Consider the following 281,044-nt stretch of genomic DNA (forward strand, 5'->3'; position numbering starts at 1 on the left):
GACTAAAAGAGATTTCAAAGAGTTGAGTGATGCGTGGTCTCAAACTCTTAAGATGATGACACTCAGTGATAAGTTCAGCTAGGTTTTTATGAAAACTGGAAGCTGCTGGTTGAGTCAGATTTAAAAATTGTTTTTTTGTTTGCATCATAAATTGTGTTTTTCTTCTAACATTTACTTATTTTGTTTTTGTTACTCGTCCTATGTCCAACAAGTTTGATATTTTATTTAATAGCATCCGTACAAAAACACACTTAGGTTTTCTTTATATTTCATGTACATTTTCTATTTTCCTTACTTTCCTTGTGACCTTAATTAGGCCAGTATTATCTTTTGGTAACGATAAAATAAAACAATAAACAATCCTGTAGATGTTTAACTTCAATCCTTAATTATTTGCATAACTTGAGAAAACATTAGACAAGTCGAAAATATATCACACATAATTAAGATTTGAGATAAAGCCAGGATTTATGTTTATATTTTTTTAATTAATTGTTAATCCTCCAATAACCTAAATTTATGTATTCCTACTCCTCCTAAACCAATGTAATCTTCCATTGACAAAGTATTAGCAAACTTGGTGATGAATCAAAGGAATTAAAAATAAATGTTGATGGTTGATGGTCAGATGAGAAAAAGGGGCCGTATTACTTCCTCCATAAAATGAAATATCCTCTCTTGGAACTCTAACATAACTCTTTTCATTTGCGAAAAAGGACATGTACGATATTCGTGATAAACATAAACATTGAAGTACAGTTTAGTGCTTTAAAAGCCACATGTACTTCGCACGGATGTTAACTGTTTCCAATAATCAAGGAAATTGACATTCCGCACTCGCTGCCAAGAAGTGAATTTTGCCACCTGCAACAAGCTACTCAAAATAGACCGTTGGGAATGACCGTGTGTTAGTAAATTAGTTGGTAGATAAAATGTTTGGTATCTTGACTTCAAATATTTACGAGGTTTAGTAAATTATGTTAATTTAATTTTCTTCTTATCCAAACAATAATTAAACACTTTTTATGTTACCTATTTTAAGAAGTAAGCCTTAACAACCTATTTAATTTATACAACTATTTATTCAGCAGGATAACGTTTTGTACAAATTATACATGGGTTATACTAGCACTGCAATATAAGGTATATTATTCATCAAAAATGAACGCGTAAATAAAGTCTGTAGTAAACGAGGATTAGACGAACACTAAAAATCATTGAAAGTAAATAATATAATCTTTTAGAAAGGGAAAACGACGATGAAAACATACTGTTTCTCCAATGAATATGAAAATCCGGATAAATATTTACATACTTTGTCTCGCGGCGTGTTTTTGAATTTAAACAATCTCCATCGTTTGGTTTGCCGCGGGCTGTTTTTAGTGGGAACGAAGTGTAAAGCTAATCTCAAGAAGTGTTATGTTTCCATTAAGGCGTTTTATTAGACAGGTTTTCCTTGGACAGTTTTTAAATATTCTTTGTGATTTCTGTTTACTAAAAGGCTATCCACATTATAAAACGTTTTCATCGAAAATGTAAGCAAAAGAATAAAAACACCTGTTTGGAATAAAATCCATGTGTAGCTTTGTAGCACAGCTGTTTTTAGCTATGAAGCTAAACTCACAACTGCAATTTTGTTTGTAATGTTTATGGTATTTCACAATGATGTAATATACTTCTGTATTGTTGACAATTGCATTTTTAACAATATAAAATTACATACAAACGTTTGAGAAATTACTTTGAACAAAGGGAGCCTTGAAATAGATTTAAGAAGAATAATTATGATGTTAAAATTCAAAGGGAATAGTTGTCTATACTTTGCCATTAATAGCATTGTAAAAATGTCTTGTATGCACATGGTTGTAAAAGAATGATGTAATATTCAGCACGATTTTATTTATAACTTTTTTATGGAGAAGAATTAAAAATAATGAACTGAACAAGCCAACTGCTATGGTAAACCGTTTTAAGATATTACAAACAGACTGAAAACTTTTGGATGAATACTAAAAAGCAACAATGCTAACCATAGATTGCCTTGGGTTTTACAAAAATCATACTTATTTGTTTAATAATATAACTTTTAAATTTAAATTCTACTCCTAAAGAAGCACTATGTTGATTAAATTATATTGGCTCAGAATACTACTCCATACAGCTGGGAAATCTCACAGCCCCTCTCTACCTGAATATATCATAACGATACAAAGGTCAACCCAAAATAACTCCTTTGAGAAATGCATTGTGAATACAATCTTCATCAAGTGAATATTACTGAATGTATTACACGAATATATAATTTATTATTGTAAATTAGTTTGATTAATAAATAGCTCAACATTCTTAACTAGCTAAACATTAAGGTACATACCTTTACGTCCACAGTTCAAATATGTATGGTTAAACCCACTACATGTTTCGAGAGAGAGAGAGGCTTAACTAGCTCATAACTAAGGTTCTTAATAATTTGTTTGATGTCCCGACAACTAAAGTTATCTTTGTTTAGACGTTAAACATACATTTAGTTGTCTTCTTGTTTCGACAGTCAAAGGTTCATAGTAATTAACTGTGAATAAATGGGTGGTATGCTTAAAGATGACATGCAACGCAAAATCCCATTAAATTGGTGGAATTTACAACTTCAAAACACGTATAAAAAACCAAACGCATACAGAGTGTACAATAAAAGTGGGGACATAATTTATGTAGTGATTCCTTGGATAAAACTATAGTGAAAATCGAGAATAAACGTTTCCCAAAATCGCTTCGTTAACCAGATATCCATCATTTTGTATTTTTTGCTTGAAAATTTATATATTTGGATTGTTTCAACCGATCTTTAAATAGGTAGGTCAGACCCCATATTAGTAAAAAGTTATCTTGATTCAAAATAAAATTTAAATCAGTGGCCATTAAAACTTTTTAACTTAAACTACTAAAATGTGGCTGATTTTATAAAAAAAAATGTCAAGAAAGTTAAAAGAGCTAGTAAAAAATGACTGAAATATCATCGATTTTTGTTGTAAAATGAGGCACACCTGGCTAGCTAAGCCATATTAATTCTACTTCGTTTTACAACTAAAAATCTTAATATTTCAGTAATTTTTTATTTGATCTTTGTGAACTTGGTGTCGTTAATTAGGGAACTTAAATACTAAATAAAAGTGTTCTTGAAATATGGTCATAAATTCAGCCATTATTAAGTAATTTAAATATAAAAAAAACTAACCCTTAACCTCGCATTAATCTACCCAATATTTAGTGTTGCCTGACATAAACTCTTGAATGAAATAGTGTTATTACCAGAAAGTCAAATATTTCCACACGCTCTTGATCTTGGGAAGTAAACATAAACATATTTACTGCCAAAACACATTTCACCGACGGTCGGAGCCTATTAAAACACGATCTAATGCGTACATTGAAGCAACACTGTTACATTTTGCTAAGAATCTTAAAAATGTTAATATTCTATAGATTCTAAATATACATGGTGATTGATATAAGTGTGCCAGCTGTTTTATTCGAAAGTTATAAGAGATATAAACGATGTTAAATTGTAAATTTTTTACTGCCTTAAATTTTTTTAATGTTGGTCAAGTTGAAACAATAACTTTAGCCACCATTTTTCTAATATGGCCGCCAACTTTGATTTTTCTAATCGAAGACCCTATATTTTATGATTGTAAAAGTAAATTAATTTAAAAAAAAGTTTTTGTTCTTGGCAATTTTCTCTGACACCCCTATGACCAGAACGACTGAACATATGGCATTTAAAATTAATTAATTGATAAAATGTCTATAGGAAAGACCTATGTTAGAAACAAGCATATTTTCGAATTTTATTCATTAAATGAACAATTATTGGCTAGATGCTCGGAAAAAAATCAAAACTATTCAAAAGTCCAACTTTCCAACGCTCTCACACCTTAATAATTTAGATGTACATTTTATATAACAAATCGGCCACATAAAAAATATTCAAATGTTTTCAATTGTTTCTGAGGACGACAAATCTGTTTATTTTGGCTGCAAATCCGGATTTTCTGTGATTCATGTTTTTCACTCCTCCGATGAACAGAGGTTTTATTAAACTTCGGTGATTTATTTTCGTTTTGTTATTCTTTTCGGTTATGGCGAATGTTGATTTAAAGAATATGTACTATTATTTAATTATTTAAACTCTTTAGGCTTTCTTATCAGCAATAATATTATTAGCTAAAAACATTATCAACGATGAAATATTCAAAGAGATTAATGAAATTTAAAATGTGAGAGAACTGAGCAATTTTGATACGTTGCTTTTGAATATGTTTTGTAATGAGCAAGGTTAAAATTCTTGGACAACAGTTTCTCGAGTCCACTCTTTATCAAATTGAGAAAAGGAGAAAATCCTTACATTTCTTGGTAATCCTTTGAAATTAATGTTCGAAAACTAAGCACTTGTCGCATTCAAACGTACAGGGGTTGTTTATCCTAGGGTACTGACGTGGCAATGTCAACAATTGTATCAAACCAAAAGGGAATAGTCAAAATATTAAGTTAATCTTAAAAAATGGATTGTGAATCATTTTCATGAATCTGATATCCTGACCAGTTTTTAAGAGATTGTGATTGTAGAGGAATTATATCTTGCACTTTGAAAACGAATACAGGATTTTATTAAAAATATAACTTCAATATTAAAGCCCTAACATTCATATTGGTTCGATAATAAATTAGCTTCTGGATAACTATCTGACGAACACATACGTTTGATGTATATTTGGCACATAAAATATAACATTCAGTTTTCGAAACTAGCTCAACAAAAAATGTAAGTGTTAATTAACCCTTGGCCTCTATAAAATTAATATTCAGATAAAAAATATTTCAGAGAAAACACCAAATCTTTTTTTGCTTGTGTCTACGCCAGTGGAATTTTTATTATGAATTGAATTCAAACGCATCGGTCCAAACTCATATTAAACTAGCGGGTGTGATCTAAATCAATAAAATTGGAATAATGGTTTCAAGTATCCTTGAAAACTTATATTGGTTTGAACACAACCAATAGATGAAATGGTGTTACTACGTTGTTTCAGAGGCGGAAGTTAATGACGCTGAAACTACTTAGATACTAAGTGAATGTAAACCAAGCTAAGTTGTGTAAGCCAATAACCAGGTTACCTGTATCAATATCCCATCACGTAGCAACCGTCGCTGATTGGTTTAGCATAGTCACTTTGACAGACATTAACGGTGACTAAGATAGCTACTACAATGCAGTTGTCTGCTTGCAATATTCAGCGGAGCTAGCTACTATCCAATACTTTTCCAAAGTCAATGCATGCTACATCTGGTTGTATATTTGCAGTATCATAAGTCAATGCTGAGCTAAATCTAGCTCACGTATTGAAAAGTGTGATTGTGAAATCTAGTCACCCAACGATTGGTTGTTATAATCAAATTATCAGTTTCAGGTAAGAGACATGACTCTCGGCTTCTCAAATAATGTTCAAGAAGTTAAAAAAGTGGACAAACATACGACAGATATAGACGGGATTTAAATTGAAAACTTATAAGAAAGAATCATAATAAGAATAGAATCGAAATAATGATAGCCTATTTATTCACAAGTTAAATTATTGTGAGTGACACCTTTTTTCGTGAAATCCATTCACCTGTTGGTTGGTTCTGTAGTTACAAGCCAACTATTATTGATCTCAGATGCAACTGTATGGTGGATAAAATATAACAGTTTCCTAAAAATAAAAACTACTTCTAAAGATAAAAACCACTTTATGACATTTTATTTTTAGACATTTTCTCGTTCACAACATATTTGCAGAACGAATATTCAGGACAGTTAACACACAATTTGTCTAGATTAAATTAACCTCGATAACAAGACCCTTGATAACAAGTCACCCTTGATAACAAAGGTCATTTTAAAATCCTCTTGAAATTATTTTGCCCATAATCACATGTTATTGCAAACCTCAATAAGAAGTCAATAACAAGTCTTATTTTATAATCCCATGCGACTCTTGTTATCAAGGTTCTACGTAATTAACAGACAATTATTAGACTTTTTAAACTCTTTGAAGTCTTTTTAAAATATACTTCTTACCCATCTATTTGGTGACGTAGGTATAAATTAATTAGATAATTTTATAACTGACTAGAAATTATGAATTACACAGACCACCGTATACACAGTTTTAACATTTCTAATTAATTCCTTTGAATTTTTCTATTAGTTAGTTGATGAAAGGCCTACTTATATTAATTGAATTAAAATTGAAGAAAAATAGTTATCAGATAATTTGCATTCCCCGCTTTCGCAATAACTTGACCCGAATAAATATCTGTTTTTAATTACGTGATAACCAAACATTTGAGTAAATTAAGTAAATGCGTTTGCATTAACAACAGAGTATATTAGTATATGAAAAGGTTTTGCTAATTAATAGTAAACACACGAATCGCTTTAGGTATTTTTGCGTCACTAAAACTCGCAATAAACCTTTCACGTAAAGCCAACAACAAGGTATTTAGTTGTGAGCATACAAATAACTTTAATTATTAATCTTGTACAAAACTCTGTCTAAAGCTGCTTTTAGTTGGATTAATAACATACATGCTTCCATTGACGTTAGAGATTTTACTTGGAAGTTTATTTAATCGGAAATAAAATTTAAATTGACTAAACACCCTCTTAAGTCAATTAATAATTAAGGATGCGATAATCAATTATTGCATTAACTAAGTTTACCCATTAAGCTTTAGATTGGGGTTCGTCTAATGTGAAATTGATTGCTCGTTTTAAATTGTCAGAGTTTCTTGTGGTTGTTTCCTCATCACTCTCTGCGCATCTAGGAAGTAAAGATTGTTATTATTATTTAAGTTATGAAAAACAGAGTAGTAGGGCTACTACTTAAAAGTAACTTGGACTATTAATAAACAGAGTGCCCTTTTAATCATTAAATTATTTATTAAAATTCTTTCCAGGTTTTGATACTAAGGCCATTTTCAAGTAAGCAAAATAGTCAATTTAAATCAGATAAATAAATAATAATTTCTAGCTTGTTGCATAGCTTTGTCTTCATTGATATACTATATATACTATACTAGCAGAGTACCCGTCCTTCGTACGGGGTTGGCATAATAAGTAGAAAATGCTTATTGCAGTTATACTCAAGCTTTGCGTTTGCAAGGGGGAGAACACAGTTTGATAACATGTTCTTCTTTAAATTTACAGTATTCTATAGTATTACACATCTACCATAGCCATATTGTTCTGTAATTCACCCAAACAATAGAGAAAAATAAATGATCAAAAGTTCGCAAATCATCACAAATTTTATGAAATTAAAAACATAAACATAACTGTATTCAATCCTACTTTGACAGTTCTCATTGCGTATCACAGTTTTTTGGTTTTCATAAATACAAAAAAAATTATTATAGTGCTGCACCCTGTTGGTAAATCGTATAAGTTTTTAATGCTTTTCATATCATAGAACCAACTTTTTAGTTGAAACAGCTGACTAAATTCTTTAATTCCCTTTAAATATGAATACTCATAAGGTTAACATGGGGAACTACAGAGCCACTGGGGCGGAGCCCGAAAGGATTTTTGGGATAAGAATATGCCTATATGTTAATCGGGAATGTGAGTTATCATCATGCCAAATTTCAGCCCAATCCGTCCAGTAGTTAATGTGTGATTGAACTTCAAACAAACAAACAAACACACAAACATTCACATTTATAATATTAGTAAGATGAAAAACATGTTTGAATTTGTCATCAATCTTTTCTTAGTTTCGCTATGGTTTCATATATTGGATTAGTTTGTTCATATTTAAGTTAATAATTAAAAACGAATTGGTAAAAAATCCACGATATACTTAATATGTACAAACTGTGATTATTGTAAAAATGTAATCTAAGGCTTCCACACAACTAACACAATTGTTGATATCCATTTTATATTTATAGAATGTAAAAGAAAACACCGTTTAGTACATATGTTTTGGAATACCAAAAAACTAAAATCTGACAGAGATAAATTTTGTCTGACAAGAAGAGGTGCGTAACAAGGATAGATCGACTTTCTCTTGGTTGGTTTTTGCCAATGATGCTAGATTTAAACTCATTTTTGTCACTGTCAAACCCAACGATATCGTTGGTCAACCCAACTGAATAATGGAGAATACAACCAAATGTCCCAAACATAATTTAAAATTTAAAATACCCACAATCTAGAGTCTTATACAAATATTTTTATATTATAAGATTATCAGTTTTTTTTTATTTGTGGTCTTTATTTTTACTCATAGAGTTTTTACAAGAATTAAAAAATCGAGGTATCCGAAAGATTTTCCAAAACTGGTATATCCATGCAAAATCATCTCAGAGAAATGTTTTGTAAAATATGAGAAGGGTTTTTCATGAAGGACGAACAAAATAAGTCAATTTGCGAACGAAAAGTCTCTTATTGAACATATTAATTTTCGAAAGATGGAGGCCAGTTGTTAAAAGAGTAAATCCTTTTAGTTAGTTTGTGAAGAGGGACAAACTTTTGTTTATAACAAAACAATAGTTGTGTTCTTTGTTATTTGCTTCCAAAAGGGGATTCTTGACGCGGAGAAACATACACATTTTGTTTTAAAGTTTTCTTATCCCTAGGGGTTAAAAATGTAAATATATTAATATTAATGATCCAAAGCAATGTATAGACAAAACTATAATTCCATGCACAAACACTATGGCTTCTATAATGGTATCAATGGTGGATTTTCTAAAACACTCCAAATATAAAGCTCATTTTACTTTTAAAAAATGTTTCCATGTTTTATAAGAAAATAATAACTTGTAATTTCTAAATTATAACAGATTTTTTTAAAACAAAGATAGGTTATTTATTTTTAATGTGGAAGAAAGGACCTGAAAAAGACAGGCCGCTGTCAATATAGGAGCGAGACTCATGGAATAAGCTCTTTGAACTACGACACTCCAATTTTAACGTCGAACCAACGGTAATAATTTATTGATGTACAATTAGTAGACCATAATGAAACGAACTTTAATATTTTTTTATATATTTTATTTTAGCTCGGGACGAAAAGAGTCACTTTAGGCTTTTGTAGTGAAATAAGCTACTTTAGTAGTAACTTCATTAATTCTGAGGGCAAAATAGTATATTTCATCACTAGGGCGTAAAGTGACTTTTTCGACCCGAGATCTACTTTTACGATCGAGGTGAAGTCAAATTCTGAAAATGAGTAAGGGCTTTTAAAAATTACAACAGCAGATTTTTACTACCTAGGGACTAAAATGATCTTTACTCCCTTCTCCCTAGGGAGTAAAACTGCTACTTTATACCCACAAAGCATGTATTATAACGGCTGTTTTGCTGCAGGATGACGAATATAAGTAATTGTTTACAGTATAAATATATAGGTACGCTACATGTTAATGTAATCAATATACAATATTCGAAGAAATAACTTAGCTAAAAATAACGTTATTAATACAGTTTGTTATAACAAGTACTGGAGGTCGTCCAGTGGTTAACAACTTGACGAAAAATATGCATTTTGCAAACTTCTCTATTTTCACCTCACGCTGCAATAAAAGCATGTGATAGGAATTTCTTCCATTTGTTTTGATTTTATGTTTATCCCTCGTTGTTATTTCGTCACCCCATAAGGCCCATGTTATTTTTTCAAATTTAAAATGCATTTTTTTAATTTTTTTTAGCCTATTTTAATTTACAAGATTCTGCACATCTACAGGAATATGTATTTCTAACAGTATGCGTGGAATTTCACTGCGATGCACGAGCTGAGAAAAAAGTTATAAAGAAACATGCTTGCCTATTAATATATAGATAGATGCAACTCTATGGTCTTAGTAATCATGAAAATACTTAGTTTCTAATATTGCAACAGCTTACTAGGATTAGTCAACAATTAGCAAAACAGGCACAATTGACATAAAACTTGAAACGTATCAAAGCAAATAGAAGTTGAAGCTAAGAACACGTTTGCCAATTACGATTGGAGGGTTTATTGTTACAAGAAGCAGTACTTGGAACTCTTTATTCCATATAAAGTACAGCTACGTATATCTTCTGTTGATTATTACAATATGACAAGAGATTTTCACATACAAAATTTATTGTTTTATATTAACAATTTAACCTTTTTACAACTCTATTATGCAATATTGGTCTTAATACTATAAGAAGTGTATAATCGTAAGGGAAATCATGTCATGTTTTTGCAAGAGATTTTTTGTTGTAAAAACGCGCAGTAGCTACAATATAAAACTTAAATGAAATATCGTTAAATAAACAATGTCGTATTATAACAACTTTGTTGAATAAAAATGAAGTTGATTTCCATAAAATGGAATCGGATCGTGAATTTGCAATAGATTCGCAATATTGCAATATTGAAACATTTATCCTGGTTTAAGTAGTTTAACTTAGACAACTGAATGATGGGATTATATTTTTTAATGAACGAAATAAGAATCAGGCTGATATTAACAAAATAACAATAAAATAATTATAAGTTTTAAATGATAATCAATACAAACAGGGCAATTACCGATTGAAATTTCAATCCGATTACACCTTAATCACTTGGTGAAATAGTATGAAAATAGATTTGACAAATTACAAAACAATGTGTTTATTAAGTACAAGATGATTCCAGCCCTCCGTTTTATATTTTGAAGACGAGGCAAACGCTGATGGCTATGTTCATTAAGGCACATTTCCATTTGACCTGAAAACTAACGGTTATCGCTTGAAATCTAAACAACGTATAATCCTTAACAATCCGGTGAAAACTGTTTTACTTCTAATCATACTTACATGTTTATTAGACAGATTATACATAGACTAGCAGAGTACCCGTCCTTCGTTCGGGGTTGGCATGTAAGTATAAATGCTTATTAGCTTATTGCAGTTATGGGAGAGGACACGGTTTAAGAAAATGTGGTCTTTTAATGTATACGGTATCCTATAATGTAGCACACATCTACCATAGCCCTAATGTTCTACCACTGCACCTAAACCATGGGAAAAAGTTAAGTTCTCATTGTGTATCATAACTTTCTGTTGCCAGTTGGTTAAAATTAGCTGTGGTCATAAATGCAAAAACATAATAGTGCTGCACCCTGTTGGTAAGCCTCATAACTTTTTAATGCTGTTTAATATCATAGAACCAACTTGTAAAGTTGAATCGGCTGACAAAATTATTTAATTTCTTTAAATATGAATACTCATAAAGTTTACATGAGAAACTCCAGAGCCAGAGCCACTGGGGCGGAGCCTGAAAGGATTTTTGAGGTAAGAATATGTTTAAATGTTAATTGGGAATGTCAGCTATCATCATACCAAATTTCAACCTTGTCGGTTTAGTATTTTTCACGTTTACTTATCACAAACATCCATCCATCCATCCATACATTCATCCATACATCCGTACATCCAAACTTTGTTACATAGACAACTTTGTAACACTTTGTTGTTTGTAACTTTGTTGTTAACTTTGTAATATTAATAGGATAAGTAAACTGTTGTAATATTGCTTGTTTATGGATAGATTTTGATCAAACTTGGCAAATTTATTTGTTCATACTACGCTAATATTTTCCTTAAAATCACACTTCGTTACCCTCCCTGTGGGCAGCAAACCTAGGTACTCGTTAAACCTAATGTTATTGAATTAAATTTAATTGAAAATAAAATCACACAAATGGAAATTTGCCTTGGCTGCAGGTTTGCTGTGGTGGGCGTATTATGAAATTGTAATTGATGTAGAAAGAATACTTTGTGGTAGTACATGATTAACTCTAATTCATATAAGATAAATAAATCAATCCCGTTGGTCACAATTAGTATCGCCATTTGAACAGCTACTGCAAACCAGCGCTACTATTCGTATTTGCTAGCAGTTTTGTGCCTTGCAACGTAGTATGCAAGGGTCAGTATGCAAAAGAGACAATGTTGGATCTTTGAAAATGCAAAATGGTTTCACTCCTACCATTTAATTTAGAAACAAAATTTAACTGTACTACATAACTTGATAATAGTACGTTTTTGTTAACTTATACTGTGAATAGGTACTTATTTAGGCTACCTACGATACAAAACCAATGATAGATTTTAAGGTATAATAAAAGAACGTATTTAATGGTTTGCACTGTAAACAAAAAGCTATCACAAATTCCAAACCGAAAAATAGAAAAAGAAATGGCATAGGAAAATAGAAATAAATATGGAAAGTAGGGTAATTTCCTAACATATTTCAGTGAAATTATAATCAGGCAAATGGAAATTCGCTCAGTCTATAGATTTTCTGCGGCAGTGGGGTTATACTACTGTTTACACAAAAAAAAAAATAAAAAAAACCTCATAAAACTCAGGATAAGGGCCTAGGTCGATACGGCAATGATTATAGGATCTTAATTATTTCCTATATAAATCCTATATGAATGATTTATTTTACAACGAATTATTCCCTGTAAAATATTATTACAGCATTTCACAAATATTAGAACAGACTCAGTATAATAGATCATAAACATTAACAAATGAAGTAACTAAAAGAATCATAAACTAATGAAATTACATTAAAATATGGTTTGACAGTTCCATTTAAGTAATGTTAAATAATGTTTACATTCGGGCTAGTGACATCATTATTTTAAATTTATATTCCTTACCCTCTCTGTTCTAATATTCGTGCAGTATTCAATATATTTGAACCAGCTGTGTGGAATTGTGAAATCAAAATTCATTTGACAGTTAGTTCTGCTCGTTTACATTTTTAAACTTTGTAGGTTTGTTCTTTGTTACCATGGATACCATCAATCAATATTTACTTTTAAATCTCTCACCTCAAATTTTTGAAAGCCCACGGGGCAGAGCCCTAAGACAATATCGAAGCGGGAATAGTTCTATAGCCTATGTATCCTCGGAGCTGTAGCCTTATTTGTGTGCAATTTGAGCCCAGTCAGTTCAGTAGTTTTTGAGATTATCTCATACAAACACAAACACACACACACAGACACCACCTCTTCTTTATAATAGTACTAGCTGTTGTACCCGTGCTTTGCAACGGGAAGAGGACACAAAATAGAAACATTTTAATCTTTACATCTGTTGCTATAATAGTTACACATCCCCCAACGCTTTTAGAAACAAAATTCAACTTTTATGGCCAGCTAATAGAAATGTTTAAGTTATGACTTTAATCTGGTAAGCAGTGGATACCACCATTTCATCTCCCTTAGTAACATATCTTTTTATTTATTATTGACATTTTAAATTTCAATTTTGAAGTTACTACTAATTATTAAATTTATATGAACATTTTTTTAAATGTCACTCTTCTTTACCCTATATTAAATCACAAATCCTTCCATCTTCAGTTTCTTCACTCACAATAAATCATTAGCACAAACTAAGTCAGCTGTTATAAACTTTAGAAATATTGCTATGCCTTTTCAATACAGTCATTTAAATATTAAAGAAACTATATCTATAGGCACTATAAAAAATGTTAAACAAATAATTTAGCATTAAAGACAGCAGACAAAACTAATATGATTATCAAAGCATCAATGCCTAAACAATTTAACAGCAAATACAGTGTATATGTTTCATTGCATCTCTGATTCTACTCTACAAAAATATCAACAAACAACTTAATATACAAACCAGTTCTTTTATGTAATCAGTTCCATCGTCCATTGGCTTTACATTTTCACACTTACCATAAAGTAAACATAGTAACAGATATTTCATTGGTTTTAGAAACAAAAGAACACTTTGTACTGCTTAGTTTTATGATATTTTCCTTGGTTTAATTTAATCAGTGGTGTGGCAAAACACAAATAATAAATGTATCAAATAAAGTAAATGTGAACTGAAAGCTATGTTAAGATATAATAAGAGTATTTTGTATTACCATTTGATAATTAATAATTATAGTTACATACAAAAGATTTAAAAAAAATCAACACAGTACAATTTAGTTATTGATGATATTCTTTAGTTTAATTTATGCATAGGTTTAACAAAACACAATAACTTAATTTACCTAAATATACATATAAAAAACAATGTGATGTGCAAGTTATGTTAAGTTAATCTAACACATGTTAAGGAGTTGGAGTTAGAATTTATTTAAAGTAGCCTCCAAATTCATATAAAATATCTATACATTGTAATTTTCATACTGTTTCCATCAAATCACATTAATAACATTATTTTCATAACTTAGACGCTTAAAAAAAATCCAAAGCAGAGCCGGAGTTGATACAGCAACGGTTATAGAATCTTTTTTTCATATAATCATTGACATAGTTTTAGAATAAATAATCCATGATAAAAGGTTAGATTAAAATAAACCTACCTCATAGTTATGGAAAATATTATATTTAATTTCTTTGTATCAGCTGTCTGAAATTGTGAAATATGCAGTTTAGCAGTTCTTCTTGTCTATGGCTGTCGATACCACCTACGGTCAGTATCGAAATGTGAATAGTCCTATAATGGTCCTCGGTATGGTAACTATATTTTTGTAAAATTTTAGTCCAGTTTGTACAGTAGCTTTTGCACCTATTAGTAATACACATACAGACAGACACCATTAAATTTAAATGACAAAGCAAATGTAAACAAACATTGTTAAGTGTTCTCATCTGCAGCCATGGAGACTAATCAATATTTACTTTTAAAATCTTCACCTCACAACCTTTAAAGCCAAAGGGGCAAAGCCTACGGTCAGTATCGAAATGTGAATAGTCCTATAATGGTCCTCGGTATGGTAACTATATTTTTGTAAAATTTTAGTCCAGTTTGTACAGTAGCTTTTGCACCTATTAGTAATACACATACAGACAGACACCATTAGATTTTTATATAATAGTATAGATTTAGAAGATTACATGGCATGTTTAAATAAAATCAGCTGTCACTGGAAAAAAGAAACTCTTTGGATATTAGTGTGACTATACTTCTTTAACAATATTTAGGCGGTTTCAAGGGAAGAAACCTCCCCTCCAATTGGATCCTTATCTTTAAAATAATTAGCTCAACAGCTGATTAAGCAACATACATTAAATACAAAAATGTATGTTGTTTAATCAGCTGTTGGGAGAACTTCCCCTCAAACCACCTAAATATTGTGCACGAAGTAGTTAACATTTATGCGGACGACTAGCTAACCCAAGAGGTCGACAACTATTGACATCAGTCACCAATAACAATTTTCAGTTTATATCAACAGCTGAACCAACATATTGGCCCACAGATCCTCAAAAAATTCCTGATTTGTTAGATTTCTTTATTACAAAAGGAATTGGTCAAAACTATATTGATGTGAAAGCAAGCCTAGATTTGTCGTCAGACCATTCGCCAATTATTGTCACCTTAAGTTCGACTGTTGTGTGTAAAGAACAGCCTCTTAAGCTGTTTAATAAATCTACTGACTGGGACATATTTCGAGACAGAGTAAATGAAGAGCTTTCTCTAAAAATACCTCTTAAAACTCCAGATGACATTGATGACGCTGTAGAAAATTTTAACAATGTAATTCAACAATCTTGCTGGCAAGCGACTCCTAATATACAAAACACAGGAACCCATTTAACTTCCTACAACTATCCATTACATGTAAAACGGAAAGTTGCTGAGAAGAGAAGATTAAGAAGAATTTGGCAACAGACTAGAAATCCGAGAGACAAAACTAAATTTAACAGAGCAACTCAAGAACTTAAGAGGGATCTGAAAAATTTAAAAAATGAATGGTTTTCTGAATATACAGGTAATTTGTCACCTGATAAAACAACAAACTACTCTTTATGGAAAGCTACTAGAGGGATGAACCGTCCAAATATCCTGATACCGCCTATCTCTAAGTCCGATGGAACTTGGGCAAGAAACGATATTGAAAAATCTGAAGTGTTTGCAAACCATTTGGCCGCAGTGTTTACTCCCAATCAAAATCAAAATAATAATTTTAATAATCTTGACGAAATTCTTGAGTTCATTGACTCACCAAATCAGTTATCACCTCCAATAAAGCCCTTTACTCCCTCAGAAGTCTGTAAACTTGTAAACAAATTAAAACTGTTTAAAGCCCCTGGATACGACTTAATCACGGGAAAAGTAATGAAAGAGCTTCCTAGAAAAGCATTCATATACCTGACACTCATTTTTAATTCAATTATACGGACTGAGTATTTCCCGTCACAATGGAAAGTTTCAGAAATAATCATGATAGCAAAGCCAGGAAAACCACCCCAACAAGCAAGTTCATATCGACCTATCAGTCTACTTCCAATAACATCCAAATTGTTTGAGAGGCTCTTCTTGAATCGTCTACTTGAAGAATTAGAGGACAGAAACTTGATTCCAAATCATCAGTTTGGGTTTCGACGGGAGCATTCCACAGTTGAACAAGTACATAGATTGGTTAATACAATTAAAGAAGACCTTGAGAAAAAGAACTATTGTACAGCTGTCTTTATCGATGTAAGTCAAGCCTTTGACAAAGTTTGGCACACAGGCCTACTTTATAAACTCAAACTGAATCTTCCTCATACATTTTATATGACAATTAAATCATACCTAACCGACAGATATTTCAGAGTTAAATTTGGAGATAGCATTACAAAATTGTACCCAATTCAAGCTGGCGTTCCCCAAGGAAGTGTTCTCGGACCTGTACTATATACTCTGTTTACAGCCGATCTACCTGAAAATGTGAATACTTCTGTGGCCACTTTTGCTGACGATACAGCTATTTTATCGTCCCATCCTGATCCAGTGGTAGCTTCACTTAATCTTCAAAATTCCCTAGATGACTTAGAAGAATGGTTGCAAACATGGAAAATAAAAGTGAATGAGAGCAAATCTACTCATGTGACCTTCACTACCAGATTAGGTACTTGTCCTCCTGTAACCTTAAATAATGTCCAAATTCCGCAATCCCACGATGTGAAATATCTCGGCATGACGATTGACAAAAGATTAACCTGGAAAACCCATATCTGGAATAAAAGAATGTACCTAAATTTAAAATGTAAAAATCTTTCCTGGCTCCTAAATAGTAAATCAAAATTGACCATTGCAAATAAATTATTACTATACAAAGTAATACTGAAGCCAATTTGGACTTATGGAATCCAACTGTGGGGAACGTCCAGTATGTCGAACATAAACATTATCCAACGATTTCAGTCAAAAGTTTTAAGGTTCATTCTGCAAGCCCCGTGGTATGTTAATAACAATATCCTTCACAAGGACAGTGGAATTCCTACGGTTGAAGAGGAAATAACCAAATTTAGTGCAAAATATCTAAAGAAACTTGAAAATCACCCTAATCACCTGGCTCTAAACCTCTTGGACAACAGCACCAGTATATACAGGCTAAAAAGGATTCATGTTTTGGATCTAAGCACACGTTTTGTTTGAACAATTTAATTTTCCCTTGTTTATTAACATATTTATGTTTTCATTGAAATATTTTTAAGTTAGCTCTGTCGATGGACAGAGATTAACTCACGTTTTATTAAAATTTGTTATTGTATTTGCTAAATGTTCTAAAAATGAACAGATTGTAAATAAAATTGTGATAAAAAAAAAAAAAAAATTAGAAGACAAGATTTTGTTTACAATATTGCATTACACAGTTGACTTCAGCGAAAACACTGGACATATGTTTAAAACTTCCTGCGGTGTAAAGTTGCTCCGTGCTTTAATCGATTGTCCGAGTCCGACTGATTTGTACTTTGCAACATTATCGTAACAGCTAATAGGTATTCCAGTGGTGTGGAGATTACCAGTGGATTTTAGTCATTGTTAAAGCTGGGATTCAGTGGTTCGAAGTCTGCGAATAAACGTTATCTACAATTCAAAAAAACAAAACATGTCAAATCTCCGGAATGTTTCTTCTTGAGCTTTCAAGTACGCGAGTTCAGTTTGTACTTCAGTACAGATATAATTTCAGCTTTACAAAGTTTGTGTATTTCACTTTGGCGTTTGATGAAAGTTGTGACCTCAATAAACACTGCCGTCTTTAGAAAGCTTTAGTCGGAGCTTCACCAAATCTACTTTGAAGTTAATATCACCCGGGTCAGAGCTCAATGTTGCCGGGTTTACAGATGTTACATCTTGAAATTAAAACTGTTAAAGTAATAATTAAATCAGAACACAAAATCTCTCGTAGAATATGGAACATTTAATAATCATTTACAACGCCTATTAGGTAAGGTACGGTACCAACACTTGTATTGAGTCAGTAGCTAAAATGTAAAGTTTACTTTGTACAAAAATTGCATTTACACTGAATTAAAGCACATATATTATCACACACAGTATTAATCATGATTATCAGTCAACGGAATTACAATAACTGCTATATTTACCGTACGCCAAGACTAATGTCTCAAAACTGTACATTATATCACATTTTCCAATAATTGATTATTTAGAACAGACATGACCTAAATTGAAATGTTTTCCTGAAATAATTATTCGTGAGCATTCCTGTGGAATAATGAATTCATTGTTTCTTTAGACAGGCTTGGATTTGTGTTATCTAAAGTTTGTTGCAAACAGACAACGTTGAAATCGGATTTATTTTGTATGTCATCATGTAACCAATCTACAATAGCGTCCATGATGTTTCTAGGAACGTGGAACCAATCAAAATATCGGTTTCCAGATCCAACAATTTATTTGCTGTACAATATGATATCTAGAATAATGAATTTGCCGATAACCTAATCAAAACGCCATGCAAAGCTAGATTACATTTGTAAAGTAACTTGGTATCTCCTATGGAATTAATAAAATACGAGCTTTGAATATGCATACACAACTAAGTATATATAGTCTATCACTAGCAGAGTACCCGTCCTTCGTACGGGGTTAAAATATAAGTATAAAATGCTTATTGCAGTTATACTCAAGCTTATCTACCATCTACCATAGCCACAATGTTCTACCACTTCACCTAAACAATAGAGAAAAATAAATTATCAACAATTCGCAAAATATCACAAATTATTCATGAAATTAAAAACATAAACATAACTGTAAACAATCCTACTTTGACAGTTCTCATTGCGAATCACAGTTTTTAATGATCTGTTTTCATAAATGCAAAAAATATAGTGCTGCTCCCTGTTGGTAAATCTTATAACTTTTTAATGCTTTTCCATGTCAGAGAACCAACTTTTTTAGTTGAAACAGCTGACTAAATTCTTTAATTCTCTTTAAATATGAATACTCATAAGGTTAACATGGGGAATTACAGAGCCACTGGGGCGGAGCCCGAAAGGATTTTTGAGATAAGAATATGCCTATATGTTAATCGGGAATGTAAGCTATCATCATGCCAAATTTCAGCCCAATCCGTCCAGTGGTTTATGCGTGATTGAACTTCAAACAAACAAACAAACAAACACACAAACTTTCACATTTATAATATTAGTAAGATTCTAATGTTAAAACTGTAGTCAGTTTTAGATTTAAAAAAAAAACTTAATTGAATTGAACATTCTACAGAATGTTAGCACATTCTGTAGAATAATTCATCTTAAAACTTTGAATTTTAATGTCTATATGTTTATACATATAAATATGTAGCCTACAAGGGAAAATAGAACTTAAATAGAAATACACTAAATGGTCATAAAGGTCATAAAGTGTGTTATCCCTGGCAAAAGAGGCTACAGACATCGTACCTCGTATTTAAACACGATCGTACCCTTTAAATTTTATTCTGTATTTATTAGGCTAGTTTACTCCTTTGATTTCGAAAGGACTAACATTTATGATTTATGTTTGACTTAGTCAAACAGATAACTTTTAATAATTGTAATATTGTTTTATTTTCATTGCGAACAAGATTACAGTTATGATATGTTGTTTTCCTTAGTTGTGTTCCAACCCTGTGCTACAGGATTAATATCTCTCAGAGGTAGGGTCATATATGAATACATTTGAATGTTATGCTACATGCAAGTCTGTTCTATATGGTAACGAAGCCTTTGATGGTGCCTTGTTTAGCAACGTTACAGTTGACATAAAGTTTGAGTTATTTTGTAAAAATATTTAAATATGTCGTTTTTATCGGAGTGTCCAAAGGAATACAATTTTCCTTCATAACGTTTACGGGATATATCTAGCAATGTAATGCAGCAATAACGAGTAGGTTATGAGTTTATATCAAGTCAAAGTATAAATCAAATTTTTAGTTACGTGTTATTTAATGGACGACTTTAAATTTATTTCCCTACAGTCACAACAAAGTGGGCTTCCTTGCACTGATTATTGTACAGAAAGCTGCTAATTGCTGCATTTACTTACTTTGCCGCACAGTATTTACTTTGTCGCACAGTTTTTTATTTGTCGCACACCAGTATTCCAACCAAACAACACAAAACATCGTGATTTTATTATGCACGTAATCCGTGTACGCTTGGAAATTAGGTTGGCAACACTTAAAGATACTATGACTAAGATCAGCTGGTCCAGCGTTTCCCATTTCGTTCAGTGTTTGGATTTAACCTAACCTAAAAACGTGTTGTACTGTGTGTGAAAGACTTATTATAGATGAGTGAACGAAGTGAACGAATCTATGTATCGTGTATAGCGGGGTCGGAGAAAAGTTGTCCGCTTGTCTGTGAGTGAGTCCGTGAGTGTGTTCGCGTCAAATCTCAAGAACCGTTGCACTTATAGCGTTCAAATTTTGCACACATAATTTTGACACCAGCGGGAATACCCCATTAAAATTCTAGACGATTCCGCTCAGTAGTAATTATAAAACCCTAAAAAAACATTTTTAAATTCGTCCCATAAGAATAACATTAGAAGCTACCTTCTTCTTCTTTTTATTTGTTTACGTTTTGCGACCAACAATTTTGTCGTCTACTTAAGACAGAGAGAACGACTTATCCTCTAAGCTCTTTCATTCATGGAGTAAAGAGTTTGACGTTTATGAATATATATGACATCATAATTTCACAACTTTCAGAATAATAAATTGAACTTTACTATATTAGTCGGCAGTTATACAGTTTTATGTTCAGGTCAATTCACATTTGCACTACAAATGTATATATTTAGTACTAAGCAGCTATTTACTTAATTCAATTTAATGTTGGCATTTACTATTAAATAGTCAAAGATGTTAGTATTGTAACTCTTACTAAAATGCTATGCGAAGGGGGGGAAACAGGTCCACGACGTAGGAAGTGGTGAAGGAAGTAGTCGAGGCGAGGGTCCGGAGTATGGGAAGCCTTTGTGACAGTTAAAATAATGTATCTGGAATTCTCAAAATGCCATAGGAAGGGATGGAAACAGGTCCACGACGTAAGAAGTGGTGAAGGAAGTAGTCGAGGTGAACAGTCTGGAGTGTGGGAACCCTTTGTGACAGTTATATTAATGTACCTACAATACTAAAATACTATGGGAAGGGAGGGGAAAAGGTCCACGACAAAGGAAGTGATAAAGGAAGTCGTCAAGGCGAGGGTCCGGAGTATGGGAAGCCTTTGTGACAGTTAAAATAATGTATCTGGAATTCTCAAAATGCCATAGGAAGGGATGGAAACAGGTCTACGACGTAGGAAGTGGTGAATGAAATGAAGTGTTAAAGGTGTGCAGTTTGGAGTGTAAGAACCGTTATTGGCAGTTAGATTAATATATTTGAAATACTAAAATGCGATGAAAAGGGAGGGAAACAGGTCCACGACGTAGGAAGCGGTGAAGGAAGTAGTCAAGGCTAGCACTCCGGAGTGTCGGAAACCGTTGTGACTGCTAGATTAATGTACCTGCAATACTAAAATGCTATGGGAAGGGAGGGAAACAGGTCCATGACGTAGGAAGTGATAAAGGAAGTAGTCAATGCGAGAAGTGCGGAGTGTGGAAACCCTTTGGGACAGTGGGATTTATGTATCTGCAATACTAAAATGCTATGAAAAGGTTGCGAAACAGGTCCACTACGTAGGAAGTGATGAAGGAAGTAGTCAAGGCAAGCAGTGTGGAGTGTGGGAACCGTTGGTGGCAGTTAGATTAATGCAACTGCAATACTAAAAGGCTCTGGAAAGGGAGGAAACCGGTCCACGTCATAGGAAGTGGGGAAGGAAGTGGTAAAGGCGAGAAGTTCTGAGTGTGGGAACAGTTTGTGGCAGTTAGATTAATGTACATGCACTACTAAAATGCTGAGGGAAGGGTGGGAAACAGGTCTACGACGTAGGAAGTGGTGAATGAAATGAAGTGTTAAAGGTGTGCAGTTTGGAGTGTAAGAACCGTTATTGGCAGTTAGATTAATATATTTGAAATACTAAAATGCGATGAAAAGGGAGGGAAACAGGTCCACGACGTAGGAAGCGGTGAAGGAAGTAGTCAAGGCTAGCACTCCGGAGTGTCGGAAACCGTTGTGACTGCTAGATTAATGTACCTGCAATACTAAAATGCTATGGGAAGGGAGGGAAACAGGTCCATGACGTAGGAAGTGATAAAGGAAGTAGTCAATGCGAGAAGTGCGGAGTGTGGAAACCCTTTGGGACAGTGGGATTTATGTATCTGCAATACTAAAATGCTATGAAAAGGTTGCGAAACAGGTCCACTACGTAGGAAGTGATGAAGGAAGTAGTCAAGGCAAGCAGTGTGGAGTGTGGGAACCGTTGGTGGCAGTTAGATTAATGCAACTGCAATACTAAAAGGCTCTGGAAAGGGAGGAAACCGGTCCACGTCATAGGAAGTGGGGAAGGAAGTGGTAAAGGCGAGAAGTTCTGAGTGTGGGAACAGTTTGTGGCAGTTAGATTAATGTACATGCACTACTAAAATGCTGAGGGAAGGGTGGGAAACAGGTCCACGACGTAGTAAGTGGCGATGGAAGTGGTAAAGGCAAGCAGTTCGCAGTGTGGGAACCGTTTATGGCATTTATATTCATTAGTTAGATAAACATATAATAGGATTATTAATCATTTTTAGGTGATATAATAGCGCTATCGTTAGTATGTGTTATATATCATCATTAAGCCATACGATATTTTTAAGAAGACTCCTTTACACCGTGCTGTCGCAATTAGGTAAGTTAGATTCGTTCAGTTTGTTTTAGTTTTGTTTATGATAGGCCTCATAACAAATAAGGAAATAGGCTTCATTTAATCAAAAGACGTTTTGTACAGGAACGATGGATTTACCTCCTATCGATAACTGTTGGAAATCCATTACGTATATTACCAATGACTTTGGTTAAGTAATGGACGAGAAGTTAGGATTGTGTTGACTGAGATTTGGTTGATTTGCCTATACAAATAACACTGTGTTCACCAGTGACACCGGTAAGTAGGCTAGGTCATGGTGGATGGGCTAGGTGCGGATGGACTCTTCCATTGTTGCGCTCACGTTCACTCATCCCATTACTCGCAGAATAAGCGTACTACTAGTTTATATGATGTATAGTAACTGTAGAAAAATATAATGTGTAACACGAGTGCAAACTGCCATTGCTGCACGGGAGAAACTTTCCTCACTCGGCTTCTCGTGTGCAGCAAAGTGCCACTTCGCCCACTAGTTACAAAAATAACTATTTCAATTACCAACGTCAAAGCGCTTGATAGAATGTAAACAAAAGAAACCTTAAGTCAGCAACCGAGGACACGCCACGTTTCCAAACGCCCACCATTGGTCCTTAAATCCATATTTTATTTCGCACGATTTGTGATATTTTTGGTCCCTCTGTAAAAAAAATAAATGTCAAATAATTTTTGAGAGGAAAACCATATCATCTTGCGCAGATAAAATGTATAATGCTTCCCATTCTTTGAGAACCATTCTCATACCACCTCAATACCTGGCATTGTCGGCCGCTAGTGGTATCTTAGATATTTTACTGAAAACTATTTTATTACAAATAACGTTCTATAACTAACAAAGTGAAACCAAATACTGTAGTGGGAAACCCCTTAAAAATATATTTTTTACAAATCAATATCCAGTTGGGTGTACCTTTAATTATATGTGGTGGCATTTTTATTAAACCTATATTTTTGTAAAACCATAGATAAAACATACTACCTGTTTTATCCATGGTAAAACTAAGAGATTATATTTTCAAATAAATCGAGTAAACGTCCTATAAATTAAGTTTTCACTTATACTTGATCTCATCTAGGATGAATTTCCGTAAACAATACATTGGACTAATACAAACCATTCTTGCGTGTGTGTGTGTGTATGTGTGTGCGTATTTATACATACATATATATTTATATCAAACATGAATATATCAGAACCATTGAGTTAATATAACGAAATCTGTTTTAAATTCAAAGTTGATTAATTTCACAGGGAATTCCGTATGATCAATAAGACAATAGCTTTTTGCAATTTCCTCGTAATATTATAGAACATAATTTTATAGTTGCGCAATGTCTCATAATAATTAAAAGCTTGTGGGTTTTTGAACTTAAAAGCTTATAGTGCTCGTACTGCATCACCGTACGAGCAATATAAGCTTTTAATTATTATGAGACATTGCACAACTATAAAATTATGTTCTATAATATTACGAGGAAATTGCAAAAAGCTATTGTCAGCAACAGTTGTAAGCACAATTGACATGTTAATACAAAAACAAGAATGATACATTTACGTAAATGTTGAAGCAATATTATTTGGAATATCCATTTCAGACGTACACCTGTAATTCTGAGAACATCATTTATGCAGTGAATAAAAATATTAATTCTTTCATACAAAACTAAAGAATAATATACATGGTAAAATGATGGTAATATCTTGGTAATCCATTTTGCCATCTTTAGACCGATTATATCATCATGTTTTTATTTAGTTTTGGGTGCGAGCTGATCTAGTGGTAGAGCTCGGGGCTTCGGAGCCCGAGGTCCCGGGTTCAAATCCTGCCAAACACCAATGGAGTTTACTATATGTAATGCCGCAACCCTCTAGGACTAGCATGAAGTAAAGTGTAACAGTTCCGGGCTAGAACCTATTGCCTAGGATGTGAAGTTGAGACATAAAAAAGTGAATACCAACAACATGCTGTGCAAAAAGATTATAATCAAGTTAATAACTTTTATGTCACATATAAAAAAAAATGTATCAGTATGTAAATAATTATTGTCTTTATATTTTGTTTATTCACTCTCCTGCTTGGATACACAGTAGCGTAAACTTTGGCACCTTAATGTACTATCGACTAACCTTAACCAGTAAAATAATAAAATATCTTTCAGAATAAAGAATTTTTGTGTACTTGCAAGCAGGTTATTCCTATATTTATTTGTACAATACTACATACTACTCTTACGCGCCTTTTCCGACCCAAAAAATTTTAAATGCTTATCTTCAAAATTAATTTCACAATGTGCATTTGAAACATTCAACGATTCAATATATCGTCTTCTTGCAACAAACACCAAGGGTTTCTTGTGTCTTTTCTTCAGTCCTATAAGCATTGTTTGACAGTTAGTGTCAAAACATTGTTTATAGAGCTCCAGTTAGTTGAGAACAGTTGATTGGATTAGTAGGTTTTTTAGTTCGTATTCTAAGAAAAATGCTTAACTAGTCTTATTAAACATTTTTGTTAAAACCAACCAAAATAAAACAAACAACATATAACATTACAAAGTTTAACGAAATATCAATTTTATTGTTAAAATAGTTAAAACATTATAGGTCTATGAACAAAATCCTGACGGGTAGTTATTTTCTTAGAAAGGAAAAGGAATATCCATAATTAAGAAATTATATTTCATTTTCTCTTACTACAAACTAACCAAGTCAACAAAATATTCATCAAAGTACAAATGGAAAACTTAGATGGTTTACGTTTTGACATTATGATTGTAAAAATTGATCAAAGTAAAAGAAAGTCATATAACTAGTTGTCACTAAAGGTCAAGCAGTAAGGTTCTCTTCAAAGGTCACATGGCCAGAGAAGAATCGTAAGTATTTGTATTGGCTTAAAGGCTCTATTAAAATTTGATCAATTCTTGTCTATAAACATTCAAAGCTATTATGTTTTGTCAAGGAAATAGGTTTGTGTTGATTTTATTTTTTAAACAGCAAGAGGGGACAAACACTTTTACAAATAGTTAGTAGGTACTGAATGTCTTGGTATCAATGCCGCCAACTACCAGTGGTACGTGTGAGTTATTGGGTAATTTGATGTTAAATCTAGTTAATGTTGTAACCCCGTTCGAAACCTGAAATCGAAGCTATAAGTCTACTAACTAGATACTTCAACCACTAAAAGCCTTGTCACAAATTATTCATTAAAAATAAACAGAGCTTTTTTTATTCTAAGATGTCTTTTAAAAGGTCAACCTAAATCATGTTTTACAGTGTTAATTTCGAAAGCATTTAAAATAATTGAACGATATAATATTATGAAATCAATTACGTGTTTAATTTGTTGAAGCTTAGTTTCAAATATTGTGAGCTAAACTTCCTGTATCACGCGCCCAACATATTGAATTGATTAATAAAGTTAAAAATTTGCTTAATAAATTGAAAACCTATATTAGGTATGTGTGTGTGTTTTTATTTTATTTTTTTTTGGGGGGGGGGGCTCTGTTGTCTAAGTACGTTGTCTAAGTATGTATAATGTTTTATGCAATAATGTTATTTCTTTTATTGTATGGTGGTCGGTTGACTATACACTATTTTGTCAAAATATCGGAGTTAACAAAACAGTTTAAATTCCTAATTGATTACAGAAGCCCCCTTTGATTTAATATATTTCATTTCATATGTCAGGTTAAATATGAATATATTTGAATGTTATGCTACAAACTCTTCTGAGAACGAAGATATCCCAGAGGAATCCTGTTTGACTCGAAACTTTAACATAATACGTCTTGATGTTTTACCCTGTGATATCAAATATACATCCAAATATAAGTTACTTTTGAGGTGTATTTCACCTACTTCATTTTGCTTATTTGTTAAATTCGGCTTGGTTAAAATGTTAGCAAAATTTTCTATGGGTAAAGTGTACTTATTAACAAAATAAAATCTAATTTAACGAATTTCAATGTAGTCTACAATAATTAATTTATTAATTTTAAACTACTTCGATACAGTGTATTTAATAAACTTGGAGATTCATAAACGATTGATGAACCTTGTATTCTTAGAAATTTGGCAGTTCCTTATTTTCTTTTAAATAACTTTCATAGACAAATTTTTTAAAGAAATTATTAAACTTCTCCAATATTTTTAGAAAAAATGAATCGATAAATGTTGACTCATTAGTTAGTAAATGTCAGCGAGCATTCTGGCAAAGGCCGCTGTTTGAGAAGTATTCAGTCAAACAAACCTTTCTGTTTCCAACCAAAGGGTGTAACATTGACTTAGGATGAAATATTGCGTTGTTTAGTAGGATCATAATATTCGTATACTAATAAACTACAGCTGATTATCCTAGCATCGTTGGTGTAAAATCATAGATCAGTGAATAGACTTTTGACTCTATAGTGATATGCAGCTTTGGTTTTTTATTAAAAAAATAATAATAAAATGCTAAAAAATGCCGCTTTACTTCAATCCGTAAAGCCAGGTAGTATAATAAACTAGGGAACCCGTGCGGCTCAATGAGCCGCCTAGTATGAAACATAACGCCGAGGAAAACCTTATGCTTAAATTCTAGTAACTTTAGTTACATCTTAGAGTTATTTGAAAACTTGTTAGAAACTAATTTTAAATATCTCTAATGGCGTCTCCAAGGTTCACCTACATCATTTCTGCTCTCGATTTTAACTGATAACTTCTAACGAATGCTAAACGATCTGCCTCAATTCGAGTTAATATGTCGCAAGAAAGTTTTTCCAGCATTGAGAATTGAAGAACACTGTTACCGTACTGATACCCTTTCTTAAGTAATTAAAGTTGGACCATTTTATTCCTTTGATTTGAGACATCCCCCGATCAAACGAATTTTCTCCGTAGGGTAACCTGAAATGTGGGGTGATGTCAACCATTTCATGTGCTCCATTTTTTACCCACAAACTCGGGGTTACCAACTGGACAGCCATAACCTGCTTTGAATAGGCTAAAGCAGCTACACCATTGAATGTTGGTTAACGTAATTTTAACAAAATGTTATGAAATATCTCGATCTGTCAGTGTCTGAAGTAAACATTTCTTGCATGCATTTATTTGATCTGACATTTAGGCAAGTTTACTTTCCCACCGTGACAACACTATGAGCTTCGTATATTTTTTCACTTCCAAAGTAAGTTGCATAGCAGAACTGGCAAAATATTATTCATCTCACAAAATGAATGTGTATCTGGATGGGTATCTGTTAGACCAGGTCTCTCTTTTTCTACTCTCCCCATACGCACAAAATATCTCATTATTAATTGTGTCCTAATACCGTGTTCAATATTTCTTCTTTGAACTTGAGGCATTTTCTGTTCTTCCATCAAAACTGATTTGAACTGTTTAACTTGGTCTTAACCTACTTAATATTACAATTTCAATATTTACTCCCAAAAAGCTACAGCTTCTTATAAACAGCTGTTTTTTTGTTTTAAATTTGTTCTATGTATTTCTAATGGGGAAAACCCGACCTTTGAGTGGGCCTCACGCTCTTAAGGGCAGGAATTTTAGAATTATAAAACCTTATTGCAAAACTTCATATTGAGACGAATCTTTTGACACCTCAAACGTTGAAATTGGTCCACAAATAAGGGAGGAGTTGCGTTAACAAAAAACGGCTTCACGTATTATATTATATATATAGATATATATAGATATAGATATATAGATATAGATGTACAATTAATGAGGACAAATAATTAAATTTTAAACGTTTAACAATTTTCCATAGTTATCCTATGCTTCAAGCGTAAGTTAGGGGATTTCATTCGTTGCATTTTGATAAAAAAATACACTAACAAAACTGTTTTATGTTAAAAATACCCCTGCTACAGCAAACCTGCCAACTGAGCGAATCTCCATCTGCCTGAATTGATTTTCAATTAAATCTATTGAAATAACATTAGGTTTAACGAGTAGCTAGGGTTGCTGCTACAGAAAAACTAATAAAGTGTGTTTTTTTAATTAATAGCTTAGCATAGAATAAAAAAATTACCAAGTTTGATCAAAATATATCCATAAACAAGCAAACTACAACATTTTACAACATTCTCCTTAAAAATAACACAATTTTTTTATTCACCGTTTCCAATGACCGTACAAAACACTTTGATATACTAAATTATTTGTTTTTTAAGCTCTTTAAAAAGGTTTAGAGAGAAATTGGGAATTTTTTTGTTTTGAGGGTCTAAAATTAGAAAAGCCATTTTTTATCTCATAAAACTCCCCGTAAACCCCGTTAACTTCGGATCATGCTGGTTCACGAACTCATTCAAGTTTATCCCACCTTACACCAAGTTTCATCAAAATCGGATGTCTTAATTTTCATCTTAAAAGCTTATTAAGGATATAAAAATAAAAAAAAAATAAAAAAGGTGAACAGCCATGCTACAAAGATTTGTAGAGGTTCATTTTGAGGACTGCAATGATATATTACGCAGCTGCTAGTTATACCTACTCATCAGATTTTGCAATGTCAAATTGCCAGGAATATATCTAGTACCAAACAAATTGTATACCAATTCAGTGTTGAAGATGTTATAAATTTAAAAATATTTCCATCATTACTTCATTACTCTTTGAGCCTATTTTAATTTATAATGGGATTCTGCACACCTACAGCAAAATATCTTTCTAACAGTATGCGTGGATTTTCTCTGCAATGCACACGAGCTGACAAAAAACGTTTTAAAGAAACATGCTTGCCTATTAATATATAGATAGATGATAAAACTGTCGAAAATGTTTTAACATCCTCACTTTTTTACAAATGACATCGTTATCAAAAGTATAAACACCTAAATTCATTTAATTGATCTACCAATGTATGAATTTGCTTTAAATAACCCAAGCTTGTCAACATTATGCCGATATATTCAACACAAATACATTATACCAGTTTTCTACCCCCGCATACTTTACTCCTCACGCCACATTGCATGTTATTTTACTGCGACAGTTAAGCTAGGTTAGTTTAACATAAACATTGCATTTCCCTGACGTATTGGTGATAAATACAGCAATATATCTTGTGAATGAAAATCGTGCGAACAACCATCTGCAACTAGTAAATCATCCTCAACTTTAAAAGGCTAAATAACTAGGAAATATATTGATGGCTCTTTCTACATATTTTACTTAAATGTGCACATTTTGTGGATTAAAATCGTAGTTTACAGCTATAAGAATTTAAATGCAGAATATTCTTTACTTTGACCAAAGCACATGTTGAAGGTTCCTAGTAGTGAGGTAATGGCAACCCTACAGTTAATGCAATATGTTCTTTAGAGTTGTTTGCGCTCATTACTCCACTTGTTATTTTATTTTTTCTTCTCTTGTTCTTTCTAAAAACATTACCATTGCTTTTACTGCAATTTGTGTCTGTTATTTTCACTGTAAACACCCGTACACCGATTATTCAAAAAGATTTTTTTCGTGGAGTTGAATAAACAAAAATAAATGTATGTAAAAACACACATATGCCTAGTTATCACATTAAAAATGCTTTCTTTTCCCATAACATTAGTCCTGACAAAAGATTTTCATTTAATCACTATTACACTGATGGTCACATTTTCACAATGCATATACATTACTTACAACATTGAATATCCTAATACCATCGACTATTGGCCTATTGGATAGTCAAAGTTAAGACTGAATCATACCTTAGAGCTTTCTCAGTGGTGGATCTGCCCCAAAGGAGTTCAAATGTTAAAGAGAAAATCAGAGGAGCGTTGGTTTCATCAAAAGTAACTTGGATTGATCCGAATACAGATATTTGCCTTTATTGCCTGTTTGATCAGTAAAGTTGGTCGAATAACTTTTACACAAAGACCGAGAAATTTCTACATGCTATGATGCTCAATAACGTAACGTGCAATCATTTTTTATAACTTTATCCTTATTATCTCTGCCATTAGCAGCTATTACGTTTTCTTAAGGCAACCTTGCCCTTATAATAACTATACGTAAATAGCAAGAATAAAATACAAATTCAGCAGAAATATGGGGCTCGCAGATAATCTTTTCGTTATAACAGATATTTTTCACCGTTTTTGGCAACGAATGTCGTGGTTCGTTAAGCTTCGGATTCAGCCTACTGAAATGGAGTTGATTATCGTATTTGTGCTACGAAAATGAACTAAAGGCAATTTTCCAACAATGTTAGAACATAACATCCTTGTACAGGATCATGATTGCAATTGTATGATTGCAGGTTTTTTACAGAACTCCTCCTAAACTGTTAACTATTTGTTTGCAGACTGTAATGCACAGCTGATTATTATCTTAAAAATGCCCCGAGGGAAATCCATGTTGATTCGGCGACTCAGTTGATATTGTACATCAACCGTGGCAGCGATGTTGAGGGTTCAAATCCCGATATTACAAAGAAAATATACCAGAAGTGTGTCACTCAACTGCACAATCTGTGTTTGTATTATCCTGCAAAGGCTTAGATCAGAATGTTAATTTCAGCAAAACATACGGAGGCGTCTTCCTGTAATCCAGCTCCTAGGTCAAGAATAGTGGATATTTATAGGCATGCACTGTGGATGCGATACTCCCTGGTGTGGATTAACGTCCGCACTAGTGAGTACTACACTATCTGCAGTACTATCCTGATAATTGGAAATGTGGTTCGGATTCCACACTGTAGATCCCTCAGTTGCAATTTGCTTTATGGGCTATTAATTAACAGCTGTGTCTGAACATGTCGGCCTTAGTCACGAACAAGACTACAAGATCGCACCACTCATCCTACACTCATCCTTCACTAATGTTTGGGTTAAAATACGCAAATAGTGGCGTCCCCATCTTAAATAATTTATTGATTTATTGAAAGAACTGTTACATATCTTCAGTTTGGCCATAGTCGGGCCACGTTAGTTGTGAGGGGGGGGGGGGTATGGAAGAGATTGTATATAAAAACAAAAGGTTACTACTGTATTTTAAAATAAACAAAACCACAACGAAAGCATGCATGAACTGTTTTAGTATGCTACTATTCGTTACTCTTGGGGATTACAGTTGTAATCGTTACAAAGAAAAAAATACTTTATGAAACTAAGCAAAGCTCAGCTCAATAGGAAAGTGCAATCTCGTTTAATATTCAAATGATTCCATTAAAAATTCGTCGGACGTAAGACCAAGCCCAGAATGTCCAATGAAACATAAGCTTCTAAAAGCACCCCTGTCGAAGATGTTTAATAATTTTGTACCTCACGGTTTCCATTCGATTGGTAACTTAAAATTTTAAACGATGAATATTTTTTACCATTCTACTTTAAAGTCAGGAACTGAATTTTTCACTCATTTTAGTTTGAATCAGTAAAATTTGTCAACGAATAATAGTTAGTAACAATAGTTATAAGTAGTAATAGTTAGTAGTAGTAGTAGTAGTTAGTAGTGGTAGCTTGTGAATTTGTTACTTGAGGCTTGAAATTGAAAGTACAATAGTACAAAATTGTTTTATGTTATTTTGAATGATTGTTTATTTTATTGTGAGTTCCGGGATGTTTTCAGCTATGTTTGATAAAATATCAAATTTCAGTTTAATTGACGAGAATTGATCCCTGGCCTCCCGTAATGAGGTTTGTGCTTGGATCACTATACAAGCTGGGCTCCAATATGATTCTTATATAGTAGGAAAACACATGTACAAATTAATTTATGTTTTAATTGACTCAGAAATTATTGGATAAGTGTAAACAATAAAACTAACAAACCGCGTATTCAAGTGAACAAATACGTGATCAGACTGAAGACTAGGAAGGGATGAAATATTCTACAACCGTAAACATATACTAAACCACGTGTTACTGAACCATTTGCATTTGGTGTAGCTCTGTTTGAAAAAATATTTTGGTTTATATGCTATTCATGTATTTGACTCGATAGGTGTATTATACTTTCAAAAAATATTAGTTTAGAGTCGAGTATGAATAATGTGATTGTTTTGTTACAAGTAACCTTATTCAATGTGAAAACCGAGATATCCCCATGGAGTTCTGTTTACCTGTTTCTGAATTTGAACATCCGCCTTTATACCATTACCAAGTAGTGTTAAAAATACTTAAAGGTACATAGTGTTGCATATTTTTCATTGTTTGAATTTTTCAGTTGGTAAAAATCACATTAATAGCAATAAATAGTAATAAATGTTTCTCTTGTGAAGTGAAATGAAAAACTTTTAGAAAATATTTATTTAATCACAACAAACCAGAGTACAAGGGTGAGGTAAGCTAACAAAATGAATAAAATTCATTGTGGTGAATAAAAAGTATTCCAAACGAAATCGTGTTTTAAGAAAGCAAATTTTTTTATAGTTATCATATTTTATTTTCTATTTCACTATCTGTATGATTGTGTATTCATTTATTCGCAATCTCAGTTTTTCCTAATACAGTAAAATTTTTATTACTAAACGTACCTATCTTATAAAATCCAAATGTTTAAATTAGAATTTTGCACCATGATAACTTTTTGGTTGGTATACTGACTATTTGTGCATGTTTAACTGTGTATTACATCGATTAATCAATCGGGTTTTGTTAGAACAAGAAAATCCAGAAAACCCCATAAAATAGGCCTACCAACAAATCACATTTCTATTAGACATAATCCTGACACTGACAGTGATAATGCCGCAACCCCTAGGTCTAGCCTGAAGTAATGTGAAAAACAATCCCAGGTTTGTGCCTAGGACAAAAAAATCCTGACATTCATGATATCATTTTTTTCTTTCATCTCAGTTACGATACCAAGTAATTTCATCAAGAAACTGGCAACCATAAGGTAAATCAATGTATTAATTATTTGTTCTTGAAGCTGGAATAATACACAAAGTAATTTCAGTTACTGCTGGTGTCTGTATCATATTGGTATTTCTCTGATTAATAATTTTAAAACTATCTGAACAATCTCAGAATAATGAATTCCGAGTGAAGATTTCATTCCTGTGTGGATTAAATTCCGCCAGCATTTCGTTGTGTTTGCACCAAGCTTTTGAAAATAGGATTAAAATATTCTTCAGAAAATTATTTCATTATTTCTAGAAATGTAACTTACAATAATTTTTAAATAACAAATATTAAACGCAACAGAATCTGCCTACCTATATTAAAACTAAAAATAGCTATTTACATTACAAGTGTAGGAAGAGCGTTTTTACATCACGCAAGTGAATGTTGTGCAACGAGCGGAAGCGAGTTGCATAATTCACCTAAGTGATGTAAATACGCTCTTGCGTAACGTGTAACGTACAAGATTTTACCTGACCCGACAATTTACATGGGTCTATGTACAATATTTTTCATTATCCATTTCACTCATCTTCTAAAAGCAACGTTCTTTTAAAACAAAAGCTATGTTAGGAAAATACTCTATCCCAAGCGTGATGTATACAACTCCTTACTTCTCGAGTGATGTAAAGTTGAAAAAAACTCATTCGGTGATGTAATGAAACCCATTTAAATAACATTGAGTGCTTAGCTTTAAAAAATATACCTCTATGGAGGAATCGACGTTCAACGCTAGAAATCAGCTGTGCGCTTGAATGTTATTGTTATGCTTTATAGTATATTACGTTACTAGTCCTGAAAATAAGTGTTTACCGGACGAGTGTGGTCGTTCCCGTGCGAGAAGAAGTCGAGTACGGGATTACCATACGAGTCCGGTACACACATTTTGGACGAGTTACGTACGATAGTTTACGCCATACTACTAAATCCGTACAAATCCTTATTTCCACCAACTAAAGGACTAAAAATCACTAGTCATAACCTCTAAGAGAGGTTATGTTTTTGTTTATAACTACTCACTGCCACCTAAATACAGTATAATCAGCTGATTGGTGTCCGGCAAAACTCATTGCAGCACAGTAGTACGCAATGAAACCCCATTTGAATAAGCTGGCGGCAAACAGCTGTTTTCTGGACTAATTCCTTGCGTGGGAAGTTCGTCAAAATAATGTAGTGTGGCGTAAAAGTATTTTCCTAACCTAGCTTTTGTTTGTAGAAGAACGTTACTGTTAGACGATGAGTGAAATGGATAATGAAAAATATTGTACGTAGACCCATGTATATTGTCGGGTCAGGTTAAATCTTGTACGTTACACGTTGCGCAAGAGCGTGTTTACATCTCTTAGGTGAATTATGCAACTCGCTTCCGCTCGTTGCACAACATTCGCCTGCGTGATGTAAAAACGCTCTTACTACACTTGTAATGTAATAGCTATTTACATTACAAGTGTAGTAAGAGCGTTTTTACATCACACAGGTGAATGTTGTGCAACGAGCGGAAGCGAGTTGCATAATTTACCTAAGTGATGTAAACACGCTCTTGCGTAACGTGTAACGTACAAGATTTTACCTGACCCGACAATATAAATGGGTTTTTTTCACTATCCATTTCACTCATCTTCTATCAGTAGTATCAGTAACGTTCTTTGACTAACAAAATTGCAAAAGCTAGGTTAGGAAAATACTTTAAAGCATAACAATAACATTCAAGCGTACAGCTGATTTCTAGCGTTGAACGTCGTTGGCTCCATAGAGTTATATTTTTTAAGTTAAGCACTCAATGTTATTTAAATGGGTTTCTTTACATCACCGAGTGAGTTTTTGATACTTTACATCACTCGAGAAGTAAGGAAGTTGTATACATCACGCTTGGGATAGGGAAGTTTAACATGGCGGGTTAGGTAAATAGCTATTACACGTATATAAACCGTAACAGGTTCACTTTATGGGTTCCTGAAGCAATGAATTTCTAAAATCAATTTCAATTGTTCACTATTCTTTATTCATTTTACAATAATTATAATGCAGCTAATATAGGTAGGATAAAAAAATAAAAGTGCAATATTGTAAATGAGAAAGAACAAGTAGCTACCATGTAAAAATAAACGCATTTACTCAGTTTCAGATTTTTGAGATAAATGTAAAATTAGTGGGCGTTAAAAATATTCTATACATTTTTACAACAAGAGCGACAAGGTTAGTGATCATCTCCCATCAGACTTAATAGTATATTTCGTACCTAGGGGCAAAAATGAGGTTTTGCCGGCTCGAAATAGTTTTTAAGTTAGAGACGAAGTTGGAGAGCTGCAAAACCATTTCGGTCCGTGGTATGAACGCTATTTTTCAACACACTATACCCTATTATCACTATTTACCACAATAATAATGCACACTGATAGTCAACACAACTACAACTTTAAGGTTATGTGAAGGGATAATTTGAGGAATCAGCAAAAATAATAATAAATAGTTGCTAGGCAGTGGTGACAATCAAACAATTCTATTGAAATATGGATACTGATTGTATATTTATTATGCACTAGCTGTACCCGCGGGCTTTGCCCCGTTTAACTTCATTAGTGAGCTCGTTCGCATGGCTCAATTACGTCCTGGTTGAAGTTCGTTCGCTACGCTCACTCACTTTTAGGTTGGAGCTCGTTCGCTGCGCTCACTTGCCTTCAGGTTAGCTCGTTCGCTACGCTAACTCGCCTCCAGGTTAAAGTTCGTTCGCTACGCTCACTCACCTTTTGGTTGCAAATTAGCTGTTGTCATAAATGTAAAAGAAATAATAGTGCTGCACCCTGTTGGTAATCCTTGTAACTTAAATAATGCTATTGAACATCATAAGGATAACAGAACCAACTTGTTTAATTGAAACAGCTGTTCAGATTCATTAATTCCATTTAAATATGAGTACTCATAAGGTTATAATGGGAAACTCCAGAACCACTGGGGCGGAGCCCGAGAGTCCGATCAGAATAAAAACAGCTTAGTTTTCCTATTTAATGCCTAAAGAATCAGTGTACCAAATTTCAGCCTCCTAGGTAAATGGGAAGTGGGAGAATTAGTGATGAGTGAGTGAGTGAGTGAGTGAGTGAGTCAGTCAGTGAGCAGTGAGGGCTTTGCCTTTTATATATAGATTATGTTTTTTTAGAAAGTAAATGGGCAGCTGATTTTGAGGCCCCAGGAATGTAACAACCAGCTCGGTCCATAATGACGATGACAGCTGGCATGGCCAGGAAAACGTAGCTTTCAGCCTCCATGTAAAACAGCTAAAAACATCATAATGTGGTGAACAACTTTTTACCATAGACTAACCAACACAAGTAGACTTCTCATCCCATTGTAAATTTTGAAGCTCGTTTTTCATGTCTAGTTCATGTATGCCACACTGGGCGCTAGTGTTGACGAAATTTTGTTTATATTATTTTAGGGTTAATTTCTTGATTTGTGCTTTACTGTTTGGTTAAATAACTAGGGGACAAGTTATTGTTTATGATTATATCGTATTATTTGGTTAAACGAGGTTTTAAATGGCTGTATTAACGGGAAACAAATTGTAAACAAAACACGACCTCTACATAAACCGTACAGAACTAACAATAAAATTGTCTTCAGCTGTTCCATTAGGATGAGAAATCTACTAAGGGAGTATGTTTTATCTATGTTTTTACTTACCATTATTGCTACTGCTTCTACTGGAATATAATGGTTATTTGTGAATTGTCATATAAACATCAATGATCGCGAACATGTTTGTTATAGCCCCAAACATTGTTTGACCAATTCAGGCCGCTTGTGTTTTTTTTAATTTCAACAATTCAACTGTCGAGCTCACAACCAACATAACAAGTTTATTTATTGCCATGGAAATGTAACTACGATAGTGTAAATAATAACCATCTAGACTGCCAGTGCAACTCATAGGATCGTGGATCAGATCGAAAAACCCCCACCACCGCTCCGTGCCGATGGCGTGACGTCAACCATTTCTGCAACGATACGGATTTGAGTCATGAGCCTTGATGGTGTAGTGGATAGCGTGCCGGGCTGATAATCTGAAGGTACCGGGTTCAAATCCCGCTAGTAGCACTAACTTTTTGACAACAAATTTTTTTCATATCAGTAAGTTTGGTTGGTTTGGTTAGGTTATGACAGTTTAATTTTTTGTTTGAAGTTCATTGTTGGTGATGGTGAGTTAATGTTGTTCAAAGGTTTATTGCGGACATTTTCCATCACGAATGTAAAAAAAACTTAATAACTTAACACGAATGTTTGTGTATTGTTAGTTGTAATGTGTTAGTTAAGTTTTTTCACCTGAAGACGGGATCAGATTCCAGATCCCGAAACGTTGTGTATTGTTTTTTACATTCGTGATGGAAAATGTCCGCAATAAACCTTTGAACAACAGTTTAATTTTATAATTAAAAAATTGCAAAATTGAATTTGAGACATTTATAATTTTATTTTTAGAACAGAGCTATTTTTTCGATTAGTAAACCTTCATTCGAGTTTATCATTATCAGCAAGTTTGGTTAGTTTGGTTAGGTTATGATAGTTTAATTATATTTAATTTAAATTTAACCTACAAATTATACGTTTTGACAGCGACAGTGATACAGATAACAATTTTCCGCGAACAGTAGATAAGCTATGCTGATGCGCCGGTATGATTCGGAAGCGTACGACATGGTACGGTGGTGCCACAGCGCCTCTGATCCACGATCCTTGGAGTTGCATTGGCAGTCTAGACGCTAGTAATAGCTCAAGCTCAGCACTATCAGCTATGACTAATAGTGCATGTAACTAGTGGTTGTTAACCGTTAAGATTTCCACAGAAATAATTTAATACAAGATTTTGGGCTGCCTAAACACAGAGAACGCAAAAGGTTTATTTATATCTAAAACCATTGAATAAATCCCATTTTAAAACATTTACATCCAAAAATTAACAGAAAAGGTTTGTTTGGTAGCTTACCATTTCGGTACTTTCCTGTTAAAGGGAACATTCATTATTATCGATGATTTTCAATCGATATATCGATATTAACGAATTGAAACCTATCAGCTGACAACTACGAAAAATAAATATTGTTCATTATAAAAAAATATTGAAATGAAACTGTTCCAAACCAACCTAACAAAACCAACCAAACTTGTAACATTCAAAAATTCCGTTTATTAATCTTCCCCACATGCCTTTTCTGTAATCAAACGGAATTTTTTAAATGGTACAGCAAGTTTGGTTGGTTATGTTAGGTTAGCTTAGAACAGTTTTAATCGATATAATAGACTAGATTTTAGCCTAAACAAGATCAGTTGTCAATGTGTAATGGAATGTAAATGAAAACAAAAATATCGATATATCGATTAAAAATCATCGATAATAATGAATGTTCCCTTTAACAGGAAAGTACCAACATTTCATTAAGCTTAATATATAAAACCCAATACAAATAATCAAATTTATATATAAAAATCATTACTCAATATAAGAATTTTGTTGGATACGGGCAATTTGTTATGTCTGATTACCACTATACAAACATCCAATAGGAAAAATATATATGCCAAGCTGACAGCTTTCCATTGTGTAAGCTGGAGTAATTAATTGTTTTATTTTTTCAAAGAACTTTACCCAGTCGTTTAACTAACGGAAATACTCAGACCATTGCGTTATAACTGATGGTCTGGTAGAAGAAACAAAGCTATTCCAATATTTAACAAAGAATGATAAATTTGTTTTCTTGTTGAAAATCGTGTTAAAAATAGAAGAAATTATGTCTTTCCAGTGTTTATCAAAGTGATTTCAATCTGTATGAAAAAGCACTTCAGTTGTTTGAATTGTTTCTGCAAAATTATTATACTTTCAGATTTTTTGAAGTGTGCATTAATCTAACGACAAGCTATTTAAGGATTTCAACAATAATTTACACAATTGAAACAAGAATTTAAATTATAATGCTTGACAATTTACCAAATCAGTTGAGAAAACAACTTCTGAAATTTTGATGCAACGTTCAGTAGGCGTTGGACGTCGTTAAATATTAATAAGCTCAAATTGGAAAGGGAACGTCAATCAGCTGTATGTTGACGTATAATTTGATTTCGAACCTTTAATTACGCAAACACTTGACAACGTTGGATTATAATCCTATAAAATTAAATTAAATTAGGGCATTTGCATTATGTCTAGTAGCAACCTTATTCTTCGCCCGAAGGAATTACAATGCTCATAGCAGAAGACAATTCTTGTATTTAAACTGCGAAAGATGAGACATCTGTGATTGATGTGTTGTTGTGTGGACAACTAGTTGCGGTGTTATCTTCAACAATGAATCATCTAACAAGGAGAGATAAATCGCAATATACTCTCTAAGAACATTTACTTAGAGAGGAGTAATTTATACGTACATGTACAATACAAATACTTGAATACGGTAAGGATTTTTAATTTTAATAAGTTGGTTGTGAATATTGAGTTGTTTATACTTTTTATGTTTAATCTATTAATATGTAATTTACAATAATTTCAAGGGGTAACCTTTAAATGTCACTACCCTTTCTAGAGTTTATTTAAACATTGAAACTACGTTGCGACACTTACATACATAATAAAACTGAATTGCTTAGTGGGTTAATTATATCACGTATATACGAAAGAAATCTATATTGAAATCTTTTCTCTTCAATACAAGCGTCTTTCATAGTTTGTAAAACGGAAAGATGGGGACTGATTTCCTTTCCTTAACGTTTCAGGGAGAGTCTCTTACCTCCTTGAAGTTTGGAGACACAACACCTTTCCCTTAATGCCCGAAGAACTGAGCCATTTTTTGGGGATTGAGCTCTTGTCCATTTTAGAGATCTGAGTCCCTTTCCCTAACGGATTGGAGAGTGAGTCTACTACTTTGAGTTGATACGTCATTTTTACATGACTAAAATTTGTCATGGTTATTTTTACCTTATAACCTACAAGAGGAAAACTCTTGACGTTTGTAGTCAATTGTCATTTACAATTATGCCATTTACAGTGTATGATTATTGTATCGTTTTAAACTATGGTATATTTGAAACAAAAACTTCAAGTTGTACAATTTAATAAGGTTTCACAGATGAATGAAAAGGAACTCACATATTCGAACTAAGGAAAACTTTGTAATCCTCGTCAACTATTGAATTCCTATAATTGGATCCTCAGTTATTTGTACAGTTAGTTACTGAGTACAACATTAATGTAACTGAATACATAGAATCAATAGTAGAAATATTGGCAATTTATTCATTCGCTCAAATTAGGCCGAATTCCAGTAATTGTAACCCAAATACCCTCTGGCTAATATAATTGTCATCTCATATACAACTCTATTCTGTTGATTCTATTGAACAGGAAAACCATTTGTTTTTCACCCGGCTTTGAACAATGGAACACTAGTTAAGTGTCATTTTTCTCAACACATTTACTAATGTTATACTGCCATGCAAAATCCTTGTGTTAGTAAAACAGTTTTCTTAAAAAAAAATCTCAAAAACGACAAATGTTTCATGCTTATTTAGCTGGATGCAAAACAACTCCACAAGCATGATGTAATGTTGTCCTTGTTGGAGTTTGAAGGACTTTGGCTCGGAAATTCAGCTTTCATTCAACCTTTTTAGCGATTTCAATGCTTTCAGCATAACTCAGCATAACAATGAGAATAGATTCGATATTCATAAGTGTCGTCACTCAGAGTGCAATGTGTGTATCAATGTTTATGAATGTACATAGTGCATTACAGAGTACAATGATTCATTATTTCATTATGCATTATCATAGTTCTTAATTAACTATGTTATGTGTTCAAATAGTACGTATGTGTTAAATAATGTGGTATGAAATAATTACATGGAGATAATAGGAGATCACTATTATACGCGAAAAATCTCCAAGACAGATGATTTCAGTGTAATGTGAATAAATAGTTTGGTTCTGTAATATTGTTAAACTTACTAACACTTCTAACTATTGTTTATCAAAATTACAATAATTGTAACTTCAGTGAGCATATGGCCATAATCATAAATTAATTGTGTATCAAATTCATCTATAGTTCAGTTATCCGTGGTAAACAATGTAAAGAATCCCGAAATAAACCCCCTATGTGGGTCTAGGGGTGTATTAGCATAAGTTAATAGTGTACGATAAGTAAAAGGAGACCTTGTACATATTGAGATCAAATTTTGAAGTGTACTTGTGTAGTTGTGTAGTACAGTACTTGTGTAGTGTACTTTGTGTAGTTTATTACATGTAAGAAGTAAGATGCAATTATTTTATTACAAAGCTATGTCAGTTTACTAAAAGATTCTCTCTACTGTGATGGCGTCACACATTTTCCAGTGTGGAGAGTCACTTCCATTATCTTTATTGCTGTCTCAAAATATCGGGGTATATTCTCATTTTGTAACTACATCTTACTCTGTCTATAAATTGGTTGTATATTGTTTACTTGTATAGGTTTTCCTTTTCAAGGGGATGTTTATCTTCCCCCAGGTCGAGTTTAATATTTAGTTTCTCGTCTGGAGTATGATTTAAAAATTTATCTTCAACAAATACTTGAACATTTCAAAATGTCTTGTAAATGACTATAGATTCATTTCTACCCATTTCTTACCCGCATTCTTGTGATGTATTAACAGATACAGGCATCGAGTCTAACTCTCATTGAGTACAGTATGAATTGGATTAGGGACCTGCTAGATATTTTACATTTTTAAATATTTGATTTCTTAAAAAATATCTTTCCCATTCGTTCTAAAAATGTAGGCACTATTTCAACTCTTCTATATTTTTAAATAAAACTGGTAAAGCTTTACGTGCCAAGATAACTATAAAGTTGTACATGTAGTTAATTGTTACATTTGTATTATATTTATGTATGGGGAGCGAGCTGGTTTAGTGGTTAGATCGTGGGACTTCGATTCCTAAGGTTCCGGGTTCAAATCCCGGCAAATCACCAAAGGATTTTATCTAAGTGATAATGCCGCAACCACTAGGTCTAGCCTAAAGTGATGTGAAAAACAATTCCGGGCTCGTGCCTAGCGTCCTAGGACAAAAAAATAACCAAACAAAGTAAATAAACTCAAGTGTAAACACTAGTTGGCTTTTAAATCTTGAAGGCTTGTTGATGTATGACAAAATGCTCGTTAACTAGACTTCACAACCCAATGTAAATCTTATCAGGTTCAGTAACAACGCCAAATAAAACACCGGCCGTGTACATATAAACTGGGCTATGTTTTTAATTAGGCCAAGGAAACCATGGATTATACCATTGATTATATAGTGTTCACACGTGATACAATGTTGTTTTTTCTTTTCCTTGACTGAATACTCAAAACTTTTAAGTTTGACTTGAGGCAATCAAAGTTACTTTTTGATGTTTCACTCTACTTCAGAGTCGAAGTAGTCAAACTTTAGTTTCCTGTGCCCAGCAGTGTTTTATAATGCAAGACTTAAAGTTTCCACATCCACCTTGATAACTTGATAGGGCTTATCATCAATCAATTATTCGTTTAAACTACAGCATATACATTATTAGAGAATTTGGAATAAATTAAACGAGTTATCATACCTTACGTCGTCAATCCAGTCTCGGCCGACTAAATATCAAAATAGTGTCGTTTCATTTTCAAGCCCTTGTGGTGTTACATAAACATTATTTGAACACTTGTCGTCGTCAAGACACAAAATAAGATTTAGTACACACGACTTAATGTGCGGCCGGCTACAACACGGACGTAAGGTACGTAAACCTCTTTTATACTGTCATGAATCAATCATAGAACAATGTTATTAATCATTATTTTCATTAAAATAAAAATAATTACACAAATTTAATTTTCATCGTATATAGGTTTACAGGACTACAGTGTGTGGGCATACATTTGGTCTCTCAAGTATGTATTATTGCCAGCAGCTCAAAATACTGGTTCAATACTTTACTGTTCTCTCAACTGGAATTACCTTTGTTGTATTCCATTAATCTGGGAATTGCATTGTACTAAACTCTTATAAGTTTTTAAAAATATTTAAAAAATCAAATTAACACAAACTGTTTTGTAGCGTACTTAAATCAAATAAAATAAAAATTACTACTAAGTTGTGCAGTTATACCTCCAATTAAATAAAACTTTCAAGTCGACAAAAATGTTTTATTGTAGCGTTACGTCATAAAAGCAAAGAAACAATAAACAGCTGAGTTTACGATGATTCAGTACTCAACTTGTGCCATTAAGATAACGCAGATAAACTACCTGAGTCATTTGGGACTTTTAGAATTGGTGTTGGAAAAACTAACACCCATTTGCCATCTGTTTTCTTTTGTGGCGTAAATTGTCGAATAGTATAAATGGTTCTTGGCCAACGGTGAATTGAAATTAGATATTAAATTGAAAAAATCTATTTAGATGAAAAAAAAAATGGTTAAAATAGGAAACTGAAAAATATTATAGGATATTTATAAGCATGCACTGTGGATGCGATACTCCCCGGTGTGGATTAACGTCCGCACGAGTGAGTACTACGACTATCCGCAGTACTATCCGGATAATTAGACTAATTCGTATATACCAAGGCAAAAATGTGGTTCGGATTCCACTATAAACTGTAGGTCCCTTAGTTGCCATTAGCTGTATGGGCTATTAATTAACAGCTGTGTCTAAGGAATGTCGGCCTTAGTCACTAACAAGACTACAAGATCGCACCACTCATCCTACACTCATCCCCATTCATACCTGGCTTAAAATACCTACTTTGTATGGTCACCCATTTAATAAGAAAGTATTTAAGTACAGTATTACCAAAAGAAGTTCTAGTTTTGTTAGCTAATTGTCTTCCAACATTGATTGAGTCTCCATTTGGGCCTAATGGGCATTGGTCGAAATCGATATTATTTTTAATATAGGCTACTGTATTTACCACCAAGACGAATATATCCAATAATGTTGAAAAAGAAAAACTATGTTCTATTTCATAAACTGTGAATACAAGCACTGCGAATCAAATGCTATTATATTGTTAGTTAGAAAATAACTACCGCCCGAACGACTTATAACTTAAATAACAGTAAAATTGCGAGTACATCGTTCACAAACATGATAAGTATCAGTACAAGATAAATTTTAACATTATTGATTGATTTCTTACGTAAACATGTGACAGTATTAAATCACATTTAACCACGAGTAAATCCTGACATCAATATAGTTAAATTCATAATAAAAGTATTAATAGGAAAGACCCGCTAACGAAACCTTTACCCGTATGGTGCTTGTAACAATATTGCATGTATGTAGTAATTAAAACTGTCTTTGTATTAGTATTACATTTTAAAACGGACCAATATAAATTAACACTGCAAAGTTTCAAAACTTTGACAACACGGGTCGCCAAATTTGTTGAAACGATCAAATAATTTTGTCCAAGTGAGTGTAAGGATTAATTAAAATGTATGATGACATTTTGATTACCAAAACGTTTAAAGAGCCTAAATCTATCTTTGATGTGTGTCTGGTTTAGAGTTATAAAAACATTTAATCGTTTACAATAATTCGTCGATTATCGGATGGGCTTTGATTATTGCAAATTTTATTTACTAAAGGGAGTTTAAAATCATTGTAATGTAAACAAATCAGTTTAGTTGATTTTTTTTTTTTAATTGACTACCTCACTTTGCACTCTGTTTGATTGGTTTTAACCACTTTACCTTCCAAACAAACCTGTGACAAAGAAAGTTTCCGGGTGTAATGATCTACTAATGACAGAAGTATCTGGAGGCGATAGCTCAGTTCGGGACAACATAAAAACAACTTAGTGCAGCAACGGTTGTAATAGGCAAGCATGGATTCTCTCTCTATACTGTCCGTCATTTTTGTAAGTATATGACTTTGAATATTGAAATAGACATAACGTTATAGTAGCTTACCAGTTAGAGTCGTAGAGGAAATAGTAACTGAGACGTTTTACATACCATAGCATTACCAATTCAATTGCGGTGGGGACGCCACCTAGGTGCGTATTTCAACCCAAATATGAGTGAAGGATGATTGAATGGTGTGAGATGATCTGTGTAGCTTTGTTACTGAAAATCAGCTGTTTCATCAGTCAGACAGCTGGGTCCAGTTTTGAACCTTCAAAAGGTTACTGGCTGCTCAGGATCGAACCGGTGACCTTTTGATTGATAGTCGTGCACTAAAACCATTCAGCTACCCAGCCAATGAGTTTAAATCTATCTATCTATCTATATATAATAGGGCGCACATGAAAAGAGCCCAAAAACTCAGGCAGACGCTTGAAAAGCGCCCGGACCTCCAAGGTCCCTCCCAGGACGGTGCGAAAAGAGGCCAGACTCTTCCTAGAACTTTCACAACGGGTATTCAAAGGAGGAAGAACCATTAACACAGTTGAAATACATGAATTTATTTACAATATTAAAAGATATACTGTTAAAAGATACATTATTAAAATATAGATTATTAAAAGATATTTACATTACTAAAAGAAATAGTCTGTTTACCTAACCTAACCTAACCTAACTTAACCTAACCTAACCCAACCAAACACAACACTATTTCAGAACACGAGTCAGCGTCCTCTTCCTCAGGTACCTGTGGAGACCCGGGCTCTTTCCATGCTTAAGATTAGTGAACCTTTTTGGGGATTAAAATTTCGGGCTCTTTTCATGTGCTCGGATATAACAGGCTAAGCAGTTTTTTGTTAATCGAACTACTCCGTTATTATTTGCCCGATTTTGACGTTCGAAGTATCAAAATAAAGGTTAAAAGGTGTAGTTGTGCCCAACGGTATTACATTTTTGATAAAGTCGTTGGTAAAGGCGTCAGAAGCCCTTAAAGTCAGTTTTTTCTCCATAAGGATAACATGGGAGATAATTTTTATTTATAAAAACATATATTTTTAGTTGAAAATAGTCAAAGTCTACTACATAAGAATTGGTGTGTATTATGCCTGTAAATGTATATTAAGTTTAAAAATGTTTTGGGTAACTTAAAGTGTACTCATAATGGTTCATACTACTTTTTTTTAATGCCGAGAACAATAAAATTTCGTTGAGAATAAGTTACCATGATTTATAAAACTGTACTGTAATAAAATCACAAATCTTTGACATTCATTAATTTGACATGAACTAGCTGATCTACCAGACAATTTATTTATAAATCAAAACAAAATCATCTACTTCAAGTTTGTTGCTATACAAAAATATGTTTTTAAATTATTTGTTGTGTGTTCTAAAAATGGGACCCCAGAAGATTTGGCTGTACACTGTTCAGGTCTTGATCCAATAGCCATAGCCACTGATTGATCGGGCAACTACACACTGGAACACTGTTACACGACTGCACAGGCTATCTGTTAGACTTCAGTATTCTGCTGTTGTGGTAAGGTTACACTTCAATAATTATATAGTTGACATTTTTACGAGAATTGAAGGTGAACGTCTCGGTTTAAGGAACAGTAAAAACTTCGAGCAGAGCTATATGAGCCTTCATGACGCAATACGTGCACGAGCTGAAAATGAAAGAGCCCAAATAGGCTAAAGCTGATGGGAAACTGATGGATTCCCTATTTTGCCAGCAAGATTGCTTAGAGTTGGATGCCCTGCTGATTTCATCGACCCAAACGTCGTTGAAAGTATACAAAATAGTCAAATGAAAGACAGCGCTATTTTAGCTCCCAAAAAAACAGTGACTTTGATTTGATCAACAACAAAGTCTTGGATAAATTGCCAGGTGAGCCCAAGGTGTACGAAAGCATTGATAGTTTGATTGCAGACAATTTAAACGCCCATCTAGAATGCCCAACAGAGTTTTTAAACAATATAGAGGTCAGTGGATTGCCAAGACACAGATCTTAAACAAGGGGGCAGTGGTTTTATTGATGAGGAATATCAATACACCAAGAGGGCCTCAATAATGGAACAAGGTTCCGAGTGAATAAAATTGTTAACAATTTAATGGAATGTTAAGTCCCAACTGGAACAAGTGAGGGGGGCATATTTTGATTCCGAGGATAAAAATGTGCCCGTCGGAAACAAACTAACCATTTAAAATGGGAAGATGCCAATTTCCATAAGCTTTGTCATTTGCAATGACAATCAATAAAGCACATTTTCAATCACTCAAAAAGATAGGGCTACACATTTTGATAGTGTACGCATATTCATCACGGAAAATTCTGACTAGGGTAATCTTTCTCAAGGCGATTTCACGAATAAAAACTTAGTAAGTTATTCAAGGAAATTCTTATGTAGATAAAATAGATTTTTAGTGATTATTTTTAAAGGGGTTTCTTCTAGAAGGATGATTATGTTCTTCAAATATGCTATATATTGGTTTTGTTAAAATGTTTTATTAAATATGTTTTTACATCTTAAAATAATGATAAAATACTTGATAACTTATTAATTTACTAAATATAAGACATATAGCCTACAGCTAGAATATGGATGGTCTGCTTTCCTTCTAAGGCTTCATTCATTACTGTATTTTACTGTATTTGACTTAAGAGTCAATATATAACACAATGAATTTGTTTTCTAAATTCATATGTTTTATGCGGCGCGTTGAGCCGCAAGGGTTCACTAGTTCACTTATAATGCCGTTAACTTCTAGCCATACACAGTATTTAATGTTATAATATTTGTGAAGTCGGTTGAAATCATGACTAAATAAACGGTATCAGCAAGCTGACTCATACTTTCTCCCATAAGCTTGCAAACAACCTTTATCATGGGTAAGTGGTGGGAGTAACTATAATATGATATTCTCTAGGGATGAATCACAAAAGTTGCAACAACTTTTGAACTGTACTTTTTATGAAAATGGAATCTGTACCATTTTGCTCAAAATTTTAAGAACCATAACATAGGTACTAATTTGAATCAAAACCAGCCTTTTTCCTAAAATCCATTTTTTTATAGGGGTTTTATGGGAATAACACTATTATAAGTTACAATAACTTTGGAACCGTAATTTTACAGAAATGTAATTTGTACCATATTGTTTGGAATTTAAAGGAATATAAAATACTAATTTTTTATCAAAATCGTTCTGGCCGGTTTTGAGAAAATCCTATTTTTCCGTTATTTTTATGGGAAAATCCCCATTAAAAATACAAATTTTGAAAAAATATAAAAAAAACCTGGAGATATAATGGATTACTTAGCTCTAAAAATGCGACTACACTGTTGGTTTCACGATTAAGCTGCAAAATTCAACCAGCACCACCATTCCAAATATAATTTTTTATAGAAATCAACCTAAGATATGACAAAGAAATGACTTTAATCTAAAAGTTGTGTATTGAAGAACGAATGTTGTAATGGGCAATAGACTAACCTCAAACTTGTCACATGAGTGTGTCGTCAGAATTCAGTGATGCCAATTTCAATTCACTTGTTTTCGTCTGTCGCTCATCCGTCTGTATGTCTGTATGCATCCACGTCAATACGTCTTTGTTCCCAGCTCTATTGTTTGCATGCTTGGTAACCAATTGTTGGATACTCACAGTATTAGGTTCATGGTTTACTGGAAACAATTTATCTGGAGTTAAAGAATGTTGAATGTTGAAGTACAAAGCTGTATACCGAAAGTACAGTAAGCCAAAATAAACAGTACTGAAATGGTAACAGCTGATTCATTTCACTGCTGTTTATTTTGGCTGATACTGTGCGTAATAAAAAGTAAAATAAATTGTAAATGAATATCACGAATTTATTGTAAGAAACTTATAATTTTTCAAGAACGAAAACTAGGATAACTAGATAACGAAAACTGAGAAAAGTGAAACTCTATAATCTGTCATTTCGGTTCTTTTCGAAACTCGCTCATTTCTCACTTTATTTTTTTCAAGGGAAGACCGCGACTACGAAGGAGATTATTTAGGAATGGTGCACAGCATTAATGGTTAAGGCCAAATAATGACGGAAGTGAAAGGCAGCAGTTGCTGCTATAGGTCCCTAGTTTAAATATTAAAATTATGTAATTACAGTACTTGAAGAAATAGAATATCTCATCACTAGGGCCTAAAGTGACTCTTTTTCTCACAAACTCCAGTTTAACGATAAATTTCATCACTGCATTACCATTCTAACCTAAAATACCCCCGCCGCAGCAAACCTGCAGACTAAGCGGATTTCCATATGACTGATTGGATTTACACTGAAATGTCTACTTAAAAATATAACATTTATTCCCGATTTAAATAGAATTAGTTTAACAAGTACTTAGGTTTGCTGCATCAGGGAGGGTAAAACTGTTTTTTTTTTGTAAAATGTTAGTAGTTAGTAAGAAATAAAAACATTTTCCAAATTTGATCAAAATATGTTCATAAACAAGCAAACTACAACAGTTTACTTATTCTCCATAAGAATAACATGGGAATTTTAAATTTACAATTTTTTAAATTTTCTCCGTAACCATTAGGCGCATAATAACGCTTCAATATACTAAATTATTTGTTTTTTTTTTTAAGCTCTACAAAATGGTTTGGAAAGAAATTGCTAAATTTTATGTTTTTGGGGTCAAAAATGGGAAAACCCTATTTTTACCCCATAAAACCCCCCTTAACCCCCGTTCCCATGGTCCGATCATGCTGGATCGCGAACTCGTTCGAATAAACGTAGGTTTACACGTTTGTACCAAATTTCATCAAAATCGGATCATTTTTGCTCGAGTTATCGTGCTAACGGACACACACACACACACACACATATATATATATATATATATATATACTTACTTACTTACTGCTGTGGCCACTGGTACCCTAGATGGTACTTGGCCTCCCCAACACACTGCCTCCATAGGTCTCTGCTTCTTGCATCTTCCTTCCTTCTCCCTAGCTTCCTCAGGTCTTTCTCCACTTGGTCGAACCATCTAAGTTTCGGTCTTCCAAGGGGTCTTCTACCTTCTGGGTTATTATATATATATATATATATATATATATATAAATGAATTTGAACGGATGGTGTTTTTGGCCTCTAGGGACCTCAAAACGAAAAAAAAATTGGTCCCGCGTCCAGGTCTTACCATGAGTACTACGGTAATAGCTTATTCCCTATATGGGAAATTCGCTAAAAGAACAGTACATTCAATAAACAAACAAATACGCAATGTTTTGTATCAGCTGGTATATTTAAAACAGCTTTTATAGAAACACTGTTACTTCTATTATTTTAAAATGACTAGACGGCCTGTGGAGCAGAGCAGGTGTAATTTTTGACACTTCTGATATTTTAAAAATGAATCCTCAACAGCCATGCTACCTTTTTCCTAGCTCGACATATTTCGTAGGGACCAATTCCCTTACGGAATTTAATATAGACTAGGTGAAACCCGTCGAAATCGACGGTTACTTTCAAGGCTTCTAAATCATCTAACTGCGATAAATTGGGTGAAATATACATATTTTGAGCATTTAGCATTGTTTAAAGAGTAATAAGTGTAAAAACAATCATGATTTTAATTGCGTTAGTTGACACATTTAGTTGATCATTCAATAAATAAAATATTCCCCATACGTAGGCCTACTTCATCGGAGTTATTATTAGTATTGTATATGCTATCTCTTCCTTTGGAAGAACCTTTAAATAGTATTAAAATTAACTCGGCAAAGAGAAACAAAATTTAACTCCCATAAGAAATACATGGGGAGCAAATTTCGTTTACGTAGAAATCGCGTGGAATTATAGATACATTGATGCCGATGCTTGATGGAAAATCTGTACGTGCATACCTTCAATTCGAGACCTCAATCATGAAAATCGGTCGGGTAGAAGAGCCAAACGAACTCGGCAAAGAAACCCCAAATTTAACTCCCATGAGAAATACATGGGGAACAAATTTCGTTTACGTAGAAATCGCGTGGAATTATAGATACATTGATGCCGATGCTTGATGGAAAATCTGTACGTGCATACCTTCAATTCGAGACCTCAATCATGAAAATCGGTCGGGTAGAAGAGCCAAACGAACTCGGCAAAGAAACCCCAAATTTAACTCCCATGAGAAATACATGGGGAACAAATTTCGTTTACGTAGAAATCGCGTGGAATTATAGATACATTGATGCCGATGCTTGATGGCAAATCTGTACGTGCATACCTTCAATTCGAGCCTCAATCATGAAAATCGGTAGGGTAGAAAAGCCAAACGAACTCGGCAAAGAAACCCCAAATTTAACTCCCATAAGAAATACATGGGGAACAAATTTCGTTTACGTATAATCCGCGTGGGATTATAGATACATTTATGCCGATGCTTGATGGCAAATCTGTGCGTGCATAACTTCAATTTGAGACCTCAATTATGAAAATCGGTCGGGTAGAAGAGCCAATCGAACTCGGCAAAGATAAACCAAATTTAACTCCCATAAGAATAACATGGGGAGCAAATTTCTTTTACGTATAAGCCGAGTAGGATTATAGATAAATATATGCCGATGCTTGATGGCAAATCTGAGCGTGCATACCTTCAATTTGAGACCTCAATCATGAAAATCGGTCGGGTAGAAGAGCCAAACGAACTCGGAAAAGAAAAACCAAATTTTTTTAATATATAAGATTATTTTTCTATATCAAAAAAGAATATTTCCCCAAACCAACATATTTTTTTAAGATGTACGATAACTATTTAAATATGTTGTGGTTTACTATTTGTTTTTAGTTAATTTCATTATTGTAAGCAATGCATGTAAATATGTCTCTACTTGCATAAATAAATGAGTTATTGAGTTTTGTTTCCATATTTCCTGTAAAAATTAGTTGTTCAGTATTCAAAAGTTTGATTGATTTGAGCTGTACCAGTCTGTCAAAGAGTTCGTGGAATAGCATAGTTATTAGACACGTCTCCGTTGCTCAACACAGATACATAGCATCACGACTGTACCATTACTGCATTACCAACGATCACATAAGACCAACGATCACATATTGGTCTTATGTGATTGTTACATTACTGGCACATTATAATAGATAGAACCATAACCAGTTTCTAGAAAGATTTTTAGACAGTTTTATTACATGAAAGGGAAAAAGTATTTTGCTTAGCAAGAATGTATTTTAAAAAGTAAAGGGGACTAGTTTACCTGTTTTTCGGATTCGAGCAATTGCTAAGTATTACAGGCGTTATTTTAAAACGAATAACAGTCATAATTTCTGGTGTCTTTAAAATGAATATGTGACTCGTGGTTTTTATTTCTCCACATCTACATACTTCCTCTTCTACCAGGGGAAATCTCCACAAATTCGCCTTGAAATTGTCCATGTCCTGTGACAAACTGCGTTTCATAATGGCCCATCTCCTAATCTTGTTCCAGTCTCTTTCTGATGTTAGGTATATATCCGAACGTTTACCTTTAGAACGTTAACATAAAACACTCTGATCCCAACGCATTTGCCACTCATCTAATATCTCCTCTCTTCTGTTTCCGATGTAGTCCTACCAGCCTCCTTGTCTTTCAAAATCAACAGCTTATGCAGCGATTATCCAACAGTCCTAAATTAAATGTGAAATCTTCAGGCGGCTGTTGGAGAGTTCTGAGCACACTTAAACCCAACACGGAAGGGTGTTTGCTGTAATCGGCTATCTATCAACGACAATAGTATTATTTGTACTGTATTTCGTTCGTGTCTACCAGTTAAAGTTCGTCGGCTTCCTCCTATTGGCCGTCCTGGTCAACGTCTTATAGTCTCCATTATGTCAAACTTTTTTTTGGTTATGTTTTGATATTGTGCAAATAAAAACTGTTTTAAAACAGTGAAACATCAATCTTTTGAACTAATCTTATAAATCCTTAGTATAACCAGCTGTTTCAAATATTAGTGTCAATTTCAAAGTATTCATCTGTTCAAATGTAAACAAACATTTTCTCCCTAACATGGGAACTTTGAAGGCCACTGGGGCAGAGCCCTGATGGAATTCCAAAGTGTTTTGTTTGATGGCAAAACTACATGCTAAGACCTTTCTAACGACACCTTGGACATGGTGATCGGTAGCACCACCGCTCAAAAACAATTATGAAAAAAATATGCCTAGCGTATCTTACTAATATTATAAATCTGAAAGTTTGTGAGTTTGTGTGTGTGTTTGTGTGTGTGTGTGTGTTGCTCAATCACGCATAAACTACTGGACGGATTGGGCTGAAATTTGGCATGATGAAAGCTCACATTCCCGATTAACATTAAAGCATATTCTTATCTCAAAAATCCTTTCGGGCTCCGCCCCAGTGCCTCTGTAGTTCCCCATGTTAACCTTATGATTTTTCATATTTAAAAGGAATTAATGAATCTTAACAGCTGTTTCAATTAAACAAGTTGGTTCTGTTCTATGATGTTCAATAGCATAAAAGTTACAAGGATTACCAACAGGGTGCAGCACTATTATTTTTTTTTTATTTATGACAACAGCTAATTTTCAACCAAAAGGTGAGTGAGCGTAGCGAAGGAACTTCAACCTGGAGGCGAGTTAGCGTAGCGAACGAGCTAACCTGAAGGCAAGTGAGCGCAGCGAACGAGCTCCAACCTAAAGGTGAGTGAGCGTAGCGAACGAACTTTAACCAGGACGTGAATGAGCCATGCGAATACTTATGAAGTTAAACGGGGCAAAGCCCGCGGGTACAGCTAGTTAAATATATAGATTACGTTAGGTGAAATGTATTCCCATAAATTATTTATTTATTTTCTATACCATTAAAATCTGACTATAATCTTTTACAGGAAAAGTTGCGTCGATACCATTGACTTTGCATACTTAATTATATATATCCCCTGGCAGTAGTCAGCTGTTCATGCAAAGAGGAAATATATGTGATAAATGTAATTTATTTTACTTATCTGCGATAAGGGATATAATGTACTACCACCTTTTGACAAGTTTTATCCATTGTTATACTTTTTTAGTTTTAAATACTATTCGGACATTGTTTACATTATGTTGGCCTTCCAGTCTGCCATAAAATATGGCAAATAAATGTCAAAATATTTAGTCATACCACTTTGAGTTATTTCAATAAATGGAAATGTTAAAATAATGTCAGTATTCAAATTTAAAATATGAATGTGCGGCAAGAGTAAGACCTCTGTTTAAATGTTCCCAGCAGAAAATGAAATCTTACATTGTCCACTTTGAAGTCCTCAATGAACCCTGACTTAATTATCCAAAAGTATTTCTATGTACGCATATTCGGCCGGAGCTATTCTACGATCTGGAAATATCGTCCCTTGTACATAATATTTTTTTTATGTTTAAGATACTTTTACAAAATTGTTTGAAGAAAAATATTTCTAAACTGTCCATGGTTTTTGTCAGAGAAAAAGAGCGTTTCAATCACCAAAATAATGGTAAACTGCAAAATAATATTTTTAATGAGTCTGTCGTGGGATTCGTTAAATTATTCTTCATCGAAAAAATTTTACACACTAGAGTCACTAATATTGCAATGAAATTCTGAATAATCTGAAACTTATCTAAGATCTTTGAATGCAACGTAACTAGTTAAATGCGAGCAAATAACAAAAAACAACCTTCTACATTTAGTCAATTGAATGTAATTCGTAGTTGGGTAACCATCCATGGTTAATGGTTAATGTAATCATGACATCATATTTGCAGCGTGTAATTCAAATGTCGTTAGCAGACATTAACATTAACACGACATCAGTAACACGTCCGTCGCAAATATCAGTTATCCTTTAATCTGATCATTTTGAAATTAGTTATTTCATGTAATTTAATTAATCATAATACCTGTTGTTGGATTGAATCATTTCGACCGTAATTTCCTACATTTATGTGTAATATACCCTAGACACAACCTACAGACTAGGCAAATTTAAATTTGTGTGATTGGATTTTTAATAAAATATTTTTTTATTTTACAGGTCGCATGTCTGTCCGTGGGGACGTGCTTACCAACAGATGGGGCTACGAATGAGAAAAGTAAGCATTACGTTTTCAGAGCTATTGTAGCTCAACATGGTTTAAGCTGAAACATTCACACTAATATTCTGATGTTAATAAACTAACAGTGATTTGGTACGTACTTTGCAATATAACTTGCTATACTTTTGTCACCTGAAATACTGCAATGTTATTTTTACTTGTTTTTAGTCTAGTGGGTTTCCATACCTTTCTACATATATAAAGCGATTGCTATCCATTCGACCAGATAATAACCTAATTTAGTTTGGGCCTATGCAATTTTTAACTAATTTAATTCAATTTAAATTTTAACCTAACTTAGTATTATAATCCAACCACACCCCTTATATGGCCTGCCTTGCATCTTATCAAATATAACCTAATAGAACACATTGTGCCTCTCAGTAAAGAACGAGTATATGTACAGTAAATTTCATCTAATTTTTCCACTCATCATAAATAGTAAATATTTTACATGAGGAAGAAACTCAAGACATTACTGGAACCAAAAACAAGAATGAAAGATATAAATGGGACGAGTAAAATGTTTTTTGTAGCCTTGTTACTAAAAGAAGGTGCTTCTGTGACAATGACCAAGGACAGTTTGTAGCTTTTGTTCCACCAATCAAAAATCTACCTACTTTCTTCATGTTCAAACTGGTGATTTTCTGTTTGGCTTATCAATGTTATCAATGAGTAGAATAACAATTCAGCTTCCCAACTATAGAAGAGATGTTGGGTCTATGTACTTAGTTTCTTCTTCTGAAGTATCACATCACTTGACTTTTTCTTCCAGGAGACACATTCGTGGCGAGCAGCAGCAACACGCTGTCTTCAGCCAACGGATACCACGTCATGCTGAAGGAAGTGAACGTGAACGGGGACTGCGAGACTAGACTGACCATCACAGGCAACGGTCTGCACAAACTCATCTCGTTCCCTTGCAAGAGCCGCCCTCACTCGGTCATCAACCTGAACAAGACGCTGTTGGTGGGAGACGAGTGGTTCAGTGATGAATATGGAGTCCTTGTACATCTTGTGGACGGCAAGTGCATCAGGGAGACATACCAGGTGAATAAAAAAGATAGTGTGAATGACGATTAGCGGTGTGCAAATGCAATAAGTTCATTAGATCATGCTCGTAGGGGGCGACCCTACCTAATGAATCACCGTCATGATCGTCACAATCGAACTTTCATTGGAAGCAACACGGACCGTGCGCAGCTATCAATCCTACTTTGTATGGTCGCTATTTCATAAGAAAGTATTACAGTATTAATCTAGTTCTACTTACTTAGCTTTATTTAGAATATTACAACACACACCCCTTTCATAGCAGAAATAGGTTGGCCATCTCACTAGGAGTACAATATGAAATATATAAAACCACCAAAATTGGTGGTTGGTGGTAGCTTACCCAGTATAAAAAGGACCTAAGATAGATTTATTTTTCTCATTAGCTACATACATGAATACTAGAAGTATTCGTGGCTATATATAGCCACTAGTTGCTCTGCCCGTGCTTCGCAATGGGGCAAGAATCCTTAAGAGAATAACTTAATGTGGGTCTCGAAATCTACTATACAAATAGTTACGCACACTTAGCCTTGTTAATTATACAGGAAAATCTTAGTCATGTTTTTTTTTAAATCTCGGGTAATTCTGAGCAATTACTTGGTCAACCCCAATTTTTTTCATATTTTACTACGGTCATCAGGAGGTTCTCAGAAAGCAAGAAACATATAATTTAAGCCCCGCAAGGTTAAGTTAGGTTAGGTTAGGTTAGGTTAAGTTAGGTTATTAATTAACCTATATATTGTTATATTGTTATATTGTTGTTGTTATATTGTTGTTATATTGTTATATTGTTATTATATTGTTATATTGTTATATTGTTGTCAGAATTACCATATATATGTATAATTCTGAGCAATTACTTGGTCAACCCCAATTTTTTTCATATTTTACTACGGTCATCAGGAGGTTCTCAGAAAGCAAGAAACATATAATTTAAGCCCCGCAAGGTTAAGTTAGGTTAGGTTAGGTTAAGTTAGGTTATTAATTAACCTAACCTAACGTAACCTAACGTAACGTAACGGTACTGTTACAATTGGCCTTAGAGATGTATTTGAGACTAAAAAAACATAATAAGTTAGGTTAGGTTAGGTTAGGTTAGGTTAAGTTAGGTTATTAATTAACTCAGTAATCGCCGGGAGGATTGTCGGAGGAACCACTAGCCATAGCCATAACGGTACTGTCACAACTGGCCTTCCGCGCGTCTCCCGCAAGCCACTGTTATCGCTTAAACTTTGAACCTTCTTATCGCTCGGCAACCTGTAAGGCCCCGTTTATGCACCAAGTGCGGGAGCGGTGCGATAGCGGGCCCGCTCCCGCTGTAAATGAGTCTGTTTATGCACGAAGAGCGATAGCGGTAGCGGTTGGTTAAAGGAGAATGGAAGGGGGACACAGTCTTGCCAACTCAAACTCTGCCAAATAATTAACACGACTATTTGTCCTAAGTGCACGTGCGCGTGGGTCAAGTTGGCAACCCTGGCTTCAGCCCAAGCAACCGCTGCGATTCCTAACTACACAGCGGGCGAATTAGAAATCGCAGCGGGAGGTCAACCGCTATCGCTATCGCTCTTGGTGCATAAACAGCCCCATTTAACTCAATGGTGTTAGAAATCGCTCCCGCTGTCGCTACCGCTACCGCACTTGGTGCATAAACGGGGCCTAATATGGTCTTGCGGGCCTTGAATTATATGTTTCTTGCTTTCTGAGAACCTCCTGATGACCGTAGTAAAGTATGAAAAAAATTGGGGTTGACCAAGTAATTGCTCAGAATTACCAAATCTCGTGTGTATTATTATTTTCACTAAACTGTGGGGCAGAATTATAGTTATTTGTGTAACTAGTGGTGAAAGTGGCACTTTGCTGCACACGAGAGCAATGTTTACGCACGAGCCGCAGGCGAATGCGGAATGATCTCGAGTGCAGCAAAGGCCTTTTTCACTCGTGTTACACATTATATTTTTCCTACAGTCACTATATAGCATATAAATAATTAGTCTTTCAAACACTATACGACACGTTTTTAGGTTCAGCTGGCAACACAAATGGTGCCTTAGAGAAAGTAGTACCCGCGGTCCGTATCACTCCGCTATTTTTCCTCGGCAAAAAATGTGCTCCGCGTTTTGAGAATATAGTTCCGTATGTTTTTGTAATTTGAAGTGGTTTCCGCGCCTAAAAAAATGCTTTAAAGGTATTTTCTTGTTTATTAAGATCGTAGGAATGTTTTAAAAACGTTTAAAAGAAAAGTCCAGAAAGTTCAGAAATACCGAAACTATAAACACGAAATGACAGGTTAAATCGTAGTTATAATAGTCAATCAGCTGCTCATAGTAGCCTTATTATCTTTAAGTGTTGCCAACCTATTTCCAAGCGTACACGGATTACGTGCATAATAGAACCACGCTGTTTTGTGTTGTTTCGTTGGAATCCTGATGTGCGGCAAAGTATAAACCGTACGGCAAAGTATAAACCGTACGGCAAAGTATAAATATGCAGCAATTAGCAGCTTTCTGTACTATAAACAGTACAAGGAAGCCAACTTTGTCGGGTGACTGTAGGAAAAAATATTTACTCAAAGAAAAAGTAAATAAACTAGAAATAAAAAAAATTAACAGCTGATGCATCTTCAATATTTTCCACTTTCATGTTAGTAAACAAATCTAACTGAGTCTTTCGAAATCCCTGACATGGGTACCTTTCATGGTGGAAGGAAAATACATAGGTGTGCTATTCCCGTCATTTGCTGACGTTATATAGATTTCAAACAAAAAATCAGCTGATGTATTGCCATATATATATTTGTTTTGATTTGATTACGATTGTTTTTATAATTTGTCTAAATGGAAAAATGGTGTTGGCAATCTGAGTGACGTCAGCATATGAAGGGAATAGCACACCTAAGGTACCTTTAAGACGGTCCCAGGAAAGCTATCACGAAATTGATGGTGTACCTACTCCACGAAACTCTACATGTATGTGCCAAATTTCGTGTCCATCGGTCCAGTGGTGTCTGAGTTTATCACTGCCAAACAAAATATACAAACAAACCATCATCCTATTTTATACTTATAGACTGCAAATTCAACTGTACCCTACTCTAATTAACCGATCTCTTACCACAATCTCTGACTCTAGGAAAAGGACGGGGACTACACCAGTTCTTCGGCTCCCATGGAGGATGCGCTCTGTGAGAAGGTCAAGCTGAAGATTAAGATTCTAAAGGAGCAGCAGGAGCGTTGGGAAGAGTGGTATATGCAGAAGCAACAAGAAGCACAAAATCAGCTGACGCAGATTCAGACCAACCTCATGACCCTACAGCAGAATCTGCTTGGAGGACTTTTCTCAGGGCTGCCTTGGGGAGTGTTTGGCAAGAAATAAATAACTTACCAAGTATATTACTTTGTGCATTTGATTCATTAAAGAGATCTGAAATGTAAAATATGTTGTTTTATGTTGTTTTTACTCTCAACGAAGATAATGTCAAGTTTAGGAAGGATCAAAATCATTAAGTTTGTACAAACTAGAGAAAGAATGGTTTTCACAATATTAGGACTTCCACTTTCCAATTCTTGTTGATCAGCAGTCCATTACAGTTTGGTAATTGTTTGGTAGCAATAGAATAGTAGGTAGTTAACAGTTAGAATTAATTAGTGACTGCATGGTCTTTGCAAACGAATGGAATTGTAATTTTGAATCTAATTAAGTCGTTGAACGAATTCACTACATACTTTACGCTTATGAAATGGCGACCATACGAATGTAGGTATTTTAAGCCAAGTATGAATGTAACTCAAATGAATGTAAGTATGGAGATGACTGTAGTGGCACTATCTTGTAGTCTTGTTAGTGACTAAGTCCGACATATTCCTTAGACATAGCTGTAAATTAATAGCCCATACAGCCAATGGCAACTAAGGGACCTACAGTTTATTAAGATAGTACACCGGGTCGTTGTAGTACTCACTAGTGCGGACGTTAATCCACACCGGGGAGTATCGCATCCACAGGTGCATGCCTATAAATATCCACAATTCGTGACCTCCTTGTAGCTGGATTACAGGACGACGCCACGGTCCCAGTCCATACACAAGTAAATAAATAAATAATAAAATAAATAAATAAATAAAAACGTCTTTATTAGCCAGCGTTTCTCTGATACATGTCAGTTTTTTCAGAACAACTTTTGTCATTAACCTATTGCACTTACAACTAAACATTCATATTTTTTAAAAACTTTTTAATCTCAATCTTAAAGGTATTGTTGGATGCAACGGTTTTTAGGCTCTCGGGTAGTCCGTTGTACAATGTGGGTCCGAAATATGAGAAACTTTTCTTTCCCAATTCCAAGGTGACGCTTGGAAAGTGAAGCCTCCCACCATGACGTGTCCTACGTTGTATGACCTCATCCCGGACAGAAAGCCTCTCGCAAAGATAGTCGGGCTCACGGAGAGTCAGTACCCTGTGAGTCATGCAGCACGTCAAAAACCTGCACATGGCTTCCATGGGCAACATCCCGGCTGCTTCACGGAAAGGGGAAACATGATAAAATTTTTTAAGGCAGAATCCAAACTGATTGATGAGCTTTGAATTCGCTGTATTCTGCACATGTCTTCCTTAGTGATACTATTGCCATATGCAGGGAAGCAGTAGTAGACTACTGACAATATCAGTGACTGCATGAGTTGAAGCTAATCGAACATCACTGTGGATGCAATACTCCCTGGAGTGGATTAAGTATATCTCAATCCTACCTGTGAAACAAAATTTATCAGTTTAAAAGTCTAGGTGTGTAAGATATTCGAAACACACGACGGAATGTGCTACTATAACTTTCCCGGCGTCATTCGACGGAATATGTAAAATATAACAATGCTAACTGACATTTAGTTATTCAATAACAGTTGAGTAAATTTGGCAAGTAAAATTTGAGTAAAATTTAAGTAAAATTTGGATGTGACAGAGATAACCCCTTAAATAAAAGCAGTCCATATTTACCGAGTTTTGCTCACACAAAACCCTATAACTTTTACAGTAGAAATATATTTCAACTTGTAGAGAAGTTTTGTTCAACTATAAACCATGGCTTAAAACATTGAAAGCGAAACATCAATCCATACCAATTACCAGATAAAATTGTCTTAATGCTGCCTCCACTGCTAACTGCGTAAGTTAACAAGTGAGTCGATACTTTCCTCCATTGAGTATCAACTACATCCCTAAGTTTATTTACCTCTAACTGCATCCCTAAGTTAAATTACCTCTATTATGTTTACATAACTTACATGGAGTACCGACAACATAAGTTAAATTTGAAGGACTGATTTCAACAAAGAAAACAAAAAGAAATGAGAAAACCCATCGTAAATGTTCTCAGGTGCTTCATCTCTTTTCTCGGCTAACAAGGTTATCTTTTATCAGCTATGAGAGGCAGGTAATCTGTCATACATTATTCAATGTATAAAAAGGAGGTCTTGGTCTTGGATTCTCAAACGTTTTAACAACATTTCCTTTTCCAAACTGCGATTGGTCTTCAAAATGTAAAATAATTTAGTTTACGCAACAATCGCAAAAATACTATTTTTGTGAAATCTATACACCACTTTACCTACGAACGTTTTTAATTACTTACAATAACTACTCATAACTTCCACGAGAGTTTATGTTTTCGTTTATTACCTCTCATTGCCATGGATAATAGAGAACGATGATTGATGCAACGACTCATTGTACCAACCACTCGCTCTGTATAATCAATTAAATTGGTCTTAACAGCTGATGTTCGAAACATTACAATTTTACTTCTTTTCTCTCAATCCTTGAACCTCATTGTTACTAGTACTGTAAAGAAAAAAAAACAATGCGGTAAAGTGAGTAAACAATGCGGTAAAGTGAATCTTTTCTATTATAAGAACTGAAAGGCTAGTTTAGTTTAAAACCGGTCGTAGATAAAAAATCTTTTTGGAGGTGAACTAAAGTTTACATGTAACAAATCAATTAGTGGTAAAAGGTGATATGATCAATAATTCCAACAAACTGGAATCCAAGTAATGTTTGCTTTAGTGAAAGCAAGTCAAACAATGGTGTAGAATAGAAGTGGTCTAGAATAAATATTAACTTATGTTGAACACTCAATATTATATTTTCCTTTGCTGAAGTTTGCTTTGGTTCAATTGGAATCGTACAATTAGTTGTTAAATAGTTGGGTCGAATGTGTTTATATTTTTGTTGATTTTATTCAAATTCAAATATCTTAACATTGCCTGACATATATTTTAAATAAAATTTACCTCTGTATAAAACTATATCGTCAACACTAACGCAGTAAATAGACTAATCAGTTTTTAACTATTACGGTGTTATCAATTCAATAGGTATTAAAAGAAACAAATTACCGTTTAAGTCATTTATAGTTTACGTTTTTAACGGCATTTTGTCTCATTGCACTTAAATACAAACTCAGGGAAAACAGAATGGCAATCACAAAATAATTTGTAATAAAAACACTGACTCAAATCTACATCGTATGCACTAATGTGAAGTAGACGAGTCATTTCCATGTCAAATTTGTAGCCAGTTTTAATATTTAAAGGAGCGATTCAGTTGAGAGACCATCGCAACAGAGTGTGCTGCAATACAAAATTGTTTTCCTATCACTGCATGGATGGAAATGATCACATGGTCACAGCTTTAAACAGTACGCAAAATAGCTCATTTACGCCCTAGAGTGGGAATGGATCATTTATGCTCTAGAGCGGAAATGGATAACTTACGCTAAATCAGCTGATTTCACAGTTAGTTTTTCTAAATCAACCACAACCGCGGATCCGGTGACCAATACGTTAACAAACGGTAAGCAAAAAACAAACCTAAAAAGCAACACTTAACCTAAATTACATTTTATATACAGCTTTAGTTAATCTGTGCGCTATGATAAGTTAATAATAGGGGTAGGAAAAATATTGTGGGTATTACGAGCACAAACAAAATGTCACGAAATGTATGGCTACACGTAACCCTGGGCTGCACTCAGCTGAAGCTTCGTGCTGAACTCTATGGCAATGACGTACTTTGCGCTCTTAATACACGAATAGCTTTTTTCCTTTTACATCAATGTTTAATGCAAAATTGAAAACGAAACGCATTGAGAATGTAAATGATGCTTACTTTCGGCCCAGTGAAATCATTTGTTTATGTTTATGATCCATTCTGTTTAGGGCCTAATATTCCACTACATTTTTGTATTGAAAAAAACCTGTTACAGCTCAACAGCTGGTCTATATGGTATGTCTACTTCATTATCCTAAGTGGTACAACGCATCAGGACGTTTCCAGTATTGTCAGCGTACGAGTGTATACATATTCATGGTGTGTCGCAACGATTCTGGAAATGGCTGATAACAAACGACCTTGCTGTTGGTTGCTCTGTTATCAGCTCAGTGTACGAGAAGACCTCACCTGAGCAACATCACAACATAAACATCAACATCAACATCATGATCAACTATCAGTCAACATCTGTAATTACCCTGCTGGTATGTCACTGGTTATGATGTTATTTTGTAATGTTGGATTATGTAGAACGCATTTTAAGGATTTATAACAGCTGTTTTCTACAGCTGTTTTCCCGATTCGTTTTTTATTCAATTTAATTAATTTAATAGGGGAAAAGCCGGTATTGATGAAAATTAATGTTTTGTGGTCCCTACTAGCAGAGTACCCGTCCTTCGTATGGGGTTGGCATATAAGTTTAAAATGCTTATTGCAGTTATACTCAAGCTTTGCGTTTTCAATGGGGGAGGACAAAGTTTGATAAAGTTTGCTTCTTTAAATTGACGGTATACTATGATATTACACATCTACCATAGCCATAATGTTCTACCACTTCACCTTAACGATAAAGAAAAATAAATTATTAAAAATTCGCAAAAAATCACAAATTATTCATGACATTAAAAACATAAACATAACTGTAAACAATCCTACTTTGACAGTTCTCATTGTGATTTAAAGTTTTTTGTTGCTGTTTGGTTCAAATTAGCTGTTTACATAAATGCAAAGTAAATCATAGTGCTGCACCCTGCTGTTAAATCTTATAACTTTTTAATGCTTTTGTATTATCATAGAACCAACTTTTTAGTTGAAACAGCTGACCCAAATCTTTAATTCCCTTTAAATATGAATACTAAGGTTAAAATGGGAAACTACAGAGCCACTGGGGTGGAGCCCGAAAGGGTTTTTGAGATAAGAATATGCCTATATGTTAATCGGGAATGTGACTATCATCATGCCAAATTTCAGCCCAATCCGTCCAGTGATTGAACTTCAAACAAACAAACACACAAACTTTCACATTTATAATATTAGTAAGATAATTCTAAACTAAAATAGTGTCCCCATTGCTGTAACATACGGTTCAAGGGTTATTGCAACTTTTGTGATATAATATCATGGTTAGTCCCACTGGCTTGGTTGTTTATACAGGTGTGTTTGTTGTTAAAGGGTGTATGGGAGAAAGTGTGTCGGTTTTCTGATACCGTTTATTTACTTTTCAAATCTCCCTCCAAGATTGGCGTATTAGGCAAAATATTAAATGGCAATTTAGGTACCTAACATTTAGCTTACTAAGGCTGATCAATCCCAGTTGCTTTAAATGTTGAAAAGACAGTTTGACACTTTACTTTATAGTGTATATGTTTTTAAATAAACAATTGCATTTTTCAATTATCAAAAGTAAAATCTATAAGATCAACTCTAGAATTAGATATATAAGTAGATCTATAAGAGGTAGGATCTATAAGATAACCTCTTAAGCGCGTTTCAGTCCACTATAACATACTATTTAAGGACGAAATTGCTAATACTAATAGTCAAAGCTAATACTCATAGAACGTCCGATTTTAAAAACGGATTGACCGGTAATAATGACGAAATGTTGAGTACACTAGGTTAAAATAGTTATTTGTGCAACTTTTAGGCGAGTGAGGAATGGTTTCTCGAGTGAGGCAATTGCACTTTGCACTCGAGTTGCACATAATATTTTTCCTACAGTTACCATAAAACAAATAAATTGGGAAAGAAACTTAACACATTTTAACACAAAAGTGAACTTTTACTATGGCATTTAATGAATGATACAACAGTGTAGGCCTACAACAGCTGACCAGCTGATTTACAGCCAGTGCTGCCAACGTATTTCGCGCGCATACGACCTTGTCTGCATGTTACGCGCTCACTATTTCGTGCCTTCACGTTGCAAATCTGGAGTGAGTGAGACAAAGTAATTAGAGTGATTGTCTCACTGATGAGAGAATTGGCCACTTTGCTTTCTCAAATCAGTGCGAGAACATGTACATTGTTAGGTATCTTTAGGCTAACGATATATTCAAAGTAATTATTTAGGGAACACATCTTTGAGTCAGCCAAAAGACGAGTAAATGCAGTTTCATGGGAAATATTTAAGATGTAGAAGGATGATCAATAAGAATAGTACATTATTTTTTATATTGTTGTGAACAAATTTTACTCCCGCTACAACTGGCCAAAATGTGAGCATATCAATATTTCACAATGGAACCGGATGAGTAAATCGCGAAACAATCTAATGTTGAGTGTTATTATTTTAATTGGCTTTGCGCAACGGACTGTGATTGGAGGCTTGTTTAATGTTCACATGTGTCACTAGACTAATGTACGAGATATTTTATATGTGGAATATGAACTTTTATATAGAACTAACAGCATTCCCGGATCGAAATATGAACGGTGTAACATTACAAAGTTTTTTTTCGCCAGCTATGTGGTAGTGTGAAGGAAAAGTCATTTAAATCAAAATAAAGCAAACGTTGCATTTTAAATGTTTACTAGTGGTCGTCCTGTGGTCGAAACTCGACCAAAAATAATTAATGTACAGACTTCTCTATTTTCTCCCCACACTGTAAATAAAACATGTGATTGGAATTTCTTCCATTTGTTTTGATTTTCTGTTTACGTTTTGTTGTTATTTCGTCACCATCATGGCAACCCATATGGTCCATGTTAATTTTTTGAAGTTTTCAAATTAATCTTTTGTTCTTATTTGTTAGCCTATTTTAATTTTTAAAAGCATTCTGCACATCTACAGGAAAATATCTTTCCAACAGTATGCGTAGATTTTCCCTGCGATGCACACGAGCTGAGAAAAAAGGTTTTAAAGAAACATGCTTGCCTATTAATATATAGATACTCTTTCCATGTAAGCGAATGAACATGCACTCACTGTAAAATGTACCCTAAAATCAGATAGAAGAAAGTCCACATCAGCGCTTAAAGGAGATAAAAAACATTGAACCACTTCATATTTTTAATAGGAACAAAAGTTTACTTTCAGTAGGTATCCAAAGTCATTATGGTTACGTTTAAACTGCGTTGCAAGGATATTAGAACAGTAACCAGTTGGAACAGTATTAGTGGTATGGTCCATAAACATAAACAACCATATAAACATTACCAAATTAGGTACATCACTAGCCCGAAAGTAAACATGTTGTTATTATGGACCCTGACCGTTTCTGTTCTATTATTCGTGGTAGGGTATGTTTCGTGAAGTACAGTATTTTTCGTCCTGCATAAACCAGAGGATTATACTATTTTATAGGCTTAATTTTGTTTTTACTGGTTTGTCTCCCTAATAAATATTGTAGCCCATTTCATTCTTATCATTCTTGATCAAACAAAGCGGTAAAGTAATTTTTTTCTTTCAGAGTTGTGATTTGCGAAGGTTTTTTAAGCTCGAATTTAATTGTTAATGATTAATATAGACCTGCATTATCAGATTTGTATTTATTTTTAGTATCCATAATGCTTTTCAATTGTTTCTACCCCTCTCAGCTTTAATGGGTGACATCAAACCCCCTTCACACGATATGATACAGAGCGGGTTTAACTGATAACATGTCACTTTCTACCATTGACATCAGATATCAGAACAACCAATACAGAACACTGGCACGTCACTCAATATCACTCACGATGTCATGTTTGTGTGATTGTCCGTAACATCTGTTCTTCGTAAACGTTTATGTCAAAGTTGTTTTCAAACAGAATGTCCGCTTTCCGATATACAGGGTGATCAACTCAAGGAGGCCACCATTGGGATATCGGAAACGGTAAGAATTAGAGAAAACTTTAAATGGGGGACATTCCTTTATTTTTTGTGGCATTAAAAAATATGATTTCATTTTTTCGAAAATCAGCCGCCATTTTCCAAAATGGCGGCCAACTTTGAAGTTTCTTATGGAACACCCTATATTTTATCATGATTTCGGATAGAACAGGCAATTTAAAAACTTTTTTATTCTTGACATTTTTTCGATAAACCCATTCGTTTAGGAGTTACAGCCTATGGAAAAATGACTTCCGGTGTACATTTTACATCATGTAGCTCCTAACAAGTAGGTTTATAGCGAAAATGCGAAAAGTAAATGAGTCAAATAAGTCTTAAAATTGAATCTACATTCCAGAAAGACCATAAAATTCGTTAAAACTATTAATTCTATTATTTCCAAAATGGCGGCCATTTTCCAAAATGGCGGCAAACTTGAAAAGTGGAAAACTGTGTATTTTATGGTCTTTATGGAATGTGGATTCAATTTTAAGACTTATTTGACTCATTTACTTTTCGCATTTTCGCTATAAACCTACTTGTTAGGAGCTACATGATGTAAAATGTACACCGGAAGTCATTTTTCCATAGGCTGTAACTCCTAAACGAATGGGTTTATCGAAAAAATGTCAAGAATAAAAAAGTTTTTAAATTGCCTGTTCTATCCGAAATCATGATAAAATATAGGGTGTTCCATAAGAAATTTCAAAGTTGGCCGCCATTTTGGAAAATGGCGGCTGATTTTCGAAAAAATGAAATCATATTTTTAAATGCCACAAAAAATAAAGGAATATCCCCCATTTAAAGTTTTCTCTAATTCTTACCGTTTCCGATATCCCAATGGTGGCCTCCTTGAGTTGATCACCCTGTATATATATATACCATATGCATAGTAGGCCTAAACTCAATTCGTATAGTAAAATCAATTGAGTTATTTTACGGGTAGTTAATAATCACAGATGGTTTATTCTACTTCCTAAACTTAACTTTACTTACTTTTAGGTTAAAATACCTCGGGACAAGCATTAATCAGCATATTCTGGATTTGAGTCGTTATGATGTTGAAGATGGTAAAATAAGATGAAGTGTTACCGGAACATATACACGCTTACCTATAAGTTATCAGGTACATTTGAAATGAAATACAAACCTACGGCTCAAGGGCGTACCAAGGATCCAAATTAGGGGGAGGGGGTGCAAGAGCGTACTTGAAACAGTTGCTAGGTTTGGAGGGGGTTCGGGGGTTCTCCCCCGGGAAAATGGTAAAAACAATATGCTGAAATTAGCGTTTTTTACGCTATTTTGAGACATTAATATAACAAACCTAACCTAGCACGATAATCCAGTGTTTATTAAGTCTTAGTTTATAAAGTGGCTTTATGTCCATCAATCGGGTCAGGTCAGGTTGCTTAGCTTTATAATACTACAACTAGCTGTGTACCCGTTCTACGCACGGGGATCTTATAATATTCAGTTGAAACCTTCTTATATAACGAACAGCAGTTGGTTTGCATATTTTAAGATATGCTGGCCAAACTATTATACATAGCTTCATTTTATGTTGTTTTTTGTTGTTCCGGATCGGTATGACAATCAATAAAAGGTTAAATTACCTCTGTGTCTGCCGGTCGATCCTATAACGGTAGGCTTACTTTTATTTTTACTATCTGATCTCGTTTGCATGGCTCAATCACGTCCTGGTTGAAGTTCGTTCGCTACGCTCACTCACCTGTATGTTGGAGCTCGTTCGCTGCGCTCACTTTCCTTCAGGTTAGCTCGTTCGCTACGCTCACTTGCCTTCAGGTTAGCTCGTTCGCTACGCTCACTCGCCTCCAGGTTGCAAATTAGCTGTTGTCATAAATGTAAAAGAAATAATAGTGCTAGTGCTGCACCCTGTTGGTAATCCTTGTAACTTTAATGCTATTGAACATCACAGAACAGAACCAACTTGTTTAATTGAAACAGCTGTTAAGATTCAATAATTTCATTTCTCATAAGGTTAACATGGGCTTCCAGAAATTCCACGTCAAAAATCGACAAAAACTTGATTTTCAAGGGTTTACTGTTAAATATCTAACTGTCTCATATTCGATGAAATACGTCTAAAACCATCTCATATATGTATAGTATTTGGAAAATAAGTTTCAGGCGGGACAGTGCTATAGTTATTGAGGAGTAGTTGTAATAAAGTGCGTATTTTAGCGTTACCAAGAGAATGACAGATAGACAGACAGACAGACAGACAGACAGACAGACAGAAATTGAGATAAGGTTTGATTCGGTTTCTCTGACCTATGAAATGTAAAAATAACCAAAAAGTTCATTATTCTAAGCAATGTACAGACAAAACTCTAATTTTATTTATATAGATACACATTTAACAGTGTTTTTTGTGTCCATGCCAACTTTTCACATCCATACCCGAAATGTATGGAAAACTATTTTGAAGAATTCCTAATAACTTATGCCGTTACCGTACATTATTGTTGAAGGGAAATGAAAACAAAATAATATCACAAAAAATAGGTTTATATTTAAATCATACTACACTAAGTTGTTAGTTTATACAAATTGCCAGAAATATGGTTATATTTTATAACTTTGTAAACATTACATACACCATTTTGTTTTGTACATTGGAATATTTTCAATAAATTATAGATCTTAGCTGAAACTAACTAATGTATACTTTTTCTTTTTTGATATCCACAAATTCAATGTAATTTTCAACGCAAATGGCCACTACTTACATTTTACAATAATGTTATATCCCAAACTGTAAGAAATGCGATATAATAATCAAACTAAATATGTTTTCTACGGTTGCATGTTTTAGGTTGGTTGTTTGACATTCAGCCATGCCATCCCGATGCCTCAAGTTTCGTCAGCGACTCTGACCTCAACAGGGACTTCCAGCTCCAGCTCTAGTGGTAACAAGACGTTTTTAACATTTAACAATACTTCACAGTGGAGTACAAGTAGTCTTATGAAAATACTGAACATGGATAGACATGGAATAGTTTGTTAGTTATATCGCCATAAGCGTTTTGTAAGACTTGGAAAAAACTCGGGCGTTTTCAGATAAATGTTGAGGACAGTTTAGAAATTAACAACTCTTTTGCAACAAAAACTGGGGCGTGTTTAGATAAATGTTGAGGACAGTCTAGAAATTAACAACTCTTTTGCAACACCAGCAACTTTGATATGGGGTAGTTCCCTGAAATATCCATAGTTTGAAAATTTGTAGTTTCTTAAAATCATTTGAATAATTCTCTCTGCAAAAGATTTAATCACACAATTTCAGGTCAACATCACGTTCAGTCCAGCAGTCACGTTGAGTCTTCAGCCAATGGGATCACCGTGACTGTCACAGAGTCCCAAGTCAATGAGCAATGTGTGGCCAACTTGAAAATTTTCGGTAACGGCATAGACAAGAAGGCCGAGTATCCTTGTGGTAAAGCACCAGTTGACATCATCAACTTAAAAAGCGGGCTTGCCGTTGGCAACGAGTGGTTCAGCGATCAACCGAAGGTCAGAATCATCGATTTAAAGATTTAAAACTATAACCTTTACTCTAAATAGCATAATCCAAGTTCAAGAATGTTACTATATTCTCGCTCTGATTAAACTGTATTTAAAAACCTCCACAGCATCAGCAAATTCTCAATATATGAATGTTTTAATACTGTGTGCTTTACCTGGCTGAGACGGTTTTTGTTAACCTATGGATCTTGGCTGGAGTTGAGGTCAGCACCTTTTTCTACTTGTAAACATCATCAAATCTACTTGAGATTCCGCCAGTGCTGTCGAGGTCTCTGACATCTGTTCCCCAGTTCCACTCTCTAATGTAGGTCCCTCTCTAATTGTGCAGAAGCCCCTTAGCTTGCTCCGCCTTTGACAGAATCCTCCGTAGGTCTTCCATCACAATGTCTTGATATCTAAGCCTCCACATATGGGGCAGACTAATTATTGGTCGACGGGAGTTGGAGGACAGACTGCTGGTGGGCCTCATCACACCCAATTCTTCACGTGGCTGACGACATCTTGAAGTGTCGTCAGGCCGGGCTGAGATCTCCAGGCCTGATCAATGTCATTTTGGACTCTGGACACATCTGCACCTGCTCTGACAAATTTGTCACTTATGACGGCGTTCGGGGGTCTAACCACCTCTCTGATCCCTCATTACACCACTTGCTGACGGTCTGGGCTCAGTTCTTCCGGGATCTCTCTTCTGAGATCTTCATTTGCTCTCTCTCACTCTCTCTCCTTACGACAGAATGCTTGAAAAGCCTTTCCCAGAGGAGTTGCACAAACGGTACGCCTGATGGCCCAGGCCACTCTATTTAAGAGAGACCTCCTTGGTGCCAGGGTTGACAATCTCTTCAGGATGGTTGAGCTCTGGGAGGGTGGGGCTTGGCTTTACTGGAGTCTCTTGTTTGCCATCATCTCTTTAATCACTTCAATGCCTGAGTGGTCTAGGGAAATGGCCAGTGAGACTGAGCCCATTGGGCCGTGCAGCGTTCCTAATTCAAGATCCTCTTCTTTCATTAACCCATCGTTCTTGACCACACAAGGCCTAATCAGTGTCTCCAGAAAGAGAATGCAAGAGTTCTCTGTTGCAGGTGTTTTGGTCCACCTCGGGAATCTTTGATCATCCTGCTGACATAGCAAGGCCTCACTCCCTCACTCAATGACCCCAAAGGAAACAGGGTATACCGGCCGTGATCCAATAGGCATAGGGGTCAGAAACAGGCTATTCTATTAAACTCTTGGCATTTCAGGTCCTCTTGGTCAAAAGGTCTTTAGGGAAGCGATGTTAACCCTCCCTCCAAGTGCGCTGTTGGGTTAGCCTTCCGATCTGAAAAAAGTAGTTGTTAGTATGCAATCTAGGTGAAATAATCCTCCTACTACAAATATAAAATACAGCGGACAGTGTGATGATACCCTCGGCTAACACCAACGGTTAATCGGTTATCACAATCACAACCACTCTACATACACTCAAGAGATAACGGCCGGCTACTCTGCCAAGGGTTTACCAGCACCATTACCACCTCTCCACATGCTTACATATGACTTTTAATGTCCCTATGTGTAAAGTAAATGTGACGTACTTTTCAAACTGAAACATATCACCATATCTACATAAAATATCCAATCAGGACACAACGCCATAAGAGCCAGGATCAAGTACCATAACATAAGCTAAATAGTGTTAACATTTCCTGATAGAACCTTAGAACTGAGATGTAAAGGGTTTGTATCATATGCTTACTTACAGTATAAACATTTTGGTATACAATTAAGGCTTTTACTAATAGGCCTGATGGGTGTGCTTTTTGATTTTTGAATTTACACTTAAACAGTATCTAAAATTTCAGACTTTGGTGCACCTCACGGACAAAAAATGTGAAAAGGAAGTATTTACACAACAGGATGGAAAAACCTCAAGCTCTTCAGAAGTTATAAATGAAGAAGAGTGCCAGAAGGTATGACAAATTACCAGAATAGAATACAAAGCTCATAGAGCACATACAATTTTCATGTGTGTTGGCAAAGCTGTCTTTTTTTCTGGAATGATATGAAAAATCTGACGAGTTAAGATGTTTCTTTTATTGATTATAAAAGTATTGAGGTTTAAAGGTGGAAGATTGATCACACTTTTCAACAAATAAAATACAACAAATTAAAAGCTACAAATGTTATAATTTAGCCTGTAATTAAAAGTTTTCCTTCAAAACAGTTGAGAACCATTCAGCACATGGGTTTTCAATGTTTTGTCATAATAACAGACCAAGCTTTATAGTTATGTAAATTCTTTAGAACTTCCCAAACATAATGAAAAGGAACCTTCTTAATTACTCATTAGCCTTATTGGGAAGCTATAAACTTTTCAATTTTTAGTTAAAGAAATAATGTGGAAAACTTTTTCTTCAGGTGCGTGACAAAATTTCTGAATTGAAGAAGGAGCAGCAGAAATGGAAAGATTGGCTGGCTCAGCAAGAATTGGCGGCCCAGCAGCAGTTTCAGCAACTTCAGCAAAACTTCCAGTGGTTTCAAAACCAGCTGAGTGGACTGTTTGGTGGTAAATAAGATCCAGCACATTGCAAAACTATCACAGCAAACAAGGTTGTAAAATACATGATATAAGAAAAGTTAACATAAGCGTTTTGATTAAGACTTCATTTGTAGGATTTACTTTAGCAGTGTTAGTTTACACTAAGTATAACTTAAGCAGATAGTGCTTAATATATGTTAAATATGCATTTATATAGGTTTGTAAATATTAATATGCTAATGAGTGATTAGTATGTTCATTTCATTATTTCCGTTAATATCTCGTTAAGATCTAGTCAAACTTAGATAAGTTTTGTTTAATAACTGTTGTGCCATTCCACGTAAATAACAGTTAAAGTTTATGCTAAAAGTATAATTAGAGAATCAACAAAACCTAATTTTTTCCAAAGAAAGACATTCATTGTCTTTAATTATTTTCTATTTTCCAAATATTAAGGAATTGGAACGCTGATGCCATTCCTATTTCTTGGCTTCCTATTTTGAACAAAAATGTCTCTCACAGATGCAAGGAGGCTTTATCAAAGAAGTATAATAAGCCTTGACGCTTCTTGAGACTACCCTTTCATAACTATCTCCTTAAACAAAAATCTTTGGAAAACAGTCTTTGCAATATAATCACCTCCTTTTGGTGACCCTTTCATTGGTCTTACTCCCGGAAGTCTTTGCAGGGTCCAGATCTCATAATCATATCAACGTAAAATGAGAGAAAGAATATTCTACACAAGCCGTTAACAGCGTTTGATCATTTTCATTCTTTGGTGAGTATAATGTAGGTTAAAATGAGGAATGAAAGATCGCCATGTAACTGCGGCCCAAAATTACATACTAATAATCATTATCAATCATTGGCCTTTCTTTCTGATTGATTGTTTATTCTACATAGTATGTGAAAGAAAGATACACATATATGGGATATGACCTGATATATCAGGCCTATTTCATGGATTTATGAAGAGATTTTTTATAAGATTAATTTACAGAAGTAGAATGTGCTGAGGAATTTGTACAGCTTGAAATATCTCTTCTCCATACTTGGGGAGTTCAACTTTTGCACTTGGTACAAAACAAAAACAAATTGTAATCAACCATTTATTTTACCAACATAAATATAAAAGATTCCAACAAAACATAGACTATAAAATATAAGTTAATATTGCATAAAACCGTTAAAATACAAGTTTGCTATGGGTTAAAAATGTGGAATGTAAAGGAATGACTAGTCCATTGATCCGGATCAAAATTTAACACTTGAGTATAAAAATGTTCAGTACGAGTTTCTCACTATATTTTAAAGCACCGTAGACAATTGTGTGTGTGTGTGGCTACTAAAGGAGAGAGGCAGCAGGTTGGTCCAAAATCCAGATCACTTGGCCCTTGGTAGGGTACACTCTGGCGGCTGGCAGCTGCTCTTTGTCCTTCAGGATACGCTGCAAAACATCACAGTAAATAACAGATTATAAGAGCAGTACAATAATAATTCCATATATATACAGAAATTATTATTATCTATTATCTATTATATTATTAAAGTGATACAATCAAATTTTATGTAAACGGTTAAGGTCATTTACCAAATAAAAATATAGGCATATGGCACATCAAAATGAAGCTCAGAGTGTGTAGATTTGCCGAAAAGTATTGATATGGACGAATTTCCTATGGGCTCTGCCCCACAGGCTGATTTCCAAAGGGCCTCGCATGCTTCCAATGTTTAAATGATTTATTTAATTTAGTTAATGAAACAGCTGGTCAGTACACTGAACTGGTGTTTGTTTATTTACTCGAAAAAATGTTTGTTATGCTTTATGTAGATTGAGGAGGGTTATGTTTGGTTTTAAAGTGAGGTAGTATACGTTTTGTAATTGCTCAAAATTTCATTTTTTAATTTATATAGTAAGCTACATGTGAAGAGGCTTGACTACTGAAGAATTATGGTAAAACATGTCATTCATGAATCATCAATATGAAGCAATTGATACTATTGCTACACTAAGGTATGTTGTCATATTCTTATGGATCTATGAACATCAAAAGTAGGGGTTTGAAAGTAAGTTGGTTTACGCTTTTAAATCAGTTTATATTTTCAAACTAAATCATAGAGTTGCTGTATTTTAACCCTAGCAGTGGCCAACCGTCGTCTGGTTACGGTATGACGTTGATGCTTAGAATGGCCAAAGTCGTCTGGTTACGGTATGGGCCGAAATTTTTTTAACGGTAAAAAACATTTACAATTAACTCAGATTAGAATAATATATATACCATTCGAAAGATCACATTCTGAACTTTCATTTGATGACATAAACAAACACTGTAGCAGGTATATAACAATGTCACGACGATTAGAAATCAAATGAAATTTTGGCGCGGTACGACTTTTGCAGCCGACCCTTGGGAACTGGCAAAACACGTCTTGTTTGGCATTACCCTGCTCGCGTAATTTTCGTCTTGGGATGTTGCGGGTGATACCACTGGATAGCCATTGATTTTATCTTCATTGTGGTAGTGATATTTATAACTAAATATTGATTGCACAATCGGTACAATTTTATGAAAACAGCTGTTTTCGAAATTTCTAACAAATGGCCAACAGTCGTCTGGTGACAGTATGGAAAATACGAATTATATACAGTGAAAGTTATTATTACTAGTCATATAGTATATCATTTTGAAGAGGAAGAAATTTAGATTCAGAGAGTGGCAGCCCTGCACTCAGGGTTATTTCTGTATGCTCGCATGTAGACGACGGAAGTGAGTCATTACTGCTACAGTCTATCAGCTGTCTTGTATTGCCATTGTTTGTTTGTGTTTTTGCAATAGTTTTATCCGCGATTTATTACGAAATATGTTATTATTTCGTAGTGTTAGTGTAAGTGAAGTGTTGTGTGTGTGTATAACAGTTATCTTCATGCATAAATATTACTGAATTGTGTGGAATAGTGTTCATAAAAGGTTGTATTTTGTTAGCATCATGTCCTAAAATGACGATTCTGACATTCAGAGATTGTTGTACCTATATAATGATATACCCAAGGTGTTATACATTTTTATAAAGGTAAATGAATAGGCCTACACTACAACATGTTTATAATGGTTTGGGGGTAAAAAATTTTGTAAAAAAGTTATAGCCTATACTATACTAAATAGGCCTACTACTGTATTTTGTTAGCATCATGTCCAAAAATGAAAATTCTGACATTCAGAGGTGCTTATAATGATTTACCCAAGGTGTTATACATTTTTATAAAGGTAAATGAATACACTACAACATGTTTATATTGGTTTGGGTGTAAAAAATTTGGTAAAAAATTATATAGGCTACTAAATACTGTATACTCCATTTTCTCGAAATGCGCAAAAAATTCAAAACGTTCTCAAATTGATACATAATCATAGGTGAAAATAACTTTTTACCATCATACTTATGACTTTTTTGGATTCCTTACTTCATTGGCTTTACAAATATGTAGGCTACATATCATCAGCCTACATAATGTTTCACAACACAAGCAAACACTGTAGGCTATAGTTTACACTTATTTGCGGTTTTGCGGTTATTGTATTATTATGTCCCTATTATGTACCTACAAAAAAAATATTTCTAACATGTTATACATTTTTATGTAGGTAATTGAATACACTACAAGATTATTATGTTGGTTTGAAGTAAAAAAATTTGGTACAAAAGTTGTATACTAAGTACTGTGAATTTTTTTTCTCGAGAAATCGCTAAAATATAAAAACATTATTTTATATACGTATGTTTATAGGTAAAAAATTATTTTTACCATAAACTTTATGACTTTTTTTGATTCCTTACTTCATTAGCTTTACAAACATGTATATATCATTATTAGTATACACATATATTATAAAACTTTTTACAACATAAACTAACACTGTACGGTTTTCAATTTTTTCGGTTCTCCGTTTGTCATTATATTTCGCCCCAAAAACTTATAAAAAAAAATATTTTCCTTACATGTTATATATTTCTATGTAGGGAATTAGATTGTCTACAAAATGTATATAATGAATTTCCCATAAAAAAATCCGTAGAAAAAAAATGCAGAGGCCGCTTTTGAAATTTCAAAAAAAAAATTCAAATTTTTTTATTTTTTTCACTTTACCGATAAAATACACTGTCTAAATCATTATGATATTACTATTTCTAGATTCTCCTGTTCTTTCCGAACAAAATGAATATGAGGTTGGCTAGGTTTACTTGTACGGTTGAATTTTTACGAATTTTCAAAAAATGGTCTGCAAAATCGCCAAAATGGGTTGGCCATTCCCCACTTCTAACATTGGCCACTGCTAGGGTTAAAACGCACATCAGCACCACTTTAATAGCTCTCTAGGTCACATTTTCTTCCCGTTGCAAAGCACGGGTATAGCAGCTTGTTATATTATTAAAGTGATACAATCAAATTTTCTGTAAACGGTTAATGTCATTCACCAAATGAAAATATAGGCATATGGCACATCAAAATGAAGCTTATAGTGTGTAGATTTGCCGAAAAGTATTGATATGGACGAATTTCCTAAGGGCTCTGCCCCACAGGCTAATTTCCAAAGGGCTACCCCTGGCATATTTCCAAAGTTGAAATGATATAATTCAATTTAGTTCATGAAACAGCTGGTCAGTGCGCACAATGAATTGGTGTTTGTTTATTTACTAGAAAAATGAAGATTGAGGAGGGTTATGTTTGGTTTTAAAGAAAGGTTGTATAAGTTTTGTTTAAGTATTGCTCAAAGTTTTTATTTTGTAATCTATATAGTAAGCTACATGGAAAGAGGCTTTAATAAAATTGAAGAATTATGGTAAAACATGTCATTCATGAAGCAGCAATATGAAGAAATTGATGCTAAGGTATGTGTCCGTATGGAGGTATGTTCTTTTGGATCTATTAACATCAAAAGTAAGGGGTTTGAAAGTAGGATTACACTTTTAAATCAGTTTATATTTTTAAACTAAATCATAGAGTTGCTGTATTTTAAAACACACATCAGCACCACTTGAATAGCTGTCTCTCTAGGTCACATTTTCTTCCCGTTGCAAAGCACGGGTATAGCAGCTTGTTATATATTATAGAGGTAAAGAAAACAGGTATACCAACATATTAACTTGTTTTGTCATGAAATTGTGTCTCACAGTACTTTTAACTTTGGTTGCATCAAAAAAACATCCTGTCCTTAATTTAACTATGATTAATCATGACGTTGGAATGATAACAATCAAATCAAGTCCTACCTATGACATATCCTTCACAATTGTTTCAGATTCTGTGAAACCAGTTACATTTCATATTTTATATGGATTACACAATAGTTTGGTAATGTACAAATAGTATCTATAAAAAGTGTTGATTTTCTTCTCTTGGTTGGGAATTGTTTTCAACACATAAAGTAAGACCCAGAGAAGTAAGATACAGAGAAAAAATTCAATGGTACACATAAGAGTCCTTGGAGCCTAGACGTGCTAGGGCCTAACTCAAAAACCAATTTAAAAAACAACACAGCAAATTAGTTATCTCACAGTATACTAGATATTTAAATTATAATTACTTTGGTATTTGAAAAAAAATTGAGGTGGTAAATAACTCTTCAGCGGCTGTTTGAAAATAACAAAATTAACATTGCTCTTATGGCGGGCAAATCTAAGATGGCCGTTGGCTTCCATGGACTCCCTTGGAAATACATTAATAGCAACAAACAACATTTCTAATCTTACAGTATAGGGCCTACTAGATATTTACAGTGTAATCAGTTTGATGTTTGAAAAACTATTTTTTGGTGATAATGAACTCTTTAGCAGAGGTTTGAAACCATCCAAGATCGCCGCTAGCCTCCAAGGACTCTTAAGTCGTGTCTATCACCAGTCGCTTGTAGCTAGAGCAAATTGTATTGGTCGTCCTCTTCCAATCTCCTCTCCCCCCTCACCATCACTTACTACAGCACTCATGCTGTAAGAAGAGCCAGTGCGCTACAACTGCTATTGTACACCAGCTGTTCGAGCTCCTCCTTGCTCCGTATTACTAGTATATTTCCGCCCCACCATTCCAGAGCTAAAAGCGCACAGTTGTTCCATAAGTGTGTTACCTCTGTATCTTACTTCGCTGTGAATAAGACTATTCATAACCTACCTTCACCATCTCTGCTTTTCCTTGACCAGACACGGCAAAAGCACAAACCTCCGCGTTGTTGACCACAGGGAAGGTAAGGGTAACACGAGACGCTGAAATTATACAATTATATTATTACTAGTGACCCAAACAATTTTTCTTTGGATAATTGAAGCTGTAGCAAACTTTCAGCGAAACTTCCAAAAAGATTTTAGAAAGGATTCTCCTCGTCCTAACTGCCCCTTGGGTGAGGAACAGTCCCATACGCTCCAGCTTAAGCAATCTCCAAAACGCTAAACACCTCTTATTGCTTTGTAGTGTACGTTTCATAAACAAGTGTTGACGCACGGCGTACAATATTAAGCAAATTAAAATGGATGTAATTGTTTGTAGTGGACTGTATAGGGCCTAAATGAAAAGCACGCGTTGCTGTAAAAAGAATTCGCAATAACAGCTGTTTTAATCAAGACAAACAAAAAATACACTCAGTTAAATGTTGTGTGATATTTAATACTTGATATAAATTAGCTAATTAGCTTAACGTTTTCCTAAGTTAACAGCAATGCATTTCTCGACACTTTTATTAACAAGCACAGTAAACTACGCTGAAATACTTACGAGGGGGTTTGGGTGAATCTGTGATTGGAGCGACCCAGACCGATGTCTCCTCTAACAGTCGATGCCCAGGAAAGAGTGAGCAAGTGTGTCCATCAGGACCCATCCCTAGCAGCAACAGATGGAACCTGGGAAGCTCATCGGGGGGAAAGTGCACAGCCATCTTCTGTATGTAATCCCTAGCAGCCTCCTCAGCTGTGTGGACCAATTTTAGCATTAGTCTGTGTGATTAAGCTTTTTTTGCCTTGTGATGACTTATCTATTGTGATCACACAGTTTTATATCAGCATTTAGCAAAATCAAAAACAAGAGATATAGGTACAAAACAACAAAAAGGTAAATACTTTGATTTAGAGATATTTTATATCATTCTTATTAACTTCTCATTTGAGGTACCAGCTAAATTAAAAATTGCATTGCTTTATATGATTTTTATTATTTTATCAACAATTAGTTTTGTTCATTGTTAATATGGTAACGTAAGTTTTCATAAGTATGTCTAGAAGAAAAGCGTAATTCATAAAAGAAATCAGGCTAGAAAAGCGGAAATAAAATTAACAGTTTTATTACCTACCTGGAAGCTGTGGGTTAATTTTGATAAATTGGTCTTCTGAGAGTGGGACAGCTCCTATTAGAGAATTCTTGTACACACCAAAAGTTGAGTCAGTGCTATCTAACGGTACGACTCTTTCATCACAAAAAAATAGTTTCCACTTAGACCATTCTGTTGTAATGTTTGGTAGACCTTTAGATAGAAAGTTTGCTAGTGAACCACCTGGAAATGATCATTTATGTTGTTAGTTTTTCAGATAGGAAATTTAAACAACTGTGGCTTCTAGAGCTGCACCTGCACAGGTGGAAACCGAATTCACAGCTGCGGCAGCAAATTCTCCAATCTCGTCAGCAGACGACTGCAGAGTAATGAAATGAAATGAAATGAATGAATGAAATGAAATGAAATGAATGAATGAAATGCATGAATGAAAATCCTTCTTTATTGAGGCGAACTTAGGACCTCACGCCCTTTCTTACAATTAACCTCTAAAAAACTAACAGTAATAGTAAACATTAACAAAATAAAACAACAAAGATTAAAATAAACAATTAGGTGTAACAACATTACATAAATGTATTTCCCTAAAACACAATCACACACATAATTTCATTCATATGACTGACTTTAAAATGAGAGCAGATTTTGCAAGTCGTCAGCATAAAAATGAAACTTTACGTGGTGCAGTGGTACTGTAGTTATGTCATTTATGTATATTGTGAAAAACAGGGGACCAAGAATTGAACCCTGAGGACCTCCACAGGGAACATGTTTCCAGTCGGACTTCAAGTTGTCATGACACACACACTGCTTTCGGCCCTGAAGATATGATCTCATCCATTTTAATGAATTGTCAGAGAACCCTATAAGTTGGAGTTTGGTTAGAAGAATGTTATGGTTTAATTCAATTCAATTCAAAACATCTTTATTCATTAGTATATAAAATTGTATATACAAGAATGGTGTCAAATTCATCATTACATAAAATATAAAAACAAATAAAAGACAAATACAATAGGCCTACACAAGAACAAAACAACAAAATAATACAGTCATCTCTCAAGTACTGTGTCGAAAGCAGAGTACAGTAGTAGACAATGTTCACTGATAATTGCCTGCAAGCAAAAGCTCTCTAATCAAGGAACTCTTTTATTAGCGAGTCAGTGGCTCAGTAGCGCTGGACTAGGTTATACCATACCTACATTAACCTACATTAGGTAGCCTAACATTGACACAGATTTTCAGTCCTATCAACCGCCTAAAGCCAAAAGTGATTTGTGAACTCGAATTTTAAAGACTGGTGAAAACAAAAATTAGGTAGGCCTAGACCTAGCTTGAGCTTTTTATAACGCCTTCTCGTTAAAGTCTTTCTAGGCCTAGGACTGCATAGCCAACAGATCGTAAAATTTCATCGAGTCTTAGGCTATATGGAGCCCTTCACACTAGCGGGTCACAGCTACCCTTCTTAGGGTAGCTGGAACCCTTCTTAGGGTAAATATACGTGGAAAGAAGGTAGGCCTAGCCTTAAAGTTTTAGGCCCTAGGTATCAAGACTACAGTAAGACCAAATTTAATAGAGGGCTCTAGATAGTAGCCTACTATAGGTATAGGACTAGGCTATGTTAGTTAAATATCTTCTTATCTAATCATCTTTAAAAAAATACATATTTACCTGATAACCCTACTTTGAAAACATCATCTCTCTTGATTGCATCATTAGCCAACCTTTCCACAAGTTTGCTTAGTTCTTCAATTACTGCACTTTCGTTAAGTACAATGTTTATAACTTTGTTAGAAGGCATCTCTTCAAGTAGGACTATACGTACCTAATATAAACGATTAGAAATTAAATTTTATAAACTAAGCCTATGCTAGCCAAAAGATCACTAAAAAAATGCACTATATTATTGGTTCTCCAAACACGGAACTAAGCGTGCGAGATCTGAGAAATCGGATGGGAAGTAAATAAGAAGAGAGTAGGCCTAAATGAGTGGTGTTGCTAGTTGCTGTAACTTATTTGTTGTGTTAGCCTAAATAAATAAAAATTCGCAAAAATAAAAGTCCACCTCTTTAACAGCTAGGCCAACTAACACTATCACTATCGTAATCGTAGAATCGTACCCGTATCGTCTGCTTATCCTTATCGTCTTGTTTTTAGTTAGTGATGTGCGATACGTATCGTATCGTATCGGAATATAGCGATACGCGAGGGACGATACGATATTTCGATACGATATTTGAAAAACGATACGTATCGTATCGCCTAAAACGATATTTGTATTTATATCGGCACATAGAGCGATACGATTCATGTCAAAACGATATTTTTAAGCTTTTTTTGCGCAGGCCGAGCAAACTGCAAAATCTGTACTCTGTGGATGTGTAGTTTGAAAAACTTGAAAGTGGTTTGAAATAGGAGTTTTTGACGTCTGTATTTTTGGTTTTTACTTGATAATGTACCAGTCCCATCCCAGTCCAGTCCATTTACTTTCCACTAGCGTGCTATCTGCTATCTAGCACTAGCAGTGCAGAGTGTAGGCGGCCGTGGTGGGAACTGTCTGTGGCAATTACATTAATGTATCTGCAATCCTAAAATTCTATGGGAAGAATAGGGAAACAGGTCCAAGACGTAGGGAGTTGTGAAGGAAGTAGTAAAGGCGAGCAGTGAGCAGTGTCGAGTGTGGAAATGGATTAATGAATGTATCTGCAATACTAAGACTGTTTTCAGAGTAAACTAATGATTTTCCCCGAGCAAAGCTTGGTCCCCAGGTACTTATATAGAATAAATTTGCCGTTTCTAGGTTAGGTAGGGGAGGGGGAAAACGATACGATACGTATCGTTTTTCGATATTTTTGACGATACGATTCGCGTATCGCGATACAGACGCCCGATTCAATACGGCGATACGATATTTTTTTCCGATACGTATCGTATCGCTGTATCGCGATACGCGTCCGTATCGCCCATCACTATTTTTAGTTGAGTTGAGGTTGCGAATGGTTTTTTTTTATCAGTCATCACATATGACATTGACATCACTGTCACCTGTTTTGATGCTTTTTTTCATTTTGTACTGCTTAGACAGATGGCTATCCCTCCAAAACTAATGTTCGAGCAGCTGAGCAGCAGCAGGAGCAGACAGCACAACAGCAGACGACGACGGAAACGGAATACAATACACGGATGGATGGGCAAACTTCAATCTTCTTGTGGTTTAGGTTAAGTTTATGTCTTCTTGCTTTTAGATAGCCAAAAAGTATAAAATGTATGCACATTTAGCACTGTTTAGCTTTTAACTCCAGTAAATAGCAGGCCTTAAATTGTTTGAAGTCTCAAGCAATCTTAAATCTTAGCCAACATTATGCTTTCACAGTTTAAAACCATGCAATTGTAAATGTACCCAATAATAGGTCTACCCAATTATACAGGCTGGCTGAGTTTGTACTGAAATTTTACTAGGCCAAGGTTGAAAAGGAAGCTCAGGTAAGTTATTGCTCAGTATGATAGTTAAGTAGATAATAGTCCTACCAAAACGTTTAATTATTCAAAACAAACTTAACATTACTTAGGCCTAGAGGATTATTCATTATCAATCGAGATGGGGACACCACCTAGGTGCATATTTTTACCCAAATTTAATATGAGTGTAGAATGGAGCGAGATTTTTTTTAAGGGAGAGGAGGGAAAATGCTTTTACGCACACGGGTAGCCAGCCTGTAGTGAGACTCCTGAATCTATCACAGACTACTCACTAAAAACCCCCCTCCACTCTGTTGGACACAGACCTGGAATTGTTTGTCACATTACTTCAAGTCAGGCCAACATGTGAAATAAGCCCTCAGTGCTCTCACCGTTTTTGGCATTTAGATACTTTATGATCTACACCGCATCCCGGTCAAGGTCGAGCTTCTTGGTGCGGAGAATACCCTGGATGTAATGTATATGCAATCGGGTGACACGGCTTTTCCCATCTGAACAGGTACCTACGACCGGAAAAAGCCGTGACCCATCAGAAATTGGGTGAGGTAGGATGTCCACCTCTCCGCACCGCCGATTAACCCAAGGTTAAACTTGTATCAGTCGCCTGGTCCAGCGTCCCCGAGTCTCCTGTTCCCAGCTCTCCTGCCACAGCTGGTAGGTGCAGGTGCGTTCCTCTGTTCGTGCCTGGTCGTCCCCACGGCGCTGATAAATTGCCTTTTTCTCCGCCGCCAAAAGTTTGACGGGGATGACTCCAGCAACCACCAGGACGGCAAGCCCGGACACTGTTCGGTAGGCGGATGCAACTCTTGCTGCCTAACGCTGCACTTGGGTGAGCCGCATCCTATCCCTCTATACCTCCTTATTGAGAGCGTCTGCTCACACCTCAGCACCGTACAAGAGTACGGACTGGACAGAAGACATTAACCTCCGACATTGGCCATCAACCGGCTTAGAGAGGAGACCACCCTAGCGACCTTGTCCGCCGTACGGAAAATCTGATCCTGCCAGCTAAGCTTGCTGTCCACCATAACTCCAAGGTACTTGGCAGAACGAACGGTCTGGACTTCGACGGCCCCTACCCTCAACGGCACGATGGTGTCAATCCGTTTTTTTGTTAATATCACGATCTAAGCTTTGCTCAAAGCAAGCGAGAGACCGTGGTCTGTCATCCATGCGTTTATGGTACGTATAACTCGGTTCAGCTTTAGCTGAACCAGCTCAACGCTACGTGCAGCTATAATCTGCGTACCCAACCAAAACAGTTTCCTCAGGCATTTCAGACCTCAGGAGGCTGTCATACACGACATTCCAGAGGTCTGGGCCGAGTATGGAACCTTGGGCAGCACCGGAAGTGACACTCATCATCCGTGGCCCTCTGTAGTGTCATACATGAGGAGGCGGAAGCGGAGATAATAATAAATAATGAATAGAGCGAGATGATCAGTGTAGTTTTGTAACTGACTAGGATCAACTAATTTATCCCAACCATTACCTACCTTATTGACCAAGTTAGTTGGAGGGGTTCCAGATTACAATTAAACTAAATACAAAAAAAAAGTACAATTAAATTAAAAAAAAAAAACTGGGAATAAGTTAGTTATGCCAGGACGACGATATGGAGGTGTGCCAGACATGTGTCGAGAAGTCGACACACGTCTGACGCGTTTCCATATGTCTTGCCTGTGCAAGAAAAACTCATGAAAGAAATCTATTTTGATTTAAATTCAAAATAAGGTCGACAGAGATAAATTAAGGTACAGAGGATATAAGCTTATAGGACAACAATGCGCTTTCAGCTATGGTTTCGAGTATGTTGGGGCAGAAATATAGGTTACTTGTGACAAGGAAGGGAGAGCCTGAACGGCGAGCTGTGTGAAAATCACACAGGGCCCAAGGTATTCCTCCTTCGTGATCGTTGTAGAGCAGGAGACCAAGGGGGTCATTGCCCTATACATCACTTATGTGTACGATTGAATGTTTCCTCTGTAACTTATCTTACTTCTCTGTGCAGTCGACTAACTTAGTGTTTTGCATATTTTGTTTGTGAACTTTTGACACACCTCTTCTAGCAAGAATGGTTCTTACATGAATCTGACAATGGTATTTATGCCAAAATTCACATAATCCACTAAAAACTTAGACCATAAGGCCATTTGTCAAAAAATTTAAGTCAAGGATAGGCCTATTGTTGTTTGTTATATAGGCTGAATTTGATATGATTTATAACAAACGTTTACCTTCTACTAGTTTAAAGTAAAAAAAACCTCCTATTACTTTCAGGTGTTGGAAATATGGCTGTAGGTGTTCTGGTGATGTGTAACAGATTACTCTGCAGATTCAACTGGATCCCTAAAAGCTTCCCTCACAGCACACTTACTCACTCTATAAGGCAATTTCATAGATCTCCAATTGTGAATAGCAGACTTGAAGACTTTGGAAAACTGATAGACCAAGGGAAGAAAGGTATATCGAAGCTGAAATCGAAAGATAATGTTCCACCTGACTATCATTTGATTTACAAAGCAACGTGGGAGTTAACGTTCAGAATTGGGTACCCAGTGCTTATATCCATGGGTGCTGGCTTGTTGGGACTGGTTGTTTACAGACATTGCAATAAAGACGAATTAGAAATGGGAAGGCCTATAGGTAAGGGTAATATTAAATTCATGTATCCCGAACAAGAACTTTGGGTCTTCTCCTTAGCACTCCTATCATTAGTGGTTGCTGGCTCTTCACTGATGTTAAAATATCCCTTCAGAATTTACAAGCATGCATCAAAAAAAGAATACATAGGTGTTTATTTAAATCCTTTCCTCCCAATTTTGAGACAAGTACATTTCACAAGTGCTAACCCGACCAAGTTTAGAAACCCGTTCTATGTGATGGTGCAAGACAGTCATTATGTTCTAAGTGGTAACAGGAAAACATTTTTCTTTAGTTACTTTTTTCGTGTTCCAAAAGATTTAACAGACATGTTTCATGAATCCAAACCCACTAATAAGGATTAGTGCTTTGTTGTACCTTTCACTGATTAATTGTAAATAAATATCATTTTAGTGTGTCTTGCTTTGATTCAATGTAAACACCTATTACCTGTTAAAACCTTATTAAATTGTTACCGGTTACACTAATCATCGTTTTACACTTTACCAACTCTTGGTAACTCGCCACATATTGGCCAGCAAAAAATTTTGATAAGTTAATGCATTGCTGAGAAACAGTGACAATTTTCACCCTCCTTACAATTTAACAAACGGTGTACATTTTCACAAAACAAAGCGAAGTATAGCCATCCTACACCAAGCTGTTACCTTTAAACCTAGGCTACTTCGCTTTCGGTGTGATTTACCCAAAGGGAAATACACTAGAAAAGGGTTTAAGGAATATTAGGATTTAGCAAACATATTCAGTTTGGTACAACATGTATCTTATCTGAATACAACAGATATGTAAGAACTACAAGTTAACTAGAAAAAAAACCCAACATTAAAAGTTAGATCCAAAAAAATTATATAAAAAATAAATAAGATAAAGGCGTTTACCCACGTAGTTACAAGAAGGAATGAAAAATAAGTGAATAAACAAATGGAAGGTAGATAAAATATTTTATTGATACAATCTTGCAGATTCAGTAATCATAATACTAACATGTATATAGTTTTCAACTTTTAACATAGTTACATAAAATGCTTTGATCACATATTTAGAGACAGTTTCCAGGTAGAAAGTAAACAAACAGAAACATGATTATATAGTTTGTGAAACTTGACAACTATTTAAATAGTTTTATACAACTTAACTGTCCTCAGGCTCATTTGATAAATATAACAATACTACTTAAGGCACAAACAGTTGCAATATAGGTTACAAAATGTAATATACATCTATACATAAAATTACACAATAGTTTTATAAAAAAGTATTTCAAGAAGTAAATCAAATAAAACCTAAGTAGTAAAGAAATGTGTTAAATAAATAACTTAGAGGTGTAATGTATTCAGCAAGCAATCAATTCAGCAAATATATTTCTTAAACTTAAACCAACATGCATTACAAACATTAAAACTTGTCAGGTTAAGTGTAAGAAAGGGCCATGTGGCCCTAACTTTGCCTGAAAAAATAAAGGATTTTTCATTTCATTTCATTTTTCATTTCATTTAAATCGATGAACAACTACAGTAGAGCATCAATTTATAATCTGAATCTAGTTTATCTGGGCTTCTGTACCCAGTAATTTAATTTAGATTTCTTTTTACAAGTTGTTCAGAAAATCTTTTGATGTAAACCATATTAATAAATAATGTATACTACAATTTTTAGGGGAAAATTGTGTTCCTTAAAGCTTTCTCATATCAAAGCATGATAAACTTATAAATATATCTTTTCACCTGTACAATAAACAATATTAGCACCATCATTCATGTTTAAATAAAAATATCCCTCTACTTTTTAATGAATTATACAAAGTTTATGTTGCACTCAATATTTACAAGCAGTGAATTATGCCCTAATGTAAAATTAGGTAACTTAAATACAACACTAGACTTAAGAAATAGTTTCATAGATATTTGTAACTCCTAATTTTACAACATTGTACAAATCTTAATCGGGCCATTATCATTCAGTTAACTTTAAAGTTCCAAATTTAAAAACAAATGACTAAGAACAAAACATTGGTGATGATAAACTACTGATGATTTCTCTGATAAAATATCAAATTTTGGTGGGGACTAAAAAGTTAACTAGTATTTGAATTTTTAAATTTAGGGATGGAACAGAAGAGTATTGTTAGCAAGGTAAAAATACTGCTTAGGTTTCAGTGGCCAAGGAAGTAAGGTAAGGAAGACCACCGTGTTTATTAAAACACAGAGAAAGGTGGGGTCAGTTATCTAGAAAGAATAAACTGTTAAGTTTAAAAGAAGGTAAAACCGTTTTTGCAGCATGCAGTAGATGCGTTCTGGCAAAGCACAGCAAGTGAAACTCTACAAAACAAAGACTACCGGTAAAGAAACCAAAAAAAAATTATATAACTGCTCTGAATCAGTTAAATGATAAGATACGTACAGGCTGAAACAGTAGGACAAAGGATTATCAGTGTATGATTTCAACCGTACGCTGCTTTGACTAACAACCGCAGTTGCTTTTACAGTATTTTTTTATGTTTTTTAAGAGGTTTGTTTACTTTATTCCCGAATTTGTCCATCCATGTGGGCCACAGGCCTATGTATGGGACATATGAAGCTAAGCAAATGGAGAATGGACACATTGCAAGCAACTGTACTGATGAATGGAACGCAAATCCACATCGCTGCCTTGCTTTTGCAGTCTGTTATGCTCCCGACTGAATCATGGACTCTCTGATTCACATTGCATCTACTTGTTAAGGTGGATCCATTGTCACTCGCTCTTCAACCACTTACTATATTCAAATCAGTTTTAGATGACAGCCCTTCCTAACACTACAAACTATGGTATACCTGAACGTGAAACAGTTATCAATATGAGAACATTCTCTGATTCTTCCTCTGTATTGGTAAAAGCTTTTCCAACAAAGACAGTTGCATGTTATGTTCATTGTTTAAACTATTGTGCACTTTTACCAAATTGCCACCCCTTAAAAAATACGAGGCACATATGCTGGGTATCAATACCCCACATCTGGTTTTCTTTTAAAACTTAAGTATTTAAGTGTTTAAATTAAGCGGCAGGATAGTTGCAAACTGTTGTCATTCATACAAACTTCAGGCACGAATCTCACTCGGTTTAAAGAAATGGAAACTTAACTGAAAGCAATCAAAAACCCCATAGATACTATATCATTGATAAAATATTAATAAAATAAACATTTTATCCTACAAATGACAAGTATAAAAACAAAAACATTATTTTTAAAACACTAGTTTTAAACTTAAATTTAATTTGACCTGAAACAGTTTAGTCACCTTCTTAACTAGGTTAAAAATTTACAAAAATTGATTGTGAAGTTTGAGACTATGATTATTTCTAGTTTAAATAAAAATGATTCATTTCTTAAACAATTAACATGGCGAAGTTGAATTAAATAACCAATTAATTTCCTTAACTACCGGTGTATACATAAAAAGTGATTTGACAACTGGAAACACTATTGAGTTTAAAAAAACCAGCAAGTTGAAACTTATTATTCGAATTTATATATCCCCTCTGATGCCTAGTAAGCTATGAAGAATATCTATTGTGGATTTTCCCGGTAGTGGTAACATTACATTTTAATTTTAAAACCATTCTTTCTTGTTTTCGGAGAACCAAGAGATACATTATAGCTGTAAAATTTATTTGAGGTTATGGCAATGGAATATTTACTACAGTAACAGTAACCACAGTAAACTTGTACAGTGTGTGATTTTACGAATAAGTAAATGTCTCTCTACATAGTAATATCGTGTGTTTTAATGCAACCCAAATAATTACAAGTAGGTCTACTGTGAGACCATGTTTAATGACAAAACGAGCTCATTTAATCATTTCCCAATGTCATAGACACTTAACAGTAAGAAAATTACATTGATGTTGGTAGAAAGAATTACTTTTAAGTTGGTATTACTGTTTTCTTTACTTTATTGGTTATATTGGCCGATTAGCTGATATTCATTGCTACATAGTTAGGCCCTATCTGCGTTTTAGTGTTATTGGCGGTTTAAAATGAATAAGACGTTTTCTTGTTTTTTTTTATCTGGTATCCTTAAATTTTTGACAAATCTATGAACTGTCGTTTTATCATATATCGAAATCACACCTGAAAACGTAATTTCAAACCTTTCTCGGAATAAAACCAATAATGTAGTTTTTATAATATAATTTTCTGTATTCTTTGAGCTTGTGAAATACAAACATAGATAAAACGTACTTCCTTAGTAGATTTCTAATCCATATGGAACAGCTGAAGCCAATTTTATTGTTAGTTCTGTCCGGTGTACTGTAGAGGTTGTGTTTTGTTTACAATTAGTTTCTTGTTATTTTAGTCACGTAAAACCTTGTTTAACCAAATAAAACTATCTACTCGTAAACAATAACTCGTCCAATAGTTATATCAACCAAACAATAACCCTTTGAGTGCCAACGTCCGGGGAACCGGACGTTTTTAAAACGAGCCAAAAGTGCCGACGTCCGGCCGACCGGACATTTTTAGAACGAGCCAAAAGTGCCAACGTCCGGCTGACCGGACGTTTCGTAATGATCTAACAGTTGTCATAACAACCGAATGGATACTCGGATTCTTTTAACCCATATATTAAGATTGAGTCGAAAGTTACTAGATGCGATACATCGATTTTCGTTGGTCGAAATATCGAAAATTCGATTTTTACGAAATTTTAACCTAAAAATCGCTAGATTGCGCTCGGCATTTTTAGCGCGACCTTCGGGAAAAATCATCGGCATTTTTTGAGCGTTACTTTTATTTCTCTCCTGGCACTCTAAGGGTTAAAGCGCAAATCATGAAATTAACACTAAAATAATAGAAACAAAATTTCGTCAACACTAGCGGTCAGTGTTACTAAACATGAACTAGAGACGTAAAACGAGCTTCAAAATTTAAAATGGGACGGGATGAAGTCTCCTTGTGTTGGTTAGTCTATGACACAGCTTTAAGTCTTGTTCACAATAAATTCCCAAATAAACATCATAAATATACAACGATTCAATATCAGCTGATAGGTAATGAAGTAAAGAAAACAGGGACACCAAAATATGAGCTCATTTTGTAGTTGGTCTCACAGTACTTAACTTGTAATTTGGGTTTAGAAAAAAAAGAACACCCTGTACAAAAGTAAACCTTTGGAAATCTTGAGATTTTTCAGTACAATTTAGAAATACTCCATAGAACATTTAATAAAAGGTAAGAATAGTTTGCAGCATTGGCCAACACAGAGTGTTAAAAATAAATTTGTTCTAATACCAAGCATGACCCTATTTGATGATGAAAAATGCAAAACAAACACAGATGAAATCTAAATGCCTAAATCTATACTAATATACTTAACTAAATTTAATGGAAGCACATTGTGGTATTGATAGATTATTACAATTTCAATTTGGCAAGGCGAATAAACATACCCAATATGGTAACTAAAAAAGTATTTGAAAATTTATTGTTCTTTTTTTGTATTTTTAGAGGTTCCATTGTAGAATATTTTTACTAAATAGACCTGTTATTTAAAGCTTTTAGATATATCAAAAGCTTCAAGTGGTTTTTAGATTTGTACGTTCAACGCTAAAAGGCGTTGGTTATGGACAGGATGTCTTCCAAGCCCAATGCATTCTGACCACCACTCAGTTAAATTTTAATACTGAAATAGATCAAATGTAGAAATGTATGTTACGTTTATTTGCCTTAACATCAAGTTTTCTTTTTCCTAGTCAAATATTTTCTTAAAGAGCTAACAAGTTGATCATAACAATGACTATATAAAGAGAGCGTGGACATTACATCCAAACTTACACATACATTTAATTAACCAACACAAATATACATAAACATAAATAATTCTAAAATTGCAATTTACCCTATTAGAGACAAACACATAATTTATTTGGTATAAATATTTTAAATCTGCACTATATATGATTAGGATTCACACTACATTAGGTAGGGTATTTATCTGAGTTTTTATTTGATTTTGTTTGCAATTTAGTGATTCTACTGAAAGTTATAATTCCAATAAAAAAGTTTGATTCATTTAGTTTCATTTTACTTTAAAAGAACTTGTACCTTATGTCTTGATATTTGATTGCTTGGTTTGGTTGTACCGTTGACTATTGGATACTGAATTAGACACCCCCTCTGCCAATTTTTTAAATATATTTTGTATGAGACCAGTCACAGAATGCGCTATTGAATTCTATTTTCTAATATATTTGTAGATTGTGGCATATTACTGCTATAGCTCACAATAAGTCGTTCCTTCAAATTGACTTGGTAAACAAGTTTGCCTATTCTACAGAAATTAGTAATTTACAATAGCATCAAATCAAATCAAATCATCTTATGGTTGCTCACATCAATTACGACAATTCTGATTACAAAACTGGCGACAACTTTAACATGAGATGAAATGTCTAGTTGTATTAATAGTCAAAGGTTGTATTGATTAATTTTGTTTCTTACTCTTTTACGATAAAAAATTCTTGAAGTCTATACTGATATGGGAAGGGAGATAGAGAAATAGTAGATCCCTCCATAAAATATTGTAAAGTTCAACATCTGAGACAATAAACATCAAGACCTGAAAGCACAACCGTCAAAGTTTAACTCCAATGAGAATACTTTAAAAATTGTAAAATACGATAAATAAACGTTTAAATAGCAACCATACAGGAAACATAACCTGAGGTAAAGTTTGCCCATCTTGGAGCCAGTCAGTCTTGGATCAGCAGTCAGTCACTGGGGTGTCAAACTCACTTCCTCCCTCCTGTCAACACGTAAAAAAACCATCATTCAGACAAAACTCATTTGCCAAATATTACATGTTTATGTCCCACCTTTACATCCCAGAACCGTTTTAACATTCCTTCCGACTAGGCTTAGTGGGTTGCGGCAGCATTATCGCTTAAATAAATCCATTGGTGATTGGCATGACTAAAGCCAAGATTTGAGGGACCAAAGCCCCACACTCTACCACTAGACTAGCACCCTCCTCAAAGCCAAACTATTACAGTTCGCTTTGTGAGTGAAACCCCAAACAAAAAGATGCGCAGTAGTAAAAGGTAAAACGCAGGTAGACGGATGAACATCTGGCAGCCCCCGTTTGGTGAGCTGAGGAATAAGGACATCCGTCCACGGGGAAGGATATCAGTTCGTAAAATAAAAATCTTTTATCGACTATTGAATGGTCTTAAAAGCTTTGATTGTTCTTTCGTTTCTTTCTCTTCGGTATCGGCTGTGCAATAAAGAATCGAGTGGTCGGTACGATCAAAAACTATATCAAAACGATATCTCCCGTTGATAGGAAAAAGTGCTCACTGTGCACAGTGTTAATTGTGTTATGATATTTGTTTAAATGTACTACTTGAAAAGCCAAGAACTATACAAATAAAAAAGGTCACTGGGGCACAAAGGAATTTTAGTTTTGAGGCAGTCAGGAATATTAATTCACCATCAGTGTTACACACTTCTAAAAACTAATGGTTACAGTTCTCTCACTTTCAATCATAATCAATTGATTCTAAACCCTGATGGTGCCTAAAAAGGTCAAGAAGGTTTTTAGGATATTTTGTGAGGATAGCAGGCTCACCTGAATGTGATCTTTCCCATTCCAAACTGGCACGAGACACAAATAGTATTGGATACAGTACATACCATTGACAATAGTATAATTTTGGCGACACTATCTCCCTTGACACCATATTGGAGCTGAAGAAAACTCTCTCTTCCTTAGTTGAAAATTCTGTCAGTGACAGGGAAATATTCTAATCCAATATTTTGTGTAGTGTTAAATTATGTGTATCTTGTGCCAATTGTACTCTTTCACATTCAGGTAAGAATGCTTTCCTCACAAATAACTTCAAAATCTAGACCCCTGTGCTCCATGTTATATCCTCAACCTCAAACGACCAACGTGAGACGATAACAAGAGTAGAGTTTAGACCATTCCCTTACAAAAATCTTTAAAAATGCCTATGACATTAAAAAGGCTAATATAAACTGACCACCAGTTGTGCTACTTACCTTGACATTCTTTATAGAGATGTGGACAAGGAGGGTAGAAAGTTCCATCTCTTCAGAGAAACCATTTCTCAGTGGCACACTTCTGTAGCCCGTCCTCAACGCAACCATCTGCAATCGTAACACTCGGCTAGAGAATGTACACGACACATTTTGTCTTTGACTGAAGAAAATAATTACCAGGCACACTTTGTTGTTCAATCACTCTATATCTATAAAAGAGGAAGCATGTATGTATATACCATGGTCACTGCAAGATGGCGGCGCATAGCAAACAGTCAAAGTGCGGTTCGTGTAATAAAAACGTCACGAAAACTAGTAAAGCACTCCTATGTGTCGGGATTTGTAAATTATGGCATCATAACACCTGCATTGATGTAACTGACGAAGAGTACGAGTTATTCAAAGCTCTAAAAGGTAAAGCCGTGTATATTTGTGAGAAGTGTCGTGCACCGGCTTCTGCTTCTGCTGAGACTTCGTGTTCGCCAAAGAGAATTGATGCTGAAATTGACAATGGACAATGTCCAGACGATTTTAAACTTTTGACCGATCAAATTTCTGATCTTTATGACAAGTATAATGTGATTACCACTCAGTTAATTAAAATGGACAATGACAGGAAACTCCTGCGATCGGCAGTAAACAATCAAGCTGAGGCTCTGGACGACCTGTTAATAAATGGTTCTTCTGCAGGTGGTAAAACATACGCAGATTCTTTGAAAGTAAATTCAGTGAGCCCTAGACTCACTAACTCAGCAACTAAAGTGCCTAATAGTACAAATAAAATGACTAAAAAACATGCTCAAAATCCTAACCTATCAATGTGTAGTCAAAGCTCTCGGCCTAACCCTGTTGTAGGTCTAGGTGTAGGACTAACTTCGCCCTCACAGTCACTGAGTGATTCGGACTTTCCTGTGGAAGCTTCTGAGGAGTTGCCTTATACAGTGGTCAAGGCCCGGGGACAAAAAAGGAGACAAACATCTGTACCAAAGAGACAAACAAATAACACAGGGACTAGGCCTAGGTCAGGGTCAAACAGCAAGAGTGTAAAGTACGGTTTCATTACTGGACAGTCAACTTCCGAACTTAACCTAAGTACAACAGACAAGAAAACATTCTTATTTGTTTCCAAACTAAGCCCAGATACAACCTGTGAAAACGTAACGGACTTTCTAAAGGGTAAAATTGACTCTCAGTACATAGTGGAGAAACTACAGTGTAAGTACCCTAACCATTATTCATCTTTCAAAGTAGGAATACCCTCAAAGCATTTTGATGACATATATAAACCTGAATTTTGGCCAGAAAATGCCTTTGTATCTGTTTATAAGCCAAGGAAAAGTGGACAGATCGTTTCTAATAGGCCTGCTTTGGAGCATTTAAACTCCGAGCTGTCCAAAACAACAAACGGAACCTAGAACTAAACAAGGAATCAGCTAACAGGATTGCCTCTGTGGAAAGGGTTGATTACAACATCTATTCCGTAAACACCCAATCCCTATTGGATAAGCAAAACGAACTTGATCCTATTCTACACAGTCAAAATATTTCTGTGCTTTGTGTGTGTGAGCATTGGTGTAGGCCTGACACTATTGATTTAGTGCATATTGAGGGTTATGTGCAACAGCTTTTTGTCGCACTATTCAAACTAAGGGTGGTGTGGCAATTTTTGTCCGAGAGGATCTGAGTTTTGCGATACTCGCTTTTGTGTTGAGAGACATTTTGAGGTTGTGGCGGTCTTGGTTCATTACCCTAACTTGGAAATAATCATTTTGTCAGTCTATCGAGTTCCAGATGGGGATGCGGCGATTTTCCTGGAGAATGTAGAACTGTTGATTTTATTTTTGTCTAAAATGAATGTGCCTGTGGTATTGTGTGGCGACATTAATATCGATATTCGCCTTAGAGAGCCATTACCTCTCCAATTTCTGGATGCTCTCCGCTCTGTTGACTGCTATTGTTCAAATGAGAAGCCTACAAGAGGACCCGCCTGTCTCGACAATGTTATTACCAACTACCCAAGACAACTTCTAGATGTTAACGTTACTTCAGTGCCTTTATCTGACCATCAGGCTCTGGAAATTAAGCTAACGCCCACTGACTGTAGCAACAAACATCAAGAAACGACTTCTAAGATTACTCGTTGTTTTAGCCAAAAAAACAATGAAAACTTTATGTCCTACATGCTTAACACTGATTGGCTCACTATCAATAGCAACTCCTGTGATAATTTTCCTGAACATGTTTTCATGCATTTTTTTCAGAGCTTTGACACTTTTTACCCTGTTAGAATTATGAAGTACTAGCTGTAACCCGCGGGCTTTGCCCCGTTTAACTTCTTAATTTTTTAAGATTATCTCGTTCCCATGGCTCAATCATGTCCTGGTTGAAGTTTGTTCGCTACGCTCACTCACCTTTAGGTTGGAGCTCGTTCGCTACGCTCACTCACCTTTAGGTTGGAGCTCGTTCGCTGCGCTCACTTGCCTTCAGGTTAGCTCGTTCGCTACGCTAACTCGCCTCCAGGTTGAAGTTCGTTCGCTGCGCTCACTCACCTTTTGGTTGCAAATTAGCTGTTGTCATAAATGTAAAAGAAATAATAGTGCTGCACCCTGTTGGTAATCCTTGTAACTTTAATGCTATTGAACATCATAGAACAGAACCAACTTGTTTAATTGAAACAGCTGTTAAGATTCAATAATTCCATTTCTCATAAGGTTAACATGGGAAACTCCAGAGCCACTGGGGCGGAGCCCGAAAGGATTTTTGAAATAAGAACATGCCTATATGTTAATTGGGAATGTGAGCTATCATCATGCCAAATTTCAGCCCAATCCGACCAGTATTTTTCGCGTTCACTTGTCACAAACATACATCCATACATCCATACATCCATACATCCAAACTTTCTCATTTATAATATTAGTAGGATAATGCGAAGAAATCTCTTAAGCTTGGGCCTACCTGGTTTAAGCAAGAACATCAACAAATGAGAAAGGAGTTATCGCAACTGTATGACTTCCTTCTCTGGGCTAAAAAATATAATCTTTCTGTGGATATTATTAGATTCAGGTATTTGGCTGCCAAACGAAGATATAAGAAAGCTCTTGTACAAGCTAAACTGGACCACAATGTGACTAAAATTTCCCAATCAGACAACAAATGTATAACAGCTTGGGAGATTGTAAACAACTCCAGGAACAGGCCTACTCGTAATGATGACTGCAACCTCACACCCGAAGACTTCAACTCGTATTTCATCTCATCTGTGGAAGATGTCAGTAAACAAGTCAACCTATCTCCAGAAAGAGCGTCTGATTTGCTGGGAAATCACCAACACCCAAACCCCATCTTCAAGTTCAAACCTGTGTCCTGTGATTACATAGAAAATATTGTTAAAAATTTGAAAAGTGGCCATAGCAGAGATATCTATGGTATCAGTGGAAATTTTATCAAGAGTATGTTACCTGTGATTGTTCTCCCCCTAACCCACTGTGTCAACGAATGCCTGCGTACAGGGCAGTTTCCGGATGTGTTAAAGCTCTCCAAAGTGGTGCCTGTATATAAGAGAGGTGTTAAAGATTGTGCTGCAAGCTACAGACCGATCTCCGTTGTACCGACCTTTTCCAAAATTATTGAAAAGGCTGTGAAGCACCAGGTGAGTGAATATTTTGAAGTGAATTCACTTTTTTCAAAATTTCAATTCGGCTTTCAGGAAGGTTTATCTTGTGAGGATGCAGTCGACCGCCTTGTTTCAGCTGTGATTGATGGCTTTGAAAACCACCTTAGTACCCTGACCACCTTATGTGATCTGACTAAGGCGTTCGACTGTGTGTCTCATGAGATCCTTCTCAATAAATTACTGTATTATGGTGTAAGTGGTGTGGAGCTAAGTTTTTTTAGAAATTATCTGGCAAACCGCAGGCAACAAGTTTGTTTTAAAAACAGTCTCTCAGAGGTAACGGTAGTCAAAAGTGGTGTACCCCAGGGATCGGTTCTGGGCCCTTTTCTGTTCCTTGTTTTAATTAATGACCTTCCTGTAAATATTAGTTGTAACAAAGTCATATTTGCTGATGACACTACCTTTTTCTGTTCAGGTAACAATATTGCTGAGCTCTGTAACATTATGTCTGATGTGATGGCAGATGGCACAATCTGGTTTGAAGCAAATGGCCTCCTTTTGAATACCAATAAAACTCAACAAATATGTTTTTCCTTGTGCCAGTTTGATGTTCAATCTGATGTAGTTGTAGATTCTGTTGTTAAGCTCTTAGGTATTACTGTTGACACCAAACTTACATGGGATTCTCACATACAGAATGTTTGTACCAGACTATCTAGAGTGATTTCTCTTTTGTGGCATTTAAAGAAGCTGATCCCTAAAGTGTACCTGAAAAATGTGTATTATGCTTTGTTTAATGGAATAATTTCTTATGGCATTCGTCTGTGGGGGAATGGCCACAGTATTGATAAAGTCTTGCGCTTACAAAAAAAGGCGATGCGTATAATCACACACTCAGCTTTTAAAGCACACTGTAAACCACTCTTTGTCAGCGAAGGAATTTTGACAGTGATTAACCTGTATATTTATGTTTGCCTGTTGCATGTTAAGCAACATCTGCATGAGTATCCACTCAGAAGTAGTGTGCATGGTTATTGCACTAGAAGCATGTCCTCACTCAATCAGCCTTATGTTCGTTTGAGTAAATCACAATCCCAGCATCGCACTATGTACATTAATCTATTTAATAAGTTGCCTGTTTCTGCACATAATGTATCTTTCACTAAGTTTAAGTTGTCTGTTTACAATTGGTTGGTTGCAAGGCCATTTTACAAGCTCGATGAATTCTTTGTATTGCCTGTTGATATTCAATTTTAAATTCTGTCTGTCTGTGATATAGCCAAGGGCTGAGTTGTTTTATAAGTTTTATCTGTCTGTTTGTTAGTATTGTCTTTAAATTTTATACTCTTTTCTTGCCCCTGCTATGTTTTTTTTCTAACTTATTTTAAACACACTGCATTTATTGTATACACATTGCACCTGTTTTCATGTTTGCTCTAGTCTTTGCATACCTATGTTTTTTATAAACTTCAGTATTTTATTTTTAAGATGACTGTGATACTTTTTGCATGTACTCTGCACTTGTTTATATTTTATTGTCTATATTTATTTAGCCTTATTGCCTGTAAACTTTAGGCTACTATTATGACGTTCATCCATTGCATGTGTTGTACATAGCGTTAACGATGAATAAAAATTCTTGATTCTTGATTCTTGATATATACCCTATGGACTCCGAAACCGCTCGAGAGATTGTAATGAAACTATCAGGCATTATTAAGCATTATTCAAGGATGATTTGTGTGAAGTTTGGTGCAGATCGGTCAAAATGGCTCTGCCTCAGAGGGTTTTAAAGGGTCCGATGTCAGACTTTTGGAGCTACAATGTTTACAAATAAATGTAATTTAAAAACAGATTCACTAACTGTTTTGTAGGTTTGAATAATCACAACAATCTGTATTAGTCATGATTTGAAATAGTGCCACACTGTTTCCACAGAATGCAGTGCAGAAAACTATTTTACTTTTGGACAAGTCCAAAACACTGAAGTTCCTATGTTAAGTAAATTACATTACTTTTGCTCTCTGATACTCACAGGGTACGTCGCTTGTCCGATGAAGTTTGAATCCCCAAACATGTCTTCGTCCTGTACCTGGAACCTCAGCAGAGCTAGCGATGGATTCATGACCTCAAAACTGACCGAGTCATTCCACACCGGATTCAAACCGTTGTCAGCTGCAACGATATGTTTATTGAAACAAAATGCTTTGAAGAAACCAAAATTTGATATGCCACAGTATGACTTGGTAGGTTAAGAGAAAAACCTTCAAACTCAGTAGTAAAGAAATTATGCTAGTCAGTTTTTTCATACCATTGGATATTCTTTTGTAGCTTAAAAAAAAGATAAAAGTTAATGTAGCTGTTGGTACTAGATTTTAATTAATATTATGTATTTAATTAATCTTAAAAGTTTGTTCATGAAGCTATATTTAATTTTGCATAATGCAATTACGTAAATATATTAACTTGTTTGAAAAAATAGGGTGTGCATTTCCTTATAATTCTGCGCTCTATTCAGTCTGATAAAAAGACCTTAAGAATTAAATGCGTATGTGCTGCATTTTCACAATTGCTTCTTAGGTTCGGAGAATACCTGATAAAAATTAGTACATATTTTACGCTTGAATTTATTATGTACTTTCGAATCTAGAATTGTGTTGCACAGTAGAGTGCAAGCTTACTCTTCCTGTTACTATGGATCATAAAAGTTATTTTATTCTTCAATACTCACCGACAGTTTTGGTAGTCAGCTTGGTGCCAGAATCGTAGTCCGCTCCGAGCACCTCTACCTCTACAAAGGGGCTGGTGGTTCCTCTACCTGACCTTATCAGATGTCTCGCCGCTATCACCTAGAACAAAATAATTTGCTCTCAAAACTAGATTACACGATCTTTGTAATGACTGTCCACAGAAATGTCTGTTGTTTTCAAATGTTCACAGCTTGGGGAGCGAGCTGGTCTAGTGGTTAGAGCAAGCTTCGGTGCCTGAGGTCCTAGGTGAAAATCCCGCCAATCACCAATGGATTTTATCCATGTGATAATGCCGCAACCCACTAGGACTAGCCTAAAGTAATGTGTAAAACAATTCCGGGCTAGAACTAGCGTCCTAGGACGTGAATGTATGTCCGCCACTTAAAAAATCCAAATTTATAATTTAAATAGATACGGATTTTATTTAGTAATTAGGAACAACTGCTGCATTGCTATTGTTTTTATCAGCCTAGGTGTAGGTAATAAACCATCACTTGTTATGTTTTTAAATTTTAAAAGTTTTAGAAATATTGGTTTGGAGTAGTGTACTACTATAAACTAATCTTTCATTGTTGAAAAAATGTATAATACAAAAATACAATATTCATGAATAAATAAATCTGTCGTTGTTTCAGAAATTTGAGTTTTAGTATTAAATGGTGTAATAAGTAAACGTACACAAAAAGAACAAAACATTTAAAGTGCACATTTAATGTGTACTGGTCGGTAGGTGTAAGCGTTGATGCTAATCATACATATTACTTTCTATATGTACCTACTTATTGTTTAAAATTGTATCGGTATAGGTTTTCAAGTTTTTAAAAATGTCTATGGACACATAAAATTTTTCTCACCAAGGTTAGTAACCTATATTTTTACCATTTATTTATAATAGCAACAACTATAAATTAATTAACTGTAAACAATCCAAATCAACACAGAAGACAACTGACCTTGAGAGAAACAGAGATAGAGTTCGCCACAAAGGGTGGAGGGGGGACAAGGGGATCATAGTCTGGACGAAACATAACCTCTGGTCTCAGTACAAATCCACAGCCTCCGTTGAGCCTGAACCTGGCTTGGTTCAACTGCATAGGTTTGTCTGCAAATAATATGTTACATCAAGTGACTAAAAATTAGTTTCCAAAGAGCCTAGGGGTATTCCGTACATTAGCACATTTTAGGGTAGAGAAAAAAATCAGACAGTAATTCATTACAGAACTTTTTCTTTAACCTACACAAGAATGTATGCTGTACCGTAATACCTCCTGCCGCCTCTATGACCAGAATTTCTGGATACACTGTATAAAAAATAAAGATACTATTGACAACGTTATTTGGACAAGTTGAGTCTCTGTTTGGTCCAAAGCATCAAATTAATAATTGACCGAATACAATGGTCGATCGAGAAGCCAGGCTTTAACGGATCCTTGAAAAAAGGACGATTCAAACATCTTAAAAATATTTGGGGGGGGGGGGGTTGTTGAACAACTTCAGAGCCCTAATTTGAACGGTTTTGTGTTTTGGACAGCCTGATACATCAACTGATGAGCTTTTGGCTGTTTTCAAAGTTAGGGTAAGGTGAAGGGTATGAAAGCGCTTCCCCTCAAGGAATAACAAACCAGAGGATTACCTGGGGTTTGGTAGTTGAGAGCGACCATTTGACACCCACTGTTCCAGCAGGGGATGGGGTTGTAGTTAGAAGAGTCTATCCTCTGACCCTTGGGGTAGACTCTGCTGAACTGGAACTGAATCAACAATAATAATTACAAACTATACAAAACAAACACACTTATAAAGATAGTAGAATTTTAGTCCTCATTGAAATTGTATGTACTCTCATTTGCTGATGTTCTTCCCTAGTATGCAGGCATTAGGCAATTTCTGTTCAGTCACACTGTAATTTGCAACAAAATATTCCTAACTTTGGTCACTGCCTCAAACGACTAATGAACGGCTGCCACTGGCCTACACCTAAACAACATTGTGCACATGTTAACCATCTCCAAACGCATCTACTTCTGAAAAACAATTTGTTGTGTTGAAGGTTGAAACACTTTTCTCCTTTCACGACTATTCAGAATCATCATTCCTAGTGTATAACAGTTGACCTCTCAGACCACAGATTTTTGGCTTCGTACTTGGCGGAAGCGTAGATTTTCTCTCACATAATTATCGGCTACGACAAAACTCACAAAACTCAAACGGTCACATAGGGGTTCAGACCGGCCAGAATTGTGGCGGGGGAGATTCAGAAACAACACTGGTGTCACATTTGAACTACCTCACTAGGCAACAACTGTATCGCGGATACCTTTCGCGGAAATTTTCAGGCATCTCTCGTATATTTACAGTCTAGTAAGTAAAGACAGTAAAAATTAATGTTCTTTGGTTTTATCTTCATCTTAAGATTATCTCTAGGCTGGATGCCTTACCTGATGGTATTTGAGGAAGAACCTGCTCTCTTGCTGACATATGGTTTTCTCAGCCTTAGTCTCTGGGAAGGAACTCATCTCATTGTATATGAACCCCTTCACTCGTATCCTGTCCATGTTGAAGGCAACAGATCTACAGTAAATGATCAGGTTTGACATCTCCTTCGCAATCCTCCACGTCCGTTCCATCTCTTTGTTTTGAATCTCCTGGAAAAATCATCTTGACCTATGAGTAATCGGGTTGAAATTCAATATGGTTCAATATTCAATGAAATTCAATATTCACCACTAAGAGTTATGAATGCAAGATTATTTAAAAAGTTAAAAATTCCTGAAAGTTAAGTACGAGATGTACTTTGAGAAACAGAGAAAAGATTTATTTGATCAAAATGTCATTTCTTCACAAGAAACTTTTTTGTTGGTTTTGAGTATGCAATAAGTTTGAAGAGTGTCCAAATTGAGTTAGAAGAACGCTTAAGTCTATACTTAGCATCACAGTACAGACCCGGTCACTGGCGGTTTGAGCCGTCTTCTTGATTGCCGTCATCCACTCAATGGCTTGGTCTTCTGAGGGAACAGCCACCTCAAACACACTGCACATGTTGGGAACCTGGCAAAGTGTCAACAAATAAGTACAAAAATGATGACTTATGACTTTAAAAAACAGTAGTTAAGTAAAATACCCCCGCCGCAGCAAACCTGCAGACTAAGCGAATTTCCATTTGCCTGATTGGATTTACACTAAAATGTATCCTTAAAAATATCACATTTATCCCTATTTAAATAGAATCAGTTTAACACATACTTAGGTTTGCTGCAACAGGGAGGGTAAAGGTGTTTTTTTATGTAAAATGTTAATTGTTAGTAAGAAATAAAAACATGTTCCAAATTTGGGCAAAATATGTTAATAAACAAGCAAACTACAACAGTTTACTTATTCTCCATAAGAATAACATGGGGATTTTAAATTTGCAATTTTTTGGAATTTTCTCCGCAACCATTAGGCGCATTATAACGCTTCAATATACTAAATTATTTGTTTTTTTAAGCTCTACAAAATAGTTTTGAAAGAAATTGCAAAATTTGATGTTTTTTGGGTCAAAAATGGGAAAAACCCATTTTTACCCCATAAAACCCCCCATAAACCCCCATTCCCATGGTCCGATCATGCTGGTTCGCGAACTCGTTCGAATAAACGTAGGTTTACACGTTTGTACCAAATTTAATCAAAATCGGATCATTTTTGCTCGAGTTATCGTGCTAACGGACACATATATATATATAAATATACCTATATATATATATATGAATTTGAACGGATGGTGTTTTTGGCCTCTAGGGACCTCAAAACGGAAAAAAAATCGGTCCCGGGTCCAGGTCTTACCATGAGTACTACGGTAATAGCTTATTCCCTATATGGGAAATTCGCTAATATTCCCTATATGGGAAATTCGCTAATATTCCCTATATGGGAAATTCGCTAATATTCCCTATATGGGAAATTCGCTAAAACCAATCTCTCTATTCCAAGCCATCCTGACTGGGTTTTAAAAATTTAAACAGTAGACTTCCTTTCCTTAGGACACATTGAAACCAAACTAGAGTCTAACAAAAAAAGTCTGGTTCATCGAAAGTTAAAATTGATTGGAAATATGTCAAAATGACGAATTATGTAAGCCGTAGTAACTAAATAATAAAAAAGTCAACGACAAAATCAATCTCAACTGAATGGACCTGGACAAACATGGACAGTAAGTTTTTTAAACTATATAAGCTACTACAGATTATGGGTGAGTGAAAAATTGAACATAGCCTATCCAAATTTAGCAAATGGAATTTATAGGGTAAATATGAAAATACAACTGTTTGTAATTGAATGTCAAGCCTTAGGATTAAATCCACTATCTATAATTGATTAGTCTATTTTTAAATACTTATGGGGCAATTATTTATATGCTTTTAACGTTGGCCAAATGCATGGAATGGAAACATTATTTAAAAATTACAATCGGCCTGTTATCAAAAGTTTTATGAGATGTGGAAACACTATGAATGACCTTATGCTTGCAAAATTGAGTTGATGAAAATCACAAAATTGGAAAAATTATTCAAAAGATCATAAGAGTTCTTAAGAATTATTACTTTGAAATAGGTAGCCTACTTAAAAGAATATCTTCATAGGATTTATTGTGTTTTTAATTTCTCCTCCTATATGAGGATAATGTATGAGGGAAAAGTACTGATTTCGTCCAAATTTTGAGTTTTGGCTGTAACATCCATTTTAGCCCAGAAAAAAAAATTTCCAAATGATATATGTGTGATGGTGGATGTGTACCGAGATATCGACTACACTCAGTGGTCTGATTTTGAGGTAATTTTGTGTACATATTTTTCCGGGTGTTTTCTTTTAATTTGTTTGAAATTCTGATTTTTAATGATGATTTTCCAATTTAAAACCAATTTAAAAAGTGGACAAATTTGATTTTTACAAAAATGGCTCCAACATAGAACCTTGTTGTCCTTTCAAACATATAAACAAAATCACTTCACCTAACACTGTAAAAATTACAGCTCAAAAGTTATTGTAATCTATATCTATAAAAGAGGAACTATGTATGTGTGTGTATGTATATACGTTATGGACTCCGAAACCACTCGACAGATTGTAATGAAACTTTCAGGCATTATTAAGCATCTTTCAAGGATGGTTCGAGTGAAGTTTGGTGCAGATCTGTCAAAAGGGCTCTGCCCCAGAGGGTTTTAAGTGGGCCAATGTCAGACTTTTTGATCTACAATGTTTACAAATAAGTATAATTTAAAAGCAGATGTTTACTTTTACCAACTGTTTTGTAGGTTTGAATAATTACAACATTCTGTATTAGCATTAGTCATGATTTGAAATAGTGCCATAGTGTTTCTACAGAGTGCAGCACAGAAAACTATTTTACTTTTGAATAAGTCCAAATGTATTAAACCCCAATCGCAGCACACCTGTGCACTTAACAACGTTTAAATTCTCCAATGTTAAATATTAAAGCATAAAAACCTTTATCAAAGTATTATAAACAATAAAAGGGATGACTTTTTAAAATTTATGACAACAGCTAATTTGCAATCAAAAGGTGAGTGAGCGTAGCGAACGAACATCAACCTGGAGGCGAGTTAGCGTAGCGAACGAGCTAACCTGAAAACAAGTGAGCGCAGCGAACGAGCTCCAACCTAAAGGTGAGTGAGCGTAGCGAACGAACTTCAACCGGGACGTGATTGAGCCATGCGAATACTTATGAAGTTAAACGGGGCAAAGCCCGTGGGTACAGCTAGTTTCCTATAAAATTCCATAACAATGTACAGCTACAGAGTAAAACTGTGATTTGATTTTTATAGAACTTGGTGTCGATACCCAAGGTTATGTAATTGTTTGAAATTTGTTGCTCATAAAAGTAGTAGCATGTAAAATTTCAATGTAGAGCTAATGGGAGAAAGTTTGTGTCAGTTTGCTGATATCGTTTTATTTATGAATCAAACCTAATGGTTGTTTCTAATATGACTTGCGATACTAATTAGACTATGCTCACTTGTATCCTCAGCACCCACTCCAGCCCAGGTCGTCCGGTAGTCGCCAATTCTACCACGGCTCCCATCACATCCAAGCTGCCCTTCTGTAAACTGCCCAGGAACATTGAGTCTGTCGACTGTAACAGAAAAACAAGTCATAGAAGATCCCTTTTGCTCCAACATTCCATGTTTCATTTTACTGTAAAGCAACTGCAAGTGGGAGAGATTTAGATCAAAGGGTTAGTCGAATATTTTTAAAGAATGAAGGCAGCTATCTTATACAGCTTGGGTTATATACCTTACTACATAAGTTTCTTATACAGTGGAGATAGCAGTGGGGACTACTGCATCTTGGTAACAATTTCATAACACTATATAGGCCTAACAAGATTTATGTTTCATACGCTATTTACATAAAAATCAGGTTTAAGGAGAGTTTTTCTTTAAATACAATTTTGTAAGTCGAGAATACTTGAAGTAAGGAATATTTTCAACACGACAACTACAGATTAGATGTTGCACAAAGATCCACGATTGACGACATAAATTCATTGGAAAGTGAAGAAAAAAACCTAGCGTTTGAAATTCAAACAACTACTCGAAGAAAATAAATGACCATTTTGCTAATTTGAATAGAATGTCCAAAGTAAAAGGTAAGAGATTTTACCGTATCATCTCTGGGCTCGTCTCTCTGAGGTTCAATCTCCTCCACATAGTTGGAGGGAAACCACTGTTGCCGCTTGCCTCCGTAGTCTCCCCTCCACCACCCCCCATCCTGCTTGTTCACGTTGGTGATGATGGCGTGCTTGCAGAATGATAGTTCATCATCGTGACGAGCCTGGTAGTCGTATATTGCCTTGACGGTAACCTGCGAAAAAAAAACTTGTTACCTTTTGAGATTTTTAAAATTTGTTAAAGCTAAAAAATTTGTTACTTTTAAAATTTTTTTAAGGTTTAAAATTGTTAAAGCTTTTGAGATTTTTAAAATTTGATCTTTCTCCTAACGTTTTACTGGATTTTTTTAAATTTGAATGTGAATGTTGTAAACTTATGTCATTTTCAGGAAATGTATTGTGTTACTAAATCTGTTGTCTATTAATTTTGCCAAGTTGTAGATTTTACTGGACAAATATAGAATCAAATTCCAGATTCTGAAGCAACTCTTATCTTGTGTTGTATTACTCATTGATGAAAAATGTCAGCATTTGAAAAAAATACAAATTTACCTTATCACACACAAACAATTTAAAGTCTGACGTATTATTTTAAAGATAAACTTTTCACAAACATCAATTAAAACTAAAATAAAGTAAAGTTTGAGAGATTTTTTGTTTAGTCCATACAAGATATAAACAAGATGTTTTTTTATTGTTTTCTTCCGTTTTCAATACTATATTTCACAGAAAACGTGTTTTGACTTTTTGGCCATTCACGGCTCATCCAGAACATGCACCCATCGGAACTGATGATGGCTAAAAGGTTGAAACGGTTTCTTGCAAAAATGAGATTAAAAACGCAAGAAAACCAATATTTGATCATTCAACTCATGCTACAAATCATTAACAAAAACTATTTCACCTCGTGAATATAGTTGGGATGTAGTTTTGTTTTGGTTTTGTGGGAACATGAAAAAAAAAATCAAATTGAAAATTGAAAATTTGAATGGGTAAAACTGCCAACTCACCTTGGATGTGAAGCTGCTCGGATCAATGTATCCAGGAGTTCCCGACACTGAACCATCATCAGCTTCCTGCAACATGTAGATATTTTTATTTATTTTTTTTTTTTGTCCCAGGACGCTAGGCACGAGCCCGGAATTGTTTTTCACATTACTTCAGGCTAGACCTAGGGGTTGCGGCATTATCACATAGATTAACACATTCACTGCTAATGATATGTAATACTTTTATAAATGGCTAAAAAACATAAACATTAACATGATCATGTTAATTGAGTGACAATATATCTTTAATTAAATAAATTTTATACTATAAATTGTGGATTAAAATATATTATGTAATTATATTCATCATGTATTATATATCTGCTAATATACTTATGACGCACAAGTGCGTCATTAGCAGTGAACGTGTTAAATCCATTGGTGATTTGGCAGGATTTGAACCCGGGACCTCTGGAACCGAAGTCCCGCGCTCTAACCACTAGACCAGCTCGCTCCCCCATGATGGATATGGATATCAGTTAGCTCAGATTTTCTTAGACACGTTACACATTTTTATTTATGTCAGCAATTAAATAAGTATCACTTTTTCAAATTTCTTTCAAAGCATGAGAAATTTGAGAGCTTTAGAAAGAAATTGCACATCACTTTCTTGCTTGATTTACACTATTCTTCGGTATAAAATGCCTAATATATTGATACATATTTCTATGTAATGATTACAATGATTGAAATAATATTTGCGTTTAAGATTGATGTTAATTGTTAATATAGCAAAATGTAATGTCCCATTGTTCCGTACCTTAACAATCTTTTCAACAAGAATAATTTATGAGCCGGATGACTCTTACTAGAGTTATCGTGCTAACGGACGGTCACACACACATACATATATATGAAAAACAGAGTGATAAGGGGGGGGGGGGGGGGTATTATATGACATTAATAAACTGAGTATCCTTTTAAGCATTAAATAAATTATTTATTAAAATACTTACAAGATTTCAACACTAAGGCCATTTTAAAAGTAAACCAAATTAATAAAATTAAAATAAAGGTATATTTTTAATTTTTTTAAATGATAAAATGGGTTATTCTTTTCTGGGGATATGAGAAAAAAATTGCCTCGGGTGTGGGTCTTACTTCATTAATTGCAGTACATTAAAAAATGATTAATAGACAGAAAATTCACTACCGTAATTTTTTTTCTAATTTATTTAAGTTGATAAATTATAAATACTATTTTTTTTCATACATATTCAAATACATTTTCTTGTTTGTTTAATACTATCAACTGTGTGACACAATAAAACAAATATATTAAAAGGTAAGTTAAGAACATTTTGGGGTTTATTTTTGTTGCATTATTTACATCTAAAATGTCCCACTCACAACTTGGAATCCTAGAGGGGATTTTAAGGTATTGATTAAGCTTATCATTGGCTGTATTCATTACCTATCTTTGACAAAAGTGTTATCCTAGTGGGATTATAAAAGATATAAGATGTATATGCTCTTCAAACTTCCAACTAAAGAGGATGTCGACAAAATTAATTTAAAACTAATCTTAGCCAGGAAGGTAGCAACAGTTTGTAAGCCAGGTGGATTTTGACGCAAAAGTCTGACTGTTCAAAGCACTAACCCCAGCCAGAGTTTACTGGCTCCTCTCTAATCCACAACCTTTTAGCTCCATTTTCATTTATTCATGGATCCTTGCACTCTATGCCTAATGAATGCACTTAGGCCAAACCTCAAATATACTGGAGTAATCTTAAACAGCTAACTACTGCCAAGGTATTGTTGTTTGTAGTGATTAAATATTTGTTAGCTACCATTAAAACATGTTTTATTAAATATTTATTATAATAAACCCCCTAAACTTTAATATATTTATGATACCAAAATGTATGAATATATTTTTTTTAGTTTACTTCAAAATATTCTAATGCTAAGTGTTATTTGACTGCTGGTTCATTAAAAAATAAAACCCTGTGTTTTACAATTATTTTATAAAACAGTCTATTATTTTAGTTGAGCACCCTAAGGTGCACATTGCATAGCTAAAATATATTGAAAAATTACATACACTCTACTAGACCAGCTTGGTCCCCAACATCTTTTTTATGTTAGTTGAAATATCCTAATCATAAATTGATATTTTACAGTTGACCAATCTAAAATGCAAATATGCTGTAGTAACATAGGTTGATGTCAATCATTATTCTGTGAAGCATGGTTATAGCAACCAGTCTATAGAAATTTAATAAACTGAGTTTTTACTATACAGAATACCCTATTAGAAAGCCTATTTTATTTTCATTTCCAGTAATATTTCCAGGTTGTTGAATGTTCATAACCCGTACAAACTATAGCAACCAACCCATATTAATGCAGTTAAATACCTTGCAGAAAAGTGGATATGAAATGAATAAAGTTTGTTTCTTGACAAACAAATTTTTGAGCTAGTGTATTTTTATGGGGTTACTTTTGCCTTTTTGGCAACTCTTAACTGCACTCTGAAACAGTGTTCGTTCTTTTATCCCTATACTAACATACAGTGCTTAAATTCAACCCTGGCAAAATATAATTTACCTCGTAAAACACCAAGGTAAACTTTTGTTTATATTGTTAAGTTGAGATGATATATCGTCACCAAATAAATAACAATAACTGAAAGAAAACAAATACTTGTTCCAAAAACCTGTGTTAAAAACTTGTTATTTTGTGTGGTGCTCTCCACAAGAACAAAGGGATGCAGGGACACACAGAATAATTACAGGATGATCAAGACAGAATAAACAAACAAGTAATAAAGTCCAAGCCCTAAGGGGTGGGGTGGGGAAGGAATGCAAGGGGGGATGGGGCACAAAGCCAGGAGCAATTAAAGTATAACAAGCGTGAGGGGGGAGGGGGTGAGTGGTCTTCAACCCACCTAGGAGACCCTTGGATTACACTGTACCAAAAACAGGACAGAAAACAACTGAGTCAATTATTTCTCAGATTTGAATGTTTGAACTGCTACCTCCCTAATCAGCAAAAATATGACAATATAAAAACAGTTGTGTGAAAAAGATTGATGAATTTAAATTTTGTCAAGCTGTAAAACTGTCAACAGGATTTTATAAAAGTTTGTGGATTGATTTAAGATGTAAATTTAGTTATCACATACATTACTCAACAAAAAGTAGTACTGATCGTACAATAAAGACCATGAATTTGACAGTAGTTTAACAAAATTAATCAGTGTTATATGACTCATTAAAAAAGTTATTAGTCGCATAGGATGGCAAAGTATTTTCAGTTTCATGAATTTAAATACAGTTTAAAATATGACAAATTGAAATAACTTTAACTATTAGTTTATTTAAAAAAAATTTCATATAGGTAAAGGCAATGTTTTCATTTACTTTAGAAGAGGAGCCACCGGTGCCACATTCTTTTATAAAATACAGATGCTGATATTAAATTCCGTTTCTGTTGTCTTTTGCTGTTGTAGTCGCAAAACTCTTTGAATGTGAAACGTTAGTAAAACTGTCTTCAATTCAATATCAACTGTGCTTGTATGTACCAATATGGTACGTAAACTTCTGTATAAAATAAGATAATATGATAAAAAGCAGTTGAAAGCACATAAATATTAACACCAAATAACTATTGAAAAAATACTTATTTTAGGGATTATTTTTTATGGAATATTAGTAAATATTAGTTTTTTTTCTAATAAACACACAAATAGACACTATCATAATTAAAAAAATATTATTTATAGTGGCATATATTAAACAAACACAAGGAAACATTTGCATATAAGGCAATAATGGTGATAGAAAGGAGAGTCAACAAACAATATAAATCCTTATTTAAGATAATTAAATAATTAGATCAAAGATTACATAGCATATGTAATCTCTGATTAGATTAATCAAGGACTTGTATACCTTCTAAAAATTGTTTCAGCCTATGCTTGAATCGTATCAAAATAATAAGGAAGATGGCAAACCACTTTGCAACCAAATTACTAAATTCTTATCAGAAACTACAACACTACTACTGTGCTCTTATCAGAAACTGCAATCTTACTACTGTGCTATTATAAAAAAACAGAAATCTTACTACTGTGCTCTTGTCAGAAACTGCAATCTTACTACTGTGCTATTATAAAAAAACAGCAATCTTACTACTGTGCTCTTGTCAGAAACTGCAATCCTACTACTGTTCTCTTATCTCGGACCTGCTTCCCAAAAACTGAATTCTTATCAGAAACTACTATCCTAACTTTGGTAGACATATGTTCCTACGATTCTGCTACCCAAAGACTTGGTCTTATCAGAAACAACTTCCCTAACTTCAGAAGACATTTGTTCCCTTTACAATGCATCTTATGCCCTGTGTGAGTGGAGGAGTAGCGACCAACGAATTTTGACAACTTGGAACCTCTTTGTGTAAATCAAATAAATCTTTATTGTGACAAATAATTAACCAGCAAAACAACATATAAATAAACACAAATAATGGGCTTCTGCCTATGTGAGAGTTCTCACTGGCAGCGTAGATGACCATATTATTGTTGTGTCACAGCAAAAGAAATGGCAACACAGTAATATTTACACTCCTTAAAGTAAAGTCATATTAATATAAAATCATGATTTTAATTGTGATCATGACCTAAAACCAAAACAGGTTTATTTGTTTTATGAAAATAATGGGTGAGTACCGGTATTTAATTTACTTTTTTTATATAATATATAAATAAATATCATATCGTCTATAATGCATTTATAACAAAAGTAAGTTATTAAATATGCAAGAATAAATTACAGTACATAAAATATAAACATTCCATTTGACCCTTGTTTAAGTACAACTAAATATGAAAGTCTCAAACCTGTTAAACTTAATTATTAAATAGGTTTATTAATTTGTTAAATATCGCATCATACAAAACAACAGTTTTAAAAGTTAATTATATTAAATGCTGTGATACAATAGTTAAAACTTACTGTGTTTATTAAAATAAACCCATTCAAGAATGTTCTTTAATTCTACACCAGATGTGGATAGCAATAACAGAAAAAGTCCACAGCGGATATTATTTTTTCACATAGAATACCACAAAAGACAAACTCATCTGAGTTTATGGGCAACTGATCTTATAAACGAATACTATTCAGTTCCTGGAAAAACATAACACTTTTTAAAAGTTACTATGACACGTTTTTTATCTGTGAAAAAATATTTTTACAATGGTGTACAGATATGTTCATATAACAGTAGGCCTACTTCATTATATGCAAGAAGAAATTATCCAATGTAGGCCGTATTCATAATATGTACTCTCTTCTGAACAACTCTCTCTGCTTTTGAACAATAAAACATTGCATTCACAAACGTCACCACAATCAAATATATGAAAATAATGTACAGTTGCTTCATTTATACATACATGGTAACTTATCTAGAGCATAAAAAACCAAACAACCAATGACGTAGAAATCTAAAAAGAATTTCTTACTGCTGCCGAGAATATAACCTCAAATCAAAAGAATGTAATATATAACAACCATTAGCAGCCCATAGGGGTCAGCAATTTTGTCATATGCTTTGATTAGTGAGATTTCATTCGTCCGTAACTTTGTAAAGAAAAAATCGTAAGACATTATTCTAAATCGTTACTAAAATTGTCATAGAAATCCTGAACTACTTCTTAATGGTGTAAATATTCACTCAAATCAAATGAACATAATTTATTCAATAAAATAAATAGCCTCCAACTTTCAAGCCACGCCACCTAAATATAAATTTAGAATATCACATTGTTAAATATTTGTTACGTAAATTTTTAACGAACTACAGTACAACTTTGGTTGTCGCAAGCGATATCGTGTATCCACTCCTTATAACCTCTAAATAGTGATCAAACTTAAAAGTAGGTAGTTATTTCTATAGCCATTCATGTCATGTTGTGTTTTCGTTGGTCCGTAACGAGAGGACTACTTTTTAGACTAACGTTTAAAAGATACGTATTTTAAATATTTAGACAACCCTGTGACAAGTTTATGAGATCCTATACGACATCGCTTTCCAACCATAATTATTCATCGCTATAAAACTTGAACAAAACCCCGACAACTTTAGTAATCTCAATAAGAAATCAACCTAGATTTGACAAACCCAATAAACTTGTAAAACGAAAATATTTAGTAAGAAAAGCAAGAATGTCTGTGATGTGGCGCGCATTACAAATGAGGACTTTATTGAAACCATCAAAGACTTTTCAGTTTCTTTTGGCCCAGCACACAAGTCATTTGTGGTTATTGGAATTGGAATTCAATCATTTGCCCTTTATTGGCCTCTTTTGGTCTCAAACAATGTTGAAAAATCAATTAAAGTTTAGTTTTAATGCAAGACGTTTTGGTTGCCGCATTAGTAACTCAGTGAATCGAAAAAGGTGCGTCGTTCCTTTCCTAACATTCATGAATAAACGCGCATTCATTTGTCAGGGTGAACGCACGTCTAGTCCCCCACTTCAAGGTTTTTTTCATCGATTTACAGTATAGGGGTTTTTCCACATTGTGGAGCCCCTGTCGCGCAACTGCTCTAACACATCAAATTTGTATCACTGTAATGATCACCGTATTTTATACGCGGCGGCGGCGTTTAGCACTATATACAGAGTGTCCCAACTATAATAATTGTTGGTTACCCAATGAACGCAAATATTGATGTCCACAGTATATTAAAATGAATTTTCTGCTTTCTTCTTTGAAACGATTTTCTTAAATTTGGTCGTTAGAGTTGTGATAAAATTTGCTAAATATAAAATTTCAACAACAGTTTGAGTTACCGACTTTAAATTGTTACGTGATATTTTAGTTATTCATCTTTTGTTGTCAGCGTGATTCAACGGGCAATATCTAAATATATTTTGCCAACATTAGGAGTTTGAGTGGATTAATACAGCACAGAAACAAGAACACTCGATGGAAATAGTCTGTAGCCTAATCAGGCCATGATAAAACAATGGTTTTTAGGCCTCTCGCCCACTATACGATTTCGGTCGTACGACACTGTGTCGTACGATATTCTTATCGTATGTGTGGTCCTCGCCCACTTTACGACACTTTGTCGGATAAATGGCCAGTTACTCGGTAGCCCTGGAAGAGTGAGGTGTGGGTGTGTTGGGCAATATCTTAAAACAGTGGTTTTGTATCAAATAGTAAAACAATGATTCCGTTACGTGGTGTTGCAATGTGGCTTCTGTGGCGTAGATTAAGCGATAGTGGCCAATGTAGGCCTACAGCATCAAAGAAACATTTATTTTTATGTGCAAATTATTTTTTAAGTTTTCAAATTATATTAGTCCATGCATTTTACAAGTTTTTAAATTTACCATAACTATCATAGGGTTATGGGATAGTCTGGTAAAAAGTATGTATGTTAAATTTTTTTGGATTAGTTTTTAAATATTAATGATTTAATTTTATCAATATAATCTACAAAAATTATATTTATAGGTTTTAGTGAAACTTTTTTACACAATATAATTAATAACTAGCTGTAACCCGCGGGCTTTGCCCCGTTTAACTTCTTAATTTTCAAGATGATCTCGTTCACATGGCTCAATCACGTCCTGGTTGAAGTTCGTTCGCTACGCTCACTCACCTTTAGGTTGGAGCTCGTTCGCTACGCTCACTCACCTTTAGGTTGGAGCTCGTTCGCTGCGCTCACTTGCCTTCAGGTTAGCACGTTCGCTACGCTCACTTGCCTTCAGGTTAGCTCGTTCGCTACGCTCACTCACCTTTTTGGTTGCAAATTAGCTGTTGTCATAAATGTAAAAGAAATAATAGTGCTGCACCCTGTTGGTAATCCTTGTAACTTTAGCCTAATGCTATTGAACATCATAGAACAGAACCAACTTGTTTAATTGAAACAGCTGTTAAGATTCATTAATTCCATTTCTCATAAGGTTAACATGGGAAACTCCAGAGCCACTGGGGCGGAGCCTATTGGACGGATCACGAAATTGATGGTGTATAAACCTATTCCATGACATTCTACACGTATGTACCAAGTTTCGTGGCAATCGGTTCAGCGGTGTCCGAGTTTATCACCCCCAAACAAACAAACAAACAAATATATATACAAACATCCTCTTTTATAGATATAGATTAAGATTATACAATAATAAATAATAGCCAAACTCGCATTTTTTCAATAATTATTTTGGTATATTTACTCATAAGTGATGCAGTATTTAAACATAATATAAAGAAAAATATGAACAAATTGTAAAAAATAAATAGGAAGATCAAAATTACGCAAAATAGTGGTTGAAAAATAAAACCAAGTGATATATCAAACATTATAATAAAAAAGTATGAATGAATAGTAAAAAATATTTATTCACGATAAGAAATACGCAAAGTGATATAACAACTATAATAATGACTAAGTATGAGTTAATTGCAAAAAGTATATATAAGACTACTGGGGAGAACGCACGACATACGATAAAAATCGTATAGTGGGCGAGCGCCCATTTGATTGTGTACGCCACTGCGAGTAAAACAGTCGTACGACAGTCGTGTATCACAGTGGCAGTGAACGACTGCTTCACGACAGTTTGTCGTAGTCGTGAAATTATCGTACAGTGGGCGAGCTCTCATAAGATCCAATGGTTCACTGTGGAAATGTTGTCGTTCCGACACAGTGTCGTACGACCGAAATCGTATAGTGGGCGAGGGGCCTTAGAGTTAGACGTTTTCCTAAATAAAACAATCAGAATAAAGTTAGAACTTCACAACATACTAATTTTAGTCAAAACTGGGTATTTTACTAAAACCCGATATTTTGCTATTTTATGGGGTTTTATGGGAAAATAACATAAGTTACAATAATTCTAGAACCGTAATTTTTACGAAGATATGGTTTGTACCATTTCGTTTCGAATTTAGGACTATAACATACTAAATGATTATCAAAATCGTTCGGGTCACTTTTGAGAAAATCCGATTTTTCCGTTATTTTATAAGTTTTTAGGGAAAACGACCATTAAAAATACAAATTTCGAAAAAAATAAAAAAACCTGGAGATACCATGGATTAGTACCTACATACCAAATTTCATCAACATCGGACTTCAATGTGGTCTGTAGCTCTGTAAATAGACACACACACAGACAGACATCACTTCGAAGACCACCAGGGTCACCATAGGCCTTTTTGGGTTCAGAGGGACCCACAAAGGATATACCCACTCAAACTAGAAAATTATGACGAAAACAATACTTTCTACATATACCACGTATAGGGGGAGGGATTAAAAATAAAAATAACAAATTTGTACAACCTGTAACTTGGTAAAACAATAATCATAATTTAGCGAGTATTCCCAATATACCAAGACAAAAACGGATATTTTCAAATCAACATTTCTTTCCTGAGGAAACGTTTATTTTCAATTAATAGAAACAATTTATACAAATTACTACATCTACAGATTTTTCATAGAGAAACCAAACACCAAACAATTTACCACCGAAAACTATTTTGGAAGGCAACAAGTGTTGCAGGGTGGTCCGGTGAACGGTGCGACGCGGCGAAACAACAAAAGATGTTATTACATTATGATACGCGGGGTTGGGGGGGGGGGGGTGATGGGGGAGGCCAAAAAGAAACAAAAACTAGGGTAAGAGACGGGATGGCGAGACAGACGCTGCTAGTCTACCTACACGTCGCCATGTGTCTACAGGTGAGTCTAACCCTTTGTTGGTTGAAGTTAAAAAATAACTCTAGCACTTAGGTTTGCTGATACAGGGAAGGTAATAACAAGTTTTTTTTTATGTTAATGGTTTAGTATAAAATAAATACATTTTCAAAATTTTATTAAAATATCTTCTCAAACAAACTACAACCGGTTAATTATTCTCCACATGAAAAACATGGGAATTAGAATTTATTTTTTATTTTCCCCTAATAGCATAAAACGCTTAAACATACTCATTTTATTATTTTTAAGCTCTACAGATTGGACTAAATGGTTTGGAAATAAATTGCAATATTTGTTGTTTTAAGAGGCAAAATGGGAAAACCCAATTTTTACCCCTTCTCATAGTCCGATAATGCTAGTTCGCGCACTCGTTTGAATGTATGTTTACATGTTATTATTTTACTTGATACTTGATACTTACTTGATACTTGAAGATTTCCCACTGGAAGCGTCACTGCGCCGTGGTCGTCAAAAAAATATTGGCCTTTTTATTTATCTTCAAAGTACTCTGTCAGTGAGTAGTATGGCCTCTTCAATAAATAATTCTTGAGTAACGTCTTGAATTTTTCTATTTCTTTAATATTTTTGATTTCAGTTGGGATCTTGTTATAGATTTTGGAACACATAAATTTAGGGCCATTTGCTACTAAAGTGGAGTTTACCTGGGTTAGGTGGACATTTTTACATTGCCTTGTGTTGTAGTTGTGGAATGCTGCATTTATTAGGAACAGTTGTGGGTTCATGACCATATGGCCTTGTGTAAACATATAACATTTTGTCATTTTAACATTTTGTTTGTTTTGTGTTTTTTTTTTGTATAACATTTTGTTATATGTTTACATGTTTACCGAATTTCACCAAGTTCGGATAATTTATGCTCGAGTTATCGTGCTAACGGAAATAAATATAGCTTATTTGAAAGTACGGTGTTTTCAACACTGGGACATCAACACGAAAATTAATGAATTTATACGAAATTTGTAATTTGTACGAACAAAGTTAAGATAATTCAGTGTTTATATTCTCCATAAATATTATATATTTCTTCATTTAGTGCATTTAATCTTTAATTATAGTTTAAACACCAATTCTACCATACGGTTTTAACACGTTATTATGCATGTTTAATGTTGTTAAGTACTTAGGAAAATAATTATTTGCACACATCTACGTTTTTTTAATACGTGCGTTCAACATCTAATTTTTCACTAAATCGAGGTTAAAAAATATTAAAGCAATTAATTGTTTGTGTTGACTATTTTGCCAACACATAGGCCTACAATTGTAGTTAAGCTGGCAAACTATTATAGCCTACAGTTTTTAAAATGGCAACAATGAAAATTTGGTTTATAAGTTCTGGAAAACTATGGTAGAACAAATACTGTAATGTTCTTTTATATTACGAAAATCTAGTATTTAGTTTTACTATTTGATTGTTGATATTTTAGTTAAAATGTTTTTTTTAGATGTTCTAACTTTTATATCATAGATAAACTAACCAGAAATTATACTTGTCAGAATAGAAATAGATGGTCAGAACTTAATATTGTAACGAAATACAGATTTAGAAACCTTGCAAACACTAAAAGTACAGTATTTATATATAACATTATTATTATTAAGTAATTATCGTTAGAAAATTTAATAATAACGGTTTTATAATATTAAACAAATATATCTTAAATGCATTAATTTTAAATAATTTTAAAGGATGTTCTGAATAATCAATTATGTGATTAATGTTTTTCTAAGCTACAAACCGTATAATATACGTTTCATAATATATTATGGACAGTGCATAATATATTATGCAAAAGTTACTATAAACATTGACTATAATATTTTTACATAAATCACATTATTTATTAGCCTTAACATAAAAAGTCAGGTAAAACGTAACAGTTAATAAAATTATTTTAGCAAAACTCTTTAACAGCAGATGATGTATGTTGGCAGGAAACTTGAATACACATTGAATTTAATTACTGATTTAAATTTTTTCTTTGATTTATTATTTAAAAAAATACAGTAGCCTAAACCTAGTTTTTCCAAATCATATTTATATCATAAATAGTTATGTTATTACAGAAGAAAAAAATATGTAGGCCTATACAATGAACATAAGTCAAGTAGAAATGATCAAAAGTAATTTTTATTCAAAATTTATTAAAAAGAGTAAATTACTTGTAATTAAAACAATGTGATTTTTCTTCAAAGAATTGTGTAGTGTCACCAACATTTAGCTATGATATAAAAAAAATATTCATTAATCTGATTGTTACACTATTATAAATCATAACAAGTTATTAGTTTTCAAATTCGGTTATTAATATTTTATTCTGTATGACTTAAGTCTAACAATATTTCTTGGATTATTTTTTACTTGTCACAAACATTACATTAAAAAAGGTTATTATATTTTTAAATATTACACAATCTAAACAAAATTATTTTAAAATGCCAATACCGGTACTGATACTGATACTATTTTTTATTTTATTGGTTTTACTTTCAATGAAATCTACAAACAAAGGTAAGATCAGAGGTAGTGAAACCAAATTAAAACTTTCAATAATTTGTTTTCCCCACAAAGTCTCAATTAATGTGTATTCCTTGGTTAGTAAAATAAAGATTTAAGGTGAAATTATTGTTTTAAAGTATTACTGTGATTCGTTTTCCCCTATTGAAGTCATAAAAAATTTACGTTTTGAACTTAATAAAATTTAAAAAATTAAATTTGCTATTCTTTTATAAATAATTGAAACAGTCTATGTTAAAAATACAAATTACATATTGTCCAAGATAGCATTTTTTATCTTTTTGCTAAGTAAAAAGTATTCAAACAACAATTTTTTTCAATTTTTGTAGTTAAAAGTATTTTTTGTGTATTTTTCCATTGTAAATTAATCCTAACTTATATTCCTTGTACCGTACCAGTAAAATCAATACTAATTTTGCCAACCAAACAGATGGTCAGTAAAACTATTGTTGGTCAGTGCTTGTCTATCTTTAAAGTGCTATTCTTGTGGAATTTTATTTTATATTTATTGTATGAATTAATTGTTAACAGTGTGGTTAGTCAAACAAATCACTCTACCCATTCAAATTACCTTTTAAAAAAAAATACAATCATTCTTCATTAGAATAAAATTAAAATTAAAGAATGAATAATATACATCTGAAAATTAGAGAATGCTATTAAATTAAAAGAACCGTTTCAGGACAAAATATATGTATTCTTTTAAGATTACCAATCCAGGTTATAGAAGCAAAATGGCAATTTAATGTTTCTAAAGAATTAAATAATCCTTTGATGATAACAAAATAACTTAAAACTATCACACATAACCATGAGTGCTAAGAGGTTTTATAATAAATCCAAAGAAGGGCACGCTCAGAAAATCAATAAATGGTAAGATTCAGATCCTATTAGCTAATTGTGATACCTATTTTTCTTGCAGTAAAGGCATTTTTAGTATGACTTATTCATCTTATCTAGATGATTAATTAATTATAGAGATATTTTAAAATTTTAAAAGTATGTGTAACCACGCTTACTAAAAACATTTATTATGCGACGATAAATTCCAAATTGGAGTATGATTTATCTATCTATGGAGGAGCTAACTTTTTGTCAATTAAATTATTGTCTTCCAAAATCTTTATAAGGATATTTAATAACAATAATGTAGAACAGAACATGCTCTTATTTTCAGGGTACTTTGGTATTTTAATTTACTTATTAACATTTAAAGTTGCTCTCATTGGTGTAAAAGTTAACAAGATATTAAGTAATATAAGTGCTTTTAATACTCTGTTTTCTATTTTTTTTATACATTTAAATTTTTACTTTGCGCTGAATAAGACCACTGTGTAGAACTGGTAGAACTCACACTCACTGTAAGTTATAACCAAGTGACCAGACTAACCGCCTCTTCGATAGAAAGTGTATTAGCCTATACCCACCAACATAGGTTCTAACCTATGGTGGTTATTGTTTTTTGTGCTCATTGTATATATAAGTTTGTAAATTGTATAACAAAGGAACAAAAAAAATTTAACACATAAAAAATTAACCAACCCAAAATATAAAACAATGGGAAGACAAATGAAACTTGTAATTAATACTCTAACAATATGAAGAAGTGAAAGATAAATCCAAATAACAAGTATTATTTATAACTAACTTGGAATTGGTTGGAGTAAACATGTTCAAACCTAGTAAAACTCAACTGAAAATTAGATTGAAAGTTTCTAAAATCTTTTTCATACAAAGGACAAATATGAGGACGGCAAGGAACAAGGCGCAGCGCAAATATATTCTTTTCAAAGCCCGCTCAGACTACAGAGGCTTTGGGCAAACTGGGTTGAAGTTGAAAGAGCATTAAACTTGTACGATACTCAGCCTCTTGTCGAGAAATTGTTACTTTGAAAATCTTACGGATTCCCAACATGTATGACAAAAAGTTAGTTTGGCAAACTCAACAGCCTAATTGAGTCCAAATTCAACAAGACCTCATATCGTTAGTTAGTTAGTATCTCAACAATACTTTTACAATTAAAATCATAAGGATGTAAAACTTTCAATAAATTGGTAATTTTACACAAATTTAATTTTTTTTCATTTTCTTGTTGGAAACAATGTAAACATATCTGCTTTGCATTCAACATGAACACAATTTCATCGACTATTTATTGAGGGACAAGAGAATCAAGGGCCAAGAGCCCTAACCATCATTAAAACCGGTCATTTTCTATTATTAGTTGGTTTAAGGCGAATCTATCTATTTTTTTAATTGTATGTGTATGTTTTTCAGACAATCACGTTTTTATTGATCTTCAGCAAACTTGGCTATTCAGCAACAACAAGTGTAAGTTTTAGTCTTTCATTATTTTGCTTGGTCATAAATGTTTGATAACTAACAATGTCTAACAATTGGATCACTTTGTTCAATACACCTTATAAGCCTACCTGTTAGATACCCAAAATGAGCAAGAAGATATGTACTGTAGCGATTTTGAGGTTAAGCTAAGGAAAAAGTTTCTGTTAACTTTCTGTAGATTACAGTTTACTGATTCAGTGCAGTTGCATCCATAAGTCTCTCCCACTTTCATGGTTTATCTGTTTATTAAAATTTTACTTTTTCCTTTATTAAAAAGATTTCTATATAGTCCTCGCCACCCTAACTTGAGGCAGCCCAAGGCCGCACTAGATATACGGCGTGCGGCCTTGGGCTGCCTCAAGTTAGGGTGGCGAGGACTATAGTGACATTACTCGGTTAGTAGTACAGTAACTGTTTTGAAAGTAATAAAAATAGTTGACGAGAGAGTTAAGCAGAAAATTTCAGACCATTTTAGGGTCCAATAATCTTCAAAGCCAATTCAGGTTTGTAATTGGACTACAATTAGACCTACAACGAATACTCTATTTGAGCTTTGAGAAGGCCATTTTTAGTCTTGCTTTCAATAAATTCCAAATAGCACTACACCTCATAAATAACTATGCAACAATGCATATTATTTGATCGGCGATGAAGTAAAGAGGTCAGGGATACCAACATATGAGCTTGATTTGTCGTTAAATTGCGTCTCACAGTATTTGTATTATGGGTTGCGTTAAAAAAAACACCTTGTATAGTATGAATTGTAATTAATTTGGACTGAATTTCCAGTTTCCTTCATCGTATCAGTTTGGATACACTGTCAGTGACAAGCACTCAGGAGACTATAAGAGTCACCATGAAGAGAGCGACGGTAAAGAAGTCAGAGGAAGATACTCTCTGGTGGAGCCTACAGGAGACTTACGAGTGGTCACTTACAAGGCAGACCGAGCTAACGGCTTCCGAGCAGTGGTAAATGTACAACCAACTCCGACGTATCGTCTGGTTGAACTACCGTCCCTGCAGAAGCTGAGACGACAGCATGACACAGCAGTCAACAACACAGACTCTGTACAAACCATGGCCGTGGTGGAGGATGAATCGTCTGACAAGAACATGTCTCAGGGAAGTGGAGGAGTCTTTGATGTAGACCACTCGGAGAGTTCAGGTCCCCATATGATAGCTGTGAAGGTTCAACAAGAGTCAGAAAGTGTTTCTAGTGCACAAGAGCCACTGTTGAAACTGGAGGTGACGTCAGACAAACCCGAGAGCACTAACGAAGGAGTTGTTAGCCCAGAGAAGACAAAAGATAAAAGCAAACCAGATAGCACTGTAGAGTTCCAAGTAACCATTAAAGACATTGACGATGGTTCAAGATTAATAAATTCGCTTAACGAGACTGACCCACAACACGTGGTTAAATCAATGGTTGAACTGAATCCTAATTCGTCTGTATCCACACAACACAATGAAAATGTATCCACATCAGATCATTCAAAAACATCCCAGAACCAGCCACTTGAGATACAAAAACCTGATGTGCAAGGTTCTAACAAACCAGCGAGCACTGACACCGAGGAAAAACTAAAACCCAACATAGGCATGTCAGAAACAGGGAACTACGAGAATGTGAAAATGGAAGATATTAAAGAAAACAATATGATGTTAGCTGCACTACTGCTTCCGACGACACCGATATTGAAATTCACATGCACTCCAGATCGTCCTGATAAGAACAATATGCCAATGGTGCCGACAACACCCAACATGGCTGCTCAAAGAAATCCGCATCTAGGACCAAGCAGTTCCATGTTTACTCCGGGTTTTCCCCTCTTCCCGTTCCAACTGGTGAACTTCAGCCCGATAAAACAGATTTTTTCTCAAAACAAGTTCCCTCCTCAAAATTCTAATCCTTTCTTATCCACCACATCTCCACTGATTTCAACAGTGTTTCCCAGTAAACAACCACTTACAACAGCAGCACAACAAAACCCCGAGACTGTTCACAAAGACGAAGATGTTCCGGCCAAAAGGAAGCCACCGAGTGGTTACACCAACGTTAGGACGATCCACGCTCATCACTTCCTCCCTCCACCCTGGGCGCCTCACCCTCAACACAACTACCGACACATGCCTATCTTTGTACTGCCAATGTCCCACAACTCAAACTTAGCTCCGATGTTCAATCCGGCACTGCTTGATCACCACAACCAATAACTTTGCAATATTTGCCTTACAAGTACAAGCAATATTTCATAGATTTATAGACAACAAGTTAAAACGATATTGAAATAGAGTTTTGAATATGTCATACAATAATTGTAGGGACAACATTAATAGTTTAATACATTGTACATGTTATATGATTATCTATTCCATGGTGTTATTTGAATAAATTGAATCTACAAAGAAAACTAAGGATAATAAGGATGGCGCTAAAGAGTAATGTAAAGTCATTTTATGACTCCTATAACAAGAAAAATTATATTAATTATGACAAAAAAAATAAATTTGTCAATTATTTGACTTTTAAAACTTTTGCTGAGATAAAAGGGTAAGTCAAAAATCCTACCCCACTGTTCTCTAAAAATATGTTATTAAATAAATTGCTATAGCTATTCTGAAAGTTTTAAGAATATTATAGTTGACATTTTTTAACTCATCATTCTCCACAAAAAAATGCTATAAAACCCACATTGATTCCACATTTAATATCATTTAGTACATTTCTATATAAGCTATTTTCTCCAATATGAGCACACCGTTCTGCACAGCTGTTTCATATTTTGAGCCAAGACTGGCTCTAATTGGAAGTTATAACAGTTAACATACTCAGCTCAAAGCGAGAAAAAAATACCCCCGCCGCAGCAAACCTGCAGACTTAGCGAATTTCCATCCGCCTGATTGGATTTAAATTAAAATGTCTCCTTAAAAATATCACATTTATTCCCTATTTAAACAGAATTAGTTTAATGAGTACTTAGGTTTGCTGCAACAGGGAGGGTAAAAAAGTTTTTTTTATGTAAAATATTAAAAGGTACTGTGGTTTAGTAAGAAATTAATGTATTTTCCAAATTTGATCAAAATATGTTCATAAACAAGCAAACTACAACAGTTGACTTATTCTCCATAAGAATAACATGGGAATTTTAAAATTACAATTTTTTTGAATTTTCTCCGTAACATTTAGGCGCATAATAACGCTTCAATATACTAAATTATTTGTTTTTTTAAGCTCTACAAAATGGTTTAAAAATAAATTGTGAAATTTTGTGTTTTTAGGGTCAAAAATGGGAAGAACCTATTTTTACCCCATAAAACCCCCCATAAACCCCCGTTCCCATAGTCCGATCATGCTGGTTCGCGAACTCATTCAAGTTTAACCCGCCTTACACCTTCAAAACAAATTTTATCAAAATCGGACAAAAAATACTCAAGTTATCGTGCGGATGGACACATATATATATATATATATATATCTATATATAGATACATAAAAATTTGAACGAATGGTGTTTTTGGCCTCTGGGGACATCAAAATGAAAAAGTAAATCGGTCCCGGGCTTAGGTCTTACCATGAGACCTACGGTAATTAGCTACTTCCCTATAGGGAAATTCGCTAATAAACATTTACCTTAGCATCTTTTAGACAGATTGTATAACTACAATTATTGGATGAACTAATGAATTGTATACATGCTGATATACAAATCCTCGGACGAATTATCAATTTTATTTCCCAACATTGTTAACAAAAATGCCTTTTATTGTATTTGAAAATAAAATTATTTCTAAAACGAAGCTTTATTATCATTCAATTTCCCAAACAAAGACTACTTTTACTAACTTCTAGTTAAGCTAGTTGTGAAATATCAAATAACAAAATAATCAATATTTTGTTTAACTACATTTCCTGCCTGAAACAACAACAAATAAAAATATTAGCACCTCAGATTTTGTTGGATATTTACATTGAAGAGTTTTATTGTAGTATAATTCTTTTTTATTTTTAAAACTAGTTGGTTCCACAATGGTATTTTGTGTATAAATTAAATACCATTTAATTCATTGATTTAAAAGTTGTGACTGTGTAGGCTATAGCTTGGTTGAGCAATTCTACTAGCCATTGGTAACAAATGAAGTTATTTTGAGTAATAGGATTGGTTATTCAATTGAATTCCATGTTGATGGCCCCTGGATTACTATGAATGGCTATAATATTGTGGTATAATTACCTCGTCAAGTAATCCAAATGTTTTGATGTTAGGTTAAAAACCTACATGTTTCACCGTTAATACGGCATCGTCAGGGTACAAACACAGAAAGACATTACTGTCACACGCACACAATAGATAAATAAAACAAAACGAAACATTTAAATAGGCCTATCACATTGGTGGTTATTCAAATTGTTACAAATTTTCCACTATCATAGAATTTGCTTGTCCAACAACAAAAATGTAAAATAAAAATAAAAAATGGCGCAAAATGATTTTGATTATCGTTACTGTACTGGAAAATGCTTCTTAAAGTTTAAAAAAAAATTGATCTATATAAAAGATTTTTACCACACAGTTAATGGTAACAGATAACTTTCTTTTAGCCCATCGACGCCATGTCACAAGTGTAGGTCATCACCACATTTTGCTGGAAGGTGGCTGTAATGCCTACACACTGGGCACTGGCATTTCTAGATTAATTTGTCGAATCTAACCTAGTGTCGATGTGGTTATAAAGGTACTCATCCCGGTCGGCTAATGGTGACATGTAGGCTTTTTTGGCCTAGGACGCTAGGCACGAGCCCTGGATTATTTGTCACATTACTTCAGGCCAGACTTAGGGGTTGCGGTATTATTACTGAGATAAAATCCATTGGTGATTAAACATGATTTGAGCTGGGCATTAGTACAGTGATGAGTGAAGTTTTGTAGTTTTTCAACATGTACAGGTCCAATTCCAGTACATTTGCAATACATAAGCTAACTTAGCCGGTGGAAGGGCCCACCTTAAATAAGCGGTATCCAGAGTGGAATTTGACATTATTAGTGGGATTAGAAGGGATGGTAGACATTTGCGCCTGTTTTGCTTCTTTTTCAAATTATTATAGAGGAGAAGAGCACAGATTTATTATTTTTTGGCTTTTATTTTGTTTAAACATGGACATATCATGTTAAAATGCATATGAGGTAAAATACATAATGTACAAAAAAATTATATACAAATAAACAAAACATTTTGGCATCAATGAGTTGAACAAAACAGTGGAACTTCAAATACATAGTAAAGTAAATCAGATTCCACCCTTGCAAGCAAGAGCCCTTACTTCAATAGTATAAAAATTTACAATAAATTGCCTCAGTACATCACGCAAGAGCCCTCTATCAACAAATTCAAGAACCTGCCAAAAACATTCTTAAGTCAAGCGGCCTACTACAGTGTTGATGAAATATATATCTAGGCCATGTACATCCCTGAAGAGGAAATAAATCCATCTATATAAATTAATATCAAGAAATGTATAAAAACCTGACGACCATGTCGCTGATGCGATACCAGTGGGAATTCTCCAAGTATCCAAGTAAGTAAGATAAGTTTGATAATGAGGGTTTTGAAAAGTCACACATTTGATTGTACAACTGTATTGGAATTTTGTAATCAGATAAGTTTGATGATGAGGGTTTGAAAATTCACACATTTGATTGAACAACTGTATTGGAATTTTGTAATCAGATAAGTTTGATGATGAGTAGGGATGGACGGGATAGACTTTTTTAGTTCGGGACGGGACGGGATTTTTTCCTGTGCATAAAAAGAAAGTTTTGAGTATTGCAGTTACCAAAAAATACAAACAAGTTTTACCATTTGTGGCACTGATCTATAAATACAAAAAATGGGTAAAAATTTACAGGTATAGAAACTTGTGACTCACGGTCGAAATAACTCGCGGTCACGGCGTGATCATCGGTATGACTCGCGGTCACAGCATGATAGTCGGTATGACTCATGGTCACGGCATGATTGTCGGTATGACTCGCGGTCACGGCGTGATCGTCGGTATGACTCACGGTCTCGGCGGGATAGTCGGTATGATTCCGCAGTCTCGGCGGGATCGTCGGTGTGACTCCGCGGTCACGGCGCGATCGTCGGTATGACTTCGCCTCCTGCGTTCGCGGAACTATCATGAACATCTCTCGCGATAGTGGCGTCATTGTCACTCGCGAAGCGGCAAAATCGCCGGCGATCGCATCCAATCTCGTCCCGAAAAATTCCCGAATCAAATGTAATCCCGCCCCGAAAATCGGGAATATTTTTTTCCCGAAAATTGATGAGGGTTTGGAAAGTCACACATTTGATTGCACAACTGTATTGGAATTTTGTAATCAGAAAAGTTTGATAATGAGGGTTTTGAAAAGTCACTCGTCGTTTGATTGCACAACTGTACAGGAAAAACATGTGTTCAGTAAACTTAAAGTTTGATGATGATAAAAGTTACAATAATAGAAATAGATTATTGCATATTGTAAACGCTAATGGATTTAAGTCATTAATTGATTTCCCCACCAGAATCACTGAATCAACTCAAACCGCAATAGATAATATTTTTACAAATTTAGAAAACAATTATTACAGAGTCATAGGAATCAACACTCAACTCTCAGACCATGATGGTCAAATTCTTGAAATTATCAATAATAGTGAAACTACCAAATTAAATATTGGTTCAAAGGTCCATTTTGAGTATAAGAGGAAATTCAGGGATGCAAATATTAATCAATTTATTAGGGCACTGGAATTTGAATCATGGGCAAACCTTTACTCATCACCGGTTGAAAGAAAGTACGATACTTTTCATCACATTTTTATGTATCATTTTGATAATTGTTTTCCTGAGACTTTGATAAGACAACATACTAACAAAAAATGGATCTCTAATGAATTGAAGTTAGAAAAACAAAATATAAGTAATTTCAGCAAATTGGCTAGAGAAGTTAATTGTAAAAAAATGGTTAAAAAAACTAGGGAAATGAAAAAAGATTTCAGAAAACGATTATACACTGCAAAGAAAAATTACTATAAATCTGTTATTAATAATTCAAATAATGTAAATAAAACCACTTGGAAGATTATCAACTCAGAAGTAGGAAATAAAGCAAAGGATATACTAAACATAATTTTAAAATCAAATGACATTGTGTATGTACTGAGCCTTCTCTGGTTTGTAACCAATTTAATAATTATTTTGCAGATTTAATTGAGGATACTTCAATATGCAGTATGGAGCAAACTCAAGTTGAGACAGAGAATAGTTCAGAAAATAATTTGTTGTTAATTAGTACTAACAATTTTAAATTTAGCTTTGTTGGTGAGAAAGAAATTGATTACATTTTAAACCACCTAAAAAATTCTTTTAGTACGGGATATGATGGTATTCCTGTGGTACTCCTAAAAAAAGCAAGATTTGTATTACTTAAACCAATCACTCACATCATTAACTCTTCATTAGTTTCTGGTATTTTTCCTGATAAACTTAAAGTAGCAAAATTAAAACCACTTTTCAAAAAAGGGGACAAGTACTTAGTTTCAAACTACAGACCAATAGCACTGCTTCCCGCTATTTCTAAAATTTATGAAAAAGTAATCTATAATCAACTAGTAAATTTTTTTGAAAAGAATTGCCTTTTTGAAGAATGTCAACATGGTTTCCGCAGTGGTAGATCTGTAATAACAGCTGCCACAAAGTTTGTTGAATCTATTATTGATAGTTTGGACAGTAAATTAAAAGTGGTAGGATTATTTATGGATTTAAGTAAAGCCTTTGATTCAATATCACATAACCTTTTAATTTCAAAGCTAAGCAAATTAGGGATAAAGAACAATGCATTAAAGTTACTCAAGTCTTACCTTTCCAACAGAAAACAGTTTGTAGAAATAATTCACCAAAACAACAAAAACTATAAAATTCATTACCGATCCTCTATTAGAGATGTGAAATTTGGAGTGCCTCAGGGGTCCATCTTAGGCCCTTTATTATTCATTTGTTAATTTAGAGACTTTCCCCAACTCAGTGACTTGAGTGAACTTTGCCTATATGCTGATGATACTAATTTGAAAATCACTGCAAAATCAAATGATGAACTTGAAATTAAGGCAAATTCTGATATAGCTGTGTTAAATATTTTTTTTATTCTAATAATTTGCTTCTTAATCCAGATAAGACAAATTTCATTAGTTTTCAAACTCGAGAATTAGGAGATCAAAATAAACCAGTCATCAAACTCGAGAACACAGAAATTCTAAGTATGGACAACATTAAATTCTTGGGATTGGAAATTGATAAAAATCTGAAATGGAACAGTCACGTTAAAAAGTTACTTGCCAAAATCACATCAGGATTATATGCTTTATCTAGATTGAAACCCTTATGTGAAAAACAAACTCTAAAAGTTATATATTTTTCATATATCCACTCAAGTATATCTTTTGGGATTTCACTTTATGGTGCAACTAGTGATTACAATTTGAATTCTATTCTAAAAAAGCAAATGAAAGCTATTAGAATCATCTGCAATTTAGATTTTGAAACTTCTGTTACTAAAGAACATTTTAAATCAGAAAATATAATGACAATTTACGGAATGTACGTTTTTGAAACAATTTTATCAGTAAAGGACAGACTTCATGATTTGGAACGAGTTGGGGATAGTCATAATTATTTCACCAGAAATCGGGAAAACCTTGCAATTGGCCACCATAGTCTAAAACTGTTTGAGAAAAAACCCATATATGCGGGATCAAAATTTTATAATAATCTCCCAATCGAAATTAAATCAGAGACTTCCAAAACAATATTTAAAAATAAATTAAAAAGATTTCTCATCAGCAAGGCTATTTTTTCTTTTGAAGAGTTGGATAGTCTTTGAGGTTAAAAACTAATTCAGGATAAGTATTTTTTGTTTACAATTTATTAAAAAAAAATGTAAGTTTGTGAAATTTTGTTTTTATATTCTTAGGTTAGAAATGTATTTAATAAATATTAGGCCTACTTGCAGCTGAACTGTGGACACTATTCAATGTATTTTGTACAAGAGACGAATAAAGAAGTTTTGAATTGAATTGAATTGAAAGGTTTTATATCCCTGCTATTTTTTTTTTCAGCAAGAGTCAAAGGCTTGTAAATCTTGCTTGATTTTGCAAATACTGTATAAACTTACACAAAAATCTCAAAGTAAAAAAACTACAACAAGGCTTGTAATATATGAAGAAATTCACTGGAAGCAATCAGCTGTTGAAAGTGAAGTAGAGCTCTAACTAACGAAACTCTAACTCTCCGAATAGCCGATCGTTCAAATTGCTTAAAGAAAGGATTTTTTAAACCTAAAACTAAAGTTACAATAATTGTTATTCAAGAAGACAGAGGGCAAAAGCGGTTATCGCAGAAAAATCCTGAACATCTTCCACGGTCATGTAAACATCATCATCATCTCTTGCGGTGTTGGAATCATCATCATTGTCTTCTGTGATTGCGATAAAATCTTGAATATCTCCTGCGGACTTGTATACATCATCGTCGTCTTCCGCAATTGCGTTAAATGCGTAAATTTATCAATCACAAAATCTTTAAAACTAGGGGAAACCCGTCGAAATCGACGGTTACTTTCAAGGCTTACGTTAATTCATCTAACTGCGATAAATTGGGTGAAATATACATATTTTGAGAATTTAGCATTGTTTAAAGGATAGTAAGTGTGAAAAAAATAATGATTTTAATTGCGTTAGTTGCCAAATTTGGTCGATCATTCAATGATTAAAATATTTCCCATACCGTACGTCATTTGACTCATCGGAGTTATTATTAGTATCCGTTGATCATTCAATGATTAAAATATTTCCCATACCGTACGTCATTTGACTCATCGGAGTTATTATTAGTATGTTATATGATATCTCTTCCTTTGGAAGAACCTTTAAATAGTATTAAAATCGTATTGGTGGGTCTTTTGTAGTTAAACACTTCTGTGATTTCATCAGTGTAATATGATTTTATTTGAAATGAAAATATTTTTTGGGAAGAAATGTTCTAACTTCAAAGGGAGGTATGTCCGTTACAGTGTAAGTTTGATTTTTCCTTCGTCACGTCGCGTCAGTTCATATCGTACTTCTGTGCCAATGAATGAACCCTCTAGCATAGTTATGAGAAATTTATTGTGGGGTTACTGTTAAAGCTGGAATTCCTTGACATGGGGGATGTCAGTTAGTTGTCTCAGCCTTATCAATAACATAAAGTTGTCAATATAATCTCTCTACGGAATGATAGGTGTAGTGGAATACTTGAAGTGAAGTTGGCTTTTATTCTTAAACTGTTAGGGACCTCCTAGTTTATATGGTCTTGCGGCTTCATTGGCAACAAATAATGCAAATGACATAGCAATAGGACATTTCCAAAAAGAAAAAATACTGTAAATTGGCTGTTGCGTATATATTGACGTTTAAATATTGTAAATCAACGTATCTTATAAAGGATTATGAGGTCTAGTTTAAAAGGAATATGACCTTTCTGTCATGACAGTAGCTGCTAAAATAGTATTTTCTCTTTGTACCATATTTTACAGCCAAAATGTCGTGTTATTTTCAATAATGTTACCAACCCAGTGCGCCAAAGTCTGTAATATAGGCAGGTGCAAATAATTTGTCAAGATGGGTAGCCTACCATTTTAGGCAATGTTTCTATGTTTGGATTTTATTAGACACGATAAGAGCAGATATTTCTACATGAATATTTGATATGTGTAGAATAATATGATAAAATTTAGGCAAAAGTGGTGAAAAAGGCAGACGCCAACCCGTACAATAGATATAAGATAGTTCAATAAGAAATAATTTAAGAATTGCTGTGATAAAAGGATTTTCCACTGATTTCGTAATAGAACGTTATATTGCAAAACATGACATGATAAAGAGGAAAATTAATTTTAAAATCAGAAAATAACATTGCAAATACTTATTTGGTACAATTCAGTAACCCAATAAATATGTGTGGTTTGAAATACAATTTAAAAATGAACAGCTGTTTTATTAAAAAGTATTATTCACATGGCCAAAATGTAAACAACTCTGTGGAGGGATCTTTAAAGGCTTCTGGGGCAGAGCCCTAAGGGATTTTTCTTAGTTTTTCTTTTGATATCTCATCTACAGACCAAGACCTTTCTTTGGACACCTCTACCAAGTTTCTACGCCCAGCCGTTCTCTCAAATTAGTGGGGACAAAGTTTCCAATTAAATATTTAAATTCCCCCATGTTAATCTTATGGGAGAAAATCCAACTTTGATGGCCTGTGGGGCAAAGCCCGAGGATTTTTATTACATGAATTGGTGAAAGGGGGCGTCTACACAAAAAATACTTTATTTTGACACGTCGTTTGTAAAAATCCGTCCATTATTAACGGAGGAGTAGTGTTTTCAAGAAATCACCTTCACGTATTATATATAAGGATGCATAAAAAACTTAATAGGCATTCCAAATTACAGTGAAAACCCAACTATCCGAATAAGGTATGGTACCAATTGGTCCGGATAGTTGGAGTTCGTACAATACATGGGTTGGTGGAGAGCGGAGTGGGACGCGACTGACCATTGGCAAACTCACTGATGACTTTAAAGCAGAGTTACAGTGACTGTGACTATTTGATACACATAATTAGGCAGTATACAATTCAAAATGGATTGCTAATTTCAACCACAAACACAAAATTTAAAATAAGTATGGAATTGGAGACTCACCAAAGCCAGCCGATGCACGTGATCTTCACTGACCGCGTACCACAGTCGCACTTTGTGGTACAACGGATGTCTCTCATAGTAACTGACCAGCTCCACCAGACTCTCAAACTGAACGGTGCCGATGGTGTAAAGCCGCCCTTCCACCTTGATCCGGCAGTGTTTGATTTTCTTCTCCGCCCTGTCAAACAACAAACACATCAATGTTACAGGAATTTTGAAATTTACCATTATGAATTATAAAAATTAACTGAACAGAATACCTGATACAGAACTGTTAGAGCGCCCCAAGGGTACCAGTATGTAATGTTAAATTTTTCTCACACAAGTTTTACAAATCACAAAACCCTACCAATTGTAATGGAAACCTTGTATAGCAATATGTATTATTTTAAACTAAGATAACAACCAATCACAAGATAAAAGCCGGAAAATCACAAAAGAAAAACCCCACAGAAAACGTTATGGAAATTAAAACAAGAGACAAGAAAACTATGAAAGGAATCACCAATTAATATAGAGGAAAGACAAAAGATACCGTTTGTACAAAACCGCTCAAGCAAGGCTCCATCAATAAAAAAAATTTTCTTGACATTTTAATTGTGATTGAAAATATTTTCAATAATATCACAAACAACACAAACTTCAGCCGAAAATAAACTTCAAACCAAGTATTAGATACATTATTTTGACTGTATTGGTTTACTGACCGGAATGAGATGGTGTACGCATTGTGATCCTTGTCGCTAGGTCTGACCAGGAAGGCTCCGTCATGAGGCACCCTCTTGAGGAGGTCCTCGGCAGAACTGCGAGTAGCGAGAGGGTGGTACCATTCCTTCCCCTCGTGTTTGTTGGGCTGGGGAACTGGCTCCTTCAACGTGATCAGGAACTCCTGCAAAATATTTGTACTCAAACTTTACCTCTTGAAACTCCAAACCAACTGGTAAGTGGTAAGATTAAGCCTCACAGCATATATTCAAACCAAGCCATCCAATGTTAATGTTGCTAACTTAGCCTAAAAAGTTGTAGTTTTTTCCGTGACAATGGAAGATGTTTTTGTTTTTGCCATGACGGCAGACTAAAATCAGGTTTTCTGGGTGAGATTTCAAAATTCACACATAATTAATTCCTGTTTTCCCCGATACGACAAATAAATTCCCCCATCATTCTCAATGTTTCCGGCATTTCGGGTTTGTGGCCACCCTGTAGGTCGGGTATCATGAGGAGTCAGTTATGTCAATGTTAAATGAGGGTTACTGTAATTAGGTTTCTATAATCAATGGTAAAGTGAGAAACATTATTCAATTGAAATTAAATGAAATCCTTCTTTATTGAGGCGAACTTAGAACATCGTGGTCCTTTCTTGCAGTTCTACAATAGCTTCAAAGAATTCTTTTCTTCTGTTTTTTATTTTTTTTTTTTTTCAAAGAGGTTGACAGTTTTAATCTTAGTCTTTTAATCTTCAACTGTCCACTTGGGCTTGGGTCTGAACGTGAAAGGTATCAAGCAAAGCCAGTACAGTACAAAAAAACTGTATGACATTACCGGGACGTGAACTCAAGATATTACTCGTGCTATCGGCTCACCACCGAGTAAAGTTACTAGTTGGTAGTTTTGATAAGTTTAAGCTAAACCTACCTGAGATCTTAGTGGATGGGTGCGGTAGTGTGTGATGAGACTATACAACGAGTCGAAGCAGTTGCTGTCAATGAGGAAGTATTTAGTCTGACCTCGGTCCTGTTTGGAGCGGATACGACAGTGGTTTACCTTGCCTTGTCTCCTGCAGATCAGACAAATAAGAGGCTGAAAATAATGCACTTATGCTGGAAATTGTGAAGTCTGGTATTATATTTTACACACTGTCGTACATTAGAAACAATTTTTTACAAAACCAAACCAATGACTTTACAAACACTAGTAAGTAGTGACACATTAGTGGGAGTAACTTACTTTATGTTACTATCAAAACACTGCCCAAAAGGTTTTCTGGCTCTGTAGAAATTTCCATAGAAGTAATTACAGTAGACTCTCGCTCATCCGGACTAATGTGGCGGGCGTCCGGTCCGGATTACGAAAAATCCGGACTATCGAGAGTCGAGCAAATACACAATACTGTATATAGCCGTTTTTTCAATTTAGTTCCAGGTCCACAGTAATGATATCCGGGCATATGCACTTCCACCGGTAATAATCTTTACGGCTGAATTTTGTTCCAGGCCCACAGTAATGATAGCCCGGGGGATATGCACTTCCACCGGTATAATTTTTTCGTCCGAATTTTGTTCCAGGTCCACAGTAATGATAGCCCGGGCATATGCACTTCCACCAGTAATAATTTTTACCGCCGTGTTATCCGATTTCTTTCATTATTCAAGGTAGTCTCGGTCCTGTTTCGCTTGGATAATCAGACTTCTACTGTACTGCGCTAAAAAATCACGATTGCCGATCCGGACTACCGGGAGTCCGGACAAGGCCGATCCGGATGAGCGAGAGTCTACTGTATAACTATTATCATTGACTAATGCTATTATGCAAATACCTCTGTTGTTTTACCCTGTTGTCTTTCCAAATTGTTCTTTGTGTTGCATAATCTGTCCAATATATTGTGTGGATTAACATGGGCATAAACGAGGGCACAAGGGACCGAAATAAGGACGGGTAACAACCCTGGTCACCTCAGTCTTCTGATCTCTGCCTATCATGACATTACCACATCCACTTACCAGAATGAGAGAGAGTAATCTCCAACGAATGTTTCACTCTCTCGCACCAGGAATGTTCCATCTCCTAGGCGTGCAAACTTGCGCAAGAGATCCTCTGCCTCGCTGCGTCCTCCGGCCAACTTTCCGTGAAACCACTTCTCACCAAAATGCAACTCGTCATTGGGCACTCCCTAAAAGAATGAAATTTAATTTGAACTTTCAAGAGTTTTCATCCCATTTCTAGGAGTCTACTGGTACCTGACCTGGACTCAAAATCATGTAATTTTTCACAATTACAAAGGTTGGGTTCAGAAATACCTTAGTTTTATCAGGCAGATAGTAAAGTAAGTGGCAGTATATTTCCACAATTCAACAGTGATTTTCAGCTTTAAACTAAGATTGTAATTTGTCTGTGATTTATGTAAAATGGCGAGATAAATAAATGAAATGAAATTATCAATTTCAATGGTCTGCTTGAATATGTTTGTATGCTATCACTCGTTGAGAAAATGAATCTGACTAAACAGTACATTACCTCTTTAGGTCTTTGAAAGCTTGTGTGGTTTTCTTCATCCTCATTCTCGGTGTCGTCATCGTTCTCTTCGTTCCCGTGGAAGCTGTCTGTGTAGAAGAGTTTGTTCTGAGTTAGAACAAAGAAGTGAGGATTCCACTCCTTGTCTACAGGATCTTCGAGGTACAAAACTCCGTTCTTCACTGTTGTTCTCAAGTCCATCTCTCCACGACCTGCAGATAATTTACAATGAATTCAGATCAGTGTACCTGTTCTGTGTTCCTATTTGAGATAATATCATTATAAACTATTAATATTAATCTGTTCAAAGATTAGAAATGAAAAACATTTCTTACTTCACTTGCATGAAATTCTAAGTTAAGTCAAATACATTTAATAATCATAACATTTAATAATGTTGTGAAGGTGGGAACTGGAATTTCAGAATATAGTTGACTCCAGAACTCCCTGAAGCTTGTTTAAATTTTAAAGACTACATCATTTTACTGATAACTAAATTCTTCTAACTTTGTTACTAATTAGTCTGAAATGCCTAAAGCTTCACAAGATATAGTACACAGTGCACTCCCAACAAATCTAAAACCTCTCTCACCCGTGGGTCCGGGATGGTCCCTAGCTCATTTATTAAAGCATCTCTTTACCTAAGCTATGTTATCCAGCATCACGGAATTAATTTACCTCAAGATACAAATTTTCAGTAGTTTTATTCAACAAACATAAAGTGTGAGTTGATTTAAATTTACTTTAATTTTATGGTTAAAAAACGTTATTCACCAATCCAATAACTAAAAAGGGAAAAATTCAAATTATAAAAAAATTCCTTTTCTATAGAATCTTTTGCCGGTACCTTATTGGGTGCCTTACCCTATCTTGGATTCAATATATACCAGGTTATCCTACATTAATTTTCTGAAAAACCACTATGGAGTGCAATGACACCTGCAAAAAAGCCTTCAAATGAAGGCAGGAAATAACTCTTACTTTCCTTATCCCCGTATCTCATGTTTAAAAGTGTTTTCTTAAAACAAAATGACCTAGTCCATTGCACACACAGCCATATCTCTTACCTTCATCAGATCTCATGAGCAAAGCGGCCTCGTCAACACCATCAGGCAGTTTCTTATGTTTCAGCAAGATCTTGTGCCTTAATTGTTCCGGCGACGGCAGCTTAGTCTCGTTTTTTTCCACCGGATGTACTAACAACAGCTCTCCAAACACCTCCACCATGGTGGCGGCCATGTTGCGTTGCTGCAGCAGCGAGCAGTTGTCCTCGATTGACAGGATTACAGGATATCTACAAAGTAAGGATTACTAGAGATCAGCTTTTCCAACCTTTTTTCCTGGTGTATCTCTCCACAAGACAAACATTTGTTTGTGTGACAGATAAGATTTTGTTGAGATGATTAATGGAAATTAATGGCTACAAAATTTATTTTCCAAACATTTTCCTGTCCACTTCCGGATATTCGTATCAGTATTACTTTTTATAATAGACTACAAATACTGATACAAGCTCTCGACGCATACCCAATAAAGACTATTGTATAACAAAATATTAATTGAATTGTCAAAAATTCAAATTTTTTAAAATTTTTGTCTACTGATCATCCCATTCCAGTTCCAAAATTATTCCAACAGTTCTTTTTGTTGAGGGAAATTAATAAAAATTTCAAACAGTATTAGCTAGAGAACATTTTACGAGTAAAGTAAATCTGGGGACGATTCCGTACACAAATGTTATTTGTATGGTGCTATATGAATCTTTCTATCAAAATGTTGACTTCATGGTAACAATACCTAGGTTAGGGCCTGTTCCTTAACAAACTTTTAAAATGCTAATAGTGTTTAAAACACAGATAAAAACAATTGCAACATTGCAACAGTTAATTTCACTCACTCAGACGTGACGAAGGCGTGTTCTCGAATCGTCCGAACAACATCCAGGAACTTGATCCGACTAGTCAGCGTGTGTCCGTGGTAGACAATAGGCATTCCGTCAGGCCCATCCCAACAGTCCAGTTCTGTAACAGGAGCACACTATTTATTCTCTATTTAAGTTTTTATTAGATTTCAGATTGAACTTATTTTCTCATAAGATACAATTCAACTAGAAGGATTATTATCTACTAGGATAAAGATCCGCTAGCTTACCTGGTAGAGAGGGACCAGATTAGCCTTGGTAACACACATAAAACACATAACACAAAAAGGTAAAACTTAATATTTCGTCCCAGTTTGGGACTTCATCAGGAGGGAGAGGAAGGAGTTAAAGTTTGAATTCAAAAGTTACACAAGAGTGCTGCCAACTGTAGTTTAAATTGAAATAAAAATTACTGTTGCTACGTACATCTTATATAGATGTACGTAGCAACAGGAATTTTTTCCTTGAGGTCCCGGGTTCAAATCCACCAAATTACAAATGGATTTTATCTAATTGATAATGCCGCAACCCCTAGGTCTAGCATGAAGTAATGTGAAAAATGATGCCAGGCTCATGTCTAGCGTTTTAGGGCCAAAAGAAAAAAGTTGTTGCCTACCTATACAACGACAGCCCATCCTCAGACACCTTGCGTAAGCTTCCACACTCGACTCACTGGAGAACTGGTCTCCCGTCAGGTAACTGTAAAATGCCAATGTAATGGATCAAGTAACAATTAATTATTGAGACATGGTTGGTTAGCGGTTACAGATCCAAAATCCAGTGTTACTTTATTACTTGCTGGGATGATCCACTAAGAAATCATTCCTTCTTGTGTAACATGAAATCATTTGAAAAATAACATTAACAATGGTGTTGTCAAAATATTTTTACTGAAAGAGTTGCAAAACTATTGAAACTAAAAATAATAATTATTATGGTGTTAGTAAACAGATACTACTTTTAGTCCTTTTAAATAATTCCCCTACATGAAGTAGCCTCTACCATAGCCATAATAGTGAAATATCAGCTCAGCACCGCTGCTGTTTTTAGAGTCTGCCGTAGCCAATCTAACCAAAACACCAAATGTTGGGTGTTCTTTAAAGTAGCTAGTCCAAATAGACTTTGAGCCAAAACGTCATTTATGCTTAGTATGGGTCTAAGTATTAATTTCATTTATAAGAACCAGTTTTGATAAAGTCAATAAAACTGGAAATTTCCCTTGATTACAGGAACTTGATGGGATCAGCACTCAAAGCATGGCTCCAGGACAACACGTCGGGAAATCTTACCCACAACTCACTAAATTATAATCTGACACTATTGTTATTTTCACACCATTGCAATCTGACACTATTTGTAAACTCCATTATTGTAAAGCAAAGATGATTCTGATTCAACAGGTTTGCCGCAACAAGGGTATTTTCACTTACGTGTTGTGGGAGGAAGAGATCCAATAGTGAGCCAACGGCCGAGTCATATCCTGATGAACCTCGCCATACTTGTTGTCCCACATTTCATTTTGCTTGGAAAATAAGAAGTCCATAAACTGAAAATGTCATTGAAATTTATATCAGAATACAAGGAGTTGTAGAAATTTGTTGACTGTTTCATCTCACAAATGTTAGCCTATCAAAAATGAAAATTAATAAAAGTCATTGATCATATTTTAACCGTACACGCCCAGCAAGGCTAAGTACAGAGTAGTTAAATGCCTGATCATATATGTGCAACTAACAAAGAATCCACCTAAGCTAGTCACTGTTTATTTTTAAGTGCGCCTCTTACACCAAGCCTTCCCACAGCCAAGACACATGGGTAGCACACTTATCTCTCACTAATCCACTGACTAAACACTTTTCTCTGATTAAGATTGATTTTTAACTAGAGATGTGCGGATATCCGAAAATTTGGGTCAGATTCAGTTATCCGACCGTTTTTTTTCCGATTATTCGTATCCAAACCGAGACAAATCTGATATCTAATTTTTTCAAATAGACTGTATATTATAACATTTTAGACTAAAAACAAAATCTTCGTAAATTAATAATCATCCTTAGTTTCCACTTTCCAAGGATGTAATTTCTACATTACGTTTCCATCAACGTTACAGCGGTCAAGGAGTAATCTCCTGCTTATTACTTATCTATTACTAATCTACTGCTTATTATTACTATTATAGTCAACGAGTAATCGTTTATGACAAATATCAAAACATTCATATGAGCACCATGAAAATTAATCGAATCAACAAACAAATACTGTAATATTAATTGATATACTATACTACGCTACATATGGTACTGCATTTGGATGAATCAGAAACAATATGGTTATTTTAATGACACTATCGAAACATTAGACAGAACAATTTTGAACCTATCACTAGTTATCTACTTATGTTTCTTGCACTACATGGATGATATAGCGAGCACAGTACCTCTCTAGTAGTGAAGTAAGGCTCCTGCACATCTCTCTGGGCGTCTTGCAGATATTCTCTCATGTGGCGAGACACCTTCACTTCATCCACATTGTCCCCTTGCTCTTGAGACAAGAACCTTGTCAACATCTGCACACTGACCATTCCGTCCCCACTGCTGCTGTACCTCGACAGCGACTCTCCGAATATCTGATCACATCAATCATGTTAACAGACATTTCGTTTCCAAAGAAAATTCTTAGGTGAATTATATTAAGGCTGAAATTTCTAAATATAGACTCCAGTCCACATTCGTCATACAAAGAGCATCGATAAGCAATGTACAGTAGAACCAAGGAATCCGGACCTCGCCTAGTCCGACTCCTCCTTGATCCGGCCATCACCACCGTAACAATGTAATCGCGGTAAATTCATGAGTTTTGCTGTGGTCGAGTGGAGATTATCACCGTCTCTCAAAGATGCGGCAAAATATCATTTATCATCACCGTTTTCCGCAATCATAGAAAAGTTATTTATTTTCATCCTCCCCGATCGTGTCAAAAGGCTGAAACGGAAACATTATCATTGTCCTTTGCGATCACACCAGAACAATAAATGTCAGTTAATCAATTAATTTGGTCATTTAATATGCTCTTCGGATAATCTGACCTTTTCACCCTTCCGACCAACCCGGTCCTGTAGGAGACAGATTAGCGGGGTTGTACTGGACTTAAAATGGTGTCCCAATGACACTACTGTCGAGTCAAAAAGTATAGATACTCGAGTTTGAGCTTTTATTGCAACGTTATAAGTAGACTTAAAAAAATACAAGTTACATAATATTTTTACAAATTTATTTCTGCGTTTATGTGTGTTGGATTCAATTTTTTATGCACTTTCGACTCAGCCTTTCAGCAAGTTGAATGAAAAAAGTTTTGAAAGAAGGTTTTTCAACACTTTTCTAATAACAAGTAACTTTAACATTTTATAAAAAAAATACAGATCTAATAGTCATGAAATTTTGATAGATTTTAGAACATATACTTATAAAGCATATTTATAAGTTTTAGAATTTTTCATCAATGAAAAAAAATCTGTTATGGTTTTTGTATATGCATTTTATTCCAGGGACGGAAAAGTTAGAAACTAAGATGATTGCTTGAATTTAAGCTCTTAAAAAGATAGAAATGAAAAGTTAAGTCACACATTATCTAAGTGGTCTTTAGTAATTAAAATGTACGTATAATCAAAGTTGTTCTGAAACGCAGTAGTGCGTGAAATTTGTACCGCTATCGATTCAGAGGCAGGGAGTTCTCCCCGCCCAGGACTGGTTTTAGCGGCACATCATTCAACCTGCTTTCAAAACCGAATTTGGTTTTGTACCTTTAATTACCTTTAATTACCACTGCGTCGCCGATGACCAGATGATCTGGATAGGCTGTGTCAATTCATGTCTAGGCTATCTTGGATTGCGGATGGCTCCTCTCCAAGGTTCCCTCATAAATTCGTCTGTGTCAAATAGGGGGTCCACCAGGAGTCTCTCCCTTACCAATCTTTTAAACTGGGCATTGTTCGCCTGCTTTACTTCAATTGGGAGTCTATTGAAAAGTCTCACTGCCATAACTGGGAAGCTGTTCAGTGACTTAGCCAGTCTGCATCTTGGCACATCCAGATCGATAGCTCCTCTAGTGTTGTGCTGATGTACTGCACCACGCTGTATAAAGTCACCAATGTTCTCCTTAACGTAGCAGACGGAGTCAAGTACATATTGACTAAAGATGGTAAGAATGTTAAGAGAGGAGAACAGAGGCTTACTGTGGTCTCGACGGCCAGATGAAGTCAAAAGCCTCACTGCTTTCTTCTGGAGCCGCAGAATCTTCTGACTCTTTGGACAGTGTCCCCATAACAACAACCCATATGAGATATGACTGTGGAACAGGGCGAAATAGGCCGATACCAAAAAATCCACTGGCACTGATTTTTTCAATTTCCTTAGCAAAAAGAGGACTCTAGAAAGCCTATGGCAGACCTGAGTTGCGTGTTCACCCCACGACATCTTCGGATCAATCCAGAAGCCAAGGAGCTTCAAGGGGTTCCCAGCATCAGTCGTCTTCAGAGTGCAAATGAGTCGCTGAGTCTTATCATCGTTGAGCTGCAACTTGTTGCTCACAAACCAATTCTTGGCCTCGTCAAGTAATCTGTCTGAGTCCAGACGTATTTGATCTATGTCCTTTCCCCTTGCCAGCAGGGTAGTGTCATCCGCATATAAAAGTGAGCGGCCCTGAAGATCTAAATCATTGACAAGAATGACGAAGAGAAGGGGACCAAGCACAGACCCTTGAGGAACCCCATGTCGCAAACTAAGCTCTTCTGATCGAGCACCCTCAACTTCCACTACCTGCTTCCTGTTTCTCAGATACGATTGCAAGGTGTTAAGAGCAATCCCCGTTATTCCATAATGTTTGAGTTTACTAACAAGTATCTCGTGAGAAACGCAGTCGAAGGCTTTGCTTAGATCACACAACACCAGTCCCAGAGAGTCGCCAGCCTCAAAGGCCTCCATAACCTGACCAACTAATGATCGCACAGCCGATACAGTTGATCGCCCCTTGCGGAAACCATGTTGGGCACTTAGTATTATATCGTTCCCTTCAAAGTGAGTCACCAGTTGTTCGTTGAGAATTGACTCCATGATTTTACCAAAGACTGGAACCAAGGCTACAGGCCTGTAGTTGGTCAAAAGTTGGGGGTCACCTTTCTTAAAAATTGGCACTGCCCTAGATATCTTTAACTCGTCCGGGAATACTCCCTTACTTAAGCAAGAATTTATGAGCCAGGCCAAAGGAAAAGAGATCACATCAATAACTGACTTGAGTAGGTGGCAGGACACACCATAAACATCAGGACTATGAGAGTTTTTGTAGCCCTTAACTATTTGGCAGATTTTTTCCGGAGTAACCAGCCTCCAGGTTGACATAGTAGGTATTTGTCTCGACCGATTTCCAGCTCTTAATAAGGATGAGCTATCAAGAGTTTGAGAAGTGAGGTTAATATTGTCAACAATCTCATTAATGTTCTGAATAAAGAATTTGTTAAACTCATCAGGGCTAGCATTAGACTTAGGCTTAGCAGAATTTCTATGTTGGTTAATTAGTGCCCAGGCAGCCTTCTGGGGGTTGTGAGCCATCTCAATAGACCTTGCATTGAAATTTCTTTTAGCTTTGTCAACCATGTTACGGTAATATCGATTTATTCTTAAATATATTGTTTTCCAATGAGCAAACTCCTCATTAGATGATGCTGAATTCATCAAGTCCCTGTACAGAACCACATACATTTTAATCCTATGCAGGTCATCTGTATACCATGCTTTATGAGACGCAATCCTCCTAGGCTTAGCTTTGGTTTCTACACTTTTGGTGTAATTTACAGAGGGGAAAATTTCATTAAAAATTCTATCAAATATTTCAAGAAATGCAGAGAATGCTTCATGAGGCTGTAGGAATTCACAATACTGTACAAAGTTAACCCAATCAGTTAGCTCAAGAGCTGTCCTAAATCTATGGAAATCTATATCTTTTACCTTTCTATGACTAAAGATATAATTTCTATGCCAAGAAACTGGATTTGGACTCACCGAGGTTGGACCGGAGTTTACCCTAGAGACAACGGCATCGTGGTCCGCTACCATGGCATCCACTACCTCAATGCTGTAGTCCCACACGTTCAGACTGGTAGCCATGGTGTCCAGGCAGGCAGTCCCCCTAGTTGGCAGACGGTTCCCAATAAAAAGTCCGCAGCTCAACAGCAGATCAGTGAAGACACGCTCTTCCTCTGATTGTTCTTCCAGGTGGATGTTAAAGTCACCACACAGTATAGTTTTGTAGTCAGTTTGTGACAGATACACAAGACAGTTCTCAAGAGACTCAAAAAAAACTTCCAAGTTCCCATCAGGGGAACGGTAAACTGATAAAATAGTTAGGGATAACTCGGGAATACTGATGCCGCACACCTCTAGGCATAGTTCTACACAGAATCTATTCAAATCTATAGTTTTAATGGATTTAGTCAGATGTTCCGAAACGTAAATTGCACTACCTCCATGTCCTACGTTACTTCTGCAAAAAATTGAAGCAAGCGTCATATATTCTAGCTTTGAGTAAAATAAACTCTCGTCAATGTTCAGCCAATGCTCAGAGATACAAAAAATGGCAGGCCTAACTTTGTTAATAAATAGAGATAGCACATTTAACTTAGTCCTAATACACTGTACATTAAACCCACTACTTTTAAAATATTGTCCTCAGTGGTGGGAGGTGACAAACAAGTTCTTGAGTTTAGGCCTAGTTCTATGTTTCCGGGTTTTGACCCACCCTCCAAAATAAAAAACGCTTGAGGGTTATATTCTTCGGCCACATAGCACTGTCCATTACTTTGGCCATATAGGCAAAATCACAGCCCAATTTGAAACTATCGTTGGTCCCTTTAGTGGTCAATTTTTCTATCACAAACTCAACACCAGGGAAGACTTTGTCAACGAAACTACGGACGTCCTCCTCAGTTGTTCCTTTAACCAGTTTTCCGAGATGAAACCATGCCTTTTTAGCTCCCCTTAGACCGTTGTCCTCAGATGAACCCACCAGTATTTGATTCTTGTGTGCAGACGATGTTTTCTTAATGAAGTTCTTCCTTTTGACCGCTGCATCTACGCTATTCTTCACAGCAGACGCATAACTTGGTTTCTTCATAGCACCGTTCTCTGCATTTCGTACATTTGATGCAAGTCCTTGATCTTGATTTTGATTATGGACGGACGAGTTTCGTTTCCTCCTATTTCTATTTCCAACTCGTTTCCAGTTGATATCATTGCCATCATGATTACGTCCTCTACCCTGTTGATTTGACAAACCTTTTTCTTCTAAAGTCATGTTTTCTTCTTCTTCTTCCGAACTAATATCTTCGTCAGTTTGATGATGTAAGGTTTTATTGGATTCTTCTTCACTTTTTTCAGTGACGTCATTCGAATTCAAAGTTTCATTCAACATGTATCATTCGTGTATCATTCAACCCCCTGAAAGGCTGAGTTGAAACCCCTTATAAAACTTAAAAGCAACACACATACGCGGAAATAAATTTGAAAAAAAAAATTATGTTACTTGTATTTTTCTAAGTCTACTAGTTACGTTGCAATAAAAGCTCAAACTCGAGGATCTATACTTTTTTACTCGACAAAGCTGCCATAAGTTTCAATACCCTCGAAGCACTTCATGACTTTTTTACTTTTTCTCGTTCCTTTTTACTTCTATAGTAAGTTTAGAAATACCAAAGTAACACTTTATTAAGTTAAAATGTTGACTTATGGAAAGCAGAAATTTACTAAAATAAGTCAAATGTTCTTTAGCGTTTTTATGAGGGTCCTGAGGACAGTTGATGTGATCCAAATGCGAATAAAAACAATATTTTCAGTAATTATAATAGTACTACTATCTCCCATAAGGCATGGTGAATGTGGAATTGAGTATAAAAAAGTATATTACTTATTTTTTTAAGGGAGAGATTGTTTATTGTAATATTCTATCATAATTTAATTAATTGTAGTACTAAACAGCCGGTATCACAACTAGCATGTGAACAATAGTTGTAGTGAAACATAAACATCATTATGAATTAGGTCTTCTTTGGTTACAAGATTTTATTATTCAGATCAAAAAGAGCCTAACATGAGGAAGAGGTAAATTTAGTTTAGTGAAGGTAACAAAATAAATTTTAAATTTTGCTGAGAGGGTGCAGTTAGGCAACTGAGATTCTTTGAATCTTTCACTGTCGCATAGACTAAATTTCTCTTCAAGGTATAGAAATTACTTCTTCCACAAAGCTGCTAAACACTTAGTTTTAGTTAAACATATCACAATTAATTTACCTTACTACTACGTTCTAAGAACTATTGACTCCTGTACTTACACTTTCATCAAACATAAGCTTGTGGTAAAGCTCGGCGAAATCATCAAATCCTATTTCGTTCCTTTTCCGAACATCTACTTCTTGAAACAGTTCTCTTAATCTATTTGTTGATATTTTACAATTGACTCGAGGCAGGAAACCTTTGAGGTCCTTAAGGGTAACTCTGAAAAATGTACACAATTTTACATTCATATAACACTGTTAATAATCAATCCATACAATTCATCATAATGCCAAAACTTGTGATTATGTCAAGTGTCTCAGAAGGCTTTTAGTTGAAATAATAAATTCCAACTTTTTGATCTAGATCCGATAGGCACAACAACAACCACATAATGTGATAAAACTAGGCAACGTTAAATCACCGAGTATGGTAAATCATAGAGTTTCAAGGGTTGAAATTACTAACAAATGGCAAAAATTTTCCTGGATAAATATATCAGAGGCAATAACAGTTACACGGAGACACAGCCAGTTGATAAATAAAAACAGTAGGCCTACAACACTGACAGATTCAAGTATTGCTGGCGAGCTGATAAGAGGTAACTAAAATGTCTTAAAATGACTAAAAACTATAGTAAAAGATATATATTACTTGTTCATTCTTGCTGTCGCAGTCATTTTATATGTTCTTGTAGTATTGGATACTATATGGTTATACATTTATTATTTTGGCTTGTATTTTAAGCTGAATGTGAGCAAGGGATGAGTGAAGAATAAAGATCTTATGCAGCTTTACTGACTAAAACCATATGTTTCTTCAGCCAGGACCAAGCCCTATGATCATGGGCAGCTGAATCTACTTCTAAACTATCGAAGCTAACACAACATTAACACAAGTAGTGGATTCGGCACAAATTGAAAAAGAAAATACAGTGGTATTACTCGGAGGAAGCAATGACAGCTTGAAGAATAATTTCACAGATATTTATGGAAATTTGGAAAAAAACTTTCTTCTTTAAGCAACAACAGACAAGTTTTCATCTGCACAATACCAGCAAGACACGACTTACCAGCACACAGTTACCAGAATGTTGAAATCAGGAAGGTAAACAACTACATAGAAGAATTAACCAAAAGGCTAACCAATGTAACTTTAATTAATCTTAACCGATTTCAGAGACCGGACTTCACTAATCATGGCCTCCATCTCAATGGTAGGGGTAAGAACAAATTAGCCCATATAATAATAGATGCTGTTTCTCTTTGGTATGCTAAAAAGCCTCGGAGTATTTCCCGCAGTACACCAATGGTTTCTCCAGCCAGCTCCTCAATCCCAAAACTGATTGAGACTGAAGACAACTTAAAGGAGGTGATTGATGATCTGAAAAACAATCATAAGGTTGCATTTGCAAACACTATCCCTGCAGATTTTACTGACACTAAAGCTTCAAACCAATTTAAAATCCATCTAACTGAAAAACCTATGTTTGATGTTATTAAAAATTACCAGCATGACCAATCAGTAGGGTTCGCACACAGTATTTCAGCTGATTTTAACCATCCACGTCACATGACAGCAGGAGTGGCAGTTGTCTTTAGGCGACACTTTGGCAGACCAGAATCGCACCACTGCATTTCATCACATCTAGCAGTGCAATCCACTTTGCATTGTGCTACGGTTTACAGTTTGGTTACAAAAGCCAACTATTTTGGTAAACCGGACATATCTGACTACACAACAGCTTTTAAAGATTTGACTACAGATTTCAAAACCAAAGGGCTAAAACATCTTATATGCTCTCCCATCGGATGCGTAAGAGATAAAGTAGCGCTACCCCATTTCTTCAGTAACCTCAGAAGTTTTCAAGAAACTACAGGAGCGAGAGTAACTATTGTTTCATACTACCAAGAGTCCCTTAGACAACTAAGAAATGGCTTAACACATAGTGAATTTAACAACAGAATCCAGTCTTTGATTGATAACAACTTTAATAAAAATGAAGAAGTGAATGTCAGTGCTGAATCATTAGAGGATAGGATAGCAGCCTGCATAAGATCACCTGTCCAGCAAACACCATATACAACAATAGATTGTAGGAGCCCAGACCCGTCATCGACCTGTCCAGCACCGCCTGCCTCAATAACACCTTCAGCAGCCCTACCAACACCTTCGACGCTGACACCTACCCCACCATCACGACCTTCAGTGGCAGCTGTGAATGAGAATGTGATCAAAGTAGTGCCCGGCAACTTCACCTTCTGTGAGTTGCTAAAGCAGAGCAAAAGTGATAGGCCAAGTGTGGAAGTGAATAAAGCTAGTTATGTACCACAATTGTTAAATTTAGAGGTAGATTCTGCAATTCAAAACGATACCATTAATTTTTTAGTAGATCAAGCAGCCCCCATTGTAAAAGTAACGTTAGAATAAGCAATTTATGTATTTTTCATCAAAACATTAGAGGGTTGCAATCATCAATTGAACCTTTAGAAGTAACTCTAACTGAACTAACACCTAGTATTGTTGTCTTGACAGAACATAAAATGATAAGTTCTTCTCTGGAAAGATTAAATATTAATGGTTACAATGTTGCTGCCAGTTTTGGGCGGAAAAAATCTAGAGGTGGTGGCGTAATTATTTTAGCAAAACCATTTTTTACTTTTAAAGAAATTATAATACCTGAAATCCAAAATCTTGTCACTGAACAAATTTTTGAGTGTTGTTTAGTAGAGGTAGATAAAATTATCCCCAGGAAAAAGCTTATTATAATTGGTTTCTACAGGAATCCAATTAAGCAAAATGAATCTGAGTTTATTAAACGACTCGATACAATGCTTGAAATAATCAGTGTTAAATATAAATATGTTATTTTTATGGGAGATATTAATATTGATATGCTGAACTTAAATGACACCAGCAGGAAAAACTTACTGCATGTTGTAACAGCTAATGGCTTCCAGTCATTGGTTGATTTTCCTACAAGAATCACCGATACAACTAAAACTGCAATAGATAATGTTTTTACAAATTTAGATAGCAGCTGTTATAAAATTACAGGTATTAATACACAACTTTCGGACCATGATGGCCAAATAATTGAAGTTTTTACTAATACGAAAAATAGCCTGAATAATTCTTCTGTTTATTTTGAACATAAAAGAAATTTTAATGATAAAAACGTCGAACAATTTATATCTGCTTTACAACATGAGTCATGGCTTAATCTTTATTTATGTCCTGTGGAATGCAAGTATGATGTTTTTTATGAAATATTTATGCATTATTTTAATACATTCTTTCCATCAACTCTCTCAAGACAACATACTAACTGTAAGTGGATTCCTAATGAACTGAAGTTGGAAAGACAAAATATTATTAATCTTAACAAAGCGGCTAGAGAGTTAAATTGCAAAAAGTTGTTACATGAGGCTAGAGAAACAAATAAGCAGTTTAGAAAGAAATTGTTTTCTTCAAAAAAACAGTATTATAAAAGAAAAATTGGTAGTTCTGACAATGTTAATAAGGCAACTTGGAAGATTGTGAACTCTGAAGTAGGAGCCAAAACTATTAATAATCATAATATAAACCTAGTAGTAAATAATGATGTATGTTCTGACCCTTCCCTGGTCTGTGGCCAATTCATAAATTATTTTGCAGATATTGTAACAGAAACTGAAACTTGCAATAATATAAATACATTCCAAAAAAATGTTGATGACACACTGCATCCTGTACTTCCTTTAGATAAAAGGAGCTTTAAATTTAGCTTTGTTGATGAGAGCGACATTGATAAAATTATTAAAAGTCTAAAAAATTCCTATAGTGCTGGCTACGATGGTATTCCTGTGGTTCTTTTTAAAAAAGCGAAATCAGTCCTACTTAAACCAATAACTCATCTCATTAACTCATCTTTGATATCAGGAATTTTCCCTAACAAACTCAAAATAACAAAATTAAAACCGCTATTCAAAAAAGGAAACAGACAAACAGTATCAAACTATAGACCGATTGCTTTGCTGCCTTCAATTTCAAAAATCTATGAAAAGGTTGTTTATAACCAACTGGTATGCTTCTTTGAAAATAATGGTACATTTGATGACTGCCAACATGGATTCCGAAGTGGTAGATCTGTCATAACAGCTGCCACAGCTTTCATTGAATCCATCGTTGATAGCTTAGAGAGTAAATCTAAAGTGGTAGGGTTGTTCATGGACCTCAGTAAAGCTTTTGATTCAATTTCTCATGAGTTGTTGCTTTCAAAGCTCAGTAGTAGTGGACTAAATAGTACTGCTTTGAACTGGTTCAAGTCATATCTTTTTGATAGGAAACAATACGTAGAACTGAGTCACTGTAATAACAAAAATTATAAAATTTCTTACAATTCTTGTACTCGGGAAGTAAAATATGGGGTGCCCCAAGGATCGATCCTAGGCCCTCTTTTATTCATCTTTTATTTGAGAAATTTTCCTCAACTCAGTGATTTTAGCAAGCTTTGCCTATATGCTGATGATGCAAATTTAAAAATAGCCGCAGGAACCTATGCTGAACTTGAAGCCAAGGCCAATTCTGATATATTATTACTTAACAGTTTTTTTAATTCGAATAATTTGCGTTTGAACACAGATAAAACTAATTTTATGTGTTTCCAAGCAGGAAAAACTAAACCGCAAAATCTGCCAAAAATTGTAGTTAATAACAACATAATTCAAAATAAAGACCACATTAAATTCTTGGGATTAGAAATTGATGAAAATTTGAAGTGGAATCATCATATTGATCAGTTACTTTCTAAAATTTCATCTGGCCTTTATGCGCTAACAAGATTAAAACCCCTATGTGAAAAGGAAACTTTAAAAATTATATATTTTTCGTACATACATTCAATCATATCATTTGGAGTTTCACTTTATGGTGCAGCAAAAAAGAAAAAATTAAAATCAATTCTAAAAAAGCAAAAGAAAGCTATTAGAATTTTGTGCAATTTAAAACGCAGAACTTCAGTCAAAGAATATTTTAAAACTGAGAATATTATGACTGTTTATGGAATGTATGTCTATGAAACAGTATTATCAGTAAAGGACAGATTTAATGAATTACAACTTATTGGAGACTATCACAATTACTTCACTAGAAATCGAGAAAACCTGGCCACAAGCTCACATACTCTGCAACTTTTTACGAAGACACCTAAATATGCCGGTTCCAAATTTTATAATAAACTTCCTAAAGAAATCAAATTAGAAACTTCCAAAAATAAATTTAAATCAAAATTGAAAAAGTTTCTTATCAACAAGGCTATGTACTCCTTTGAAGAGTTTTAGTTCTTTAAGTTATTAATTGCTCTGTTTAATATCAATTGAAACTTTTGGTTTTAAAATAATTTTATCTATATTTTTAATTTTGATATTTTCATGTATAAACTTTCATATTGCACTGCTTGTTTTAATTTATTTGATCTGAAAAGCTATTAATATTGATGGTATGTTATTATGCCATGCATGATAATGATGAGTATTTTAGTTAGTTAGTTTTAATAAATTACTCTTGACGCCATTCCTGTATCTATGTATTGTACTTAAATGAATAAAGTTATATGAAATGAAATGAAATGAAATGAAATCTCCTAACTGGTTTATGAGGATCGACCCCGAACAAGAACAGGGTAAGGAGCTAATTCCTTCCAAAAAATGAGAAATTGCCACCAGCAAATTCACACAAAAGGTAATTTATGTTATCTTAGCATTAGATGCAATTTTCAAGACACAAACTTTCTACTTATCAAAATATCTACAGACACCAGAGAATATGTTTACTTACATTTCTCTGTTGTTTTCCATTGTGTAAAACTCCTTGCGTAGCCACCGCTCGACTTGCAGTGGGTACGGTGCATTCATGGTGTCCTGCACTAGGTGACGTAGTCCACGCAACCACAAACCGCACTCCTTCTCCGACAATGCTACCAACATACATAACATGTGTCCGTTACACCTGCTTTAGTAACATTCCTTAAATAAAAGCAAAAAAGATATCAAACTATGGCACCTAGAAACACAAAGTTTGGTATTCACACTCTTTTTATGGCAGAAGTACAGAAGTTACAGTATTAACTTCTTGTTTTGTCACTAAATGTTTGTGTTTTTCATGTCCATGGTCCATGTGCAAAGTATCACACCGTAAGAACCCAAACTATCCCATTATACATTTACTAGCAACTTAAGGTGATTTTTGGTACAAATGTTAATTTTTTTCAAACAAAAAAGATTACAGTAGGCTTAAGTGTTTTTTCCAGATATTTTGAAGGATTTTACTAGACTTCTTGTACCGCTGACGCTACATAATCCTGGCGAAGACCAGCCGATCCTGGTCAGTACGAAAGCTAACTAAGGTTGACTAAATCTGTTTCATACTAGCCCTGTATATTCATGTTCAGTTTAATATGTAAACAAAGTATGCGTCTAAAAGAACCAAAACTTAAGTTATAAAAGGTGACATAATTATAATTTTTTATATCCATACATTATTTTATTGGAAAATAATTGTTTTATGAATCTTTTTTTTAATATAGTAGGTTGTATTCCAAAGTATTATACTATCAAGCACTTGAATGCAATAGCAATTCAGAGTGTTTTGCATCATATTAGAGTGATTTGATACTAAGTGATGTTTGACATTCAAATCATCCACTTGACATCAATTTATTTGATCTAGCAATCATATTTTGTGATGTGATTCATTTCATACTAACTCAGTTACAAACAATAATTGGAAAACAAAGTTTATTACAGGGCTTATTTGATCTCTCTCTAGTTTTATTTTTTTCATGAAGAAGGCAATTTTATTATATTTTATAATGAATATAGCTATCTATCTATACTTTGTGGCACTTTTAATATGTTCAGTAAAGAGACAGTGTAAACCCAGGTCTCGTTTCTATTTAACACCCATGATCATTTAAATTAAATAAAGGTAAAGTATATAACGTCAGTGATATGCCTACATGAAAAAGTATGTAGGCATATCACTGATATTTGTTGAGAAAATATACTCTTACTTTTATTCGTGGTTCGAACTATTGGTACCTTTCAACTATAATTTATTTTGTAACTTCTCTAAATAGCCTTGGATGTTTCTACTTATTGGTCATTTTAAACTAATGGTCTAAAGTCTATAACTAAGGCAAGACATATAGCCCATACTACTATGTCAGAAATATTTTAAAGAAATTCTTGTGGTGGTAATGAACAATAAATCCAAAAAATGTTCTACTTTAAACTGAACAATTAGTCCTTTACTGCCATATTTTATTTTGTTAAATTTTAAATAAGGCCTATTTTGTTATTTTAATGGTCACACATAATAGGTCTTCATTGGATGACTTATCAAACTTTACTAATTTACTTATGAAATTGTTTTTAAGAATATCACTGCAGGAAAAGATCATAAAATGTTTTGCATTGAAACAATGTAGGCCTAACTTAAACTTTCTAAAGTATATCTACTATGGATTACCATACACAAGCCTACATGATTGATATGCAGGCAAGCCTACAGCCTTGATTATGATTAATACGGCAGCTGGAGCTCACATTTGAATTCAAACTGGTGAGCCACTATAACTGAGTTAAATAATAGATCATTAACAAAGTGTTTAAACGGCTTTCAGTCACTTTTAGCACCACTTTAAACAGCAATATACTCAAAACTCATTTATACACAAATACATAGCCTATTTATTTATTTTTATTTATTTACTTTTTATTTATTTTTGGTCAAGTTTTCAACCAATAAATCGAGGAGTTCCCCAAGGGTCTGTTAAGGGTCCGGTACTATTTATTGTTTTTACCAACGATTTGCCGCAACAAATAGGAGACGCCTACCTTACTCTTATGTATGCTGATGACACAACCTAAGTGTTTAATGAACCACTAGCTGAAAATCTAGAAGTATTTTTGAAGGAGTTTTTCCAAAAGTTCTTAAGTTTTCAAGAGTTGTACCTGTTTATAAGAAAGGTAAACCTAGTTTGGCAGCAAGCTATCGTCCAATATCCTGTATTCCTATTTTTGCCAAAATCTTAGAAAAAATTGTCAAGCATCAACTTTGTAGTTTTTTTGAAAAAAATAAGCTATTTAATGATTGTCAATTTGGGTACAGGGAGGGGCGATCAACAGTTATGGCAATTGATAGGTTAGTCAATCAATTGATATCAGCCTTGGAGGGTAGCTGTCAGGCCCTGGTCACATTGTGCGATTTGAGTAAGGCGTTTGATTGTGTCTCACACCCAGTTTTGCTAAAAAAGTTGGAATTCTATGGCATCAAAGACTTAGAGCTTAAGTTTTTTGAATCGTATCTTAAAAACAGAACACAGTTGGTAGATGTCAATGGTAAACGCTCAATGGTTGTAGAGATCAACCAAGGAGTCCCGCAGGGTTCAATTCTCGGACCAGTTTTATTTTTAATTTTAATGAATGATGTTAGCCAATATGTAAATTGTTTTTCCTGTGTTTATGCTGATGACACTTCCTTGGTTTCATGTCATAGTAACTCAGATGCTCTAATTCATGATGCTCAGATTAACTTTCAGAAGGTTGTTCACTGGTTCACAGTAAATGGTCTCTTTATTAATGAGGATAAAACAAAAAGAATGTTGGTGTCCTTAAACAATGAAATGTGTAATGTTGATTGTTCTGATAGTGTAAAGCTGCTTGGAGTAATTATAGATAGTAAATTAAAGTGGAAAGACCATATAGATTTTGTGTGTAAAAAATTGTCTAGAGTAATTTGTTTGTTGAGTAATTTAAAGAGATTTGTGTCTGTTACATACCTTAGGATGGCATACTTTGCTTATTTTGAGAGTATTTTGAGATATGGTCTTATCATTTGGGGAAACGGTATAGGCATTAATAGAGTTTTAATTAGGCAGAAAAGAATTATTAGAATATTGGCAAATGAATCAAAGTCAGAACACTGCAGACCTTTGTTTTTACAAACTGGTATTTTAACTGTGATAAATCTGTATATATTCGAAGTCATTAGAAATTTAAGAAAAAATATTGATAATTTTAGATTAAGATGTGATGTTCATGAATATAATACTAGATTTAGGGACAAAATAGATATTACTAGATGTAGGTTAGGTAAGGCACAAAAATATCATGATTATTTGGCTGTGATATTATACAATAAATTACCAACTTGCCTAGTCAATTTAGAGTCTGATAAAATGTTTCTAACTAAATTTTACAAATGGCTACAGGAAAATCCCATGTACTCGGTGGATGAATACTTTGAGCGAGAAATTGTGATAGTTTAGGCTTGTTTTGTTATTTTGTTCTGAAATGTTTATTAATTGTTTTGTCTTTAAATTATTTATGATTCATGTTTGTTTAATAGTCCTTAAGCCAATACCACACTGTACCTGACTCGCCATAATTTCTTAATTTCTTATTTTATGTAGCTAACTTATTAGGCCTATTTTTTAAATTGACAAGACCTATTGTATTTTGTATTTACTTAACGGTCAATAAAATGTCTTATTGTCTTATAGTAAAATCCTATGTGTTACTCAGTATGGCCTACCAATACTACAACAATGATCTCGCAGTAAACATGTCTAAAACAACTCAAATAGCTTTTGGCCGTAAATCTAATGAAGTGCCACGACTTCCAGATGTAGAAGTGGAAGATGAAGCTAAGTTTTTGGGCATCACACTCGACAAGAATTTAACCTGGACCCCTCATGTGGACAATATATGTAAAAAATTAAGTTCAAGCATCTATGCTCTTAAACATATAAAAAATGCAACAGATGACATCATAACAAAAGTAGCATACTTTGCACTTTTTGAGTCGCACATGAGGTATGGACTTGTAGCATGGGGTGGAACCTCTGCCACTAACATGCAAAGAGTTCTCACAAAACAAAAAAAGGCAGTCAGAATAACTGCAGGACTCCACAGACTCGACAGCTGCAGGGAAACATTCAGGTCACTCAAAGTACCTACCATTGTAGCACTCTACATACAGGAAGTTGTGTTATTTGCAGTAAGGAATAACAACAAGGCGTGGCGAAATGCACCAACACAACCTGAGAAACACCTTCCACAAAATCGCACGGCACAGTTTGAAAAGAAACCTTCATACGCAGGAATGAAAATCTACAACAGGCTACCTCCAGATCTAAGAAGCAAGACAGAAGATGACCTCAAACCAGCTTTGCATCAATGGCTCATTAATCGACCTTTTTACTCTTTAAAAGAATACTATCAACAGATCTTTGACTAAACAACACCTCAACCACATATTTAGAAAAAATTGTAAATTGACGCTACTACTATTCTTAATGAATGTGTAAATAAAGATTAATTGTCTATTGTCTATTGTCTATATGTATATACTAGCTGATGCTTATTGTAGTTAAATACTCGTGCTTTGCGTTTTCAATGGGAGAGGACACGTTTTAGGAATATTTGGTTTACTATGATTTACTACTGTATACTATAATACATCTTGTTTACCATAGCCATGCTCTACCACTGCACCTAATCAATAGAAAAATGAAAGTTCTCACAGCTTTTTTGTTGCTGCTTGCTTCAAATTAGCTGTTGTCATAAATGTTTAAAGAACTAATGGTGCTGCACCCTGTTGGTAAACCGTATAACCTTTGTAAGGTGCCAAATTTTAAGGGGGGTAAAAACGTACTACGAATAAATGAACACCAGAACTTACCCGATTTTAAACCACAATAGCCTACTCCGAGGCCTATGTGTTGGCCATAGCTTGGGCTATGGGCCAAAGAACGTAGGCCTATTTTTATTCACAGTGAAGTACACAAACACATCCACAACTACATATTTATTCATAATAGCACTTCGTTTCACATAATAAAGTTAAACCGGCCGATTTTACAGATATTTAACGCCGACGACGACATAACCCCAAACTGGTGTTTATTTGTTGATAGACGACAGACGAAACTAGACCAGCTCAACAAGTGAATTCGATCAGCTGTTATCTAGTAGTACTAAAGTTCGCCGCTTGAGCGCGTAAGCCTCAAGCGGGCAGGAACGAAGGATTTTACTCCAAGACAGGATTATTCGTTCGTACGCCGTCTTCGAAGTAACTTCGTCGTTACATTCGCCTGTTATCAACGCTTGCACGATCATCGATAATTTGTTTACCGAAGGTTAGCTATATTAGTTAATCACATTGCTACGATTTACGTTTAAATTTCCTTTTAACATTCGCATTCCCGTTTCCAAATTCGATATTTAATAACTTAAATTTCGCCGACTTGATTCTAGACCCGCCAGTTCCTGCTTGCCAGTGACTAGCGGTGATTATCGTTTGGTTTGGTTTAAACCAATTAGTTTCGAAATTACGATTCCTCCGTTCGCTTAACAAATAATTAACACGACTAAATTATATCTCGTTTTCACCGTTTTAATACCCCGAGACTTGTCGTCTAAGTTCTAAACCCCGTCTTTGGCGGGTGAAAGAATCAAGTCTTGGGAGCAGGCTGATTTAAACAATCAGCCACGAATATTAGAATTGAATTTATTTTAAATCATATCACGCCAAATTATCCGTTCAGTTATATTAATTAGGCCCCGACGACTCTGTAGAAATTGTTTTACCTTACATTCGATATTAGATCGATTACCAACGTCTTTAACTAATTATTTTGCAGTTTAATGCGAGTATTTATATCACATTGGTATAAGATTGGATACTCGTCGGCCCTACAGAGTCATTCTAAAAGTTAGGCAAAATTCTCCAAAACACTTTTACGAAGGCTGGGATGATATAACTCCAACTGAGCGTCTGCAGGATTTCCTGAGCGCTTCTAGAGCTCTGAGCCTTCGATTAAATTTAAATAAATTGATCAGTCAAAGCCGTGACAACTTCGTATCGACCCCTGGATTTTTCTCGGCTCCTTCTGAGCATTCCGGGGAAGAAATTTGAGTGTGGCTGGTTCTAGGGGTAGGCCTAGCCTGACTTGGTGAATACTAGTTTATTCCCCCCCTAGAATTTTGCGTCACATCTCTGGCGCCCGAACAGGGACTGAGCTTCCTCGGTCTCACGTCCTTGTACTGTCGTTTTGTAGTTTTTTGCGTCACATCTCTTGCGCCCGAACATTTGGACTCGAAAACACGGTTTTGGACTTTGAAATTTAAACGAAATTACGAGATAAACGAAATCTACGACGACTTCGACTACTACGACGACCATTACTCGACCCGAACGTTATCGATTAGCCACGTAACGATAGACACGGTGGAAATTCAAACGTTGACGACTACAACTACGACGAAATTCCCGAAATAATGCCTTCGACGATGGAGAGCTTACCGAGATCGCCGATAGACGACCCGCGCGTCGGTTGGATCCACACTTTGAGCAGACAATAATAGCTGAGATGACGAAGTATCAGCTGGGAACTGGGAGTAGCGTCGCCGAGCTTCGCAAACGCTTTTGCGAGTCTTTGAGAAACCCGTTGGGAAGCATCGGTCAGCCGATGAACCCGACGGTGACTTCGATATCGTGGACTACCGCTTATGCGGCCCATGATATCCGAATTTGACCGCAGTTGCTGGAACCTCCTGCCGCGTACCAGGAGACGGCCAGCGTGCGAGATATACTCGGGACTCCCACCGAACATTCTTCACCCGTTCGACGAACCCTCGAAGTGTTGGTAAAGCTGCCAGCCAACATCCCATCGCCCAGGCAAGATATTCCGTCGCGCATCACGTTTTTCGGTCCAACGACGGAACACGATCACCACGTAACGTTCGATAGACGCAATGATTTACCCGACGCCGTACGACCTCCGAGTGGAGCCGTTTGCTCCATTTCATAACGCAATTCACGGGAACCGTCAGCCGCGAACGCGCCCCCCAGAGATGACCGACCCTTCGTCGACGTGGTCATCTCAGGTGAGACGTTCAGCGCCCTCGTCGATACCGGCTCGTCAGTCAGTCTGATTGGAGATCGTACGTCACTTTCGGACGTGCGGCGTCGTACCTGACCAGACTGACGTCAACCAACGAATGGACAACGCAGCGTGTGTTTCGGATCGATACCGAGTAGACGACGATTGCTGGCCAACCTTATTCGCGGGATATCCACGTCCCGGGCCTAAGTGTGGAGGTGGTACTCGGCATTCGGTGTACTGCTGACCTCGCTCTAGTCAGAGTACACACCGTAGTACGAAACCTCCACAACGACGATGTCCCCCCGCCCTTTCCGGTCAACAACATCAAAAAATTAAAATTTTCAAAATTACACGGAAATCAAACACGAAATTTGCAGAATTTCTGGAACGCGAAATACCGCTGTTTGACAACGATTAGGGGTAGTCGGCGTTGACTGAGCAGACGCAGTGGCTCAGGGCAATTGCAACCCCTGTCAAACAGAGGTATCCCAGAAATCCTGTAACGCAATTTATCGTAAAGGACGCTTTCCCGAGGCAACCCGTGGCAAACGAGGGCCACACGGGCCTGGCCACGGTGAGTCACCACACATCGGAGGTGGCCGACGTGCCTCGTGAACGTTCCAACGTACTAATTCGCCGAGACCGGAAAGATGACGCATCGAGGCCAACCGCGACGAACGACGGCCAATCGGGCCTTGTCGTGGTGAGTCACCTCACATCGGAGGTGGCCGACGTGCCTCGTGGACGACGCCCGACACGACGTAGATTCTTCGAAACCGAAGAGCCGATCGAACAACGCAACGAACTCCGACGCACGCCCCGACGGAGCTGGTGATATCCCTCCCGTTGGTTGATATGATACGATACGAACGATTACGACTAAACGACGACTTCTACACGCACCTCTTCTTCGAGACCATTCCGACCCCATCCGAACCCCTACGTTTAAGATCTTTTTTTTCTTTTTTTTGCTGAAGTTGGTAAGGGGTGTAAGGTGCCAAATTTTAAGGGGGGTAAAAACGTACTACGAATAAATGAACACCAGAACTTACCCGATTTTAAACCACAATAGCCTACTCCGAGGCCTATGTGTTGGCCATAGCTTGGGCTATGGGCCAAAGAACGTAGGCCTATTTTTATTCACAGTGAAGTACACAAACACATCCACAACTACATATTTATTCATAATAGCACTTCGTTTCACATAATAAAGTTAAACCGGCCGATTTTACAGATATTTAACGCCGACGACGACATAACCCCAAACTGGTGTTTATTTGTTGATAGACGACAGACGAAACTAGACCAGCTCAACAAGTGAATTCGATCAGCTGTTATCTAGTAGTACTAAAGTTCGCCGCTTGAGCGCGTAAGCCTCAAGCGGGCAGGAACGAAGGATTTTACTCCAAGACAGGATTATTCGTTCGTACGCCGTCTTCGAAGTAACTTCGTCGTTACATTCGCCTGTTATCAACGCTTGCACGATCATCGATAATTTGTTTACCGAAGGTTAGCTATATTAGTTAATCACATTGCTACGATTTACGTTTAAATTTCCTTTTAACATTCGCATTCCCGTTTCCAAATTCGATATTTAATAACTTAAATTTCGCCGACTTGATTCTAGACCCGCCAGTTCCTGCTTGCCAGTGACTAGCGGTGATTATCGTTTGGTTTGGTTTAAACCAATTAGTTTCGAAATTACGATTCCTCCGTTCGCTTAACAAATAATTAACACGACTAAATTATATCTCGTTTTCACCGTTTTAATACCCCGAGACTTGTCGTCTAAGTTCTAAACCCCGTCTTTGGCGGGTGAAAGAATCAAGTCTTGGGAGCAGGCTGATTTAAACAATCAGCCACGAATATTAGAATTGAATTTATTTTAAATCATATCACGCCAAATTATCCGTTCAGTTATATTAATTAGGCCCCGACGACTCTGTAGAAATTGTTTTACCTTACATTCGATATTAGATCGATTACCAACGTCTTTAACTAATTATTTTGCAGTTTAATGCGAGTATTTATATCACATTGGTATAAGATTGGATACTCGTCGGCCCTACAGAGTCATTCTAAAAGTTAGGCAAAATTCTCCAAAACACTTTTACGAAGGCTGGGATGATATAACTCCAACTGAGCGTCTGCAGGATTTCCTGAGCGCTTCTAGAGCTCTGAGCCTTCGATTAAATTTAAATAAATTGATCAGTCAAAGCCGTGACAACTTCGTATCGACCCCTGGATTTTTCTCGGCTCCTTCTGAGCATTCCGGGGAAGAAATTTGAGTGTGGCTGGTTCTAGGGGTAGGCCTAGCCTGACTTGGTGAATACTAGTTTATTCCCCCCCTAGAATTTTGCGTCACACCTTTTAATGCTATTAAATATCATGGAAACAAATTGTGTAGTTGAAACAGCTGGTAAAATTATTTAATTCCTTTTAAATATGAATACTCATAAGGTTAACATGGGAAACTCTAGAGCCGCTGCGGCGGAGCCCGAAAGGATTTTTGAGGTAAGAATATGTCTATATGTTAATCGGGAATGTGAGCTATCATCATACCAAATTTCAACGCAATCCGACCATTAGTATATGCGTGATTGAACTTCAAACAAACAAATAAACAAACAAACACACAAACTAATAAACAAACACACAAACTAATAAACAAACAAACACACAAACTTTCACATTTATAATATTAGTATGATATGATTTCAAACATCAATCTTCATAGTAGGGATGAGCATCGATAGTTTTCGTAACATAGATGTTTTTCTATCAATTTTCAATGTTTTTACATCAATGGTAGGTTACCGACATTTTTGTAACATCAAGTTCTTGCCGTACATCAATATTTTGGCCCAAGCATTGAAAATTCAATGTTTTAGCGAATTTCCCATATAGGGAATAAGCTATTACCGTAGTACTCATGGTAAGACTTGGACCCGGGACCGATTTACTTTTTCGTTTTGAGGTCCCTAGAGGCCAAAAACACCATCCGTTCAAATTCATAAAACTGTTGTAGTTTGCTTGTTTATGAACATATTTTGATCGAATTTGGGAAATAGGCCTACTTTCATTTCATACTAAACTATTAACATTTTACAAAAATAAAACACTTTTACCCTCCCCGTTGTAGCAAACCTAAGTAGGCTACTCGTTAAACTAATTCTATTTAAATTGGAAATAAATGTGATATTTTTATGGAGGCATTTTAGTGTAAATCCAATCAGGTTTTAATGGAAATTCGCTTAGTCTGCAGGTTTGCTGCGGCGGGGGTATTTCATAAATGAATTGTATTAGTTTTGTTGAAAATTTAAATGTTTGTCTTAAGAAAAAAATTGAATTTTTGTATTTATTTAATTAAAAAACTGATGAAATATTGAATCCAAAACATCGCTGGACTACACTTAAACAAGTGTAGAGTGAGTGAGATAACTATCTACATTTTTGAAATGCTTGTTTTATTAACAGCTACCTAAAATCAATTTATTTATAATAAATTTCTGTGGCAGCACTCCTGCTCTTCAGTATAATAAATTAGTACCGATATTTTGTATTGGAAGTGTAAAAGAGAAACTGCCAATCTAGAACGTCTCTAGCAGCCTACTAAACAACGCAAGGGAGTGTGTTTAATTAATGCTAGTATAGTATGCTAATAGGTTAATTAGCTGAGACAGCACAGAGAACAAATGATAAACTGAAAAAAATCAATGTTAATCGATGTTTTAGCCTCGAAAACATTAATGTTTTTGCGACGATGTTGTCAGTACATCAATGGTCAACCTGATGATTTGCCCGAAAGTGAACAGTAGAATAGGCCTATAGCGATAGGCCTAAATCTTTATAACGGATAATCATTTCCACAGACAGTATTTAATTGAGTTACTTACCAGCTATGGACAAAGACTTAAGCTTGAATTCCGACCCATAGAAGACAATGAAACAGCGAAGACTCTCAATACGCTTAGCCTCCTCCGGCCATCTTTCAAAGTCTTTGTAGATCTTACCAGCCCGGATCTCGTGCACCTCCCTCATTTCAACTGTAACCAATGTAGAAACTTTGATAGATTCATAAAAAGCTCTAAAAGTTAACTTTAACAAACAGTACACTTTTTTTGTTCATATATTTTTATTTTATAAATAAAGACCTAAACACTGATTTCTATTTGATTATTCTTTCAAAACTAGTCGCCTAAGACTAAACTAGGATTGATGACTTAGGATATGTAAACCTTTAAGTTTTGTTATATTTAATAAATAAAGAAAATGTTAATTAAATACATCCTTCATGTAAAATAATGCATTATTTAGCACTAACGTGCCCTGCTTATTTAACAGCTGTGAGCATGTTAATAAATTAACCAGCAGGCAAAAAAAGTGGGAAAAGATAAAGTAAGGACGAGAGAGAGTCTACAGTAGCCTAATGAAGGACAAAGGTGAAGATATTATTATTATTATTATTTCCAATACAAAACATAATTTTTGAAATCATAACCTACAGTACACTTCTTAGTGAGAGTAAATCACATAATTTCACCAGCATGTGGGGTATCTTCGAAAAAATAGAGTGATAAATTATTATACCAAGAGAACAAAGGCAAAAGAAGTTGGTAGGTGTGATTTAAGTTTTTGAATCTAGGAAAACCTTAGGCCTGAGAATTACAACATATTATAAACAAAGGTTGCTAGACATGTCATCCTGTTCAACTTGACCTAATAGCTAAATTTGTACTAGGCCGATTTAAGTAGGTGATTTAAAAAAAATACTCTTATCTATTAGAGAAACATTTGTCCCAAAAGTTTACCTGCTCCTTCTATAGTTCTAGTGGCTGCAGTCCTTGCCCATACAATTTGTCTAGTTTCTCTTCTAATCATCAATGTCTTCTTCTCGGGTCTTTTTCTTGGATAAAACCTTGTCACTATTGTTCCTCTCTCTAGCTGGCTGATGATTTGTTCCATTTCTGGCATGAAACTCACCATCATTCCATTCATCATTGCCATCTTGATCAACAGTTTGCGTAGATGTTACTGTAATGAGATATTTATTTTACAAAACTGCAATTTACGTACAAGAATCTCTTCAAAGGGTAACTGTTGTCCCCATACTAAATAGTCCTACCCACAATTTATACTCTATAATTTTGTTTTAGTGGTATTGATCGTTGATCTAAAAAGAAATCTATTGTGCATTTAAATTAAAGGTTGGTGCCTTAGGTTGTTGCAGGTATAACTTAGCACTAAGTGTTATGTTAAAATCTACATAAATGAAACTCCAAATTAAGCTTTATTAATGAGTAAGATTTACAATGTTTGTCATATTGACAATGTCGCTAAGTTTAATTAGGCTACATTTGAAATAGTATTATAAGGGCTGTTTAGAAGGTCTTCTTTGTTCTTCTGCATGCTAAGTGAGCTGTTAGTTAAAATAAAGTATTTTACATTTTTCATGTTTATTTTTAAAGCTAGGACCCCCAGCTTTTTTAGGTCCAAGGGGAGATTTTTGTATATTTTGGGCCGAAGTAGGCCGATATGACACCTACAGTAGGCTAGGCTATCTTATTAAAATCTTTATCTTTATAAAAAGAAAAAAATATTATACTAAGGTTTGGAAAAGTATCTTACAACAAAGGATTAAAAGTTTGAAAATATTTTTACTAGTTTACCTAACCCGCCATGTTAAACTTCCCTATCCCAAGCGTGATGTATACAACTTCTTTACTTCTCGAGTGACGTAAAGTTGAAAAAAACTCACTCGGCGAGGTAATGAAACCCATTTAAATAACATTGAGTGCTTAACTTAAAAAATATACCTCTAAGGAGCGTTAACAACGTTCAACGCTAGAAATCAGCCGTGCGATTGAATGTTATTGTTATGCTTTAAAGTATTTTCATAACCTAGCTTTTGTTTGTAAATGAACGTTACTGTTAGAAGATGAGTGAAATGGATAATGAAAAATAATTTACGTAACCCTATGTATTTAGTCGGGTCAGGTAAAATCTTGTACGTTACACGTTACGCAAGAGCGTGTTTACATCACTTAGGTGAATTATGCAACTCGCTTCCACTCGTTGCACAACATTCACCTGTGTGATGTAAAAACGCTCTTACTACACTTGTAATGTAAATAGCTATTATTACTATATTTGATCAATATACATCAACGCAACATTGTGCTCATTTTAAGTTGAAGAATAATGATGGATGAGTCTTGTTTGGAATGGGTTGGAACTAAAGCTGAGTTGCTGAGATTATCTAGTTCTCTTAGCCAGAACCAATTATTAAAGTCATCATCGACAAGCAACTGACTTTGGTCAGGATCGAACTGGCAATCTAATGAGTAGCTCAATCTACATTCACAGCTACCTCGAAGCTGTTAGAGGCTGTAAATAACTTTTATATTAACACGTTGTTATGCCCGTTCTTCACACTTGAGCAATAATAGTCATGAGAATAATGTGGGTCTCTAAATCTACTCTAAAAAACAGTTAGCCTACACACTTACTGTTGATTATATACAGGCATATCTTGATCGTACTTATTGCTTATTTTAATTAAAATATATTAGGTAGGTATTTAAATTTTAACTGTGGGGCAGAATCAAAACTAATAACTTTATCAAAGGCTAATGAAGGCTATACAAATAATCAAACGATTTTTTAACTCATTGAAAAGTAAACAAACTTTAGAAAGGTAACATATCTAACAGCTGATGCATCTTCAATATTTTAAAAGTGATAAGTAATAACTTAAGAGCCCTTTAAGCTTAACTAAATAAATGTGAAAGTTTGTTTGTATTAAATCATTAAAAATATATAGGATTTAAAATCTATATCTATAAAAGAGGAACTATGTATGTGTGTGTGTGTGTATGTATACGATATGGACTCCGAAACCGCTCGACAGATTGTAATGAAACTTTCAGGCATTATTAAGCATCTTTCAAGGATGGTTCGAGTGAAGTTTGGTGCAGATCTGTCAAAAGGGCTCTGCCCCAGAGGGTTTTAAGTGGGCCAATGTCAGACTTTTTGATCTACAATGTTTACAAATAAATATAATTTAAAAGCAGATGTTTACTTTTACCAACTGTTTTGTAGGTTCGAATAATTACAACATTCTGTATTAGCATTAGTCATGATTTGAAATAGTGCCACAGTGTTTCTACAGAGTGCAGCACAGAAAACTATTTTACTTTTGAATAAGTCCAAATGTATTAAACCCCAATCGCAGCACACCTGTGCACTTAACAACGTTTAAATTCTCCAATGTTAAATATTAAAACATAAAGAACTTTATCAAAGTATTATAAACAATAAATGGGATGACTTTTTAAAATTTATGACAACAGCTAATTTGCAATCAAAAGGTGAGTGAGCGTAGCGAACGAACATCAACCTGGAGGCGAGTTAGCGTAGCGAACGAGCTAACCTGAAAACAAGTGAGTGCAGCGAACGAGCTCCAACCTAAAGGTGAGTGAGCGTAGCGAACGAACTTCAACCGGGACGTGATTGAGCCATGCGAATACTTATGAAGTTAAACGGGGCAAAGACCGTGGGTACAGCTAGTATAATATAGTTGTTAGTGGATGTGGTTGCACTTTAGTTTACGTCCTACATTTTACTATTATACATTATACAATAACTACCAGAACAGCTGATTATAAAATGAAACTGCTCTAAACTTAACAATACCCCCGCCGCAGCAAACCTGCAGACTAAGCGAATTTCCACTAGCCTGATAGGATTTCACATTAAAATGCCTCCTTAAAAATATTATATTTATTCCCTATTTAAATAGAATTAGTTTAACGAGTACTAAGGTTTGCTGCAACAGGGAGGGTAAAAATGTGTTTTTTTATAGTAGTTTAGTAAGAAATGAATGTATTTTCCAAATTTGATCAAAATATGTTCATAAACAAGTAAATCAAATCAAAATATCTTTATTCGTACAAGACAAGTACATGTTAGTACATCTGAATAGTGTCAACTTAGCTATTTAAATTAACATTTGCTTAATTATTCATACTAGTGAACCTGTGCGGCTCAATGCCCCGCAAAATAACATAGGAATTTAGAAAACAAACTCATCGTGTTATATATTGAGTCGACTTCGAAAATTAAATACAGTAATAATAAAGCCTTAGAAGCGAAGCAGTCCAGCCATTTTCTGGCTGTATGTGTATTATATTTAGTAAATTAATAAGTGTTCAAGTTCAAGTATGTTATAGGCAGCGAGCAAGGTTATAGGGTAAACTTAGTTATTTTTTAAAGATTTTAAAAATACATTAACAAAACATTTTATTATATCCAACCAATAGGCCTGTGTAGCCTATTTTGAGGGTCATAAAAATGCTTGAAGAAAACACGCTTTTAAAAATAAACTTTAAAAAACAACATTTTTTTCACAAAAGCACTTCCATGAATACTACGATTTTAGTCTTAAAGTTACCTTCAGGAAGATTACCCTGGTCAGAGTTACTGTAACGAATATGCGTATCCTATTAAAAGATGTAGCCTTACTTAAAACAACATATAAGTTAATATAGTTGCTCATGACTGAAATTGGTCTGGGTAGAACCATGCTGCTCTTTAATTATACAGTGCTTGTGCTGCAAATGCCAAAGATAAGAGAAATTAGCATCTTTCCATTTTAAAAGGTAAGTTTTTTTTAGATGGGCACATTTTTATCCTCAAAATCCAAATATGTCCCCACTCACTTGTTCCAGTTAAGACTTCACATTCTATTATGCTGTTAATTGTTCTGATCACATGAAGCCTTGTACCATTTATGAGGTCCTTTTTGATGTATTAATATTCCTCATCAATAAAACCACTGCCCCCTTTTATTATTATTCTAATCTGTGTCTTGGCAATCCACTGACCTCTATATTAAAAAAAACTCAGTTGGATTTTCTAGAGGGGTGTCTCCGCCTTCGTCTGTTTTCGAGGACCCACTCTTCTTCCCCTTGGCATACTGACAATTAACTTGTCAAGTTCATGTAGTAATTCATTAATACTGTTGGTTTATAAAGAAAATTAGATAAAAGTTACTTGGCTTGGTGCTTTCATAACTGCAAACTCAAAATACACCCACAAGTAAAAAAGAATCAAGTTATTGGTTAAAAAAAAAACTATTTTTGTGTAATATCACTATTCATATGAAGTAGATGATTTGTTTAATTTGTCAATCAGCTGTTTAGTTTTAAATGAATTGATAATGTCAAAGATTTGTGATTTTTAATACATAAATTATAATAGTAAAGTTTTCTAAATCATGGTATCTCAACTAAATTTTACTATTCCCAGCATTAAAATAAGGTAGTAAGGTCCATTATGGGTAAACTTTAAGGTACACAATCCTTGATTGAAATGTAGTATACATTAAGAGTCATAATACAAAGCAATTATTATGTAGTAGACTTTGACTATTTTCAAGTAACAAACATATGTTTCTGTAAATAAAAATTATCTCCCATGTTATCCTTATGGAGAAATACGAAACTTTAAAGGGCCCTAGGGCCTCACTCTCTAATTATTTCCCTAAAAAGAAAGTTTCCTGCACAACTTCACGTTAAGCTCTTTACAATGACACCAAAAACATGTCAATCGGTTCAGTAGTTTCGGAGGAGTAATTGTCACAAAAAACCTGCTTGCGTATTAAATAAGTACGAGAGCACGCCCCGTGGTCGAAAAATCGACCAAAAGTATGTTTTGTGCAAACTTCTCTATATTTTCACCCCACACTGTAAATAAAACATGTGATTGGAATGTCTTCCATTTGTTTTGATTTTCTGTTTATATTTTGTTGTTATTTCGTCATCACCATAGCAACCCATAAGACCAATGTTAATTTTTTAAAATTTCAAATTAATTTTTTTGTACTTATTTTTGAGCCTATTTTAATTTATAAAGGGATTCTGCACACCTACAGGAAAATAGCTTTCTAACGGTATGCGTAGATTTTCCCTACGATACACACGAGCTGAGAAAAAAGGTTTTAAAGAAACATGCTTGCCTATTAATATATAGACGAGAGCACGCCCCGTGGTCGAAAAATCGACCAAAAGTATGTTTTGTGCAAACTTCTCTATTTTCACCCCACACTAAAATAAAACATGTGATTGGAATGTCTTCCATTTGTTTTGATTTTCTGTTTATATTTTGTTGTTATTTCGTCATCACCATAGCAACCCATAAAACCCATGTTAATTTTTTAAAATTTCAAATTCATTTTTTGTGCTTATTTTTGTGCCTATTTTAGTTTATAAAGGGATTCTGCACACCTACAGGAAAATAGCTTTCTAACGGTATGCGTAGATTTTCCGTACGATACACACGAGCTGAGAAAAAAGGTTTTAAAGAAACATGCTTGCCTATTAATATATAGATAGATAGATAGATAGATACTCTTCTATGGAATATAATACTTTGCAAACCAAGTAAGTTTTTAGTTTTAGTTTAAATTTGGAACTGTTTATTTGACACTTTAATTCTTTTGGCAATTTTCTGAAATAACTTGCTCCTTTGTAAGATGGCTTCTTTGTGTAAAATTCAAGTCTATGGTGAGTGGGTATGATTTCATTCTTTTTTCGCGTGTTGTAATGGTGTGTTTCTTGTTCTAAAATTGTATCCTTCTTATTGTTTAAAAATATCATAATAGTGTCTAAAATAAACTGACCATAAACTGTTAATATGTTTAGCATTTTAAAATGTTCCCTGCATGATGTACCTGGATGTAGGTTTTTTATTATTCTAATCGCTTTCTTTTGTTCTTTAAGTATTTTATCTAGATTTTCTAATTTAGATGAGCCATACAGACAAATTCAAAATGAAATGTGTGAATGAATGTATGAATGGCAAATAATTTTAAGAGTGGATTCACTGCACATCCCTGCCATTCTTCTTAGTGCGTACATGCCAGAATTGATTTTAGCTAAAATGTTGTCTACATGCTTATTCCAATCCAAGTTATTATCTATTGTTAGACCAAGAAATTTTGTACTTGTGACAAGCTCAATGGCTGTTTTAAATGAAATGTAGTTAGTTTTCACAATATTTAAGTGGAGGTTGTGATTTTCAAAAAAAGTAATCATATTTCCTATTTCAGTGAATGATAAAATTTCTACCTGTTCTAAATTATTACCAGATACTTTAAGATTTGAATCATCAGCATATAGGCAGAGGTTTGTGTTATCTGAGTTTGATAATGATTTAGAAATATCTTTCAAATAACATATAAATAAGAGTGGTCCCAGCACAGATCCCTCAGGCACACCAAACTTTACTGGTTTCAATTCTGATTTATGATTTATAATTCTATTGTTATTGGCTAAATGAGTAATCTGAACAAACTGATATCTATTATTTAGGTATGAACTAGGAATGAGGATCCAAGCCGAGTAATTTTAACTTAGCAAGAAGAATTTCATGATCCACAGTGTCACAAGCCTTCGACAGGTCCATACAAAATTCCAACACATCAATTGTTCACCAGCATCTATGACTTAATAGATGGTTCACCAGCATCTATTAAGTCTATCACTGATTCAATAAAAGAAACACTAGCAGTTGTCACTGATTTCCCGCTACAAAACCCATGTTGGGAGCTATCCACGAGATGGTGTTCTTCAAGAAAATGTGTTAGTTGTATGTAAACTGCCTTTTCATAAATTTTAGATAAAGTTGGTAATAGAGATAGCGGCTGATAATTTGATGGATTTTTTCGTCATTCTTTTTATGTATGGTAATAATTTTAGCTATTTTTAATTGGGTTGGAAAATGTCCTGATATAAAAGAAGAATTAACTAAGTGGCATAAAACTTGACCAAGTTCAAATTTTACTGCTTTTAGCAAAATAACAGGGATACTCACTCCTTGCTTTGCTGTAAACGATCCACGCACGGGCGCTTAGTCTATGTGGACGGGCAAATGCAAGGTTAAAAGAGGCCGCCAACCTCTTTTTTAAAAAAAAAAAAAAACAGGTACAGCAAGATTCACCGACGCTTCCAACAAGATTACTTTGGCAAACTTCTGACCATCATACTTGTATATATTCAATCGGCATGGTCCAAATCGTGATACGGGAGCTTGATGAGGGAACTCATAAAATATATCAAAAAGGGTGAGCCACGCTTGCTGTGAGCTCTTTAATGACTCTTTAGTTAGAAATCTGTGCTAGTAATGATTCCGGGGTAGCGGATTCTTATCCCTCTGGAATTTTACCCCCTGGCCAAACGTGACATCACAAACCAGGGGGTAAAATTCCGGCCAAATCCATCGAACTGATGTCGTGAAACTCAAAGTTCGCGACATCAGTTCGATGGATTAAACGTATATTTTCACGGTTGTGAATTTAATCAGAACACATCAAATTATAAAAACCTAGAGTGTACAAGGCGGAATTTTATCCCTGCGGATTTGAAAGTCTAATGAAAATAGACAAAGCGTGATTAATTAGATTAGCAATAAAAACCGGAATTTTACCCCCTGTCCGTATAACTAGCGTTTAGACAACTGAAGATGTACAACTGTTTGATCATTGTATCGGTGGTCAAAAAAAAAAAACTTAGGGGTGAGGGGGCAGGGTGTTTGATTATGTTTACTGGTGGTCCAAAAATAACTCAGGGAGGGGGCCAAAAAAAGTTTGCAGGGGGCCCGAAAAAATCTGGTACACCACTGAAGGGATACGTTACATGGTGAAGTCGGTGTAGGTGGCAGGCAACTCAGAGCGAACGGAAGGATCATCATACCGGACAGGTAGCGGATAGTACACTATCGGTGATTGGTGTAATGCTCAACCAACAGTATTAATTTATTTAACTGAATCATCTGTTATATCACTGTTGCCAAAACAAATATAAAATATGTTATAAATTAATATGCATATATTACAGTACAGTACAGTCACCAACAAGTTGAAAACAAATCATTGTGTTTGCAGAGATAGATGCAGGTTCCTAAAAGTCTTTTCTTTAGTGTTTAGTGCTGTGATGTAATTCATTGGTATTGGTGGCATAGAAGTATATTAATCATATATGGCATTTCCCCCAATATTTTTAATATATCCACAACCCTGTCCATTCTGATAAATGCCCTGAACTATTGGAGCCATCCAACTATCCAGGTCCCATTGATTGTACCTAGATCTCGTGCACTTGGAGCAGAATCTATTTAATGAAACCAACAGAAAATTAAGAGACAAAGTCAAATATAAGTAGTTTTATTTTAACTTATAAGATTGGAATATGGAATGTAAAAATATACTAGAAAACACAGTGACAAAAAAAAGTATCGGTTTCAAAATAAGAATCTTTTCATTGAAATTATATTCAAACCGAATTGTTTGAGAAACAATTTTAGAGAATTAAAAAAGAAAAAAAAAACAAAAACAATACATTATCATAAAATTTATTAAAAAAAACATTTTTTATGTAACAAAACAAGGTAACCAGATAAGTAACAAAACAAGGGATATGTACAAGTTTTAAATTAAATAAATAAGTCTTTTCATCCAGAACTTCAGTGTTCAGGCCTATTCTACTTCAGGTTCAATTTATATATTACATATGAATTCGAACTGCATGCAATGTAAATAATGAAGTTATAAGGATGAATAAAAATGCCAAAACTGTTGAGTCATGGTTACTATAAACCATCATGGCCAATCCAATTACCTGTAATCATTTGAAAGAATTAGTGGAAAAATAACAAAAATAAAACAAAACATAAACAAAAATACCCCTGCCACAGCAAAACGTGTGCAAAAGATAAAACGTGTGCAAAAGAAGAATAGCGTAACTTCTAATCCAACAACAGTAAATTACAAATGCATGGAGTGTAAAATACTTAGAGAAGAAACAAACAACATGATGTCATCAATAAGAACATTAGAAACTATTAAATCACTCTTAACAACTGAAAATAATAATCTAGAAAAAAACTACACTCTATGGAAAATGTTAAATCTTCTTGTTTATGTTGCTTTCCCCTCTAGCTACTAAATCAAGCATTAGGGCTGAATCTGAAAGCTTATCTGACTGGCAGGAAGTGAAAATCTAAAAAAAGGCAATCTCCAGTTAAAATAACCACAAGTACACAATCAATCTCAATAATCGCTTTGATGCTCTATCTAAAATCCACGAGTACAGTCAAGAAGATGTCATAGAAAAAGTTCCATCCACAATCATGAAACCATCCAATAAAACTGTAACCAATAAGTTAATGTCAAACAAAAAAATCAGGACAAAATAAAAGTGCTTTTGTGTGCCGATAGCCACGACAGGGATCTCTCGAACCACCTGAATGAAAACACAAATTTGTTTGAGGCAGTAGGTTTTGTAAGACCGGGAACCTGTGAAAATGAAATCAGTTTCGTCAAACAATGAATGTAATTTATATTTTATAATTATTAAAAAAATACACGAAACAACCAAAACGGCATCTTATTTTATAGCCATTCGTATTTTATGGATTTTATTTGAATCAAAATATCAAACTATAACCATAAAGTCAATGCTATAACCCCCCTGTGTCTCATTATATAATTAAGGGTAGCTACAAAGATCACACATTGTAAGAAAAGAGCAAAGAACGAACCATTTCGAAAAATGGCAAGCACTGTCTAATGTCACTACCCGTGCATGTTACTTGACACAAACAGGTGTTAGCCTGATTATCTTGAGACACGGACCAGTTGTCAATATAAGACAAACAACAAAACCGACAGCTGACGACTGACTATACTAGCACCGAACCTTACACATCACACTGCTGAGGCTGATCCCTTTTAGATATAAAATAATTATAGTTTGACGATCCATATGATTTGTCCTAATATGTAGTTGCCTGGTTCTTGTCTTGGACTTGTGTCAGTTGTATAGTATTGTTTTAATTGATTGCGTGTTGAATTTCAGCATATTATGATCATCAATGTATAATACTCCCCGGTAGTAGGCCTATATAAATCGATGCGTAGCGTATGGTTTGCAAGGATTATAATATATAGGTAATGATAACATTGTAAAGGAGGTGTTTAAACTGCTGTATATTTTGCTAATCAACAAGACCTTCTGATGGATGCCATGTTTGTATTTAAGTGTTTTGACTTTGTTTAGGATTTAAAATGCACGGTATGTTAAGTAATAAAATAAGTTTCCCAACAAAGGATACTGTATATATAAAATGTATAAAATACCCCCACCGCAGCATACCTGCCAACTAAGCAAATTTCCATGTGTCTGAACTGATTTTTGATAAAATCTATTTAAATAAAATTAGGTTTAACTAGTACCTAGGTTTGCTGCTACAAGGAAACTAATTATGCGAGTGTTTTAGTAAAATATTAATAGCTTAGTATAAAATAATAAATTGGCCAAGTTTAATCCAAATATATCAATAAACAAGCAAACTACATCATTTTACAATATTCTCCATAAGAATAACATGGGAATTTTGAATTTACAATTTTTGAATTTTCTCCGTTACCAATAACCGTACAAAAACACTTTGACATACTAAATTATTTGTTTTTTTAAGCTCTTTAACAAGGTCTTGAGAGAAATTGAGAAATTTTGTGTTTTGAGGGTCAAAAATGAGAAAACCCATTTTTTTACCCCATAAAAGCCCTCGTAAAACACTGTTCCCATGGTCCGATCATGCTGGTTCGCAAACTCATTCAAGTTTATCCCGCCTTACACCTTCAAACCAAATTTCATCAAAATCGGACAAAAATTACTCAAGTTATCGCGTTCACGGACGTATATATATATATAAATCTATATATATATATATATATATATATATACATATATAAAAATTTGAACGAATAGTGTTTTTGGCCTCTGGGGACATCAAAATGAAAAAGTAAATCGGTCCCGGGCCTAGGTCTTACCGTGCCACCTACGGTAATAGCTACTTCCCTATAGGGAAATTCGCTAAAACCAAACTGTAGTAGCCTATGTGAGTAAATGTAGGACGTAAACTATAGTGCAGCCGTGGATGCAATTGATGCCATGGTTCAGGACATTCACAGGGCTTTTGAAAAAAAAGATTTTGCCTGGGCCACCTTCATTGATCTTAGGTCAAAGCCTTTGATTGTGTTGTCTTGCTGCAAGTTGGAATTTTATGGAATTAGAAACAGTGTTCTAAATCTTTTGTGGTCTTATCAAACAAATCGAAGATAAGATCGGTAGCCTATATGCTGATGGTGAATGGTCCTTCAGCATCTGCGGGGTACCTCAAGGCTCTGTTTTGGGTCCCCTTCTGTTCTTAATTGCCATATAGCCTAAATGATCTGCCTATGAATTCTGGTTGCAATTTCTATCTCTATGCGAATGATATCACCTAGCTCTCTTGTCACAGTGACCTTTTGCATCTTATATCTCTAGTCAGAAACACAGTCAACACTGCTGCCGAGTGGTTTTCAGCCAATAGTTTTCTATATAAATAAAATTAGAGTTTTGTCTGTACATTGCTCAGAATCATAAACTTTTAGGTTATTTTTACGTTTTATTCATTAAAGAAACCGAAACAAGTCTCATCTAAATTTCTGTCCGTCTGTCTTCCTGTCTGTCACGGCCCAAGAGCCATTTTACGTGGCCTTCTCCTAAAAAACGAGAGTACCTATCAAGTTCCAAATCATTTTAATGTATTCACTGGATTGGCGAGATTGTCTTTAGCCATTAAAATATGGCGTCACTACTTTGTAAATGACCGACGTTTAAAAACCCAATTTTGTGCGATTTTTTGTAAAGTTTTCTCCCAATGTTTATCACATATTCATCTATGAAGTAACGAACAGCTGTTCAAATCAAGATTATTTCTTCTAGCTGTCACTGACTGGTATGTTTCCATTGAATGTTGTTTACAAATACCATAACCAATTCCTATCACGTTTTGAAAGAAAATTCAAACCAAGTAAGATTAAAAACGTTTTTCCTTACATAACGGATTTAATTAATCGCAAGTGCAATAATTTGTACGGTAACCGTAAATTAAAAAAAGAGATTCTTTGTGCATAAAATTGTTCTAGAGTTTTGATAACCGGGGAAAAGACCTTGAATCAGTGTTGTATATGGCTGGGAAACTTACATTTTTTAAATGAGCGTTTACAGTCGAGACTCGGCACACGACCGACGCGCGTCTACATGTCCATAGTCAAAATTAAAGTAGGCCTACAGTGTATTTATTTTTTATTCGTCATGTGTATAAGTGTACAGTTCGTGAATGTGTTTCAAAAACTCCAAGACGCACCTAATGGGGAAGTTTAAGACCTTATATTAGGACTGATGATGGCGATTTAATTTCACCGAAATGCATCTCCTGTAATAGGATACATTACGATCGACCGGCGGACACAGGTAATTTAACCTTTTATTGATTGTCATACCGATCCGGAACAACAACAAACAACATAAAATGAAGTTAGGTATAATTGTTTGGCCAGCATATCTGAAAATATGCAAACCAACTGCTGTTCTTTATACTGTATATAAGAAGGTTTCAACTGAATACTACAAGATCCCCGTGCGTAAAACGGGTACACAGCTGCTAGTCTTTTGAATAAAGACAAAACCCAATCAGTTATAACTTATTGTGTCTGCTTTCACTACAATATGGACGATACGGAAGAAATGAAAATTTTCAGTCTATTCAAAGACCTTAACCTATGCCTATGCCACATAACTCATTAGAAGGCCTATCCTACTATTTGTCTTGTTTACCTATGTTTTAATAGTTGTGTGTACAAATGAATTATATTAGTCTGATTTTTTTTCTTAAAATTTGTTTACCCAAAACTAAGTTTTTTCCAAATAAGTAACTCCAGTAATGTTTAATTAACAAAACTAATTCTAACCTAAATATTAAATAAAAACATACCATACCAATGAATGTGTTATTCATTAACATGAAGGCCTAGCTGTAATTTTGTTTCCGCTACACGAAAGTTATTTATACTATCCATCGTTGTATAATACACTTCATAACATAATTATTCTTTAAAACTCAAGTAACAATAAAACAGAATATATTTTATGCTTACTAAACGGCAGAACTAAATTGAAACCTAACCCCAAATATGGCAGTAAAGGAAATTCATCCATCTGATCACGATCACGAACTTGGAACTTGTACAAAAAAATATCTAAAGCTACTGTAACTGTACTGAACAGCTGTTATAGTTTCAGATTCTGCAACAGCCGACATTTTCTAGTATTGCCAACAGATAAAACTAAATTTACTCAGTCATCGTCTACATATACTAAACAGTGTAAGTATTTTTTATAAATTATATATGTTAGATTATAACGTTAGTGATAAGAAGACAACAGCAACAAAGGCGAAAGGTAAACTGATATATTGTCGTCCGCAGGTATTACTCCACATAAATCATAAATCATTTTATTTGGCCATTAAATACAAACTGTACAATATACAATTCAACATGCACAAATCAAACATCAAATAATAAAAAACAACATGTAAGCAAACAAAATAAAATCAAGAGTTCACAGCAAACAGCATCTGCAAAGCTGCAAACCATGCATCTTACCAAGCTATACATTACTTGTGCTATCTTTCCTTTAATCATGCTAGAGAGATCTGCTTCATAAAACTCATCCAAGCTATATAGAGGGTTTGACAAAAGCCATGATTTTATGGTTTTTACAGACTTTAGTTTTACACAGGTTTTTTTACAGCTGATGGGAGGCAATTGAAAAATTTCATCCCTGAAACAGGATAACAATTCAAGACCAAACAAACTTAACCTAGATCTGTTCATGTGAAAGTTATTTCTATTCCTTGTATTATACATATGGATGTCGCTGTTTGTCAGAAATACACTCTCATTATCTTTGATTGCTACTAGGCACTGAAAAATGTAAATATTAACAATAGTCATTGCACCGCACCACACAGTTTGAACAATATGGTTTGCAATGGGCTCGGTGTAGGGCATTACATACAATTCTTACTGCTATTTTCTGCAACAGAAGAACGACAGAAGAACATAGTTTGAAGGAAAGAAGCACACCTCTACAAGTAATGGAATACCACCGTCCACCATAGACCATAATATACCTTCTTGTTTAGTCTATAGGCACGGCCACCTTTAACTACCTATTGGTCTTGTCGAGTAATGAGAAATGGGTTCACGATGATAATGTCGCTACGGTAGTAAGTAGAATGTTGGAGGTGCAGCAGCAGGGAATGCCTGATCTGATCTCCTGCTTTACAACTGTTAGGAGTTCATCATTGAGGTTCCTCAAGGACAGATATTAATTGGCAATCTTGTAGGGGAGAAGTCACCTTTCTGAAACTGATTGGTAGAAAGCAGGCATTCATCATGTGCCTGGATAATTGAAGGCCACTTTATAGAATACTTCTTAAACTAACTGGGGCACAACAATCCAACAAATCGGGATAAAACACCTTATAATATTGAGGCCTGAGCTCCAATTAACCCATACCAGAAAAGATAAGATAGGAATGCAAGAATAAAATACCAAATTATTGATTAGACATCTCACAAAAAACCAATAGTTATTCCTAAATTACAAAAAGACTGGCCTGTTGACAGCCAATTAAGGTATTACAGTAAAATTATGAATTAGCAGGACGGCAAACAATGGATAAACCTTGTTAGACAATCCTTCACAGGGACGTCTTGGCAATTATTTGATTAGACAATCCTTGAGCATTAAAACTATAAAACTTTACTACCGTAAAGTTGAAGTAAAATACCTGTTTGAGAAATGCCTAGATGCAACAAAAAAATTGTATTACAATGGATTTTGCACCTGTGAAACGATTAAAGCATTACAATTGGAAGCATTTGTTGTGCAAGTATTCAAGCCTGAACCCCCCTTATGACCTTATTATGGTCACTAATGGGTTGATGGAGAAAATTCTGGAAAAATTAAAAGAAATACTTTGTTTTAGTGAAGTAAGCAGACATATTCTTCTGTCTTGGTAATTTTCATTTATTCTGTATCTTATACAGTTAATAATATATACCAGGAATTCCTTTCTGTCTTATAAGGTAAAATATTTAAATTGTAAATAATAAATTGTTCACTGATTGCATCAGGTTAGTTCTTCCTTATGATCGACATGAATTTGAACACTCTATTCTACATTTACCACCCAAAATATTCTATGTAAAACAAATATATCTAAAAAAGTAAACTATTGCTACTTACAAAACTTTCCTTTTCCTAGCTAAAATTTATGAAAATTTGCCTATCAGCAGGATCGACTTTGCACAAAACATCTAAACGCATAATATTTATTTTAAATCCGACACCAGATCAAATAGCGCACAAAGGGTGATTGGAGAGATGAGGTGTAATCTTATCTCAACCTGAACACAATTTCTGCATTAGGATTTATAACAATGTAATTTTATATTTTTAGGGAATTTCCCTTATAGGGCTAGCTATCACTTTAGGTGGCATATAAACACCCAGACATTCCTAATAAAACTATTGTAAACTAGACTATTTAGATTTTAGACCCTTAAAAATTAAGAAATAGTAAGGATCTAGCTTTTAATAATAAAGTTGTTTATTTTCAAAAACTTCAGTTGTCTCACACTGACAACTGTTGTGTCAAACATCACATTCTTATAGTACCCGATATGCACAGAATGTCGGAATAACTACCTCCCATTTAGCTAAGTCTTACTCATTAACAAATTCCTCTTACATTTCTGAAGTTTTATATCGTAATGTTATCTCCCGTTGTAATTCTTATAATTTGTTTCATTCTCCATTGATTACTATTTTCAAAAAATGCATCACTGGCTGTCTGATAGAGTGGGGTGTAGATGAATCAGAACTCCTAATCAAAGCAGAGTACAGGCAGACTTGACCCTACTTATTCTCTCGTAATTATTATTGAATTACTAACATCGAACATTCTTAACTATAGTATGTCTATGCCCTCCGCCTTGCCTCATTCCTCAAATTGCTCATTTCACTAATTTAGCCTCAGAATAGTTGACGGTACAATTATATAAGTATTAAATTACTTGTTTTTTCAAGATTTTCTAAATATTTATGAATATTATTGTTTTCCAACAAATACATAAGTCACTGATATAGCGACTGAGCCTACGCACAGGCTTCCCGCCCATGTAGGCTTATTTCCTAAATGACTACATTTAACATAGCTTTCTCTGAAACCTTCCATCCTTTGTTATTATTATTATTAAGTTTACATCTATTTTTATAATTATTTATTTTATCCATGCAATTGCAAGTAAGGTGTCTGTTTCACTGGAAGTTTATGTTTATTTTTTTTTCTGTTGAATATTTTTGGAAATAAATTATATTTTGATTTTTGATTTGATTTTGTCTGATCAATCCCAATCTTCTACTAACTTAGTTGACATTTTACTACTGTTATTTCCCATCAACTAAATCAAGACAAACAATATAAATTGATTTTAAAATTACTTCATTGGGGTTTGTCAACAGGGAAAGGGTGCAGAAGGTAATAAGGCAGTTCTTTCAATAAATTGTAAAAACTGTTATCCATTATTGATCGTAGCCCAGTCTTTAAAAAAGGAAAATTCAAGATTACAATCAACGTAGCATCCCACAACATTTCATAAGCTTTTTTCTCTTGGAGTAATATTAAAGAGAAGTAAGGAACAGAGGATACACTACAAGGTACACTTAAGTGGTGTCTAGCACTTGTGCTGGTGTCTAGAACACTTAAGTGGTGTCTAGCACTTGTGCTGTCTAGAGCAAAGTCCCGGACCTCCCCATCCTCATGTACTACAACGCTCTTGGTGGAGGAAGACCCTGTGCCCTGTCTGATAGGAATTTTCTTACAGTGCTCGCTGTTCGGGCTCTTCCTTACTCGTCACAAGTATATTTCCGCTCCAACATACCAGAGCTGAAAGCGCACAGTTGTCCAATTAGCATATTCCTCCACCTTTCTTCTTTGGTAAAAAAAAAACCCATGAAGAAACTTTGTCTACTTCAGACAAAGTCAAGGATGTTAGATAATAACTACTTTCTACAAACGGAGCAAGTTAAGAATTTATTCACATTTCTACCGTTGTTAGATCAATTTTATTTATCAAATATTGGAAGTAAAAAAATAACAAAACAACAGTTATTAGAAGTATATCAACTTGAAGGAATATGTTCGTCTAATGTGAGGATGGTCTTCTGTCTATACGTTTCTTCCAGTAGAACTAACAAGAGGTTAATGAACGGTGGTTGAGATCAGGTTAGGTCCTAAGGAATTCACTTCTTTTCTTTGGGAACTAGGGGTTTCCCCATATCCTTCCCCCGAAGTTTTATTTCTGAAACATATTATGTGACAGTTATTAACAATTCCAGTAATAAATTTAAGAATAGGACCATTAAAAAATTAGTTTATACTTAACAAGAAACACTACTTGGTAAGACTACGCCAAACGGCGTTCTGGTACCTCTCAACAATTTTTTGAGGGTGGATAGGGGTGGGGGTCATAACTCTTGGTAGGTTACAATTAATTCTGGCATCTTATTTTTTACAAATCGAGCACTGAGACCACTTGAGAGCATCACAGAATCAAGATTGTATATTATCTTATTACTACATTTTCTATTTCCCCAGACAATTATTTCAAATAACTACGTTTTAAATTGTCAAATAACTAAGTTTTAAATTAAAAGAAACTAGTACATGTTTTAAGAACATTACAATTAGGCTAATATTGATTAAACCTTACAAAACTGAGCCAAAAATACATTTTAAAACAAAAGGTTAGTTTTTTAAGGGAAAAAAGCATCTTGGCGTTGTAATAATTATTGAGGAGAAAGGAAGGATAAACAACTAACTCACCTGAATAAAGAAGTCTCAGGAGGTCAATAGAACACATAGAAAGTACACATTAAACTGACATTTCGCCCCTTTCAGGGGCTTTTTTAGAGGTAAAAGGTAGAATGCATGAATAGTATAGAGGTTGGTAATAAAGTCCGATGACAGTTAAATATTTTCTAAACGACAACAGATAAATCAATAAGATTTGATACATCAACACCACACTTAAAAATCTACTTTTTTTAGGAAATATCAATTTTCTGTCATATCATGGGGACATGATAGGTTATTTCAAGGTTATTGCAAGGAGTCAGAAGGAAATCTTAAATAGAAGCATAGGTTGACATGTACATCAAATTAAAGGTCTTTACTAGCAGAATATAATGCCGCAAATTTGAACTCAAACGGACAACCGAGCCAAGAATGACAGTTGTTCAAAGATTCATTTAATTTGCATTGCTATTATACGCTTACTCCTCAGGGGGCACAGCCCTAGGAATCGGAAGAAAATTGTTAACGTAAGCATAGGTCGATGTGCACATCAAATTAAAGGTCTTCACTAGTAGATTACAATGCCGTAAATTCAAGCTCAAAAGAACGCCAGAGTAAAAAATGGCAGTCGTTCAAAGATTCAAAATGGCAGATTCAAGAAATCTTTGAACGGCTGCCATTTTGCGCAGTATCAACGTTTTGAGGTGCGATTTGCGGCATTGTATTCTACTAAAAAAGACCTTTCATTTGATGTGCATATTGACCTATGCTTCCATTTAAGATTTTCTTCCGACTCCTTGTGGCCCACAAGGAGTCACAAGCATTCCACCTGATGGAGGTCGACCTGAAGAGTTATTCAATCACTGAATATGTGTTAAGATCAAGTTTTATGCTCTGTAACTTTGTACCAAGTATTGTAGCTCTATCTACATAATTTTTTTAAATATTTAACTGTCTTCGGACTTTATTACCACCCTGTATGTGTAATATAGAGAGCTATAAATTATTCTAAACCCTAACTTACCGAGGACCCGTTCTATCTTGCCAATGACAGCCTGGTTGGGGATCCCTCGTCCAGCCTCATAATCGTTTATCACTTGGGGTTTTTCATTACATTTCTGAAATTGAAAAACATGTAACTGTTATATTTAGATTACACATTTAATGTCCTAATAGGCCTGGGCCTGTGTGTGCAAGCTCCCAAGAGAAAAAAAGTAAAAAAATGTCTAGGAATAAAAATAAAAATGTATAACTTAACATCTTTTTTAAATTGATTTTTAAAATCAGGCCAAAAAAGTATTTTGATTTTGAAGTTCATAGGAACAAATAATTGTTGGTAAAATTAACTAATTTTCAACATTGCACAACAACTTCAACATTGATCTCAAACACAGAATTGGCTCTGGGACGTCTTCGAGCGGTACACATTGTATTGCCACTGGCACCATGCTGGCTCGGCGCTGCTGCTTGGAGTGAATAGGGGTACATGCGCGTGTTAATGTTACCACCCTCGCCTCACAATAAATTAGCTGGCGTCTTGTCATATTTTTTTAAATATTTATTTTTGCAAATGCCTAAATTGAATAGAACCAGTTATAAACCAAAACCCAATATTGTGATCAGCTTACAGTACGCCTATCACTAAAGTAACTTTTAACCAGACTAGGGGACAGAAAAATTATTGGGCCTATGTGCGCCCAAATGGTAAATACAGCCCGGTTAGAGTCGTATGTTCTATCTGTGTAATATTTATTTAACTGTTGACGCAATGAAAATTGAAACATTTCTTGTTAGTTGTAAATACAATCATTTAGTTTAGTGTCCCACTATGTATTCGACGATGGAGTAACCTCCAAAACAGCCGTAGAGCAATAATAGGCTAAATCTGGATTGTGAAAACAGTAAGCAACTAATAAATCCACACTTAATCCACCATTAAAAAAATCACCGTTCATAAAATGTGTAAATGTTGACCGATTAGCATTAAATTTCGTACATAGGCTACCAAACAGAAATTTTAAGACAAACCACAATTTTGCCTTGTTTTTGTGGCATTAATAATAGTACCTGGGGACCGAGCTTTGCTCGGGGAAAATTATTACTTTACTCTGAAAAGTATTGCAAATACATTAATCCACTCCAAATCTCCACACTGCTAACCTTCACTACTTACATCACCACTCCCTACGTCGTGGACCTGTTTGCCCTCCTTCCCTAAACCATTTTAGAATTGCAGATACATAAATGCCACAGACAGTTCCCACACTCTGCACTGCTAGCATTACTACTTCCTACACCATTTCCTACGTCATGGACCTGTTTTCCTCTCCTCCTTTCTCGTAGCATTTTAGGATTGTAGATACCTTAATGTAGTTCCCATAAACAGTTCCCAGGCTCCAGACTGCTCGCCTTTACTACTTCCTTCACCACTTCCTACGTCGCGGACCTGTTTCTCCCCCTTCCAATGGCATTTTAGGATTGCAGATACCCTAATCTAATCGTCATTAACAGTTCCAACACTCCGGGCTGCTTGCCTTTACTACTTCCTTCACCTCTTCCTACGTCGCAGACCTGTTTCCCTCCATTCCCATAGCATTTTAGGATTGTAGATACCTTAATCTAATCGTCATAAACATTTCCCACACTCCTGAATGCTCACCTTTACTACTTCCTTCACCACTTCATATGTCGCAGACCTCTTTCCATCCCTTCCTATAGGATTTTAGGATTGTTGATTCTTATATCTAATCGTCATAAACAGTTTCCACACTCCAGACTGCTCGCCTTTACTACTTCCTTCACCACTTCCTACGTCGCGGACATGATTCCCTCCCGTCCCATAGCATTTTAGGATTGTAGATAACTTGATCTAATCGTTATTAACAGTTCCCACCCTCCGGACTGCTCACATTTACTACTTCCTTCACCACTTCCTACGTCGTGAACCTGTTTCCCTCCCTTCCCATAGCATTTTAGGATTGCAGATTCCTTAATCTAATCGTCATAAACAGTTTTCACACTCCAGACTGCTCGCCTTTACTACTTCCTTCACCACTTCCTACGTCGCGGACCTCTTTCCATCCCTTCCCATTAGATTTTAGGATTGCAGATTCCTTATTCTAATCGTCTTAAACAGTTTCCACACTCCAGGCTGCTCGCCTTTACTACTTCCTTCACCACTTCCTACGTCGCGGACCTCTTTCCATCCCTTCCCATAGGATTTTAGGATTGCAGATTCCTTAATCTAATCGTCTTAAACAGTTTCCACACTCCAGACTGCTCGCCTTTACTACTTCCTTCACCACTTCCTACGTCGCGGACCTGATTCCCTCCCTTCCCATAGCATTTTAGGATAGTGGATAACTTGTTTTAATCGTTATTAACAATTCCCACACTCCGGACTGCTCAGCCTTGCTACTTCCTTCACCACTCCCTATGTCGTAGACCTGTTTGCCCTCCTTCTTTATACTATTTCAGAATTGCAGATACATAAATGCCACAGACGGTTCCCACACTCTGCACTGCTAGCATTACTACTTCCTACACCATTTCCTACGTCATGGACCTGTTTTCCTCCCTTCTCGTAGCATTTTAGGATTGTAGATACCTTAATGTAATTCCCATAAACAGTTCCCAGACTCCAGACTGCTCGCCTTTACTACTTCCTTCACCACTTCCTACGTCGCGGACCTGTTTCCCTCCATTCCCATTGCATTTTAGGATTGTAGATTCCTTAATCTAATCGTCATAAACAGTTTTCACACTCCAGACTGCTCGCCTTTACTACTTCCTTCACCACTTCCTACATCGCGGACCTCTTTCCATCCCTTCCCATAGGATTTTAGGATTGCAGATTCCTTAATCTAATCGTCTTAAACAGTTTCCACACTCCAGACTGCTTGCCTTTACTACTTCCTTCACCACTTCCTACGTCGCGGACCTGATTCCCTCCCTTCCCATAGCATTTTAGGATTGTAGATAACTTGTTTCAATCGTTATTAACAATTCCCACACTCCGGACTGCTCACCCTTGCTACTTCCTTCACCACTCCCTATGTCGTAGACCTGTTTGCCCTCCTTCTTTATACTATTTTAAAATTGCAGATACATAAATGCCACAGACGGTTTCCACACTCTGCACTGCTAGCCTTACAACTTCCTTCCCCATTTCCTACGTCATGGACCTGTTTTCCTCCCTCCCATCACGTTTTAGGATTGCAGATACCTTAATTTAATCGTCATAAACAGTTCCCACACTCCAGACTGCTCGCCTTTACTACTTCCTTCACCACTTCCTATGTCGTGGACCTGTTTTCCTCCCTTTCCATAGCATTTAAGGATTGCAGATACCGTAATCTAATCGTCATAAACAGATCCCACACTCCACACTGCTACCCTTGACTATAGAATCTAGTAATCTTCAGTATAATCTTTGCTCAATAGTAACAACTGATGTTTTTCCTTTTGTACTGTATTTTGTTTTGCTAGTATACTGTGGATAGACAAATTACAAGCTACAAGTCTTTTGTTTACTTTTTCCTTGTTATTTAATTCAGCCAACATGGTTACCTAGCAACCCATAAGACTAAAGTTAAAAAAATGTGATTTTCAATTCCATTTTTCTACGTAATTAGATTTTTGATGGCAGTTCTAATTGCAGTAAACTCGTTTTTAGGCCAGAAATAAACTATATACAACATTTGAAGAAAATCGTCGGAGCCGTTTTCGAGATCTTGGTGCAAGCATACATACATACATACATACATACATACATACAAGCAAACTTTGCTCGTATTAGAGTATAGGATTGAAGAAAACTACATTGGGCTACCTGGTTCCCTTTGTGTGAACTCAAGTTAAGCGGTAGAATAAAGCACCAGCTTTCACACCGGTGAACGACACCCGTATTAGAACATGAACCCAACCCTTTGGTTCAGCATAGACTGTCCGAAACTAGGGTTTATTAATAATATGTCATACTAATTATTTCAAAAACATGGACTTACAGTGGCCAGATCTTTCTGACTCCACCCCTTGGCCTGACGACCCAGTTGTATAGTCTTTCCGAGATCCAAGGGAATCTTATCATGTTTTAGTTCTTCCGTCTCCCTGTCTAGCTTTGCAGTGTTCTTCGTTATGACATGCTGCTTATTTTGTCCTCCTCCCCCTGTAAAAAAATGTGTTTAACTGACAGGGTTTGAACCAATATTTTAAGTTAATACTATTGAAAATATTGTATTCTATTATACAATGTTATAAGAGGATTTTACAAATACTTTTCAAAATGCTGTTGGAGATATAGCCATTGGCTATTGCATTTTTTGAAATGTTTGTTTTGTTGTGTTCACCACCACTATTTCAATAGCACAAAAACAGTTAGGAGTTTTTGATCACTTTCCTTCAAAAGCGTTTGTGATAGGCCTACTGTGTATAAAATGCCACCAAAGGTTAATATTAATTAACTGCCATATGTTGTGTTTTATTTATTAATGTTCTTTTGGTAAACCCATGTATAATTAGGCCTAATAACTTATAGTGTTCTACACTCGGACGTAAAATGACTCTTTCGACCCAAGTTTCACCAAATTCAACAAGTTTCGGAAAATGAGCAAGAGTTGGAAAGACACTTTTTTTCCGTGTGATAAACTATATTTTTTGACATATTGCAATATTATTCAACAAAGTAAGTTAAAAAACAAAAGATTTTCATGTAAAGATAACCTCTCAAACGATTTTCAACATGTTTTCAATTTCGCTTAGCAAACAAGCAGCTGTTTTGTAAGTGATTAATAATTTTGTCTATTACAATTGTGTTAGTGTACACAAACTACTATTACTACTTCTACAATCAATAAGTCAACTATCAAGAATGCAACAATAAGCTACAACCGATTAAATCAATCTTTACAAAGTGAAGTTTGTAACTGAGTTTACGACAGCTGACTTTTACTCTTTGGGGAGTAAAATAGCTAATTCAGACACACAACTCATGTATTAAACCCATCTGTTTTTGCTGCAGTAATAACTAAAAATTATTCTTCGTTGTCGTAATGAAATTAAGGTCTCTTGTTGAATTGTATTTTTTTGTCTGTCTTTTAATATTTTTAAAAACTTTTTTAGCACTTACATTTCTGCTGGGTATCCACAGGGGCGCCTTCCCTTCTGGCTCTGTTCACAGCCTGGAACAAGAGACAAGAACGATAAAATATATACTTTATAACAAACATTTGGTTGATAGGAGTTGGCTTATATTTAGAAAACATAATAAAATATAACATCCTAAATCAAAGTTTTCTTTTTGTTTAAGACCTGTTCTTACACAGTTGGAAAACTTAAAACTCTTCCTAGGTGGCCAACAAAATTATTTTATTTGGACAGAAACTAAAAAATATATTTTTATATCATAAGTTTTAGAATTATATAAATAGTTGACCTATGCAGCACGTCCAAAATAATGTTTAGTACTTAATTCGGGTTAATTTATGAAAAAGATGTTTTGCGGATATATCCGCCAATTGTGCAGAGCACACTGTAAACTGAGTAAATAGGTTTAAAAGATCAAATTTATTACCATCAAAAAAATATTTCTTTTTGATTTCAATTTATACATTTTCATTTTCACTTATCACAGAGAGAAAAAGAGAAAAACTGTAAAGACTAACTTTTGCCGCGAAAGGTTAACTTGGGGCGTAAATGCCATAAACACAGGCAGCAAGGGGGAAAATGTCTTTTTCTTCATGAAAAACATTCCTAGTACATCATTTGAGGATATAATTGAATAAAAGGACGATTTTACTAAGTTATTATAGACAAACGACTACAGTATTAATTGTTGTAACAAGCGGCAGATATATCTGCCTGCAGATTATCAGTCCTCAGATAATTTATAATTAATTTCAATAATTTATCTATCCTGAATACGTTTAAAGCTTGTATTGATCAGCTTCTGACGTTTGAAACACATGCACAAGCAACACACTGTTTAAATACTTATTAGACCTAATAGTGGCGTACCAACTGTACAGGTGCTGCACTGAGTGTAGTAAGCAACAACTTTAACTTTTGTGCTCCAATAACCTGACTTATACTTAAAAAATAATATTTAGACTTACTGTTTAAATTGGTTGTTATTCTATTAAATAAAAAATAGCAATAGGTATAGTCAACAACTCCACTATCTTCAGGAGATAGCTGTGACATTCAAGTGCTAAATATATTGATTGACCAATAACATCTATTGTATCACTGCGGTTGTATTTATACCGCTTTAGTTAGAGATTAAAATTAAGGTCATGTTAAATACCCAATCATTCCTGTTTTATTGGTAAACTCATACATAATTCAAAGCTAAACAAGATTAGGAAGTAACTATTTTAGACAAATAAATAATATATGGATCAAGGGTAGGCAGTGTGTTTGGAAAAAGGCTTACTAGTTTGTTCTAAAATAATGATGACATAGTTTTAAATTGCCGGTTGTTTTGATCATCAATGCTTTTAAGAAAATCTCATCATTTGATAATTTTGGTAAAACCCTAAATTAGTAGTAGGCCTACCCATGTTGTAGTAGGTTACATTCAATCATATCGTACCAACCATACCTGCTTGTAAACACCTGAGAAACAAAGGCTAATTTAGATATTTTTACACATTCAAAAGTTACATAATTGGCAGTGAATCTGATAATCACTACAGATTACATATTGTATTGAGAGACACTGACTTGTGAACCGTCTTATAACGATACAGTCTGTATGGCCTTTCAAACAAATCATGTTTTTACGTGGTATTCTTGCAGCTCTACTCGCAGTATGCCTTGCCGATAACTTCTTGAAAAATGCTGACGAGTTTAAAAAGTTTGATGATGAAATATTCCGGAACATATATGATCCAGCGACTCTTTATGGCTGGGAAAAAGTGTTAGAAAAAATCAATTTTTACATTAAGAGTTTTGAAAATTTTATACTGGAAGTACACCAAGGGACGACCACTTTGGACGAAGCAGAAAGGTTGTGGAACAAGTCGATGCCTCGGTTTATCACCCAGGATCTGGATCCTACGATGTATTCTGATATGATAAAGCTACAAAAGGATCAGCTGGACAGGTTTCATGATCTGCAGACTTTTGCTGAAAATATGTGGGAAAAGTTGAGTGAAATAGTGTTAACGAAAAATCATACACTTGAATGAGTGAAAGACTTCTTCAAGTGTCTTGATAGGTAAATGTTTATATTATATTATCGTTTGGCAAAGGATATCGATCATAAGTTCATGTTGAAGCCAAGCGAAATTTAATAATTTGGAACTTACCTTCTCTATTATTACACAGAGAGGAGAATATGTAACCACTCATTAAGGACAAATAGTGTTTATGTATTATAAGTTATTGAAACCATGTTTTAGAATCTTAAAGGTAAATATAGACATTTTAAGTTCTCATTTTTAGCAAACTTTCAATGGAAGTGACCCACACTTTGGCACGGGGCCATTAATTGTTTATTCACATCCTACCTTCACATCCTAGAACAATGGGCTCTAGCTCGGGACTGTTTTGAAAGTTAAGTTTAGTAAGTTTAAATAAGTTTAGATTGGTAGATGTTCCTGACCTGACTGTAGCAGAATGAAATATTCAGAGGTAAAGGGTAATAAAAACCAAAGTGCCATAACCAAGTGCCACAGCACATAAAAGTTGGTCACCTCAAATATCAGATTCTTAGATACAATATGCTAACTTAGCCATTTTACTTTCTTCACAACTTAGGTCCCCTTAAAATACACAAGCCTAATCTAGTGTCATTTCATGACACCCGTAATCCTGAACTAATTTGAAAGTAACAAATTTTGAATATTTATAAGCACGATTTGTGGATGCGATATTCCCTGGTCTGGATTAACGTCGGTACTAGTGAGTTTTACGACTATCAGCAGAATATCCCTATAATTACACTAATTTGTAGATTACAAGGCAAAAATGTGGTTCGGATTCCAGTATAAACTGTAGGTCTCTTAGTTGACATAAGACATAAGATCAATTTATTTCCTTTAGAGCTTATAATACACAAGTCATTGGAAGTTGCCATTGGCTGTATGGGCTATTAATTAACACTCCTATCCATGGAACATGTCGGCCTTATTCAGTAAGAAGACTACAAGACCATGTGAAGAGACTACATATATACTACAAAGATCGTGCCACTCTTCCTTTACTTAACTCCATTCATACTTGGCTTACCATTTCTAGCCTACTTTCTTATGGTCGCCATTTCAATTGAAAGGGGTACCTAGCCTAAAGGCTATTAAAGTACAACGTACAGTATCTCCGTTTGGAAGGGCTTATTAAAGACCTATAGACTACCGAGTTTTGTAAAGCTTAAAACATAGGCCTACACAATTCAAGCCGTTTTCTTATTTTGAAAATACCTCTGCTGCCTACGTTAACTCACGCCAACGTAAACTTAAGTTAAGTTAACTTAGGCAGCTGAGGTACCTATACAAGTTATAGTTCCTATGGTCCGACCATGCTGGTTTGCGAACTCATTCAAGTTTGACCGCATTACACCTTTAAACCAAATTTTGTAAAAATCTGACAAAAATTACTTAAGTTATTGCGTTTACGGACACACATCATACCGTAGCTTATATATAAATCTATAGTAGGCCTCAGTTAAAGTTATATTTGTTTGTATAAATATATAAAATTTTAACGGATAGTATTTTTGGCTTCTGAGGTGAAAAAGTAGGGCCTAAATTGGGTCCTGGCCTAGGTCTTACCATGTCAAGTACGGATTTACCTAGGTACTTCCCTAAAGAGAAATTCCCTAAATGGAAAAGAAAAACAGTGTAACCACAATAAGTTATAATCTGATTTAACAGGAATGGATTTTACGAAGAAACAAATTTTAAGTTACTAGGCCTAATCTTAGGTTTATAAAAAATCTTGGCTACATAAACTACCTACCATATGTATTTTATTGGAGGTTAGGCCTGCCATTTGAAACCAAATAAATTGTAACCAACTAAAGAGAAATTTGTTGGGAAATAATTATGAGAACATTTAATTATAAGTTTACGCTAAGGCTATGTTTTACGACTGCAACTAAGTTACGTACCTATCTAATATAAGTTAGGCTAACTTAGTAGCTTAACTCTGCCACTTTCACAAAAACGTAAAATGTGACTAACTTAAATTGTCATTGTTTTGACAGCATGAAATGTAAGGATCAAAATATCAAAATACTTTAATGTTCAAGTTACACTGTATAAAAAATTTATTTCCCGTTACAGTGGTAGGCTACTTTAGCACTGTTTCTTTGTAGAAAGAAAATGCCTTGTTAGGCCTTTGATTTCTTGAAACTTTGATGCATAAGTTACACATTGCACAACTGACTGCTCAAAATGTTTTTTTACTTTTGTGCTAAACTAACTTATACCTCGAGAAGTCTTAGGCCTAAGTTACGTCAATTTGTACTGTAAGTTAACAAGTTCATGTACAGTAACTTAAGTTATGAAATAAAATTAAGAGTCTTATCTTTCAATTGGTGCAAGCATTTAAAATTCTACAATAGTTTTTAACCATTCATTTTTACGCAGAGGATACTCGTCCGGTTACCGGCCGTGGATTAGGTGTCCGGCAGTGACGTCACCGGGTTGTGGGAGCCCGGAACACCAACCACAACGATACGATGTACAGCCAATATGACCGTGTTCGTGGTGTAGTGGATAGAGTGCTCGGCTGATATGCAAGAGGTCCCTGGTTCTAGCTTTGAATGTAATTTCTTCTTAACTGTACTGGTAGTCTGGTACATCTTTTGCTAGAATTTTTTGCATTTATAATTTTATTTCATGAACGGAATCCTTCATTCGATTTTTTCATTATCAGCAAGTTTGGTTGGTTAGGTTAGGTTATGACAGTAACTGCGGGACGCCTAATCCACGTCCCCGGACGTGAATCATCTGTGTTATTCTTAAGTTTAAAGACCTGTAGGCCTACAAGATAAGAATAGGCCTATGATAGGCTAGGGTAGTCTCTGTCACTACAGTCCTATCCTACTCCTACTGCGACTAGGCCAATGCCTATTGTAGTCACACTGCCGGTTTGAGGGTTAAACCCTAGCTGCTGTGACTTGAAAGCAAAATCTAACCTGAGTTCCCTTTTTTGGCAAAAAATATATCAGCCTAGCCTAGATTACTTTTTTTCTATAGAGGACCTAGGCTAAGTTTAAGTTACGTTTTATAACCCAAGCTCAGCATAAACCCAGGTCTATAGGCGATTGTTTAACTCAAAATACTTAAACCACGTAATACTAACCTGTTCACTTTTAAGGTGAGAAGCCTTAGGAGCTTTCTTGCGCAAAATGGTTACCGTCTCCCAGTCTGACATTTCGTTTTGGGAATGGTGTAACTTTCACAAATTATATTTTTAAGAATAAGTTAATACAGCTCAACCTGATTGTACTTTATTTTATTGCAACAACTTAAATTTTTTTACTAGTTTTAACAACAATAGATAAAATATCAACTGTAAATTTTAGTATTTCTTCATCAAATTCACACACAACACGTTTACTTTACTTTTTGTTTCTTTCTTCCAAACTCCAGACACGAGTATCAGCTGATGGCGCAGTCTGCTTTGCTTGCTCTGATTTTTTTTTACAAAATAATACCAACACAACACCCCTTAGTGCTAGATCGGCACTTCATCCATAGATTAATAACACATTGCGATAATATATATTGGGAGGATATTTATATTCTTATGGCTTCACTACTGTCATTAATTTGAAGTTTGCACAAGTAGTAACCAATATTACTAGGTGTACAATGCAGTTGTCTGCTTGCAATATTGAGCGGAGCCAGCATATTCAATGTCAATTATATATTTGGTTCGCATTTTAAATAGAACGAGGTGTTAGGTCCCGTCCTACGGGTATTTACTCAGGGGAGGTATAGAAGAGACTACGATGACAGCTGTGGGCTTCTTATTAGCTGAGGGAACGCCATTACCGTAACAAAACTGTCGGTAGCCATCGGCATCGGTGGTCTAATGGTTAGCGTGCCGGGCTGATATACTGTAGGTCCCGGGTTCGGATCCTGCTGGTAGCATTAACTTTTTGTCCAAGATTTTTTTATTATCAGCAAGTTTGGTTGGTTTGGTTCGGTTATTACAGTTTAATTTTATTATTAAGTCATTATAAAATTTTAATTGAGCAAATTCTAGTTTTATTTAATAAATTATTAATTATTTTTCCGATTACCAAACTTTTGTTATATTATTTCTTTATCAGCAAGTTTGGTTAGTTCGGTTAGGTTATGATAGTTTAATTTTATAATTAAAAAATAATAAAATTGAATTTGAGACATTTATAATTTTATTTTATGAACAGAACTATTTTTGCGATTAGTAAACCTTCATTGCCAAAGTGCTCTCTACTACAGCGCTGTTCACGGAGGAATTTTGAACTAAATGCCTCATTCGTACCTCCCCTAAGTCAGACCCCCGTCCTACGAATGCTATTACTCTCTCTACTGTAGGCAACTTATAATCAGCGTGCGTCTGTGCGAATCAGCTGCAAATCTCACTTCAACGCTTTTCACATCGTAAAAATTGCAGAATTAATGTTTTATTGTAAAATTATCGGATTTAAAATGCATATCGTATAGGCCTATGATGGAATAAAAACATATTTGGTCACACCAAATTTTTTTACAAGATGATATTTCACATTAAAACTGCAAGAAACTTTGTCTTTATATGTGTAAACTAGCTGATCTGAATTGTACACGGTTTTAACTGACTACTGAATTCCCGTACGTAGGACGGGCTAACACCTCGTATCCTTTATACAGTTGTGAGTTTTAAATGAGTTCCCCCCCTACTTTTTTCTACATTTCTTAAGATATCAACTCCGGACCACGCCAGATCATTGTAGAGTAGTAAGTACTTCATTTTGACTGGGTTTAAATTTTTGGCCGCCATCTTGGATCCGCCATATTGGATACAAAGCTATTTTTTCAAATGTAAAGGTAGGGTTGTGACCCACCGTTTCAAACTAGATTTTTAAGCTGAATACGATGCTGCAATCCGTTTTTAAAAATATTAATCCATTCTAAAGTTATGTGAACTTTTTATAACTTTATTTTTAGCCCATTATAAACATTGTGTATTTACAAACTAATGCCATAATCTCAAAATAGTGCTAGATAAAGATAAGTGGACACCAACATTTTGTTGACCTATTTTCACTTGGTTATGAGGGATGTATTTTTTCAGCCGCCATCTTGGATCCGCCATTATTCGAATATATACCGGTATTCAAATACTTTTATGGCAATGGTGTAACAATATGGCAATTTCAATTTTTCCAAGTCTACTTTTGTAAATCAAGTATTGCCATTCATGTATAAATGCATTTAAATGAAAATAAATGTAGTTCAGTTCTCCTCTAACATAAATAGGTTATATTTTCAAGCAAACTAAAACCCAAATTAAATATATTATTGTTCACTCTCATTCAATGAGGTAATGAATCATTTAATATTGTGAAATAACTAGACAAAAGTAGTCATTATAGATTTTGTGAGAAGTGAATTTCAATTTCAAAACAGTGCGATTCATTACTTCATTGAATTATTTTATATAATAATTCATAAATACTGGTAGTGTCCAAATTTAACATTTTAATAAGACAATTAATTAGTTATTGATCCCTCCTGAGTCGGGTACAGTGAAGATTCCATTCCAAATAAGTAAACTTGTAAGTTGTTGTTGTGAAGTGAATATTAAGCAAAGGTATTCATAACACTAGTATTCAGTGTACTCGAACTCGGAACACATATCGGCCGAATTCGAATTCATTCATTCTGGCTATTCAAACTAGATTGGTTTGGCTTCAAAGTATTATTGAACCAGGCCGAATGTCAGTATTCGAATACAGCCAGAAGTATTCGAATCTTTGAATAGGTACCTTGGTTGTATTCGAATAAGTATTCGACTCTGTATTCGAATGCCCCATCACTAGATGAGGGAGATGTATAGGTATTATGTATACATGTTTAATGATCATATTTACACATACTCGGTCACTAATATCGCTGTCGTGTGTCGTGTTGATCGGACAACCACAGACACACACGTAGTCACAGCAAGAGGTATTTAATTTCTTGGACTGGGGATGTTGGCGTTTGGGCAGTTCGATGGTTGCGTTGGGGATTTTGGAGTTTCCTGGTTTTTGGTCGGGTTGGTGCTTTGACCTCTGTAGAGATTTGCTTTGAAACCAGCAACACTATTAGAAATCAAAGCACCCACATGCCAGGAAAGTCCAAACCACCCACAAGACCTATCGCTGTGACCCCGCCCTGTTTCTGTCTTTTCCCGATCAACCCAATCATGATATTAGTGACTATGGGTGGATATATTTTTTAAAATATAGACGGTATACATAGTAAGTGATAAGAAGATGAAATCACCCCTGAAGATACTACCAAAGATTACGTATTGTAAGCAAATGCGTAGCATATGTAATCTTTGATACTACACATGGTGTTAAAATGAATAGAGTTAAGTTATATAAACCTCTAACCCACAGTGCACCAACAACAAAGGTAAATCTATTACAAAACAATGGTTTTTTAAAACCGTAACTTTGTAAGCAATTATAGATCAATGCCCAAAAATTTTTTGTTTTCTGATTACGTTTCGTTTCGTACATTGTTGTTTACAGTATAGTAGGAGACATTTCTCGAACATGCAAAAGTGAAATGTGTGAACCAGTGTACCTCCAGCTGTTGCTTAAAGAAACAAAACAAGGTTAAGCAAATAAGTTACTTTTTACCTCTAGTTTGAGGTTCAAGAATGAGCTTTAGAATCTTGCTAAAGAGTGGTAAGGTATTGCCACTCTCCTATACAGGAAGGAGGAAGATCAATTAATTCTCCTCATGACCTCAAACTATTACTAACTCACGCATTAATTATAAATTTAGGGCTGATTACAAGGTTTTACTGTTTCATATATTATTACAGAGGACAGGCAAAGGCATGGCCGGATTTAGCATTTTTGCGCCCCTAGGCCCAAATAATTTTCCGCCCCCTTGTCTGGTCACAGTTACTTTCCTTCAAACCTTTATTAAAAACTATATCATGCCCATTGATCTAAGTTAATTGCTTAAATACCACTCCTCGTTGGAATCATTGCAAGCTTTTTTTTAAGAATTGACTTGTTTATAGCCTTAACAAAATGCCATCTTAAACACTTTTAGCAATTTTATGCTTTTAATAAATGCTCACGTTTGTGGCCGTGGGACTGAAACAAAACAACTCAACCCACTGAGCATTCCTGAAAAAAAAAAAAAACATGGCCATTGATTCCAATTCCAGGCAAAAAAATGAACTCCATACAGTCCGTGATACCATAGATTAAACATGTTCCTTTAGTAGATTTGTTATCATTTTGGATTAGCTGAAAACAATTCTTGTTATTTAATAGTACCTAGTATGTTTGATCTATGTTTAAACCTAGTTCATCAAAAATAAAACGATCTAATCATCAACGATAGGTCGTCTCCTGGTTATATTACAAGAAATTGAAACACACATCATAGAACTAACCCTAAAATAATGGAAACAAAATTACGTCAAAACTAACGTCCAGTGTAACCAACATGAACTAGACATGAAAAAATTTTGAATTATTAACAATGTCATAAGAAGTCGACTTGAGTTATCTATGGTCGTACTGCATCTAGGTTATATATTTCCAAAGCAAAACAGAGAAATATTCCGGCCAACCGTCGATCTTAGGTCTGAGGAGAAAATGACAGCATTATTGGTGCTTTGGAGGGTATTGAATTTTTCTAAAATCTAATGCAAACTGAGATTAATATGTTTTGGTTAATTTTAAAGGTAAATTCATCGTTGTTTTAATATTCAACACAACTTATCAACTTGATTCTGCAGATTGTTGTAAACTAATCAAAAGATTAGTTAATAACTTTTGTTTTGTGAGGTGAGGGTAGTAACAATGTCAATGTCTAGCACGCATGCGCCCCTAATCACTCTGATCAGTAGTGCCGAGCCCAAACCAGCATAGTGGCAGTGCAGTGGCAATACGATGCGTACCCCTTGGGTGCTCGTCAACGTCATCCCTACAGCCTACTCCCGTATAACCAATGTTCGTTACCAATTTTGTAACAAAATTGATGCGTAGGCTAATTCTGAAAAATAGTTTAGATTTCCTAACAATTATTTCTTCTTATGAACTTCAGAATCACAATGCTTTGGAGTTTTTTATCAACTGTGACTATTTATTTTTTATTTTTAGATAGCCTAGGTATAAACAAAAAATACTCTCGGCCGTGCGCCCTCTGGGACCTTGCGCCCATAGGCCCGGGCCTACCGGGCCTACTGGGAAATCCGGCCCTGCGGCAAAGGTTTATAAACGAGGATGATGGTATATTTGCACAATGTGTATAGACTTGGAAACTATTGAGTGTTTTTTATTTCAAATCTGAAACTTATTTGGCATTCCAGTTTTCTTCCATACATTCCATATGTATCAGAATAGAAAAATCATTGACTTTTTATTAGATACTAGCTGTGTACCCGTTCTACGCACGGGGATCTTATAATATTCAGTTGAAACCTTCTTATATAACGAACAGCAGTTGGTTTGCATATTTTAAGATATGCTGGCCAAACTATTATACATAGCTTCATTTTATGTTGTTTTTTGTTGTTCCGGATCGGTATGACAATCAATAAAAGGTTAAATTACCTCTGTGTCTGCCGGTCGATCCTATAACGGTAGGCTTACTTTTATTTTTACTATCTGATCTCGTTTGCATGGCTCAATCACGTCCTGGTTGAAGTTCGTTCGCTACGCTCACTCACCTGTATGTTGGAGCTCGTTCGCTGCGCTCACTTTCCTTCAGGTTAGCTCGTTCGCTACGCTCACTTGCCTTCAGGTTAGCTCGTTCGCTACGCTCACTCGCCTCCAGGTTGCAAATTAGCTGTTGTCATAAATGTAAAAGAAATAATAGTGCTAGTGCTGCACCCTGTTGGTAATCCTTGTAACTTTAATGCTATTGAACATCACAGAACAGAACCAACTTGTTTAATTGAAACAGCTGTTAAGATTCAATAATTTCATTTCTCATAAGGTTAACATGGGCTTCCAGAAATTCCACGTCAAAAATCGACAAAAACTTGATTTTCAAGGGTTTACTGTTAAATATCTAACTGTCTCATATTCGATGAAATACGTCTAAAACCATCTCATATATGTATAGTATTTGGAAAATAAGTTTCAGGCGGGACAGTGCTATAGTTATTGAGGAGTAGTTGTAATAAAGTGCGTATTTTAGCGTTACCAAGAGAATGACAGATAGACAGACAGACAGACAGACAGACAGACAGACAGAAATTGAGATAAGGTTTGATTCGGTTTCTCTGACCTATGAAATGTAAAAATAACCAAAAAGTTCATTATTCTAAGCAATGTACAGACAAAACTCTAATTTTATTTATATAGATAGGAGCCGCCAATGGTAAAATAATTATGGTAGTTTTTTTATTAACAGTAAATATGCGAATTAGACTAACCATCACATTTTTGTATTGGACTCATCCCCCCCATTTTGGTGTCACAAATATATTTCTAACAATAAGTAATCAGGGAACAACAATAAAGGTTGGCCTAAATGTAAAATAATCCAAGTTCTTGAAACTTGGATGAAAAACACATAACATTTGAATGAAAGCACATTGATCTAGTAAAAAGTTAGCTAATCGGGTAAAGAAAAAGAAAGAGTAAAAGTTCTATGAGGTACAAATGTAATCTAAAATGTAAGCCCGTAAATAAATATGAAGCTTATAACAACTCAATGTACATGGTTTTACTTTAAGATGGAAAAGTAGTACTCCATCAAGGTACAACAGTCAATTTAAAATGTATTCTTAGTGCTCTCTGTTTTCCAACATTATTTGGTATCCTTCCACACTGATCAGAGTTATCACCATTTTCCTCCTCAACTTGTGAACGTCTTTGACAGTAGATATTTTGTACCTCCTCAAAATATGAACTAACATGACCTTCATCAACATGTTAGTATAATGTTGACCTGAAAAATAAAACCTACTTAAGAGATGGGTAAAAACGGTACAACTTATAATGCTAGCGGCTTGATGTCATCTTAAAAAAAGATATAATTTTTTTAATGAGCAAAAGAAAATCAGAGCAGCAAATTGAAACAGCCTTCATGAAAAATGTCATAATTGTTGTGAACAATAGAATTCTGACAGTTGGAACTTCTACTAAATGTACATTTTTACAAAAAATATTCCTCAATAATTGAATTTAAAATAACTCTAAGAAAAAAATAATAACAGCAATGCTCTGCCCACTTAAGTTAATAGACACACTATCATTGCTTTGTATTGTGAATCCAAGAATAATATAGTGTACGTCTTCCCTCTTTATACCTTCCCTCTTTTACTCTTTACAGTGCCCCTTATCCTGTCTTAGCTTTCATCAATAATTTCTGAACCTTGGGTTGGGTGTGTTGCTAGCGTTAATGGGTTTTTGGACTGCTTATTCCCTCAAAAGCGTTTGAATTACTGTACTTCATTGGAAATATGCCGTTCTAAAAAGTAGACACAAGCAAAAATAAAAGAAAAAAAGTGTTGCACATAATCTTATGCATTTGAAAGAACTTGTTCATCATAGGAATTTCTCATCATGTTGAAGTAAGTGTCATGTAAGTTTAGCTTTAAATACCAAAATAATTATGCTCTTTTTTTAAATTTCTGAGTGAAAAAACAAAACTATTTTACATATAGCGCTAATTTAGTGAATAATTTTTAGCTTTAAGTGAATTTTATAGTGTCAACCTGATTGCATAAAATGCCAAATTTCTGAGTGAAAAAACCAATTTTACATATATCGCTAATTTAGTGAATAATTTTTAGCTTTAAGTGAATTTTATAGTGAGTGTCAACCTGATTGCATAAAATGCCAAATAATTATGTTTTTAAGTTAACTCTTAGAACTTAATTTTACCAACAATCTTCCTCAAAAATATCGATATTATATCTGATGTAGCAATAGCAATGTTTAACTATAAAAAAGATAGCATCTTACCAATGCAGTTTCGCGAGCCCCCACTGAAAGGCAAGAAAGAGTATGGTTCTCGTTCTGCATTATTTTCAAAAGAGAATCGCTCTGGATCAAAAGTTAGTGGATTTGGGAATATCTTTGGGTCCAAGTGGCTGGCTATCATAGCAACTGCAACCGTGTAACCAGCTGGTATTGTCACACCACCTGAAACCGTGAGGATTATTCAATTACACAAAAATTGTTCAAGTAAAGAATGACAACTGTAAAATAGGTTGGATCGTAAATTAATTCTTTGAAATTAGTTATTGTGACTTTTTCACAATAGCTTTTCATCATATCTCATTAAAAAATCCAAATTATATTTTACAAGCTCATGAAAGACATCACACATATCATATAAATGTCTTCATACATACTTGTCTACTTCCAATCAAGTCCACAGATTATTATACACTAGCGGAGCACCCGTCCTTCGTACGGGGTTGGCATATAAGTATAAAATGCTTATTGCATCAGCTATGGTTATACCATAGACTAACCAACCACAAGTAGACTTCTCATCCCATTGTAAATTTTGAAGCTCGTTTTCATGTCTAGTTCATGTACGCCACACTGGGCGCTAGTGTCGACGAAATTTTGTTTCTATTATTTTAGGGTTAATTTCTTGATTTGTGCTTTACTGTTTGGTTAAATAGCTAGGGGACAATATATTGTTTATGATTAGATCGTATTATTTGGTTAATCGAGGTTTTAAATGACTGTATTAACGGGAAACAAATTGTAAACAAAACACCTCTACATAAACCGTACAGAACTAACAATAAAATTGTCTTCAGCAGTTCCATTAGGATGAGAAATCTACTAAGGGAGTATGTTTTATCTATGGTTATACTCAAGCTTTGCGTTTGCAATGGGGGAGGACGCAGTTTGATAAAATTTGGTTCATAAATTTACGGTATGATATAGTGTAACACATCTACTATTGTCATAATGTTCTACTACTGCACCTTAACAATAGAAAAAAATCAATTACCTATCAAACATTTGCATAAAATATCACAAATTATTCATTAAATTAAAATCTCAAACCTAACTAACTATAAACAATCCTACCTTGACAGTTCTCATTTTGTATCACAGCGTTTTGTTGCTGCTTAAGTTCAAATTAGCTGTTGTCATATAATATGCAGAAACAAAATAATAATAGTGCTGCACCCTGTTGGGAAACCTTATAACTTTTTAATAGTATTGCATATTATCATAGACAAAAAGAATTAAATATAGACTGTCAGCCGTACTGCGGTTACCATGGTTACCGGCGCACACCGCTGTAGTTTACGTAGCGCGTACGTACACCATAACTACATGGCGCTCCAAGTGGTGTGCGCCAGAACCTATGGTAAGGTAACCACAGCACAGCTGACGGTCTATATTTAATTCTTTTTGTCTATGATATTATAGAACCAACTTGTAAAGTTGAAACAGCTGACTATAAGTTCTTTAATTCCCTTTAAATATGAACTAGTGGTCGTCCTGTGGTCGAAACTCGACCAAAAATAATTAATGTACAGACTTCTCTATTTTCTCCCCACACTGTAAATAAAACATGTGATTGGGATTTATTCCATTTGTTTTGATTTTCTGTTTACATTTTGTTGTTATTTCGTCACCATCATGGCAACCCAGTTGGTCCATGTTAATTTTTTGAAGTTTTCAAATTCGTTTTTGTGCTTATTTTTTAGCTTATTTTAATTTATAAAGGGATTCTGCACATCTACAGGCAAATATCTTTCTAACAGTATGCGTAGATTTCCCCTGCGATGCACAGGAGCTGAGAAAAAAGGTTTTAAAGAAACATGCTTGCCTATTAATATATAGATAGATAGATAGATACTCATAAGGTTAACATGGGGAACTATAGAGCCACTGGGGCGGAGCCCGAAAGGATTTTTGAGATAAGAATATGCCTTAATGTTAATCGGGAATGTGAGCTGTCATCATGCCAAATTTCAGCCCAGTCCGTCCAGTAGTTAATGCGTGATTGAGCAGCGCACACACAAACTCACAAACTTTCAGATTTATAATACAGGGTTATTACAAATGATGTTCATGATTTCATACATACATAAAATATAGTTTAATTTGTTATGCAAATAATTAAAATGGTTACAATTTTTGAAAAACTCAAAAAGTTTCGACACAGACACACAGAACTGTAAATGCTTGATACGGGAACCCCTTGTGGTACGACAGATGTCAATAATGTAGTCAAGCTCTTGCTAGACCTTGAAAAGTGTGTCCAGGTCTATTGTTTCGATAGCATTGGTAATCCGTTGCTGGATCTCAAGTATGCTATCTGATAATGGTGATGTGTACGCCTTATCTTTGATGTATCCCCACAAGAAAAAAATCAGGGGGTGATGTCCGGAGATCTTGTCTTGCAGTTCAGGGGTGTGTCATTATTCGGACCACCGAGCTCGTTTCATATCTCAGGCAGCACATTGTTAAGTTCAGCCCTACTACAAGTAACATTCAAATGCAGCCATTTCTCTTAAATTTCAAGTATCACTTGCCAATATAGTGGTTACTAGGGGGATCATCGTTAAACCTGGTTCTAAAGTGTCGTTGCACACTAATAACAGATTGGTTAATGTAATATTCCAACTGGCAAAAAGCTGTCCTGCCTTCAAATTCAGCCATTACACAACACTTACAACAATTGACTTGACAAACAGCTGATATGCACCCAAACCAATGTAAATGAAACTTTGTGAGTTTTTCTTTCCAATGGTACCAACTAAAATAGTCTTGAAACAAATTGACCCAGTAATATTTATAATCAAAATCAGGAACATCATTTGTAATAACCCTGTATTAGTAAGATTAAGACAGGCCATGTCATAAGCTACACATAGCCGAATGAGTTTTAAACCAAAACCTAACGAAAGATGCACAGAGCTGTACACGAGGAGATACAACGCCTCACACCACTCGACCACTCGATGGTCATTGATCATTGATCAGATAGCTAAATGCACTAGCAATGTTTGTAAACCCAAAGCACAATAGTTAAGCTTAACTCCAATGTTGGAGTATACATCAGGTACATTTTTCAACTAATTTCTTCTTCATATTTACATAAGTGGTTCAAGACAGTTTGGTTATGTCACTCTTGAATCAAATGTTCTCTTATGATAGTTCAAAGGAATAAACATACTGATTTATTTCTTGTCTCTCTGAATTAAGAGAAGGCCATTAAAAAAATTTAATATGTGTTTGCCGTGTGCAAGTTGAGTTATGAATGATTTGTGAAACTAAACTTAGGAGTGAGTATAATTTACTATCCTGATATTTGCCTGATTGATTCTTGACAACAAAACTAATCTACAGTTTAAGGTACTGGTACAATATTTGTTTATCGTCTAATTTAAGCACTGGGTTATTTACTTAGCACAAGATCTTCCGTTGTCCTCCTTGCCACTAGGGGGACAATGTTGGCCCATCTCAAGGTCTCTTTGTACACTTGGTCCAAGTACGTATACTTTTTAATATCTTCCATCGTAACATCCTTTTCTATATTGTCTGGTGCTGCTATTTCTTGATAGAGACGATCCTATAAAACACTGACATCACTATTGTGGACAATTTTAGCTACACACAACAACAGCTACCAGTATAAGACTAACATATTTTATTAGCAAATTTCCCTATAGGGAAGTAGCTACAGTAGAACTCCGATTATCCGAATCAATAGGGACCAGACCCCATTCGGATAATCAAAAATTCGTATAATTGGAGTTTTACCGGAATTCCAGGAATTTTAAAGAAAAATCCTCATTTTCGGTACTAAGTGAACTTTTAATTAATAATAATTTAAATCAGAACATGTTTACAGTTTACAATGTTCATAGTACAAGTGTTCTATAGGCTACACGTTATTAAGTCAATAGTGTTCCATCAAAGTCCAAAATTGGCTAAATGTGTTTAATAACAATTCTTTGATATTTTGCAAAACTTATTACTGTAGCTTTACGTTTTTAAAATTGTTGAAATAAGCGATTCGGATAATTGGAGATTCGGTTAATCGGAGTTCGGATAATTGGAGTTCTACTGTATTACCGTAGGTGGCACGGTAAGACCTAGACCCGGGACCGATTTACTTTTTCATCTTGATGTCCCCAGGGGCCAATTCTTTTACATTTATGACAACAGCTAAATTTGCAACCAAAAGGTGAGTGAGCGTAGCGAATGAACTTCAACCTGGAGGCGAGTTAGCGTAGCGAACGAGCTAACCTGAAGGCAAGTGAGCGCAGCGAACGAGCTCCAACCTAAAGGTGAGTGAGCGTAGCGAACGAGCTCCAACCTAAAGGTGAGTGAGCGTAGCGAACAAACTTCAACCAGGACGTGATTGAGCCATGCGAACGAGAAAATCTTGAAAATTAAGAAGTTAAACGGGGCAAAGCCCGCGGGTTACAGCTAGTATATATATATATATATATAGACATTAATAAGCAAAATAATAAAAACCAGAGTACCCTGAAATTCATTTTTTTATTTAAACTGATACGTATTTCGGCACTAAGGCCATGATCACAGTATGAGTATAACATATATACAGGGTGTCCATAAAAAACGTTTCAGGACTTTGGGAAATGGATCCCCATACTAAAAGGAAGAAAAAAGTTAATGGGAAGGTATGTCCGAAAATGCATATTTACCCAGATATCCGCCATTTTGTTTTTTATACAAAAATATTTTTATCTGTGAAGTTTTTTATTCGATGATTATGAAATTTGGTAAACATGTTAACATACACAATACCTATAATAGAAAAAATAATAAGTTTATTCCGATTGTAAATTTCAAAATGGCGGTCATTTGAATTTTTCTAACTTAAATAACTCAAAAACGGCTAATTCTATGAAAAAATGTCTAGAATACTTTTTTTTAGCATTTTTAATTGCCTATCAAACAATACCAAGATCAAAAAGATCGGACAAAAGATAACGGAAATATTAAGTTTTTTTTTGTAAAGATAAGGCAAAAATTAAGGGCTCCCCGACTAACTTTGCCTTATTTTTACAGAAAAAACGCAATTTTTCAGTTATCTTTTGTCCGATCTTTTTGATCTTGGTATTGTTTGATAGGCAATTAAAAATGCAAAAAAAAGTATTCTAGACATTTTTTCATAGAATTAGCCGTTTTTGAGTTATTTAAGTTAGAAAAATTCAAATGACCGCCATTTTGAAATTTACAATCGGAACAAACTTATTATTTTTTCTATTATAGGTCTTGTGTATGGTAACATGTTTACCAAGTTTCATAATCATCGAATAAAAAACTTTACAGATAAAAATATTTTTGTATAAAAAACAAAATGGCGGATATCTGGGTAAATATGCATTTTCGGACATACCTTCCCATTAACTTTTTTCTTCCTTTTAGTATGGGGATCCATTTCCCAAAGTCCTGAAACGTTTTTTATGGACACCCTGTATATATACCGGGTGTCCAAAACCACCCGTACACCCCTTTCAAAACGATGGAAACCATTTCTTACAAACAAAAAATAATACAGAACTAGCTAAATTGGGCACGGTCTACCAAATGGTGATAATTTCAAATCCAAAATCAAACCGGAAGTGGCTTTTTCAGACCGGAAGTTGACTTTTCTAAATGTAAACTACCAATTTTGATTACAGAATCGGATTCTTCGTTGAAAAATACGTAACTTTTGTCTAAAACATTTTTTGAAAAAAACTTGTTTTCTACCTCTAATGCCCCATTTAAGTCAATAATTTTTGGTCATTCATCTGTCAAAGTTACTCGAAACAATAATAGAGAATAACAAATATCAAAGATTACATAAAGACATGTGATAAATAGTATCAGCTGTTAATTGTAAACACCTTAGCAATTGAGTTAAAGCTGGTCTACACATTGCTTAATTTCATTTTATTTTAAAAATAAATAATTTTTTTTTACATTTAAGGAGTCATATGTAACAATAAATTATAAAAAAAATTCAACTTAGCAATGTGTAGACCAGCTGTTACTCAATTGCTAAGGTGTTTAAAATAAACAGCTGATTCTATTAATCATATGTCTTTATGTAAACTTTGTTATTTGTTTTTCTTTATTATTGTTTAGAGTAACTTTGACACATGAATGACCAAAATTTATTGACTTTAATGGGGGATTAGAGGTAGAAAACAAGTGTTTCAAAAAATGTTTGTGACAAAAGTTACGTATTTTTCAACGTAAAATCCGATTCTGTAATCAAAATTGGTAGTTTACTTTTAAAAAAGCCAACTTCCGGTCTGAAAAAACCACTTCCGGTTTGATTTTGGATTTGAAATTATCACCATTTGGTAGACCGTGCCCAATTTAGCTAGTTCTGTATTATTTTTAGTTTGTAAGAAATGGTTTCCATCGTTTTGAAAGGGGTGTACGGGTGGTTTTGGACACCCGGTATATATATATATATATACAGGGTGAGTTTCTACTGACCGTGTTAACTTCGCCAGTGGGTTCTACTCACTAAAAAGAACAAAAAAGTTCCTATAAACCCATGTCCGATTTTCGACCGTTTGGCTGTTTTGGGGGATTTTGTGTTTTTCTTATTTTATTAGACTTTGCTCCACAATTAATGTATGAAAAACTTAACCAATTACTTTAGAGAGTTATAGTTAAAATCATTGGAAAGAACATTAAATTTGCTATAAATCAAAGGTTTCGTTCAACAATTATACCATTACATAGTCCACGTTATAACCAAAATAAAGTAAAAATGTCATTAAATTAATTAATTACGATAATTTTCATGGGCCTCCTTTGATACATAAACCTGAATTTATGCAATGTTGAAATGCATAAAAAACTTGGCATTTTAATAATCTTTCAAATGATATGCTATTCAATACTATTATTGATATAAACCAGTGAGAAATTACTAATAAACTACAATAAAACACGGTTTACAGATTTTGTTTTTGCACAGTTTTACTGTTAATAATAATTAACTGTATATAATAACTGTAGACTCCATGATGTATTTTATTGAACTATCTGATAAAATTTGTACATTATTTTAACTTTTAAATATTTATTAAAATTATCTGAATTAATAAAATGTATAAACTCAAGGTTTTTCACATTTTCAAAGATGTAGTGTGTTTGATTCTTAAATGCTGTGTAATAAGTTTTACCTTGTGCTTGATTAAGTCAGCTTTTATTGATTTGTCATCTATAGCTAGATAACTCAGCTGCTTGAACATACCTTGTTGAGTAATTTGCTGTTTTAACTTTATATTTCCAAGTCAATTAAGAGTTTTTCAACATTTATTAAAATATGGAGCCTTATATGCCAACATGATGAATACAGTAATTATTATTAACAGTAAAACTGGGCAAAAACAAAATCTGTAAACCGTGTTTTATTGTAGTTTATTAGTAATTTCTCACTGGTTTATATCAATAATAGTATTGAATAGCATATCATTTGAAAGATTATTAAAATGCCAAGTTTTTTATGCATTTCAACATTGCATAAATGCAGGTTTATGTATCAAAGGAGGCTCATGAAAGTTATCGTAATTAATTAATTTAATGACATTTTTACTTTATTTTGGTTATAACGTGGACTATGTTATGGTATAATTGTTGAATGAAACCTTTGATTTATAGCAAATTTAATGTTCTTTCCAATGATTTTAACTACAACTCTCGAAAGTAATTGATTAAGTTTTTATTACATAAATTGTGGAGCAAAGTCTAATAAAATAAGAAAAACACAAAATCCCCTATTACAGCCAAAAGGTTAAAAATCGGACATGGGTTTATAGGAACTTTTTTGTTCCTTTTAATGAGTAGAACCCACTGGTGAAGTTAACACGGTCAGTAGAAACTCACCCTGTATATACAGGGTGTTTGTGAACTCTCTCGAAAAAATTCACAGGATTATTCCTTGGGTTAATACATGAATATTTTACATTATAAACATGGGTCGCCGGAGCCTCGTTTTCTGCCTGTCTGTCTGTATGTGTTTTTCATAAATAACTTTATAACTCGAGTTTGAATCGAGGTACAAACTTTAAATTTGACACACTTGTGTATTTTAACGTGTTACACAAACATGCAAAATTTCATTTCGTTGACTATAGCCGTTTCAAAATGGCGACCATCTAAAATCTTTGACCTCAAATTACATGAAAACCACTAGAGTTACAAAAAAAAAAACAAGAATAACAAAATGTGGGAAATTTGATGCCAAATCAAATGACACCTAGATCTTAAAGATCGGACAACAAACAGCTGAGTTATAAACTTTTTTAATAATTAATAATTTCTTTACTGGATTTTAATTGTTATTGTTTATTCTTTAAAATCATCTGATCCTTTCTAAATTGTTACAACAATGTAAGACAGCTGGTTTGCCCTAACAACAACATTTAGTTTTTTTACTAGATGGTAAATGTATTAAGTGTCCTATTTTTACCTTAACTATTGAGATCTGTTTAAGGTTACGTAATGTACTCTGTATCAGATGATTTTAAAGAATACCCCCGCCGCAGCAAACCTGCAGACTAAGCGAATTTCCATTTGACTGTTTGGATTTACACTGAAATGTCTACTAAAAATATAACATTTATTCTTGATTTAAATAGAATTAGTTTAACAAGTACTTAGGTTTGCTGCATCAGGGAGGGTAAAACTGTGTTTTTTTTTGTAAAATGTGAATAGTTAGTAAGAAATAAAAACATTTTCCAAATTTGATCAAAATATGTTCACAAACAAGCAAACTACAACAGTTTACTTATTCTCCATAAGAATAACATGGGAATTTTAAATGTAAAATTTTTTGGTATTTTCTCCGTAACCATTAGGCGCATAATAACGCTTCAATATACTAAATTATTTGTTTTTTTAAGCTCTACAAAATGGTTTGGAAAGAAATTGCTAAATTTTATGTTTTTTGGGTCAAAAATGGGAAAAACCTATTTTTACCCCATAAAACCCCCCCGTAAACCCCCGTTCCCATGGTCCGATCATGCTGGATCGCGAACTCGTTCGAATAAACGTACGTTTACACGTTTGTACCAAATTTCATCAAAATCGGATCATTTTTGCTCGAGTTATCGTGCTGACGGACACATATATATATATATATATATATAAATATATAAATATATAAATATATAAATATATATATATATATATATATGAATTTGAACGGATGGTGTTTTTGGCCTCTAGGGACCTCAAAACGAAAAAAAAAATCGGTCCCGCGTCCAGGTCTTACCATGAGTACTACGGTAATAGCTTATTCCCTATATGGGAAATTCGCTAATATACAATAACAATTAAAAGACAGTAAAGAAATTATTAATTATTTAAAAAGTTTATAACTCAGCTGTTTGTTGTCCGATATTTAAGATGTACGGTGTCATTTGATTTGGCATAAAATTTCCCACATTTTGTTATTCTTGTGTTTTTTTTGTAACTCTAGTGGTTTTCATGTTATTTGAGGTCAAAGATTTTAGATGGCCGCCATTTTGAAACGGCTATAGTCAACGAAATGAAATTTTGCATGTTTGTGTACCACGTTAGAATACACAAGTGTGTCAAATTTAAAGTTTGTACCTCGATTCAAACTCGAGTTATAAAGTTATTTATAAAAAACACATACAGACAGACAGACAGAAAACGAGGCTCCGGCGACCCATGTTTATAATGTAAAATATTCATGTTTTAACCCAAGGAATAATCCTGTGAATTTTTTCGAGAGAGTTCACAAACACCCTGTATATATGTATACTGTATACAGAGTGTCCATAAAAAACGTTTCAGGACTTGGGGAAATGAAATCCTCATACTAAAAGGAAGAAAAAAGTGTAGGGGAAGGTATGTCCGAAAATCCATATTTACCCAGATATCCGCCATTTTGTTTTTTATACAAAAATATTTTTATCTGTAAAGTTTTTTATTCGATGATTATGAAACTTGGTAAAAATGTTACCATACACAAGACCTATAATAGAAAAAATAATAAAGTTGTTCCGATTGTAAATTTCAAAATGGCGGCCGTTTGAATTTTTCTAACTTAAATAACTTGAAAACGGCTAATTATACGAAAAAATGTCAAGAATGCTTTTCTTTTGCATTTTTAATTTCCTATCAAACGATACCAAGATCAAAAAGATCGGACTAAAGATAACTGAAATAAACCGGTTTTTGTGTAAAAATAAGGCAAAAATTAAGGGTTCCCCGACTAACTTTGCCTTAGTTTTACACAAAAACCGGGATTCATTTCCCAAAGTTCTGAAACGTTTTTTATGGACACCCTGTATATATATATATACGTCCGTGAACGCGATAACTTGAGTAATTTTTGTCCGATTTTGATGAAATTTGGTTCAAAGGTGTAAAGCGGGATAAACTTGAATGAGTTCGTGAGCCAGCATGATCGGACCATGGGAACGGGGCTTTACGGGGGGTTTTATGGGGTAAAAATTGGTTTTTCTCACTTTTGAACCTCAAAACACAAAATTTCCCAATTTCTTTTTAGACCTTTTTAAAGAGCTTAAAAAAACAATTAATTTAGTAAATAAAAGTATTTTTGTTCGGTTAATAGTAAGAGAGAAAATTAAAAAAATTGTAAATTTAAAATTCCCATGTTATTCTTATGGAGAATATTGTCAAATGTTGTAGTTTGCTTGTTTATTGATATATTTTGTATTTTGATCAAATTTATTTATTTTGTACTAAGCTATCAATATTTTACAAAAAACACACTTTATAAGTTTCCTTGTAGCATCAAACCTAGGTACTCGTTAAACCTAATGTTATTAAAATATTTAATTGAAAATCAATTAAGACAAATGGAAATTCGCTTAGTCGGCAGGTTTGCTGCGGCGGGGGTATTTTTAGTATAACAAAGGTATTGAATATTACATTTTTTAATAGCTCACCCAACTTCATCTGATCTGGATTAATAATAAACTATCATTAGTAAGATGTAAAAACATATGATGGTTTATTATTAATCCAGATTAGATGAAGTTGGGTGTGCTATTAAAAAATGTAATATTCATTGGAAAAATATCCAATGAAATGCGACACAATGTGTGGTCTGAGCTTGAACACCGCCTTGACTTTCTCCGAGCGAACAACGGAGAACATGTAGAGGTTAGGCGGTGAAATCATGTTAGGAAAAACTTAGAATGTTAAGAAATAAAATGTATGTAAAGTTAACTTTTTTATCTTTAAGAATAAAGTGTTCATGTCAGTTTACTTTTGATCCATTCTTTTTGGGACACCCGGTATATGGAACCTGGGATCCCTGGATAAACCTCAAATTTTGAGTTGTAATCATTCATGTTTTATTTTATTATTGGCTGTATTAGGAATATTTTTCAGAAATAAATTGCAGTAATAGCAACAATGACAAGACCTGTCTAATAATAATAGGTTAAATACCTAATTATTTTATTATTATTAGTACTCTTTATCAATCCAGGAGGCAAAAAATGGATAAAGATAGACCTGTCTAACTATTTCATAACATGAAGAAATCTTCTTCATAAAGTTGTCCCACTTACTTGAATATCCTTGTATTGGGCCAGCAAGAGTAAACAAGTAGACACTGCTCCTCCTATTGTATCAGTTCCCTGCAGTGTATGAAGAAACATAAAGGTTAGAGATGGTGTTCTACAAATTAGCTATGGTTGTATAGGTGTTAGCAATACAGTAGTGTGAGGCCGTAGAAGAGAATAATAATGTACTAAATCTATCCGAGGAGAATAATAATAACTTTAAATCTATTGTAGAAAACAAATACACACCTTTTATTGATTGAAGGACAACCCTAACTGTACCACTCCATTGAAAAAAATCTTTCTTGATTTATTAAATTATAATGAAATTAAAAGCTTTTTAATGTAAGAAATGATAGTCCAAAACTTTAAATTTAAATATTGTGCCTTTGTAAGCTTAAAAAAAATAAGATAACACAAATAAATCTTAAAATATTTGTTTATACATTTTCAACACAGACATCAAGTTTATCGCTCAAACAAGAATAAATTTCAAGCAACCTATATTGCAATTTTCAAATCTAAAATAAAAGAGGCAAAGTCATGAAACTTCTAACTTCTAAACATAATGCACATAGTATTATTAGCTCACCGTAGTATAAAGTGTTATCATTTCATATTTCAGATCAGTTTCTGTAAATTCAGGAAATTTTTGCTCCATAACACCATGGACGTCAAGTAGGTTCAACAGTCCTGAAAATACAAAACACATTGAAAAAATCTCCTAGTGTACATCTTGAAAAGGATGGAATGGGCTTCCATATCCCTTCACAGGTATTTATCTTTGTAAGTTAATAAAGTTAATATAGTTTGTTTATACTTTTACTAATGGATTTAAAATTTTAAAGTAGTTTCGGATTGAAAGCTGTACAGAATAATACCTTTGACTATTAATACAAACTTCTGTATCCAACAGTCAATGATAATACCAAATTAGTGTCGATACCATCTTATATGGCACAAACAATTGAAATCTTTTATCAGAGTATATGAATTCATTACCAACCTGGACTCTTGTCAGTTGAATTGTTCGTAGAATCATTTTCAATTTGGTTCTCAACTTGATTTTTATTTTCCCATTTACTTTTTGCTATCTGAAACCAAAAATCTATTAAAATATCCATTTTATTTGGCTTAGGGAGACAATTTGATTCTTCTGAATAAAACACATAGTTAATTATAGGTAGCTCTACTCTTGTTCTTCTTACAACTGTTACTTTTTACTATATTTCATTTTGCAATACTGGTGGTTTATATGCAATTTGTAAGCCCCCTGGAGATGGCACCCTGTATAAAGGCTGAAATGTTGGGTGGTAATAGTATAGTAGTCTAAGGACAGTGCCAGTTCAGTATGTGTCCATGAAGAATCAACATGAAGAATCATTCTTGCAGCAAAACTTACACCCACAGGTCTTTCAGTTTTAGATTGATTGTTGGGGTGAGTTTGAATAACAAATTTATATTGCATAAAAGCACAAAATCAATCAATCAATAAAAGTCAAGCGATATACCTCACACTGATGAGTCATTCAAACACAAATATGATGCAGAAAAGAACTACCAGAAAAAATACAAAAAAATCTTACCCTTAAAAGAGGCTCAGTAAATTCCTGCCAAAGCTTGTTCATCTCATTTATTTCCTTCCCATAAAGAAATTCAAATATAACATCAAATCTCAACCAAAATCGAGTGGCTCGATATATAAATATTTCTGGAATCCTGGAATGAACAGACAATATCTTAAAACTATAATAGGTGGTGATGTAATTTATAAATGGTAAATCATTTATAGTGGTTAACCATATCATGTAATGGTAATCATATGTAGTGGCAATGTAAATGTAATATAAGAAAATTATCTATATAAATAAAGTTAGAGTTTTGTCTGTACATTGCTCAGAATTATATATTTTTAGGGTATTTTTACGTTATATACATTAAAGAAGCAGAAACGAGTCTTAGCTCTATTTCTGTCTGTCTGTCTGTCTGTCTGTAACACTCAATATGGCATTTTACGCTATCTTCTCCAGGAAAACGAGAGTACCTATCAAGATCCGAGTCATTTTAATGTATTCACTGGATTGGCGAGAGTGTCTTTAGCCATTAAAATATTGCCTTACTACTTTGTAAACAAAATTACGGACGTTCAAAAATGCAGTTTTGTGCGATTTTTGTCAAGTTTTTTTCCAATTTTAATCACATAATCATCTATGAAATAACGAACAGCTGTTAGGATCAAGATTATTTTTTCTGGCTGTCACTGATATGTTTACAAATGTTGTTTACAAACACCGCAACCATTTCGATCACGTTTAGAAAGCAAATCCCAACCAAGTGAGGTTAAAAATGTTTTTCTTACATAACGGATTTAATTAATCGCAAGTGCAATAATATAGTGTAACCGTAAATTAAATTAAATAACTAGGCATCATCCAGGTCAGGAACCAGGGATTCTTTGTGTATAAAATTGTTCTTGAGTTTTGATAACCAGAAAAAAGACCTTGAATCAGTGTTGCAAACGGCTAGGAAACTTAAATTTATTAATGATTGCCACCAATACCTTAGAAACAAGGTTTCCACTCATTGACGGCGCTTCAATGGCAGTTGTGTAAAGTGTAAAGTAAAAAATCATAACTGCAGTGGGTGATTGTAACAGAGGTTTACAGATGATGCTAAACTCGCTTTTCCAATGTCTCACTTACTGTTCCTATCATTGACTATGACTATATAGTCAATAGTTCCTACTCACCGTATGATGCAATCGCTGGACCATACAGCCAATAGGCCCATAGCCCATCTCTTGGGTACTTACGCCTACCCAATTATTCATAGCAACCTTTTCGACGACGATCCTTGATACCGGTACTTTTCCCTAGAATACACGGCCTACCTACTTAAGAAATAAAATAACAAATGTCCAAAAACCCAACGTTGTGTGATTTTTGTCATATTTCATTCTAATGTTACGGTACCAATCATTGTTTAGAGAATACCTAATCTATTAAATAACAAAAAGTTGTTGTATAAGGTTGTTTTTTTTTCAAACTGACACCGATAAGTTTACATTAAAAATTGTTTACAAATAAAGCAATAATGGGAAATAACTTTGATTGCCGATAACTTTTTACGAGAAAATCCAAAACCAAGAGACCAATAACTTTGGGACTTGATTAATGCATATGATTGGTCGGATGTACTATGGTTCTTAACAGTAAACGTTGGTTTTGTTTTTGGTACTGGTTATTTTCCTTAGAACCGTTGGTAGCAGCAAGAATCATTTTTACGTACCAACACATCACTGTAATTTACAAGTTATTTATCGTTTTTTTTTATACTTTTACTTTTTTATACTTTTCTTTGAAATGGCGACCGGTGTTGCACCTTATTTATTACAGGCGTATTCAATTTAATTGATGTCTTAACTGTATAAGTTTTGCTTTTTCTGTCTGGATTCCAAAATGAAAGCATTCACTATGAATCCTTAAGGATTCATAGTCAATGATGAAAGTTTATGGTAAGAAAACGATAACGCGTTTTAGTAAGACATTTATTCAGCAAACAATCATGAATTGTTTAAACGCTTTACGTTGTTTATGTATCAATTGTTCGTGGCCTATTTTGGTAATTTTTATTATAATTACCAATCTAAATCGTCTATAGTACTTCTTCACATAATAAGCCGTCATATTTTGACAGAATTTCGGGTCATCTTCGGTCTAAGCAAATATAAATAGTTATGATACAATTTGATGACATTAACAATGATTTCAAATACTAATTTTTTATGTATTTTGGTGTGCTTAAAGCGCAGCGCAGCTAATTCCCTAATTAAGTTCTGTACTTTTTTTAACTGACTACGATAAGATAGATCCCCGTGCGTAGAACGGGCACACGGCTTACCAACAAAACAGTTAGTTACCACAGTTACCAATAAAACCCCTTTATTCTAGATCGACGTTTGATGCCGCTAGATAGCACTTACATCGTCGTCGGCAACAGTTCGTCTAAATACCGCTAGATGACACCAAAACAAGTTCTTTTAATGTAGCGTAATATTATCAGTAATTTAAATTGTATTAAGTACACTAAACAAACTTGACCTCATCCAAACCAATGAAAAAGTTATTTATTTTATACCAATTAACAACATTCTGGTATAAAACTGTAGTTGTACGATAAATAAGATGTTTTACTTATTGACACTCGCAGTGATCTTTGTGTAGCTCGCACATATAAAGTCCTTACTTCACCATGTGATTATGGATTCTAGTAAAATATTTTCTCAACATTATTTGAAAAGATGAGAGTTGAACTTCTTAGTGAGTAGGAGGTCGACGATTGGCTTATAAACGCTTAATGTACATAGATGTACATAGATGATGGGAGATTATATAATCGTCTTAAGTTAATTTTCAAAAATATAACTCAAACATCCGTTGATATTGATGCTATTTTTTAATGTTATAATTAAAATTGTCATATTCGATATTCATAATTATAAATCCTATAATCTAATACGACCAATGTTTGCTTGTATGTATGCTTGCAAATAAGATCTCAAAAACGGCTCCCACGATTTTCTTCAAATGTTGTAAATAGTTTATTTCTGGCCTAAAAACGAGTTTACTGCAGTTAGAACTGCCAACAAAAATCTAATTACGTAGATAAATGAAACTGAAAATCACATTTTTTTAACATTAGTCTTATGGGTTGCTAGGTAACCATGTTGGATGAATTAAATAACAAGGATAAAGTAAACAAAAGACTTGAAGTTGTAGCATGTGTTCATAATAAGCCAACTACCCACAGTATAATAGCAAATTACAAATACAGTACAAAAGGAAAAACATCACTTGTTAATATTTAGCAAAGATTATAATGAAGATTACTCGATATATTGTAGTCAAGGGCAGCAGTGCGAAGTCTGGGATCTGTTTATGACGATTAGATTCAGGTATCTGCAATCCTATAATGCCATGGAAAGGGAGGGAAACAGGTCCGTGACATAGGAAGTGGTGAAGGAAGTAGTCAAGGCGAGCTGTCCGGAGTGAGGGAACTGTTAATGGCGATTAGATAAGGGTATGGGCAATCCTAAAATGCTATGGGAAGGGAGGGAAACAGGTCCGTGACGTAGGAAGTGGTGATGGAAGTATTCAAGGCGAGCTGTCTGGAGCGTGGGAACTGTTTATGATGATTAGATTAAGGCATTTGCAATCCTAAAATGCTATGGAAAGGGAGGAAAACAGGTCCGCGACGTAGGAAGTGGTGAAGGAAGTGGTCTAGGCGAGTTGTCCGGAGTGTTGGAACTGTTTATGACGATTAGATAAGGGTATGGGCAATCCTAAAATGCTATGGGAAGGGAGGGAAACAGGTCCGTGACGTAGGAAGTGGTGAAGGAAGTAGTCAAGGCGAGCTGTCCGGAGTGAGGGAACTGTTTATGGCGATTAGATAAGGGTATGGGCAATCCTAAAATGCTATGGGAAGGGAGGGAAACAGGTCCGTGACGTAGGAAGTGGTGATGGAAGTAGTCAAGGTGAGCTGTACGGAGTGTGGGAACTGTTTATGACGATTAGATTAAGGTATTTGCATTCCTAAAATGCTATGGAAAGGGAGGAAAACAGGTCCGCGACGTAGGAAGTGGTGAAGGAGGTAGTCTAGGCGAGTTGTCCGGAGTGTTGGAACTGTTTATGACGATTAGATTAAGGTATCAGCAAACCTAAAATGCTATGGGAAGGGAGGAAAACAGGTCCGCGACGAAGGAAGTGATGAAGGAAGTAGTCAAGGTGAGCTGTACGGGGTGTGGGAACTGTTTATGACGATTAGATTAAGGTATTTGCAATCCTAAAATGCTATGGGAAGGGAGGGAAACAGGTAAATGACGTAGGAAATGGTGTAGGGCGTAGTAAAGGCGAGCCGTGTGGAGTTTGGGAATGGATTTATGTATCTCCAATACTAAGGTGCTTTCAGAGTGAACTAATGATTTTCCCCGAGCAAAGCTCGGTCCCCAGGTACTGTTGAATAATATATGTAATAGAGGATCATATTCACTATGTGATTATGGATTCTAGTAAAATATTTTCTCAACATTATTTGAAAAGATGAGAGTTGAACTTCTTAGTGAGTAGGAGGTCGACGATTGGCTTATAAACGCTTAATGTACATAGATGTACATAGATGATGGGAGATTATGTAATCGTCTTAAGTTAATTTTCAAAAATATAACTCAAACATCCGTTGATATTGATGCTATTTTTTTAATGTTATAATTAAAATTGTCATATTCGATATTCATAATTATAAATGTTGAATAATATATGTAATAGAGGATCATGGCCTTATGTTAAAGGTTGTTTTAATCACTTTTTGTTTGTTTAGGAGATTATTTCAACTCTGTAACTTCTGTTAGGTGGTTTCCAACCAATCATATTTCTTGTCTGAATATATAAAAGGCAAAGCCCTCACTGACTCACTCACTCATCACTAATTAATTCTCCAACTTCCCATTTACCTAGGAAGCTGATATTCGGTACACCGATTCTTTGGGCATTAAATAGGATAACTAAGTAGTTTTTATTCTGATCGGGCTTTCGGGCTTCACCCCAGTGGCTTTGGAGTTTCCCATGTTAACCTTATGATTTTTCATATTTAAAAGGAATTAATGAATCGTTCTGTTCTATGATGTCCAACAGCATTAAAGTTACAAGGATTACCAACAGGGTGCAGCACTATTATTTTATTTTTTTAATTTATGACAACAGCTAATTAGCAACTATAAGGTGAGTGAGCGTAGCGAACGAACTTCAAACTGTTGTTGAGTTAGCGTAGCGAACGAGCTAGCCTCTTGCAAGTGAGCGCAGCGAACGAGCTCCAACCTAAAGATGAGCGAGCGTAGCGAACGAACTTCAACCAAGACGTGATTGACCCATGCGAATACTTATGAATTTAAACGGGGCAAAGCCCGCGGGTACAGCTAGTTATTAAATAAATAAGTTAGCGATAAACAAAATCAGGGTGTTTTAGTAACTGTGAACTCTCTCTCTCAGTATTTTAAGCTTCTTATTCTTATTCAATACTGACTATAAACTAAGAAGAAATTGATAATGATTTACCTCTCCACAATACATCTAAGACCTCTGAAGCTTTGAGATTCTGTGTCGACTTCTATATCTGGTCCAAATATTAGATCTGAAATGTTTTCAAGAAATTCGATTTAGAGTGTTGAAACTCGTATTATTCATATTTTTATTCATTTTCATTTAAGATGGGGACGCCACCTATGTGCATATTTTAACCCAAATATGAATATGAGTAAAGGTTGAATGTAGAATGGTGTGTGATGACCTGTGTAGCTTTGTTACTGACCAAGACCATGTTTCATTAGTCAGGATCATTTATTGAAAGACCAATGATCAAGGACAGCTGGGTCCAGTTTCAAACCATCACAAATTTACACATTTTTCTCAGGATCAAACCGGTGACCTTTTGATTATTATTTTATTATATGTTTGTTGGTTAATTGACATTGTGATCCTCAAGTTACATTTTGATTTATTTAGTTTACACTGACACAAACAAACACTTTTCAAAAAATGAAAAACCTGACAACCACGCTGGTTCTAGATTCAGGATTGATCCAGCTACCCTTTGATTACTAGGCAAGCATTAAAACCACTGAGCTACCCGGCTATTAAGGAAAAGGTTTGATCTCATGCTAAGGATAACATCCATTTCTGATTGGAGATCTTCCCCTTCACAAACAAGAAGCAAGAAGACATTGTTTAATAGTTCACTTTATTAATACTTTTTTAATAAAAAAACAAAACAAAAAAAAACTGTGTTGGCCCTCACTGTGGGCAAACAGTTTTTATCATTGATTATTGGATACTGAAGTTGTATTGATAGTCGAAGGTTTTTATGCTAACAGGTTGCTTTTTACTTTACAAAAGAAGGTGGTCAGGTTCATTTGTAGTGTGAATAGAAGAACACATTGTAAGCCCCTTTTAGTGGGTCTTATTCTCACATTTCCATCTTTGTATGTTTTGGCAAGTTTGTTGCGTGTAAAAGAAAACATTTCTCACTTTGAAAATATATCTGATGTGCACAGCTATTGTACTAGATCTAAAGATAATCTGTCCACACTAAGGCATAAGTATAATGCCACTCAAAATAGTTTTGAGTACCAAGAAGTTAAAATGTACAGTTTCTTGCCTGCCTCCATCAAAAACCTGTGTTTTAAAATTCAAACAAGTTTTAAAAACTACTCTAAGAGTACTTTGGTTTAGAGTTTTAGTTATTTTAGTTTTAATGCCAGAGCCATCTTGATTCTTTTGTTTTTCTTTAGACGATTGTCATGAACTTTGTACATAGTTTTAACGGAAAGTAAATAAAAGAAACGTCTTATAACACTTAAAACATATATTTACGCTTATACTGTTACAAGACGGTAAATATACAAAAAAAATGGTACCACTTACCATCTTTTTTGTATATTTACCGTCTTGTGAGTAACAGTATAAGCGTAAATATATGTTTTAAGTGTTATAAGACGTTTCTTTTATTTACTTTCCATAAATTTAATAACATGTACAATGCTGATCAAGAAGTTATATAGTTTTAACGACAATAAATCATTTAAGAAAACTCTGTTTTCTGTTAATTATTAAAACCAACATTTGAATAAGGTTAGATTTAGAAAAAACTCAACTGATAATACTTGGACTTTCAAGAGTCTTGGCATTAGTTTTCCCTTATAAAAAGTTAATATTTGTTGTTTCACTGGGTCAGGCAACTTACTGCAAACAGTTTTGAGAGCCGCATCCATCACATTATGCATCACATCAAACGGTCCACTGCCAACGTGTTTGGACAAGTTTGTCACCAATTCTTCACTATTTCGGTTGAATGTTGGCAACATCAGCTCAAGGTTGCGTGGATGAAACAGAGGATTAATATGTCGGCGTTTTATTTTCCAAATGTGACCTAAAAGTAGTAATGAATACTTTAAATTTGGTAAAAATGTTGAAGGATTCTATGTGTAAAACATATTGTTTTACTTTTATTCTAGTACTGTACAAATGTTTTAATTTTATAACTTATAGCAATTTTACTTTTTCTGCAGTCAAAAACATGAACTCCTTATGGAAATTGATTAAAATTTTAGTTTTAAAACTGTTTTAGCAAATCAATTTGATCAAAGCAGAATTTTTTAGGCGAGATTGTTTGTTGTTTCACAGGTTTCAAATACCAATTTCATTTCCAATACTTTCTTAGTACGGTAAAACCTCACTAACTTGACTATTTGGGGACCCAGAGGTTGTCGAGTTTATAGGGTTTGTCGAGTTATCCAGAACTTGACCTTTTTAATGGTTTCTTTAGATGAATACATAACAGACTAATTTTTACATACGTGCTGCACAAATTTATTACTTACATAAGTATTTTTACATATGAGTGAACAGTGAACAGTATTCAAAGAAATGTAGAATATTCAAAAATTAAATCTAAAATGTTCTACAAAATTGAATTTTTTGTTAGCCCAGCTGTTAGCTGTCAAGTTTAACAGACTGTCGAGTTAGTGAGGTTTTTATCTGTATGTAATTAATTTCTAAATAATTATTCGTGGACAATTCTAACAAACCGCTAAACGCCATTGATTTGGCCAACCAAATGCCATGACTCTAGTTATGGGAATTTTAATATTATATTACAAACTTGGCCATTACAAATGTGGTAGAGTAAAAAATGTCTTGTAGTTTCCATAACAATTTTTTTTTATTACAATACTTATTGGTACACTATAATAAGTATCACTTATGAGCATTATTACTCAAGTGTAAAATTATGTAAAGGCGTTAATTATGTTTACAAATCAATGCTTTTTGGTAAAAAAAGTAATATAGCTTTGCAAACCTGGCTAATCATAAGTTAACTTACCAGGAGCAGTTAGTAATCCATTACACATAAATTGATCAATGTAGGCCAATTCATTTGCCTTTTCTAAAGTACACGAACTGTTTAGAATTTTCTGCAAAACAATATACAATTAAAATTATGACCAGTATTTATTTTAAAGTTAATATCTGATCTTAAGAGGCTGTTTTGTATTTTTCTTGCATAAACAATTTCAACATGGATTTATGTATGTGCTAGACAAAGTGCTACATAAATGTTTTGTAAATGAAAATTAAAATAATTCACCACATGATTGAAAATAAAATAATATATTTGTCATACTGAATAGAATACCTGTTCTTCATCGATGTGTCTAGGCATCGAATCGATCTCTATAATAGACTTGGATGGTCTAGAGTAGCTCTTTTACTCCCTAGGTTGTAAAAGTTAGCTGTTGTAAACTCAGTGCTAAACTTCATTGATTGTAATAAAGCATCAATCGCATCGCATGTTTTGAAATTATATCTCAATTGATTTAATCAGTATAGTTAGATTATTGTTGCATCCTTGTCAATAGTTCGAAATGTAGAATATGTATACTAAGACAATCATAATAAACAAAATGATTAAATGATATGGAATCACCTATTAACAGCTGCTTGTATGCATTATAAAAATTTAAAATAAGTTGAAAGTCGTTTTGAGAGGTTATCTTGACTGACAACAATCTTTCTCGTTTTCCATCTTAGTCAGTTAAATGTTACAATAAGACGAAAAATATAGTTCATCACATGGGCAAAAAGTGACTTTTCAACTCTTGCTCATTTTCCGACCTCGGCTTTGCCTCAATAGTAAAACTTGAGCTCGTGTTGAAAAGTGTCACTTGACACCCTAGTGATGAAATAAACTATCTATTATTTTTAAAGTTAACAAAAACAGCCTGAACAGTTTAAATTAAAATATAGTATGTTATACTTCTAAATAAGTTGGTACAACCACCATTGTAAAAATAAGAGTTCAAACTACGGTATTGTGACTTTTCTGATTTCCCCCATAAAAACCAAACCTACATCCATTGCTTACCCATGATAAAGGTTGTTGACAAGATAATAGGAGAAACCATGTGCCAGGTTGCTGATCGTTTATTAAGATTTTTGTTTTGAATAACCAACACAACGGGTGGGATGATTTACCAATTAACCTATGTGCAATATTAACCAGTATTATTAATTAATAAAAACCTTATAAGAAGCAAAATGTCCCTGTTAAAAATTGAGCCTGGGATTTTTTAATTTTAGCAAGTTTCCGCGACGGCCGCTAAGTAGGAAAGGTGCTACTATCGCTGGTGAGAGGAAGAGGCTAGCGTTACTTAGTGGCGGCCCAAAATGATCATTTCGGCGGCAAAATCCAGTCTGACTATACACCATAAGCATTTAGCTTATTACAAGGTTTGTATGCATTTGTTATTATTTACCTGTATGTTTTTCACCCCACCAAGTATTGGAATTGGGAAAGGACCAATCCACAAACAAGTCATTGGTGGTCCTCCACTTTGCAGTATTTCCACTCCCCCTTTTAAAAACCGTTCTGTTAATCCTGAAATTTAAAGATTTCCAATCTTTATATTATAACATTGACATTGAGATGGTAAATGCATTTCTAAATCCAACAGCCTAAACAAGATATTATTTCAACGATTAAATTTCAGCTACAACACAGAGAAGTAAGGTACAGAGGTAACACGCTTGTGCGACGACCGTGCACTTTCAGCTCTGGTATGTTGTGCCGGAAGTATACTTGTGACAAGTGAAGAAGCCCAAAAAACAGCAAGTAATCTTACTGTGTGGAAATTCCTATCGTACAGGGCACTTGTTCTTCCTCCACCGTGAGCGTTGTAAGTACATGAGGGCGGGGAAGCAGAGGAGGGACTTTGCCCTAGACACCAGCACCAGTGCTAGAGGTGTCTAGCACTGGTGCTGGTGACCTACATAGGTGGTGACCTAAGTATAGCAATTAATTGGAATGTTTCTTCTGTACCTTACTTCTCTGTGGCTATAGTATTTTTCATAGGAATTTTGTTGGCATTAATTTCAGTTTAAATATTGTTTTAAGGACAAAATGCAAATTTACAAGGCTTTATTATTGCATATCATTAGTTTTGCCGTTTTACTATCCACCAACCAAATAGTAAGGTTATTAAGTTAATATTTATTTCACTTCCTACTCTAAAGTTGAAAATTTATAAAGTAGTTGGATAGTGATTCAAATACATTCATTTCTTAGTTTAATAACCTTGGAATGTTCTTTGGGAATGCATTGTAAGGAAACAAGGCACACTACTAGCTAGCAGAAAACATAAACTGCATTCTTTTAAAATGTCTTGTAATATGTTTTTCTTTAATATGTAGCATCGCGGCTAGCATGAGTAAACATAAGTACTTCATGACATGGAAAATTAAAATTATCTGTACAAATACCACATTGAACATCAATATGTACCTTCATGTCCTAGTAGAGTGTAGGGTATGTGTCCCAGAAATGGGAAACTGGGAAAAGGTACTTCCAGTTTGCTGACAGCCCTGATAAGCCTGTGATACTTCCAGTGCAGCCAACTCCACAACACCAACAGTCCCACCAAACACATTACAAGGAGGGATGTTAAAGTCAACATTCTAAAATCATTTGTTTAGCAATACAAATATTATTTAGGTTTGATATTTAGCTAACAGACTTTGTATATACTGTATAACAAACTAAGCCTACAAGAGAGCGTTAATTCTTTGTTTGGGTTAATTTTTGGTAATGATGAGTGACATTTTTGGGAACAATTTCTATCGGAATTAATAAATACTCCCACCCGTCCCCGGAGAAAACCAGCAAACTAAACAAATTTTCATTCGTCTAAAAATATTTCATTAAACTTGTCAGATTTGTTTTAAATAACGCACACATTGGTTTATAAATACTGTACCTAGGTTTGCTGCTACAGAGAATGAAAAATAAATTTGAAAAATCTTTCAAAATCTATTCATAAGCAAGCAAACTTCAACAGTTTACTTATAACGTATAACAATAACATGGGAAATTTAATTGCAGAGTGTTTTTTTTTATTTCTCTGTAAACCTGATATCTTACAACGCTTCAAACAAGTTTTTTTAAGCTCTACACGATGGTTTTAATAAAAATTTGACATTAAAAAAAGGAAAAATAAAAAACTGAAACCCTCTTTAACTCAATATTTGTTACCTAGACCCAATCCTTCTCCCTCACAAACTCGTTAAAATTTAAATGTATCCAGCCCTACACGTTTAAGCCAAATATCATAATTGGTCCTAAAATACTAGATTTATTGTGTTCCAGACACAAACCTTATCTTTAAATAAAGCTTAATAATTTTAAACTTCTTCTATTTAAAATGTCATCTTTTTAAATTTTGTTTCAAAATGCATGTTGAAGTCTTATCAATAGGTACTAACTTTCTGCAACATTTCTAGTTGTGACTCACCTTAAGTTTGTTCTTCTATCACTCAATAGAGTGGAACTTGCTGTCAATGTGCTAGTCTGCTGCCATCTGTGCAATCTGGATATGGGACCAAGCCTCAGCAGTGGGGAGGGGTGGCCTTCATTTTACAATAATTGAAAAACTAACTAAGTTTACATCAGACTCTTGGTCAGTAATTGGGCAATAAAATCATTATGTTACAATGTATACTTGATTGTCAAAAAATAAATCATTCGACAAAAATTGCTGTAAAATACAGTGTTTACAGTTCTTTACTTTTTTTGTAGTGAAATAATCATGGTAAGCTTGTAATGGTGAAATCATTTACAAGATGCATAATTTAACTTCAGATCGGTTAATTTCAGCAGAGGCAATGTGGGGAACATAGGCATCCCGTGACCAACATTTTTGGGGGCTATATGCACAACATATCAGCACTATGAAGTCTAAAAATAAGCTAAAATTGTATTTTTATTAAAGACATTCCGAAAAGCTGGGGGTGCAGCCCCCCTCCCCCCCCACTACAGGCCTATGGTGGGGAATACCAATCTCATTATGTGATAAATTTAATTTAGAATATCTTGAAAACCAGCAAAAGAGTAATTGTTATAAAGGAATCAAGAATAACATGGGAATTTGAAATTTAAACTTTTTAAATTTTCTTTGTAACCAATAACCGTACAAAAACACTTCGATGTACTGAATTTTTTGTTTTTCAAGCTCTTCAAAATGGTCTAGAGAGAAATTGGGAAATTTTATTTTTTCAGGGTCAAAAACAAGGAAAACCAATTTGTAACCTATAAACTCCCCCATAAAACCCCGTTCCCATGGTCCGATTATGCGGGTTCACAAACTCATTCAAATTACACGTTTTTACCAAATTTCATTGAAATCGCATAATTTTTGCTTGAGTTATCAAGCTAACGGACACATATACATATGAATTTGAACGGATGGTGTTTTTGGCCTCTGGGGACATCAAAACGAAAAAGTAAATCGGTCCCGGGCCCAGGTCTTCTCATGAGACCTACGGTAATAGCTTATTTCCTTTATGGGACATTCGCTAAAACAGAAAAAAAGGACTAATAAACCGTGCAAGCTACAACAATGTTTACAAATCTGATACAATGCAAAGTTATCAATGAAGGTGGTTATAGCCAGATCCCTTGGATAAAAAAGCTGCCTTCAGGCACCACATAACCACATTAGCATTTAATTGACAGTGCAACAAAATAAGATTCAACTTAGCATTTTGTATGAAAAAATACTAAGCTCAAGGACAATCACTAAATAAAATCACAATTAACTAGCCAAGACTAGAAATTTATCCTCATGGACAACTTTATGTTGCCAAGAGCAGGGCAACTTTGAGGAATTAAAAATGTTCTTGAAAGAAGGGGAAAACTAGGAAATACTACCGTACCTTCCTATCGAAAGAAAACTTTTTACTTTAGTTTTTCAAGAAATATATAAAATGAAAACGCATTGCGCTACATGAATCTACGACGGCGTATAAGGGTAACATTTTTTTTTTTTATTCTGACTTTAATCTCAAAATTTTGACTTTTAATCTCAAAATTTTGACTTTTATTCTCAAAATTTTGACTTTTAATCTCAAAGATGTAGTTATTTTTTACAAGTACAACCAACTGAGACAATATGACCAACATAACGGCACAAGCGGCAATCTTGGATGGCACGCTTTTCTCTTATGTTCAACCAGAGAGTAGTGACTCCAGTCTATCTATTCATCTCTATGGTTATAGTAGGACTACTCAAGGAGTTTGGTGGTAATATAACACTCAAACCCAGATGATTTAAACAGTAATTGAGCTCCAGTTGTAAAAGCACTTGCAATAAATACAATGTTGTAGAATTTAATGAATTTTGAGATAGAAGTCAACATTTTGACATTTTAGGTTAAAACTTTGAGAATAAAAGTCAAAATTTTGAGATTAAAAGTCAAAATTTTGAGATTGGAAGTCAAAACTTTGAGATTCAAAGTCAAAATTTGAGATTAAAAGTCAAAATTTTACAAAAAAAAATTTTACTCTATGGCCCTTCTACGCCGTCGTATGAATCCCCCTTTGTTTGAAAGTTATTTGTGTATCCTAACAATGGTATGGTAATCTTGTGATACTCTAAGAAAATTGTGTAATGTAACATATTTTTTTAATTGTAGCCTATATATGGTTGATTATTTTGTATAAGTATTAAAGGAAGCAAGCCAATACTTAACCAAAGTTTTATGTCACCTGATTAATTCTTCTTTCATTTCTGGTTTGTTTCCGGAACAACTTAATATAGCCAAAATAATTCCAATCCATAAAAAAGATGATCCTAAAAATGTTTCTAATTATAGACACGTAGCTCTGCTTCCTTCGGTTTCTAAAATATTTGAGAAAATAGTTTCTGTACAATTAACATCATATCTAGAGCAACATAGCTTATTTGATGACTTACAGCACGGTTTCAGGTCAGGAAGATCTGTTATTAGTGCGGCAGTATCCTTCATAGAATCAGTAATAGAATCAGTTGACGAGGGCAAACATACAACTGGTATATTTATGGACCTCTCAAGAGCATTTGCCAGTGTTAATCATCTAATTTTAATAGAAAAATTGGCATTTCAAAAACATCTCTAAATTGGTTTAATACATTTCTGGTAAATAGGTATCAGTATGTAGAAGTAAAACATTTGTCACCGAATAACAAATCAACGAATATAGTTTCAGACCTGGAACTAGTAAAATCTGGTGTCCCACAGGGATCAATATTAGGACCTTTGCTTTTTATAATATATCTCAAGGATATAAATAAGGTTCTGTCTTATAAGAACAACAGAGTCAGCTTTATCTGTACGCTGATGATTCCAATTTTAAAATAACATCAAACTCAATAGAACAAATCGAAATACAATCTTTTGTAGGGCCAGAAAATTTAAACGATTACTTAAAAAATCATAATTTGTTACTAAATACACTAAAAACTAACTTCATACAATTTAAAACTGCCCAAAATAAAAAAATTATAATTTAACTACTATGTCAGATTCACAGATGATTGAGGAGAAGACAAGTACATGCTTCCTTGGTTTAACAGTGGATGCAAATTTAAATTGGAATGCTCATGTAGGTAAGGTGTTATCAAAAGTTAACTCTGGTATATACATGCTCTTAGGAAAATGTCGATATACTTTAGATCGGAGACATTACGTCATATCTATTTTTCATATATTCACTCACACATAATATTGTGTCTAATATTGTGTCATAATATTGTGTGTAATATTGTGTAATATTGGATTGTGTCTTTTTGAAGCAACAGGGAAAATAAATTTGGACAGTATCTTGAAAGAACAAAAAAGAGCCATAAAAATAATTCTTAAACTAAACTATGATCAATCAGCCAAAGAGGAACACTTTGTAAATCTTAAAATTCCCACAGTTTATGGACAATACATCTATGACTGCGTACTAATTTCTAAATACCCCCGCCGCAGCAAACCTGCCGACTAAGGGAATTTCCATTTGCCTGAATTGATTTTCAATTGATTGTATTTAATTAACATTAGGTTTTATGAGTACCTAGGCTTGGTGCTACAGGGAGGGTAAAAAAGTGTATTTTTGGTAAAATATGAATAACTTTGTTTAAAATAAATAAATTTACCAAGTTTGATTAAAATATATCCATAAATAAGTTAACCACAACATTTGACAATATTCTCCATAAGAATAACATGGGAATTTTAAAATAACATTTTTTTGAATTTTCTCCGTAACCAATAAATTGTACACTTGGATATACTGAATTATTTCTTTTTTTTAAGCTCTTTAAAAAGGTCCGGAGAGAAATTGGGAAATTTTGTGTTTAGAGGGTAAAAAATTAGAAAAACCAATTTTTACCCCATAAAACCCCCCGTAAAACCCTGTTCCCATGGTCCTATCATGCTGGTTCGCGAACTCATTCAAGTTTATCCCGCCTTACACCTTCAAACCAAATTTCATCAAAATCGGACAAAAATTACTCAAGTTATCGTGTTCACGGACACACATATATATAAATCTATATATATATATATATATATACATAAAAATTTGAACAAATGGTGTTTTTGGCCTCTGGGGACATCAAAATGAAAAAAGTAAATCGGTCCCGGGCCTAGGTCTTACCATGCCACCTACGGTAATAGCTACTTCCCTATAGGGAAATTCGCTAATAAAAATGAGGCAGTAAGTTCTAAATCTTCCATATGCCACAAGTACAATACAAGGCATAACAATTAAATAATCCCAAATCATCACAGATAAAAATTTTACGAGAAAAAACCAATATTCAGGAAAGAAATTCTTTATGCATTTACCAAAAAATATAAAGTCTGAAAAGAATATTGAAAAATGTAAGAAGAAACTCAAAGAGTTCCATAGTAAACAAACCGATATATTCTTTACATGAGTTTTTCCACCTTTGTTCAAAAAAGAACTAAAAAGTAGGTATATTTCAGGACAAAGTGTGTTAAAATAGGTAGTTAAGGTTCAGAGACAGATGTATTTTTAATATAATTGTTTGACACTATTTATATGTACCTATGTGCATGAAATAAATAAAGAATTTTTTATTTGATTTGATTTTTTTGAAATTAAGCAAACTGAACCATCCTGTATGTGGCAATTCAGTGACCTTGTTTTAAAGTTACTAGAGTCCTTGCTTTTTACAACCAATACTACTTTTTACTGTCCTCTAAATTCAACATGCGACTCAGTGAAATTAGATTGTAGCTGTAATAGCTTAGCAGCACGAGTTCCCATCATTCCCATGCAAACAACAGGATATTACCTTTTTCCCATTATACTCTTCCTCTTTACTCCATTTCAACTAAACAAATTCCTATATTTATACTTCAGTGTTTTTTATGAGTAGGCCTACGTATTGATTTTTTAATTTACCTTTCTCTTAAAAATATGTACTCAAACTTATGATATAATATTTATTAAAAGTGTTTTAGATTTATGTAGATAGATCCTATTGGTACTGATGATGATTGGAGTGTCCAATCGAAATCGATCCCAACTTACCATCTTTTTTGTATATTTACCGTCCTGTGAGTAATAGTATAAGCGTAAATATATGTTTTAAGTCTTACTAGTGTCCCTGTTGCTCGAATTTGAGCAATTACTAAGTATTACAGGCGTTATTTTCAAAACTAATTTCAACCAAGTCAGCAAATATTTATAACTTTTTTGTTTATAACTGACTGTTTACAATTAACATATGCTCTTCTTCTCACTTTTTATTTCTGACAACAGCTGTAGTTTCATAACAATTTTTGTTTCCAGTGTTAATCTTATGGAGAAATATGAAACTTTAAAGGGCTCCAGGGCCTCACTCTCTCATTATTTCCCTAAAAAGAAAGTTTCGTGCACAACTTCAAGTTACGCTCTTTCCAATGACACCAAAAACATGACAATCGGTTCAGTAGTTTCGGAGGAGTAATTGTCACTAAAAATCTGCTTGCGTATTAAATAAGTACTAGTGTCCCTGTTGCTCGAATTCGAGCAATTTCTAAGTATTAGAGGCGTTATTTTAAAAGGAATAACGTTCATAATTTTCTAAAAACTTTAAAAGATTCGACCCAAAGATTATGGAAATATTCAAGATGTACATAACAGAATATATCAATTTATAAGTATATAAGTTATATAAGTGACCGGACAAAACCGCCTCTTCGATTTTTAGAACATAAGAAAGTGTACATAAATCCACCAACATAGGTTTTTAACCTAAGGTGGTTATTGTTTTTTTCTTTTTTTCATGTGTAAATTTATTTTTGTGTTTGTTTGTTGTATGGGAAAAACAATAAAGGTTTCTTTAAAAAAATTATCTAAGCTCCCTCGCTTTTTTCCATTGTAATATTTGTGCCAACCCGAATTCATATAGTAAATATTTCATTTCAACCAAGTCAGTAAATGTATGTAGCAAGCTGTAAAATTAGCAAACTTATTGACTGTTTAAAATTAACATATGTTCTTCTTCTCACTTTTAATTTCTGACAACAGCTGAAGTTGGATAACAATTTTTGTTTTCCATGTTAATCTTATGGAGAAATACAAAACTTTAAAGGGTCTCAGGGCCTCACTCTCTGATTTTTTCCCTAAAAAGAAAGTTTCCTGCACAACTTCACGTTACGCTCTTTCAACAGTACGGCAAGAGTCACACAATGTTGTCCATGATGTTCGATACCTTGACTCCCGACCCTTAGCTTCACTTTTCTTCGTTGTTTTTAATATGCATGGCTGAATCTGAATGAAATAATTTTGTATTCAAACCATGTTTCTCATTCAAGATGTGTTTAGAATGTTCTTTTGCCATTCTGCCTTATCTGACATGTTGATCAAGATCATGCACTCTTATTTTCCTTATCGTATTATCATATACAATTTAGTTGGGATTATCTGAACCCAGTAGGCATATGAATGAAGGATGAGTAGAATGGAGATGCCTAATGTAGCTTCTTACTGAAAATAGGACTTGAGTATTTTTTAGTTAGGAGTAACAACCTGAAAAGCCCACAAATCATAAGGACTGTTGGACTCAGTTTGGGACCATCAAAAAACTATTTGCTAAGTGTTAAACAAGAGTCCATCTGATTTTTAAGCGGGCACGATAATCAATCAACTACTCAACTAGCCTAATATTACTATGAGATATCCTTACCAAAATTTAGTACGAATTATTTAAAGTCAACATGCTGCTTTAAAAGGATTAGCATACAACAGCATGTTAATAGGGTTTCACCCGCCGGCTGGTTATTGTGTAAACATGGTCCTACAAAAAAGAACCTCGTGGCATTTTTAAAGTGTTTATCGAGTTAAATAAACTGTAAAATATTCGCAAAGATCCAAACTGTACACTGGATGACCACAAACTTCCTAATTCTTTCTTTAAGTATTCACATAATCATTTTGAATAGACTTTTTCACATGTGATTATATGATTCGCCATCTTGAATTAAAATTCAGGCTGCCGGTAGAACCCACTCAAACTTTAAGACTTAGTAAATAGATCAACACATCTGACATAAACATTATTAATATTCATCTTAGAAAATTTGAGAATTCATTTTGCTGATAATTCTCAAAGGTGTACGCTTCCGCAGAGAACCTACGATATATGTATGAGTACCGTTAAATATTGATATTTATCTGGTTCGATATTAATATCACAATGATTTAAATTTTACCATGATATAAATAATAACAATAACATTAACGAAGCTTCTTATTCCTTAGATACCGCTTAAATATTCAAGAATAAAATTAGAAGAAATGGTTTGTATAGGTTTTTAGTTCAAATTTTTAATATTTTTATCAATAATTTATGTTTTGGTTCCTTATTTTGTGGGTTTGAGTTCATATTTTTCTCCTAAATGTAGCAACAGTTTCAATATAAAAATATAACACATAATATATAGTTTTTGTTCAATTTTAATTTAATAAAGTTAAATTCTATCTATGCTATTGGATTTATGTAGTATTAGTTCTCTATGATATTATAGCTTTCTGTATAATTATCTCTCTGTGATATTAGACTAATAAGTCTGAAACACTTAAAATCATAGTTCACTCTTGAGTACAAAGCTCTAACTATACTTGGAAACACTCTCTATGATGATATATCAATCTCAACATTCTTCACTATTATGATCAAAAAGCACCCCCTTGAATTCATAAATTATTCTTGGTTTTACAAAAAACTAGTGGCTTGTAGGGACATAAGTCCCTAAAAAGCTCAAATGTAAAACAACTTTTTGCAATACCGGTATTTAAACAAACTCAGAATAACATTATCTATGTGTCAGAATAGGCATCCCTACACCATATCTTTTGTGTAAAAACCAGTTTGTTGTTCTTCTTTGTTTGCTTTTGTTGATGTCATTTTCAATAAATAATTTGAATCACTCCAGTGGTTTAACATGAAAAGGCAGCAAACATATCATTGTTTGTGAATAAATACTGGTTTACTAAGGTAGCTTTGGTCTTGTGGTTAATGAGGATAAATAAAAGCTTCCCTGTTTGGAATTTTAAAAATTCATTGGAGGTTCGCCTTCAGATGAATTGAAGACGCCTGCAATTTCATCTGCAGTAGGCTTATTATACCTACGACGATCCATATTTATCCTGTCTACAAACCTAAGTTCTAATTCACTGTCACCTCGTACAACCATTTCTTTCGAAGCTCTTTTGTAAATTTGTGCAAATGGATTTTCTAATAGAATTTCAGCTAGTTTTGACAATATTTCAAGTTTTAAGTCACTATTTTCTCGACACCTTTGACGAATTTCTGTTGCTGTTGATGTGTCAATAATGTACAATTGGCCATACACGGGGTCTTCATCATGTTGAGGCAGCAAATCTGAGATTGAACGATAAATCTGTCCTTGAATTTTGAAACAGTATGGTCCTTTTCCTGGAATATCTTTCTTACTGGCTGAAAAATAAGCAAAAGCCATCGCACTGTTGCATTGTCGAATGAATTTATACAGTTGTGGGCTCTCTTCAAACAAACTTTTAAGTTCTACATTAATTTTTGACTGAGGAAGGTTAATAAGTCCGTTATGGCAACATGTCATAAAATGATTATTCGTTAGTTCTTCTCTAAAATGAAGAGCACTGCATTGAATGCACTCTTGGTCCAGTAATCCTGCATCATGGATCTTTACATTTCTCTCGTCTACCATGGGTCTCCTAAAAAGGGGTTGTAACATATCTTGATTAAGTTCGTCATTATCTACTCTTGCTCTCCTACGCGCACTGTCATTCCTATGAACAGTTCCCCGCCTTTGTGGTATTCCCCTGGCGTTCATATTAACCCTTAGAGTGCCAGGCGAGAAATAAAAGTAACGCTCAAAAAATGCCGATGATTTTTCCCGAAGGTCGCGCTAAAAATGCCGAGCGCGATCTGGCGATTTTTAGGTTAAAATTTCGTAAAAATCGAATTTTCGATATTTCGACCAACGAAAATCGATGTATCGCATCTAGCAACTTTCGACTCAATGTTAATATATGGGTTAAAAGAATCCGAGTATTTATTCGGTTGTTATGACAGCTGTTCGATCATTACGAAACGTCCGGTCAGCCGGACGTTGGCACTTTTGGCTCGTTCTAAAAACGTCCGGTCGGCCGGACGTTGGCACTTTTGGCTCGTTTTAAAAACGTCCGGTTCCCCGGACGTTGGCACTCAAAGGGTTAATTACAGTACTTATAATGAAAATAATATATATCCAGCAGCCTACATACCAAAACATCTTGAATCCCTGGTGATTTTATAAAAGTATGATCGAATATGATTACTCTACGTTGTATATTCACTGCACTAAAAAAATTTACTTACGAAGGAATGCAAATATACACCATTTTAGAACCAATAACATTTATAGGTTATTTTAGTTGTATATATTTACACAACCTTAACCTTAAAATGTGTAGAAATATAAAGAAAACAACATCATTTAAAATAAACTTGAACATATGATTTAAAAATAAAAACAAAACAGAAGTTAGATTTAATTTCGACTCTTTGATTATTTATACAGAATATTTATTCTATGTCATTTATTCCTTTAACACGACAATAACGTAAAAGCATGAAAAATGAAACTTGAGTAGGTATATGATTTAAATATAAACAAAGAATGCAGACGTTTTTCCGACTTATCTTCAATATTTCAGTTTTATTATAGTATACATTTCATAGTTGACTGGCTAAAAGTAAACCAAATGCGTGTATTGATCACTGTTTTCAAATCTGTGGCACAGCTGTTTTAATTTCAAAAGATGTAAACAAATTAAACCCCATGTTGTTTTAATGGGAAAAGTTTTATTCTGTTGCGAATTTATGGTACAAAAATAAGAAAAATGAATAGTTTTCCCTCAAAATTCACGTCAAGACCTTTAAAATAAGACCCCTCCCATCCTTCTACGGCCATCCAGTCACTCACAATTTCTTTCCAAAAATTTGACTTACGGAATTATATACAGGGTTATTACAAATGATGTTCATGATTTCATACATACATAAAATATAGTTTTATTTGTTATACAAAGAAATAAAATGGTTACAACTTTTGAAAAACTCAAAAAGTTTCAACACAGATACACAGAACTGTAAATGCTCGATACGGGAACACCTTGTGGTACGACAGATGATAATAATGTAGTCAAGCTCTTGCTAGACTTTGAAAAGTGTGTCCAGGTCTGTTGTTTCGATAGCATTGGTAATACTAAATCTCAAGTATGCTATCTGATATTGGTGGTATGTACGCCTTATCTTTGATGTATCCCCACAAGAAAAAAATCAGGGGGTGATGTCCGGAGATCTTGTAGGCCAGTTCAGGGGTGTGTCATTATTCGGACCACCGAGCTCGTTCCATATCTCAGGCAGCACATTGTTAAGTTCAGCCCTACTACAAGTAACATTCAAATGCAGCCATTTCTCTTTAAATATTTAAGTGTCACTTGCCAATATAGTGGTTACTAGGAGGATAATCGTTAAACCTGGTTGATTGGTTAATGTAATATTCCAACTGGCAAAAAGCTTTCCTGCCTTCAAATTCAGCCATTACACAACACTTACAACAATTGACTTGACAAACAGCTGATATGCACCCAAACCAATGTAAATGAAACTTTATGAGTTTTTCTTTCCAATGGTACCAACTAAAATAGTCTTGAAACAAATTAACCCAGTAATATTTATAATCAAAATCAGGAACATCATTTGTAATAACCCTGTATATAGAAGTCCAATAAACATGGAAAATTAGAAAATAGTAGTTTTCATTACACTGTCTCAAAAACAGTTTTAACAGTCTAAAGATAGTTTTTTGCGGTCCGTGAAATTTTACAGACTGGAATCATTATGTCAAAGCTTATCTCAAAAACAAATCAGCTGTTCTGATCCTAATGCTTCAACAATAAATACTTTGTTTGTTCCTTGTTTTTGAGACAGTATAATGAAAATACCCCCGCCGCAGCAAACCTGCAGACTAAGCGAATTTCCATTTGCCTGATTGGATTTAGACTAAAATGTCTCCTTAAAAATATCACATTTATTCCCTATTTAAATATAATCAGTTTAACACATACTTAGGTTTGCTGCAAAAGGGAGGGTAAAAGTGTTTTTTTATGTAAAATGTTAATAGTTAGTAAGAAATAAAAACATTTTCCAAATTTGGGCAAAATATGTTAATAAACAAGCACACTACAACGGTTTACTTATTCTCCATAAAAATAACATGGGAATTTTAAATTAACAATTTTTTGGAATTTTCTCCGTAACCATTAGGCGCATTATAACGCTTCAATATACTAAATTATTTGTTTTTTTAAGCTCTACAAAATAGTTTGGAAAGAAATTGCAAAATTTGATGTTTTTTGGGTCAAAAATGGGAAAAACCCATTTTTACCCCATAAAACCCCCCATAAACCCCCGTTCCCATTGTCCGATCATGCTGGTTCGCGAACTCGTTCGAATAAAGGTAGGTTTACACGTTTGTACCAAATTTAATCAAAATCGAATCATTTTTGCTCGAGTTATCGCGCTAACGGACACATATATATATATATATATATATATATAAATATACTAGCTGACCCGGCGAACTTCGTATCGCCTAAGTTATAGGTTTCCCCTAAGACAGACCGATGGAAAGAAAGTACCGTTACGTTTAATTTTCAAGATGATCTCGTTCGCATCGCTCAATCACGTCCTGGTTGAAGTTCGTTCGCTACGCTCACTCACCTTTGGGTTGGAGCTCGTTCGCTACGCTCACTCACCTTTGGGTTGGAGCTCGTTCGCTGCGCTCACTTGCCTTCAGGTTAGCTCGTTCGCTACGCTAACTCGCCTCCAGGTTGAAGTTCGTTCGCTACGCTCACTCACCTTTTGGTTGCAAATTAGCTGTTGTCATAAATGTAAAAGAAATAATAGTGCTGCACCCTGTTGGTAATCCTTGTAACTTTAATGCTATTGAACATCATAGAACAGAACCAACTTGTTTAATTGAAACAGCTGTTAAGATTCATTAATTCCATTTAAGGTTAACATGGGAAACTCCAGAGCCACTGGGGCGGAGCCCTTTTAAGAATTTCGAAACGGGAAATAGTTTACGTCCGATTCGCATACCTACAGAATTTACACACCAAATTTCATAACGATCGGTGAAGTCGTTCCGGAGGAGTTTGCAGACAAACACTGTGACACGAGAATTTTATATATTAGATATATAAATATATATACATATATGAATTTGAACGGATGGTGTTTTTGGCCTCTAGGGACCTCAAAACGAAAAAAAAAAATCGGTCCCGGGTCCAGGTCTTACCATGAGTACTATGGTAATAGCTTATTCCCTATATGGGAAATTCGCTAAAAAAAATATTGTACACTACAAATTGAACAGCTTTATATTCTACGATGTATGGTATTATAAATATTCAAATAGAGATTGGATAAAGAATCCTTTTTGTTTCATTCTTTTGGATAGATATGCCTGTTATCAAAAAAACAACAAAGTTCGTCAACATCCAGTGAGAATGTGCCAAGGCTGTCAACCTCGTGGCTAAAGTTTTTACAGTTTTTGTTGATACACGTAACCGAAAATACTGCCTCCCCATCACTCACTACCAACGAGCACATTGATCACTACCCGCTTTACAATTTTTTCTTAAATGCAAATGGATTATTTCTATACCAGTTCCATTTTTAATCAAATACGACTGTAGAATGAGTTAATACGAATTTTAAATTTAGTAAGAATTTTAAATACTTAAATACTTAAATATTTCATTTTAAATACATGAGTTTGACTGCTATTGTTAAGATCTGCCGCAGCGAAAAAACAGTGGATGTCGTAAGTTGGTAAATACCTGTTCTCAAAAATGAAGAAGAGATATTCATTCTTGATTCTGAAGAGGTATCTCAGAGACTGCTAGGCAGATCAACCATACCTTAGAATTGAGGCACGAATATAACGCCAACAACATTCATTGGTGTCAGGAGCTGGATTAAGTATTTACTGGGTAAACTTTAAGTTTTTATACTGATGCCTTTTGTTTGAGCGCGTAAAACACACACCAGCAGTCAGTTATGGCTAGCTCTGGTTTGATTGGCCAATACAAGTTTCAGCAGAGTCTTTCCGGTGGGTACCGTACAGTCAGGTACTGGGATGAAGAACCTCACATTGACAACTCGCACAGCCCCGCCAAGCACTGTGCTTTCACAAACCTGCTTCGAATGTACTTACGTTACCTTGGCCTCACCAATCTCAACAGCACAACCCGGCCCACCGATTTTGTTTGGTTCTGCCTATTGTGAGCAAGTAAAGCAAAGGTGAGTCGGTGGCTAAGTTGGTAGCGTCACGGACTTTGGGTTCAAGACAGCAATGTCGAGGGTTCGGATCCTGGTCACTGCCGCAAACATTTTATTAGTACAGTTCACCTTTGTACTGTATTAACTCATCCCTTTCTTTGCTGAATACGTTCCACGAACAGGCAGTTAGTCTATGTGGACAGGCTAATTAAAGGTTAAAAGAGGCTGCCAACCTCTTTGAAAATAAACGGTATCAGCATTCTGACACATACTTTCTCCCATAAGTTTGTCAACAATCTTTATCATGTGTAAGCGGTGAGAGTAAATATACGGAAATGGGATTTGTAAGATTTTCTTCAGAATTTAAAGGACTATAACATACTAAATTTTTATCAAAATCGTTCGAGCCAATATTGGGAAAATATGATTTTCCGTTATTTTATGGGGTTTTTATGGGGAAATAACATAATTTACAATAACTTTTGAACCGTAATTTTTACAGAGATGGTATTTGTACCATTTTGTTCAGAATATAAAGGACTATAACATACTAAATTTTTATCGAAATCGTTCAGGCCATTTCTGGGAAAATCGTTTTTTTTTCCGTCATTTTATGGGGTTTTATGGGAAAATACCCATTAAAAATAGAAATTTCTAAGAAATGAGAAAAACTATCAAAATTGTAAGGATCATAACATACTATGTTAAATAAAATCGGATTTTTTTGTCTAAAATCATATTTTTCGTTATTTTATGGGATTTTTATGGGAAAATAACATAATTTACCATAACTTTTGAACCGTAATTTTTACAGAAATGGGATTTGTACCATTTTGTTCAGAATTTAAAGGGCTACAACATACTAAATTTTTATCAAAATCGTTCGGGCCATTTTTGAGAAAATCCGATTTTTCATGTTTTTTATGGGTTTTTATGGGAAAATCCCCATTAAAAATCAAAATTTCAAAAAAATGAAAAAAACGCCTGGAGATACCATGGATTAGAACCTACATACCAAATTTCATCGAAATCGGACCACAGGTGTAGTCTCTAGCTCTGTACACATCCAGACACACAGACACACAGACACACAGACACACAGACACACACACACACACACACACAGACATCACTTCGAAAACCACTTTTTTGGGTCCAGGGGGACCCAAAACGAATATATCCACTCAAAACTCAAACTCGAAAATTTTGACGAAAACAATACTTTCTCTATATACTATGGTATAGGGGGAGAAAGTAAAAAGAGAAAAAACCCTGGTGAACACTAAACCAATATCCTGCTGTATGTAGAAGATGCATTGTAAATTACCACTGTAATTACTTGTTAAGTAATTTACCACCTTAAATTACTTTGGACCAGCCAAAAACTTGACTTACTCAATTCTCTTCAAGTTGCTTTGAGTCTTTTCCTGTTTTCTGGAAAGAAACTTGTCCGTTGGAGCAAAGCTCCTGTTCCGTCAAACAATTGCTTCTAAAATGTAAATTGTCAATACATAGAATGTAAAATGACCGATTAAAATATTGTGTCATATCTTATGTCTTAGGTCTTATGTCCTATTCTGGCTACATCAATTCAAACGGTATGATTATCATATCAAATCAAATTGTTTATCTGTTGTCAGTTGTTGTCTATTTTTTTAAATTTAAGTTTTACAACTATATATGCAAAGGATTGTAACACCAGGGAGTAATGAAAATACTTTGTATCAAGATGGCAAAATTTTATCAAAGTCTAATTCGTTAAATGCGGTGTTGAATATCTCGGTGAAAGCCGTAGAGACAAGATCATTGATAAGAGGTCTCAGTACTGGGAAGCCAGCTCTCCATGTGGCATTGATGATGCGGTCCAGCACATTCTCTGCAACATGCGTAAAAAGAGTTGAAACATAAATATGAGCATAAATGTATGTTATTTCTTACTCCAGACGTATTTTGATACATTGTTATTCAAGTCTGTGGCAAGTAAAAATTTGATCACGAGAACAAACAGCTGTTAAACACGCACATCCATTAAAAACCAAATTGAAACTTTGAAAAATATGACTAAATATGAGACATGCTAGTTAATACTAGCCCCTAGTACAAACTACGTCTTGCAGGTGAATAAAATGCTAGTTCTTACTACCCCTAGTACATACTTCGTCATTTAGGGAACGTAGTATCTACTAGGCTTTTTCAATTAATTAAACCGGCCCTCATAGTAGTTACTTCATTTTTATGTACTATGCTCATGGACATGCTTCATTTTGGTCGTTTGCGAAGATGGCGATGTTTATACAAGAGTCCATAACAGGAAAATGTACCTTGAAATAAAAAACATTGGTAACTGTAAGCAATTACTGTGATTTGAGAATGATATTGTTGATTTGTTTACCAACAAGTTTTTTTTCCTTCTCATTTCCTCCTATCAGATCTCAATTGCTTCTCTAAGCTTAGTTGGTGTATTTTCCTAAACAATTCTCTCGGTTTTTTTCCTCATCAAATTTTTCATTCTATCTACTAACTTTTTGAGTTTAACTAGATTAAAATCCTTAATCCTTAAACCAAGAGTTTTGTTGTATCATCTAACAGTTTCAACCTCCCACTATTTCCCCCTTTACCACGCCCGGAATTTTGGATTTCTCAAAGTATAATTGAAATGTTTTTTTTGCAGCTTCATAAAGCCCTATCACCCCCTTGTAAAACTTGGTCAACGCCATCAAAATCGTCGTCAAGCGCAGTTGTGCCTTCATTATGAGTATGTACTAGGGGGTAGTACGTACTTAGAGGGTAGTACATACTACATCATTTAGGGAACCGCTAGTACTTACTACATAGTTCTAGCTAATTCTTATTCACATAGATTTGAGCAAGTGCTAGAACTACATACTGTAGTACAAACTACATCTCTATTATCATCAACTTTTTAAATAACAAATAATATGAAGTACGAACTACGTAGTATGTCCTAGTTTTTATTCACTTCACCCAATAAATATATAATATTGTTTCATATAACTTTTGTTGAAGCTGTAGTTGATTCATTCTACAACAAATAATTTTGATAGAGACACAGATCAAGGCCCCACTAAAAAAACAGGCCATGCTGCAGGATCCATGACGTCACACTAGTGGATGGATTTTTTGACAAATTCACTGCAATATCCCATATGCTTTAGGTAAATAAGCTGGCTTTTTGTAAGATTTGAACGATAAGATTTCAGTACAACTATCCACCACTGTGACGTAGTGTTGCTCTGCCCGCACTGCAGCATGGCCTGTTTTTCTAGTGGGACCTTGGTTACATGCTAGTGAATGTAATAAGTCAAACTATTCTGATTTGTTTATGTTTACCCATGATTCGTCGCCCGCGCAGTAGATTGCTGATGTGGAGGTCGAGGTTCCCGATCCTCTGGACGTCCACTCGCACCTTCAGCTTGTCAGCTCCCTGGGGCCTGCTGATGGTTGTCGTCTGCACCAGATTGTCTGAAATCACCATCTTAGTCGTAATTCAAAAGTATCTCAATGATTGATAATTGATAATTGACCGTTGGGAACATACTTTCGTAAAAACGTTATGTTGAATGGCCCGAGTTGGAAGTTATACAGTTTTGATATTACAAACAGTATCGTGGCAAGAAGTTGCCTAAAGGGAGTATCACGGTTGGTACCGCAGTGAGGCGCTGCCTAACACTCCTGACATAACGCACTTTGACACCCTCTTGCACCCTTCCACCTTGCACCTTGCACCTCTGCACAAAATATAATAAATATTCATGGAATAGTATGTAAGGAAAGGAGGAGTCAAATAATCATTTGATAATAGGTAATCAGTTGAGATGGGGACGCCATCTAGGTGTATATTTTAATCTAAATATGAGTGAAGGATGAGTGTAGAATGGAGTGAGATGATCTTTATAGCTTTGTTGCCGACTAAGATCAGCTGTTCCAATAGGATCATTTTACTAGGTGGCGTTCGCAGAGGCATCCACAAAATTGAGCGGAGTCATCATATTATGTTCATATTATATTGTTTTTGTCATTCTGTAGTAAAAACAGTCGTTTTTAATTCATGCGTTGCGGGTCTAAAGTAGCATTTTTACTCTTTATGGAGTAAAAATCTTGTTTAGCCTCTATGCAGTAAAAATCAGCTGTTGTCAACTCAGTTGTAAATTACAATTGTAAACCATTGCATGTATCGAAATATGTATCGATTCGTGCTTCGTAATAATTTTAACCTACAGTCTACAGTCTCTTCCCATAGTATTTTAGCATTGCAGATACATTAATCCATTCCCGCACTCAACACTGCTCACCTTTACTACTTCCTTCACCACCCCCTACGTCGTGGACCTGTTTCCCTCTCTTCCCATAGCATTTTAGGATTGTAGATACATTAATGTAATTGCCAAAGACAGTTCCCACACTCTGCACTGCAAGCCTTACTACTTCCTTCACCATTTCCTACGTCATAGACCTGTTTCCTTCCCTTCTCATAGCATTTACGTATTATGTACATTTATCTAACTGCCCAAACGGTTCCCCCACTCTGAACTGTCAGCCTTTACTACTTCCTTCACCACTTCCTACGTCGTGGGGCCCGTTTCCTTCCCTTCTCGTAGCATTTTAGGATTGAAGATACTTTAATCTAACTGCTACAGATGGTTCTCACACTATGCTCATACTTTACTACTTCCTAAGCCACTTCCTACATCGTGGACCTGTTTTCATCACTTTCCATAGCATTTTAGTATTTTAGATACGTCAATCTAATTGCCACAGACATTGCCAACACTCCGCACTGCTAGCCTTTACTACTTCTTTCACCATTTTCTATGTCGTGGGCATGCTTCCATCCCCTTCTCATAGCATTTCAGTATTGCAGATACATTAATCTAACTGCTACAAACGGTTTCCAGTTCCCACACTCCACACTGCTCACCTTACTACTTCCTTCACCTCTTCTTACGTTGCGGACCTGTTTCCCTCTCTTCCCATAGAATTTTAAGATTGTAGATACTTTAATCTAATCGTCATAAACAGTACCCACACTCCGGACAGCTCGCCTTGACTACTTCCTTCACCACTTCCTACATCTAGGACCTGTTTCCCTCCCTTCCCTTAGCATTATTGGATTGCAAATACCTCAATCTATTGGTCATAAGCATATCCCACACTCCGAACAACACGCCTTTACTACTTCCTTCACCACTTCCTACATCACCGACCTGATTCCCTCCCTTTCCATAGCATTTTAGGATTGCAGATATACCTTAATCTAATCGTCATAAACAGTTCCCACACTCCGGACAGCTCGCCCTGACTACTTCCTTCACCACTTCCTACATCTAGGACCTGTTTCCCTCCCTTCCCTTAGCATTATTGGATTGCAAATACCTTAATCTATTGGTCATAAGCATATCCCACACTCCGAACAACACGCCTTTACTACTTCCTTCACCACTTCCTACATCACCGACCTGATACCCTCCCTTTCCATATTATTTTAGGATTGCAGATATACCTTAATCTAATCGTCATAAACAGTTCCGACACTCCGAACAGCTCGCCTTTACTACTTCCTACGTCACCGACCTGTTTCCATCGCTTTCCATAGCATTTTAGGATTGCAGATACATTAATCTAATCGTCATAAACAGAATGACGATTGATATAATTGGTTAATAATTGCTTAATATAATTGTCATAAACATTTACCCCACACTCCGAAAAACTCGCCTTTACTACTTCCTTCATCACTTCCTACGTCACGAACCCGTTTTCCTCCCTTCCCTTAGCATTATTGGATTGCAAATACCTTAATCTATTGGTCATAAACAGATCCCATACTCCGAACAGCTCGCCTTTACTATTTCCTTCACCACCTCCTACGTCACGGACCTGTTTTCTTCCCTTCCAATAGCATTTTAGGATTGCAGATACCTTAATCTAATCGTCATAAACAGTTCCCACACTCGGACAGCTTGCCTTGACTACTTCCTTCACCACTTCCTACGTCGCGGACCCGTTTTCCTCCCTTCCCATAGAATTTTAGGAATGCAGATACCTTAATCGAATCGTCATAAATAGTTCCCACACTCCGGACAGCTCGCCTTGACTACTTCCTTCACCACTTCCTACATCGCGGACCCGTTTTCCTCCCTTCCCATAGAATTTTAGGAATGCAGATACTTAAATCTTATCGTCATAAACAGTTTCCACATTTCGGACAGCTCGCCTTGACTTCTTCCTTCGCCACTTCCTACGTCGCGGACCCGTTTTCCTCCCTTCCCATAGAATTTTAGGAATGTAGATACCCTAATCTAATCTTCATAAACAGTTCCCACACTCCGGACAGCTCGCCTTGACTACTTCATTCACCACTTCCTACGTCGCGGACCCGTTTTCCTCCCTTCCCATAGAATTTTAGGAATGCAGATACTTAATTCTAATCGCCATAATCAGTTTTCACATTCCAGACTGCTCACCTTTACTACTTCCTTCACCACTTCTTACGTCACGGACCTCAAGCTAGTGTCGTCATTTATGTTATATTTATGATCCATACCGCTTCTGTTCTAATATCTGTGGAATAATGCTATCAACTATTTCTTTTCTACTGCATTCAAAAGTCAACAGCTGATCATATGTATTTGTTTATGTGTCAAATACTTCTTCCATAAGGATTACATTGAATCTTTGAGACCCAGTGGGGCAGATTCCTGAGAGACTTTTTAAACGCCATATAGATGTTGGCACTCACCGATATGGTCTTTATCACCATGCAAAATTTGAAAACGATTGATTCAGCCGTCTAGGAGGAGTTTGCGTATTACGAAATGCATAAGAGTCGACGTATAAGAGCTTCGCTCAATTAAGAGCCCTAATGATCAAGGACAGCTCTAGTTTCAAACGATCAAAAAGCTACAAACTTTCTCAGAATTGAACCAGCAACCTATAATTCATGAGCTTTGCAGCTATAGGTGCAGGAATGAAAAGGTTTTCTTAAAAAACCATATTTTGCAAGGTGTGACCTAACAACGCTGATGGCGGGTTATACTTACACAATGTGAGGTTCCATACTCCTCTGTTGTCTGGTGGAGTGATCAGGACTTGGCTGCTAGTCTCGTATTCTCCCTCCAAGGACTTCTCAGGGAAAAACTGAGTGTACTGAACTAGGTTGAGCACTGGGTCACTCCTAGGGCATAAGATGGGATTGTTTAAGACTGTTTTAAAAATGTTTAAGACTGTTATTAATATAAGACTTGTTGTTTATTTTAGGTCAATTTTACTTTCTCCCCCTATACCATAGTAGCCTATATGGAGAAAGTATTGTTTTCGTCAAAATTTTCGAGTTTGAGTTTTGAGTGGATATATTCGTTTTGGGTCCCCATGGACCCAAAAAAGTGGTTTTCGAAGTGATGTCTGTGTGTGTGTGTGTGTGTGTGTGTGTCTGTGTGTCTGGATGTGTACAGAGCTAGAGACCACACCTGTGGTCCGATTTCGATGAAATTTGGTATGTAGGTTCTAATCCATGGTATCTCCAGGTGTTTTTTCATTTTTTTGAAATTTTTATTTTTAATGGGGATTTTCCCATAAAACCCATAAAAAACCGGAAAAATCGGATTTTCTCAAAAATGGCCCGAACGATTTTGATAAAAATTTAGTATGTTGTAGCCCTTTAAATTCTGAATAAAATGGTACAAATTCCATATCTGTAAAAATTACGGTTTAAAAGTTATGGTCAAATATGTTATTTTCCCATAAAAACTCCATAAAATAACAAAAAATTGGATTTTAGAAAAATCCTGTTTTGATTTAACATAGTATGTTATAGTCCTTACAGTTTTGATAGTTTTTTTTTTAATTTTTAAGAAAATTTTTATTTTTAATGGGGATTTTCCCATAAAACCCCATAAAATAACGGAAAAATATGATTTTCCCAAAAATGGCTCGAACGATTTTGATAAAAATTTAGTATGTTATAGTCCTTTATATTCTGAACAAAATGGTGAAAATCCCATTTATTTAAAAATTACGGAAAAATCGGATTTTCACAAAAATGGTCCAAACGATTTTGATAAAAATATAGTATGTTATAGTCATTTACATTCTGAATAAAATTTTACTAATCCCATTTCCGTATATTTACTCTTACCGCTTACACATAATAAAGGTTGTTGACAAACTTATGGGAGAAAGTATGTGTCAGAATGCTGATACCGTTTATTTAAGTCTGTTGTAAACATTCGTTAGGTCATAATATTGATGATGGGCCCAGTTTTAGTCTTATTCATTAGACATTCACAATGAATGATTCTAGTTATGGGACCAGCTAAACTTACACATCAACAAGTTTTGTTTAAGGAAAAGGGTTGGGCCAAGATTTTGATTTTGATTTGTAGATTCTGTTGAGATTTTAGATTGGGTTTCAGATTTTGATTTTGCTGTAAGTCTATAGAAGAGGTCTACTTAAAGTTTCCAAAGTCAATGGTTGAATGTATATTGAATGGTTGTTTATGAACACTGTTACACTCATTACTTTTAGCAAAGATTACATATGCTAACGCAAAATTTTGCGTTAGCATATGTAATCTTTGCTTTTAGTAATAAAACATATGATAAAATTTTCTACATTTTGATACACAGTTAAGAAAAATAACATAGCCATGTTTTAGGTCAACAAACTTTTTGCCAAGCAAATAGTTTTTCTACACTTAATCTAAATTTTTAGTTTCTATTCTGGACATCTTTCATCGATTTCCTCATGGAGCTAAACAGAGACAATTATTGTGAAGAATGTTGGCTGATTGTAAGCAGTGAAAACAAAGGGAATTATATAGAAGAAGTTTCCACAACATTGACATTACCCAATGAGTCAAGGTCTAAAATAGTGGAACAACATCCTGCAAAATCTTCAGAGGCTGAGTTAGCTAGCTTTGAGAAAACCAATAATTTATCTAACGCTGAATCAAGTAATAACATGTCACCAATGTCAAAACTCATCAAAGTTGGGAAAGTATACATATCTCAAACTAATTTACCTACTGAAAGGCTTGTGAAGAAAAACAAAAGGTTCGATGACGATAAATCTTACAAGAGCTATGCAGGAATGTCAACAAAATCGGTCAAGTCTAACTACAGTAAATACACTTCTGCGTCTTTAGTTTCAATTTTAAAGTCAAAATCTGAAATTCTGCATGGTGCTAGACCAAGTGATTCTGATTTGTGTTTAGAATGTCTTGTTCTTGAGTACAGGGACAGTTTCGACACAAATCTGCTAAAGAACGTGTACAGCTCAGTGAAAGAACAACATCAATGCAGAATGATACCTGTGCAAAAGTGTGGGCGAAAAAAGTGTTTGCAGTTGTGCAGCGATTCAGAGTGTCCAAAGTTCAAGTTTTGGAAGATTTTGGATTCCGGTGGCTCTGGATGGAAGGTAGATTTTAATTTTGGAAATTGTATTCCACCGCTAGAGTTGGAGGGTTCCTCATACTTCACCACCTCAAGCGGATTGTGCAGTAAAGAACAGTTGGTGGATCTCTCCGAAGCAGGGCTGAGTGATCGGATAATGGACGAGGTGAGGCCAGACATTGAGATCTCCGAATGGTTCTGTGGCAGTCAAGACTCCACCTCCAGGTACGGATATAAGGTCAGTTTTATATTCTTTAGATTTAATTAATCCACAAGTAATTTTAAATTTTCTCAATGTATATGCAAGTTAAGTCAATTCCATTAACCGTAGGCCTACCAATGTGAGTAATGAGGTTTTAGTGTCACTGGACCCATTAGGTAGATAAACATTAACCTTTATGAAAGGCTGATGGGCCTCCCATAAGTGCGTGTGGCAAAGCATGACTTACCCCACCCCCCCCCCCCCAAAAAAACCCCTCTCTAAATAAATTTAGATTTTTACATCTTGCAGAAAAGCAACATTGAAACATGATTATAGTCTTACCGTCTTACTCATCCATTCAAAGAACAAAACTGTAAAAAGTTATCACAATATGGTAAAAATGAGAAAAATTACAAGTACTGTAAATAGGTATGTCTTGTTCGAAGTTATGGTTTTTTTATTTATTATTTTGGTGTTATAAATTCTGTTTATCTAACGTACTAGTAATATATTTAAGCTAGAAGACAGTTGAGTTTAAATAAATGTATACATCTCATTGATGTACTTATTAAACGTATGATACAATATGAAAAGGCCTACGTGTAAGACGTCAATTTAAATCCCACAGAGAGTATTGTCAAATCTAGGTCTTCAGGTGATGACCCCGTTGCTGAAAGAGGGAGCCTAGAGGTCTACATTTCAGATGCGTAGCAGCTACAGTATCTATCTTGGCACTCTACTGATCAACTGAAGAGGGTCTTGCGCGTTGTCGTAGGTTATATTGGGGTGGGGGTGGCGAAGGTATTTGGAGTCTTGTAGAGCGTTTTGGGATATTGTAGGGTTCTGGCCTTCCTGGAATGTTGTTGCTCAAGGGGTCACTAATACCCGAAGAACTAAATTTCACAATCTGCCGTGTTCGTGGAAGCATATCCCCACAGAGAGTAGTAAGTTATGTTTAAATTCTTTCTTTAGCCCTTTGGGTAAAACTTGGAATGACATTATTGTTCTGAAATCTTTTGATTTGTGTAATCCATCCTATCGTTTGTCAGAATACAAATAAAAGGACAGGCACCAACACACAGTCCAGGTTTAGTTAGTTTTAGTACACTGTATGCATCAATCCATTTCTGGGCTTTGTACTTCATTGAGAACGTTCCTACAACTACTTCAACCTCTCATACACATTCAAAATACTTCTTTGATGTTTATCGTTCATTTCAGACTCTTAAAACACATCATACACTATCATAATAGACCTAGTTGGTATAATGAATGGGTCATGTGTTTGAGGCATAGGTAGACACAATTGGTGGAAATGTAGTTTGTCTCTAAAGGAACCTTATCTAATGAATTTTCCTTTTAGGTGTCACTTCTAGATAGCCGCCAACTGATGATGTGTGTTCACGGAGAATGTAAAACTTTGAAGCCTCCTGATGCTTCAAAATGGCAAAGGGTAAGATATTGTCTTGAGGAACAAATAATTCGATCACTACACTTCTGATTTCCAAGTAATTCAGGTCAGCTTACGACACATGTTTTTTCTCCGCTCAAAAAGCTATGACATGCGACCAATTCACCTCTTCCCCTTGTGGAGTGTTTGTGAATAAAAATGAATTATTAGAGAGAAATAAAATAAGTCATGTTTTCAAGAAGAACAGAAATCAATAATATTTATTTATACAGTTTGAATCATTTTTTAAACATCAGCTGTTCTAAATAAAGGCTAAAGAAAACTATTAGGTGAAAGAACTGAACATACTCCTGGCCTTGAAGTGTCCTCACTTCAACAGTTAGTTTAGAATAAAACACATTAACACAATTTGTTGTAGGCCGGCTATAGCAACTGATTGCTTTTTTCTACTTCTGCTTTTCAACCTATACCATCTTTGCTGGGAAACAACTTAAAAACTGTTGCTGGAGACCACCGAAGTCCTAGCTCGTTGAAATGTTGATCATCAGAGTTTCGAAGGAATTTTGGAGTCTTATGATGATTTTGAGTCTTATGAGATTGAGTAACAGAAGTGAACAAGTCTTGACAGTTTATAACACATTTCTTCAATTCAAAGCACTCTTGTTTCAATAATTCAACAAGTTGAGATTGGAGGATGACCGCTTCCTCTGTAGTTTGTGATGAAGAGTAGCTATTGGTCAGAGCTCCATCGGAAGATACAACCACTTGACTGGATTGCTTGACTGTCTTTACTGTAGTGGTTTCACTCTCGGTTGTGTTAGCGGCGGCACTGTCTGTTGGTTTAACAGCAACACGATCGGTAGGATGGATGGTATCATTATCGGTAGGATGAATAACAGTATTGTCTCTTGGGATGACAGCAATGTTGGTAGGTTGTATGGCAGCACTATCACTTGTCAAGGTAATTGAGCTCACTGTTGTATCTGTATTCGTTGGTTGAGGTTTTGTCACTGTCTTTGTGGTATTTCTAATCATCGTGTTTGCGAACTTAGGTATTGTGATTGTCACTGGCCTCATTATTGTGATGAGTTTTGTTCCAGGTTGTATAATGTCGTTGCCTTTGATTTGAAACTGACTTGATGAGTTCGGTTTGATTACATGCACTGAAGTAGTTCTATGAGGTTGAGCTGAAGTGCAATTAACCTTGGCCAAATAAGGGTTAGAACCAATTTTTGAAAGCAGCACTTTAATGTAGCTGGTGTTGTGGATGAATAGTTCACTGATTTGGTCTTCATCTTCAGCTAAAGTTTCAATGTTCAAATCATCTTCACTTGATGTACTTACAATTCGATAAAAATAAGAATCAAAGTCTTCTTTCTTCTTCTGGGTTTCTTGCATAAGAGTATTTAAGGCTTCGTGTTGCACAAATGTTAATGTTTCTTCTTGTTCAACAAGTTGATCTATGATGTTTTTTATTTTTTTCATACGGACTTTAATAAAAGATGTGAGTCGTGTATAAGTCTCAATTTTAAAATCATTATTTGGAGATGCCATTGTACAAAGATGATGAGATAAATGTAAAAAATTCACAAAGTGTAAATGAGTGGGTTAACAGTTTCAATATGGAAATAAGATGTGGAGTTAGGTAAGAGTTCAAAGGCACAGAAAACAATGGGTAAAATGAGGAAATATTGATGTATGAAGAGTTTTGGTGGAAGAAAGTAATTCCAAATCGCTTAAGTAATATCCGGCTCGAAGGACCATTAAATAATGTGGAATGTTTGTGAATAAAAATGAATTATTAGAGAGAAATAAAATAAGTCATGTTTTCAAGAAGAACAGAAATCAATAATATTTATTTATACAGTTTGAATTATTTTTTAAACATCAGCTGTTCTAAATAAAGGCTAAAGAAAATTATTAGGTGAAAGAACTGAACACCCCTATCAATTCACAAAATATAATGTAAATTCCGAGCTTCCATATTTTTTGTTTGATGGTTTTCTTAGTTTCTGCTTGCCAATACAGTAATAATATCAAAAACTGTAAATAGACTTGTTGTGAAGTTTCTTAATCTATGTTTGATTATTGTTCTCAGGTGACGTACACCTTCCGAGGTTATGAGCCAGGAGTACGGTACATCCTGTTCCACCACGGGGGCCAAGGAGAAGCAATCAGAGGAGATGAGGGGAATACCCATCCTGGATGTAAGATGGCAGGGGCTTCTATCAAGGCGAAGCTTACAAAGAGTTTTTCAGGAGACGAGCACGACAAAACAAGATTTTGATTTAGCCAAAAACTTTAAGTGTTTTTGTAAATTCAATTGTGCTGTGTTTAATTAGGAGTAAAGTTATAAATATGACTGTCAACATTGGCCAATGCTATAAAACAATAACTTATGTCAAATTTAATTGACTAGCTTGTACGAACTAGTAAAGGCCTGATTGTATAGCAATGCATTGGTTGCAAGGAGGAGTTATTTTGCTTCCAGGCGTATATTTTGGTGGCCACAAGCAGGTGATAGAACTGTTTAATTCCCCACAACCTGTGACAGCCCATTGCTCACAAAAGCTTTCAATCCTTTCAACAGAGAAAGTTCGGAGGGATTGATATTTGTAGGTAGACTTACCTTAAGGTTGCCAGTCGCCAGGTTCTTAAAGAATGTTGATGTGAGCCACATGTTTGCCATCATCAGGAGCAAACTTTGTATTTACATCACTTAAAACATTATATACTATTTATTTACATTATTGGTTGGCGGACGATTTACGACGCTGGTGTAGGAACCCGAGCGCATGATGACCAATAAAGTAAATAAATAGTATGGGGTTTCGAGTGATGTAAATACAAACTTTGCTACTGATGATTGCACACATGAAGCAAAAATTTATATTGGGCTCACATCGACATTCTTCAAGAACCTGGCAACCATTAGGTAAACCTACATAGTTGTTCTTGAGATTGGGAATACTACACAGAGGTAGTTTCTTTATTATGTAATTATGACTAGTTAATTCAATAATAATATCTAGTAAAAAACATCACAAAAATGTGAGTATTTTTTAAAAATTTTGTTTGTTCATTATATGATACACTACATAAATACACCTAACTGATAAAAAACAAAATAAAATTCTGTAGAGTAGAATAGTCTTTAAGTCATTTGTGCGGCCAATATCAGTGTAAAAAAGAGAAAATAACTCCAACCTGAAGCTGGTGACTTCAGACTGCGTCCATCCTCTCTCCTGCACATTCCGCAGAACGAGACGATAGTTGAGAGCAAACACTCCTCGCTTCTGGATCACCTCTTTGGCAAAGAACGGATCGAACGGGGATATATTGAGCTCTGGCACCCCTACAACATCGGAAAATACTAAGTTCATCACAAAAATCATAATCTCAATAGGTAATAGTGGCTTCTTTCGATATACTTAATAAAAAAAGGGTTTCCTCTGTCATGCCCCTTTTCCAGCCATTAATATTCAACCGATTTTCATGATTGAGGTGTCATTTTAAAATCTTATGATCCAGCACAACTGCGAATTATTACAAAAAAGGTAATTTCCTTAAGGGCTACGCCCCCCTTGCGTTTCAATTATTTCTGTGGTTCCCTTTCAAAGATCCAGTATTGCTGACCAAACATTTTATAACGGTTTAAATACCCTACCCTACCAATCTAACATCTGACTCCTTCAGTTGAATGATTAATGACAGTCAGATTGTAAACCAGAGACAGACAAAACAGTTTATGAAAATAGATTATAATGAGGCTATTTTTGTGATAATTGAATTTTGAGACCTGATTGAGGTAAGTAAATCGCTCTTCGGTTTTTATGGCGTAAATCTAGATCTTTGAAATGTAAAAGGGTATTGTATTATTATTTTACCTTGAAATTATGTTTTGAACCCTATTAAAATGCAAAATTTCCCCTTGAATTGTACTGAAAGTGTCAATAATAAATTCCTTGTACAAGACGAAGCTGGAGTTTAAATAGATGGATCAAGTGATGAGGAAGCTCTTAGGTGCAAGTTATCAACAATATTTTTCATTCTTATGCAAAAAAGAAACGCACAAATACACACTACTACAGTGTGAGTAAAATGAAAACTTCCTGTACACATTCAATGGAGGCTGCATTGCGACATAATGACCCGGAGGTCACATTTTGTGTTACTTGTTCCGCACCCACATAGCGTGCTTCTGTAATATTTCAAAGGCTTTTGATTAGAATCATTGCAATAACGATCAAACAAATGCAAAATTTAAATGGTAACCTCAAATTTAAAAATGTATCCCTCAATAGAAAATCAATACTATATTGTACAGAGGTAAGCAAATTTGAAGTTTCACCAGGTAGATTCCACATTACAAATACATCTAATCGACCTGTACTGTGATTGAAGTCAGATAAATTATGTTATATTTATAATAAATTTATTTACCTGTGCTGAAAAATGGTCTGACGTCGTTGAGGGCTTTCTTGATACAATCATCGAACCCATCTTCGCCTCTCTTGCAATCTGCGAAGTAAGAAGCTGAAACAGTTCATCAAATTAAATTATCATTTTTGAAAATACAAAAAACAAAGATAACTACTAATACAGTATACGTTTTCCTCAATTGGTCAATTATTTATATTTTAAAATTATTAATTATTTAGTACCATTGCTAAGAATCATAAACTTTTAGGTTATTTTTACGTTTTATACAGAAACCTAAACAAGTCTCATCTAAATTTCTGTCTGTCTGTCTTCCTGTCTGTCACCGCCCAAGAGCCATTTTACGCGGCCTACTCCTGAAAAACGAGAGTACCTATCAAGTTCCAAATCATTTTAATGTATTCACTGGATTGGCGAGATCGTCTTTAGCCATTAAAATATGGCGTCACTACTTTGTAAATAAAATGACGGACGTTTAAAAACCCAATTTTGTGCGATGTTTTGTAAAGTTTTCCCAATGTTTATCACATAATATTCATCTATGAAGTAACGCACAGCTGTTCGAATCAAGATTATTTCTTCTAGCTGTCACTGATATGTTTACATTGAATGTTGTTTACAAATACCGCAACCATTTCCGATTACGTTTTGAAAACAAATCCAAACCAAGTAAGATTAAAAGCGTTTTTCCTTACATAACGGATTTGATTAATCGCAAGTGCAAAAATTTGTAGGGTATCCGTAAATGAAAATAGAGATTCTTTGAGTATAAAATTGTTCTTGAGTTTTGATAACCGGGAAAAAGACCTTGAATCAGTGTTGTATATGGCTGGGAAACTTACATTTTTTAAATGAGCGTTTTCAGTCGAGACTCGGCACACGACCGACGCGCGTCTACATGTCCATAGTAAAAATAAAAGTTGGCCTACCGTGTATTTATGTTTTATTCGTCATGTGTATAATAGTGTACAGTTCGTGTACGTGTTTCAAAAACTCCAAGGCGCACCTAATGGGGAAGCTCAAGACCTTATATTAGGACTGATGAAGGCGATTTAATTTTGCCGAAATGCATCTCCTGTAAAGGATACATTACGATCGATCGGCGGACACAGGTAATTTAACCTTTTATTGATTGTCATACCGATCTGGAACAACAACAAACAACATAAAATGAAGGTAAGTTATGTATAATAGTTTGGCCAGCATATATCTGAAAATATGCAAACCAACTGCTGTTTTTATATACGGGTACAGCTAGTTTAATCTAGGTAATATCATAGTAGTTTACGCAAAGATTGCGTAAAGATAGAAAGATAGTGTTAACGACACGAGTAGAAAATTGAAATACACGAATAGAAAACTATTTCCGCGAGTTGCGTACACTACTTTACCCACGACACTGTTATAATTACTAAACATCACTCTCATAACTTAAGAGAGGTTATATTTTCGTTTACAAACCTCTCATTGTCACTGACAGTGATGCAACGAAACATTGTAGGTAGGGAGCAAACACTAATTACACCACGCAACAATTAAATTGGCCTGAACAGCTGATTAGTTGAAGTTCGAATCATTACAATTTTACTTCTTCTCTCTCAATTCTTGAACCTCATTGGTCCGTGGCCGGTGTTGTTATGAGTAGCCTAATGAGTAAAACCATGTTTTATCTATGGTAAAACGTAAAACTATGCTGTTATGAAAAACTTTTCCATTCTAAGAACTGAAGTGAAACGGCTAGTTAAAAAAACTATCGAAAGAAACCACTTTTGAAAACATCACAACCAATTAGGTTTAGCCACTTGAATTATTATTGTGCTTAGTCTCTGAACATTGTTCATAAGGGATCAGACGGGTTGTTATAAGCAAATTCTCTAGTTTTAGTTTCATAAACAAAAACTTGTTCCTCAGTCAAACAGATGTCGACCTACTGAGAAACAAGTCCAAAAGGCGGTTGAACTCTTCAAGGATAACCACTTCCACAGGCTCAATGGACATAGTTCAATCAAATCAGTTTTCTATTTCAATTAAGTGTTTCGCAGAATGTTACAAAACAGAGTTTCAAACATTTTACAACACACTTTTTGCATCCAAGAAAAAGTTTCTTAATTTATTTCTCTTATAATCACCTCAAACAAAAGTGGCTAAAACAGCACTGATTGTACGATAAAAGCTTGTTCCTGCACTCGTTCACTTTACTCATTTTACTTTGTTGCACTATAGATATTCAAAATAAAACTCAAAATTGTAAGCACGCACGTATCGTGCAACCAGGTGTTTGGAAAAAGTTGGCTACACTGCCTTAACTACCTGTTATCGTTTATGTGTTTAAATATAAGAGATCACTGAACTATAGAGATACAACTGGAGTTAGCTGTGAATGAAAGAGTTGCGAGACATATGCCGCCACTTGTACTAAGGAATAAGTGCATTTGAACTAGGGGAATGTGGAATTATTGTACATACATAAAGCCATTAGCTGATTCCCCTAGTTGCTAACAACATAAAAAAATGTACAGCGTTTCGATTTTCTAATTTCTAGCAGAGTTCCCCATTGCTACGACCTCCAGTTGTATTTTCTAGCTCAGGGTTTGAGATATGATTAGTATTTTTAAGTATCGGGACTATTTATTTGGGGAACAAGTGGACTAATTTAAATGACAGTAAAATGCACAGCTGATACCCTTATGGTTCAGCTTTATCTCTTGTCTACAAAGAAATCTATATAAATTCCAATGAATGTTTGTTTGTCCTTTATGGACTCTGAAACCGCTCGACAGATTGTAATGAATGAAACTGTCAGGCATTATTATGCATTATTCAAGGATTGTTTTTTGTGAAGTTTGGTGCAGATCCGTCAAAAGGGCTCCGCCCCAGTGGCTCCGGAGTTTCCCATGTTAACCTTATGAGTACTCATATTTAAATGGAATTAAAGATTCTTAACAGCTGGTTCAACTAATCAATTTGATTCTGTGATGTTCAATAGCATTAAAAATTTAATAGGTTTACCAACAGGGTGCACCACTATTATCTTTTTTTAATTTATGACAACTGCTAATTTGCAACCAAAAGGTGAGTGAGCGTAACGAACGAACTTCAACCTGGAGGCGAGTCAGCGTAACGAACAAGCTAACCTGAAGGCAAGTGAGCGCAGCGAACGAGCTCCAACCAATGGTGAGTAAGCGTAGCAAACGAACTTCAACCAGGACGTGATTGAGCCATGCGAACGAGCTCATCTTGAAAATGAACGATAAAACCACATTAGGACAAGACGACGTCTGTCGGGCCAGCTAGTGTCATATAAAATTCGTTCCCACAAATAATTAGTTTACAAAACAGCTGATTTCTAACTTAGGGTCACACGTTGCTAGCATTGTTTTGAATTAAAATTGAACAGAACAAAATTAAGGCTCAGTTATTTTAATTGAATTATAATGTACACGAACTGGTTAGTATGTAGATTTATCAAAATTCTTACGCATTGCATTTTTTAAATAAACAACATAAATGTCTTTTGGTTAAAAAAAAACTAGGTAATTATTTATGAAGATCATTAACATCATTATGTAAACGGAGAGTAAGCCCATTTTTGTTTGTAGTTTGTGAATGACTTTGTGTATCCCGACACCGCAACAATGCAGCTGAAGCACAATAACTGCAATGATTATTGTTCGTCATACTGCAGCAAAAACAGCAGTTTGTAATGCATGCGTTGCAGGTCTAATAGTCAGGATCAGGAACAGCTGGGCCCGGTTTCAAGCCATCAAAAATGTGATACCAAAAAGCCAATGTACGCGGTCTACTCAGAGGTAACTAGAGTACCGATCAGGATGTTAACTGTTTTACCGTATTCATTGGATCGACGAGCATTTCTTTAGCTATTAAAACGTGGGCTATACAGTTTACTTTGAAAACAAAACGTCCGGATTCAAAAACACAGTTTTGTGTGATTTTTGTCCCATCCATCCTATTGTTTACTACTTACGTCATTTACCAATAATCTGTTTAGAGAATCTTCATCTAATAACGAAGTTGTTTGGAGGTTCTTTCTTCAAACTGGTACTGTTATGTTAACATTTAAAGATTTTTACAAATAGTGAGAAATAACTATAATTTCCAGTCACGTTTTGTTAGCAAATCCAACAAAGTGAGATTATACTAACCTTGTGACTTGAACGGATTTAATTGTTCGCAAGTACAATAGTTTGCAACCAAATGAAAAAAATACTAGATATACCATCCAGACCGGAAAACGGATTCTGCGTGTTTCAAATTGTACTTAAGGCTTAAACTGACTACAAGATCTCCACTGCTAGTAAAACATAAAAAATAAACTATTTCAATAGCAATTCTTGTGCAATTTATTACGTGATTGGCATTTAAATTGAATCATTTGCTTTTCTGCAATGTTACTTGTAGTTGTACTTACTGAAGTTCCGCAGCGTATCCTGGGCGGAGACGGCTGAACTCCCGAAGACCAACACTGCGAGTATAGCCGACCACATAACTACAACCTCAGCACATAGCTACAGACCCGTCCAGGAGTTGAGGAGAGAGTAGTGTTGCGTCATTACTTGCGATTTGGGGCTCAGTCTACAGTCTACGCCGTTCTGTGTTTTCTTACTGATTAACATCATAGCTTGATTGGTGCAATATGAAAATTGAAAGTAAAAGGGAAGATAACCACAAAAGATTGCATTTAAAAATCCAAGGTCGAAATATTTTATACAGCTTAATGATGATGTACACGGAATTGGGAACTTTTTTGCAGTAGTCATAGGCTACAATTACAGTTGTTTGGAGATTGCTGATTTAGGAGGGAGAGATTCTGCTAATTTTGCTTCTAAATTCATAAAGGCTTGTGTGAAATGTTTACATTACAAACTTTGGGTGGATGTTAGCGTTGTTTTTTATGGCTCATTCAAAGACCAAGACACATCTACCGAGTTTCTACACCCAGCCGTTCTCTCAAATTGGTTGAGACAAAGAAAAACAGATTCCAATAAATATATAGATAGATTTTATATTATTCGGAAAGCTTAGGCTTCAAACTTAAATGTAGCTAAGGTTAAACATGTTACAACATGTTTAACGTTTTATGATTGCGATGGATCGTTATTTTAATTTTAAGGGGAAAATGAAGCGACATGACCTATTGATAAAGGTTTTACTGTACACTACACCATGTAATCAGATGTAAGGAAACTGCTTCAGATTGTAAGGGACCCTGTCTATATTGTATCTTTAATCAACGTATCTGACAACTGTTTTGTGTATTTCAGAGAATTCTTCAAATAAGGAATGAGCTGTTGCCGTAGGTTCCATGGAAAGACCAAGACTCGGGACAGTTTTCTTTCTTGATGTGCCCACAGGCAAAAAACCATCCGTTTTAAAATCAGCTAGTAAAAAATGTCCAATCGAAGAAAGACTTTGGTTATACGGTTATACTATAATAACTGTAATAATTTATTGCTATTAGGGAACAAGTGATCTTAGTTGTTTCCAAGATACACAAGAGCGTTCGACATTCCTTACAAAAAATACAATTCAAGACTTGCTTTAAACTTATACGCACGAGGTATTTTTAGTGAACTAATACTGTAGTCTACCAAAGCTTGACACAGTTTCAGATTCAAATTAGGTTACAAGTTACCTATCGAGATTGCACAATTCCTCGGATCCGAAGTGCAGGATATCAGAGTTACGTAACTTCTGTCCAATGGCTAATGCATTCACTTAACCTGTTTGACCACCATCGTGACCGACTACGAGCGTACCTTGAACCCTTTGGGTTACAACCTATATCATGCTTAGGAATTAGGATCATCGTGAATCGGATTCATACGAGTGCGACATTGCAGTGGTCTATGGAGGTGCTCCTTCAAGGACGAATTTCAATACTATCCCTTGCGTCGCCAACCTGAAGTTTAGAACCTTTCCAACGCGATAGATTAACTCTCTAAGGCTAATTTAGTACTTGCAGTTTCCAGTAATGTTGGGGTTTTAAGTTCGCATTAAATAAATAATGCCAAAATGCAGATGATACAGAAAATGTTTGTAAAAAATATTCTAGGTGACAGGCCTCCAAGATCACAAATCAAGGTCAAATCTAGGGTTTCGGTTGATGCCTGCGTCATTGAAAGAAATACAATATGCCAACGTTTCAGATACGTAGCAGCTCTCCATCTTCGGGTCAAACTACTATCCATCCGACTGAAGTACTATTGAGCAGTGTTGAAGTACTATTGAACTGAGTCGACTGGTAGTTTGCCCCGAAGATGGGTAGCTGCTGCATCCGAAACGCCTCTAGTTTTCCTTTTCTTTCACGTGGGCATCACACTAAGACCTAGATTTGACCGGAAAACCCTTTAACTTCATCAAACCGTCACCAGAGTTTTGAGGACTGTTTACGTTCAACGCTCTCTCCATGAATGTATCCAATTCACAGCTGATTATCAATTCTTTGCCGCCAATATAAAAGACGAGATCACTATAAATTCAAATTCTAGTGTGCCTATTCGTGAAACACAGTTTAGTACATTCGGACATTAATGAGTTGCTATAATCAAAATAGGTGTTCTATTGATAAAATTCAAATCTGGCAACGACTAATAGTAACTTTTTCCAATGCGATGTGGATTTCCAATCTTAACGTGTGATTGGGGTTGCCCTTCGAAGTTAGTCTTTTATTGATATTTCATTCTGTGTTGGTTATTTCAGAATACTGTATTCTCAACCGTACAAATTTGTCTTGAAGTTGATAAACCGGCTTTATCAATAAGTAATTCCGATCGCTTCCCAGGATTTTGAGATAGAATACCCCGACCTCCTTACCTACGAGATTCTGAGCACCATTCTTGAAACACCCACCGTAGCAACCTAAGTATTTCCTTTCAAAAATTTGATAACTTCGCATTGCCATCCGATGTTTGGGCAGAGGTTGCACGCCAGGATGAAGTAACACGTCCACGAAGAGGGAGAGTAACTGGTTGTGTTATGCGGGAAGCAGAGAAAGTATGGGTCACCTGCACCAGTGGTCACCTTCTGCTTCCTTCATACTTCCTTGCAATTTAAGATTATTAGGCGCTACACGAGACATGGGTAGAGAGAAGTAAGGTACAAAAGAGCCTGGTTTGTAAATTTGTGATTGGTTACTGCATTTGTTTGCAGTATGAACATGAAGCCAACGATGTCAGCAACGTCCACAATATCAAGGGTGCAAGTGAACAAGCGAGTTGAAAAAAGGGCACTTCTAGTAGGCCAACCATTTTAGGCCTTCCCTAACCTATCCTAATGTTACTTAAATGGCCTGTATACAGGGTGTTTCGAAACTCTCTCCCGACTTTTGGGCCCAGAAGTATACATCCCGTGGACCGCCTGTAGCCAAATTTGTATTCAGATATTGTTGAAAGAGTCTCATTGAGTGTGTTGCCGTAAAAGGGTGTTCAGAGATGAATTCCCTTCACATCACTCATTTTTACTTTCCTCCTATTCATAGGATATGGAGAAAGTATTTTTCGTCAAAATACAGTATTCGAGTTTGAGTTTTGAGTGGATATGTTCGTTTTGGATTTCTGAACCCAAAAAGGTGGTTTTCGAAGTGACCTGACGCCTGTGCGTGTGTACATCAGAGCTCTATATTAACAGGATGGAGAGGTTTAAGTTATTCTTCGTGAAAAAAATGGCGGTCATTTTGAATGTTTACATGGAATATTTCGAAATTTCTTTACAGTGTTAGTTACACTAGCATTAAGATTCGTGCAAAATTACAAGGTTTTAAGTATCACGGTTATTGATCAAAACAATGTTTGAAGAATACAAAATACAAAGCCCTTATGAGTAAACAATGACTTTTATACGTTTTAAATGTGATACCGTATTTAAATTTGTTACAAGCCCAGAAATAATACCTTAAAAGGTTGGTAGAGATGATACGAAAAACACGCTGTATAATCCTACTTTCCTAGTCTACACTATTGATTTGGTCTAGCCATGGTACTATGATCTTTTTACACCAGAGTATCTTTGACTCTATGTTCTGCCGCGGGTGATCTTCTCGTGAGTCTGTCCTAGTGACCAAAACCAGCCGACCTTGACTGCAGCAGGAGGTCGACCGCATCTCATAGTGAACGAAAAGTTAGGCTTCGTCACTGCAACAAAAACAACCAGCAGAAACAGTGAGTACTATGAATATCTTTAGTTTGTGTTATTTTGGGATAAGTTTTAGCGAATTTACCCTTTAATAAGCTCACGTGAGTGAATCTATGCACGATAGCTCGAGTAAATCATCCGATTTTGATGAAATTTGGCACAAAAGTACAACTTTATATAAATCCGAACGAGTTCGTAAATCAAATTCATGGGATGAGAAGATCAGGATTTTGTGGGATGAAAATAGGGGTTTCCCTTTTTAACACTGGCTATTAATTTTTTATCAATTTTGTTGAGCAAAATACACATAATTAAGTATATTCAAGCTTTTTTGTTAATCTACGGAGGGACTTAAATGTTTTTATCACCATCTGATTTCTATAGAGTATAAGTAAACTGTTGTTGGTTGCTTAATGCTTCATCCAGGATATATTTTGATTGTGCCTTTTTGAGAAGAAGGCCGCCTCTATTTGAACTGTTGAAACTACAGTTTGTTTTAGGTGGTTTTTGTGATTGTTTCTGTTCAGTAAATTAAAAGAAAAAAGTGTGAGTAAAGCTATAAACTGGGGTTTCCACAGTTTAAGTAGTGGTGGCCCTCTTCTGAAAAATACCCCTTTGATAAAGTTTAGAAAATTTATTCATTTTATAAGCTTTTGACATTTCATTAAAAGCATATTTTAGGCTACTGCCTTCCTGTAGCAGCAAACCTAATGTTACTTAAATGGGGTGTGACATAATTAAATTTGATTAGAAATTCAATTAGGCAGATTGAAATTCGCTTAGTCTGCAGGATTGCTGCAGCGGTGGTATTTTTCCTATGTATTCGACAAACTTAACATTTTTACAAAAACACATGTAATAATTGTGCTTAATTAGAATGAGATGACGATTTCGTGGATGTAGATATCGTGACGAAGAATCTAGCAACATTGTCAACCTACAAATTACACAAATGTTACACCAAACCGGTTGAAACTCTAGTTTAGTTGCCAACAATGAAGCAACCAGCTGTAAAAAACACGCCACATTTCTTCATCTTTCACAACCTGAAATCCCAATGTGAATTTTAACCTGAGAATGAGTTAGGTATTAAAAAATATAATTTGAAATGAGTCGAAAACTAAAATGATTTAGCTATTTTTGCGAAAATCTAGAGGTAATTAAACGTAATGTGTAAACTATTTAAGTTCGTCTTATGAAAAACATAATATTTATAATTGTGGTTAAGTTATACAGATAAAATACTGAATAAAGCTCATTGATGAACTTCTTGATTTTATATTTTTCAAATGCTGAAAGTCAAACCAATATAGAGAGTTTTGTAAGGATTGGTATGTTTATATTTACACTTGTAGACTACAGCTACACTCTCACAGGTTTAAATTTATTAGATTCTACTTCGGATTATATTCGAAGTATCTTCTGGAAGTACCCACAAGGCCAATAAAAGTTGTTTAAACAATATTTGGGCTATTGTAAACATTATAACTTTTCGGGAGATGACCTTGTCCATAGGTGTTTTACAAGAATAGTTTAAGCTCTCCAAAGGAATTTTCATGACTTGTAGCCACATAAAGTTGTCCAACGGAAAATTTATGAAAGACAATATCCGGCTGGTAATATTCAACCCTCTCTATGAACTGACCCTGAGCTTTATTATTGACATAGCTAAAGCTGAAAACACTAGTAATTGGGTTTTATGAATACCTGTGGACTACGACACAGGGTGTCCCGAAACTCTCTACCAACTTTTTCAGTTATTATTCCTGGACCGAAAAGTTGAAATAAACTCAACCAACATTGATACCATGAATTATTTCGTTTATATTTCCATCACAAATCAATTACCATCAGACAAAATCGTTATTATATCCTTCATCTGCTATTTCAGTAGACCTGTACAATATCAGGGCTCAAATAGCTTTTCACCTTTTGTTTTGGGGTAAGAGAGCTATGTTTTATAAGCTGTAGGTTTACTGAGAGGTTTACTGAAATAGAAGCGTAAAACATCTTTGTTGAAACATCACTATTAAGTGGTTGATTTTATTGCTACACTATGGTATGTTCTTGGATAATTTGGGTCTATTGACTTGATATGAGTAGGGGTTTGAAAGTAAGTATGTCTAAAATTTAAAAATGGTTTATCTTTTTAAAACAAATCATACATTACAGTAGGCCTACTTAAACGACGTTCAGTGGTACCTATGACTGGAAATAGTATATTTCATAACAATAGTAGAAAGTGAGTCATTACTTATTTGAGACCATGTTTGAAGTGCGAGATTTATCGAGCACTTTTAATGGTCGAGATTATGTATAGACCCACTTTCACTCGTGTTTTGAACGTTACTTTTCGCTACACTACAAAGAATAATTATTTTCTTCATTACAAAACTCGTAGCATTTTTTTTGGGGTTTCCTTCGATTTAAAGTAATTATTTACTTTAGTTGTTGAATATTGAAACAGTTGATAAACAATAGCAAATATTTGTTTGTTTACGTAGGCAAAATCCGAAAAAGATAGTAAACATTCTTTTCCTACAGTTACCTAACAATGTACATGTTCTCTCACTGATTTGAGAAAGCAAAGTGGCCAATTCGCTCATCAGTGAGACAATGTTAACATTGTCTCACTCTAATTACTTTGTCTCACTCCAGATTTGCAACGTGAAGGCACGAAATAGTGAGCGCGTAACATGCAGACAAGGTCGTATGCGCGCAAAATACGTTGGCAGTACTGGCTGTAAATCAGCTGGTCAGCTGTTGCACTGTTTTATCATTAAATGGCATATTAAAAGTTAACTTCTGTGTAAAAATATGTTACGTTTCTTTACCAATTTATATGTTTTATGGTAACTGTAGGAAAATTATAATGTTCAACTCGAGTGCAAAGTGCAACTGCCTCACTCGAGAAACCATTCCTCACTCGCTCTTTTTGCTCACTAGTTGCACAAATAACTATTTGCCATAGTAGAAAATTTAATGATAGATTTTCGCAGGTGATAAACATGCAACGAAAACAGGTCATTGCACAGTAGAGTAGGCCTAGCGAAAATGGAATTTTAGACCCTTGCGATATGTTTTGGAAAGTTAAAATACTTCAAATTGAAAACAAACAAAATGAACAGCTGATTTCAATATCATCTTACTAATATTATAAATGTGAATGTTTGTGTGTTTGTTTGTTTGTTTGTTTGTTTGAAGTTCAATCACGCATTAACTACTGGACGGATTGGGCTGAAATTTTGCATGATGATACCTCATATTCCCGATTAACATATAGGCATATTCTTATCTCAAAAACCCTTTCGGGCTCCGCCCCAGTGGCTCTGTAGTTCCCCATGTTAACCTTATGAGTATTCATATTTAAAGGGAATTAAAGAATTTAGTCAGCTGTTTCAACTAAAAAAGTTGGTTCTATGATATGGAAAGTATTAATAAGTTATGAGATTTGCCAACAGGGTGCAGCACTATTATTTTTTTTTCATTTATGAAAACAGCTTATTTGAACTAAGTAGCAACAAAAAACAGTGATAGGCAATGAGAACTGTCAAAGTAGGATTGTTTACTGTTATGTTTATGTTTTTAATTGCATGAATAATTTGTGATGTTTTTGTGAAAGTTTTAATTATTTATTTTTCTCTATTGTTTAGGTGCAGTGGTAGAACATTATGGCTATGGTAGATGTGTAATACTATAGTATACCGTAAAATTTATTATAGTAAACAGTTTTGTTCAAATGTGTCCTACCCCATTGCAAAAGCTAAGTTAGAGTATAACACTGCAATAAACATTTTGCACTTATATGCCAACCCCGTACGAAGGACGGGTACTCAGCTAGTTATTCCATAAGGCAATCAACACTGAAGACTCATTTACAGCATAGGGAACTTCCAACCTAATATTAGCTTAATGAATTTAATCTGTCTGCCACTTAAATGACAATAGCATAACTTTGAATTAAATGATACTATTACAAATAAACTAAATATCCTTTTGTGGTGGGAGTTATAAGCCAATACAGTCTAACGAGGAATCTTATCCTATTTTGTTTTTTCAGTTGGAAATATTTCTAGGATAGAAGTTCTACTCCTATAACACATAACAACTTGAAGTAACAACTTAGAACGGCTGCGAGCTGCGATCCAAAAATAAAGGAATGAAAGCAAACTACTATATATATTGTACTATATATATATGTATATATATATTTATATACTATGTATATTCTGTATAACAGTTTGTATTTTTTCAGATTATGGACCTTGTGAGACAAACAGTATTATTGTTCCTTCTTACGTTACCAAGTTTTTACTGTAAAACAAGTAAGTATAAAAATCTGTACTGAAAAAAAACTAATTACTACGAGTATTATAACCGAAGGCGGTATGGATCATAAACAAACAAATGACGTAACTGGCCCGAATAACATATGGTTTAGACAGTTCCAGCAAGTAAAAGAATGTTTACTTGCGGGTCAGTAACATAAAATGTTATAAAAACTATATGCCATATCTGTTTTAGCTTTGTGCTAATGTTATTGTACGATAATTTCTAGATCAGTATTAAGAATAAAAAAAAAAACTACTTATAACTAACATCTTTGACTATCAATACAACATTAAAAACTATGCTAACACATTAAAAAACACCACCCCTCAAATACCAAAATACACAAATCCGTTATATTTGTTATTTGTGTAGACCACTTCAGATAAGTTTCTTTAGTTGTTAAAATTAAGAACGATTTCATACACGTTCATTTAGTCATAAGCTAACAGGTTTTTGTGTTTTCAAACAGATTGCAGACGAAGCGAACCACAATTCAACAATTGTGTTGAAAATCAAATGAACTCAATGAAATCAAAATCGTTTGTCAAAAAGGGTAAGCTTTCTAGTTTAATTTAATAAACAGTGTGAAAATAAATGCTCTACGTTTCATTTCCATTATTTTTTTTTTGCCTCTATACAGTCGAGTTTGAGTACTTGACCTAGTAAAGATATTTTTGGAGTAGAATGTCTGAGTTTAAGATTAATTGACTGCCAAACTACTTTCAAACGCCCTCATACAACTCAAATGCAATCAGACAATTGCCAAAGTGCGAACAGTGGTTATTTCAGTTTTGTAGCTTTTGGCGGTTTTGGTTTATATTAAAGTACCATTCCTCACATTGGTATCAGTCTTTCAAAACAACTCCCAGAATCTATTTAATAATCCGAAAAATAAAATAATACCTATATCGTTTGGCATTATGATGATTTGTATTTCTTACGAAGTATTTAGATAATTATTTACAGAGGGGAGACAAATTATTAGACTAAGCTCGTTTTTTGCACCTTATTTATTAGATCAGTAAAGTTAGATACACAAATGTAAACACAAAATATGCACTATAAAATACTTAAAATTCAATTAGAACGTTTAAATATATAAAATGTTAAGGTATTAGAGAAAATAAACAATGAAACAGTTGTTTATACCTTCACTGAAATGTAAACAATAAATTGCTAAGCAGCCACCAATGGTAAACAGCTGTTTTTTCCTATTACAGATTCATTACTACCAACCTTGGAAAAAATATAACAGTATGAATGTTAAGTAGCTTTTTATAAGTAAAGCATACAAATTTGCAGCCTTAGGGTAATGTTTAAATTGAAGAGTTGTTATTTTTCAGAAAAACTCAGTTTAGTCTAATAATTTGTCCCCCCTCAGAAATAGTTCGTTTATGTGCCGAATATTTTTATTTGATTCTAGACTGATCCAAAACCATAGTAAATTATTAATTGTATTTTTAGTGAATTTCCCATATAGGAAATAAGCTATTACCGTAGTACTCATGGTTAGACCTGGACCCGGGACAGATTTACTTTTTCGGTCCCTACTCCCTAGAGGCCAAATACATCATCCGATCAAATTCAAATATACAGTATTTATCTATCTTCTAATATATAAAATTCTCGTGTCACAGTGTTTGTCTGCAAACTCCTCCGGAACGACTTCACCGATCGTTATGAAATTTGGTGTGTAAATTCTGTAGGTATGCGAATCGGACGTAAACTATTTCCCGTTTCGAAATTCTTAAAAGGGCTCCGCCCCAGTGGCTCTGGAGTTTCCCATGTTAACCTTATGAGAAATGGAATTAATGAATCTTAACAGCTGTTTCAATTAAACAAGTTGGTTCTGTTCTATGATGTTCAATAGCATTAAAGTTACAAGGATTTCCAACAGGGTGCAGCACTATTATTTCTTTTACATTTATGACAACAGCTAATTTGCAACCAAAAGGTGAGTGAGCGTAGCGAACGAACTTCAACCTGGAGGCGAGTTAGCGTAGCGAACGAGCTAACCTGAAGGCAAGTGAGCGCAGCGAACGAGCTCCAACCTAAAGGTGAGTGAGCGTAGCGAACGAGCTCCAACCCAAAGGTGAGTGAGCGTAGCGAACGAACTTCAACCAGGACGTGATTGAGCGATGCGAACGAGATCATCTTGAAAATTAAACGTAACGGTACTTTCTTTCCATCGGTCTGTCTTAGGGGAAACCTATAACTTAGGCGATACGAAGTTCGCCGGGTCAGCTAGTATATATATAATATAAAGGAAAACTCAACATTGATAAACTGAGTACCCGTGTAAAGATTATTAAGACATTTACTATATAGATATATATACTACTACTACTGGGTTATTTTTCAACCATTCCAGTCCATGAATTACATCAAATCAGGTCAATTAATTTGATTGTGTGTTATGTATGTTAAATATATGTATTCTAGGTTGAAATCATTAGCAAAACTACTCAGTCGGATCAAGTATAATTCTTAGACTTGTTTTGGAAAAGGCATTCCACAAAACAGTGTTAAAGAGGTATTAAAATTCGTATTGGTAATTTTGCAGTATCTGAAATTGTAAAATGAAACAAAGATTTCTAATATATTTAATGCCCGATTCTTTGGGCATTAAATAGTAAAACTAAGTAGTTTTTATTCTGATCGGGCTTTCGGGCTCCGCCCCAGTGGCTCTGGAGTTTCCCATATTAACCTTATGATTTTTAATATTTAAAAGGAATTTCTTAACAGCTGTTTCAATTAAAAAAGTTGGTTCTGTTCTATGATGTTAAATAGCATTAAAGTTACAAGGATTACCAACAGAGTGCAGCACTATATATATTTTTTTATTTATGACTACAGCCAATTTGCAACCAAAAGGTGAGTGAGCGTAGCGAACGAACTTCAACCTGGAAGCGAGTTAGCGTAGCGAACGAGCTAACCTGAAGGCAAGTGAGCGGAGCGAACGAGCTCCAACCTAAAGGTGAGTGAGCGTAGCGAACGAACTTCAACCAGGACGTGATTGAGCCATGCGAACGAGCTCACTTGTGATGTTAAACGGAGCAAAGCCCGCGGGTACAGCTAGTAACATATAAACGAATTACAAGATGAACTGATTTTACCGTTTAAGTTAAAAATGCCTGCAGAAAGTGTCTGCAATACCCGTAATACAGGAGCGTGTTGGTGTTACGTTTCCTTTGGGAAGGCGTTTTTTTTATAATCCCGTCTCGAAAAAGTGTCTCAGCAATGACAATCTCGCTCGAACTCACAATATTTTTTTAACCTCGCAAATTTCTCGAAAATTTGAGACCCGTACTTCACTTAAACAGCATATTATCAATTGTGTTTATAGTTAGCCTATGTTGCCTTACACCCCCCACAGATCTTACAACTTATTCCACCTCTTACCATAGCTATTATCTGATTATTCATTGTTCTATGTTCAGTAAACCATGTCAAAATGTTGTTTGTTAAAATTAATCTGCGAAATTGTTAAAACACATTAAAATTGACTTACACTAGAATGTTTTCTGTTTCTCAGGCCTGCCTAGCCTCAAGATTGGACCCTTGGACCCCTTGTTTGTACCAAAGATACGACTACGCCAAGGCAGTGGACCTGTATCTCTGGACCTCACGTCTACTGACCAAATCTTCAAAGGGATCGTCAACTACAGAATAACCTCTGCCAAGTAACATAAAATCCTTCCCAATCAAAATAACTTTTTTAAATACGCTTTTTAACATGTGCACAATGGTGTCAGTTACATTTAAAAATACCCTCGCCGCAGCAAACCTGCCAACTAAGCGAATTTCCATTTTGATTCCATTTGATTTTCAATTAAATCTCTTTGAATACCATTAGGGTTAAGAAGTGCCTAGGTTTGCTGCTAAAAGGAAACTAACTAAGTGTGTTTTTTTATATCAATAGCTTAGTATAAAATAAATAAATTTGCCAATTTTGATCAAAATATATCCATAAACAAGCAAACTGCAACATTTTACAATATTCTCCTTAGGAATAACATGGGAATTTTAAATTTTTTTTAATTTACTCCGTAACCAATAACCGTACAAAACACTTTGATATATACTAAATTATTTGTTTTTAAGCTCTTTAAACATTTCTGGAGATGAGTTAGATCAGTTAATTTTTTGTTTTTAAAATCCGCTTCTAAATTTACTGTACCAATAGACCACATCAAAGTAAGGGTCTATTTCCTTGTTTCAGGATTGATCTGAAGAATTACAAGATGGAGTTTACAGTTACCTTACCTTGGCTTTATGTCGGAGGAAAAACTAAAATGGAAGGGAGGATATTAGCTTTTCCAATAAACGGATATGGTGACAGTTGGAGTAACTATAGTGAGTATGGTTGTAATTTTACCGTAATCAAATTAGGAAAATAGTAAGGAATGGAGTAATTTAGGGACTCTCCAAGATAGCCTATCTTTTTCTTCTCTAAATGGTTATAATGGGTCCCAAACACTTATAGGTGGTATAAGCTATCCAAACTGGCTGGGTAGCTGAGTGGTTATAGTGCTCGCCTACCAATCAAAAAGGTCGCCGGTTCGATCCTGAGAAAAGTCAGTAGCTTTTTGATGGTTCGAAACTGGACCCAGCTGTTCCTGATCATTGGGCTATAAATAAATGATCCTGGCTAAAGTAACAGCTGATCTTAGTCAGAAACAAAGCTACACAGATCATCTCACACCATTCTACACTCATCCTTCACTCATATTTGGGTTGAAATACGCACCTAAGTGACGTCCACCCCATCTTAATGATTGATAATTGAATTGAATTGAGGTTTGCTAAAAATAAGATTAAATCCGATAAATAAAATACTGGGTGTCTTTATGATTATAATAGAACAAAATTTTGAATAATGTACCGGTAGTGTATCTTATTATAGATTTTGTATTTGACATCACTTTTAAAACGCCATCACAACTAGTCCACATGAAAAGTAAGAAATTAAAGAAACTAAATCTCTCAATGTTTTACCAAAATTTAGTATTTGACCTAGAGGATCTAACCAGAAGCAATTTTTGGCTGCACTTTAGTATAACTCCTACACTCATTCGAATGATAATGATATATATCGATGTATAGATTATTCGATGTATCGATTATTTCATTCGGTTAGTTAGGTTAGGTTAACCTAACCATTTGATGGACCTAACCACCGAAAGAAATAATCGATATATCGATTGATGTATTCATTCGAATGAGTGAAGGACAGATACTGAAGTGCAGCCCAATTTTTATACCTTTGACCTTGAAGACAAATAAATCTTGTACTGTGCAATAATCATCTAAGTTTCCAGAACACTTGTAAGGCCAGTAACTTGTAAACTTATTGAAGTATTAACCAAAGTGTGAACTTCTAGCAATGGTGTCTGGGAAAGCGATTCTAAAAGGACATCCTGTAGAAATGGAAGGAAAGCAGTTCTTTAGACTGGACACGGTCAAATTTGACATGGCAGTAAAACAGGCAACAGTACAGATGAGCGGTCTTTTTGATGGGAATGAAGAGCTAGGTAAGGTTGGTTAACACAGTCACAGTGTTGAGTAGTTGAGTATACCTGGGGGTAGACTTCCGTATCTGTTGGCACAAACAACCGAATGACAATATCGATAGATATATCGATTGTTCGATATTTCCATTCGGTTGTTTGTACCAATAGATACGGAAGTCCATCAGATACCTGGTTCTAATTTTTAATTTCAATTTCTCTCCCTACCCTACTCTATACTCTTATATGAGCAATGTTTGCTTGTATGTATGGAATGCTTGATTGCATGCTTGTATATTTGCACTAAGATCTCGAAAACGGCTTCGACGATTTCCTTCAAATGTTATAAACTATTTATATCTGGCCTAAAACGTAAATGCCAACAAAAATCTTATTACATAACAAAATACAATTTAAAGTAAACATTTTTAATATGGGCCTTATGGGTTGCTAAGTAACCGTGTTGGTTGAACCAAATAACAAGGAAAAAGTAAACAAAAGACTTTATTGTAACATGTGTTTATATTAAGCCATCCACAGTATACTAGCAAACTACAAAATACAGGACAAAAGGAAAAAAATTATAGAATTCAGGTTTTGGATGGATATAATATGTACACTAAAGTAGGTATGATAAATTACTAAAACTTAGCAGTTTAAGGGGAAGGTACTCGGTTCCCCCACCACTTTGTTTGCTTAATGCAAATAAACTGATCAGCTGTTGGCTGTTATTTCAAAGTTTAGTGTGAGATGGAGGAGATGGAATCGCTTTCCCTCAAACAGCCTACATTTTGTTAACAGAGTATAGTAAGTTTAATGAGTTATTGTACCAAGTGCTGTACATACAGGTATGGTACGTGTAAATCTACCTGAAAATGGTTGCTATGGAACCAAAGTACTGATTCAATAATACCCAATCCATACCAAAACTGGCTACCTACCCAGTTGGTACAAAACTCAGATTTGAATGGAGATATATCTTGATCCTTACAAACGTTTATATTATTCAACATGATTAATTTATCTTGTATTTTCAGCAACAGCTATGAACAACCTTATGAGCAACAACTGGGAGATTATATTTCAAGAGTTGAAGCCGGTGATTGACCAAACTGTAGAGGAACTTATAAAAGACACAGCTGTAAAACTCTTTAACTACTACAGCCTGGATGAGCTATTTCCAAAATGATTGTGATAGTAGTTTTAACTGTTGTGGAAACATATTATGTTACTAAAATGTATGTTAAACCTCTTACTGTATATGGGCAAATGAATTAAAATTAAAGTAATTAAATTGAGTTTGGAATATTTTTAATTACCTTCCACAATTTAATAGATAGAATAATATATTTATATTATTCTATCTACGTAATATTTCGTAGGAGGAAGTACTGATACAGTGTTTCTATAAGCTGCTTTAAAAATACCAGCTGATTTAAACATTGCGTATTTGTTTGTTTGTCGATTTTAGTGTTCTGGTTTTAGGTTAGAATAGTAATGCATTGTTGGAAGACCGTGACATAGGAAGGAGAGTATTTAGGAATGGTATCCAGCTTAGGGAATGGTTAAGGCCAAACAAATTACAAGGAGGCGAAGGGCAGCAATTGCTGCTATGGGCCTCTTGTGAATATATCTAGCATTGGGTATATTTCAGCGGAAATCCCATCTGCTATGGGAATTGTTTAGTCTGCAAGTTTGCTGTGGCGGGGGTATTGTTATATCGTACAGGTTTTACTAGTTGGTTTTAGTTATAAATAACAATAAAATCGTCATATCCAAATTCAATGATCACACTGGTTTACAATCATTATTGTAGCCCATAAACTAGTTGTTTTTTAACTATGGTATAATGTATTCGATAGTCTGACCACTACACGTACAGTAAGAAAAAAGGTTAAACATGTTTGGAATAATGTTAGATTTGCGTATACATTATTTTAATTCGCCCTGTTTTGGTTCCTACAGTTTATTTAATATTTCTATTTGTATTAGCTTAATGTACAATCACTTCTCATTGTGAACAAAGGTATGTAAAATTAATTGTATTTATTCATTTCTGTATAAAAAGATTGTTGATTGCCGGTGTAAAATTGTATTTGTAAATAATTATTAAATTGTTCCCTAGTATAAAATAGTTTTTACTAATCAGGCCAGTGACATGATTTGTTTATGTTTATGATCCACCATCTATCTTTATGCATGTAGTCATAAATAAGTTGATAATCTATCAGTACTCAAAGGTTGTTAATTGTAGCCATGAAAACCTTTAAGGGTGCGCTCCACCCCTGACGCGCAACCGAATGCAAGGGTTTGCAAGATTACTGTTTTCACCTGCTACAGTCAATGATTGAAGGTAGAATCAAAGTTAAGGTCTCATATTAAAGAGGATGAAATTTTCTATAGTTCTGCGTTTCATTATTTCATTTATTTTTAATACACACCTTATAAACTTGATTTGTAGGACAAGAAAAAAGGTCTTTTCAACTAGCCCTAACTTATTGAAAAAACGTTATTTGAAAATCTGAAAAACGCAACTATAGATTGGTATTTGCACTACTATAAGTTGTTTATAGTGCGTAGCTATCATCTATATATTAATTTGAAACTGTTTTTCTTTGTGACAGCTATTTTGAGAGAACGGCTGGGCGTAGAAACTCGGTAGAGGTGTCTAAAGAAAGGTCCTGGTCTGTAGATGAGCCATCAAAAGAGAAACATGGAGAATTCCCTCGGGGCTCTGCCCCAGTGGCCTTTAAAGTCCCATCCCATGTTATTCTTATGGAGGAAAACGAGGGTTTTGTCAAAGCTAATTTGAGAGAACGGCTGGGCGTAGGAACTTGGTAGGGGTGTCTAAAGAAAGGTATTGGTCTGTAGGTGAGCCCTCAAAAGAGAAACGCGGTAAATTTCCTTGGGGCTCTGTCCCAGAGGCATTTAAAGTTCACTCTGCAATTTTGTTTACATTACGACCATATGGATAATTTTACACTACTTTAATGAAGCAGCTGTTAATATTAAAATTGTATTCAAAGGTCTACTGAAACTGTCAAAATTAAATGTTTACATTATTATTTATGATTTTAAATGGATTCTCCACTGCATGGCAAGTTTTTTATAGTTTCAACAAAATGATGAATTTATGATACGTTTTAAATGTGTTGTTCAAAAATCTATGCTTTATTGCTCTCAGAAATTTTTAAATTATGAAATAATTGTGATATATCAATTTCAAAAGAACATATAATTATTCCTTATCTGTTTAGCTTATATGTATATATTGTAAGGTTGACACTTGCCTTTTTTTCCTACTTTCAATCACCATTTATTTTTAAATTCAAGAAAGAACACCAGATATTCATTTATTGGTATAAAAGTTTTTGATAATCGGGTTGAAAATTGTGTCATAGATGAGTACGTTGAGGATGAGAGCTGTGTTTAAGTTTTGGAATAGACTAACTACGGAGTATGTTTCATCTATGGTTTTGGTGAAGTAGGTGAACTAATGTCAATTCAGGTATTTAAAAAAATGTGTACACGGTTTTTACTTTGATGTACACATGTAGCTAGGTCGAACAACGCATCTAAACCTCACTACATACAAAACATTCGGAAACACAACAGTGTCATCACATCTCATCGCATTTGTATAATTTGTTACCAAGGCTGGACTAGGTTATGGATTTGGTTCCGCAAATGTTCAAGATTTGTGATAAAATTTCCTACAATTATGGTTCATTCCATCCACGAAATACATGCACAGCTTTATGTGATCGATATGGCCAAGGCAAAACTACCCCATAAGTTAATGAATTATCAAGTAAGAACAGGATGATTAAATACATGGGTCGATGTGGCAAGAGAACGAATTAAAATTGCTGAGATCGAAGTATGAATGTTACTGCTTTCTGGAGAATCAGATATTTTCATCAAATACAAAAAAAAACTGATTTAATATGCTGATAGAATTCTGTATTTTCATGACCAAAGATGAAGATTTACTTATAAATCCGGATACAATCTTAATGATTTTCCTAAAGCAGATGGAATTAGTGGTTAGAAATAAATATTGACTCTTTCCGTAACATGATAGACTAATTATATTAACTCATTCTCCCATATAGTGAAAGTGGCTTTGGCATGAAACAAACTCATGAACAAACAATTATAAGACTCCTAAAAAACCTTTTGAGCAACCTAAAGCCGATAAAAGGTAGGGAATATTGTGTTAAACGAATTCATCAATCACGTTTTTAGGGAACACAATCGTCATACTTATTATTGCTTATCCTCCCTTCATTTAACTAAGATTTTAATGACTTCACTCTATCAATCACAGTTAGCTGAATTTACATAAAACCTCAAGATTAACCGTCGATTTCGACGGGGTTCCACTAGTTATTGGTTAATTCGAAAACGGTAACCTTGGAAACCTCTGCAAGCGCTTCTCGCGGCACTGTCCAATGGTGCAACATAGCAAGGAAGCCCGAGCTGAGATTTCCGAGCTGAGGTAGAGCGCAGCAGTGCACCCTTAATAAACTAGTGAATCTATATAAATAAAATTAGAGTTTTGTCTGTACATTGCTTAGAATCATGCAGTTTTTGGTTATTTTTACGTTTCATAGCCTAAGAAAGCCGAAACGAGTCTTATCTCAATTTCTGTCTGTATGTCTGTCTGTCCATTCTGTGACTCGGTCTGTAACGCCAAAATGTCATTTTACGCGGCCTACTCCTAGAAAACTAGAGTACCGATCAC

The 281,044-nt window shown here is 34.7% G+C and overlaps 7 protein-coding genes and 1 long non-coding RNA gene across 9 annotated transcripts; 4 read left to right on the forward strand and 4 right to left on the reverse strand.

The window, feature by feature from the left end:
- The first annotated feature begins 55,974 nt into the window (after window positions 1-55,974).
- Window positions 55,975-74,454, forward strand: LOC128995560 (uncharacterized). Its single transcript, XM_054420577.1, has 9 exons — window positions 55,975-56,052; window positions 56,735-57,009; window positions 60,145-60,376; window positions 61,358-61,459; window positions 64,342-64,541; window positions 70,986-71,079; window positions 71,454-71,680; window positions 73,531-73,638; window positions 74,087-74,454. Exons 2-9 carry the CDS (start codon window positions 56,794-56,796, stop codon window positions 74,240-74,242), a joined length of 1,335 nt encoding a protein of 444 aa, XP_054276552.1. The 5' UTR covers window positions 55,975-56,052; window positions 56,735-56,793; the 3' UTR covers window positions 74,243-74,454.
- Window positions 74,455-75,332: 878 nt separating this feature from the next.
- Window positions 75,333-83,662, reverse strand: LOC128994655 (6-phosphogluconolactonase-like). The gene is made up of 5 exons (XM_054419346.1): window positions 83,189-83,662; window positions 81,539-81,739; window positions 80,968-81,159; window positions 80,371-80,462; window positions 75,333-75,654 (listed from the first exon to the last, which is right to left on the reverse strand). The coding sequence occupies exons 1-5, from the start codon at window positions 83,316-83,318 to the stop codon at window positions 75,553-75,555; spliced, it is 717 nt and encodes a 238-aa protein (XP_054275321.1). The 5' UTR covers window positions 83,319-83,662; the 3' UTR covers window positions 75,333-75,552.
- A 1,021-nt stretch (window positions 83,663-84,683) lies between these two features.
- LOC128994953 (uncharacterized) lies at window positions 84,684-88,058 on the forward strand. The gene is made up of 2 exons (XR_008490932.1): window positions 84,684-85,000; window positions 87,278-88,058. It is a non-coding gene; the product is annotated as an uncharacterized LOC128994953 (long non-coding RNA).
- Window positions 88,059-92,367: 4,309 nt separating this feature from the next.
- Window positions 92,368-180,649, reverse strand: LOC128993901 (1-phosphatidylinositol 4,5-bisphosphate phosphodiesterase gamma-1-like). 2 transcript variants are annotated; one of them, XM_054417990.1, is made up of 26 exons: window positions 180,451-180,649; window positions 167,377-167,599; window positions 166,462-166,611; window positions 155,452-155,590; window positions 149,694-149,856; window positions 143,754-143,942; window positions 142,747-142,862; window positions 141,933-142,015; window positions 141,293-141,416; window positions 140,463-140,689; window positions 139,399-139,607; window positions 138,885-139,054; window positions 137,800-137,941; window positions 136,872-137,053; window positions 136,165-136,342; window positions 109,743-109,808; window positions 108,726-108,926; window positions 108,079-108,195; window positions 105,009-105,113; window positions 104,504-104,710; window positions 103,702-103,816; window positions 103,022-103,170; window positions 102,050-102,167; window positions 101,354-101,493; window positions 95,703-95,810; window positions 92,368-94,446 (listed from the first exon to the last, which is right to left on the reverse strand). In XM_054417990.1, the coding sequence occupies exons 2-26, from the start codon at window positions 167,570-167,572 to the stop codon at window positions 94,405-94,407; spliced, it is 3,636 nt and encodes a 1,211-aa protein (XP_054273965.1). In that variant the 5' UTR covers window positions 167,573-167,599; window positions 180,451-180,649; the 3' UTR covers window positions 92,368-94,404. The 2 variants fall into 2 exon arrangements, with proteins under 2 accessions (XP_054273965.1, XP_054273966.1); XM_054417991.1 differs by having other exon boundaries at window positions 180,446-180,649.
- LOC128993902 (uncharacterized) lies at window positions 119,449-128,180 on the forward strand. The gene is made up of 3 exons (XM_054417992.1): window positions 119,449-119,489; window positions 124,325-124,378; window positions 125,180-128,180. Exons 1-3 carry the CDS (start codon window positions 119,478-119,480, stop codon window positions 126,602-126,604), a joined length of 1,491 nt encoding a protein of 496 aa, XP_054273967.1. The 5' UTR covers window positions 119,449-119,477; the 3' UTR covers window positions 126,605-128,180.
- Window positions 180,650-184,591: 3,942 nt separating the features above from the next.
- On the reverse strand, window positions 184,592-196,961 carry LOC128994500 (endothelial differentiation-related factor 1 homolog). Its single transcript, XM_054419094.1, has 5 exons — window positions 196,688-196,961; window positions 191,508-191,559; window positions 190,387-190,547; window positions 186,405-186,498; window positions 184,592-184,886 (listed from the first exon to the last, which is right to left on the reverse strand). Exons 1-5 carry the CDS (start codon window positions 196,757-196,759, stop codon window positions 184,828-184,830), a joined length of 438 nt encoding a protein of 145 aa, XP_054275069.1. The 5' UTR covers window positions 196,760-196,961; the 3' UTR covers window positions 184,592-184,827.
- Window positions 196,962-244,564: 47,603 nt separating this feature from the next.
- LOC128995561 (uncharacterized) lies at window positions 244,565-262,850 on the reverse strand. Its single transcript, XM_054420578.1, has 6 exons — window positions 262,734-262,850; window positions 258,308-258,400; window positions 257,072-257,219; window positions 249,902-250,035; window positions 246,192-246,323; window positions 244,565-244,716 (listed from the first exon to the last, which is right to left on the reverse strand). The coding sequence occupies exons 1-6, from the start codon at window positions 262,807-262,809 to the stop codon at window positions 244,565-244,567; spliced, it is 735 nt and encodes a 244-aa protein (XP_054276553.1). The 5' UTR covers window positions 262,810-262,850.
- A 3,584-nt stretch (window positions 262,851-266,434) lies between these two features.
- Window positions 266,435-277,536, forward strand: LOC128995188 (protein takeout-like). Its single transcript, XM_054420122.1, has 7 exons — window positions 266,435-266,481; window positions 270,711-270,780; window positions 271,257-271,340; window positions 274,323-274,470; window positions 275,010-275,143; window positions 276,172-276,321; window positions 277,335-277,536. Exons 2-7 carry the CDS (start codon window positions 270,714-270,716, stop codon window positions 277,484-277,486), a joined length of 735 nt encoding a protein of 244 aa, XP_054276097.1. The 5' UTR covers window positions 266,435-266,481; window positions 270,711-270,713; the 3' UTR covers window positions 277,487-277,536.
- Window positions 277,537-281,044: the final 3,508 nt, after the last annotated feature.

This window comes from Macrosteles quadrilineatus, unplaced genomic scaffold (genome assembly GCF_028750875.1).
Source record: "Macrosteles quadrilineatus isolate MER2022 unplaced genomic scaffold, UCM_ALF_1.0 Scaffold_5__1_contigs__length_97177068, whole genome shotgun sequence".
Taxonomy (NCBI): Eukaryota; Metazoa; Arthropoda; class Insecta; order Hemiptera; family Cicadellidae; genus Macrosteles; species Macrosteles quadrilineatus.

Excerpts from the sequence above, each read along its gene's own strand:
- LOC128994655 (XM_054419346.1), bottom strand. The coding sequence starts at position 83,318 with ATGCCTTCTAACAAAGTTATAAACATTGTACTTAACGAAAGTGCAGTA. Across the intron at positions 80,463-80,967 it reads AGATTCACCCAAACCCCCTC|CGTCTCGTGTTACCCTTACC; the intron begins GTAAGTATTTCA and ends GTATAATTTCAG. Across the intron at positions 75,655-80,370 it reads GAAAAGCAGAGATGGTGAAG|CGTATCCTGAAGGACAAAGA; the intron begins GTAGGTTATGAA and ends GATGTTTTGCAG.
- LOC128995188 (XM_054420122.1), top strand. The coding sequence starts at position 270,714 with ATGGACCTTGTGAGACAAACAGTATTATTGTTCCTTCTTACGTTACCA. Across the intron at positions 270,781-271,256 it reads AAGTTTTTACTGTAAAACAA|ATTGCAGACGAAGCGAACCA; the intron begins GTAAGTATAAAA and ends GTTTTCAAACAG. Across the intron at positions 274,471-275,009 it reads TACAGAATAACCTCTGCCAA|GATTGATCTGAAGAATTACA; the intron begins GTAACATAAAAT and ends TCCTTGTTTCAG.
- LOC128995561 (XM_054420578.1), bottom strand. The coding sequence starts at position 262,809 with ATGTGGTCGGCTATACTCGCAGTGTTGGTCTTCGGGAGTTCAGCCGTC. Across the intron at positions 250,036-257,071 it reads TCTGAAGTCACCAGCTTCAG|GAGTGACCCAGTGCTCAACC; the intron begins GTTGGAGTTATT and ends CTTATGCCCTAG. Across the intron at positions 244,717-246,191 it reads GCGCGGGCGACGAATCATGG|AGAATGTGCTGGACCGCATC; the intron begins GTAAACATAAAC and ends CGCATGTTGCAG.
- LOC128993902 (XM_054417992.1), top strand. Across the intron at positions 124,379-125,179 it reads GCTATTCAGCAACAACAAGT|TTTCCTTCATCGTATCAGTT; the intron begins GTAAGTTTTAGT and ends CTGAATTTCCAG.
- LOC128993901 (XM_054417990.1), bottom strand. The coding sequence starts at position 167,572 with ATGGCAATGATGAATGGAATGATGGTGAGTTTCATGCCAGAAATGGAA. Across the intron at positions 141,417-141,932 it reads GATGGGCTGTCGTTGTATAG|AACTGGACTGTTGGGATGGG; the intron begins GTAGGCAACAAC and ends CTCCTGTTACAG. Across the intron at positions 105,114-108,078 it reads AGTGGGTGCTGAGGATACAA|GTTCCCAACATGTGCAGTGT; the intron begins GTGAGCATAGTC and ends ACACTTTGCCAG.
- LOC128995560 (XM_054420577.1), top strand. The coding sequence starts at position 56,794 with ATGCTGAAGGAAGTGAACGTGAACGGGGACTGCGAGACTAGACTGACC. Across the intron at positions 71,080-71,453 it reads TTCCAGCTCCAGCTCTAGTG|GTCAACATCACGTTCAGTCC; the intron begins GTAACAAGACGT and ends ACACAATTTCAG. Across the intron at positions 71,681-73,530 it reads GGTTCAGCGATCAACCGAAG|ACTTTGGTGCACCTCACGGA; the intron begins GTCAGAATCATC and ends CTAAAATTTCAG.
- LOC128994500 (XM_054419094.1), bottom strand. The coding sequence starts at position 196,759 with ATGTCAGACTGGGAGACGGTAACCATTTTGCGCAAGAAAGCTCCTAAG. Across the intron at positions 190,548-191,507 it reads TGTGGATACCCAGCAGAAAT|GGGGAGGAGGACAAAATAAG; the intron begins GTAAGTGCTAAA and ends ATTTTTTTACAG. Across the intron at positions 184,887-186,404 it reads CAAGATAGAACGGGTCCTCG|AAATAAAACTTCGGGGGAAG; the intron begins GTAAGTTAGGGT and ends AATATGTTTCAG.